General features: G+C 50.9%; 25 protein-coding genes across 44 annotated transcripts; 14 read left to right on the top strand and 11 right to left on the bottom strand.

Moving 5' to 3' along the window:
• Positions 1–28,898: 28,898 nt before the first annotated feature.
• LOC105696738 lies at positions 28,899–31,043 on the bottom strand. The gene is given in 5 exon segments (XM_023433098.1): positions 28,899–29,158; positions 29,214–29,398; positions 29,477–29,653; positions 30,416–30,468; positions 30,982–31,043. Coding segments are annotated over 5 exon segments (699 nt in total). The 5' UTR covers positions 31,006–31,043.
• A 40,276-nt stretch (positions 31,044–71,319) lies between these two features.
• LOC105696772 (sodium- and chloride-dependent glycine transporter 1) lies at positions 71,320–75,458 on the top strand. The gene is made up of 14 exons (XM_012419493.1): positions 71,320–71,630; positions 72,613–72,744; positions 72,813–72,967; positions 73,041–73,129; positions 73,204–73,336; positions 73,405–73,539; positions 73,632–73,735; positions 73,826–73,950; positions 74,024–74,136; positions 74,224–74,352; positions 74,422–74,521; positions 74,579–74,679; positions 74,808–74,960; positions 75,086–75,458. The coding sequence occupies exons 1-14, from the start codon at positions 71,441–71,443 to the stop codon at positions 75,239–75,241; spliced, it is 1,815 nt and encodes a 604-aa protein (XP_012274916.1). The 5' UTR covers positions 71,320–71,440; the 3' UTR covers positions 75,242–75,458.
• A 267-nt stretch (positions 75,459–75,725) lies between these two features.
• LOC105696782 lies at positions 75,726–80,130 on the top strand. Its single transcript, XM_012419504.1, has 6 exons — positions 75,726–75,984; positions 78,445–78,595; positions 79,186–79,326; positions 79,409–79,549; positions 79,639–79,782; positions 79,937–80,130. The coding sequence occupies exons 1-6, from the start codon at positions 75,800–75,802 to the stop codon at positions 80,093–80,095; spliced, it is 921 nt and encodes a 306-aa protein (XP_012274927.1). The 5' UTR covers positions 75,726–75,799; the 3' UTR covers positions 80,096–80,130.
• A 1,943-nt stretch (positions 80,131–82,073) lies between these two features.
• On the top strand, positions 82,074–84,897 carry LOC105696737. The gene is given in 4 exon segments (XM_012419435.1): positions 82,074–82,183; positions 83,256–83,565; positions 84,361–84,619; positions 84,688–84,897. Coding segments are annotated over 3 exon segments (750 nt in total). The 5' UTR covers positions 82,074–82,183; the 3' UTR covers positions 84,869–84,897.
• Positions 84,898–85,991: 1,094 nt separating this feature from the next.
• LOC105696736 lies at positions 85,992–88,647 on the bottom strand. The gene is made up of 3 exons (XM_023433096.1): positions 88,187–88,647; positions 87,586–88,118; positions 85,992–86,011 (listed from the first exon to the last, which is right to left on the bottom strand). The coding sequence occupies exons 1-3, from the start codon at positions 88,645–88,647 to the stop codon at positions 85,992–85,994; spliced, it is 1,014 nt and encodes a 337-aa protein (XP_023288864.1).
• A 477-nt stretch (positions 88,648–89,124) lies between these two features.
• LOC105696931 (F-box-like/WD repeat-containing protein TBL1X) lies at positions 89,125–92,470 on the bottom strand. The gene is made up of 6 exons (XM_012419785.2): positions 91,910–92,470; positions 91,437–91,724; positions 90,628–90,974; positions 90,213–90,557; positions 89,788–90,156; positions 89,125–89,693 (listed from the first exon to the last, which is right to left on the bottom strand). The coding sequence occupies exons 1-6, from the start codon at positions 91,965–91,967 to the stop codon at positions 89,562–89,564; spliced, it is 1,539 nt and encodes a 512-aa protein (XP_012275208.1). The 5' UTR covers positions 91,968–92,470; the 3' UTR covers positions 89,125–89,561.
• Positions 92,471–92,557: 87 nt separating this feature from the next.
• Positions 92,558–95,685, top strand: LOC105696932 (cysteine protease ATG4B). Of its 5 annotated transcripts, none has more exons than XM_012419787.1 (11): positions 92,558–92,769; positions 93,305–93,427; positions 93,519–93,674; positions 93,735–93,905; positions 93,966–94,143; positions 94,262–94,341; positions 94,410–94,561; positions 94,688–94,766; positions 94,837–94,991; positions 95,111–95,276; positions 95,381–95,448. In XM_012419787.1, exons 3-11 carry the CDS (start codon positions 93,572–93,574, stop codon positions 95,446–95,448), a joined length of 1,152 nt encoding a protein of 383 aa, XP_012275210.1. In that variant the 5' UTR covers positions 92,558–92,769; positions 93,305–93,427; positions 93,519–93,571. The 5 variants fall into 5 exon arrangements, with proteins under 5 accessions (XP_012275210.1, XP_012275212.1, XP_012275209.1 ...); XM_012419789.2 differs by lacking the exon at positions 92,558–92,769 and adding an exon at positions 92,959–93,115 and having other exon boundaries at positions 93,972–94,143; positions 95,381–95,685; XM_012419786.2 differs by lacking the exon at positions 92,558–92,769 and adding an exon at positions 92,959–93,175.
• A 108-nt stretch (positions 95,686–95,793) lies between these two features.
• LOC105696929 (PHD finger protein 20-like protein 1) lies at positions 95,794–103,984 on the bottom strand. 3 transcript variants are annotated; one of them, XM_012419783.2, is made up of 15 exons: positions 103,182–103,984; positions 102,495–102,629; positions 102,254–102,354; positions 101,171–101,256; positions 100,337–100,724; positions 100,143–100,257; positions 99,682–99,968; positions 98,913–99,578; positions 98,702–98,833; positions 98,309–98,392; positions 97,802–98,090; positions 97,556–97,693; positions 96,963–97,342; positions 96,580–96,846; positions 95,794–96,401 (listed from the first exon to the last, which is right to left on the bottom strand). In XM_012419783.2, exons 1-15 carry the CDS (start codon positions 103,367–103,369, stop codon positions 96,277–96,279), a joined length of 3,381 nt encoding a protein of 1,126 aa, XP_012275206.1. In that variant the 5' UTR covers positions 103,370–103,984; the 3' UTR covers positions 95,794–96,276. The 3 variants fall into 3 exon arrangements, with proteins under 3 accessions (XP_012275206.1, XP_023288826.1, XP_023288827.1); XM_023433058.1 differs by lacking the exon at positions 98,309–98,392 and having other exon boundaries at positions 103,182–103,983; XM_023433059.1 differs by lacking the exons at positions 102,495–102,629; positions 103,182–103,984 and having other exon boundaries at positions 101,171–101,252; positions 102,254–102,340.
• Positions 103,985–104,459: 475 nt separating this feature from the next.
• Positions 104,460–105,946, top strand: LOC105696774 (neuferricin). The gene is made up of 4 exons (XM_012419497.2): positions 104,460–105,035; positions 105,115–105,255; positions 105,344–105,530; positions 105,616–105,946. Exons 1-4 carry the CDS (start codon positions 104,672–104,674, stop codon positions 105,803–105,805), a joined length of 882 nt encoding a protein of 293 aa, XP_012274920.1. The 5' UTR covers positions 104,460–104,671; the 3' UTR covers positions 105,806–105,946.
• A 149-nt stretch (positions 105,947–106,095) lies between these two features.
• On the top strand, positions 106,096–121,151 carry LOC105696845 (serine/arginine repetitive matrix protein 2). Of its 3 annotated transcripts, XM_012419618.2 has the most exons (11): positions 106,096–106,245; positions 106,912–107,153; positions 107,546–107,650; positions 110,353–110,646; positions 112,836–112,964; positions 113,132–113,210; positions 114,128–114,183; positions 114,416–116,659; positions 116,835–117,008; positions 119,173–119,310; positions 119,377–121,151. In XM_012419618.2, exons 2-11 carry the CDS (start codon positions 106,924–106,926, stop codon positions 119,381–119,383), a joined length of 3,456 nt encoding a protein of 1,151 aa, XP_012275041.1. In that variant the 5' UTR covers positions 106,096–106,245; positions 106,912–106,923; the 3' UTR covers positions 119,384–121,151. The 3 variants fall into 3 exon arrangements, with proteins under 3 accessions (XP_012275041.1, XP_012275040.1, XP_012275042.1); XM_012419617.2 differs by having other exon boundaries at positions 119,173–121,151; XM_012419619.2 differs by lacking the exons at positions 119,173–119,310; positions 119,377–121,151 and adding an exon at positions 117,755–118,437.
• Positions 121,076–122,517, bottom strand: LOC105696848 (peroxisomal membrane protein 2). The gene is made up of 5 exons (XM_012419625.2): positions 122,222–122,517; positions 122,029–122,124; positions 121,797–121,944; positions 121,613–121,732; positions 121,076–121,540 (listed from the first exon to the last, which is right to left on the bottom strand). Exons 1-5 carry the CDS (start codon positions 122,317–122,319, stop codon positions 121,427–121,429), a joined length of 576 nt encoding a protein of 191 aa, XP_012275048.1. The 5' UTR covers positions 122,320–122,517; the 3' UTR covers positions 121,076–121,426.
• A 162-nt stretch (positions 122,518–122,679) lies between these two features.
• On the bottom strand, positions 122,680–124,886 carry LOC105696847 (notchless protein homolog 1). 2 transcript variants are annotated; one of them, XM_012419623.1, is made up of 7 exons: positions 124,782–124,886; positions 124,269–124,673; positions 123,951–124,190; positions 123,571–123,824; positions 123,186–123,420; positions 122,884–123,105; positions 122,680–122,820 (listed from the first exon to the last, which is right to left on the bottom strand). In XM_012419623.1, exons 2-7 carry the CDS (start codon positions 124,615–124,617, stop codon positions 122,681–122,683), a joined length of 1,440 nt encoding a protein of 479 aa, XP_012275046.1. In that variant the 5' UTR covers positions 124,618–124,673; positions 124,782–124,886; the 3' UTR covers position 122,680. The 2 variants fall into 2 exon arrangements, with proteins under 2 accessions (XP_012275046.1, XP_012275047.1); XM_012419624.1 differs by lacking the exon at positions 124,782–124,886 and adding an exon at positions 124,749–124,771.
• A 153-nt stretch (positions 124,887–125,039) lies between these two features.
• LOC105696846 (ubiquitin-like modifier-activating enzyme 1) lies at positions 125,040–131,844 on the top strand. Its single transcript, XM_012419622.1, has 3 exons — positions 125,040–126,831; positions 127,053–128,105; positions 128,352–131,844. The coding sequence occupies exons 1-3, from the start codon at positions 125,474–125,476 to the stop codon at positions 129,130–129,132; spliced, it is 3,192 nt and encodes a 1,063-aa protein (XP_012275045.1). The 5' UTR covers positions 125,040–125,473; the 3' UTR covers positions 129,133–131,844.
• Positions 131,845–132,285: 441 nt separating this feature from the next.
• LOC105696949 (active breakpoint cluster region-related protein) lies at positions 132,286–139,693 on the top strand. The gene is made up of 13 exons (XM_012419834.1): positions 132,286–132,705; positions 133,178–133,655; positions 133,776–134,007; positions 134,081–134,360; positions 134,457–134,636; positions 134,826–135,041; positions 135,124–135,243; positions 135,319–135,563; positions 135,682–135,943; positions 136,124–136,406; positions 136,499–136,769; positions 137,173–137,344; positions 137,483–139,693. The coding sequence occupies exons 1-13, from the start codon at positions 132,592–132,594 to the stop codon at positions 137,897–137,899; spliced, it is 3,270 nt and encodes a 1,089-aa protein (XP_012275257.1). The 5' UTR covers positions 132,286–132,591; the 3' UTR covers positions 137,900–139,693.
• Positions 139,694–139,705: 12 nt separating this feature from the next.
• LOC105696950 (tyramine beta-hydroxylase) lies at positions 139,706–144,261 on the bottom strand. Of its 3 annotated transcripts, none has more exons than XM_023433062.1 (12): positions 144,171–144,261; positions 143,326–143,946; positions 142,668–143,132; positions 142,380–142,533; positions 142,114–142,284; positions 141,729–141,976; positions 141,482–141,635; positions 141,005–141,268; positions 140,552–140,782; positions 140,347–140,475; positions 139,951–140,125; positions 139,706–139,860 (listed from the first exon to the last, which is right to left on the bottom strand). In XM_023433062.1, the coding sequence occupies exons 3-12, from the start codon at positions 142,814–142,816 to the stop codon at positions 139,730–139,732; spliced, it is 1,806 nt and encodes a 601-aa protein (XP_023288830.1). In that variant the 5' UTR covers positions 142,817–143,132; positions 143,326–143,946; positions 144,171–144,261; the 3' UTR covers positions 139,706–139,729. The 3 variants fall into 3 exon arrangements, with proteins under 3 accessions (XP_023288830.1, XP_012275259.1, XP_023288831.1); XM_012419836.2 differs by having other exon boundaries at positions 142,138–142,284; XM_023433063.1 differs by lacking the exon at positions 144,171–144,261 and having other exon boundaries at positions 143,326–143,615; positions 143,691–143,705.
• An 853-nt stretch (positions 144,262–145,114) lies between these two features.
• LOC105696995 (putative phospholipase B-like lamina ancestor) lies at positions 145,115–150,058 on the top strand. Its single transcript, XM_012419913.1, has 7 exons — positions 145,115–145,279; positions 147,388–147,645; positions 147,747–147,896; positions 147,991–148,237; positions 148,427–148,680; positions 148,858–149,095; positions 149,210–150,058. The coding sequence occupies exons 2-7, from the start codon at positions 147,536–147,538 to the stop codon at positions 149,867–149,869; spliced, it is 1,659 nt and encodes a 552-aa protein (XP_012275336.1). The 5' UTR covers positions 145,115–145,279; positions 147,388–147,535; the 3' UTR covers positions 149,870–150,058.
• A 498-nt stretch (positions 150,059–150,556) lies between these two features.
• LOC105696839 (GTP-binding protein 1) lies at positions 150,557–155,347 on the top strand. 2 transcript variants are annotated; one of them, XM_012419610.2, is made up of 11 exons: positions 150,557–150,789; positions 151,017–151,384; positions 151,454–151,565; positions 151,726–151,906; positions 152,038–152,216; positions 152,322–152,474; positions 152,561–152,810; positions 152,943–153,087; positions 153,176–153,494; positions 153,618–153,904; positions 154,027–155,347. In XM_012419610.2, the coding sequence occupies exons 2-11, from the start codon at positions 151,319–151,321 to the stop codon at positions 154,210–154,212; spliced, it is 1,878 nt and encodes a 625-aa protein (XP_012275033.1). In that variant the 5' UTR covers positions 150,557–150,789; positions 151,017–151,318; the 3' UTR covers positions 154,213–155,347. The 2 variants fall into 2 exon arrangements, with proteins under 2 accessions (XP_012275033.1, XP_012275034.1); XM_012419611.2 differs by lacking the exon at positions 150,557–150,789 and adding an exon at positions 150,875–150,996 and having other exon boundaries at positions 151,200–151,384.
• A 425-nt stretch (positions 155,348–155,772) lies between these two features.
• LOC105696843 (mediator of RNA polymerase II transcription subunit 9) lies at positions 155,773–156,880 on the bottom strand. The gene is made up of 3 exons (XM_012419615.1): positions 156,544–156,880; positions 156,110–156,215; positions 155,773–156,049 (listed from the first exon to the last, which is right to left on the bottom strand). The coding sequence occupies exons 1-3, from the start codon at positions 156,645–156,647 to the stop codon at positions 155,909–155,911; spliced, it is 351 nt and encodes a 116-aa protein (XP_012275038.1). The 5' UTR covers positions 156,648–156,880; the 3' UTR covers positions 155,773–155,908.
• Positions 156,881–157,235: 355 nt separating this feature from the next.
• LOC105696844 (nuclear protein 1) lies at positions 157,236–158,413 on the top strand. The gene is made up of 2 exons (XM_012419616.2): positions 157,236–157,565; positions 158,020–158,413. The coding sequence occupies exon 1, from the start codon at positions 157,345–157,347 to the stop codon at positions 157,552–157,554; it is 210 nt and encodes a 69-aa protein (XP_012275039.1). The 5' UTR covers positions 157,236–157,344; the 3' UTR covers positions 157,555–157,565; positions 158,020–158,413.
• Positions 158,388–162,540, bottom strand: LOC105696838 (mediator of DNA damage checkpoint protein 1). Its single transcript, XM_012419609.1, has 6 exons — positions 162,418–162,540; positions 162,223–162,315; positions 161,772–161,948; positions 159,342–161,688; positions 158,925–159,236; positions 158,388–158,816 (listed from the first exon to the last, which is right to left on the bottom strand). The coding sequence occupies exons 1-6, from the start codon at positions 162,466–162,468 to the stop codon at positions 158,599–158,601; spliced, it is 3,198 nt and encodes a 1,065-aa protein (XP_012275032.1). The 5' UTR covers positions 162,469–162,540; the 3' UTR covers positions 158,388–158,598.
• A 312-nt stretch (positions 162,541–162,852) lies between these two features.
• Positions 162,853–165,394, top strand: LOC105696841 (venom carboxylesterase-6). Its single transcript, XM_012419613.1, has 8 exons — positions 162,853–163,047; positions 163,200–163,497; positions 163,569–163,766; positions 163,859–164,037; positions 164,102–164,267; positions 164,347–164,682; positions 164,753–164,879; positions 164,952–165,394. The coding sequence occupies exons 1-8, from the start codon at positions 162,853–162,855 to the stop codon at positions 165,142–165,144; spliced, it is 1,692 nt and encodes a 563-aa protein (XP_012275036.1). The 3' UTR covers positions 165,145–165,394.
• LOC105696842 lies at positions 165,149–166,119 on the bottom strand. The gene is made up of 3 exons (XM_012419614.2): positions 165,774–166,119; positions 165,524–165,681; positions 165,149–165,361 (listed from the first exon to the last, which is right to left on the bottom strand). The coding sequence occupies exons 2-3, from the start codon at positions 165,677–165,679 to the stop codon at positions 165,149–165,151; spliced, it is 369 nt and encodes a 122-aa protein (XP_012275037.1). The 5' UTR covers positions 165,680–165,681; positions 165,774–166,119.
• A 122-nt stretch (positions 166,120–166,241) lies between these two features.
• On the top strand, positions 166,242–172,052 carry LOC105696836 (zinc finger protein 62 homolog). 6 transcript variants are annotated; one of them, XM_012419605.2, is made up of 7 exons: positions 166,242–166,332; positions 167,282–167,639; positions 167,762–168,676; positions 168,781–168,909; positions 169,020–169,256; positions 169,399–169,726; positions 169,816–172,052. In XM_012419605.2, the coding sequence occupies exons 2-7, from the start codon at positions 167,311–167,313 to the stop codon at positions 171,154–171,156; spliced, it is 3,279 nt and encodes a 1,092-aa protein (XP_012275028.1). In that variant the 5' UTR covers positions 166,242–166,332; positions 167,282–167,310; the 3' UTR covers positions 171,157–172,052. The 6 variants fall into 6 exon arrangements, with proteins under 6 accessions (XP_012275028.1, XP_012275030.1, XP_012275026.1 ...); XM_012419607.2 differs by lacking the exon at positions 166,242–166,332 and adding an exon at positions 166,412–166,597 and having other exon boundaries at positions 168,781–168,903; XM_012419603.2 differs by lacking the exon at positions 166,242–166,332 and adding an exon at positions 166,412–166,597.
• Positions 172,053–178,192: 6,140 nt separating this feature from the next.
• On the top strand, positions 178,193–191,456 carry LOC105696990 (TNF receptor-associated factor 4). 2 transcript variants are annotated; one of them, XM_012419904.1, is made up of 6 exons: positions 178,193–178,365; positions 188,812–188,916; positions 189,002–189,163; positions 189,290–189,607; positions 189,697–189,957; positions 190,069–191,456. In XM_012419904.1, exons 1-6 carry the CDS (start codon positions 178,345–178,347, stop codon positions 190,420–190,422), a joined length of 1,221 nt encoding a protein of 406 aa, XP_012275327.1. In that variant the 5' UTR covers positions 178,193–178,344; the 3' UTR covers positions 190,423–191,456. The 2 variants fall into 2 exon arrangements, with proteins under 2 accessions (XP_012275327.1, XP_012275326.1); XM_012419903.2 differs by lacking the exon at positions 178,193–178,365 and adding an exon at positions 183,072–183,559.
• A 141-nt stretch (positions 191,457–191,597) lies between these two features.
• On the bottom strand, positions 191,598–192,695 carry LOC105696991 (probable DNA replication complex GINS protein PSF2). 2 transcript variants are annotated; one of them, XM_012419906.1, is made up of 5 exons: positions 192,478–192,695; positions 192,261–192,357; positions 192,073–192,181; positions 191,822–191,983; positions 191,598–191,746 (listed from the first exon to the last, which is right to left on the bottom strand). In XM_012419906.1, the coding sequence occupies exons 1-5, from the start codon at positions 192,503–192,505 to the stop codon at positions 191,699–191,701; spliced, it is 444 nt and encodes a 147-aa protein (XP_012275329.1). In that variant the 5' UTR covers positions 192,506–192,695; the 3' UTR covers positions 191,598–191,698. The 2 variants fall into 2 exon arrangements, with proteins under 2 accessions (XP_012275329.1, XP_012275328.1); XM_012419905.1 differs by having other exon boundaries at positions 192,261–192,695.
• Positions 192,696–275,399: the final 82,704 nt, after the last annotated feature.

Here is a 275,399-nt window from a genome sequence, read left to right as displayed (position 1 = left end):
TTTGTCGACCAACGATTCGACCTCGCGATGGATTTCCGGATAACGAAGCACCTGCGACGCGATACGCGGATGTTTCGAGCGGCCCGATATCTCTGCGATTCTGGGTTGAAATTGGAAGATCTCGAATCGATCTTCACGATCGACCCTTGTCATCGGGTGGAGATCGCGATGGATACCGCGTCGCTTATCGAGAGACTCTTTGACAGTAGGTCGCATCGCCTCGGTTAAGGAGATGTGAAATTTGAATGTTTGAAAAAATTTGTCTGGATATTTGCCAGGTTTTTTTTTTATATAGAATATGAAATTGTACGGGTGGAGGGACCTTCCTTGGAGCCTGTATATGAAGGGGGTGAAACTTGAAACGATTCGGTACACCCTGTTTCGAGAATAGCTTCATGAACGATTGTCCGTTCGGACGGCACTTTCGCGTCCTTCGGTAATCGTCCCGGTTTCGAAATTCTCGGTCGGTTTTTCGCCGGGACGAGCTCGCGAGGTGAAATTAATCGAAATCTTTGGAATTCGCATAGATGGCGGCCCGGCATTGCGGGCCAAAGTTTGCCTAACTGAAACAATTGGGCGGTGTGACGCGAACGCTGCGATTGTTCTTGGGTCACAGCCGAGTAGGGTTGCCTCTCCCATTCGACGTGGTGCACATAGCTGGAAAGAGCGGAAACTACGGCACACAATGGCCCTCGACATACGTTACAGTTCGCCATAGTGAAATGAAATTTGCGGCTGGCCACCCCGCCGCCAGCGAAACGGCTTAAGCACTCCGGGAACTTCTTGGTCTCTTCGAGGCTCCTCCGACTCTCCCTTGGACCTCGGAGGTTTAATTGCAAACGGGAATTTCCTGCCAGACACAAAAGAACCGCGCATTTCCTTATTAAACTCTATTTTCCCCGTCCCTTTTGCCGGATTCGTCCCGGCCGCGAAAGAAGTCGCGCTCTTTGCCATCCTCCGTGCACTTGTTGCACCAACCGAAACACGTTTGCCCGTAAAAGTCCTGCTCGTTACCTCCGGAACACCTTTCGTTTCTTTTCTCTTTTTTCTCTTTTTTCTTTCTTTTTTTTTTAACCATTGACTGTTAGCGACCGTAGTTTGCGCAGGACTCGAGTTAGGACCACAGAGGTCGATGGTTATTTCTTCTCTCTGGAATGTCCCAGTTCCATCCGAAAACGCCTCTGGCGAATTTTTATGTTTCCCCGTTCGTGCGCGACGAGTCGATAGTAAATGACCATAAAAGGGGAAACGGCCGCCCAACGGACGGGAGGGGAAAAAGCAGCGAACACGCGTAAATCTAACCTAACGAGGATTACGCTTTATTGGATTGAATATTTTGCAGAGACTCGTGATAATCCGTAAATACGATGGAACCAATATGGCTCCGTAAGCTCTTGCGCCGAGGGTAAACCTATTAAAATACGGCGTGCTATACGTGCATTCCGGCACCGAATACCCCGGTTGTTGCGTGGGTGCGCATAAAATTGAACCCAGGATGCGATCCAGGACCTCCCGCGGGATACCGTGTCCGAATGCAAAGGACTGGATGGAAGGGAAAAAAATAGAAGAAATACGTCCCGACTACTACTTCATCGGGAAACGATTACCTGACCGCCATATTCCGCCGGAAATTAATTTAACGAGCCTCGAGATCAATTTGTTTAAACGGATCCCCGTTTGCCTCATTTTGTTTTCCCTTGTCGCTGCTCTCGGAAGGATCAAAGGATTACCGGAAAGAATACGACCGGGCTACTACTTTATCGGGAAACGATTAAGTCGGCCGCCATGATGTATGGGGTAAAAATTATTATAAAAAAAAAAAATATCCCACCGTCGTAAAAGTAATATTTTAATGAAACGATAGCTGGAACTAACGCGAGGTAACCGTCCTCGAAATTGCGAGCCGGCCAGTTAAAAAGTGTCGGGATTAACATAATCCAATTTAATTCCTTCGCCTTTGGCAGAGGCCTCGCTTTCGAGGCGTTCGAGAAAATGGCGGAGCGAGTCTTTTCTCGCCAGTCGATCGGATCTGCGGCGTGCGGACTTATTAAATCGTGTTCTCTCAAATTGGCTATTAGGTTGCCCATAATGGTCCGCCGGACGGGGACGGTACATTAATATCCGACAATAAGGAAATTTTTCCACGGGACCCGCTGCGAACGCAGAGGTTCTCACTTATCCACTTGGTTCGCCACTTTTCGACGTGGGATTTCTTTTCTTTTTTTTCTTTTCTCATACGAGTAAATTCCCATGAAGAATTTCATATCGGCGCGATGTCGCGTCATGAGAGTCTTACGAGAAACTGCCGATTTCCCGTGCAAAACTTAATTGTATTGATTAGCCTGATAACGAGGGTTTGCTTTTACCGCGAACAATTGTCGAGGAACTTTGAGGAGCTTTGCGGCACTTTTGGCTGCGGCAAAGGGACGGGCGGAAATCATCGTGGAAATTTATCGTTCGCGGGAAATGAGTCACTGACAGATCGATTATCCCCCGGGATAACCGGGATAACCGGGAAGGGGAGGCCGGACGTGCACGTAGAACAACTATTCGACTGAACTGAAGTAAATAATCGGGCCGGCCTGTTACTTAAGCTGTCCGACGCAGAGGTGAGCTTCAACCGGAAAATGATTTATATCGCCGGCTGAGTATGATTAGTTTATTAATCGTTTTCCTTGACCAGCGGCCCGATCTGACACAGCTATTCTATTTCCCTCCCCCGTTTCCATCCCCCGAGTCCCCTCCCCACCCTGTAATTGACCTCAAATTACGCGGCATTTCGGATTCATTATCCTCCCTTTGTGTCCCTCACGAGTGAAATACCCCCGGATTTAATTAGACCTTTTCTCCTCGAACGTAATTGTTGTTAACATCGTTATCGAACCTCCCTCCCACGTTTCATGTCATTTCCCCTGTCGGTGTTATGCCATCTGAAAATCTCCGGGGAAATTAGCGGGATTTTTCTGCGCGACTCCTCATCGCTTATCGGGTGGTCTTCGATAAAAAGCGATTTTCCTCTCTTTCGGCTCTTTGATCCGAAGCTAATCGTTCTAACGCGATACATCACGTCGTCTCGCTTTGACGTTTCTCCATCTCCGTTTTTCTCCGGCTTTCGGCTCGATCTTAAAAGATCGATAATAGGCCGGAGGACGTCTTATTCTTACCGAAGTGACAAACGATAAGTCACTTCCACCAGGAGCCGATACGAGGGTAGACAGGTCTCCTTCGTGGGGTAAGGAATTGCCTCGGCTTGGATCTCGAAAAAGAAGTTTCCTTGTTATCAATTTTTTTTTTCGCGACGTCTTTTAACGACTTTCTTTCAAATTCTGAAACTTGGATCAGATGATTTTTTTTTTCTGGGTATTATTTTGCATAATTAACACGTCCGGAGGTACTTTTAGAATGACCCTCTCGTATCACCTAAAGGGTTTGCTTTGATCTCCCGAAAGGCGAGAAATCCGAAAGATGTTGTTACCACCATTCAACTGTTCCAGAGGGTGTCCGTTCGGACGAGGAAAATGAGTGCGAGACGATCGGGTAAATAATGTAGGGGATGCAAATGCACCCGTCCGCGTAGGAGGGGTTCCGCCGGTGCAGCGGTGGCTGTTGCTGCAGCCGGCGAGAACGGGCCGGAGTATGCACTTAGGATTTAAATAAGCCCTCTGAAAGTGGGATAATTGAAAGGGAGGGAGAAAAAGAGTCCGGGGCGGGGGAGAAAGAGAGAGACGGTTATACAGGACGTGGAAGACGGGGCATTATACGGTCGGGTTCTGTACAAAGAGGCCGACAATAAACAATCAGAGGCCGACGCAAATTAAGGGCCCCGAAAGAGGGCCCGACATGCCCGAGGACCCCCGCTTCCCCGGCGGGCCTCGAATTCCTTCGATTCCGAATTTTTCTCCCTCCCCGGCACCCCTTCGCGGGAAAGGCTAACGAGCTTTTTGCCAAACAAAAGCCGCGCTATGCGCCGGTAATTAAATTCGCTAGGAATCTGCCTCCGGGCACAGTTGGGAATTAGTTTCGCGACCGCCGAGACGGCGTTTGAATTTCCCGCGTCACCCCGGTACCCCCTGGAGCCCATCGAGGCGCCGACAACCATTGAAGGAGACGTCTCTTAAAAATTGTCCCCCGCAAAAATGTCTCCAGGTTATCGGGGAGAGACATTGTCAGGACTTTTAATCGGGGCCGGTATAAATCAAGGGCACGGAAATGGCAGACGCGTTCCCAGGGGTCCCAGCTCTCGGGCGACCTCGAATTCCTTCAAATCGAAATTTCTCCCCCGTCCGGACGGCAAATCCCAGGAAATCCTAACGAGCTCCTTGTTAAATAAAATTCGGGCTATGCACCGGTAATTAGATCGGCTAGGAATGCGCACTGGGAAGGGGGTGAGCGACGATGAGGAAGGGCCCTCCGTCCGGGGCCCGATTTATGCTCTTCCACCCGTGCGGCTCTCCGACACTCTCACGAGGAAATGCCTTATCTTTCTCGATTCCACTCGGAAGCTTCGGCATTTCATCCTTTTCGATGCTTTCACTTGCATCCCGCAAACGCGTGGTCCAGATCCGTGGGGAGTAGAGCAGGGGGCCCCGGGAGCTGGAGGAGCACGATCCACCCGCGTTATTTATACGTAGTGGTTTGGCCGAGGGTGTGTAGGAGGAGAGGGCGCTACATTAGCAAGATTGCCCCCTTCCACCTTTCCTATCTGTCGTCCTCGGCGCACCGACGAGACTTGCGCAACGTGCGCGACCTACACCAACACCGGAGACACGCGTGCCCACGCACACGATCACCCACGCGCAACAACGTGTACGGCCGCTCTTCCTCTCTCTCTCTCTCTCAGCACAGCCTCCGTTTAACGGAATGAGGACCCCTCGGCATCCAACTCGTGGAGGATTCCCCTCCCTCTCCGCCTCCCCGGATCCCTCTTTCTCTCCCGTTTTACAGATTCCCGGGAAGGTGTGGGTGTGGGAGATGGACCACTCCACCCGATCTCTGGGAAGCCTTCGGCTGGACGTGCCGGACAATGCAGGACACGTGCTCCGAGGCTGTCCTTAAAAACGTACTCTGTCACTAAAGCGATAAAATTGTCATCGACTTCGAAAATTATTCGGGGCGCCCGGAAAAGTTTTATATATATTTTTTTGACGTTTCGATAAGTATAGAGTGACCCTTTAGTAACAACGTAAGGGTGGTTTTCGAGGGTGGGTTCGAGAAGCTGCATCCCCTCCCGGTCCACGGCGTCCCCTCCAGGTGGAAGTCCGGGCATGGTAGGAGAACTCGCTCTTCCTCAGGGCGCGGCAAGATCGGCTCGCAGTCCTTTCCCGAGGAACAACGGGTCCCCGTAGTTAGCCCACGGTGGAAATGGCAAGCTTATTTCGTTCCTTTCCCGCCCTCTTTGTTCCGGGCGCCGTCCCTCGACGTCCGTCTCGCTCCCTCGTTCGAACCTAAGCTGGCAGCGGTGCGTTAATTGGCAGCTCCTGCCAATTGACACTCATTAGAGCGTAAGATTAATTACGGAACCCGCCGCACAAACGAGAGCAAGAGAGCGAGTTATACGGGAGACGTACGGCGGGTGGAGGGACGGAGAAAGATGGCGGAGAGGGGGAGAGAGAGAGAGAGACGACCTCCTCCGCGGAGGAGTCCTCTCCAATTAATGAAAGTTATGTCCGACGCTAACAAACCCCGCCGCCCCTTCCGCCGCCATTTTGAAGCGTGTCGCCGACGAAGGCGGTGGAGTCGCCGCCGATGTCCGGACCGATCCGCACCGATCCCCTAACGAGCAACGGCGATACGGATTTTAGCCCTCTACACCCCCAGGTGACCATGAAGTCACGTGTTCTCGTGGGTACTTGCTCGATATTATGACCCGCGCGTCATACATCCGCATGATAGGTCAGGAAACGATTAGCGTGATCCCTTTCCCACATGGCGAACTCTAAGGGTGGTTGTAAAATTTCGATCCTCTAAAGGCGGTCGCGGATGGTGAAATTAAAATTGCAAGCGACCCCATGAATTCGGCGCAATTCCGTCCCACGTCTAAGGTCTCGTATATGGACGACGTGCCATTTTCCGGGGTAAATAACGAATTTCATCGCCTCGCTCCCTTGGCCAGCATTTTATGGAGGCCCTGACATAACGCTGACGTTTGACGGGGACGTCTCCCTATACCGAAGGGGTCGTTTGCTTGTCTTATGATTTCTTTTTTTTCCTCCGAGTGAAACCCCCGGAAACGCTCGCGTATCGAGCACGGGACCCATTGTCATCCGCGAGAGTGGCGGAAGCCGGGAGGTCGGTGTTAAAAAATTTAGCCAAAAAGTTCCTCACCCCCCCCCCTCCCGCGCCGGTAGAACGCCCAATAAATGAAACTACAACGCGCGACAATTCCCAGGAGTTTCCGGCGTTTTTGCAAAATTCAGTCCGGCTCGCGCGATTTGATATCCCTCGGTGAATGCGTCGCCAAAGGGCGACAATTTCGAGAGAAATACCGGGAGCGACCGCGGCAGTAAACACCGCGACATTTCGCGGGGGTGGGTGGGAACCTGGGGGTGGGCCCAAGGTAAGGACTCGGAGCATTTTAGTGCCGCGACTCCCCGCCACGTCGGGAAGGATCGGGAGGTTGGCATGCATGTTTCACCCCCCATTTGCATCCGGCCGACTTTTTTATTTTGCGGCTTAACTCCCCCGGACCACCCTTCCGGGCTCCACCTCCCAGACAAACCGTGCGAACGGGGTCGGGGTGCGGGGCCACGGGGGTGAGTCTTCGGGGTGGAGGCACGTAAGTCGAGGTAACACGTGTTCGCAGAATTCCGCGGGGCGTTGTAAACTTCCCCGACACCCATATTGACACGTGCTCATGGGGATGATGGTTCTTAAAATATTTAAAAACAACCCCTCGAACCCCGAGCCGACGCACGTTTTCTGCCCAGCCCTTTCCGCGACCTGGCTCCCTTGCACCCTTCCGAGCCGCGCCAACCCGAACCTCCCGGAGGGGGGTGACTCCGTGTCCGTTTTGAATCTTGGAAAATATTTATGGGGTGCTAAACTGTGGAAAATTCACCCTCCGACGTCCGGGTGAGCCGAGCTTTTTCCGGCTGCTTTTTCTAAGTGGGAAGGTGAGAGAGATGGGCGTGACAGAGGAGCTGCCGATATCGTCAACGTCGACGGGTGGGTCGACCTGGTGCATCCAGGATCACCACCGATCCCGCCGATGCTTACGTTCGGGGACGATTAATAAATGACCGGATATATCCCGGGGCTAATCAGGCGTGACGTCCCGGGGGAAAATGTCCCTCGAATCCGGCTGGCCGATAATAAAAGTAAATTCTCGCCACTCCGACCCTGGAGATCCTGCAGGAGAGGTTTCAAATCACTCGGCGCGAGGTGGAGGTACGGAATCGTCCGAAATTTTGCCGGTAAAAAGGAGGCAAGGAATCGAGGGATCAAAGGAAAATCGAGAGCGTTAAACGCAGGACGGAGGGACGCGACAAGACGGACAGCCTCTAAGAAAGAGAGAGGGAGACGCACGGCTGGACAATCAACCGAGCAGAGAGAAAGGTGGATAACGAGCCCGTGACGGAATAAGACGGATCGAAGGGGCGTCGGGGGTGGCGGAGGAGGAGAGGACCCGGAGAGGGACGATCGAGGGGATAAAGGGAGAGAAAACGCGCCGAGGAGGAACAGGGACGAGGGGTTGGGAGGGGCGAAACGCATAGAGATAGACCGGGCGAGAGTGGGACACCGAAAGGGGTGGGAGATGTTGTCGACAGTCGGCTAGAATTCCGTCTCGGGGATTTAATGAGATTTTATTCGCGAGATAATTAGTGCGACTCGTGAGTCCCTCCCCCCCGCTTCCCACTCTTCTGCCCCTTTATGTAATTACTACTACAATTATCATGTCCTCTCTGCCTGCCCCTCCTCCACCCCCTGCGTTTCGCACGGCAAGCTCGGCCGCGGACGAGCTCGTCTTTCTTGTAGATTCTCTCCGTCTTTCTCTCTCTCTCTCTATTTTCTCTCCCCGTTTTACTCCCGTTGTCTCTCTCTCTCTCCTTCTCCCGACTCTGACTCTCGGTCGCGCGCATTCTCTCTCCTTCTCTCTTTCGACTTCTCCCTTTCCTCTGTCTTCCTTCTCTTCCCCTCGCTCTATCGCCTAACTCGCTATTTCCGTCCTTGTTAGGCCCAGGGCCGCTCGTGGAGATCGATGCATCTCGGCGTGCAGCATCTTGGCTGCACTTCGGAGTCGCGTTTAATTAGTTTCGGCGGGAGATCGCTCTCTGAGCCGAATCGCGCGCGGACGAGCCCGATTGGTCCCCGCGGGGCACTTTCCGTTGGAGCCGATTCCTCGTTGGTCGGAAGCGAGGATCTGCCTCCGAGATTCGGCGAAAGGGATATTTTTCGGATTTTTTTTTATCTTGGTATGGTACGTCATTACGGATTTTTTTTTATCTTGGTACGATACATCATTGCGTGATTTTTCCATCTTGGAAATAATCGAAGAAAGTGGAACTGGAATAACGGCGTGGATTTATTTGAGACGTTGCGCTTATTGATACAAGGATCAGGGATGTTATTAAATTCTGTCCGTAATTGGGATCACCCAGGAAAGTGACGTACATTGTATCCGGAGTGCCTCGAATTCATAGATTTGTAGACGAGTTCAATCCGGGGGAAGCTCCTCGGCAAAAGGAAAAACGCATTCCTCCCTCATCCATTGGAATCAGCCGTAAAAGGCTTTCCACTCCGCAAGCACGCTTTTCCTTTAGCCATCTCTGGGAACAGAGAGCCCATGAAAACTCATAGGAAGCAGGAAAAGCCCATGGGATAAGTCTTGTTTCCGAGTACGGAGACCGCGCTTTGACCCCCGGTGGCCGATACGAAACTTTTGCGCCCACTTCATTTCATAACCGTTATGGTTAATCCAAAATTGGCTCGTCTCCCTGGCTGGAAAAATTCCATTTTCCCGGGGAGGAAAGTTTGCGATATCCCGCGATTTAGTCCGATTTTTCTGGGATTTTCCAAAGGACGGTCCCTTGATAAGAGCCCTAATCTTTCGGAATTCTTTTCCCTCAGAGTGAGAGCCTCCACCCCCGTGTTGACTTTTTCTACCTCCTTAGTTATCCACCCTCGTTGCGGGGGTTCTTTCAAAACTCGAAATCCCCAATGGCCGTCATTGGCGTCGGCGTCGCCCCCGACGGGGCGCGGTGCATTATTTTGGACACCCTGTAGTAAGAAATACAACTGAAAGCTCTACAGGGGAAGGAGGGGGTTGGGTAATCAGTAAATGCGTCCATCAGCGGATTACGGGGACCGCACTCCCACTCCCACCTTCTTCCGCCCACCCCCACGCCCGCCATCCCATCCGACCCCTCCACCGGTTCCCACCCCACCGCCTCCCTCTCTCTTTCGCTTCCGCCTTTCTCTTGCTCTCCCCTCTTTGTCCCACACTTTTTCATCCTTTTGCCACCCTCTGCCACCCACTGAATCCCCAGCATCCCCCGCCACCCCCGGCCGGCTTCACTCCACGCGAGTGACGCCACTGCGGAGGCACGGCTAGTGTATTGGAATTATTACGAATTTTCGAGCTATTGTTCGAGAGCTCGTCAGCCAATCACTTCCAGGCTCCCCCGAAGCCCGGCGAAAGCCTCCAATTCTCTGAACGCTCATTTTCAATTCTTCCTCCTAGAATTACCCCCGAGTCGGAGAGGTTCCTCGAGGTCATCGGTCAATTCAGGAATGACGGCGGAATTTTAATCGGTTAATTCAACCCTTCCCGTGAATAACCATGAGCTAAGGATTAAGGATACAAGAAACCTCGGGGAACGTGGTTTATAAAACACAAACCGAGGAAAAGAGCGAGACGAGAGAGACTTTGGGGAATAAATCCGGGGAAAGTCGGTCGAGGAGGGAAATCAGCATACCTCCGGTGGCGCGTTTATTAATAACCAGGAAACGCAGTTTAAGGACAGCGGGACTAAGTGGAGAGGACAAAAGGAAAAATCCTGAAAACGGCCGACCGCGATCCGTCTCCCCCGAGCTCGGCATAAAATCAGAATCTTAAGAGGTGGCGCTGGTGTCCAGAATGCCTTGGGGGGTGTATCAGGGGTGGAGGGGAGCAGAAGGTAATTACAAGTCGAGTCTTACGAGTTAAGTAACCAGAAAGAAATTATCCTCCACTCGGGCCGACATCCTCCTGCCGAGGTGGCGGTGGGCGGTGGGTGGTGGGTGGGCGGCAATTACTTCCCATAGGTTTTACCTTGGAAGTTGCATCGACTCTCGCAGAAGGACCCCTTCCAAAGACATGANTCGCTGGTGGCGGACAGTGGGTGGTGGGTGGTGGGTGGCTCGAATAGTTCCCTCCTCGGCTTCGCCTCTCCTTCCCTCTCGAAGCCTCCCCGTTAGCCTCCCTTTTTCTGGCCGACTATCTTCGTAACGAGCGAATTGAATTGTAAATACAAAGCGTTCAAAAACGGCCAGTTGCAAACGGATTCCCTAATGAGCTCGGCGAGAGGGAGGACGAATAACAATAACGGAATGCATTATGCGCTTGAAATGGCGGCGCGCCATCGGGCCCGATGCAAAAAATTAAATGACCGCCGCCGAAAGTATAATCGCCGCGGGATCGCCGCGGCACTAATGAAATATTAAGGGTGCTTTTTTTTCCCACCCCCCTCTCCCGCTTCGGTTTATTCATATCCAAGCGCCGATTTAGTGCACGCGACGCCCCGTGCATTCGAAAAGTGGAAACTTCTTGCCGGCCGATTTATCCACGTTTTTGGCTGTTTGGTAGGATTACTTTTTATCGTAAAATATTTATCGGACATCTTTCCGGGGGATATCGGACCTCCTGAAAATCCATACCGCGTTGATGTAGGTCGGTTATCGTCATGAATTATTCCTCTTGCAAAGTGGTTAGAGGTTAGGCCAGGAAATATTTAGTTCGTGAAAATCGTGGGCAAGGGCATTAGTAATGCGGTGAATTATGGATAAATAAGTTGAATTTCCGTATTATCGGTGGAATTAAACGATTCGATCCGCGGGATATTCGTTTCCACCTTTTGTAAGGAAAGCGCCGATCGACGCGAAGTTCGCCCGAAGTGCGCAGCGAGAGGGGTGGCACCCTCTGCACCCCCGAACCGTAGCCCGGACCTGGTTAACCCTCTCCTCCTCTTTCTCCTCTCGGATATCATAAATAGGCGAGTGGTCGGAGGTGCGTTAAACAATTTCAGCTAATGAACGAAGTTAATTACCGAGCTCTGAGCTGCCTCCTACTCTTTCTCTCCGCTTTTGCTCCTCTCCTTCGCTGCCTCTCTCTTTCCCTCCCGATTCCCCTTCTCCGTCTCTTTTCAGGAACGTCGAGTACCTTCTCGACGGCATGATGCTCGCGAGTCGTATGTCCTTGCCAAAGGAGATTATGCATTTTAATGCGACTTACCCCCCGGGGATGCTGACGGACGCGGGAAGTCTGCAATTCGGGGAAACTGGATACCCGGGACGCTTAATAATCCCGATATCCCTCTAATGATCCAAAACCACCTGGTCAGGTGCTCACCTCTATCCCATACATCATTAATCGTTCGGGGGAAAAAAACCGAAACGAAAATGAAAATGAAATCGGCGAAACTTTTCCTCGGCAGCTAGGAGAGTATTACTTCGTCCCGATCAAAATGGCCGTTGATTCCCTCGTTGGCGGTTCCTCTTTTATTTTTTTTTTTCTTTCTTTCGAAGGTCCTCGCGCCTCCTCAAAGCGTGGCTCTCCAAAGCGCGGCTTTCGTCGTTCGCGGAGTCGCCGTCGGAGAAAAGGCGGCGCCCCCGCAGCCGTCGGGGTAATGCTCGTAAATTAGGTGTTTCACCCAGAGGAGAGGCGCGGTACCAACCTAAGCACATTACCACCTCTAAGTATGTCACTCCGTGGGCGCCTTTATGTGCGTTTGCGTTTTAAGGGTGCTCGGCCTCCTCCGGGGACGCTGGCGCCTCCCCGTTTCCGGTCTCCATGGTCTCCGTCTTCCCGGTCTTCCTCGTTTTCCCCAGCTCCCTTCGTCCTCTTGTTAATCTTCTTAGTCTTCGTCTTCCTCGCCTTGCGCTTCTTTCCCGCATCTCCGTCCTCCTCGCCGGCGTCGTTGTCTCCCCGGCCCTCGGATGGCGCGACGCCGCCTCGTTACCGTCGCGACGCGCCGTTCTAACGCACGTTAATAATCTAATTAGGAAAACGAAAAGACCTCGCCCCCTGAATTAGCGGGGATTTAATTGCGACTACGACGTTGAGGTCATGTCGCGAGGCTGCCTCGTTAATTATCCACTATCTCCGCCGTGAACTTAGGCACCAGTCTCGTTCGACCTCCGTCAAACTAGCCCTCGAATCGGAATGCAAGTTAACGCGATGCGAAAAATGTGAGGCCGCCAAAGTGTTAAGGGGATACCTAAACGACAAACAATTCGAGCCTACGGATCGATTTGAGGGAAAAATTGGAAAGTCAGGGCGCGCCATTTTGTTTCCGCTCCTCTGATGTTTTTTTAAGACGGTCCTACAAAATTGACGGTGCAGTCAGAGCGCGAGGACCGAAGAAAGTTGCTTTTCGAGTCGATTTCGAACTCGCATTTGGATTCGAAATTGAAGGAGGGGGCTCTAAGGGGGTGGTCGGGGGGTCTTGCCCTCTTCCCGACGCCCCCGCGGTTAGGAACACGGCAATCCTCCATTTGAGCTCTTTCCGTTAAGCCTCCTCCTTTCGACGCGGAAACGCGGGGGTGGCTCGTGTGCCCGGCGGGCGGCGGGGGCGGAGGTGGGTTCCGAGGAAGGGGGTGCGGGGCTCCGGAGGCGGGGGCCTGTAGGAGGGATAGAGGCGGCCTTTAATTAACAGAAAGTGGTTCATTAGAGCTTATTCATTAGAGAGAGCGCGCGTAATTAGCAAACTCTACCCTTTCTCCAGACCTCCTTTCGCGTTCCACCCTCCACACGCTTCCACCCCCGTGTGCGCCCCGGCCGGGGGCTTTTACCCCTAAGCCCCTTTTACTCCTTTTCACCCTCCGCCCTCTCGCCGCGACCCCGGGCCGCGCTGCCTCCGTCTGCCTTCGTCGGCCTCCTGCCCCCCGTCTTCGTCCACTACCCCCGGCCCACCCCCGACCACCCCCCGGAGCATGCGTTTGTTCTCGAATGGCATCTCGCGCGTTTGTTCGACGGATGTCTGCTACTTCCCGCGATTCGATTCATAGGAACCAATTCCGTCGCGGAACCGCCGTGTGCTTGTTCGCCACCATTTTTAGCCTTTTCGCTCGAGAGCGAAACGCACGGTGACGTCGTCCAATTGCGATCCAAAGCAGGTCTGAGCGTTGATTAAACCGAGTTTTATCAAGAGGCGATGATAAGAACGCCGGAGACCCGCCACTCGGTAAACAGATTTCACAGTCCCGAGCGGCCGGTCACTTGAATATTGGACTTACCGATCGGTAACTGTGGGATCTTTCCGACTGGCCGAGGGGAGGTCGACCGGCCGGCGATCGTCCGGCGCCCAGTCGCGTCTCGACCGTCCGCGGAGGAGGACGTACTACGAGGAGGACAGGAGTTTCGCTCAAAAAGCCATTCAGGTCCCTCTGTATCGCAACCTCCATCTTCATTCCTTACCGAAGTCTCCGTAACGATCAATTTTCCTGTTTTCCGAGGTTTCACCTAGGAAAAGGGATCTTCCCACCGTGGGAACCTCCCCCTTCCTAGGGAAAACTCGCGTCCCTTTTTGCCCCTTGCGCCGATCCGTTCCACAATCGCGATCGGCGATCGACGCCCGATCGGTCGCGCTAACGAGTGCGATGCCCGTAAGGCGACTCCCAGTGGGAGAGAGAGAGAGAGGTTAGGATCGCCGCGCGCGGCGAAAAACGATAATTGGCTCGCGGTTTGTCCTTCCCGGCGTTCGCCAGGCAGGTCCGCGATTGGCCGGATATCGGGCGCGATCGGAAGGGGCGACTGGGGATTGGCGGGGAGGCATCGCGGCGCTCTTGCTTGCCCACTTGGTCGCATCATTACCACGGTAACGTTAATGGGGCAACGGGCACCCGCGGGAGGGAGGGCCGAGCCCAGGAAGGAGGACTAAAACTTCTAATTACCGTCGCACCGTGGCGATCTAATGAGCGGGCCCTCGGCAAAAACAAACTTTCCTGCTAACGAGACCGATTTATTATATAATGCCGACCTTACAACGGGAAGGGGAGCGATGCGCGAGACCGAGAGAGAGGAGACGAGGTAGGCCAGGAACGAGGGAGAGAGACGAACGGACGCCAAAATCCCTGGATCGTTTCCGTTTTTAACGCTCCTTTTGGATAGCCGAGTCTTCTCCTCGTTCTTGAGGCGATGCGAAAGTGGATGTACCGGATCGGTTTAAACCCTACCATGGGAATTACCGAGTAACGCACTCCGGGTGTCGTCGGCTTCGAATGGGTTACTCTTTTTGTCGGATTTCTTTGAAGGGGCACCGCGACGCCGGGAGAGGCAAAAATCCGCTGACAGGTCCTCGTCACCTCGCGGAACGAGAGCGAAGTCTCGGCCGCGTTAAGGTCCGAATTTATTAAACAATTTGTGCCTCGGCGAAGCGGCCCCGGGGCCGGGGAGAGGGGGAAAAAATGGCGTCGTTTTTACTCATTTGCCGGGCAAAAAACCGGCACTAATTAGCGCCGGCTTGCGGGCCACGATGCACCGGGGGATACGTGCATCCGGGCAAGGTATGCATGTCCAATTAAAGTGTCATAAGTCTGCATTACAACGTTTTTACGAACAAATTTATTACGTCCCTGCCAACCCCGCTGTCCGTCCGTCCGTTTATTCCGGACACCGGACACCGGACCCGCGAGGACGGCTACGCGAAACTCCCGCACCTACGGTCGTGTACGCGTGTAATGCGCACCCCTACGTCCACGTGCGCGGGCATACGCCGCGCTCGGGGCATTTTCGATTTATGCTCATGGAAATAAGAATTAAGGCTTAGCTTCCGCCCCCGCACTCGGATCCCGGGGAACGATTCGCGTTATCGTGAGGCGAGGCGCGACATTTCGACCGATCGGAGTAAATCCTTACGCGGATGATAAGGGAGGGAAGACTTCGGTCTGTTATATTTTTTATAAAGGGAATATTTAGTATTAGACATAATTAGTATATTTATCAATGGCATCCGATAACGTGGGTCTGACCAGGGTAGACTCTTCTCGAAGGCCGACTGTCAAGGCGCTCCGAGGGCCCTTCAAAACGGCGCCCTCGTCGATCCTCCGTCAATTTGTTCGCGCAAGAACTCCTCGGCCTCTCCTCCTGACACCGGGTCCGCGAACCGCGGAATCCGGGGCGAAATTTACAGCGCCACTAATTGCGCCGGTACGGCGCATACCCGGGATATTTGATTTAAAAGCCGGTCCTGCCGGGCCTTTTTGCGAGCCAATCAAAGTTCTTGGACGCGACCGTCGCCGACAGCGCGCATGTGCAGAAACTCCCGATCCTCGAAGCGGCGAGAAAAGTTTCATGAGGGGGACTCCTTGAAGACGCCTTAAGGTGATGCGAAAAAAAAAAAAAGAAGAATCGGGTGGCACCCCACGCTCATGGAAACGACGGACTCCGTCGCGGTCGAAGGGCTGTTCACTTGGAAATCGGTGAAAATGAAATTGCCTTTGACGTACAATGCGATTTGAAATTGTTACGGCGTTCGGTGACTTTGAACGATTTTTAACGATTTCCACATGATTTCGAGCTATAACCATTCGCGTTGGCAACTGAGTCGCAGATGCGCGTTTTTCCTACGCGCGCGGCGCAAGTGGGTAAAATCCAGGATTTCCTGAGGGAATGCCCCCTCGGCGAGCGCCAAGTCCAGAAGCGGGGACGCATCGCGGCAAGTGGGAAACTCGACGTCATCGGATCTGGAGGCCCTAAAAGGAAGGAAAAGGAAGGAAAAGGGAGAAGCGCGCATCGAAAGGAGGATTTTTAGGGAGCCAATCAAAATTCTCGGCGAGGCTCGCGGCAGGGGGGTAGGTCAGAACCCCGAAGTAGGAGCAGAAGCAGAAGCAGAAAGCGCATAACGAACGCGGACTTAATTAAAGGTTTGTGACTCAGCCGGCAGCGCGGTAACAAATCTCCCTGCCCCCGTTCCGCGTCTTCTGGGCCGCGCGTGCAGACCCCCGCCGGCCCGACGCGGTATTCCGGGCCAAATAAGATTGACGTGTCCTCGGCTGTTTTGTTTTTAATTAATTGAACGCTCCTGCGCCTGCGCGCCGCCTCCCAAATTGGCAGGACGGCATTCTAATGCGACTCTCCCCGAGCGGGAGGCGCAAAAAAGCTTCGTTACCTCCGCCGCCGGGACGCGTCCCTTCCGCCCCTCCCGCGGGATTCGGGAGCCCAGTGGCGTCGCCAAATCGGAAATAAATCGGCACACGTCCCTGGCCCCGGGTTCGGGCTCGCTCAATTAAGGAAATTTATTTTGCCCCGGACCCTGGCCGCCGGTACGAGCGATAATTGACGGATCGGGTCGCTACGATCGAGTGATCGGCCCGAATATGGTAATTAGAGCCCTGGGTCGCCGTCATAAATCTCGCGGCCGATTGTGCCGATCATTTCCCGTGGCACTTCCCGAGACTCTTCCCGGCGGGTAAATTTGAAACGAGCTCTAGGAGATGGCCCAAACCGCGAGGCTCGAATGGCCATGTTAGGGGGACCAACCTGGGGAGATTACTTCCAATAAGGGACTCGAAGCACTCGAACGGTCGTCGCCGTCGCTCGAATTTGGAGAAACGCCGATGGAGCCGGCGATATGTAAAGCGCCGTAAAGCGTCGGTTTTCGACTCGCGGATAAGGGGCTCTCGGGCAAAGCCGGAGGATATCCCCGGCAGAAATTCCCTCAATTAAGTAAATTTATGTCGCCCGGTAGGAGAGCGCCCGGAACGAGCGATAATTGACGGATCGGATCGTAACGATCGGATGATCGCCAAAGAGGGCGCGTATGGTAATTAGAGTAGCGGATCGCGATCATAAATTTCACTTCTTTCGCGGGCCGGACCACTTAGAGGGCGCCGTGATACGAGATTTCTGGATCTGCTAAGGGCCATTGTTAGGACGGCCGGTGAGGTGCCTTTGCGCATCCGCAATGGCGCGACGAGGCCGGTTTTAAGCCGACCGGCTCAAAAAGCGACCGACACCGAGCCAATTTTCGGTAAGGGTCGCCCATCCGCAAGAAATCCGGCCTTTCGTTCGATTAATGCGCTTTTCGCTAACTATACGCACCGGAATGTCGGGGTGCGCGGTCTCTAGTTAAATTTCCTCGCTTCTTTGGAAAGTCACCGTTTCGTCCTCCACCCGCGAGATATCCCGGTTACGATCCAGCCAACGGGGTGCGGAGACGAAGAGGAGTCCTTTATCGGCCAGAGCCGTAGGCTCGGGGTGTCCGGATAAATTAAGTCGGCACGGATGGCGGCCATTAGCCGTCCGTCTCTGTCCTCGCATTCGACGTACACGCATCCGGATTACGCGCGGCCAACCACACTTACGCACGCGCGCCAAGTACACGTCCACGCGCGGTGCTTTATGCACCCGGAGTCCGCGTTACGACTCGACAATGCATTTCTGCGTTTCCACCGCGACGCTTTTAGCGCGGCAAAAAGCTGCAAGGACTCGAACCCAAAAGGAGAAAAACATGCGGAAAGGGTCATCGGAAAATATCTCTCTGGACCGATCCGACTGAAAATCGAGATTCATCTCGTTATCAACGACGGAAATGTTCTTTCCTCTTTCGTACCTCGGGGGGGGGGGGGGAATTATTTTCGACACGTCGAACGGGACGGAAATTCAAGAGGAGCGCATTATCGGTACTCGTAACGGCGTCGATGTCGGGATGTTTGCCTTTGGGCCTTTCGTCCTTTATTTTCAGTTTTTACGGGGCAAAATGGCTCGCGCTGTTGCACCCTCGACCACTTAACGCGACCGTAAAACGGTGACTTTTTCACACGGCGCACTTTGCCTCGACCGTCATCTCGGCTTTTCCCTCTTCCCCATCAAACAAATCCCTTCGCTCCTCTTTTTCGACTTTTCCTGTGTGTGTATATATATATACTTTTATTTGTCCACTCGCCCGCCGCCCCGCGAAAAGAGAACCGACTGGAACGCTCGTATTCATCCGGCGAATTGGATCCTCCATTTCCTAGCTTTTACCTTTTGTTCCGATTTCCGTTTTGCGTTTCCGTGCGGTAATCCGAATACTCGAGTGGAGGCGAACCGGTATATATCCGACTTTGATCGTCGCCGAAGTGTCGTCGGACATCTGCCCAATCTGCATATCGTTAAATGGCACCTCGAGAAAGGAAAAAAAAAATTGTTCTTACATAAGCACCACCGCACTCATGAAATATTCCTATACCAGGCCAATTGGACAATTCTTGACATTAATTGATTTTTAATTCCGTTTCGCTATTTTTCTGGAATTTCTAAGAGTAGCCGTTCTGGCTCGAAAGCTCGCAGTTCCTATACTTGCGATTGCAGACCCCGGTCGGGAGCAAAATGGAGACCCGATCCTTTAGAACTTGAAATTTTGGCCCGTGTAGTCTCTCTTTGAGACCGTCTCCTAGCTTTTTTCGGGAACCGGGGAGCTTTTTTCAGTTCCACCGGTCCTTGCGCGGCGCAGAGGAAGGGAGCCCCTTTTCGCGCATAAAGCTCGAATCGCCGCCAGGATCCGCGCCGGCGGGCAAATCGGATCTTTTATTTCCCCGGTGATTTTCATTTTGTGCATTATATCCCGAGGTCGCCTCGGTGGGCTCTGAATGTGCAGCCAGGGACACACAGGAGCTGATCCTGGAGGATCGGGACGAGTGCCGAGGTGTGTCGGCAGACGTCCAGCCTGCATCTCATTACTCGATGGTATCCCCCTGCTTGCGTCGGGTGAATGCGACTTTTTTGCGGTTCCCAGAGGAACCCCTTTCCCCGCCCAGAAACCCGCGGGTCCGCTGATGTCATTTCGAATTTTTCCGCATTCTCTTTTTTCCTTCCGCTACCGGGAAATTTCAGACACGCGTTTGTCCGGCGCGTCCGGCCTAATCGGCGGCTCCATCTGAGCTGGAGATGCCAAAGGGACGAAGGCCCAGGAAGTCCAGGACCCCGTGGCAAAGGATCCCTTTGGAGGGACCCGCGGACCTCCTGCGGCCAAACCGCCCAGGAACCCCCCGAAAAGATAGCCCACCCGCGATACCGGGAAATAAGCCGCCCCGAATCCAAAATCCGCGAGCTGGACGCAGCGGACCGACATGTCGAAAAACCCATACGAAAACCGCGTGACTTTATTTATCCCGATATATCGGTCCTAGGGGAATCCTAACCCGGCGAACGGGATGAATAAATAACGAGGGCGGCATTAAGAAATATCCCCGACGCTCCCGCGAGAACGGGAGTTAATGGGTCGGGCCCTAATTGAAGGGCAATTGTCCCGGCACAACGGCAGACTTTCCGGGGCGGTTTTTCCGCGTCTCGCGAGGGGATGATTGCGGGGCCGGGGGTGCGCCAGCTCGAGTTCGGTTGTTCGTCGGTTGTTCGCGCAGGCATTCCGCTAATTGGAGTTATTCCCTTTGAGAGAGCGGCCAAGTGCGCGCGGGCGCGCGCGCCGCGTGCAATCCCGATTTGCGGAACGCACTTCGAGCGCTCAATTAGCGTGTACCGCTTATGGCTGCGTAGATAATCCCGATTACGCACGCCTAAGCAAGCAGGCATCGATCCTTCGGGATACTTCCGGTACCCGTGGTCCACCCAGCCATCCATTCCATTTTTACCGATTTCACTTCGATCGATTATCCCGATAAGCGCAATCAATAAATCGCGGAAAGCTCCATGGGTCGCCCAATACCAAACCCCCTAAGTCCCTCGTATTAAAAATTCAGATAATCAGCGATCCAGCGACCCCGAATCCGGGATTGCTTAATCGTCTCGGGGGGTAAAGGGGGGAGGGGGCAAGTCGAAGTATAAAGGTTCGAAGAGCTTGCACGGGGGGCTTGCGAATGATAGAACTGAAGATATATGCGGTGCATACTATTCCGGGGCCACCCTACAGCCATAATAACCCTCCTATGGCGTAATTGATTTATATTTCCCTGCAAGCTCAATTCCTGCGCCCGTACGAAGCTCCCCCCTTCCGGCCATACACGCGCTTTAAGCACACACCGACACACGCAAAGCCACGAAAATATCATTGAACCGGTCTCGGGGGTGCGCGTGCGCGCGCAGCCTCCGGCTCGACTTCATTAATCCTGTAATTAATTACCCCGGTTAATTGGAGAGGCGAACCACCCCCCCGCAGCCAACCCCCGAGGACCCCCCGCGAAGCCCCCGACGAAGCGCGGCCGCGATAGGCGAGCTTTCCCGTTTGTTTTCAATCTGACCGCGATTCAGGCCCTCGGAGCTTTTGATTAAGGATCGAGCTTTTCGCCCCCCACCCCCCGACTCCGCCCCCGACCCCGCCTCACTCTTCAAAGAGCGCCATTGCGGCGAAACAATTGCTCCAATTGCTGAAACATATTTCCATCTGAATATTCTCAATGGGGGGACGGGAATGGGAACGGGGGGTTCCATTTTTCGGCATGAAACGGGGGCGGATTTTATTTGGCCCCGCGATATTTGAATCGGCCGTAATTACTCGTTATTGCACTCGCGGATTATTGATTAGGTCTTTAATTGCGGAGATTGTCGTGGGTATGGCGATGGGGGTGGGCCGTTTTTCGATCGGGGGTTACGTACTTTTTTTTTTTTTTGGCAATTAATAGGGCAGGGGGAGGGATCTTTTTTGGGGCGTGCATTGTGGGTAATTCGTCGATGCACCTGAATTCGGTAATTAGATCGGAAATATTGATCGGGGGTGTTTGGACGTGATGTAGGCAGTAATTATGGTAAGTGTAGTGTATAATCGTGGCGGTGCCTGGTACCGAGGATGCAAGTATAATCGACAATTATCCGGGGATACAGGTACGCGATAATGACGTGGAATTGTGAATCGTGGTTAATTTTTGGCCGGAGGGCTCGTTAATGTCAAGATTTGCGGATATTAGGGGTAGGTCATGGTCAGATGGGTTATCGCGTGGATACCTACCGTGAGAATTTGTTAATAAAGTAACCGTTAAATTAACGGGGGTGTCCCCGGTTGTTCGCGATCCTTTTCAATTTTTTACTCCCGGGAACCCTTTCGAACCTGCGGAATTAGCCGGTCTCGCTGGATTTTATCTCGGCGCCGTAATATACCCGGAGAGAGAAGAGTTACTTCCGTTTACTGTCTGTAATACCAGACTCGCTGCGTTTACGATAATGTTTATCCCCGCACGGTTTCCTGTGCATGACGCCTACTATATTTCGGCGGGATCGTAAGGATTTTATTGTTCTTCCGAATTTTAAGATCCGGACCGGCAAAATTGGGGGATGCCGCTCCGCGCGGTCTTAAGGGACGACGGAGGGACTCGCAGTGGCCGAACTTTTATAGAAATCTAACCTCCCCCCCGGGGGAAACGTCGGTTTAACGGCCCCTAAACTAACTACGCGAACTCGGACTATTTCCGGAGGGGTCCGCTGGGGAATTTTTACAACGTAAATTCATACCGACGTAAAACCGCCCGCCGAATTATCTGCAGGACTTCTTTCATAATTCCTTCCCTTCCGCCCGGGTGGGAGGGCCTCGCACCGATTGGATCGTCGAAAGGACGAAAATACAGGAAGTCGTCTCGAGAATTCGGAAAATCTGGGCTTTATATAGCGAAGTTTTGCTTGTAAGCCTCCAATACCGCGAGAAATGTCTCCGACCAAGATGGCGGCCGAAGACGCGCGTTCGCCACTGACGTCACCGGCATCTCGGTCGCGTAGCGCAGATCGCGTCCTCGGATGGCCATTATGTTATTAAAAGTCATCATTAACTAATAGCGGGCGCGTAATGGACCACTCGCGCGAAATTACTTTTCGATTTCCACGGGGCTGCGCGCGCACCCTCCGCCCCCTCTACCGCGCTTCACATAGTTTGTGCACATAGTTAGTGTTAATGGCGGAGGCGCACCGGAGGCGCGCGACAATCGCGAATCCCAAGACACTTGGCATTCACGCCCAGGAAATAATGACTGCTTTCTTCGTTTGGACCTCGGGCGCTAACAGTAGCACATTAGGCAGTATTACTTTTGGGACGCGGCCGCGGCGACAATGCCGGCTTTTCCGTCCTTACCGACGCGCCTCGCCATTCACGGCGTGGATTCGCCAGGGAAGCGTCGCGACGCGAGACCTTCCCAAGTATGGCCACCCCTGCGTCTCGGGAATTAATCTCTCCTTAATAAATCCTTGATTTTCGGGATCTAGTATTTATTACACTGGGAGGAAAAAAAAAATGTACTCTGGGTCCTAGTCCGGGCGGAGAAAAAAATTTCTTATCGACAATGAAATTTCACGAGGCTACCTTAGGACCTTCGTGATCACTCAGTCTTGAAATTACTCCGTTCCTCCAATTTTGAGAATTGTTTTTTAAGTATTTTCAGGTTTTAAATGTATAGAATGACCCTTTGGTATCGCCTTAAGTTTGGTAAACGCTCCGCTGGTGCAAGCTCGGAGCTTGATTTCTAATTCATTACCGAGCGAGAGAGGGTGTATCGAAATAATTTCCCCGGACAGCTTGACGGGCGGCGGTGGGAGGGCCGACCGCGGCGCAGCGAGAGGGAGAGAGAGGGCGCGAGTAGCGGGACGGCGAGAGGGAGAGAGAGAACGCGAGCAGTGGGGCGGTGAGAGGAAGAGAAAGGGCGCGCGTCGCGGGGCGGTAAGCGCGAGAGAGAGAGGGCACGAGTCGCGGAGCGGTTAGAGGAAGAGAGAGGCCGCGCGTCGCGGGGCCGGGGGTGTCAGTCATTAGTCGATTGGCTTCGGCGGTGGCCGGGTTCGAACCGCGGGCCAAAGAATTATGCGAGAGAGCCCGCCATTGCTCGGCGCGTCGCGGAGGTGGGAATAAATCGCGAGACGGGCCTCGTAAACGTCGCTCGCCGTCGTCGCACCTCTGGCCACGGGTCATTAAAACTATCTTAATGAATTCTTAGTAGATGCGCCGATCGCGCGATTCCATACCTTATAGGATTACCGAGGGTGACGGGTCGCACGAGGGATGGAAACGAAACGGCCAAGGAAAAAAGAGTGCAGAGGTCGGATAAAATTGAAGCACGTCCCGGCGCGATACGTTACCGGGCCGCGTTTTATAAACTGAATAAAGTATCGCGATGGGTGTAATACCGCAGCCATTTGCCCTGAGTTATCGCCAGGCGGGCCGAGAATTGGCCCGGGATCGACTCTCGAATTCGAGGCGACTTTCGGCCCGAGGTTTTCCACCCCGACCCTTGACCGGAAATTCTTAACCGAGATCATTCCGACGACGGGCGCCGAGCTAATTGGCGGCCCTCAAAATATTCGACGTCGGCGGAATAATGGAAAAGAAAGGACCCCGGCCCGGGAGAGGGAAGTTTTCGGCAGGTCACTTTGCCGAAGTGGGGAAGTTCCCGGGGGTAACTTTCCGATCGGCGGATAGAGCTTTTCGGCCGAGTCGACTCGTCGAAGGGACGAAAACAGGGGATGGAGATCCCTTACGCGCGGGAGGCAATATGTTAATCAAAGCTCGAGTGATAGTCGGACGCCGGACAATTTGCCGTAGTGGTTTAATACAATATATAGGTATATCTCTGTTTGGAGAGACCGGCGCGAGTCGTATCGACTGCCGGTAAGTGGATTACCACGTTGGTGGCCGGACCCTCTCTCCGTCTCTCTCTCGCTCCCTTCCCACCCGTATACGTCTGTCCTCTTCTAGAGCCTCCGTTCTTCCGTCGGTCGCTCTCTCCGGTATCGCGCCTTCCGCTTCCGGGGATCCCGAATACGAAAGGGGCACCAAGATTCGCGCATCGTGGCCTGCTAGATGAGCTTAAAATATGTAAAGACAAAAAATTTATAGGAAGTTACTTTTCAATTGTATATCATTCCGGACCCGATTTGGATTTATCATCGACACCCAGAGAGAGGGAGAATATAGTTACATTTTTTTAACTATCCCAATGTCCACCAGGACGCATTAAGAATTAATTAGGTTTCTTCTGCTCCGCGAGCGCGACCGACCCTTTCATTCTTTATTTATAATCCCTCCTGGATGCCTGGATATTTTATCAAACGAAATTAACATTCAATTTAGGGAGGGTCTCAGTTGGGGGCGAGTCAGCTGGAGACAAATTGTTGCGCGTTCTTTTGGATTTATTTTTTTTTTCTTTTTCTTCTTTTTTTCTTAACGGTGTTACTTTGATCGTTCCATTTCGTTTGTTCGGGATTTCGGACTCTCTCCCGAAAGAAACTGAATATTGGTCTCTTTCGGTGCCTCGTGCAATTGTGCCCCGACGTTTGCCTTTCTTTTCCCGCCGCCACTTAAGAGCCCCGCCGCGCGCAAATTAACAGTAAATAACATTTCTCCGAGACGCATAAAATTAGCCCTATGATTGGTTGCTGTAAATCTCTCGGAGCGCTGACTAGTTTAGGACTGCGCGAAATCGCGGTGTGAAACCGCAAGCGTATCATTAACTTCGAAAGGATCCAAGACCGAATCCCTTTGCCCTCCACCAAGACCACCTCCTCCATCTCTTCAACCTCGTCCACCTCTTGCACCTCCCACCGACCCTCTTCTTCGTTTTAGACGAAAACGGTTTTAAACGCTCTTCTTTTCACCGAGGTCCGGGTTAACCCGTTGAAAATATTTATAAAACGCATTTTTGATAAAAGTGCATTTTAGTCGAAGATGAGTATCCCGATCTTCATCGGGCACGTATCGATGGGTTATCGAGGGCAGCGATTATCCCGAGATAACCCATAGGATTTCCTTGCTCGCCGAGCCGCGGCCTGACTAGCATGACAAATAAAAAGTGCAAATATTTGTCGGTCGGTCCTCGGCGGACGGCGGGCCGATAATTCGTAATCGGGCGTGCGGTAATTTCCATCGATTCGATCAGCAATTCGAACTCGGGAAATCGGCGTCGCCTTGTTTACCGACCGAGTGGAGGGTCGGATGGAATTTCATTTTTTTCCCCGATCCTCTGTCTCCCTCGGTCGCTTTTTGCTCCTTTTTCGTTTTCCATTTTTCCCCCCTCCGTTCCTTTTTTTCTCTCTCTTTCCCGCCCCGCGTCGCCCGCCCGGCGGGTGGAGGTGCGCGCATGGAAAAATCAAATACGCGAGTGCATAAAACATGAGGTCCGGGATAAAATGAAAACCCGAATAAAAATAACGGAATGAAAGAGGAGAACGTTTCCCGGGGCGGGACGTGGGGGGGTAACGAGCGGGGGCGGGGGCAGACCGGGCCACCTCTAATTTCAAAAACAACGCGTAACTCCGCGATAAAGATTTAATCGGTGGGCGCCCTGATAAAATTGCTCCGGGAAATGCAAATTAAATAAATGGCCGACCTAGTGCTACCGACGGGGCCCCGGCCCTAGGGGGGAGAGGCGGCCAATTACCGGGGGTGGTTTTTAAATATTCATCATTTTTAATATTTATTTTCCGCCGGATGCGCCGAGGCGCGCTACGTGTTACGAAACTGTCGCCCTGCTCGAAAATCCCGCGTTCCTCGTCAAGAACCGAATAAATGTCCTCCGGAAATATCTAAAGGGGTGCGACCAAGAGACGCCGAGGTGTCCAACGGAAAATGAAGGATGTTAATTAATTTTGTACCTTCGTCGAGGCCGTATAAGTCACCTGGTCTTTCTTCAAAATGAATCTCTTATTTTTAGTTAATTCCTTCCACCAGGAATTTTTTTTTTTTCCCTTTCATCCGCGTCCCGAGATCGCTATTAATGCATTTGCAACGTCGCCGGCGATTTTTCAAGTGGAAAAGGAAAATTCTACCGTACAATGGACAACTCTCTAGCCGAATGTCGGAGTTCCGGGAGTCGCCACCAGGGCGGGTCGATCGCCGCGCGCGTCGCTTTTTTTTAAACAATCGCCGCGTCGCGCCGGAAGTCACCGCGATAAATCCGCGCTATTGTTAAATCTGCAGTAAAAGGGCGGTTTTACGAGGGGGAGAAAAAAAAATAAATAAATAAACCCGCGTCCGGTCGTCAGTCGATGGCGTCCCCATGGATTCATCGCGACGCTCGCAAAGGAAAATGCAAACCGGGAGGACGCTTCTTCTACGGCCGCCATTTTGGTTCCTCGAGAGCGCAAGACGCTTTCGGCTCTTTTTTCCTTTTTTTTTCACGGTTTCGCGAATCTTTTCCGAACAATGGACCGCGTGCGGTCACCGCGATATCTCGCCGTAAATTAATCCCCGGCATCCGCCACTTTTCATCGGTAAGATAAAATCAAGTATCGACGTTGCAATTTAATGCCTCGGATGAGAAATAACCGTGCAAAGGCTTCGCAATGGTGATTAATGCCGCGAAGTGAAAGCAACGTATTGGAAATTTATTATTAACATCTCCGAATTCATTGATCGGCCAGATTTTTTAGGTAGGCTGGTAATACTCCTACAAGGTCTCTTTTTTGATCAAACAATATATCGAGTAAACGGGGGATTGTTAATTATTAAAAATTGTTACGTTGGGTAAAATCGTGAGAATTGTATTGTTCGGTGAAAAAAAAAAGAAAATGAGTCTTGCGGTTTCCGGCACCGGCAGGCGATAGAAAACTCGATCGCGGGTTTCGACAACGGAGGAAGAGTTTACGAGACGTTGTGGTTCCCTCTTGACTTTTTCAAAAGATCCTCCAGCGGTGACAAAAGATCTTCGGGAGGACAGCCCGCCGCCTCATCGGCGAATGAATTTTTATGGGGCCTCATAAAATATTTGCTCCTCACCTGGCGTCACTAAAAGCCGTGAGCCTCTTGTTTCCGCTCGAAAAAGGGAAAAAGAAGGGAACCGCGTATACATCCGTCCTCCACCTCTATTTATTAATCCCCTGAAAAACCGTTTTTCCCGCATTTCGTCTCCCGAAGCTTCATCCTGAAAAATGTCGCGGAAAAATTGTCACTCGTAAATAAATAAATCGAGGCGCGGACAGAGACGGTAATAAAGGATCGACGTATCGACAGAAAGTAACCGAGAGTGGAAATAGTCTCTCGAGCCTTAGCGCGACGCACTAATAGCGTCATCCACCGTCGGCGTCGGTGTGCAGGGAAACGTCAACCGGCGGGAAAGTCGAGAGGCGAGAAAAACGTTTCCCTACCGAGGGCGGAAAAGTGCGGCGACGCGGTCGAGGGAGGAAAGAGACGGACGTGCCGCAGAGCCGCTGTCTTGTCAATTACGGCCAGTCAAGAGCGCCTTCTCCGTCACAATCACTGTCAATTGCGGCTCCGGTTTAACGAGCCCCACGTACTCATCCGACCAATCGCGACCTTGGCCATCGGCGACGGATTTTTACAACCTCTACATATGGATATCCATTTCAAGATGTACAAATACCCCCGCAGGAAATTAACCGATTTTCTTGATCGGGGAATTTTCATTCATACGTAATCGACGATCGATCGGTGATTTTCATTGATGTTCAAGATGTACAAATACCCCCGCGGAAAATTCCCGGATTTTCTTCAGCGGGGAATTTTCATTCATACCTAATCGACGGATCGATCGATGATTTTCGGTCATTTTCCCGGATTCGGAAATGCCCAATCGATGACAAAGTTGCCCGACACGAGAGTCGAGGTCGAAACAACGCTTTAAGCCACGTTTACGCGGCAAGGCCGCGCGTAAACGGGGCGTAAAGCTCGCGGAATCGCTGCGGAATCGCGACGGATCGCGGCCGCAAGTGCGTTCCGGGCGAATTGGCGCGTTTCCTACGTCTATGGGTTTCTACGAGTAGGTTATACCGATGTAATGGTCCCGCACGGGCGGCGGTCGAGGCGATGCGTCATCCGCGCCATAAAAATGTAATAGCCTCTTAAATAACCCTGTGTACAATATTTATGTCGCCTTCTCTTGTGCCCGCCCCCGGCCGCTCATGGCGACAGTTCCGAATCCTCTGCCCCCAATTCGTTCCCATAATATTCAGAAAATTTACGCGATCGACCGCAAAATTTCCCGGCCACCGACGACAGGGAGCGACGTTACCGACGCGACCGACTCTCGTTCTTCGGTAATGAAAGTACACGATAACTCAAATCGAGTTTAACAAGCTAAGGAGCGATTTCACCAACCCGAGGAATTTTTGCGAATGCGTTTCCGACTCGGTTGCAGGGCAGGACAAATTTGGAAACCTGGAAATGTACATGTTTTCCATGTTTCATTTCCTTTCTTTTTTTTTTTTTCTATTCTCGCTGCGTGCGTTTTGCAATTACCGTTCGATCGGTACATTCGTTTTGGGCAATGTTCCTTTTGGGGCGAGAGCGTTTAAATTTGTTTTTTTCTTTTCGCCGAAGGGATGCCGCGAAACCGGAAGTGCAACTTGGGGATAGATTCCGGGTCAATCCGGGGAAAATGGAAGATGACAGCCTTGCATGTCGGTGATCCTTGGAGAAAGCATTAAATGACTCGCGACATGCAAGCCGGACTTTCCAATACACCGTAATAAAGACTGGGATGTTTTCAGGCAATTATTTCCGGTGTTAAAATAGCCAAAAACGGTGGTAAAAAAAAAATGTATCGCAACGATCTACACTCTTAACGTACAAGTCATAATAAAAGTATCATCGAGACGGTAAAAAAGTATTATAAATACTTAACCTAAGAGAGGAATCAATCTGCTGTGTAAATTTAAGATCTAGATCGGTTCATCGCCTAAATGAATTGTCATGTCGGTCACATTGTCACTCAGAGTCGATGCCAAAGGTACCTTGTGCACCCAATTCTTCTTGTCGAAGAAACAATAGCTTCCAGAGTTCAAATCCCGAAGGGATAATTGTCTCAGGGACTCCTAACCAGGTCTGGAGAACCAGATCCCGAGTTCACATCTTCCTGGCCATTTTGGGTCGGAAGTAGACGACGTAAGTGTTCAAGTCGTTGGCATAGACTTCGGTGTTGTCTTTGCACTTGTCCTCGTTTTTGCCCTGGCTGCTGAAAAGAGTGTTCTTGATGCGCTGTATCTTCTGGAAGAAGCTAGACAGGGGATTTAATTTTTCCTCCTTCGGAGGTTGCTGGAGAATAATCTGCTGATGCAGCGGCACCTGCACCACGACCTCCGGCTGGTGGTAGCCCTGATGATCACCTAGAGACGAAAAAGCAGAAGACCAGGTGGAGAGGAGGTGTAAACCGAAGGAGACGATCCCGGTCAGGATCGCGCGAGGATCACATCAATCTGAACCACCAACCGATGACCTTGTCTTCCCACGTCCATGGTTGCTCGTGGTACTCGTGCTGGTCGGACCAGCTATCCGGTAACAGAACTTCCGGCTCTGGTACCGATTTATACTCCTGATCGGACCACCCCAGGGACCTCAGCTGCTCCCTGAAAGACACATCACCGTAAATCCAGACCATCTAATCAAAGGACGCGTCTCCGTCGAGTCCTTATCAAGACGCGTACCCATGCAACGACTCCAGGTCCCGTTTTCCCGGAGCTTTGGCCAAATGTTCGGTGGGAATGATCACGGGGGAGGGGTAGTAGTGCATGTGATAATGGTGGACGACACCCCCTTGGCTCTTCTTCGCCTCCTTCTTCTCCTTGAGCGACTGGAAGAACTCCATGAGCGCCTTCTTCGGGCTGAAAGAGGAACATCCCTGAAGGAGCCTTTCCGCGGAAAGACGTCACGGAAAAAAGGACCCGCCCGGGGGAGATTTTCCGCGACGCAACCGCCTCGTCGAAAACGATTTAATCCTCCCATAAATGATGCACCGATAAACCGCCAGTGCTGGAGAATTAATTCGCCATTAGCGGCAACAAAATCGACTCGCGGCGCGCTACGCTCATCGCGCTCGTACAAATGATTTAACGATCACCAGCCCGCGAGCATAATTCTCTCTCGTCAATTATAAATCGTCGGCTCGCCACTCGCATCATCGGGCCCGATGCAACGAGTGCAGCCGGCATATGATAATTCATTTACACGATTTTTCACATCCTAAGAAGTCCCCGTCGGATCGTCGCTTGAAAATTCGATTTTCTTCCCCCGTTCTTCATTTTTTGGGGCGACGTAAAGTCAGGGGGCGGTAATTTTCAGACGAATTGACGCGAGTAATTTCTATTTAGGAAAATTTCGGAGAGACGTCGACTCCGCAGGGAACTAATTATGAGCAGACCCCTTTGGGGCGCACTTCGACGCGCGGACCAATAAAATCGCCCCTTCGGTAATCGATTGCAGAACCAGCGGAATGCGATTGTCTCTCGCAGCGGTAATCGGTAATTCGAGCGGCATCGCGATGTCCTCGGTGGTTAATTCGGATTAGTCTGGTCGGCTAATTTATTGGCGCTTACAAAGGCAGTTACCCCACACAGGGGGCTGCCTTATCGACCGGTGACACTTACTACTCGAAGAAGAGACCCTCCGACCACGGTGCTAGGAGCATCACCGACGCCAGCTGAAAATTCAGAGAATAATCGAAACTTTGAGAATGCCCAATAAAAGGAGGTCCGATCAAATTCCGGAATTCCCAGGGACCTCGGGTTTCGATCATTGCCGCCTCGCGGAAATCGCTCCGCAATTATTCGAAACTGGATCAAGGTGCCGCACTAATGGTTAGACCTGGAGTCGCTCAACTTTCACCGTCAATTTCCATAATTTCACTAAGAAGCGGATCGCGGGTCCGACACTACCGCATCGAGGCGACACACTTCCTCCAATTGCTTGGTTCCTCCCTCGACACTTTTTGAGAAATTTAAAACCGCGCGGTTATATATAGTTATGTAATAGAAATTATTATATGATAGAAATTTTAATCCCGTCCTTATCGGCGGACCTCGGTCACCGGGATCCAAGTTATCGAGAATAATCACCGAGCGAGTGATTCCGCGCGCTTCGGTGATGATTCGAAAGACGAGATTGGGGCTTTCCTCGGGGAAGTGGGGAACACTCGCGGTCGATGTGGAATTACTTGGAGAACGATTCGCGTCCTCATGATGTCCCAGATCGGAGGCCTCGCTCGGCTAGCAGTCGCGTTAGGTGGAAATGCATAACAAACTGAGAAATGCGACGAAACGCGATCCCCTTATATCCCAGCAGCGACGGCCTCTCCGTCTTTCTCCTCCTCTCTCTCCCCGTGTCGCGTTGTCATGTTTCCCTTTTTCTAAGCCCGCCGGAGACACCGTCAACGGCATTGACACTGACATTGCCCGTGGCGCGTCCACTGACTTTCATATCCACCGAAGTCACTCCATCGCGTTTGTCTTCGGACCTTGGATATAGTCGTTGCTGGTCGCGAGCCTTGACAATGAGAGGTCCGCGGATCCATTGTCACATAAGTGACTCAAGACCTGGCTAATCATCCAATTAGCTTGACTCTAACGACCGGGACCAGAAATTTCTATGAGGGATTATAATCATTTTTATACATACGGTACTCATATTTCCGACTTATCGCCCGGACAAGGAGCTATCTAAGGATTATACTTTCGCTCGGGACATATTTTCGAGAAAGTCGTTTCGAGTAATTCGGTACGGGAGGGAGAGGGATGCACCTGGGGCGTGTACGCGTTTAAATCGATCCGGTGGTAAATTACGAGCACGATAAATAATTAGGACGTCTTCCCCTCCCTCGAGTGGAAGGCAGCAAATCTCTTCGTCGAGGGATCGATACCGCTCTCGCTCTCGTTTCCGATCGACCTCGTCGATCGATCCCGTTAAGATTTGCGCGACTTTCCACTTTTCCTTTTCAAATTCTCTATTTTCATCGGCCAGATATCCCAGGTTATCGAGCTCTAATTAATGTAATCACCGGCGTCAACATACTTTCCAGCTCCCATGGTCGGTTAAACGGTACGAACGCAATTTATAGTTGCCAACCACTAGCTACGTATCGATACTCCTGATCAATGTTCGACCGCGTCCATTCCGCGCGGTGGATCCGCCTGGTGATATCAGAATTTATCATTAGAAACGCGTCATCTCGGGCGCGCGACATCGCTTGTGCCGATAATCTCGTCGAAGTCTCCGGTGTCCCTTCGCGAATGGATCGTCAATGCAGGTCCCGATGTCGGGGCATCGGCGACGCACGCGGTTTCCTTTCCGCAGGCGTAATTACGCTTCGTCCGACATATCGGAGCCGTCCCACTGGCACGGTGAACCCTCTCTACGGTGCCCAATGATACACTTTCTCGACTCGTCTTCCCCGAATGTCCCCGCCCGTGATAAGGATAACGACTCGGAGAACGCGGCAAGGTAACCGCGTAGGATTTTCTCAAGACGTGTCATCATTTTTGGGTTCCTGGACCTCCTGTGCCAGGACCAAGCGGAGAAAGGACGAGGTCCCGAGTAACGGGGCAAAGGGACCGAAAAAAGGACCGGGAAGAAAGGGGAATATCCGGCGAGGACTTTCTCCGCGAAAGGAAACTGGATCCCCGAGAGCTCTCGTCTTGTAGTCCCCCGGTTTTTACTTTTATCTCGTTTAGAGCCGGGTATCTCACGTCGGGACTATTCCCGCAATCGCGTCCCAACCGAAGAGACACCGTCGATGATGCGGCTTTAATCTCCGGACGATTGTGGAAAAATAAACGGAGGTTGTTAACGAACTGGATAACGACGCGGCTTCGGACGTTGCGGTGCCTTGCCGCATCATCGGATCTCGGTACTCTTTGACGTCTGGTCGCTTTATCGGCGTCGCAAACGACTGTTTAAGACCGCCGTCGTCTAATCGCAGCCAATGATTCGCCGATCCTACGCGTCCGCGGAATCGGCTGGAATTATTTCCCCCAGGTTTGCCCGGTAACTGCGGGACCGTAAACGCGAATCTGGGACCTGGCATCCGGATGCGCAGAGGCGTCATCGAAAATAACCGCGAATCATCGGGCATCGAAATCGCTGCTCTCTAGTTCCCTACTTTTCGAGGTAGGGCCGATCGGGCTAGAATTGGACGGTGCACCGGGTGTCACGATGCAATCACGCCGCTCTACTTTCAACAGTTCGTCGCCTCGGTGTTGGACGGCTGTACGTCATCCGGATGCTCGATGTAGGCCCGCCGAGGATGAATGCCCTGAATAGGCCAGCTCCCGACAGTGACTTCAAAAGCGCAATGACAAATCGTCGGAAGAAAACTCTCGCTCCCGCCCTTTGTCCGCGCCCGGTCCTCCACAAAGAGCGTGGAATTTCAACTACGGACCCAGCATCCTCCCGGAGAAAAGGAGAAAGTTCATTTCGCTTAACCCAGGGTCCCGCGGTGATTGCAAACGCGTGAAGACCTTTCCTCGGCAAGGCGTTCGTTATCGTAAAGCTCGTCTTCGGGAGAGAACCCAGGTTCACGGGGGTCAATCCGATCTGGGGCCGGGGAATAAAAAGTAAATAGGTTCCTTTGATAATTATTATCGATTTGAGGGTTTTTACCGACTGGACCTCGGGGTTTAACTTCCGCCTCGCCCAAACCCACGGCCGGTTTCCAGGGTCCCCGAGGAAGGGCGGCGAGAGTCCTCCAGGGTCCAGGGAGACGGGGATGGGATGTCACCGGAGGAAAAGCGACGCACGGGTAATCTAATGAAGCCCGGGGGTTTTGTTTTAAGTACCGGTAACGAGTGTTTATTTTAAAATCCTCCGAGCTAATTGGCCGCAAGCTCATCTCGCTCGCCTTCCGACGAAGCTTCCGCGGTTCCTCGTCGAAGCGTCCGACCGGGGCTGGACGGAGCTTCGTAGGGGAGGGAAAATAAATAAGCCCTCTGAGCGAGGCCACCCTCTGTCCACTGGGAGGAAAACGGAAACCGTGGTTCGCTTATTCAATAATACTTCCGTCTGGGAACACCGCGTCCTTGCGACCAACTCGTCCGTCCGGTTCACCAGCGGATAAATTTCTTGGTCCTTTCGATCCTTCCCGAGGGCTGACTTGAGTTTCAATTGAAAGAAAGAAAATGCGCTCTAAAAAGGTAAGACCCCGGGAACCCTTAGATTCCAAATAAAAAAATTTTGCGTTCAAGATTTTTGGTTTGGGAAGCATTACCCCGATTATATCGAATTCATACAATCGATCTTCGCTTGGAAAATTCACAATTTCGTGTAAGACTTTGAAACGTTGACCAGTACTTCGCAATAATAGGAAATTTATTCCTGTGCGAAAAAAAAAAAGGAAATTCCCCACGAACTCGAGAATGGGAGTCCTGGTCTCGGGTCTACCTTATTTCCGAGTCCGTGAATTTTTCTCCGCAGAATCCGTTTTCCCCGGGTCCTGGAAACTCCTCCGGCATTGCGTCCGTCGTCCAGGGGTTCGTTCTTACGGATTCCGCGTGCACGAGCTTCCCGCAACAACGGTTCGCAAGACAATTAGGCAACAATTAACATAAATCTCATTTTGATATTACGTAGTCGTAGGCCATTACGTATTCGGCGCACGGGATAGCGCAGACCTCAGACCGGGTAACGACTTAATTTCGTTTTAAAACCCGCCTTTGAGTACTGCCCTCGCAAAAGATGCCTTTTCCCTCGTTCTTTCCTCGGTCCAGTCGCGAAGGACCAGCGAAGGACCAAAAAAGGCAACCTCCTCGTTCCGGAGGACTCAAAACTCATCCGCCCATCCTATGGGTTGTCTCTTCCTCGAGGGTTTCTTTCTTTTTCTTTTTTTTTTTCAAAATCGATTTGCTCGAGAAATTGACGAGAGGGCTCGTAAAGTGATTCCCGTGGATTAAAACGACCTTCGCGGAAAATCTCCCGGATATTCCGTTTATCGCGCGTCGAGCCCTGGATATCCAGGGCGGCTCCGGAGAGGGGTTATCCAATCACTTAAGAAAATAAGCTTTACGCCTATTTCCCGGCGCATATGCGTTACGCGCTCGCGTTATACGGTAATGCTCGTATAACGCCCCGCCCGTTACAGTCCACGCACACTCGGATCGAACGGCATAAACTGTACTTTATTGTATTACTTTAGCTGTGCCGAACCTACCGCGGAGTGTTATATTTTTTCGGGGATGGGCGCGAAGAGAGCGGAACGACCAGGGGCGGCCATAATGGAACGTTTTATATATACATCTTCTAATGGGACAATTTGAATGCACATGTAAATATGTATTTACCCAAGTAGGCACCCCTAACGCAGCCTGAAATGTCTCCCGATGTATTTTCCGGGTCAAAAATTCCCCCCTGGTAAAAATACTTTCTCGCATTTATTGGAGGCGCATCGGCTGGAAATTCAATTTCTCAATGTCTTGAATTTCTGGCGTTATATACATTTTTTCTTTTTTATTTCGTTGCATTCGGTAACCTCTTGGGCGAGGTCTCGCGAGCTAAGTGACCCCGGGGCAATTTCAAAAACGAAATCGCAAATTGTCTTACGGACGAGGGAGAGTCGCGAGGCAGAGGCGAGGGCAAAGTGTCTGCTGAATAAATATACACCGCTTGGTATGAATTATTAAGACGGGAACGAACCAAGATGGCATCCTATAAACCCCGTTTCCAAGACCGATCCGTGTCAATGTCACTTCGTCGCAGAAGTGGCAAAACGGATTGAGTAACAGCCGTTTCCTCTGTACCACTTACACCGTGAACTTCTCGCTCCGAATCTTTAGTGCTCGTGCCTATACTCTTTGGACCGCAAACTTTCTACGGCATAAATCTACGAGTCGCTTGATTAGCGGCGAAATGGCCGCATCTGAATATTTTCAGCCAATTCCGCACAGGTCACAATGGTCGCTTCGTGTAGCATGAACGACGTCGACATATTTTTAAACGGTACACATCCCACGATCGCAAGTATGACTTCTATCATTTTTCTCATTTTCACCTGTTAAGTCTGAATTTTTCGCGTACATGGTGCTACATGATTCACGAGGAATTAAGCCCCGGTTATTTTCGACTAATTGTCGTTTCGTCGGTAATTCCGTCAATTGCGCGATTCGCGTGTCCTTACCGCGCGTGTCTCGCCGGGAAATAATTGCTCGCGACATCGAAGGGACGCGTGCAATACGCGTGAGAATGAATCTAGTCGTAACGACATATCGACAGTCGAATCCGTCAATATCGGGAGGATTTAGATTCAATTTTCGAGAGACGCTTCAGAAATTCTCCGCCGTCACTTCTACCAACCGAACGCCTCTTGATATTCATAATTCGACAGCGGAACGCGATAACGCCTCGTAATATCTGCACGTTAGCAGACATTTACCGCAACCCCTCGACGGGGGTAAAAAACGGACCCCCGGCAACGATACCGATGAAACGCGTATCATCGACTTCTAAAAAAAAAAAATGTGGAAATTCCACGGCAACTTTCCCTCAACGTCAATGAAAAACCCTTAAATGCGGATTCTCAATGATCTTTCACCGTTCATAAATCGCAGCTCGCGCTGATATCAACTTTCCTCTCATCTTCGGCGCCTTGCTTTTACCACGTTCGCTTTCTAATGCGCGTTCAGGGGTTATCCCGTCTTCGAGTTCCTACACGCCGAAGGAACGGCTCGCCGATTTCACTTCGACGCGTGTCCAGATAAAAAAAAGAAAAAAAATCGGATACTCGTCGCATAGGGAGTACGCACTCCGCGAGAAGTGCAATAAAGGAGAACGACGACTCTAAAGGAGATCGCCGGAACCCAGGGGGAAAAGAAACGTTAGGCAATTACCCGAGAGTGGTAAATCGATACCTTTCCGACATGTCGCGTCCTTCTTTTGGAGAAAACATTGATTATCGACCCGCTCGTTAATCGATGGACACTCGTTGGGTCGATAGTTCCCACGGATGTGGCGAGACTGCACGGGGTTGTAAAAGCGAAGCGCGGAGGACCCCCGTTTATTCTTCCGGAGGGAAATTGGCGTATGACCGTGATCTGTACCGAGGCATTGGTACCGATTACCATGCGTGGCGATAAAGCGATCAAGGTGGTCGCCGAGTCGGTTCGGTGTCGCGTCGCGCATACGCGATGTATCCGCGCCTTCCTCTCCGTAAACGGCGGAGGGCGGAGCGATTAGTCGGGGTTTTTGCGGAAATCGGAAGCCCGATTTGGAAGGTGGTCGGGTCGTCCGGTCTAAAGGGGGCCCCGGCCAAAACGGAACGGGGCCCTTCTTGCGGCGGGCCCCGCAAAGAACGGCCGCTTAATGGGACTTAATTCGCGGAAGGGTGGGTTGCGCCTAAGGGGCTGCTCTCTCGCGCGGCTCGGTAAAACATGCCGGGGGGTCGTCCCCGTCTTCCCGCTAACGAACTAGATTCTTTCGTGACCGACCTGGAACCTGATCGCGGGTGACCGGCTCCATTCGCAGAGAACGTGCCGGCTCCGAGGAAGGTCGAGGTCCCCGATTAACTTCGCCTCGGAACATGGACCAATGGTGGATCGAATCTCGGCTAGTTTCTCCAACTCTTAGAGCAATGGCCAAAATAGCTAAAACGCCGTCGTCGTTATTAATTTTTCAATTAATAAATGGCCTACCCGATCGCCCGGTGGATGGGGCGGTGGTTAAAAGCCACCTCGATGTGTATTGTACGTTCGACGTACACGGGGGCGTACAAAGGCGACGAGAAGGCCAGTTAGTTAGTTGGCTTGTAGGAACCGTAGGGCACCGCGCGTAATAATGCAGTACCGTCATGGAAACGTTAACTCGCCATGGTGGAAACTTGAATGGAGCCGAGGTTTCCCCGATCTCCCGGTTAACCCGTTCCCGGGACGAGGAGGCCGGGTTGCGGGAGGGTTGCCGAAAAATCAACGGCTAAATGTTATGCTTAAATCAGTAACGCAAATAGCTGGAATTAATTAACGGCCCGGAAGTGGGGGGTGCAGAGGCTTCAAACAAGGTGAAGCCAACATCGGATCTTCGGACCGGTCCGGAAAGTCGCGATGGCATAAACGAACGTCAGCGTTACGACCCCAACGAGATTGGGTAATGCGGAAAGTAGAAAAGCATCGGGCTCGTAATTCGGTAAGTGTATTCATCGTAGTAATGGACCTTGATTGGCTCCAGACCCTCCGGAGCTCCTTTCCCGCAATCGCAATCGCCCCCCCACGGTTCCCCCGTTCCTGTCAATTAACACTGACACATGTCACGACTCTAACAACCGTCAAACTTCTCGAGGGGGTGCGCAAAACGATCCGCACCGATGGGAAGATCCGCTCGTTCCGACGGATTTAAGTCCTGCACTTAGGCATAAAAGTAAAATCTCACGGGAGGGGGTAGAAAAGAAAAACCGCAGGTAGCACGGAAATATATTTAAACTAAACGAGAAAAGGGGATGACATCCCCGAATAACTCGGACTATGTCCGAGGCAATTAATCCGTACAACGAGCCCGGTGAAGCGTGGAAGTCGAGAATCCGATCACTCAACATCCGAAGCGCTCCCGTACGACCTAACCCTCAAATATATATCCTAAGGAATGTCTTCGGCGATCCTCGCCGCATCTCAGCGGTCATCGGTCCGCATTCCGGAGCATCTATTACGGGGCGGGATATGCTCGAAATACAAAGTTGGGCCAAAAAAGTATCCCCCTAAAATTAAAAATCCCGGATCAGCGATTTGTACGAAAGCGAGATCCAAACCTGGTATCCGAGACGTCTCCTCCCCACGGTTCGATCGCGCCATCCCACCGTGGCGGCAATTGCGTCGAACACCCTCTACAATCGGCTATGCGCTCTTTCATGTGAAAATACAAGGACCTACCGTGTAACCGGGACCCCGGTCGGATCCCGAGATCATTACCGGGATTTCCCGCGAGATTGGCAGCGCGTGTCCACGCAAATATCCATATGGAAATGATTTGGAAGAGTCGCGGAGGGAGGTTAGGTCTCGCGACGCGTCGCGTCCCGCGGGCGAGTCGCGAGTGCGCCGGGGATACGCGTGCGGTGAGAAGAAACCAAGAGGGAGGGGGGGCAAGGGTGGGGGTGGGGGGGGGACCGTGACGATACTCGCGCGTATCGTTACGGCCTGGGGAGGGGGCGCGGGAGGCCGCAGAGGGCGTGGGTGTTCCTTTATTGAACTAATTTTCTACCCCCGTATCTTCGCCACCCTGCCCCTCGGTCCCTTCTTCCCTGCGCCGCTGCACCCGCCACCCCCGCCTTCCAACTTGCCCCATTACGTCTACGCAAATATAACCAGTTAGCAGCGTATACGCCCCTGGGAAGGAGATAACGAACCGGCATCGGTCCTCTCGCTCCCTCCCACGGGGAGACGCTACCTTCCTCTCCCTCTCCCGTTCGATACCGCGATCTAGCCCCCGCTCTCCCCCCCTGCGGAAGCACGCACGCTGATTCGGAATTTTTCCTACGAAATCCTGCCGAAATTCCCCCGGTAACTCGAAATCCGATGTCGGGATCGAAGGCTAAGGACGAGGTCCTCGAAACCAGGAGTAATGCCGAATGTCGTTGTAGAATTTTTTTTTTTTTCGACCCCGTTGTGTCATCACGGTTGAGATGAAGCGCAACGACGCGTCGGTGAAGAAATTCGAAGGAGGCGTCGCGTATCGTGTCGACTTTTATGGGGCACCATCGGCGAGGCAAGGAACGTTTTTCCCCGCATGGGCATAAATTCGTGAAAAACCGAGGTCCACGTGGCCGGGTCCTGATATGGGAATGATCAAACAGTCGTTACGGGAGGCGCAGAGCTATCCACTCGTTTGGCATCCCCCGGGGTTGCAGCTAAGGGGTTGTTAGCTGACCGTGTAACAGGCCTCAGCGGGACCACCTTCTACCTTCTACCTTCTATCTTCCACCTTCTCTGCATCCTCCTAACCACTTCGGCCCGAGCCCACCCTCGGCGTTTAGTCTCGTTCCAGGGGATGCTCGTCCTCCGAGCAAATATTTTACTACTATTACCGTAACTCGGCGGTGCCCGTCCATCTTGATCCACTCTTAACGGCGATACCGATCGAAGTGTCCGCCCGAGAGACTCGAGATACCTTCGGGGACCTCCTCGGCCCTTCGGGGGGAAAATAGAACTCTTCCGCCCAAATGGATAGGGTTTACCGGGGAGCGTTCCTTCGCCAGGCTGACCGCGCCGGGGCGGAAAGAACCTCCTAGGGTGGAGGGAAATTAAAAGACGATTGCCGGCGATCGATAGGTGCAATTTGTCCGCGAGGGAAAAAGGTCCCCCGGCGTAAAGCAAAGCACTGTATCATTATCCTCGGTTGGACGGATCTCCGGTAATGCACGAACACTTGGTTGTTTCCCACGCTTACGTGTTGCACGGCAGATCGTCCCTCCACCCTCGCCTCCACCTCCTGCGCCACACTTCGCAGGTTCCACTTAAAATTCAGTTTTGCCCTTCCCGACCGGTCGAACGTTTCTCGTTAAATGTATGTACGTATATAAATATATATAAACGCGTAAATACGTGAATATACCCCTTCGTGAGTACAACTGACCGTTCGCGTCCAAGCTTCGCCGGCACTTTCGCGTCCAAGTTTCGCCGCCACTTTCGCTCGACCCCTTGATTCGAGTTCGATATCTCTCCGCGGTAATCTTTGCCTCTGGCGATTCGACGTTAGGATTTATTTTTCACGCTCCTAATGTTTTTCCCATTGCCGAGTGGCGTGCGCATAATGGCAGCCGGTCGCTTTCGTGTCCCTGCTCCATTTCGCTCTTCCCTTCGGCCGCGCCACCTTCGCCACCTCCACCGTCGTTATTAACGATTCGACGCGGTAATATTATTTAACGCGAGCCAGACCGAACGGAGGGAAATTCTCACGGATTAAAAAGTGACATCGGGGGACTCCGACTATGGTGGCGGATTTTTTTTTTTCACGCAATTATTGTGTCTCCCTCCCGTTTGCGACGATCGAAACTCAGTAATGATCCCGACGGAGTAGTTTGCCTTCGGTCGATGCAGTTTTGAAAAAGTTCCCAGGACGTCCTGGCATGGACCCTGCTCAGGAATGCACGGTCAATTGGCTGGGAGGGTCCTTTGGACCCTCGGTGACCAACTACGAGCTACGTATCCCATTCGTCGCACATAAATGTAAACGCGAAGTACGCGATACGTCCGCCATGTGACTGCACGTATGCGTAACATGCGTACGTGGGCGACCGGTTCACTGGAGCGAGTGCTCCTTAAATTGGCGAGAGGACTCCGGACCCTGCAGACCGTTTCCATATTTCAAGAATACTTGCTCGAATAATCCCAATCGAGTCCTCCGTGGATCATTTTCCGAAACCCCTTATTAAATGCTAATACTGAACTTGTTAAATTAATAAGTCGGGTTGACGCCCTCGAATCGAAAAATCATCCACGTGGGCGATTAATTCGTACTCCTTTCGATCGATCCGATTTATAAATGACTAAAAACGATCCCTTTTCGAGCTCTGCTCGAACGTAAGAAAATCTTGAGATCCATGGGTGCAATCATGGCCGCGCGATGGGCGTTAGCGAGTAATCCAGGTGTTTACATCAATCAACGTTCGAACGGTCAGCAAATGTTGACCGATCTAAACGCGGCTTAATGAACTCGCCCATAGCCGTGGCTGGATCCAAAGGATTAATTTGAACGATCGGAAGCCGCTCGATCGTCGATCCCGAAGGTTCCCTCCCCACCGGGACGGCGTCGAGTTTTCCGCGAGGAAGCACCTTCGGAAGGACGCCGCAGCTCGCATATCAGTTATGCGACTCAGCCATGCAGGCGAATTATGACGACGGGACGTGTTTGAAAAATACCCTCGAGGAATAACAGGACGCCGCGCGTCGGTACCGGGCATCGTTATCCTAGGGGAATGGACCACCGGTCCGGACAAGGTACAGCCAAAGGCGCAAGCAGGACAACGGGATGTCCCGTATGGACACGGAGAGGGCTCCGTCCGGATATTCCCGTCGGTAGTTGGATACCCTGCGACTCTTGCTCCGATGCTTCCAGGATATTACTTTCTTTCTCTTTTTTAAACGGGCTTTTACGCCCAGTGGCTCCATGACGCTCCGCCGTCGGACTGGACGTCCCCAGATTTTCCTTCTTTTTCCCCGAGGGTCTCTTCGGCCCAGCTCCCGAGTTTACATCGGTAATAAATTAGGGCGAATTTACGTCAGATTATTCTGGCTTAACGGTTCGAGTCCTTCTCCACTTATCTCCAATAAACGTAAATTAAGACGAGCGTTAACGCGCTGTCCGGCATTCTTTTCGACGGTTCCCTTCAACGACCTCCCTGCGAGGTTAAATAAAAGCTCCCCGCGAAATGGCGCCCTTGCAAATCCTCGGCTCGAACCCGCGGTGGTTTCTCGTAACCCGGCAATAACCGGGGAAGCCCCCTCGGGAGTCTTGGCTGCGGAGAAAACGTCGCGGCCCTCCTCGAAATCCGAAGATTTCTTTACACCGGTCCCGGAAGTTCTCGTTAACCCCGTGGGTTGGAGTAGTCCCGGTAACGAGAGGGCGCCCGCGTCGGGGCGGCCCTGGCGGCCTCGCGGCGAAGCTCGCGCCGACAATCGGCGGAAGTGCTTATCGTCCCGCTCGGGGGTTCCCTTTGATTCCGAATTTATATTCCCGGCCTCCCCGGCGTGGCACGGCGTTCCGGGGAAATCGCTCGCTAACGACCGGGGCGCCTAATTGCTGGCGAATTTTCTTTGGAATCTCGATTCCGGAATCGCATCGGCGACGAGGGCGAGTCGACGTCGAAGCGAGAGGGCGAGAGGGCGCGCGCGCGGGGGCGAGAGAGACGGCGAGCGGCGCGCGCAGCGGGGGCGAGAGACACGAGTCCGTCGGAGCTCCGCTGGATGGCGCTGGCGCGGGCCCTCTAATCCGCGCTAACAGCGGACAAATTAAAAGCATTCTCACCCACAAAGGCGCTTTCATCCCGCCCCCTCCGGTCCTCGCCCTCGCGCGAGCGCCCCCGCCCGCTCGGCCGGTAATACAGTAGGCTAACAAGCGTAATGTTCATTAAATCGCGTGGCCCTCTGCGAAGCCGCCGCGGCGCCCGGGGAGGCCGGCCCGAAGGCACCCTGGACCGAGCAAGGAGCCCCGGGAACGGGAGAACGCATAAAGGGACATATTATTACATTATGTCAGTTCGTTAGCCAGACAGTAATTATCCCGACGGCGGACGAGTGTTTGTCCCTGCGACCGCCGAGGGCGCGAGAGAGACTCCGACGACGGGGACCCCAGGAGCGAGCGAGACGACGCCGCCTCCTCGGTGCTTTGCCGACGAGGTGGCTCGATCTCGAGGAAGGGCTCCCCTCGCCGATTCGGGGACTCCTTTTCTATTCCCCACCCGGAGGAGAGATCCGGAAGGCGTTTATCAAATCTCGAATCCACCTCCGACTCGAGGAGACCGGAGACGTCGAGGATTTTCTCGAGGAGGTAGTTATCGACCAAGATGGCGCGTGACCAGGGTTTCGTCCCCGATCGTATCGTCCGGGCGCTTCTCGAAAACGTATTAAGGACTAATGCGGAAATCGTGAGACACGGGAATCACGTCCCACGTGTGGGAAGTGCCTCGACGGACACCTTCGAGGCCTCCCGGAGATCCGTCTCCGGGATAACGAAACTTTTATCGATCGTTCATCCGGAGATGACGTCAATGAGGGGATATGCAGCGGAAACGAATCCGCATTTACCGGGCATGGACGTTTAGGGTGCGCGGCTCGGTTTCGAAGCGGACTCCGGGATCTCGGGGAGGGATGTTGTTCCTGAAGGAATTCCCGAGATTCCGGGAACAGGACCGGAACCGGGAGAGGAGAGACGGAGAGGCACACGAGACTTCTAATTGGAAGCGAGGGTGTACGTGGCCGGGAGGGGGATGAAAGGGGGTGATTATACGGCCCTCTGGCTACAACCCCTTGGTTCCTCCCCGGCCTCGCGGGACCCCACCTCGGCCTTGGATCTCGTCGCCCCTTGTTACCCACATGCTAATTCTTCGAGGGCCCCCTTTCGGGGGAAGCCACCCCTCCGGAGGGTCATTTCTGAAGAATCCGTCCGAAAGTAGTCATTAAAAACCTTTCGAGCACCGGATGGAGGAACGCGCGACAAACGTCGACTCGAAACCCTCGAAACGCGTGCCAAAAGCACACGCGTCCTGGTTCCTGCACGGGACCCGATTCTCGAGCTCATCCGGACGTTTTCCCCCATACGAATAGTCGCGACTTCGCGACGATGCAAAATCATTTATGCGATTCTATCCGCGTGCGAAAAGAAAAAAAAAATCCGCATCAACGTTCAGACGCGAAATCGACTACGCAACGATGCAATATTTTTTTTTCGTGAATATACTCGCATGCGAAAAAATTCCCATACGAGTAGATTCGGATGGTGCAACGCTTTGTAAATCGATTTGTAAAAGATGTTCAGTTAATCCGTTTGTCTCCGTTTGCAGGTCCTGTTCCAGACTTCCCCTGATAACGACGAATGCTGCTGGTCACGCGTATCTTCGTAGGCATTGGGGCAGGACCCGGAAGAGATGCGAGATCAGGGAATCGCGAGTTCACCCCCTCGTCGGATGGGTAGGCGAGATCACCTATGTACCTACGACCCGCGAGTCACCTACGAACGCCATTTGTCGGCGAGGTGCGCTCGTTACGAAGTCCCAATTTAAAGAGCGTCGCCGACACGACGCCCGTTTCGCGGGGAATAATAGTGCGGTCATTATCGTGATAATGCGGAGGCGCGTACACCGCTCGGCATTAATGGTTACGGCTTTGCTGAACTCGTAGGACTCCCCCCGCCGCGTGCCTACGGATGAAAGGGAAAATGCACAATCCTTTAGAAATTTTCATTAAATAAATTTCACTCATTGCAGGGTCGCGCGCGTCGCCGCGCAAGAAGAACGCGAACTGTTAATGGGCACGCCTTCCGATCCAGCCGGGTCGTATTTAGACGAAAATCTTGTACAACCGGGAGAAACGTGAATGTCACCCTATGAACCGCCCCGGAGGATCCCCCGAATGGGCTCGACTTCCCTTGCCCCCCTGCGAAGAGGAAGCGGTCGTCGCCGGCACTCCACCCCGTCACCTTTCGGCCGTTTGCCCCCGATCGGCAAAACCGATTTTCGAGTCGACGGTAATAATGTAAATAAAGGACAATTTATATTATTTCTGGCAGAACAGCCGATGCCACTCTGGTTATCCCAGTACACGTGCAAACGACCTTAACGCCGAGCTCTGACGACATTCACCTCCACCAGTTTGCTCCGAATGCTATTTATGTACTCCAGAAATTAAGAAAAAAAAAAAATTAAAACGGGAGGTTAAACAAAAAATAGGATGTAAAAATGGGGGAAGTCTCCGTTCCCCCTGATGACCCGAAAACTTCGCTTTAGGGTGTACGAGGGCATTACGGAACCGTCCCTCACCAATACGGCTAAACGCCATGAACACGCATACCGCATATGTATTATGTACATAAAACGAGGAAGGTGGAAGGGTGATGGTCGACGGTAATAATTTGCGTGCGATTGGTGCGAGGGGGTGGAAAGAGGGTGGAGCAAGGGTGGGAGGGGGTTCGTTATCGGTAGCCCTCGGGGGGAGAGTGAGTCCTCATTAGGGCCCGTGTGAGCAAAGCCCTGCCACCCCCTTTCACCCCTTATCACCCTTATCCCCCTTTCCCCAGTCAACGAGCTCCCACCCACCGCACCCCCTTGGGGGTAGCTTCGATTCGCGAGGGTCCATTTTGTTTCGGGGAGTCGACCCGGAATAAGGAGCTCCCGGAACCTGGTTGTACCTAATTTTTCCCAAGTGATTGGGAGATCCGATAAGGTCGCACCCTAAAGCGAAATCGTAGCCTCACCCCGGAAGCGACGGCACCAGTTTTGTCGAGGTCCGAAGTATCGTTCGCGTTTTCGAAGCCGATCGGCGGAGCTTTACTTTGGGGCATGCCGATCGTGGCATGGAGCCATATCGCGGGGGACTCATTGTCCCTCTGTGTACCGTCGGGTCTCCGTGGGACAAAAAGCGTAAAAACGGTAGGATGGAACAAAAATGTCCCGACTGCGGGGAACGTGACGAGGATCGGGCTCGAATCGCGTCGCCGAGAGGGAGGCAGGAGCAGGGGTTAATTTCCCATAGAGCCGCAATTCTATCAAACCTATTCTTCCAATCGGGACCAGTTAGGCAACTAATAATTGGTGGGAATCGATCGTTAGAGGGTGGACTAACCCCTGGAGAGCGAAACGTACGAGGGTGGCCGGGGGGTGGTCGGTATCGCGTTAACGCGTCCCGTGACATCGCCGAGCCTCCGCACGTTTGTTCGAGAAATTCCCGAAAATCGACGAGTAAATCCTAGACGAGCGGATTTTAAGAAATAGAACACCTATATTGGATCGAAGTACTTCGATGCCTTTTAATGCCCTTTAATGGGAATGGCGCCGGGGTCGCGACGTTTCCGTTTTCCGGCCAGCCGAAATCTCTGGACTAGCTCGGTCGGTATGGCAGAACGCCGGCAGGATGCAGTTCATGGCCGAACTAAATTCTTGCACTTTCTTCCCTCTATCTCGCGACGTGTGGCGGCAGCGGGCAGGTTGGGGTTGGGATCAGGGGTCTGAGTATACAGAGGGTGAATCGTGGCCGGGGGTGGGCTCGCGGGGGTGGAGGCACACGTACATCACTAATCCGTCACTAACGAGCCGCCCGCCCGATGGGGGTTGCATAGGCGTATTCGCCCTCTCCAAGGGAGCCGCGACGTCTTGCACCCCCGGAGGACACCCGAAAAATTCGATCCGGAATCCCACGGGACTTTTAAATCAGAAGTTTCGGGCGAAATCGAAGCTTGAAAAATTCCGAAGGGAGCCCTCGCCCTTAAGGGGTTAACTAATCGTCCTCTTTTTGCGTCCTTCGTCCCCTGGAGGACCCGTCAAAGGGGTCGTTAGCGAAATAAGCGCGACCTCAAAGGGTTGCGTGGTTGGACTTGACCAAAAAAAAGAAAAAAAAGACTAAGGTGAAAGTGGAAGCGGAAACGCCTAACGAAAATACACCCGCCGGGGGTAGTATACCCCCTAATTATATCCGGAACTTTATCGCCGAATAATTTGCACTCGGACCTGCCAACGATCGAGGAGAAATTGAATTAACGATAAAAATCCCTTTGTCATCGGAGGAGTCTTTTCGTCCGTCTTCGTAAAAAATTTCGTCGGGGGTGCGCACCCCTTTGATCTACCTCGGGACCCTCCGAAGGCTACGCCTTTGCTTTCCAATCTAAACCAATCCAATCTACACTGCGGGTCCGGGGGTCACGGGGGGCGGGGGCTTGCTCCGGGGGTGTCGAGGGGTTAGCAACCCCTAATTGGCCCCCACAACCACCATCCGTCCATTCCTTACCTCGGCCCGACTTGCAACTCTTAACTAGGGACTCACACACGAATCAGAGAACAAACGCCGCCCCCGAGCGGGGGGGTACCACCATCCCCTAACGAGGAATAACAGATCCGCGGGGGTCACCACCCCCCACGAATCAAGACCGCGATCTGAAAGAGTCTTCGCGTTATGGGAGAATCTGGACCGAAGGACTCCCTAATAGGGTTGTTCCTGCAGATGCTCAAACTACCCCTTTTTCGGACAGATACAGGGAAGGAACGAAACCCATTCACGGTTTAAACATATCTAGGATTTTTTAACGCTTTCGGAAAGGTACGTCGAAATCGTGGATAAAGGGTTAAAATCGATTAGTAACGGCGGACAATTTCCTTTCCACCCCCATTATGCGCCGTAAGGGGTATAATAGCGGGAAGGGAGGAAATACGTGCCACCCCCGAACGGTATTTTCATTAAATTCTTTTGAGGTTGGGGCAACTCGAAAAAAGTCTCGGGTGCGCTGATATAAATCTAATAACGTGCCCTCGTCCTCGGGTTACCCCCTTGCGTTTTCGCGGCACCTCCCCGAATTTATTCCGCTTAAAAAACGGCACGCGGAATTAAAAGTAGGCAGGATTCTGCGGTCGAATGTATTATTGCGGAACACTTTACCCCTTGCTCGCAACGAGAACTACCCCCCGCGCACGCACACCCTCGTAACTCCTTCGTCGTTAAGCAAACACCGTGGAAATTCCTTTCCATCCCCCTTGACAATTTTTTTTTTCTTCCTTTCTCCACGTTCGGAAAAATCAGAATGGAACTCGGAATTGAAATTGAAATAATTGCATATGACGCGCGAGTGCGTTTCGTTTTTCGCGTATTCTTTTTTTTTTTTCATAGCGAATGGTTCCACCGAAACTACCCCCCAGTGGATTGGCTTTCTAACTAATCCCTTTTCATTTGGGGGAAATCAACGTGAAACTGAAAATTCCTGCGAGATTGGAAAATGCAGCTCGTCTTGGATGAAAACCGAAATCAAATTACAGGAATTTAATTTACCACGACCGTATTCCTTTTTTTTTTTTATCGAACGTTAATTAGAGAAATGTAGAAAATCTTATCATTTAAATGATGCTTCTTTTTTTTTTCCTACGAAAGAAGAGAGGTGTATGACTCGTTCTGCGGTGCGATAAGGAGAATTTTTCAATCGCCCACCCCTCCAGAATTCCGGCAATAAGTGTCATGCACTTTTCTACGTGTGTAAAAAACGACAGGCAGAATTAAAGGTCCGCAGAATTCTGCGGTCGAATATATTGTTGCGACGTTCACCCCTTACAGTCCTGCGAATCCACCCTCGTGTACGAATGCGGTCGTAACTCCTTCGTCGGCTAGGAATACGGACATTCCGCTTTTTTTCCCCCTTTTTCACCCCTTATTTTCGGCAGTAAAATCCTAAATAAAATGCCGCGTGAGCGGAACAATTCGCGAAAAAAAAAAAATCTCCTACAAGACCCGAGGGTCGTTATTTCGAGCTTTACGTATCTTGAAAAAAAAAAAAACAAGTATTCTTATCGATGAATTGAACGAGAGACTTGCGGCCTCCTAAAATTCAATATCTTTTCTAGGCAAGAAAATCGAGATATAATTTTTTTCCTAATGCTTATTAAAACCGTGGTTATTCATTATCTATCGAAACGATAGTTAGGGTCGTAAGGGTGAAATCCCTGCAGGTGGGGTAGTCGAGTCGGTGAATCCAGCCGATGGGGTTGCTTAGGTGTATTCCGTGCAGAGGCGAGTTCAGGCCGTAGGACAACAAGTTTCGAACACGGTAATGCACTTGACGTCGAGGTAAAGTGAGAGAAGGGATGCGTTTGGGGGGTGGGGGCAAACGGGGGAGGGGGCGAAAGGTTTACTTAGGAATACTTAAGTCGTGCCATCAGCCGAGCACACCCATCAAAGTACTCCCAGGCTTTCGGCTAAGAAGACGGTTCAGGCTCGATTGAACTTAAAGTAGCGAACCTCCCCGGAGTTTCTCGGACTTCCTCCCCGAAACGCACATATTTCACCCTAAATCTTGGCCCTGAAGGGCACAAGGGAACCTAACGGACGCGTTGGCATCGATCACTGGAGATTTTAGTACCGAGAGATGGGGTGCCACCTTACCAAACCCATCGCATCGGAATATCGACACCGGGGGTGGTATCGATAAGCACCCCCCGAGTCGGTTTGAAATCGGTAAAAAAAAAAGAAGAATGATAATTGATTATTAATTAAAGAGCGTGAACCAAAGCCAAGGAAGGATCCTCTTTGGTTTTCAGGGGGCGAAGTTACCCCGTCGGGAGGGGTTGGTTACCCGGCAGCACTCCCTCTCCGCGTCTCTGTCGCCTCCCGGCTTTTCTGCTGCAAATCTATTTATTGTTTATCATGATTAGCGACGCGATGCATCAATTAAGCCGGTCCGCGTATCCCGGGAGCCGCAGCACGCGCCTGCAGGACGCGCGCGCATCGCAACGGGGCGCCCAGATCCAGACATTCGCTAAAAGCTAAAAGCTTTCCCATATTTCATTAGTCCTCGCGGCTCCTGCCGCATCGAGCTCTCGCAGTCCTGGTTATACATATTCGGGGGTCCCGCAGGACTCGGCAGGGACCTCGGCGACGTCACATCCGCGACTCGTTTCGCGGTTTGTCGGTGGTCCCCGGTCTTCGGGGATAAGACTTTACGCCTTGAAAAGTGCCGATGGGGCCTTCGATTTCGGGATTTGCCCCGGTGGGGGTTTTCGAAAAAAATCCCCGAGAACGGAATTTAATTATCCTCGGGGAGTATGGAAGCGGGAATTAATTCGAAAGACCCGGAGCTGCATCGGGGGCAGGAACCGTCGAGGTCAGGCCGCGTTACTTTAGCATCGAAGCTGCGATCCCGGCACGAGCCGGGTAATAGAGTCGCGGGGATAAAAAGATGCTTCGGACAGATTAAAGTGTAATTCAATTTAGATTCAATTATTGATACGCGTTTTAATTAATATCATTAAACCTCGGCCGGATGGGCGGAGGGCCGCCGCGAGGGGAGCATAATGGAAACGAGCCGGGATAAAACTATGAATGCACCCCGGAACCGTCCCGGCGCTCTCTTCTTGGCCCGAAGTGGCGCTCCCGGGGGAAAGGAGGATCGGAAATTCGGGATCCTGGATCCTCGGGCGGGAGACGAACGGACGAGCCATCGGATAGCGTCCTCGGAGAGGCGAATCGAAATTTCGGGAGATCGACGGTGCGATCGGCTCGTTCTTAGTCTCCCTCTCGCGTTTCCTCGTCGCTAAGCGAGACGCGGAATTCCGCATTTCTGGGGAATGGCGGAATTACCGCCGCGGGAGACCCGGCCCGAATTTGCATCCATTCGTCCCACGAGGCGGTCCTCCGGATCGAAGGCGAGCCATCCACCCGAATCGTGTCGATTGGGGGCGATTCGAGTCCGTCGGTAAAAGCGTGGAACGAGGAGAGACAATCCCGCGGCGGATCGGCCGCATCGGCCGGTCAAAGGTCTCCCGTAACCGGCGGCGGTCTCCTGCCGACGGACCCTTTGCGAGAAAACCCAAACACGACGGCGGGATTAAAGGGGTGGTCCGTCCTTAATTATGCATCGAGGGGGTAGGTACGTTTCAAAAACGGACCTCCGAAAGCAAACGGCCGCCTTGCCCGGCGCGGATCGGTCCTCTCTCTCTCCTGGACGCGATCGCCGTCGCGGTTGACCCTACGTAACCCTAGGTGACATTAGGTAGTCTCCTCCAAAATCCAAAATTCCGAAAAAATACGGAAAATTCCATACACCTTCCCTATCCGAAAAATAGACCGACCGATTGGGTCCAATGGCAAAAAATCGACCGATTTCGAACCTCCCCAGCCAGGATACCTATTTTCACATTTATGCTAATTTTTATCGCGTACGAATAGATTCGCAATTCCGAATGCGAATGTTGATCGTATGAAATGGAGAATCGGGTCCTAGGAGTCCTCTCTAACCTCGGGTCCCTCGGGATGAAAGGGCCAGGGACGTTTAGCCTTTGACGCGTTGCCAAGCACTCTTCCAGGCCGGGTCTCCCGGTTTCAGGACATCCCCCAATTGGGGATATTCCCTCGACGCGCGCGGGCACATATCCGCGCAAAAGTACCCGCCTAATTGAATTTCGAATTAAGCGCCGGACATGCCGATCGGACATCGATCCGCGGGACAAGGGAGCGGGATGATAGATCCGGGACGTTATCGTCGACCGTATGGAAATGTCGCGTATGACGCGAGGACTACACTTAGGGCCTATTTTTGGAGGAATTTTTCTATTTTTCATTTTTTTTTAGGAATTATTTCCTTCTAAACGAGGACAGGGATAGAGTCGCCCGCGAGACCGCGGCATCGCTTCCGCTGGCGGACCTTTAATTTTGATTTATTTCCGGACCTCCGAGCCGAATGTCACGCCGCGACGCCGTCTCGACGGCGAACCGTGTCGGACAGTTTCGAAAATTAATTAACCCGGAATGCCGGGCCGACGTTTTACGTCGCGCTACGGATCCTCGCGGAATGCCGCGCGACGGAAGACCACCGAACGCGGACTTAATTAGGTCGACCGAGGTATCTTGAATTTCTGCGATATCAGAAAGTTAACTACGGAGTCGAGGAGGCGAAGGAGGACTCGTTGGACCCTCTCGGATATAAAGTCGAAATATCTTAAATCTCGGAAAAATCATCGGAAAAACGAAAGACGCTTCCAAGATGGCAGAACTTCGCGACCGCGCGTTTCTTTTACCCTCGTGGAGTTTTTGCACTTTTCTTTTTTCGTGTTTTTTTTTTTCCCGGGAAATCGAGCGCAGCCAAAAATGGAAATACGCGAGGCGCTTTCGCGAACAATATGGCGTCTCCGGGTCTCGCACCGGAGAGGGCGAGCTCAATAATGTCGGGATAATATCTCCCGATCCTACTTAATTGGGGACAGTCGGCAGTCATGTCAACTTATAATGAGTTGTACTTGTTAGCGCTGCCATCGCGGGGCGAGAGAGAGAGAGAGGGAAGGGAGGAGAAAGAGGAGAGAAGCCGGCAAATGAATCCGGTACGGAGACGGAGAGAAACGGGTAGACCGGGAGGTCGAATTAAACAGTTGCAAACGATCCCCATTAAATGGACGAGGTCTCGATTGTCCTTCATGGAGGAATACTCGTCCATCGTGGGCAGAGACCTTCCCTCCTTTCCGTTCATCTTGTCCTCCGAAACGAGGATCGCCACGGTATATCAGAAATTGTGACGCGACATGTTCCACCGTTTGGGAAAATCCTAGTTTGGGGTGATTTTAGGTTAAAAAAAAGGGTACGAAAAATCGCAGAAACGGGGATCGCCGCGATATATCGGAAGTTGTGACGCGACATAGAAAAGAGGGCCCGGAAAATCCCTGGAACGGCGTAAGGGAAGAAGGAGACTCCAAAGCGTCCGGATCGCGTCGAAAGAGAGGGTGGGAAAGGGGTGGGACATTTTTCGGGATTTTCGCGACAACGTGCTCGGGCTCGAAATTAATGATGCCCCACATTAGGAGGCGCGGAACGACGGGCGTCACGGCGCAAAGGCGGCCCTCCTTGCCCGCCCTTAGAGGCCGGATTTAAAGAGCGGCTATTTTTTGTTTTTTTTTCTCCTCCCCGCCGACTCCGGTGCACTGTTTCTATTTAATGACGTCTAAATTGTGACGCGGATCGCGACGGACGCTTTCGCTTTTGCCGCCGCCGAGAAACTGGAACGAAGCAGTCACCCCTTGGTCCCGAGGGACCCTTCCCGAGGAACGAGCAAGAACATAATGCGCACGTAAATGCACCAAGGCGACGAAGAGGAGGACCGATGAAAGAGAAACCTCAAAGGCCGTGGAATCGGAAACAACGAAATGCGGACGATGAGCGGATTAAGAGGGAGGAAACGAGTATAAGACAACGGCGGCAACAACGAACCGGGGAAATAGGAGGAAAACGCGAAATAACGGAGGGTGATAATCGAATCTGGTCTCCGGAGAACAAAGGTACCGCGCCTAACTAGACGCGGGCATAAAGGCGGAGGTCGCAGGAAAGGTGGAAGAAAAGGGGCGAAAAGGATGAGAAAATCCGGAGAGAAGGAAAGGGGGAGAGAGGCCAGGGAATGAGTCAGTTTTAATCACCGTCGGTCTTTTTAACTTGCCGCAATTATTATTCCCAAGGTGTCGGTAAACGACGCCCTTGTCGCCGGGCCGGGATTGTGCGTCTACTCGCGAGCGGAAGTGAGCCTGGAAAATGCGGACACTTGGCGGAAGTTCCGCGGCCACGGGGAAACGTGGAGGCGCAATCGCGAGGAGTCCCCCTTAATATCGTTTTGTAATTTATACCCTGGCTAGGAGCTTGAAAAGACCCTTGACAAAGAGTCGAAGAATCGAGGTGGAAACCTGGGATCGGCGACCACGGCAGCACGCGCGGTCGCCCTGGAAGAATTATATATACAATTACGCGGAATACCCTGAATTATGTATTATAATTACGTAGAAATACGTTGAATTATGTATATAATTACGCGAAACACGGCCCCAGGCCGTGTTCACATAATTACGCGTCGGCAGCACGCGGAATCACGCGGAGGCCTCGAAAACGCCTAGGCCGACCGTGCGTCATTATTGCGGAATAATAACAACGTTCGCGTGAATTCCGACCACCTTGGATTCTCCGAGGACTCTCGTTCCTTGCGATAAATTAACGTCGATTTAACCGCGACTCCGTATAAGCGCTAAACGGGCCAATAAATGGCGCGGGAAAACGCGAGCCGTTCAAACCGCACGGTGGCGCCATCTCCCGGGACGCGCTCGAAATTCCCGGAAAGTACGCCTCTCCCCCGAAATGAAAATTGCAGGGAAATCGAACATCTCCCCGGATAACGGGAGAGTAAAACAAAAGAACGAGCAATTTCAAGGATTTCCCCCATAACGTCGCATTCGGGAAATATCTCCAAGAAAGTGTTATTATGCTAGGAAAACGGAAGATAATTAGAAATCATCCGCGCGCATGCGGAGTCGACTTTCTAAAGGCCGAATTAGCATTTCATAAATCGGCGTACCGATTCCCTTCCCCGCGTTAATTACGGTTAATTACGGTTAATCGTCATGCGGGAATACGAGTGGTAACTCAAATTCCGCGTACGAAACGCGCCGGGCTAATTAACCCGCTCCCAGTTAAGTTCCCGTGCCAGGCTTCGGCCCAGGGAGGGCGAGTACCTACCATGACCACCCACAACATACTCTAATTACCGCTAATAATCCTAATAAAAATTCGGGCAGAAATCTATCCTCGCGGACGGGTCGGCTCGACGCCGAGAGAAAGCGGCTTCTCCTGGGAGCGGTTCCCCCGGGATCGATCCTCGGAAGGGGGTCCCGGTGGAGGGGGTTTTTTGAAGGAGCGGAGGGCGCTTGCCGGGTGAAAATTCAAGCGTTCCCTTAATCCTGGTAAGTGCGATCGAGCGGAGTCGCCGATTAACGATGCCCGGCGTATTCAACGGGTCCCCAAACTCCGGCTCGAAGTTGGCCCCGGAAACGAGGCGTTAGTTTCGCGGCCTCGGGGTTACCGAACGAAGCCGAACCCTGCAGCGTCCCGACTCGGTTTGTAATTGTAACGACGTCGTTAGGAGCGCCGCCACCCGAGGGTCCCGGACGGACTCGCTCGAATCATCGAGTCGTCTTTCGAGGATTCCCGTTCTTTGCGGGAATTCACTTGGAAATCTATAAAAAATTAAAATCCATGATTTCCGCACGGTTATATTAGAATCCATGATTTCCGCATTATTAAATTAAAATCCACGATTTCCTAAGGGAATACCCCCCGGGTCCCCCGCGACCGTCTTGGCCCCCTCGTAGACGATTTTCGTCCGGTCGCGGTGGCGGTGGAACGGCAAATCGGAAGTTGGCCATCACCGAGAGGCACCGGAAGGGTTCCGGGCCCCGTTAGGGCATCCCGAGTGGGAATTCCGCGTGGCATAACCCCGCGCGGTTATCGGTTAGCCGAGGCCGGTCGGGCCGCTAAATCGGAACTATTTAGAGGCCATCGGGAGGGTCGGAGAGAGATAGAGAGAAGAGGGGCGAGAGAGAATCGCGTTCCCGAACGCGAGGACCCGGCCGGCGACTCGGGGGAGAGGTTAGGACCGACCGGCCAGGACGCGGGGAGGTTAGGACGGCGCCTCCACCGCCCGACCGGCCGGTATGCGGCAAACTATTTCGCCACGGCGTATCCTGCCTACTCGGAGATCCTATCTCCGCACGAGTGGTATAATTTATCGAGGCACGCCGAATATCCGGCCCGGTTTATAGTTTAATAACGAAGGCCCGTGGACGCCGCGATAATGCTCTCCGCGCCGATCCGCGCCCCTCGTTAACGGTATCGGCACTCGCCGAGAAACTTTGTCCGGCCGGTAATCGGCGCCTCGGATCTGCCCCGCGGGTCCTCGTTTCCGTTCGGCGGAAACCCCGGAGACTCGCGGAACAGCCGGCGTTTTCGCCGGACGATGGGACCGAAGGAAGGGCGCCGCGCAGGTTTCGGGTCAGTCGTCCCAGAGGAGCCGTTTCCTTCCTCCTCTCGAGGCGCGGCTCTCTCCTCTCTTTCTCCCGTCAGCGGATAACGACGATAACGAGTCGCCCGGGTCCGTCGTCTTTGTGACGAATAACACCGTTTTAAGGGCGGCCCGGACGAGGCGGTAACACTCCTAACGACGTCGTTACAATTACACCAGCCGAGAGACGTCGAGACTCGGTCCGCGCGGCGCGAACGCTCCGCTGCGTTTCGCCCGCCTCGGACCCGCGCCCGCGGGGCGCGGTCTTCGTCCTTTTCCCTTTTCCCGGGCTCGGAGTTCTCGGACACCTAGGACCCTCGGCGGAAATATTTTCCCGGGTCCGGCCTTCGGCGGTCCACGAGGTCCATGGATTTCCCTCGTGGTCCGAGTTCCTTGCCGACGTCCGCGTTCGTGGGAGCTTCTACGGGAGGTAGTTTCTAGCCCGGGACGTCGCGAGGGGCGGATCAAAGTGACCCCAGACTGCAGCTGCACCAGGAAGCTCGACCAGGACACCACCTTGGTTTTACGTCCGCGAGATGTCTCGCATAATGACGCGGCCTTCCAAAGGGTTGAACGGCGTGGGAAGGAGCGAGGAGGCGAGGGGGACCGCCTCGCTACTCCGTTAATTGGCACTAATTACGTCCTCTAATTATTGTGCTCCGCCCCGAACCACTGCCAGACTTAACCCACCCCTCCTGCTCCACCGCCGTCCGCCCCTCTAGACCAGACGAGGACGGGGTCGCAGGGGACGTCCGAAGGAACTTTGACCGACGCCGCGACCTGGACCGCTGGCCCTCCACTTTGAAGATGTCCAAATTCGAAAAAAAAATACCCCGCGACCACCCTTTCTTGAAGATGTCAAAATTCGAAAACCACCCCCCAGTCACGCTTATCCACGGAGGCTCCTCGAAATAGGGCTTGTCGCGTCCTTGGCATCCAGGACCTCGCCTCGCGCTTTTCGAGGCTTTTAGCGCACAATAAGATCCCACGAGTGATTTTAATAGTCAGCCGCCATTACCTCATCCCCCGTCCGCGTTGGTGCGCGCTTTGGGGAAAAGGCGGCGCCGGTGACTAATTTCGGCCTCCTGAATAGGCCCACTTAGTCCAGGCCCGGCCTCGGGATTCGTTACGCGTCCCTCTATGCACCCCCGCCGTCCCCGTTCCAGAAAAGGCGCATCCCGCGAGGCCGCTGCGTCGCGTCGGCTGCATCGCGCTGCATCCTGGGATCGCGAGGTCCTTTCGGTGCACTCTGGCCGAGCGCCAAAGTAGTCGCCGGCAAAGGGAAGAGTGCCGGCCAAATTAAAGATGGCCGGCTCCTAGCTGCGGACGTTATCTCTTATCTCCTGTCGCGCCCTGGGACCCGATCCTCGAGATCATATTTTTCCCACGCACGAATAGATTAGCATTCGAAGTTTCACATCGTCGTAAACCCACGTCACTGATCGACACGCGAAAAATCTTACGTGAACCCGTTAATCTCGCGTGCGGGAGTTGATAAGGATTTTTTATCACGTACGCGCAGATTACTTTCCCCCGGTTTTTTTTTTCCTATTTTTTTTTCGTCGGGAAAAAAATCGATCCACGAGTGTAAAACCGATTGGCAAGAATTTTTATTATCTTTGCGTTTCTTCGATGCGAGGCCGTAGATATCGGCTATCGATTCGTCCCTACCGGGGAATCGCGCGTCCACCGGGTTCCCGTATTGATTTCCGAATTTTCCGGGACAAAAGGAGGGAACGCGGAAAAATCGGCGGCGCCCTGACATCGTAAAGCACGATTTCCAGGACGCATTTCCGCGACGTTAAATGCACCGGATGCGCCGGTGAAAATATTGTGAAAACGAGCGGCGCATCGCTGTCTATTAAGTGCGATCACCACAATGGCTCGAAACTACCCCCTTCGGCCCCTCCCGCTGGCAAACCACCGGCCCCATTGAGGATCCCGAGTGGGGGTGGATGCCGGATTCAAGAGCGATCCACTGATTGACACGGCTCGACGTTAACGGCAATTGATTCTTCGACTACAATGTTGCACCGAGGGCAACCCTCTGCGGTGCTTCTTTTCGGGGATAATTGGAGAACCACTGTTCCTAGGATTTGCCCCTGTTACCTCTTATCGATAAGGGCGAAGCGAAAACGATACCTCGCATCCGACTTCCAATGAAGTGTCGACGTTTAAATCAGGGTTACATATTTACACGTTATTAATAATTTTTCCGGCGTGTCCGAAAATATAGGGTAGATGCCCGAGGGGCTATTCACTCGAGAATCAATGAAATCGAATTCCTTTGATTTCGTACGATAAAGACTGCAATTGCAACTTGCGAAATTTCCGAGCGTTAAAATCCATGATTTCCTGAGTGAAAAAAAAAAACAACCTCGTAGATATCGACTCCCGGGTGGATAAGAAATATTTCGGCGGATCTCGGATTCGCTGGATGGAGTCGAGAAAAAAAAAATGGGACTCGAGTGACCCATCGACTCGCTCGGCAACGTTTACCGCGATACCGCGCTCATTCACGGACACATTGTCGAATCCTTTCATTAAACCCGAACGAGCGGGGAAGAGGTTAATTACGTGATTAAAAGGATTATCGAGCCGGCAAGGGTTGCCCGGAGCCAGCTCGATTTCCCGGCGCAGCTCTCGGAGGGCCCTCGGTGTTTCGGCCGATTTTTCGGTTTCGCCCGGTGAATGAAGAATTTCCGCGTGGCGCATTGAGATCGACCACTTGGTGCGGGCTTTCGCTTTGACGTTCACCAGGGCGGCTTTTAAAGGCCTCGGGAAAAAAAAAACAACTCGGTGCATTAATTATGCAGCTCGGTGGCTTCCTAGGCGTTTCTCCTCCTTCGAAAAGAGGCCGGGGAACAACGGCGCTCGGTGGAGTTAATTCCTGCGGATCCCCGATTAAGGTAGGACTCGTCAAGGAGGGTCCAATTCGAACTTATCCGAAAAGATAAGTACAAAAGGCCGAATCGCGATCTTTCATCCGCTACCGGGGAGTCGGGGCCAGTTATCGCGACGTCTCCGAGCATTCTTCCGGGGACCCCCGAACCGCGGTCCAGGTCCGCCCATAATGTCCGTTTCCCCTGCTCGACTACCCCCGACAAGCGTTTCCGGATGCGCGTGCCGACGGTACCCGCGCCTAACGTATCCGGCTCGGTGCGGCCAACTTGGCCCGAATTTCCATTCCGCCGTCTCGCCGAGCCTTATTCCACGTTCGTCGGCCCGGCTCGTCGTTTCGGATAAAAGTTTGTGCAGCTCGTTGGAAAAGCCGCCCCGGAAAACGGCGAATCCCGAGCTCGATTCCCTTGCCTCGGCCCACCCTCCCCCGCCGGCGTGCACCACCCCCTCGCAACCCTTTGCAACCCTTACCGATGCTCCGTCCGAAAGGAGAAGCGCCTTTTGTGGATCCACCCTTCCGCGCTCTCGTGTATCGGTATACATTGGAGATACGCGAGGGGAGGTAGAGGGGAAACGATAAGACCCGTTGATTACGCTTACGCTCGATCCTACGCGTGGAGTTAAATGCTACGATAGTGCGCGACATCGACGTCGATATTTCGACCAATTTCGGTTCGCACTGGGAAAATTGTCGCTTATCCGTCTCCGGACGGCAAAACGTGAAAATTCAAAAATGCGAAAATGCGAAAATGCGAAAATGCGAAAATGCGAAAATGCGAAAATGCGAAAATGCGAAAATGTGAAAATGCGAAAATGTGAAAATGTGAAAATGCGAAAATGCGAAAATGTGAAAATGTGAAAATGCGAAAATGCGAAAACGCGAAAATGCGAAAATGCGAAAATGCATTCGGACGTTTAACGCACATCTAAGTGCAGGTTAGTTTCGGTACAAACGCGACGAGCCCATGCACGAGTGCACTCGGCACCGCCGAATTGTCTCCTCGAAGTTAACTCGTCCATGGAAACGCTCCCAGCGGAAGTCACGGGGACCGTATGGGCGATCCGGAGGGAGCGAGAATCCGCCGTAAAGCGACTGTAAAGCGACTCTAAAGCGAGTGTAAAGCGATCATCCGCGCCAACACGCTCGTTTCGATAGACCGTGAACCAACCTGTCCCCTCTTTCTCCGACTTCCAGTTCCTCCGTTTCGTCCGGCCGTCGTTACCCCGGAATTTCGGTACCCCGTGGAAGGTAATCCGCGACTCGCCCCGTCGAATGTGACTTCTCCGAAAACTCTTCCTCTTCCTTGAAAGTCCGATTTCTTCGGCGACTTGGTTCGCAAGTGGGGGAGATTACGGGCTCCAAAACGAATCCTAGATCAATAGGGCAAGGGTACGCGTAATTTGCGTTTAACGGTCGAAAGTGGAGGACGGAGGGGTGGCGGGGGATGCAGCCAGAAAAGCGAAAGAGGCCACGGGGGTCTTAGGGGGTGCGACCAAAAGACGAGGCCAGGCTCGAAAGCCGCGGGCCCGGCTCTACGGGTTTAATTTAGTGTCTCGTTAAATGGGCTTTAAATTTAGTTTGCGCACGTCGCGGCCTTTAAGCGCGAGGACCGCTCTCCCTCTCTCTCTCTCTCTCTCCACCGAGCGGGAAGAGGAGATCCCCTGATAGCCGCGCGTATTAAGCCCTCCTTACTTCCGGCCGGGCAAACTTTGCCGCTTACAACTTCCTAACCCACGTGGAATAGGTACCGAAGGTCGATTCCCGATTAGGGTGGCGCGATTCTCCCACTCGGTTGGAGTTTTTTTTCGGCCGAATTTAAGGGCGACGTAATCGCCGTCGGGCACCGCAAAGGTGGCGGCGCCCACCATCGGGAAGGACGTAACGCTAGGAGGGCCGCACGACAGGCCGATTATAATGCCGATAAGGAGGTCGATAATCAGCCGTAATTGTCCGACTTGGTATCGGGTGCCTCGCGTGCCGCCGCTCCCGGTGCGTGCTGGGAAATGCGAGTGCCGCCAATTTATGCGTAAGGAGAGCGTAATTGCCGGCGGACGCGCCGTAATTGCGACTCGAGGCCGGACGATTTTTCCTACGCACGAGAAATTGGCGAGACCCACAAAGAGAGAGATAAGAGCTCCGGATCCGATCGTTAGGGTACTCCGGGGGCTTGTAATTGACGTAGGATGCGCCGGGGTCGCGTTTACCCCCGGGCTGCGATTAAAACGTCGAATGGACGCCGGTTGATACGCCTTTTAGAGCGGGCAAAAACCTGGAAACGCGGAGGAAAGTAGGTTGACTCGGTCGCTATCGAGAGGAGGCCAGACCTTTATTAATCTACGTATCCGCGGCAGGATGTGGCTTCTCCTTTTTCCGATTCAACCGGAAGCGAGAAATCCGCAAATCTGGTAATCGGGCGCATCTTATCGGCCGTTATCATAGACGAGGTCGATGCGGCTGAGTCCAAAAAATGAGAGCTCAGCTGATTAACGCGGCAAATAGAGGTTTCGTCCCGGAGGAAGGACTCGGTACGCCCTTAAGGCTCCGTTAAGGAGATCCTCGCGAGGCGAGATAAAACACCGAGGGAACCTCTCTTAGCGAAGGACAGCTTAGATTTTACGATTGAGTTTACGGGCGAGCTTAAAAGACTAACGAAGACTTAACTCTCGTCTCGTCGCGTATTCCCGCGATTAAGAGGGGACCCCTGTCGTAGCTTTTACTTAGGGTACGGTAAAACTGCTTTTCTCTACGCAACGCCCTGTCTGCAGTTACTGCAAATGCTTTGAGGAATAGGAATCCCTGCCGAAGGGTGCAGCCGAAAGGAAGGGAATTAAGACGCAAAGGACTCGTCCAGGAGGAACTCGCAAAATGTGTCGTCCGAGTCGATGAACCGACGTTCCTGCTTATCGCTCTCCTTCTCGCGGCGTAGCCCGGAAGAATAAAAAAAAAAAGGAAAAAAAAGTGACGTCGGGCTTAACTCGGTGACGTTGCTGGAAATCGACTTCAGAGACGGAGGGACGTCGAGGGCGCCCTCGAGTGGTTAAACTGCGTGAAAAATTCCTGCCGGGTTCCTTTCCGCCTCGGGAATCACGGAAAGCGGTTCCCCGGCAGATCTCGACCCTCGTTTCCCTTCCGCTTCCAAATATTTTAATTCCGCGACCCTTAGAAACAAAGATGCCGAATGCCCCGCCAACGAGCGATCCTCGCCGCGGAAATGATTCGCAAAAATAAAGAGGACGTAATCCGCGTATCACGGCCGCGCCTCCGTCCTTATCACTCCCGCGAAACGTAACGAGTCTCGTAACCACCGGGTCGTTCGACGTAAATCTGCTCATTTCAGCCGATAAAGAGAAAATCCGCAGAGACGATTAGCGGTTTACCGTCTCGACGCGTCGTTGGAGGGGCACTCGAAATTAAGAAAGAAAAAAAAAAAAATAAAACACACAGTTTCCGTCGGAAAAGCGTTTCTCTCCTGCGGGAAGATCAGGGGACGGATCCGTAAGGAAGCCGAGCGGGATTTTTCGCGCACTCGAGGAAGATTCGAGCACCCTCCCGCGATCTTCCGGAGTCTCGGACGATCAAGTGGCCGGATATTTTATTCGCTCGAGATATTCGAAGATAACCCTCGGCCGCGCCCCGGCGCGTGGCTAAGTCGCGCCGAGCGTTTCCCCGGCATCCACTTATCCTCTAGGGAAATTAAACGTCACTTTTGCCAGTCGGAAGGAACTCCTGCACCCCTTTTGGCACTTTCGCTCCCGTTGGGTTTCGGCTCCCGAGATGAGAGAACGACCGCGATAAGGGAAATTCCGGCCCCAAACCGTATCGACGAGGGTCCACCCTCTTTTCGAAATGCCTCCCAAAAAGAGGCGCATACGTGAGTACGGGCCGTTTATGAGCGCGATGAAATATTAATTCCCGGGGGCAACTGCCTCGAGGAGTCACGCGATTCTGCATTATTTATCACGGGGGCAAGGGGCGAGTGGGAAGGCTTCGGGAGGTGGGATGAATTTTTAAACTTTACTACCCTCGGATGAGGCCTAGGCGGGGAACTCGCGAGGTCGTTTTGTCTTCGCGGACGAGGGTTGTCTGAGGGAATAAAACCGAAGCGAACCGAGATAAGGGCCCTCGATATCGCCACGGTCGATAACGGCCCTCGATATGCAACCCGTTAAAAAATGCGCTCTCGTTTCTCCTTTCTTGCGCCTGGAGCTTGGGCTGGGATCCGCGTGGGGGCGCCACCGGCGACCACGTGGTCGCTTCGAAGCGGTCCTTTCCGTTGTAGCCGGGCCAGCGGAAAGCGAGCCGCGCTTTCGGGGCTTTCCGAGTCGCGTTCATTCCCGGCACGCGCGATTTTGAATCTCGGTAATGAACGGCGCCCTTAATCGGATCATAATTTCCCGGGTAATTCCCGAGGGAATCCCGAGGGACAATTTGGCATTCCTAACCTGCGACGAACCCGAGAGAGCCGCCCCCCCCGCGGTGTCCCGCTCGCGCGTCGTGACATCACACGTCGCTAACTAACTCTATATAACCCCTTCCTTCGGGGTTGGAGCCCCCCCTCGGGGAGGGGACGCGGCCCCCCCAGAGGGGGGTTGTACGTGACCGCACCCCCCGCCTCCTACCCCCGAGCGGAGTCGCAATCAGTTCCCGTAATGCCGCGATTCAGGGTTCATCAGGGCGGCCATTTTCCTGACACCCCTTATTACCGCCATTTTGTCGACGCCGCACCCTCGGCCGCCTGGATATATCGACTGTGTGCGAGATTCTGCGATCCGGGGTGCAGGGGGTAACACGCATCGGGGACCACGAGGGGGATATATATATATATTTTTTTTTTTGCGCAATATCTGGACACTCGTGGGCACTTTGGTTTCCCTAGAAGTGGCGAACGGCGTGATCCATGAGCGAGATCGCCCTAGTCCTTGATCCTTATCATCGATCCCTTTCCTCCTATGTATGTTTATCGAATGTCTTCCTGATACGAGAAGCGCGAAAACGACGGAGGAAACGGGTCCTGGAGGATCCGGCCCTCGAAGGCGGTAAACTGAGCCGATAAATCAGGGTAATCGAGTTAGGATTGGACTTAAAACTCCGGGCTTAACGAGGGCGAGGTAATTGCGAGCGGGACTTACTGCCGGTCCCCTGGGATCTAAGTCCAGCCTTCTAATTACCGATTTCACCTGTTTCTCAGGAGTTAGGACGGCTAAATGAGCTACTTTGTAGGAGCGAACCGAGGATACAGGTTTTGGGGGGAGTCGGTCTTTAGGTGTTGCTCCAAAGTTTGGGGAGGACGTTGGGATATAAGCCGAGATCGGCGAAGCTGGTGGCCAGTTTAGGAGCGAGGGCCATTTTGAGAAGGTGCTTCTTAATGGAGGCGCAAAGGGGAAAGAAGGGGTCGAAAAGAGGGTAGGCACGCTTCACCCCACGGGAACGGTTTATTTAAGCGTCGTCCGCTTTAACGGGCCGTCTCCCCCAGCGTGGAGTGGCATAACAACATGCAGATTGGCCCAACGAAATTAGAAAGATAGATGCAAATTCGTCGACCGCGCCAAGCCCGACGCCGAATTCGGGGCCATCGCGTACCGGCTCGCCCTGGACCATTTTTTTAGATCACCTTTTCACCGATCTCGAGACGGGAGACGAAACGTTCCATCTCGTCGTCGGCACCCTGGAGTCCCCACGACCCGACGGAGTTAATACTTCGGCACTTACCGACCACTTATCAACGTCGTTATCCCCGAGAGGGGTCCCCAGGGTCTTCATGCCGAAAGCTACTCCCGAAAAACCGGGAAGGACTATCTCCCCGCGATAAGGGAAGAAAGGTGGTTTAGCGCGGAGGGCGCGCGCCGTATCCTGGGGATATCGAGATCGTTGAAATAATTGGCTCTTATCTGTTCGCAACTATGTGGCGACTATTCCCGGAGAACCGCCATTCCGTCCCGCCCACGCGCGCGGTCCCCCATAAAGTCGGAATGCCCCCATTAAACGGATCGCCGACGCGATTCTCACCCCCGCGGTGGAGGCGCGTCCACTCGGGCGATATCGGACCTGGATTCCTGATGTCGCGGACCGTCGATGGGGCCCCGTACCCCCGAAATCCCCTCGTGTAACGCGAAAGACTGGACGCGGAATCGTCTATTTTCCCCCCGATATTCAAATTTGACTCGGCTGGTCGCGGAAATTTACGACGGATCCAAGGGGCGGGGGGAGGGCCTCCAAATGAAATCAAAGCCCGATAATCCCAGCCGCGCGATATCGATGTCGATATTTCCATCCCCAAGCTCCTGGTATTTTTCCTCCTCCCCGTATCGGCCCTCCATTTCCATGCGGCGCGAAATCGTCCCCGAGATTCGGCCGCATCCATCATCGCGTCCGTTGCCGCAACTTCGCTCCCGGTTAAGTCCGAGTTAAAAAAAAGCGATCTCGAGGTCTGCGGTTGCGCCCTACTAATTCTACTTGGACTCCATCTCCCAAGATTTCCAAAACCGTCCGATCGTCGCGTCCCCACATCGAGAGATTATTAAAATTTAAGGAGAAATTTTTGATAAGTTCTTTTTTTTTCTTTTCAGGAGAAATAATTGAAATTTTTCGCAAAGGCCTAGTCGTTGGGACCTCATCGGCAAAGGCGATACAGTAGATTCCCGTATAACGTGCATAATGCGTTTTGTTACTCGGCGCATTGTACGAAGAATCGCATTACATGATACATGTTGTCGGAATATCTTTGGATATGATGGGAATTCCCGTGATAAGAATTCGCGTTGTACGGAAGTCTGCATAAGTGGAGGGGACGGACCCCGCGGTTTCCGGGAGCCCGACGTAGGATTACCGAGCGGTGCAATAACTTGAATTTATTTTGACGCCGGCCCATTCAGTGGCCGGACCGCGGAGCAGTTTTCCGCTTTTTCCGAGCCCCGACAATGCCGGGAATTTTTTTTCCCCCCCACCGCGCGTGCGCCCCATTTATTTTCGCACCCGGGTCGTAATCACGGCCCCGATCATCCGTCGACTGGTTCGACGTCCTCGAGTAGTGCGTGGATCGAGTCCTTCCGGCCGAGGAATACCACCTCCACCTCGCGGAAAACGGGAGCGGAATGTCCTGGCACCCTCCAGGATCATCTCCTCCTTCGTCCTCGTCAATGGGGGATCCGGTCGGGTCATTTTTTACCGTCTCGTTTTTTGCCCCCGGGCAGTACCTTCGGGGAGCCGATTTTTGTCGGAGGACGAAGGACCCTCGTGGACCCGATAAACTCGAGTGGCGGATTGCAAATGGCTTAGGAGAAAGGACACGATTTAATCCCGATTCCTGCATCGCATTCGAGCAAGCCGGGGTAGGGGACGAAACGATTCGCGGGGGTTTCGGAGACGCCCTAGGATGGGAAAGAGATGCAGATGGGGATGAAGCGAGCAGGAGGAAGTAAACGGAGGGCAACCCTTATTTAGTAGAGAGTGTACACCCGGTAATAAATTTCCCGGGATTACCGGGAAATGCCGAAACTCTAGCCCTTAAACGAAAGGATGAGCCAGGGAGTTTGGTCCGGGTTGGGCTAGGTCGCGTATAAAAATTCATTAACATAGAAACGTAGGTCCAAACGGAGCACCGAGAAGAGGGGAGTAAGACGAGAACGAAGGCATTAGGTTTTGCCCCGAAACGGGAGGGACCGTTTCCGAAGGAACCCTCCCCTCCGAGGCTGGCCCATCTCACACCCCATCGGTATAAAAAAACTCAATCGGGAAAGTTACCCCCAACAAATCCCCGACTTTGCGGCCGAATCGCGCCCGCCCGGGAGGAGATCGAGAAATAAGGGTGGGTTAGCGAGTAAGGGGGAAAACGGAGTCGGAATCGGGCCGGATAACGGCGGGGGTATAAAAAGACAAAGGAGGGCCGCGATAAAAATCGCGGAGAGCCAATTCCGGGCGCGGCCGTTTCCGCGGCGGTCCCGCCGTCGACGGGGGCGGTTTCCACCCCTGGAAGAGCGACTCGTTCGCCGATCGGATCGGAGACAATCCATCCCCGAACCCGGCGAACACGGGACAGGCGTGGTCCGCGCGCCGTTCCGGAAATCCGCGAGGGGGTTGCCATTCAGGGGGTGGCGGGTGGCGGGTGAAAAAAGGCCAACCTCCGATTCGCCGAGAGAGCGGAGATCGAGGATGTCGCCTCGAATGGGAACTCCTCCAATGAGGGTGCTCCACCCTTAAGCCGGAACTCGGGGTGGTCGAGGAGATATCCGCAACCACCCCCACCCGGTGGAGTCGCGGGACCACCCTTTTAGCCGCGACGATTTGCTGACGAGGGCCGTTATTCCTCCAAGGGATGGACATCCGGGGGGGAATACGTTAAGATTCCTCGGGGAGATGTCGATTGGCCGGCAAATGGGTCGTGGGGATGTAAACCCCGATCCGCACCCTGAGAGCAGGTGTCGGGGCTGCGATGTCGTCCTCGCGGAACTCGGATAAAAAAAAAATCGATGGAAATAACGGATCGATAAACGAGGCGAAGGAAAATTTGTGGAAAAAAAAAAAACATGGAAAGTCCGAGGGGGTGGCGGTAACGGCCTCCCGGCGATATATAAACAATTCTGATCGCAGCGTTTACAAATGGCGGGCCGTCGCTAACTCTCCATTCCGTTTCTTTTCGAGCCAAGTTCCTCGGAATTCCGGAAAGGTAGGATTCGGAAGTCTGAAAGTTTAGGAGGTGGGACCCCATAAGACCCCCAATGAAGAGCACCCACTAACAGGCCAGAACACTCCTTGAGCGAAGAATATACACGCACCCGACAAAACCGTCTACTAACAAGCGACAGACGATATCGTTCATCTTTTGTCGCGATTTTAATTATGCTCCACTAATTACGCCTAGCCGGTAATTACTGCCGTGTTACCGGAGACTGCTGCCCAGGAGTATACATCTCGCGATTATAATAATGGCCGCCGCGCTCGCGAGGTTCGTGTTCTCGTTTGGGGATAAAGATGAAAACTAGGAACTCCCCGATCCCGACATCAACGAATCGCTGACGCGATAAAGGCTAGGCTAATTATTTTTCACGCGTGTCTTAGATGATGGGTCAAAAATATGATAAAATATTAATCGAGCATATATAAGCGTTTACGTGGATTCGCCTCGGTTTCGCTTGATTCGTCGTTAAACCGACTGGTGAATTTTATCCACTTCCACCCCCCAGAAGTTCGGCGTCGCCCTCGATCGTAGAATTTACCTGGAAAGTCCGATCGATCTACGATCTCGCAGGGGCGATCTACGATGGCTACGAGGCACGAGTGCCGAGCTCGGCGCGTGTCGCATGTCCGATGAATTATTGAGGATCAAGCCGAGCAGTTCACACGTGTATCCACCCGCCGATCGGCCTTCTAGAGCCCGTTAAAACCGATTCGCCGATAGAGTCGGTATAACGGGTGGCCCTTGCTCAACTGGAAGTCCCTCTAGCCTCGAATTTAGAGACCGCGAAAACCTGCGAGAAAGTTATTCCCTTCCACTCCGGTGGCCGCGAATATGTGCATCGCTTTTCCCCACTCAACGTAGCGATTAACGATTTTAATTAAGATAATTAAACTCGCATTAAGATCAGGGAATTCCAGTTCACACCTTTACAGGCACGGGTCCCGGTTCACGAGTTCATGCGGATTTTTTTCTCATAGGAATAGATGCGTATGAAAAATGTTGCATTTTTGCGAAAGCAAGTCATTGAACATTTGAATGTTTCATAGGAAAGTTAATTTCGCATGCGAATGTTGATCGGATTTTTTTCGCACACTAGTAGATGAGTATGAAAAATTTCGCATTTTTGCGAAGTCGTAATAGGTAAACATTTGAAGGTGCTCCGGTCGCATCGTACTTCGCCGGACGAGTGGACAGGCCGACGCTTCTTTTTCCGGGAGTGATAGTCACGTCGTCAAGTGGCTAATTGAAAGGGACGTTCGGGGTGTGCCGCCGCGGTGATTTGTGGGGCCGCATAACGTGATTACGATCCGTGGTTCGTCCGCGCGACACGTACGTTGCTTGTCCTGCGTCTGTGAGACGTCTCTCTCTCCCGCTCGCCGGCCTCCTCGCGAAGCTTCGCCCGCGTCCGCCAGATGGCAGGCGCCTCAATGGTCGCGGCGAAACTCGCGAGATGGCGCCACCGAAAATCTCAGCGCTACGCCATGTATCATTTTCCCTTAATTCCACGATAATTATAAAAAATTACGTGGAATTAATGTGAAATGACCAGGAATCTCCGCACAATTCTTACGAACTTTCAGAACATTTTTACGAGGTTTGAGAGAAATTCCAGGTTAGGATCGTGCATCCAACTGTATATAGATGGACGTTATCGGAAACCGGTGTAAACGGGAAACTATCTCCGGGAATAAATTTACGAAAACCGGGGAATTTCGTATCTCGGGATTTTCTGCAGGGTGAATAAAAATGGGGTAGAAATCCCGTCGAACCGGAAGAATCCCTCTCCGCTTGGCGTTTGTCTCGGATATTCGGTCACTCGTTTCGTCGGGAGTAATTTCCAAGCTGGTGGGCGAATCGGAGGATCGAGGAGCAAAACTCCTTTCCGGGACGTGTCCTCGGCGGGATCCGCGCCAGGGAGTTATTTCGCATGCCGATCGCTAATGGCCATTTCGACTTAAGTCCCTCTCGTCGCTTTTTAACGGAGGATTACGCGGGATGATCCCCCGACATCCGTACGCTCGTCCGCGCCGTATATATACGGATTGCACCACTCAAAACACAGACCGGGTCGGATTTAACCGGTTGCCGAGATCCGTACGAGTGCCGGCATCCAGGATCCGGGGTTTATTTTGCGTTAACAATCCGATATGAGCGCGGGCATCCGGCGGATATATCTCAAGGGAAGAAGAGCCCTCTCGAATGCTCCGGCAAATCCGCCATGTCCGAAGAACGGCAATTTCGTAATTTCGGGAAATCCCAGCCCCGGCCGAGTGTCGGAAAACTTCTAGTCCTTCTTTTTCCAGAGGACTGCTCCAAGTGATTTAATACATAGACCGTTTTTCCCCTAGATGGACGTTCTAGGGAAAAAAAAGGCGTTAAATCGGCATATTTAATAAATCCCGACTCGACGCCCACGGAGATCCGAATACACCGATACCCACCGTGTTCGGGACCCGGAGGAGACGGTTCCGATTCGGCTGGCAAAGTGGATCCGAAACTTTTTGGGAGCTTCGGGTCCATTTCCAATGTTAATTCGGATCCACTCTCCGCGTTTGCACAACCCCGAAGCGTCCTCGGGGTCGAAGAAGAGTCTTGTCCAAAGACGCGCAGGAGTGGGAGATTACGCCGAGGATCTCTTTAGCATAAATCGAGATTCCGCCGGTCGAGAGACTATTTCGCGGGGGAGAGAGGGTGGAGGCGCTCGCGAGATTTTGTCTGCCCAATTGCGGACCCCCAGGGGACGTGCGGATAATTATACGTAGGGGAAATCGCCGAACGGATCGCTTGGCCGTTCCGGGATTCCCCTGATCCAAATTTTCCATCTTTCACGCCCGGAGACGTCACGACTCGGGAATTAGTTTGCCTAAAATTCTCAGCGTTCGTTTTAAATGTTGCCCCCTCGTGGATAAGTTGGCCGCGTTAGAGAAGTTTAGGAGGGGCCCTGAAACGGAATATCACCGACGTTCGAGGGTAGTCGTGGAGGGATGCAACATTAATACACTCCAACCTCCTCCCATCTTCATTATGCATGGCTCGCTCATACGAGAGCAGGCTTTTACAGGAAATTTAGAGGATGCGCCGGATCCGTGATCTTCCGCTGTCTACATAGAAACGTGAAATTTCATTTCTGAGACCGCGAGGTCACCTTCCTCTGATTTAATCTCCCTTTCCTGACCGCCCTTAAAATAATCTCTTCCCGTAATACGACCCTCTAACGCTTCGCAAAAAGTGTTTCACTAAATTGCAAGTAAAATGAAGTACCATGCAATTATCTGCACGTGATGGAACTGTGCTCGGAAAAATAGATCTTCTGAAAAATTCAATCCACTGCGGCCGTTGCAAAATTTTTAACCCACTAGCTCCATCTCTTTATCGATTCCTCCAACTGTTGGGAGTCTCGTGGTCGGGAATAATTTCCTGCAACCCCTAGGGATGTTTCTACGTTATCCACAGTCGATACCTAGATGCTTATCGTTGAAACCCCTCTTCTTGATAAGTCCTCCCCAGCCAAAATCCTTTTTACCGACCATCGACGCGGTTACCTGCGAGAGATCAACGCGAAGAAAATGTCTACAGGTCGATAAAACTACGAAGTAGAGAAAGTACAGCTCAACACGGACAGCGGTAGATTTCCAAAAACTTCGTAAATGAATAATATAGTCGGTCATTCGGTCCAAAATTAAATGTCCAAAATGACGCGACCATTGGGACTTCCAGCCACCCCTTGAAACATTGGGGCGGGAAAAATTGGGGAAAAATTCGTACGGTCCCGAAAAAGCCAAGGAAAACGGTGAAAGTGGTCTCGAGGAGACCCGATGACGTTTACGAGGAGCAAGTACCTATCCTCGAGCGCAATCATGATCTATTTATGTGGTTAGGCACTGATTACGTGGACGTACGGGGACGGCGCGTCGCGCTGGACCACTCTAGGCGCGAGTTTCGTTCCGCAGTTGTGAACCGTCCTTTATTCCGCCAGGAAGCCGATATTCCCTCTCCTCGTCGAGGACCGGAGACTGGAGGGCCATGGATAAGCGAATTTGATCGTTCCCCGTATCGGTTTTCCCTAAAATTATTGACAAGTGGTCGAAGATGAGCGCGACTGGACGGACCTCCGAAGTGGACTCTCGAGATGGGGCGGAAACCGGGAAAAAAATTCACACCAACCCCGACAGGGGTGCCTGGGGGAACAAAATGGAGTTTCTCCTGTCCTGCGCAGGATACGCCATCGGCATCGGAAACGTATGGAGGTTTCCGTACCTGTGTTACAGAAATGGCGGAGGTGAGTGGGCACCGCGTTTCGAGGATCCACTTCTAGGGTGGTCTTTTGTCTCGATTGGAAAAAGTCTTAAGGTGAAAGGTGTTAACATAAATATATATAAAATGAGACCCAGGGGTATGAATATCTTCATTTTCTTCTTTTTTCTTTTCTTTTTTTTTTTTTTTGACCACCAAGAGTATACGCGGCTAGGATGACACGTGGAGTGCGAAGGGCAATGGATGAGAAGTTCATCTTCGGTGATGATGGACGGCTGCTCAATTTCCATTCGATTTTCCTTGAAGGAAATCCTGTTAACGAGAGGTCTAGCCTTGGCCTCATGTCCCAATTACTGCCCACGTGACGATTTACTATGCCGCGGATGCGACATACTCGGATTTCAGACAATTGAGAGATTCCGCAGGTTTTCCCTCTTCCTCGAGAATCTTGGGGAGGAAATCCCAACCACGTCCTGATCTCCAGATCTGACCACTCGGCGGAAATGAGGTTAAACGAGCTCGTGGAATGCGAAAACGCCGGGCTCCTTGGCATCGCACTTAATGATTACACGTGTACAAGAAAAAGGATTAGTTCACCTGTTCCATAAATATTCAGCTGTACAATGATATAAAATTGAAATGCTGTCCTCACCTTAATCGCGAGGTTAATAATGGAGCAGGGAAAATTCGGCGAAGGGCAGGAAGAGATTGTTGTACTTAGGCTTTGGAACAACTTCCTATTGGGTCGTGACAATTGACCCCGAGGGCCGCGATTGAATGATTCCATCTAAGCGTGCCTCGCAAATTGCCCTTGAAAATTGTCTCCTCTTCCACAATTGGAATTGGAGGCCCTTAATCGCGGCATACATATTCATACCGGCCAGTTGACGCGTCAACACCGACATAGTCCCAAATCTACGATAGACAATTGGCCGCGCATTTGGCTGATAAGTGGATAAGACGTTAATGAAATAATGGAAAGTAAGCCTTGAATGACATTCTTACAGGTGCCTTCCTTGTTCCGTATTTACTGATGCTCTTCTTATGTGGGATTCCCCTCTTCTTCATGGAGTCCTCCATGGGCCAGTTCGGTGGAACTGGCTGCATCACCATGTTCAGGATGAGTCCCTTGTTCAAAGGTAGAGAAAAAAAATTATATCATCGTATCCTAAAATTGTATGAAATTTACCTATTTCCGATTTCACAGGGGCAGGTTTCGCGATAGTAATCGTAAACGTCATCTGCACCATGTACTACAACGTCGTCATCTCGTACCCTCTCCTCTTCTTGGTGAAATCCATCAGTGGAAAGGTCCCCTGGGAAGACTGCGACAATTCCTGGAACACGTATAGATGTCTGAAGGTCGTCTTACTTACAAATATTATTTAATACACGGTTATAATTTTTTCAAAGCAAAACTCTTACCGTTGAACAGCTAGGAGCCGAAATATTCAATCAGCGGAACTCTTCGGATCAGATCGAGCTGATCGAAAGGACCAAAACGCCCGCTGACGAATTTTTTCAGTAAGTAAATTTCAAGATCATCCAGGATTGCGGAGATGACGCGAATCTACACTGCTAAAATCTAGGAATTTTAGCAATCACATTCTGGAGATCTCGGACGGGATCGACGAGATGGGCGGCATAGTGTGGCCCCTCTTCTGGTGCAACATTGCATCCTGGCTCGTGGTCTTCCTCTGCATCTGCAACGGCGTCAAAAGCGTCGGAAAGGTAGATATACCACCGCAAGGATAGAACCAAAAATCCAGGTTTGACTCACATCTTTTTTTTTTTCTCAGGTCGTTTACTTCACGGCCACCTTCCCATTCGTCGTGCTCCTCGTTCTGTTTGTACGAGGCGTCACCCTCCCCGGGGCGATGGACGGCATCCTCTTCTACATCACGCCAAACTGGTCGCAGCTGACCAATTTAAAGGTCACCGATCTAGCTTAAACACCCCTCTAAAAGCTATTTCGGGTCGCCCTTCAAGGGAACGTCACGAATGTCTCCTCTCCTGTTTGTTGAAGGTCTGGGCTGACGCGGCCATTCAAATCTTCTTCTCCCTGGGCCCTGGATGGGGCGGCATCGTCAACATGGCCAGTTATAATCCTTTCCGGAATAATAATCGATTGTAAGTTCAGCCAGAACGTGTCCTGGCACCCCTGAATGCCCTCTACGAATATCTAAAGCCCAGTCATTTAATTATTTAATTAACTTACAGAGACTCCATTTTGGTGCCGATTTTAAATTGCGGCACCAGCATTTTCGCCGGCTTCGTCGTCTTCTCCGTCCTCGGCTTCATGTCCTTCCGGACAGGACTTCCGGTCTCCACCGTGGCGACCGGTGGTACGTCCGCCATTTTGGCCTGAAACTTATTCCAATAAAATAGATCATTACAACCGGATAATTTTATTTTCAGGGCCCGGGTTGGCTTTTGTCACGTATCCGGAAGCCATCAGCATGCTTCCTTTTCCTCAACTCTGGTCGGTGCTCTTTTTCAGCATGCTTTACTTTCTGGGAATGGACAGTTGCGTAAGTAATCCGTAATTTTTCGTGATATCTCCTTTGTCCACGGATTTCGCGTGGGCGTAATTTTTTTTTTCATGGACTCTTCTCTAGTTCGTCCAAATCGAAGCCATCATATCCAGCATCACCGACGAATATCCTGCGCTAAGGAAAAGGAAGCATCTGGTGGTTCTCGTCTCCATCTTCGTCTTGTTCCTCGGATCACTATTCTTCGTCACGAATGTGAGTCAAACGAATATGCAAATTCGAGGTCTAGGAATTTCCTCATTGACAATAATTTTAATTTTTAAGGGCGGCATGTACATTCTACAAATGTTCGACTGGTACGCAGCGTCGGTTTCCGTAATTTCGATCTGCCTCGTCGAAGTCATCGTCGTTGGGTGGACTTATGGTAAAATTCGGTGAACTTGTCAATAAATATTTAATTAATTATTACGTTCATTATCAGGTTGCGAAAATTTCGTTCAAGACATCGAGTTCATGATCGGAGAGAAACTGCATCCATGGTGGCCCCTTTGTTGGAAATACACCACGCCGATTATTCTTTCGGTAATTTATACAATAAATTTATTTATTTCAATACCGTGAAAATATACACTAAAATTCGATTTCTTCAATTTCTCTTATATTTCGGAGTAGTACCTCTCATGAATAATCAATGTCATTGTTTATAACAGTTCATCTTCGTCACGACAATAATCTTCAACACGAGGTTGACGTACAATGGCGTGGAATATCCAGAATGGGCGATCTCTTTTGGGTGGACCATTTGCATGGTCAGCATCATCTGCATTCCCGGATACGCCATAATCCATTTTATAATTACGAAGGTGAGCGAACGAGAGCTTGTCACAAAAATATTACCCACTCGAGAGACTTCTCGAAAAGAGGTGCAAGTTATTATTTGATAAACTTTCGAAATACCGAAAAAACGTCATTCTGGATATTCTTTTAGGGAACTTTCAAGGAGAAATTCGAAATCGGCGTCAACCCAACACCCGAATGGGGTCCGCAAAAAGCAGAAGATAGAGAAGCATGGGAAGCGTACAGAAAGAAGACGAGGAAGAGGTCGAAGGAGTCAATCGTGGACATGAAAGTGACCAATGTCTAAATTCTTGAATTTTCACGCTGGAAATAAAGGAAAAGGAGATTGAAAACGACCTTGAAAAATGTCAGCAATTTCCGCTGTCAAGGTAGACGTTCTTCAACACTTTTCCAAGGTTTTAGCAATAAATGACAACCATCTCTACGGTCGACGAGGTCGATCGATTTCCTGTCTCGTTCGCCAACGAAAGAGACTCGACGATCCTCGACGTCTGAAAATTGACGGGATATGTAAATAAATAATGAAAAAAAAAAAGAGAGATTATTCTCATTGTTCAATTTCGTACCGATAATTAAATCTCAACATTTGTGCAATTCTGCATCGAAGACAACTACTTGCAAAATGCGAACACATTGAACCTCCGATTCGACTAATCGAATGAATTTAATTCGAGTTAAAGCGAATGTCAAATTTTTTTCCCTTAGAATCTTTCGGATCTGTCAGATTGGAGAAAAATTAAATAAGATGGGGGACACGTGGTAAATTTTAAGTATCTCGGTCGTTTTCTTCGGTTCGTAAAAATGTCCAAGTTGTTCCGGTGAAACTAAGAGAAAGGCTTCGAAAATGCGAGGAAAGTTCCAAACCTCGACTGGCTACGAGGACGAAGGCGAGATGAATTCTCGAGGGAAAGGAAGAAAACCTGAGAGACACAAAAAGCGGAGGAAAGATCCGGGAATGATGTTCACCTCCACCTTAGACCTCTACAATCGTCCCCTAAAATGGTGGGAAACCGAGCCAGTAAAATACGCGTAAGTTCCCCCTGCAGATTTATGATTTACAGCGTTCGATACCGCAAAATCTACTATACAAGATGTCCGAAAACTCGAGGAATTATAAGATGCAGATAAGACAGGAATATCGTTCGTTTTCTTTCCCTAACGGTGCAACGGTGATGCATTAAAAATCGGGCCTGGAAATTGGTTCCGTTGTGATGTCCGAGGCACAATGGGGAGTCGATGGAAGTATCGATTGCGAGGTCCCCTCGAGGTGGCGCGATCGCTCCACAAAACGGACGTTTGTAAGCACATCGCGTGTCGACGCGTCGGTGTCACGACGTCTGGCCTCCCTACTTTTCGTAACCCGACAGCCCGACTTCGTTTGCAACCTGCCTGTCGGATAATTTAGGCGTTTACTTTCGGCCCGCGCGGTTTAACTCGCAAATCGTGCATCTTCGACGCCCCCATTCCGCGCCTCGACGTTCTCCAAGATGGCGGCCGGGAAGAACCGAAGAGGACACGAAGGCCCCCTAAACGTGATAATCGGGTGTTAATTGTACATTCAATAATATTCCCTCCACCACTCTCGTTCTTTTTATTATCCCTTCCACCCGTTGTTCGCGTGCTCGTAAACGCGTCTCCTAATGAGATTCTGTCAAAACGACTCGCGGGAGTGAATTGCGAGCAATCGTGGAACTATTCGGAGCGAGGCCGACGAACTCTTCGGGGAGGATATATCGAGGATTGGTTGGAGGATATTGCTGAGGGGGTCAAGATGAAGATAAAGCAGGTTTCGAAGAGGGGCGTTCGGCAGGAGAAAGAGAAGAGAATCGAGTTCGAAGACTGCAAGGGCTTGGGCAAGGACGGAAAGGACGAGCAGAAGAGTTTTACATGTCTCCGACGTATAAGAAAAATTAGCCGGAAGAGGTAAAGCGGACTAAGAGGACGAGAGTGCTCTTTTCTGGGTGATAAGCCGATTCCCTAGGGACCGGACTCCATTTTCTAGACGTCGTAAGCTCGTTTGCCGCAGGATCAGTCCTTCCTTCGGACAAAAAGAAGTCATAAATAAAGCGGAATACGCGGCTCTCCGAGAGTAACGGAGCCGGGCGCACTTTCTCCAGTTCCTTGAGAAGTTGGCGGATCGATCATCGATTGCTCTTCCCGTCGTCTCGTGTTGGGCGAACATATCCCTCGGACATTATCCTCCTAAATGGAAACTACAACAATGCGAATTCCACCATATGGTAATTCTTAAGACAAAGAAACGTAAACGTAAATTTCGTAGAAATCAATTGCAGCATTCGTTGCAATTATTCTTTACAGAGCGAAGCTTAAATTAAGGCCATGCGTGAGGGTGCGTTCGAAGAATCCATCGATTTGGCAACGCGTATTGATTTCGGTTTGACAAAAATAGAGAGCCATGTTCTACTTCGTCGGTTCCTCGAACATGTTCCGAGTCGTCCTTGTTCCTTCCGGTAACGAATTTCTAAGGGATACTTCCTATTCAAAGGAATATGTTTTATTCCTCGTTAGCGGTGGTTCGTCCCCTGTGAAAGTATCGACGGAATCATTTGTCGGCACTGAAATTTAATTCCCGTGTCTCAAGTGCGTTTCTCGTATTAAATAAAAATTATCATCCCCCCAATCTGTCGGTAGAAATTATAGTCTATCCTCGATGGTCGAGTTCCGCCTCCTTCCCATGGCGGGCCCTTTAAAGCTGACTGGAGTTACACGAGCGATCCACCAGTCACGAATATCTCGCGAGGGAACCTCGTAGGTGGCTCGAGTCTACCTTCAGTACTTCGCAGAAGGTCTGACACGAAGGTGCCGAGGTAGAGAACCGAAAGACACAAAGTGATATGGGACGATCGGCACGAAACTCGCGTACGAAGTCGCGAGGCAAGTCCGGAAAATCCAAACCTCCTCAGACTGTTAACGACACTCGCGGTAAAAATCCATGGTACGTTTCGTTAACACCTTCTTGATTTAAAAACCCTCGTTAAAGACAAAACCCGAAGAACTTCGAAATAATACCGAGTGACGCAGTTTCTTTTATCCCGTGGGCTTCGGCGAATGAAACCGCGAGAAAAAAAAAAAGTACCATTCGAGGATATGTCGATGGCGGATAACAAAAATCCCTTTAAAAAATTGCAGCTTATGGAAAAGGTTGCGGTAAGTGGTTTCCGGAAATCCCAAAAAGCTGGAGAAAGCCGACTGCGCTTTCATTTTGCCGCCAATTCTGAAATTGAACTCGTTCGATCGGACACCCCCGAATCTCGATTTTTATTGACATCTTTCCACCACAGTTTTATATTACGAGTAGGTGGTACATTCAGAGACTTAAAGTGTCTAATAAATAAAATCTAGAAATCTTGTCCCGCTTGATTTTAAATGTCATTTTATTCAAACGAAAATTGCTCGCGCCATGTTTAATCGAAGATCGGGGTGGTATAATCTGCGATCATTTTACGGGTTATTATTTTTCCATTATAGTCCGAGTTATCCGGCTGTAAGAGCGAGGCTGGAAATGCTGATGGGAAGCAACGTAGTTCGCCTAACTGACAGGAAATACATGCTCCATCTTATGGCAAGGATCAGACAGGATTATGAAAGACAACAGCAGATCCGTGTCGAAGAGAGGAAGGTAAGAAGGCGGAAACTTCTGATACAGGAATTTATTACAGTCCTTTTGTTATTTCAATCCCGAACCACTGGACAAATCCTAGAAGGAAGGGAAACAAGAATTTAATTGGATGCTGGACACAGGATCTCGTGTAGAAACTCCTCGAGATGAACCCCATCGGCTTAGAAAATGGAATTTTCGAGTTTCGCGTTTACTCTGGAAATTGTTCCCACGCTCGGAGGATAAGGAAACATGTCAAACCTTCTCCTGATTTTTTTTTTTTTTTTTGGGAAGTCGGCAATTCTGAATCGACCTGTATTTCGTCAACTGGGATCTCATTACCGAATGTCGTACCAATATTTCGTCGGTAAACGATTATTTCCGCGATGCACGCATAGTCTAACAATGCAGCTTAAAGCAGGAGCTTTCCGTGACAACACAAGTATTCAGGATGTATCGATGGCACGGAACAAAATAATAAAATCGACGTTCATTTTTCCTCGCTTCCAATCTTGAAAAATAATTACCTTAATATATACTGAAAACGTATATTGAACATTTTACGGAGCGAGTGGATGCAACACTGTTAAAGAGTTGACTTTTGCTTTCAGAAATGCGAACTGATGCGCACCAAGAAGATGATCCTGAATCGATTGATACCGGTACAAGAAGCTCCACCGGAAATAAAAAAGTACCCGCTTTTCCAACTGTACCTTTATTGCGACGCCATAATAGAGGAAAGACGTCGAAAGGTGAGAAAAGTGGCAATTATTAATGCGAAGCTCTAGGAGATAATTTAGAAGAATTTAATTTGAGAAACTTTTTGCTTCCCAGCGTCAACCGAAGAAGACAAAGATAACGAAGTCTCTGTACAATTTACTGTACCCCGAAGAAAAGGACGAAGAAGGGGAGGAAGAAGACAAGGACGAGGAGATTTACATGAGGAAGGTCTACGTGAACGGAGAGCCACAATTGGTAACGATTGTGCAAACAATTGCTGTATAAATCCATCTCTAAGTTACTTTACCTTTATTACATTAAATTTAATTCATTTTCCTTTCAAGATTCCGATGAGTCCGCAGGAAGTCGCGGACTTGAAGAAAACGCAAGAAACGAAAGATATCGACGACGGATATACTCTTTCGCCCGAAGAATATGATAGACTTCGCTACGAAACGGACTCTGTCAAGGAATTGAGAGAATGTCATGTACGTCCCTTTTATAATGATAATTTCTTGTCTTTTCAGTGCAGATTTTCCGGACAATTAGGAAAGTACGCGTGCGAAAGTGCTAATTCGATGTTTAATATTTACTGGCAGCATCTAGACGCGTCGTGTATAATATTATCATAAAAATTTACAGACGGTGGAGGACATGTACGTGAAGGCACATGAAATTGTGGGAATATTGTATTCATATGCGGACGAGGGTCGCTATAAAATAGCCGACAAAGACTCCGTGAAAACCGGCGATCAGAAAAACGCCCCCGAAACTTCGAATCAGGCAGAAACTGGGAATTAACGTTAAAAAAGTCGAAAACAAAGCGTAAATGTAAAAAGCACCAATGTAAACGCGTGGAACCTCAAAAGTGTACAACAAACCGTGTAGAATGAAGTTTAAAAAAAAAGAAGTGGGAAAATAAAGTGTACCTGAAAGTTTGGGAGAATACCTTTCTCCACGCCAGATCTTGAAGATTCGGGAGGCCTAAAACAATTTCGGGACGCACTTTAGAAAACGAAGGAGCCTTTTATCCCGAAATAAAGCAGAGTTCCGAACGCCCACACCTCGCGATCGGTCTTGTCAAGAGTAAATGGGAACTCACGCCCCCAATTCTTGTCCATTACGGACACACATTGTTCCAGAATGAGGAAACGCAATTTAAGGACCACCCATTGAGGCGAAGGAAATTAATAAATTGACAAATCAAAAATTAAAATCCTGCAGCCGAGGCGGGAGTACTTGCGCGGTGGCGTCATGACCACTTTCTAAAAATTGTCTACTCTTCTACGTGGTCGGATATGGAATTTGAAAATTTCTCTCCGTGGACTGGCCATTTTTAAGGACGGAGAAAAATCATCCGCTCTTATTTGCGAGGATTTTAATAACCGGCGCACTCGACGCGGCCTCGCGTCAATCCCATGGAGAACGATTCTCCACTTGGCGAGATTTATGCACCTCGTCATATGAGTGCGACCCTCGACACGTGACGTCGAAGAACGTCGATGTATCGCATCCCTGGTCAGTTTCTGGAAACGGAAAATTCCCAGGTGGATATTCACCAGGAAAGTTCACCTGCGTCACCGGTGATATCAACCAGTTCGAAAAACTCCGGATAGGAGCCTAACACGGATTCCAGGGTTCTGGACGACTATTTCCATCCCCGTCCTCGGGGTTGAAAATAGTACCCAGGAATGTGGACAGGTGAACGGAATCAAAATTTCTTGCTAAAGCGGTTCGTTCCACCTGGGTTCGATTTTACCGGATTTCCTCTGGAAAACGGGATAAATTGTTACGGAGGCCCGCGGCATCGTTAGGGGTTGATGAGTCTTAAAGAGGGAGTCCATTGGCTGGGGAGGCTACCGACAAAGGGCTTCATCGTTTTACAAAAATAGATAACGAGGGAGCGATAATGCACCTTTTCACCCCTTTCACAAAATTCCAAAGCGAGGGGGAGAACCATTCTCTGTTTAAAAAAAATTCAGATAAATTCATGAAACGGGTTACGTGTACTAGTTAGATTAACACACGGGTGCGTGGTTTATAATTGTACTAGCCGATTTAATAAATTTCCCCTAGGCCCTCCACAGGAGTTTGATGTTTCAAGTCTAGAGATCGCACCGAAACAGCTGATAGTGGGATTTCTACTTTGGGGAAATGCAAGGAACCCACCAGGACGAGCAATCGCTGGGAAAGTTATTAGGGATTTCATAAGTTCCGGCTCTGGAACATGTAAGGTCGAATATCGACCGCGACGAGTCGGTATATGAACCGGTAGTGGGTGGCAAAAGGGGTAGTAAATCCACTTTCGCAGCATCCCCGGGACCGGGACGATTCACGATTCTCCATTGACACCTAGAGTCCTAAAAACCATTATCCAAAGCATTTCGTAGTCAGCAACTCGACTCGGCAGTAACGAGAGAAAAGTGGAAATAAATGTTTACAAATATCCTTTTTGATATAGGAGTAAAAAACGCGGACGACCGAAAGTAGGAGTTTCCATGGCGACTTTTTCTGTCAGGGGTGCCTAGGGTCGAAAATTTCGGGAACGTCATCCCGAAACCGCGGGGGACGTTCCTATCGGATACATCGGGATCGCAAGCAAGTCACACATCCTATGTCCATAGGACTCGTTTCACTCTCGTTTCCCTGCGCTTTTTCTCTCTCTTCGGGGGCGGGTTTTCTCTCTTTTGGGGCGCGCTTTGACGCCTCTATATAAGGCGCGGAGACGCGCTCGGCGCGCCAGAACTCAGGAGTCGCTGCGACCGGGAGGGTCGTCCGGGTCGTTCGGGTCATTTCGTCTGCTCATCTCCGAGATCGCCCCGTCCTGCGACCACCTGTACTGCACCTGCAACTGCACCTATACGGGATTACCGAGAAGAGAGAACCGACGTAAGAGCTGGGATCACCAACCACCTCCACAAACATCCACCCCAATTTTTCCTAACTCTATAATTTTCACTCGTGTAGTTCATTATATACTATAATTTGTTAAATATCATTTTAAGTTAATAATTGCATTTTCCCTTCTTTTTCTTGTTCTTTAACCAAAGTTATCGCCTATTCGCTACCATTGGGAGTACCGCAGCAAACGATCGATTAATCCCGTTCTTAAAGTATGAATTTTAAACGCAATAACAAAAGATAATTAAAGGGGAGAATTTTTTTTGTTTTGCCGAAACGGGGAAAATCCAGTGCAACCGTGCGAAGGTGTTTCGCTCATTACGGGGTCTTTCTGAAGAAAGTGAAGTAACAAGGGTGGAGAGGGATGGGGTAAATTGCCGTTAATCAATCGATGGCCGCCAAGTATCCGCCTACGGGAGGAACCCGACCCCTGGGCTACTTTTCTCCCAAGAAAAATTGTCCACGACCCACTTCCGGAAGGACTTCCGGAAGTCTGCCGGAATTGCCGGTGGCTACCCTCGCGTCCCCTCGTTAAGGAGGGCCGAAATTGGAAAGACATCGAGTGGGTGGAACTCGACCGAAGCAACAAGTATCCCATTTACGGAGGGGAGGGATGAGAGGTGTAACCGGTGGTTCGAGGAAAACTCCGAGAATTACGCCCTAATAAATGGGGAAAAGGGATGACCCGACAAAGCCGAGGGGAAACGCGGAATCTTTAATGTACTGTATGGTGTTAATGATATTTCCCGGTTTTCCTCGAATCTCTTTTATAGGTGGTTTTATGTTGTGACCCAAGATTGATGAGTTTCATTCACTACGCTTTCGGTCGGGCAGAATTTCTTTTCCATAAAAAGTAACCAAATTCGTATTCATGAATGCACCCTAGGGCACATAATATCACCGCGAAATAAATTCACTACACAGGTACTCATAGCCATATATCTTGGAGCATTCGGTGAAATTTCCCAAATTAACTTCACTTGAATGACAACGGCATATTTAAGTTGCTTAACTAACGCGGGGTTTACCCAGATGACAGAAATATAATTCGATGTTTCAGATGCGAACCTTTATCCCGTTCCTCGTGGCGTTGGTCAAGATGGCGGCGGCGAGACCGGAATCCATAGACTTCCGCACAGGAAATCATATGGAAGATATGGCACTATTGTTCAACAATCTCGGAGGAACATATACCCAAAATGACATAAAACCTCTGAACAATCTAGGAATAATCAGGCCACACGAGGAAACCGACGGATCGAATTTTCACCACGGGTGGAGAGAGTTCGAACCGAAGCCTCGACCGGACGCCATTTTGAGGAAACCCGTCGCGCTCGGGAAAGTTGAAGAAAGAAGGTTGGAAAATCAAGGTACTCGGAAATATTTGAAACCGAACAATGCCGGCTTACGTAGATCTCAATTACGTTCTATAATAAATTGCTAAAGGGAAACTTGATATCCAATAAGCTCGAGACCCCCGAGATACGACACCCCGTAATCACAATCTCTTGCTCTTGACATTAATCTATAGCTATAATTGGAATAAATTCGACTCGACTAGATCTCGACAGGAAATAGGCGTAAAGGGTTGTTGCCGAGTTAGTCCGATGTTTACCTGGAAAACTGTATGAACAGAGGCAACGGGGCGTGCTGATTTCGTCGTTTAACGCGCCGTTGGCTCCGTTTTCATTCGACGTTGCTAATTGGACGCAACTGGTTGCCCTCTGCGTGGATAACCGCGAGATCGCGCCTACCCAAAGTGATCTCTCTGCAATATTTACAAGGAATTTATTAACGGGTTGAAGGCAGACCCAAAAAGCGCAAATATACATGCAAAAAGTACCTAGTTTATCCTTTCAAAAAAATTCCGCCCGCCTAGGAGTCCTTTTAACGAAGCTTGCACCGCAATTATGGTACATTTTGCGCATGCACTCGCGGTCACCCGCAATTTATCGGTGAACAGGTGTCCTTAGAGCTTTGCTCTGTAAATTAGCGAAACGTTTGAACAGCGATAGCGAGGCGACGATAAATCGCACTTGATCTTCCAAGCGGAAGTGGAGGTATATTTAATGTGCACGCTTATGGAGAAGGAAAAAGATTTTCTCTTTGAAAGGAACTTACTTTTAGGGCTCGTCGTGCTAAAGGCTCCGCTCTTTTAATTGTAGATGAGCACCCAAGATCCATGGAGGATTACGAGGATGCGGAATTGTCGCAGCTAACAAGCTTCTTGACGGGACTTCTACAAGGACCGGGTGCGTGGGAGTCTCCTCTGGTTCTCATCGAAGAGCCTCCCATGTGGGAAGATACGGATGTGAATCCGGATTCGATCGACATTAGCAGCCGACCCGTTTGGAAGAGGTCCAGATACTACAGGCGTTATCCCTGGAAAAGACAGAATTCAAGGTAATCCCGCAACATGCATAAGTATCTACGAAATTGAGTAAATAGTACAAAATCGATGAACATCTTTAACGGGGTAAATACATGCCTAGCTACGACTACGACGCCTCTCGCTACCTTTGCACCCCCACGAGAGAAGACATCTTCCAACTCCTGGTGGCTCTTCATGACGCTCGTCAAGGAAACAGGTCGAGGACGGTCAACTTCTGCAACCGACGAAGGCCAGCCAGTGCGATCTTCACGAACATCCGCTTCCTAGGTCGTCGGAAATAAAATCCAATGTTAGGGATACCTGACCTCACGAAATGAAGAAGTAAGGAAAAGGAAAAGAAACAAAATTAACATACCGCCAAAAAAGTGCTCTCTACAGGGATCTTAAATGTTGAGAAAATATCGTCAAATGCAGTGAGAAATTGTGTCCGATCTCGATTCTCTGGCATTCCTTCTTTCGCCGGAGAAAATTCTGGTCTTCCCGATTCAAGATGGCGCCTGAAGAACAGTTTCACTTCGCCTATTGTTTCTAATGAACAACGTTTGACTCTTGACGTGTGTTCGGGCTAATGTTGGTGATAACATTCTATAAAAAATTATATTGACTGTATTGGCTGCTATCCTCTTCTCGTCCGACTTAGACCTGGGGACAAATGGAAATTAACATCCGATCGTTGTCTAGGTAGAGCAAGGACGAGAGGAGAGCTGTGTCCGTTAAATGTATTTACGTAAAAATAAACACACGTGTTATTTCAAAAAGAACGTTGCGAGTTAATTTAATATTAATATTCAATTCTTTTTTCGTTTATACATCCGCGTAGCTTATCCAGGACGTATTATTATAATTAAGTTGCACACATATTTTAAGGCCGCAGTATATGAGATTCATTCGCTCTTTCGTTTATTCAATCATTCGCAATTCAAGTGAGATTTTAGTTAACGTGCAAATGGTATTTTGTATTTCTTTGTAACAATTAAACTCTTATTTATTAATATTGGCAAGGATTTTGGGCGAATCCTGCATGGAAACCTCTTCCACTTCCGAAAGAGTCACTCGTGAAGTAGACGTCAGCGATGCTTGCCCTCGACAGGTCGAAAATTGCTGAAAAAAAAATTATGAAAAATTTATGTAACCACTGTAAAATGATATTGATAACGTGTCTTGAAATATCTCACTTCGCGACCCCTTCAAGGATGTTCCACAATATCGTCGATTTTGTCCGCTAAACGAGACGTAATCCTTGAAGCATCCGGGACTGGGTTCGAGATCGAAATCCAACATACTGATTTCCAATTGGCAATGACCAGGTGCTTTATGAAATCTGAAAAATATCGATTATCGTTACTCTAACATAGAACGTTCCGAAAAATGATTATACCAATACCGTTTTTACTACCTGCGTGTTCAGAGATGAATTAAAAACCCTAGATCACGAATTAAATTAACTTATAAATTATTAATTACCTGTAACATTTTTCCACGTTATTGGGGTAATTTCCCGGATATCTCGGCGACGAGATCACCCCCTGTATAACATTGACATTCTGACAATTGGCAGGTGGATTATTATTATTCCATCCTCCGGATCCAGGAAAAATCGGAATTACAGGTATCATCGGGCCGGAATTTCCCGAAGAAGTGCATTGAGCTCCTCTTAAATACACTTCCTTCGCCGCAAGAACCCAATTAAAGAAAACCAAAGCTTGGCAGGAGTTCCAAAATGATCTATCCGAAGTTTGACCAGCGACACCCGAAAGCGAAGGACCTCCTTCGACAAAGCCAATGCTCGGCCTCGGATAAAAATATCCCAAATCCCTTTTCGACTTTCCCTTACTACCATTCGCATTTCCAAATGAATCATTCTCGGTCGAATTGATCGAGATACCCGATATGATAAGATTGATCGGAACGATCGTCTGATTTTTCTGATCATCGACGTCCTTCCCATTTCTATCAATTTTTTTCTCCTTACTCGCGTCGTCGACACTCTTCCTATTTCTTACATAAAATCCACTGCAATGCTCCTGAACGACTTCGATAAAAAATCCACTAAACTTAATCCGCGGATAACCCGAATACCTAATCGATATACTTTTCGTGATCGAATTGAGGAAACTAATCGTTAACTGTTGGCCCGATTTGCATCCACATATCCTACGACCGTCGACTTCCAAGTATCCTCGAGAGCAAAACTGATCCTCGGCTCCGAAATTGAAGAATTTCAGGTTCAACCGAAGTCGACATACGTTTTGAGAAAATTGCCTGATAGTATAACGGCATTGATAAGACCTGGAGGAGTAGGACAGGGATGGAAATCCAGGGCTCGTTATCAGAAACCTCTGCGACGTGTAGGGAACGCCGCAACAGTCTGATTGGCCCTGTCCAGGATTGTTAAAAAAATTCGGATTACCATTCCCGATTCCGAAATTAAATCCGCCACCAGGATAATTATAATTGCCAGGAAAGACTCCGAAGCTGTAATCGAAAATGTCATTAGGGTAGGAGGCGAAACCCCCCCCGAAATTCGGGAGCGGATTGGCTCCGTTCGTTCCAAAATCGAAACTCGGAGGCATAGGTTGAATTTGAGGATTCACATTTCCAGGCGGTCCCAACGGATCGTAGTTACCCGGTAAATTCTCATTGAAATTAACCGAAGTCCCGCTTGCGTGTCCATCGCAATTTGGATGTAAATTCGACAACGGGTCGTACCGGCCATTAGCATTAATGTCAAAAAATTGTCCCGGCGACCCGTAAGAGATCGCCGGTTGTCCGAGTCGCCTTTTGCCGGGATCCGTCGACGTCGAGTGGACGACGTCTCCGTCGGAAAAATTTCCAATTAATCTCTGACCGTGGAAAAGCTCGCTGGGTCGATTTTCCAAGAAATTAGGAACATCCGCGCCCGCTTGGAAATCCTTAGCTGGACCAACCAAGGGCGGAGTCAAAGACAAGGGAATTTTCCCTGGAGAAGATGTCCCCCCGACCTCGCCGGTCGTTTTACCTCCCAAAATATCGGCGTTTTGGGAAGATTGTCGATTTCGAGTCGGTGGCAGAAACAAGAAGGAAGACACTCGAGGTGGCACCTCCCCCGGGGAACTTCTTGAATTACTGTCCACGGCTTGGAACTCCTGCTCTCTTAGCGACGACTTTTTGGTATTCTCGCCACGAAACTCCCGATGCTCGTAAACGGGAAGTCGCAGGTGGTCTTCCGGCTCGGGGAGAATAATTGATGTGACTTCTCCCTGCGGAATATCCACTTTCCGAGTTTCTCCGGAAATCGCTCTCACAGGTGGTTGGTCTCCTCTCCCCTTCTCGATGCTCTCCTCTTCCGCAAAGCCGACTTCCGGCCTGTACACCGGATATAAATTTCTCCTTTCCCCCCGCTCATCCTCGAGCTTTTTCTCAAGATAGAAATGCTGAATTCTCGATGAAACTTCTTTCTCATCCTTCTTGGGGCTAATTACTTCCGGATTAACCGCAGTTCCTTTTTCCCTCTTCAAAGTGCCTAGAGTCGCGTCAGGTTCTGCGAGTGATCTGGAGTGAAATGTAAAAAAAATGTGAAATGAAAAGTGTTCGACAAAGTCGCAACCAAATTCGTTTACCTATTTCTCCCCAAATCAACGAAAGAGGAGAAGCAAGGCAGGGCGGTAACCAAAATCTTGAATCCCCTGCTTCCGCCCCCTTCTCCGGAATGAAACGCGACATCCAAGGTGTCATTCCTGGCCCTGAACTTCCTAATTCCGGCCGCGTTTCCGCAGAGAACGTCCTTCTCGCCGATCCTGAGGTAATCCTTAAGGCAATCCTCGGAGGGTCGCACTTCGAAGTCCAAGAATTGCAGATGGAACTCTTGCTCGCACCGACCTGACTCGTTGCCCCTAAGGGCGTAACGGCAGTCCAGATCTCCAGGATAGTTCCCGGGATAATTCGGGCTGCTAATCGCGTACCGATAACCGGAAAAAGTACCTCCACAGTGAGTAGCAAGACCTGCATCCGCGGCGCCTAACAGGGAACGCATCACCAACAAACTAATGAGTTCCGCTAACAATTTCCACCTAGTTCCCATGATTAACCGTAAACCGCAGTCTTTTCCTCGATTACGACCTATCAACGCTATCGAGGAATCCCGGTCATCGTCGGAGAAGACTTTCGAGCGTTCCCTCTTCTTCGGTATAAGAGGAGCAACGGTACTGAGTCTTCGCAAGGGCGAACCGTTCTCTTATAACGTGTCTTGTTTGGCAAGCTCAAATATATCCAGGTACAACCGGGAATAATGTCGCCAACGCGGGGACCCGAGTGTTCCCGGAAGGAGGGTGTGTCAGAGGATGTGTAAAGAAATCGCCGGTTAAGAAAAGTAACACGGGAGAATCCGGGTCGGGTCCAGGTCTTCGAGTTTGCGACATCGAGATTAGATAGGGACGCTTTAAAATTTCTTTCGTCGCTCCGAGTCCTTCGAGTCCAATTTCCCCGTTTCCTCGAAGCTGCCGACCGCGGAAGGTGTCGCTAGACCCATCGCACAGGCGATTCCTCAAAAAAAAGTTTATTCTCCGTAGACGTACTTGGGTGTATAATGCTAAATTTATCGTTAAAATTACAACAACACGCGCTTTCATCCGCTGAAGGAGAATAGAACTTCTCGTGACCGGCTAGGCCGCCAGAAAGGCGACGCTAAGGCGACGCAAACGCGCCCAGCCGGAGTTTGTTCGCAGCTTCAAGGAGTTTAATTCAATGTACAACGTCCCCGTCCCGGGCCTCGATTCGCGCGGTGGAGTTGATAGAATGCAAACGACGCCGGTCGCGTCGACGTGGTCGAGGGCGACTCCGCTTGGCGGGCTCTCCGGTCAAGGAGAGACCAGGACTCGGCGCAACGAAACCCCCGGAGACGGGCCAGGAAGCGGAACGAGAACCAACGAGCGGGATAAGTCGCGAAACCGGCACCGCGAGTCAATCGGACGTAGCCTAAGATCGACCGGCCGGCGATCACAACTTGCGAAGGTCCAGGACGAAGACGCTGCCGTCCGACGCGGAGGCGCCGACCTTGTCCCCCCGGCTGTTCCAGCAGACCTCGAAGATGCCGCCAGTCCCCTTGTAGCTGTGCACCAGCTGGCCGCTCTGAAAATGTCAGGATTCCTCGACGTTATTATAGGAATGACAGGAATTTTCGCAATTTTCAAACCGGAGAGAAGAGATCTGCACGAGTACCGACCTGGGTCGACCAGATATGGACGCACTTGTCGAAGCTCCCACTCGCGAGGAACTTCCCGTCGGGGCTGAAGGCCACACTGTAGACCGGCTCCGTATGTTTGGTCAGGGTGTGGATGCAAGCCCCTCTCTCGACGTCCCAAAGTCTGACGGTGGAGTCGAAGGAGGCGCTAGCCAGGGTCAGGTTCATGTTGGGGTTCAGGGTCCCCGGCCCGGTGGGCGACCACTTGATGGTGTAGATCTCTTTGCTGTGAGCCTGCAGATCGTGCACCCAGGTGTCCTGCTTCATCGACCAAATTTTCAAGCTCATGTCATCCGAACAACTGGCCAGGAGATTGCCCTGGGGGTCCCACTTGATCGCGTTCACTTCGTTCTGAAAAATCGAAACTTTTGGATTAATATGCAAGAGCAAAGGTATACGTTGCGTACCGTGTGCCCTTGGAAGCTCTTTATTGGTTTGTCGGCGTTCAACTTGCACACGTGGATGCACTGATCCGTCGAACAGCTAGCGAAAGAGGTGTTGGTTTGCCAATCCACGTCCAGTGCAGGTGCGCAGTGGAAGCTGAATTGTTGGGTGCATTGTCCACTGGCCGCGTCCCAAATGATTGTGGTTTTGTCGACTCCTGCGCTTAAAATGTAATTGCCACGTTTGTTCCATTTGAGAGCAAATATCGGTCCCTTGTGCTGGCCCAGAGTGGAGGCTAGCCTTCCGTCGGTGGTCCAGATCCTCGCATATCCGTCGTAACTACCAGTCGCTAACAGCGTTCCATCGCACTAAACCGAAATAAAGTTACAGGGGTTTTGTATCCTAACACGTTTTATGTGATATTACAAATACACGTACGTTCCAATCCAAGGAAGTGACATCCTTGTTACTGGGTACTTCCGTCCCACCTTTCTGGATACAGTGGCGTAATACGAGCTGATTTGGTGCCAGAGAGTTATCGGACATATCCCAGATACGCGCAGTACTGTCACCCGAACCAGATGCGAGTAGATCCGTAGTTGGATTCCAGGCACAGATGAAGACCTCGGACTCGTGGCCTCGAAGAACCGTTGCCTTGCTGGCTGGGATTTCAACGGAACTAACACCACTTCCAGTCCCGGCTCCTTGCTGTTGCTCATCGACCTCTATCTCCGACCGATCACCAGTTCGCTCGTTTGCTCCGACTCCCACATTTGATGTGACAACTGAACATGAATCGATCCATGTTAATAAAAATGAAAATTTAAACTCTCAGGACTCTTATTTGCTCTATTTTCATCTACGATCATTAATTTGCAAATAATTCAAAGAAGGTATTGCAAAGGCACTTGATTCTTATGGAAGTTGGATTTGTTTGCTCGCAGTAAACGGACACCTCATCAGGTATGTTCAGAATTTTACTTCACTATCTCGATCTATGCCATAGCATCGGGGGAAATACATTTTACTCTAGCGTAAAAAATATTTATCTACCACGCCAAGACCGTTCCAGTGGAAGACTCTGAGAGGACGAGACATTCGAGTACTAAGGCGGTCCTTTTCTATGCCTGGTTGGTAAAGGAGGTTCATAAAAATCAACAGTTTTACGAACCAGGGTGTGCCAGGCGATTAATTTGTACATAATTATTAGCTTTACATTACTGCAAATGCATGGCTATAATAACAACCTTCCTCTCCATTAGTATCTTGAACTTCAGTCTTCACTTGCTGCTTCTGTTGATTCAACTGGTTCTGCCGCGATGCCACGACATCTGGCATGACCGCGTCGATAAGCGACAAAGACTCCACCATTCGCTGCTCGGTGCCATCTTCGCCTATCGAAATCTCTGCCTCGATGTACTGTAAACCCTTTTGAAGGATAGATAACAGCGCCGCTGGTGGCACCAATGCCCCGTTTATGTTGCTCTGCGATATATGGGACTCTATGCCGAATGTATATGCCGAGTGTTGAAACCCTAGTAACCAAAAAATTGTAGTCATTTTGTACAATCAAAAGGCACAACCTCAAAATGAATACACAAGCAGTGGTGTAAATATGAATTGATTTCGAATACTATTAAATGAGTACAATAGAAAAGTCGTAAACAAAAAACTTCGGTATGCACCTACGTCGAGTAGAGGTTAGAACTAAAAATCGTACCTGACTCCTGGAGGTATCGGTACACCAGAAAGTTAACCTCATCGCTGGAGAAGCTCATCGTTCCTGGTCTTCTTATAACCAGCACAACATATTTGCTCGAGAACACATCGAAGAAGCTCGTCAATCCACGTCGGACGCCGCGTTTCGTGGCGGGGAAAAAAAAGAAGACACTAAACACGCGGGGACACCTCGCAGCGATCGGAGGTTCCTTCGGGTTCTTTAGCCTCCTTCGAGGCTAAGACCTGTTCTCTACGCTCCGCCGACAGAGTTCCTTCTGAACCCTTTCAAATCGCCCGAACTTTCCGAATATCGCCGAAATTCCACGTGACGCAAAATCGCCCGACAGCGGCTGGACTCGGCGAAACGAGAGCGACTTCGAGAAACCCGCCTCGCGCCGTCCCGCTAGCAGTGATTCATGTGGATTCATGCGAATTTTCGAATTAAAAATTGTAGACAAGGAATATTGGGCGCATCGTCAAGGCATGCAGTTTCGACTATTTTTTTTTCAATCGACTTTCAAGCTCGCTGCATATCTGAAAATGCTCCTGAAAATAGTGACAGGAATTTCGGAAACGCTGGCAAAGAAACGATCCAACATGGCGGCTTGATTTAAAGATGGCGGCGGCCAGCGCGTCGGTCGGTCGGAGCAAGAAATGAGACGTAAAGAGGAAACCTCGATTAAAATCATTGAGACGTAATGCCATGATGTAACAATTATTTAGACATTTTCGGAATTCACCTGTACTCCGTTTCCTTACAAAATGTTAATAAATATTAGCTGTAAAAGCGTGGCTGATCAGTTTTGGCATAGAAATACGAAGAGATAGATGGAGACTGGCAGATGAAACTCAAGACGTAAAGTAAGCATAGACAACAGTTATATTTATTGCCAGCGTTCTCGTGTGTTTTGAAACGGATATAAAGATAATTTTAATTGTTACACGTTAACTGTTATTGCCGTTTGCAATTTTTATGCCCGTAAAAGCAATATCCAACAGAATTTCACAATCTTTCGTAGAAATCTAAGATGGCTGAATTCCTTCCCCTTACGTCTCGAACTTCTGATCCGTCGTCTAAAATCTCACTTCGTATTCCGTCCCTTTATTCATATAGATCAATGATAAAATATTTCGATGGCGATTCTGTGCATTTCCTTTTTCTTAGGTTGTTGGAACTAGTCCGAACTTTTGTAGCCGTTGCATATTTGTACGTGAACTGCCGTTTATGTTTACATTTCGATACTAATTTACTGCAATTTTCCAATAGGTAGCACTTTTCACTTTTGAAATGTGTCTTAACGTCTTTAACCTATTTCAGCAAGCCTAACTTTTAACATTACTTTGAAAATTGCGGTAAATTCCTTTTGTCCTTTTCTTAATGATTACTATTGTGCAGGAAAATGAAATGGTACGAATGTACTCAGGAGAGATTCCAGTTGATTTTCCACTATACACTGGCAAAAACTTCTTCAAACACTTTTGTATAACACAAACGAGAAAAAGATTCTTACGATAATAGGTACGTATTCATTATCTGCTTTTCTTTGATATCATGATTTTCCACACAGCATCGTATATTGAAAATTTACAATAGACCTTTTTATACGCAGAATATTACTATAATAACTTTGAAGAAAATATCAAGACCAAAAAGTTTGTTGAAATGGACACTTTGTTTATGCAAACTGGATTAGAAGAGCCAGACGACATACCTCAAACGACAGAACCTGTTTGGATACTTGGAAAGAAGTACGACGCCATAAAGGGTCGGTAGAATGTTGTACTCAAGAAGAAAGCGAACAAGCGAGCCTGATGTAAAATTTCAGAACTCGACCAGATTCGCAGGGATGTGCGGACGATGTTGTGGTTTACGTACCGCAAGGGCTTTGTACCAATCGGTGGATTGGGTTCAGCATTTACATCCGATAAAGGTTGGGGTTGCATGCTACGCTGCGGACAGATGGTGCTTGCTCAAGCATTGCTGAGGCTACATTTAGGTATGCCTAGTCCTAAATAGAATAATATTTTATCCTGTAAGTTTAAATTAAAAAAAAAAGGTAAAGATTGGCTGTGGACACCCGAGACTCGTGATAGCACGTACCTGAAGATTTTGAGCAAGTTCGAGGACCGTAGGGGTTCCCCCTTTTCAATTCATCAAATCGCTTTAATGGGCGCATCCGTAGGGAAGGAAGTTGGCCAGTGGTTTGGACCCAACACGGTTGCACAGGTATTGAAGTATGTATCAATGTCTAGCATACCAATTAAATTCTATTACAAATTTTGAGAATATTCGGGCAATAATGATTACACTATAAATACTGTATGAACCCTTTTCTTGTTTACATCCTTTCAGAAAACTTGTCGTTTATGACAAATGGAGTTCCATCACGATACACGTCGCTCTTGATAATATGTTAATAGTTAATGACGTTTGTAAGTATCATGAGAATTCAATGATCAAATAACGATAGTGACATTTAACAAAGAACAAACAATTTCAGTAAAAGAGTGTCGAGTGGAAGGTGGAATGACAGCTGAACTCGATGGAGACGAACCATTGAAAGTTCCCAGTGAATGGAAACCTCTTTTGCTACTCGTGCCCCTCAGACTTGGCTTAAGTGAAATTAATACTGTTTACATCAACGGACTTAAAGTAACTATTTTTTTTTCTCTACATCACCCTCGTGCAATAAACTCTTCTAATAATTTTCGCGCCGTAAAATGAATTGAAACCAAATTTGTCAAAAACAAGCAAGATTAAATCTCTTTCTGTTTTCAGACTTCTTTTCAAATTCCCCAATCGCTGGGCGTCATAGGAGGGAAACCAAATCATGCCTTGTACTTCATCGGTTGTGTCGGTATGTAATATTTTTTCCACGTAAAATTTATGATATTCCATCGAGAGAAATAATTTAAAAAACATCGCAGAAGATGAAGTCGTGTTCTTGGATCCACATACTACGCAACGTTCTGGTACTGTTGACGAGAAAAAAGATGAAAATCAGGTAGATTTGGACAACACGTATCACTGCAAGGCTGCCAGTCGTATTCCCATTACGGGAATAGATCCTTCTGTAGCTCTCGTTAGTATCTAAAATTTATACTTTATATCTTACATCAGAAAACCTTACGTTAACTTTTGGAAGTACATTAAATGTAAAAGTGTGTCAAGTTTGTCATTAATAATTTCTTGAACCTTCAGTGCTTCTTTTGCTCAACGGAGAAGGATTTTAAAGCGTTGTGCAAAAGCTTGCAAAGTAAACTGCTTACTCCGGAGGAGCAACCAATGTTCGAGATGTGCAACGAGAGACCAGCCAATTGGTCTTCGCGGGATAGCGTCGTCACTCAAGAATCTGCTGCTGTCAGCGGTGAGTTACGAGAGCAACATTACATTAATATTTCATCGATGCAAAAAAAATTAAAATTATATGGAACTGATAACTTCTAACGCCATTGTATTCTTGACTTCCAGTGTTGGGCTTTGAGCATCTAGACCGACATTACGACACTTCCGACGAGGATTTCGAATTGCTTGGTTGACAATGGACATCGCGAATACGTGTTCTAGAAAACGTCGACTCGATTCTTTACATTTCATATTAAAGGCTCGCTATTGTCATGTACTTGCGATAAAAATGCGAATTCTTAGCGTAAGTGGTTCGAATGTGGATCGAAGTTAACTAATTGAAATTATTTTAATTCGGACTTAACGATTCCCGCAACGTGATAATTGATTCTAACGGTCACTGTTGTAATAAAAGGTTGTCTAATCGAGTGCCCAAGAATCTCCGTTATCCTGAAAATAATTGAACAACGGACACGTTTTCTCACCTGCCTTTCTGCGAACATTAGTTCCCTTCGCAGGAATAAATTAAATCGCACGCCTTAAAGAAAACTTACATTTATTTTAAACTGACATGGCGCGGTTTCCTAAACTTCTACTATTCTGCTATTATATTACATTTCACGGGTTATACTTACATATTACAAGATGTATGGTGAAGATCTAATTATACGTTACATCTTCGGCGTAAAAATAGATTCCGTTGGCGAGTGCCGCTTCTCAGCTATTTCTCTATTAGACGGTAAATTTCTGTCTCTACAAATTCATTCCGACTTTACATCGGACAGTCGGAGGCTAATGAACGATGCCTTCATTTTTTACATACCCTTACGCTAAGTTTCACTATTTTACACCATGCTTTGCCGCATGTACCCAGTCGAAGTTAACGACGCACTAAGTGCAATAGCCTTGCTTAAATCTCTATTTAAAACTGCCAATGACACCCCAGGTGCGTCCCGGGAAGATGTTCCATTAAAAAAAAAAAATATCTCGACTTCTAATCCGTTAAATGTCATTTGGATTGTTCAACATAGCGCAGCCAACCTTCGAACCGTATTCAAATCCTTGAGCAACATCTGAACCGTTTGCTTAGTTCTTGGTTGCACGTCCAAATTCAACGACAGGTGATCCGGATCCATTGCCTCTAATGCTGTTAATAAAACGCCAATGAAATCAGTGAGACAAATTACGAAAGCACACCCCAGAGCGTTCAGAAAAATCTTAGGAGTCCAATCGAATCAACTCACACTTTACACAAAGATTAATCAAAGAGATTATCTTTTTATGAAACCACGTATACCGTATAGTGGAAGAGGTCAAATACTCACCGTCCATTTGTGCCTCGATAGTGGTCAATCTCGAGTCAATATGGTTTTGGAAGTGTTCGATGTGCTCGAGCAATCTTAAACGACATTCCGAGGGATCGATCGGTGCCTCGGGTTCGGGTACGATAGGTGGCAGAAGGATACTTTTAGGTTCACAAACGTCTGATAGACTCGGACTCCCCTCTCCGTTGCCTTCCAATTTAGTAGACACGGTAGGCATAAGATCATCCCCGAGAGCGTCACTCGTAAGAGGTTGGTCTTCGGTTGATTCTAAAGAATAAAATCGTACGATTCCATGAAAGGAACGATCCGTTATCGTGGCTTCGTCGAATCTGAGATTAAGAGTGAAAGTAACGAAGAATTCGTAGCAGTCGACTATTCCTCACCGTTACTCTCGATTTTAACGTCGTGCAATAGCTTCTTGCCGGCAAGATCGCTTCTCGTTAACGCGCCTAATAAAATTTGGCCATCCACGGAGCAATCTTCCTTCTTAGGCTTCGTCTCCTCGGACTGGGCGCTATCCTCTTCCAAGATTTTCATCAATTCGGAGTCCGAGGCGATCGAGTTCGCGTCGGGGTCTTGCTGAACTACCTTCTTAAGGACCGTTTTGCTTTCGTTACTGTTCGACGACTCCGAAGGAGGGTCGACGGGATCCGAAGGAGCCTTAACGGTCTTCATCACCGGCACAGGCTCGGTCTGCGGCTTCGGCACTTCCTCCTTTTCCCAGTTTTTAGCCCAAAGATAGAGTTTCGGGTGGTCCTTCCTTCTATATCATTTTTTTAAAGTGAAAAAAAAAAAATAAACCGTGAATAAGTAAAAAATTACATTTCCTGCTGAACGAGACACAAAAAAGCAGAATGAATTCCGCCGAGAAAGTCTAACAAGGAATTAAAAATTCCGTAAAGAATTACTATTCACGTTTATCGCGTATAACTGCGCTTTGGTTTTAGCAAAGATTTTTTAACTCGAGGCAACTTACTGGGCCACGTTGATTTTCAGTCGAAGACCATGAAGTATCTGTCGGATCTGAAGTAAGGCCGCCACCAAGTCGTAAGATCTTTTCAACATGGCAGCCCTTCGACCGATAAGGCTTTCGTTCTTGGTTCGATTAGGCAAGCTACAAAATGAGAAAAAGTGCCAAGGAATAAGTAAACAATTTTTATTTACGTATACCGGGCTGAGGCATATTTTTCCACGCGTTAGTTAATCACGTGAGAACCTGTACCTCGGTAATTTCCCTTCTTTAATCCAGTCCTGATCGTGGAAATATTTTTTCGAATGTCTCTGCCGATAAGGGTGTCGGCATATGTAGCAGACATACTTCTCCGGAACGTCTTTCTCCCTTTCGATGGCATTGCAATGTCCGTGTTGCCAGCATAAACAGAGATCGCACTGAATCATCAGACCATCCTCTTCCATAAATCCGCAGGTGCAATTAATAATCTCCTCCCTTCGCAGTTGCTCGACCTTCACCATCTCGCCGTTTATCATCATCATCCTGACGCCGTCGCTTTCTGGTAATAGCAAAGGGGGAAATGATTTTACCGTAAATTCGCAAACGAACCTCCATGACGATGACATCGAAAAAATAAACGTCCAAGTACATATCAACGAAAGAGACTTCTATCACAGAGACATGGTACTACGCGTGATTCCGTTAAACTCCATTAGCCGACTCAGCGAAGCAATCGTGCGATACGTTCATGCAAAATAAAATCAGTAAAAGAAGTACCTTCGTCATCATTATTACTATCTCTTTTGGTAGAATCCCCTTTCGGGGCGTCACCTTTCTCAAGATGAGAATCGTTTAGCTGACCTAAATAACAAGACAACGATAAGAATAATAATAGTCACGACTTTATCGTAGACCGCAAATCGTGTAAAATAATGCAATCCGTGAGAAAATATAAACGTTGCATGATTTTACACGGCAAATTGCAGTCAACGAGTTCTAAGTGACGGCTGAGAATAATAGACAAGTGTAAAAGGAAGACCGAAGAAGAAGCAGCCAGGAAAGGGGAACCTCCTGAGCATTCTACGTAGAGAGCACACGTTAACAATCTAAACGAGAAAGATGCACGTGCACGTGCCCAATTTCACTACCGACGTCATGCCCGATACTTACTGCTCTGGCTGTTTTCATCACTCTTTGGATCGGACTTCCTCCTACTGAATCTGTAAGACGAAACAGCTGGCACCTCGACATCTACCGCAAGGGCATCAGCATCCGGGCGATCTTCCGCCGAGTCTGTTGCACCTGAAGTAAATATCATTTTAAATTCCTCCGAAGGAACGATTCTACGTAAAAATGAATTAATCGAGCACGATCCGTTTACCTTGTCTCCTCTTACTCTTTGTAACGTCGGAGGAATGGTCCGAGGACTGTCGTTTCCTCAAGGCTTTGCCCTTCTCCGAATAGGTGTTCGTCTCTTCGGAGAACTTGGGTCCATCCGTCTTCGGAGTCTCCAAGGTCGCAGGTCTAACTGGTAATAAAGTCTTGATTCCACCAGGAGGTTTATCTTCCTTGGTTCTCATGTCGAACAGCGTCCCTGGGGACATTGCACAGTTGTTCTCCCGCAGCCTTCCAGCAGGTTCCTCCTCGTCGATGCTTCGACTCGAGGCTGGAGATGAAAACTTTGTCTTGGAGTCATCTTCCGGTTCACTGACATGCTTTTCGATCCGAGTAGTTTCCAAGTCTACCGCTGGCGCCGGCGAATGCTGTTTCTCCTGGGCCGCCTTTTTCTTTTCAAACTGGTTGATCTTCTCCAGGAAGTTGCTGGGCTTCTTAGGAACGATATCACCGATAGATTCCCCGATGGTTCTGGCATACGCTAGATCGGCAACGTTAGGAGTAGACCCCAGGAACTTGGAATACTCCGGGTGATAATGTTTAATGTGCATTTGAAGGAGGTTCTCCTTGCGGAAGTTCTTGGTACACCCTTCCTTGGGACACTTGTAACAACTGTCTTCCATCTCTACGCGAAGTCCGCCGATGAACACCCCTGGTTATCAGAAAAGTATATTATATTTCTCATAAGAGGGAAATTACTTGTATACGATAATTAATTCTATGCTATTATTAACGTGAATCAATATGAAACATACCAGCAGAATCAACGTTTCCCTCCGACGCCGTTCGACCAATTGCTGGACTCGGAGTCCCTGGGATTGAATTTTCCGAAACTGGAGATGCAAGCTTTGTTTTTGGCAACAAAGTCTTGATTTTCTTTGGAGCATCCACGGTAACTTCATGCCTAAGTCTTGTACCTTTTCCTCCCTTCTTCCGATGAATACAAAAATCAAATTTCTCGGGTTCAAAGTCGAAATTCCCTTGATGTTCCATAAAGGCTCTAATGTCGTTTCTCGACCTGAACTTCTTGCCGCTTGATTTGCTGTATAAATAGAATTATACCACTTAGAAAGATAATATAATTTTATCATTCGTTAAAGATGTTTACTTTTTATTAAGGGATATATCCTAATCCATCGTTTTCAATTACTTAATAAGCAAAAATGAAGCATAGATTTAAATTTAACTTGAAATAAAATTTAAATGTGTTACTTACTGAATAAAGAGCACATCCCATTTTCCAGCCGAGGTACCAGTCCTTCGCTGAGTAAAATGTTTCTGCCAACCAGGAGGTAATCTCTTATCAGGTACTATTATAGAACGGCGAGGACCTGCAAATTAATCTAATTGTACCATGCTCATATGGGTTTACTATAGATTGGCACAAATTCGAAGAACACTAAAACACACCATCGTTCCCATCAACAATATAGGACTCAGTCCCTTTAGGTTCCCCATCGATCCATTCAGGTCCAACATCCTCCTCATTGTCGGTTTCAGTTTTGGAATTCTCCTTCTTCCTCTTCTTTGGATACACCTTCGCTCTTGCTTTAATATTTTCAAAAGCTCGAACTCCTTCCGGACCAGAATCGTATCTAGTTCCAAGAACAGTATCTTCAAGGTCAATATCTAGGCCATCGACGCCAGGCACTCGTTGCTCATATTTCTTTGACACTCCATCAGCGTCTGGCTTTGATCGTCTCCTGACATGAGTTTGAAACAGCTCCATCACCGAATGTTTTCTCTTCCTATCCCTTCGTTCTTGCTTGCTTCCGATATAATCTTCACTAACGATTGGCTAAAGATACACAAGTAATAATGTATTAAACTCTGCACTCTATTATGACTTAACTAAAACATGACTTTCCAACTTTTGGGAACCCAATAAAAAATAGAATAATTAAAATCTTAACCGATTAATTCGAGCTACTCATAAAACAAAGAAAATGGAAATTACTCAGAGGTATAATCGATTAAAATTACGAAAAGAGCTCTATTCCTTCTCTACTGTCGTACATAAACCCATCTCGGTACGATGCAAGTAATTCACAATAATGTCAATTCTTGAGGGAAAAAATTCAAATTCCCATTAAAAAGGCCATGAAAAGCTCTCGGAAATCCATTTAACCTCAAATCTTGCGACAGACCCATCTCAACCGCACTCCTGTCCGAGTGATATTTTCGACGTCTGACCTAACCTATCGTGGGATCAGTCGTCGATTTAAAGTGCCCGTCTGGTCGTACCTTTGCCGATGCTTCCGAGAGTTTGGTCATCTTCGAGGACCTGATGATCTTAGCGTATCCATCGTCGAACAAGACGTCGTACCTGTCTGATAAAAAAAAAAAAAATAATACGCGTGCTATTAGTAAGAGTTTTCGAGTGGCAGATCCGCGGTGTAGGGGACTCAAAGCTGGCGCGGAAGGGGGACGGCAGAGCGAGAGAGAGAAACTGACTGGGGCTCGTGCGGAACAGAGAGAGACAGTCGATCGCTCCTCCGTCCGTACGCATAAATGGAGACGGTGCTGGGATTTTATTAGACCGAGTGTGTCAGTCGAAATCGCACCAACTGGAAACGACTTTTCCGTCCTCATTCAAGCCAAAATTAATTCGACCGACGGGACCGCGATTGAGCATGAATTTCAAATTAAATAAATGTAATTTATACGAGCACTAGTCAACTGTTCGAGCACATGTAGCTTTCGATGAAACGGTTAATAAACTTAAGTAATTGAGTCGAAGCAAAACTGTACGTTTATATTATTTGAGATGGACAACTGTTCCCCTTCCCCGATACAATTCAAATGTCAAGATTAAATCAAGCATCGTTTAATAATAATTTAAAAAACAGACTACTCGATCTCTCAATCGAATCGGAGACAATGACTGAGAGAAAAGCTATGGAATAGGAAATCTAGTGGAAGAAAAGGGTGGTTGAGGGTTTCGATGGTGTATGATACTAATAAATCTATATTTTCAATAATTCATAATAGCGATAAGTGAAACCACCTCTGCGGACTTCTGTAGTTACTGTTAGCGAAGCATTAATTACTTTTATGAGAATATCCATGGGTGCCATTTGGACATAACACTCGCCTGACACGATTCAATCAGAAAATTCAGTATGGTCCACAGTCGGCTTAAATCACAGGGTCAAGCCATGTCAATTTTAATGTAAGCCGAGGAAGACTTTCCAATTGAACTACATACAGATCCATACAAACTTGTTCCATTTCATATTACCCATCGAAAAAGAACTAAGCAAAGTGGAATTTAAATCCACCTAATTGGTTTAATAAAAAGAATACCATTGCTCTCGAAACACTCACCATTACCCAAAACTGAATTCACTTTGGCTGGATATTTTCTCCCATCGGCCCATGTTGCCAGGATTTTCTCACCAACGGCAAAATCTCTCCCCTTTGACTCCCTGCAGATAATTTCATTGCATCGACTGTTATTAAAATATGAAAGAAGATATAAAAATTGTTAATATCTCTCATGAATTTTAAAGAGAACAAGAATTAATTTTCTCCTGGTCCTAGCAATTTAAAAGCAGACATTTCTAACCTTGACTGAGTTTGCAGAATTCGTAATCTGGAACTATCCATAGGAATCCATTCGTCAAACCTAGAGCTCCACTTGTCGAAGTGTATTAATACTTCTCGTTCAACCCAGTCCGTTTCCACAACTCTAGCGGAATACCTGATCAGAATAATGTTTAATTCGTAAATGTTGCTCGATTCAATGCAGAAAAAAAAAAACGATTCTATTAACCTCTTGCATTGACATTTAACAAGTGACCATATCAAACATGCGTCGACTTAATGCTCAGACAGAACAAAGAGATGCATTATATTTTAATGTTCCCAAACTCAAGAATTTTCCCTTCTCTGAAAACAACTGTTCATCGGTAACCAGAGATGTTACCAGGTTACAAGCTATAAAATATCGTCAACTGTCCACGCTAAACAGCAGAAGATCTAAGAGAATTGTTTTCGGTGCAAGGAGTTAAAGACCATTTAGTTCCGAAAATTCTTTTTTCCCAGATCGATGTTTGACTATTTAAATGTGTAAAATATCTTAAAAGCCTAAATATAAAAATTGTACAGCAGGAAAATAATGAACAATAGTTTAGCTCCTTATTGAACGAGGACCGATCCCCTGTGGCTTCTATTTCTCAAACAAATCAGGGTAAAGCGCAAACCTCCGAGCCCGTGTTTCTAAACAAACGCATTTTGACTCGGTTATACTAACCACTTCTCGCTGAAGTCCTTGGCCTCGATCTTCGCCCCTGGGAAGAATTTCATGTCACCCCGACAGAGAGGCTTCGGTTTCAAGTCGTCGCTGCCGAGGGTCATCCTGAGTCCGGGAACGTCCCTGAAGTCGACTTCGGAGGCAAGCGACTCGGCGCGCTCCAATTTGAACTCCGGTCCGTCGTCCATCTCGGCGTCGCCGGTCGGCCGGCGTGACCGGCTCGGCGTCCTTGAAGATGCTTACCGCCCCGACGTCGACCCCTCGACACCCGGATATCGCATAGCGAGTCCTCCGTCGGCTCTCGGCTTGCCTCTCCCTTGGATGCCGCAGGACCAGGAAGGAGGCAGCAAACGGCGTCAGGGACGCCACGCGCCGACCGACGTCGAGCCCTCGAACGGAGCGAAGGAAGCCTCGCCGCTCGCCGTAGTTTTCCGTCACAGTGGCGACGTTACCGTTTGTTCTCGAATGATACGTGCGATTCCTCGGTGGCCGGTGCCCCGTCCACGTGTGCGTCGGCACGAATATGGGCGGCGATGTGTAAATACGTACCACAGACGCGCGACAAAATGGGAGGAGGCCGCTGCAGCGGCGCGGACTGCGGACGCAATTTGAGGTTATGTAACCCGAGCTTCCAACGGCGCGCCTCGACGGACTCGACACCTCTCGTCGCGTCGGCCCAAACTGCAGGAACTACCTGCGCAGTCCGCGCAGCCTACCTTCGGGGGTTGCGTCGAACGACGAACCGGAAAAAATGTCCATCCGCGAGATTCTACGCCGTCGGAGTTTCCGCCAATTGACCCGCGGAATCACGCGGGACGTTCCCCTGCGAGAAGATGCTATTGGCCAGGGAGAGGCGCGCAACGCATGCGCGGAGGTCATCTGGAAGAATCGCAGCTCTGGGTCGATCGACCAAGCGGTGGAGGCACGCTGCATTTCTATTACGTATCTGGGTAAAGGTGCCAATTTGGTGCGTTTACACGTTCTATCTTACCTCGGTTTTATAGATTGTGTAAACACCGACGCCATTTTATTTCGGTTCTATCGGTAACAACGACGAAAACTGATGTTTAAATAGCGTTTGGTGCACGTTTCTTCCAACATTTTCTATCAAATAATTTACCGCACTTGTGAAATTATGCAAATACTTTCGAGTCTCAGCCTTCAATTTGGTCTCTTCAACTTTCATAGTAAACCGATGAATGGCGCTGCTACCCGTATACTTTCAGCTTCCACTCTCTCTGATTCTCTTTGCTTCATGGATTCGGTGAAAGTAAAATGCAAGGTTGGTTGCAGTTGACTGGAAATGGTTACGTCAAGTTAACGTACGGTTGTAAACAGTATTAATATAAATACCAGCAGTATTGGCAATAAAAAATGTTGCAGAATAGACTAAAAGATAGCTAACAGCTGTTTACCAATGTAAAATAGAAATTGTTTAATTGTACATCCATAGATCCATCGTGCAACATCAAGAAAGCTGCTCGATTACAATGTTTTCTAAGAACATTCATGTACTGTTTATAATATTTACCGTGTCACTATTTTGCTGGAAATCGGGATATAATAGTGTTGAATCTCTAAAGGAAGCCATAACATTTAAAACGCCAGTATTTTATTATATTTCAAAAAGCGTAGATAGTTTTAAAGGACTAGCACCATTTGATCTATTTTTCAAGATGTTATGGCAGATCGGCGGAAGTGTTTTGTGGTCAGACAGATTATTCACTAAAGAAGAGTTAAAGCAATATACGAATCTAGATAAGGGCTTGTACTTGGCTATACTGGGCCGAGTCTATGACGTTTCAACTGGAGCAAGACATTATGAACCTGGTGCTAATTATCATGGCTTTACAGGTTAAATTTTTAATCAAAATAGTTTACTGGTGTTTTAACCAAAGTTCGTACATAATTCTGTGTGTATATTAATCCATAGGACAAGACGGTTCATTAGCTTTTATAACTGGAAATTTTGATTCTGATGAATTCACCGATGACGTTAGCAGTCTGTTACCGAATCAGTTGCAATCTTTACAAGATTGGGTACAGTTCTATGATAAGACTTATATTTATAAAGGTATCCGTGCTAATGACAATAATACTGTACAGTAGAATGAACCCTTAAACAGATATTTTATTTAGATAATAATATTGGATTTCATTAGGGAAACTTATTGGTCGATTCTACGGACCTGACGGGAATCCAACGATGGAATTTCATAAACTACAAGAGAAACTATCGGAAGCACAAAATATAAAGATGGATTTGGAAAAGCAAAAAGAAATGTTTCCACCTTGTAACGTAGAGTGGAAAGCAGATACAGGAACCACCGTATGGTGTTCACAGAATAGGTAAAATGATTTACTTGCCATTCAAAATTTGTTCCGTTAATTCTACTTGTAATCTTAGTATAATTTTCCTATTTGTATTCCTCAGTGGTGGCATTCAACGAGATTGGGAGGGCATCCCTCAGTTGCTGTTCGAAGATAAATCAGCACATCGGTTTCGTTGTGCATGTGTGAATATAAATAGTAGAGATTATTTAGAAAACGAGAAATCGTTTGAAAAGTACAAACATTGTTCTGACGACTTAAAAGTATGCAAACTGGAGAATACGAGAAGTTAACGAATGTTCAATGGAGCTTTTCTCCAAGTTTGTATAAAACCTGCTGCTTCTCATTAAACAGCTAAGCAAAAATATTGACCGAGTTGCTGTCCAGATCCAGTAAATCGCATTAATAAATTTAAATTCTCGAAAATTTAAAAACACTAGTCATGAATAGTCTGAATCGCCCTTATCACGTTTAAAAAGCGCGCGTTCTTCCGCCTTCTAGTACGCACGCGTACACTTCGATCAGTCGCGCAAATTGAAGCTTGGAGCCACCTGGCGGTGGCGAGCGAAGGGTCTCGTGAAAACGGCAACGCCAGCTGAACGCGGCATTCGTTGCGGCTCGTTAGTATTTCCTCGTTACGATTTCCTGCGGGATCTTTCGATATATCACGCGATTTAATCCGGACGCGGATGGCAGAGCGGATGCGGTGATCGTCGCGACGCCTCGCGCGGAGGTAAGTCCCCGACAAGCAGCGACTGGTGCCTCCAAAAAGTGGCGCAGTATTCCGCCGATCGATAATTGATTTGCGTGCGGTCAATTCTAACCTAAGCTCTAAAGCCTATTTGTATCTCCCTAGCGAAGCGCGTTACTTACGATTTCACTTCTGTCTGTAACCTACGTCAATTTTACGCGTTACTTCTGAGTTTACAACTCACACCTGCTAAATTCCACGTCGAATTCTAAATTATTTCTCTCGGGAAAATTTCCGACTCTATCAGTCGTTAACCGATTCATTCGGAAGTAAGCGCACCGCCTTATTTGGTACGCAGATATTAGCAGAAATATTGTACCCGACAACCTTTCGCTAGGTTTTTCGATGCATGGGCTTTGGTCCTTCTTAATGTTTCAATATGTAGACGAATGGGTCACCTGAAATACTTACTTTTTGTAATTTGACCTTAAAGGAACGTTGCTTACGCTCCATGCAAATAAATTCTAATGTAAAGGCTCATGATGTAGTTGACATTAAGTCCATTAAGTGTTTATATTGCTTAGCATTGTATCGGGTTCTAAATAACTTATGTACATGTGCCAGGTGCATTGCGCAATAATCGTGAGCCTTGCCAGGATTTCTGGTAGACTTTGATATCCACTTGACACGATCCATTTGTCTTTTCAGATTTAATTGAAAATGTATAATGGAATTGGTCTTCAAACCCCTCGAGGCTCCGGCACAAATGGCCATGTGCAGCGAAACTGGGCTGTTGTGCGGAAGAATAAGGACAAAGTCAGCTACAAGGGCGATGAGGGAAAGTTGGATCAATTGAACAAGCAACCGAACAAAGAAATTTTAGACCATGTTAGGAAACGCAAAATCGAGGTCAAGTGCGCCGAACTGGCAGACATACTGGAAGAACAAGGGTTGGTATTTTTTCTGAAAGTGGACCTTTCAATTAACGTTCACTTGCGTTACACTATAATTATTTAGTTTCTAAATTATACATTTGGTCAAATGACTTTATTCGTGCAGTACGACGTAGTCATAATTTTTACAAGGGCATCATTATTCCTTTAGAGTCAGTTTTTTTAAGTAGAACCTCCTAAACATACTTTAAATCCCCAACTTCTAATAGGATTGAAAGTATCAATAGGATTTGAGCTGCATGTCTTTGGCTTCAATAAAGACATAGTTCTAAGCGAGGGAGAAGAGTTGGGTACCTAAATACCGAAGTTAGATGAAGTCAAAGCCCTTGCCTTATAAATCCCAGAAAATGGGGCTCACTCTCATGCGCAAAACCTTCACTCTTTTTCAGATCCACTCCAGAGGAGGTTAAGAAGAAAGTCGAGTCCTACCGATCCATGTTACTGGGCACCGATGCCAAGCCGCCAACTCCTCGCGACGAATTTGGCCGAGTCAAGTAAGTCAATCCAAAAATTGCCAAGTCCCACTCTCGCTAAACCTTTACTACCAACCCATGCTGTCTTTGTTCTTTGAAAACGTTTTGTGCACAATCTCCGAATAGAACCCTTATCTCTCATTTCCTGAAAAATCTGCACCGTTAGAAAATGTCCTCGAAGAGATTCCAATCGATACATGTATAAACAGTATGATGTGGGATCATCGTCAGATCCCAGACGTGGTTTGGCCTCCGTTACTATAATGCGAAGGATTCGTCCAAATACTACGTAGATGAGACGTTCAAGTGAGATTGATGGAAAATCAGGGAGGGAAAGAGAAGAACCGAATAGTGACGAAAAGTGAAGATTCAGAGGGAAGGAAAACGAAAGAACCGTTCCTGGGCGGGGGTGGCCGGCCCCGGATCGAGGTCCCCCCTCTCGCGTTTCCCAGATATCGACTTTTCCCGGCGCCGGCGCCCTCGCGTAGGAAAGGGAGTCAGAAGAGGAAGGGTATGCGAGAAGGACGACGAGCTACGGACCCCGGGAGAGCGAGAGAGAGGGACCGAGGCCGGGATCCAGCATCCCTCGCATCAGTATGAGAATGGACCGCGACCGCGACGCCACGCGTCGTCCTAACGCGACGCGCTCCGCGGGGCCGTAAAACAAAAGGAAAAAGAAAAAAAAAACAGGAAACGTAAAATGTAACCGGTCGAGAATTCTCTCAAAATCACACAAGTCTTCCATTAGTGTTTAACAGATATATTAATCTAACTAGTCGATAGGTATTGATACTTAAGCTACACTTCCCGTATCGATTGGCCGCCTCGACGACGTATCTCGAAGGTGCAGTCGACGACCTATTCCTCGAAATTCTCAGGATTTCGCTGAACGTACAAAATAAGAAAACTTAGATGATGTTAAGAACGAGGCTCTTCCATTAGCGATAAGCGGGATTTAACCCGAGTTTTAGGATTGAAATCTGTATATCCGATTCGATCCGAATTTTGTAATCGAAATCCGTGGGTCTCCAACGGCGAAGCCGTGAATAATTTAATTGTTAACAATGAAACGAGCGATGGAGATGAATCCCACGCGAGAGATTCGCGTTAACGTGCCTGATCCAATGTCTTCCCTGGAACGCAACTTAAACTAGGCTTAAGGAGGGATATAGTAATCGAAGAGGAGGATAAAAGGACGAAAGGACTCGGGATGATGATCGACAATAAATCCGAGAGCTGATCGGAAGAGATGGACGGTATTTTATAACAAGACGATTTTACTTGAGTGAACTCGTTAACGTGGAATAAGGTAACGGAGGGAGGCTGAAGAGACCCGAAGAGGAAAACAAGTTTCAACTTACCCAAGGTACATGTTTTATATGGAAAGAGGAAGAGGAGCGACTCGGAAGGTGCTTTTACAATTTACACGAGGAGTCGGGGAGGAAGAAAACGACGTTCTTCAGGGAGGAGAAGAGAGGAGGAAGAGGAGCAATCGGAAGAGACGGTTTCCCTTCTGGTCGTTCCGCCGGTGTTAAAGCAGAAACGGCGGACAAAAGAGTCTCCACGGGGTCCGGGAGGCCATTAAGACAACGGGGGGATCCTCCCCCTGCGCGGGGATTAAACCTCGCCGCGAATAATTTGCATGGGAACTCCCGAAGCCGAGCTAATTGATTCTAATTCCCCCAGACTGCCGGATCGGAAATCACTTAGGGAGGATTTCCTCTGCGGGAACGTTTAAGGAGGGCCGCGAGGAGAGATGTCGACTTCCTGCCCCGCTGATCGACGGACGATTAATGACGGTGGAGGACGTCGAGATCGGATGCAGGATGCAGACGAGACCTGGAGCCGAGGGGGACCTACGTGCCCGGCGACTCCGTTGACGACGACTTCTCCTGTGGTTTTTCCTTCGTCTCGGTAATCCTCGACCCTCGAGGAGGGAGGAGGGAATCGAAAAATGGAGATGCTGCAACCTGGACCAGGGGGAACGGCGAAGACCGGGAAGCCTGCCAGGGGGCGGGGACCTGCCGATGGCAGGGCCTTCTTCGAGAGACTCTGGCGGGGGAGCTTCTTCCTGGACAGGCTGAAGGTTCTGAAACGCACTCGCAAGAGAAGGGTCAAAGGATACAACGCGGGGAAGAGGCACTGCTGCTGCTGCAAGAGGATCCAGCTGCATCTCCTGTCCGGCGCGCGCAGGACCAGGGTGCGATCGGTTGTCAGGTGAACCTCTTCTGGGTCGTCTTTGAGAGCTCCTCGAGAGTTGCTATCCATCGGCCCTTCTGACAGGACATATCGCTTTGTGGATCCGCATGTTTATCCTCGGGCTAACCGAACAAAAATCAAATAAGGAGGTTATTCGACCCGGTGACGAAACGTCACGGCGTGCCGCGTCGAAAGGGGAGTTTCCGATACGAAGGGCGATACCCCTCGAGGGTAGACCCAGGGAGAGAAAGAGGGAGAATAGATCGTATTGATCCGGTGGCAACGCGCAGGGGTGTAAACGTATACGCAGAAAAAGAATTTACCACTTGAGTATCCAAGATATAGCATTAGGGCATCGATTCAGGCGAGCCTGGTGGGGCACGTCGGTTGACCCAGGAAAATGAAAATAATCCTACAATAGAATGTCCCTTTCATATCACCTTAAATTTCTCAGCGCCTCCGCTCAACCTTGAAGTCCCCCAATTTGGTGAATTTTGTTAGCAATGGTTCCGTAATTTTTTCAGCGTTCGCGAGACCCATCAGATCGCCGAAGCGCAGCAGGAGAAGAACGCCAAGCTGAGGGAGGCCTTCGGCATCTCGGAGTACTTCGTGGAGGGCAGCAGTTTAGACCCGGAGAGGCACGCCCGCGAGGCCGAGGCCAGGGCGGCCGCGAAGAAGGTCTACGAGCTCGTAAGGACGCCCAGCCCGGCGGCGGAGACGCCCGAGGTGCCGCCTGCCCCTGCTGAGAGGAAGACCAAGAGGAAGCGGTCGGGCAGCCGTTCCAAGAAGAAGAAAGCCAAGAAGCACAAGCGCGAGAGGTAAAGCGCGGCCCGGCCGCCCCGAAGTCGGCGGGATCCGGACCGCTCCCTGTCGCTCCGAGCGGCGTTGCCCTGGGTCGGGACAAGAGGAGAGAGATTTTCTTGGGAGGAGGTTCGAGGAAATATCGGGAGGTTTGAAACAAAATTCGGAGATTTCAAGAGTTTCATCTAGGGGATAGTATTTCCCTTTTAGTGGGCTCTGTTTTGAGTGCACCTGTTACACTTGTCTAATTATGGCACTGCATGCTTATGTACATATATGTACACTCATGGGGACGAGTCGGATCGAGAACCTCCTCCTTTCGTTTACTGGTATCATAAGTGAGAAAATCTCCCGACAAATCGGGAGCATTGGCAACACCGACTCCTGGAGGACGGGACGACCGGTCCGGTTCCCGGGACCGAGCTCCCGTAGTGGCTTCCCTCGCGACCCGTCGGGCCGCGAGGACGCGCCTTCCCCCCGTTCTCTCGTTCCCTCGCTGGTACCGTTCCTCGTACACGTCCTCCCTTCCGTCGGGGAGCCCGAAAGAGATTCTATGAGAACCGGGGAGGCCGCCCCGGCCTCCGGCCCTGTAGGTAAGTGCTCGTCTCCTGGCTAGTCTCCCACGGGGAGGCCGCTCGCGGAATCGCCGATCGACCGGGCGGTTGCCGCGACGGTCGGCGCGTTTTCGACCCGGGCCGGGAAGCTCCGAGGTTCTTACGTGGAAGGCAGCGTTAAGGTAATGTGAAAGTGACGTCAGAGATCTCGCTTTGAAACTTGATAATGGACCTAATTGTCTCGTCCTAACATTCTGTTCTTTCTTCTTTTTTTTTTTTCTTTTTTCTACAATTCGTATCCTTCCTCGAGGAAACTCGAACCTCCCGCCTCGGGTCCGTCCCGACGTCTTCTAGGAGGCGGTTCAATGATTTTTGTCAAATGGCACGTTTCAAATGACGAGGAGGGGACTCTTTCCGAGAGTGTCCTCGTTCTTCCCGTTTAGGCCTCGAAATTGTACACTTGACGGGGAAAGGAGCACCGATTTAAAAAGAAAGGAAATAATCGTTGCACCATTTGTCAAACGGTAGTCATGCGTTTCTATCTCTCTGTTGTTACCGATGAAGCTTGTTGTTAATGTCATCTCTCTATTTTTTTTCCGACAAGTCCGTCCCTAACGATGGTTATCAAGGTAATGCTAATCCCATATTTATATCAATACTCCTCGTACTTGATATATACTCGTTACGTATTTGTTACATATCCTTGGAAGATCTGGTTTTGCTTTATTTTTCATCACTTTGAGATCCCTCGTGCAGAGATCGGGGAAGAGGGAAATTCCACGAGAAACCATATCTTTCAAATGAAAGATTTACTGCGATTGACTCGTTAGTATAAAATGAGAAAACTGTCCCCCTTGTTGTTTAGAACTTGGTCTTCACGTATTGGCTTTTCACTGAAATTGGTCGCTTTTTTTTATTTTTTATTTTATCGTCTTCAATCCGCCGTAAGGGCTGAAGTTTCTAAAGGGGAACGGTTTACCGATCGATCGGAGTCAATGCGCTATCGATGCCCATTTAATTTGAACGATAGCTACGCTCGTTTCGTCCCTGCGTTTTGGTACTCCTCAGCCCTGAAGATCTATCTTATTTATTTATTTATTTATTTTTTTTGTATCACAGTTCCCACCGCCAATTTCTCGGATATATCGAAGCTATGCGAAGCCTGCCTGGAGATCCACGGTAATCGTGATTAAGATATATTTATATGAAATTCATATCGAAGATCTTGGAGTGCCATTTCCAGGTCGCACTATTGAAAGTCTCGTATCGAGGTGGACTAATTTTTCGGCAGGATTATCATGGATCTCCCAGGACGTTTCTTGGCACCTTATCGACATTGTTCACCTACCCAAGAGTAGAGTACACGAGAAAAGGCACTTTTCCGACCACCTTCCACGTGTGCGCGTATCGCAATCGCGATTACGCACGTCGTGCCGATATCTTTACGTTTTCTACGTCTAAACGCGCACCGGAGTATGGACATATTTTCCAGCTTATTTGTTCTCTCGGCGGGAGGACACGCACTTCCCGGGGGACCATCTCCGGATTACGTCCGCTGGCGGGATTTTCTTACACACGAGCGAATCGTTATCCTCCGCTATCGAGAGTCGCGCGCTCTAATCGACCTCGCTAACGATCGCCGAATTTCCTAGGTCCGAGTCGCCCAAGTCCACGAAGAAGAAGGACAAGTCGAAGAAGAAGAAGAAGGAGAAGAGGCACAAGAAGGCCGAAGTGACCTCCTCGGAAAGTGGCTCCTCCAGCGAAGAGTCCGACGACAGCAGGTACGACTCCTTTTGGCACGTTTACGGGGATCGTACCTCGAGGTAACGTCGTTTCCCTTCTTCGGGGGGAACTTCGTCGGTTAACATTTTTTTTTTTTTTTAACTCTTCATATACCTGGTTTTAATCCTCAATCGACTATGTCTGACCCTGCCGATTTCGCTTTCAGCTCCTCCGAGAACGAGTCCAAGAAAAAGAAGAAGAAACGGAAGAAGAAAGCCAAAGCCGAGACTAAAGACAAGCACGAGGTAGGGAATGGAGATTTTAGGGCGAACTCTATTGACAAGTAGACCCACACACACGCATATATATATGTATATATATATTAACATGTCCATATATATATGTACCTCGACTGAACATTAGCACGAGAAGCGGGAGCATGCGACCATCTAGCTTTAATCTCTATATCCGAAATTAGTTGACGATCGACTTTTGGATCCTAGACTTTTTCGTTGCCGCCTCCCCTCCCCACTTTGTGGGATAAAGCATGACCTCATGGCTTGATTATTTCCGTAAAACCGATTTTTAACCTTGATTTCAAGTTTAACGATCATTATTTCAAAGTGTAAATCTCAGTATTGTTTGTAATTATCAGCGCCATTTGACAGGATACATTCCCTGAGTGAGTACCCGACATGCCGCTACTCAATGTAATAATAATTCGTAATTCATTATCGAGTACGAGTTGCGAGTACTGTTGTGCGTTCACTTGTTTTGTGTCGAGCACCAAACACTATAGCGACCGGAAGCTCTGACCAAATGAGAGGGAAGTTGCCCCTTTCGCGATATACCGGATGAAAAAAAATCACTTTCTAAGCGGGTATCACGTGGAAATGATTTTTTTTTTATTTTTTTATTAATGGGAATTTCATGGACAAAATTCCTCCCATGACATTACGTAATGGTTCTAGAGTATTATTAATTATGTCAAAGCCTTTTCGATCGAACGGCAGCCTCGGGTGAAGGTACTGCGAAATCGACCGGAAGGACCGTCTCTTGACAGAGTCCATTGACACGAACGGGCAGACCCCTCTTATTCTCTATGAGCATTGCGCCATATTATCAGTCGAATTGATTTCACATGATGATACGTATGCATGATCGGTGTTCACCGATTAACCTCGGCACTTCCTGTATAATCCGGTTTTCTCTGTCCTTTTAGAAGAAGAAGCCGCCTGCCAAAAGGAAGCACCAGTCGACCGACAGCTCCTCCGATAGGTACTTTGAGAGATTACGTCTCGTTATCATCTTACTATTAATTCACTCTTATCTTTAATTACACTTTACGTTGTGATACGTAATTTGAGATATTACGTCGTTTTTGGGTTATCGGATTAATTTTCTTCCCTCGCTCTTCATGATTTGCGCTATCGTACGTAATCTGGATGATTACTTGCGGTGGATTACTTCAATGGCATAATCGGCAAGCGAGGTCCTCCCGTTGTTTCAGCTCGCCGGAGAGGCCGAAAAAGTCGAGCAAACACGAGAAGGCTGTGGAGAGTACCGGGGCCGCGGCGGGCGAGGAGGCGGCGAGCTCGAGGAAGCGCACCGAATACCTGCGGAAGGAGTTGGAGCAGCTGGAGAAGCGCATAAAGGAGCGCGAACAGAGGGAGGCGGAGTCGCAGAGTCAGTCGAAGAAGGAGAAGCCGGATAACGAGAGAACGAAAAGGAGATCGCGCTCGACCACGCCGAAGCAGCGAGCCTCGAGGAACCGGTCGCCGAAGAGGACCGACCGGAGCAAGCACCACGAGTCGCCGGTCGCTAAGCGCAAAGACTCCCCGATAGGAAAGCGTAAGGAGTCATCTCCGAGGAGGCCGCAGCCAGAGAAGAGCGATAACGCCTCCAGGTCGCCGATAGCGCAAAAATCGGCGACGCCTCGGCGAACGACGACTCCACCTAGAGGGAAGCCCGAGAGGCGGTCGCCGAGGAGGTACTCCAGGCAACGACGCGCCTCGCCCTCCCCCAGGAGACATCGACGTCTGTCGAGGACGCCTCGGAGGCAAACCAGGTACTCGAACTCCAGGAGCAGGAGTCGGTCCAGGTACGAGCGGTACGGTTCTCGACGCAGGGCCTCGCCAGGGAGGAGAAGGAGGTCGGCGTCCAGGCGGAGGTCCAGGTCGCCCAGGAGGCACAGGGACCGGAGGGACAGGTCCAGGGAGAGGAGGTCCAAGAGTCGATCCAGACGATCCAGCTTGAGCTACTCTCCGGTGTGGAAGAACCCGGAACGGTACCGGGACATCCTGGAGGACAAGAGGAAGGACCAGAGGAAGAGAACCGAGGACGGCGAGAAGAAGCGGAAGTCGAGATCGGCCTCGAAGAACGGGAAGACGCAGCAAGTGGTCGCGCCCAGGGTGAGCCTGCGTTCCTCGAGCGAGGAGGAGGCCGACGTGCCCGAGGAGGAGCCCAAGCCGGAGGACGAGGAGCGTCTTCGAGAGATCAACACCCTGAAGAGGCTGCAGAGTGGTCTGGCCGCGAAGGCCAGGGAGAGCCTGGGGAAGAAGGTGATCAGCCCGGTGAAGCTAAAGACGGGAAAGAAGGAAGAGAGCGTCCTGGACATTGCTCTTCCCCACGAGCCGCCGAAGGTGGTGCATCGAATCTCGGTTCCGGCCAAGGAGGGTCTCGTCAAGCCTGTCGAGAGTCTACCCGGGATACGATCTCCTGTGTCCAGCAGATCGCCCTCGCCGGCTTTGCCTTTGACCAGGGAGGAGGCCATGATCAAGCTGCGCTCCCCCAGTGAGTCGCCTCCTCCTCTGCCGGCTCCGCCAATCTTGAAGACGAACAACAAGGCCGACTCCCCGGTCGCCAAGAAGAACTCCCTGTCGCCGCTCGCCTCGAAACTGGGGATCGAGGCGAAACCTACGAGTGGAGTCGTCCTGGAGGTGAATAGCAAAAACGACGGGGCGAGAGGCAAGCGAGAGGCAAGGTCGAGCTCGGCCTCGAAGTCTCCCCAGGGACCCGCTCGGAAGTCAGCGTCGAAGTCCCCAAAAGAGACCAACGTGCTGAAGGAGAAGCTTTCCGCGCTCGAGCCGAAGGCCTTCAAACGGGAGTCCAGGTCCAGGTCGTCTTCGAGAGCCTCGGAAAAATCCAAGGACATTTCCCCGAAGAACATGTCCATCTCCCGCTCGACCTCCAGGTCCCCCTCGCATTCGACCACGAAGAAGAAGTCCCCGTCGAGGTCGGCGTCCAGGTCTCCTCTCGGGTTCGGAAAACACTCGCCCAGGAAGAAGTCATACTCGAGATCCAAGTCGAGGTCGAGGTCGTATTCCGGGTCCCGATCGCCGGATAAGAGGACGGAGAGGTCTGGCTCCCTAAAGAGGCGCACGTCGAGATCAAGGTCGAGAGACAAGGATTCCAGATCGAGGTCCAGGGAGAAGAAGTCCTCCCCCTCTCCGAGGAAGTCTCCGGTTAGGTCGAAGACGTCGCCCAAGTCGCCGCCTAGAAGCAAAAGGTCCAGGTCGAGGTCCAGGTCGAGGTCAAAGCATTCTTTCTCGAGGTCGGTCTCTCGTTCCAAAAAGTCTCCCTCGGGCTCGCCGAAGAAGTCGAGGTCTAGGAGCAGGAGCCGGTCGCTCTCCAAGAGGTCCAGAAGCAGGTCGCTTTCGAAGAAGTCGGGCAGTCGGTCCAGATCCGCCTCCAGGACGTCCAGGAATAAGACTAAAAGGAGCCACAGCAGAAGTAGCTCTAGGTCCTCGACTAGGTACGTTACTCGTTGCAAGAACCATCGCTTGTACACTACCGGACATGAATGTCTTTGCATTTTTCATGAACCTTCAAAACGCGAAATATCAAATTTATGTTTTATGCTTTTTAAGTATTCAAATTGGCGTTACCCCAAAAAAGAGTAATTTTAATTAATCGACACTTTATTCTAGCTCGGTCAGACGCAGCCACAGAAGTTACTCCAGCTCTTCGCGCTCTTCAAGCAGCGTTTCCAGTCGTTCCTCCAGGTCGACGTCGAGCAGTTCGGCCTCCAGCAGATCAAGATCACCCTCTATACCTCGTCGCCACGGCTCGCCCAGTTTCCTCGACCGACGTCGCATTACCAGGTAAGTCCCCCGACGTCCTGTTAGATCTGTTGTAGTAGTTAACTCGTTGCCGTTGATCGTAAACAGTGCACCAAGTTAAAATTGCTGTTCCACAATCAGTCAGTCGTAGAATTTCGGCTTCTTCTTCTTCATTTATCGTTCTTGGTCGAAGCGATCTCCGTTTCTGTATCGATGATCACCTCTAGTGAACGATCGTAGCCTTGGAGATCATCTCGAGGCTCCTGAAAGTTCAAGAATAGTTTGTAAATACTCGGAATTCTCGAGCTAAACGATTTCTCAAATTGATTAGACAAGTATGTAGATTTACGTTTTATGTTTGCATGGCTCGTGAAATATATATATGTAATTCCGTAGTGCCAGGAATAAGTAGCGAATCGGATCAACAGGAAATCGAAAAATGGACCTCGAAGGCTTATTTAAAGCGATTAGAGCAGCTTCGATGGAAGAAATCATCAATTTTTTTTTTTTTTGCTTTTTTCTACGTCCTATAAACGAATGGCTTAGAGAAGACTCTCCTTGTGTTATTAATTGAAAGGATCACATCGAATGAAGATCGAATCAGATTGAAGTACCTTTCGATGGTCCCAAGAACACACCTTCGTTGTATCAAGTAACTATAGAGTTGTTTTATAACAACGGAAGATAATGGATTATTGCACAATTCCTTGATATGAAGAGCTGTGTTAACTTGGGGCGATTGAAGCAGTCAGGAAAAGCCTAATAATTTCTATTTATGCATTCTACAGAAACAGATCGAGGGAGAGACATAGAAGATAGTGTTATGGCTACGCACAGATATTTGTACTACTTTCCTACGTAATGGTAGAAATAAAAAAACAGACGGAAATGTGAAATCAAAATTCGGACTTTGTGGACGGAATAATGGAGAGAGGGTGAGGGAATGAAAGCCACTCCGAGGCAGACTGGAGAAGATGTACATAAGAGAATGTCATGCGTATACCATATATGCACACGTGCATACTGTGAAAAATAGAGCAACTTGGAGCAGTCGATGAATGCAGTCCTATCCTATATATTTGTGCCGTGGAAAACGCAAACGATTCTATGCCGCGCCGTAGACTAATCTTTTATTGGATTTACTTTACTATCAGTTTAATTTAAGTTGGTAAATTAAAACACTGGCGTCCGGTTGCTCATCCGAAGCAAGTGTCTGGGGAGGTTTCGCATTCTTCAAAGAGCTCTTGGGTGTCTTTCTATTTTTTTTTTTCACCTCTGAGTGCAACTTAACCTTGTATTAAACACACCCTGACGAGCGTCTCAAGGGGCTATCGAAACCTCCAAACGAAATGCTAGAAAATATGCAGCATGCGTTTATCAGCTTGTCAGGTTATCTTATATGTCAATGAGAACAGTAGTGATCATCCGTTTGTCTTATTTTAAGTTCCGAATAAAACAGAGATGACGAATCGCTCGTGCCTAGTTTTTTTAGTTTCTTACGTTTACGTTGCCATTGATAGACACTGTTTCTCCTCCATGTATGTTCCTGAAAGAGGTAAGTTCTTGAAAATCTTATTGTCGAATAGAATGCAGATTTTACGTTTTCCTAACTCTTTTTAGAGTCACTGCATGTCCACACACCTGACCCAGCACGTGGCTTTGGCTCCCGATGTGTCTTTATCAGCGTGCCCTTCGTGTAAACCTAACCTTCCTGTAACAGCGCTTTTCCCCGTAAAAAGTTATTCGAAGCTAAATCCAGATCACTGTGAGTACATAAAATAACATCGTCAATAAATTGTCAGTTAATACTCGCCCTGGAAAACTCGGAGGACCCGAAAACTGGACGATAAAGTCTTTCCGGCATTTTGGGTTAGTACGTAACTAATGTTACACTTTGGTATTTCTTACCTGTCTTGTAGTGTAACATTAATTATGCACCAATCTAGTTCGTGCGAGTGAATGAACCGTTGCTACTAATTTGTTTTAACTGATCTATTAGGGAGTCATTCTACTTTAATGACCGAAAAATTAAGATTTTTGTCTCAGTAAATACATAACATAATCTGCAATTCGTGCTCCATAAATATTCAATATGTACAGTCTTGACAAATGAAGCAAAAGTTATTGGTTTTTTCATAGTTGTAAAGTAGAGTGACTAACGATGCATGCCTGGTTTGTCTGAGTAAACAACCGGCGTTAATTTCAGTGCTAGAAAACGACCGATTCCTTATCATCGGCCCACACCATCTCCACCATCATCGCCAAGCAGTTCGGAAAGCAGCAGACACACCGACTGGTCCAGCCCGAGTCATCGTTCGAGTCATTCTCCGAGTCGCAGCCCATCGTATGTTCGTTGAATTAACCTGGAGAATCCTTAAAGTATTTATTTTTCCTTTTTTTTTTTGTCTAGAACCTAAATTCTCGTTGAGTTCACCACAGTGTCTACAGTCCAATGTCTACCCGATTGGGAATATTCGACAATGGCTGTAAGAAAGATTTACCTGGATGGTGGTATTATGTGCAAAGAGGTATTGTATTATTTCTGCGACTATTGCAGGGATTGTGTTAAATTCAATGCATGAGTCAAGTTATTTGACAGTCCAGAGTTAAGGTTACGACTTTTGTCGTCAGTGAAGAGTTTTGTGCAAGAACTAATTTGTGTGATGGAGATAAACGAGTCCTGTCACCTTTAGGAATTCCTTTCGGAGGCTACTTAGCGAATCACCATTATTTTATGTCATCCTTTGTGCAAGGATTAGGTCAATTTAGGTCATTCACGTTATGCGAAGTGAGTTCTTCACGTAGCTTTTGCACATTCCAAGTGAAACGGTTAATGGCTTCAAGTGGAAACGGAGACCATAGTCTTCCGTTGAGTCCTTGATCTTTGTAATAACGGTGTTTACTGAATATGCAAGCCTCGACGAACAAGAGCAATAATCATTCCAAAGAGAGGCTCGTAGACAGCAGCCTTGTCATTCTAGTCATCAAATAGTGATTTGGTTGTCTCGTACCCTGGTGACTGTTTAATTAATTTATTTCTTTTATACGTAATCACTCTTTCTTTCTAGTCCACTCTACTACTATTGTAGTCTGATCGTTGGGTCGCAAATCCTTGTAAGATTCGATGTACCATCTTGAGGAAATTATTTATCCGATTCACTGATTTCTTCGAATCTGGATTACAAGAACTTGCGAAGCCCTGCGTCAAGTATGAGTCATCACTTATAGGTGTGATTGTTTGTTATACAAACACAGTCTAGTCAAGTTTACACGATTCAATCGATAATTAGATAGTGCAGGATCTCCCCTATTGAATCGACCAATTTTTCATATTATTGTGATTCGATATTTTAGTGCAATGTTACCTAAACCCGTTCCGCGTGTACATAGTTATTTATATACATTGAAAAACTAACCCTAATTTATTCTTCGAGGTCATCCTAAGTGGTGGGCACTAGTTTTATCAAGTTTTGCTCTCTGTCGACCATTTCACTGGTAGCAGTCCCTTCGTTTCGACCGGTAAACGAAATTCTAAGTAGTACTCGACAGTTATTTAAGTTAATCTAAAATACTCCTTCGATGAGATACTAGTCACTGCAACTGGTTTATGGCCCTGGTGCCAGGCAGCATAACAAAAGACATAATTGACTAAATCTTTCACATGGAATCTACGTTGTTTGTAACAACTAGAGGAAGTTACTAAGAAACTGTGCGTAGCAATAGTAAATATTCGAAATGTACTGTCCAAAGAGTTATTGGCCATCGGTGTCAGTTGGTATTTCAACACCGATTAACTGACACGTTCGAATGTCGTGCATGAGACCAAGGTGTGTGTCAAATCAATTTACGAATTAAATGTTTCTTCTGACAAGATCACATTACAAATAGCTAATACTCAATACACTATGATTGATTTAGCGTCGCATTGTCACATCACCTTGGCTGTTAACGGTAAAATACTCATAGCTCGCATTTCCAGACGTAAAATGTTACTGTGGTTAAAGTGGAAATTCTAAATATATCTGTAACATAATATGTATTGTTGTTGTGTGATTAAATCGAAATGCTTATCTAGGACAGTGCTTCGCTTCAATGAGAGACGACTAAAGTAACCGCTAAAACGATTTATTGAATATAACAATGTAGAAATTAACTTGTAACTAATAATACCCCCTGGAGTACAAAGGCCTCACTTATGCTTTTTGATATACATTGTTCTTCCCGTTTCAGAAATGCCATTCTGGTAAGCTTGCGAAAATAAAAGGAACAATTCTTGAACCAGGAGTTCGAGGTGATCGGTAAGAAATTTGCACTTTGCAGTAGTGCATGGAATGATTAAAAATGAAAACAAAAATCATCTCGGCAGGAAATAATTAAAGAAATGTTTTGCGAATATTTATACTCGAATTCCTTCACCCAAACTGATAACAACTTTGGACGATCTCACGGTATAAATCTGATTATGTCTTCTTGCTTACTTTGCTACTGCTTCGGTCTTTCATGGACTTTATCCACAGATGGGCTAAGAAAGTTGTCCAGAAGTAGCTGATAAGATTTAGGACCAAAACATGTAGCTGTAATCCAAAGTCTTTGATTATGTACCGATATTTGCTACTTTATATATTTTATAGCAATACTCATCTTACCATTGGCGGAACATATTTTATATTAAGAAACTGCAACAACGTCAGGTATTTCAAATTAGCAGCAAGTACAGGCACATATAATGATTGTGTCTGTTTCATGGAAGCTTCATGTGACTTGCCCTAGAAAATTGGAGCATTAATTCGCATTGCTTTAGAATCTTTCCGTTAGCAAATTAAGACGTACCTCTAACCAAGCGAGTAAATAAAGCGTTGCTCCTTGGAAGATCGGTGTGTACAAAAGTCTCTCAATGAGCAAAATTCCCCATGGATTTTTTGTAATTAAACGAACATATTTATAAAAATAATGCGGTACGGTACCACCGAAGAGTAATCTGCAAGAAATCACGGAGATAGGAAATTAGAGCTACTGGAATATCGAGAAATGATATTTACTTTATATCTACAAAATGCTTCACCCAAACAAGCCAAATGCCATAAGGCTGTCTTGATTGATGAATTTTACATTGGACAGTTTCTGACCTGTGAGATTCCCCAATGCAGTGATAACGCAGCTGAAATTAGATAGTTTTGTTAAAACGGAGTTATCGAATACCTTAGTTAGTTCATCGAAACTGTGTCAATGAATGTAACTATTAAACGTGTAATTACCTTGTTGCGGCTTTGGTTTTTACCGGGCTGGTGTAAAGTCGCTGCAGATAAGCCGCTACAATTTCTTGGATGACATGAGAAGGCTTGGACAGTCCCATTTTATAACTTCCAAAGTCTTGATAAATAAATTGGCAATTATAAGAATAACTTCAAACCAAGAAAAGTATCATTAAAATGACTCAGTGCAAAGGGCAAGACTTATCAAAATGATACTTCACAGCATATCGGGAATATTTTAATACAACTCAACATTACTCCATCTGATTGAACTAACGGCTGTGTGTTGGTAATATGTACAATAATAAAATGTATGATACATGGCGACCATAACCGGAAAGTGCGCGTTCTGGGCGCGCAGATTCGAAATCCGGAGAACTGCACTAAAGTGACCGTACATTTATTTGTAAGACGGGAAAGGGAAACTTAAAAATATGATCAAGGTTAAGAAAACACGTCGATTTAATTTTGCCACAGCTTTAATACTTTATCCTTTCCACCAGATGCTACTCGTAGACCATCCGGAGACCAGTCAACGGCGTATACCTCATCAGCATGTCCCGGCAAATCTTGGTCAAGACCTTTATTCTTCATATTCCAAACTATAATCAAATCATTTTCATGATACTAAAAGTATTGGATAATTTATGTGGTTCAGGTTTTACCTTTTAGAGTCGAGTCGGCACTACTACTGACGAGAAGTCGAGAATCCGCACTCCATGCAATCGAGTAAACGGCCTGAACATGACCTCTCAAGGAACTGATATATTTTCCTGTCTTCGAGTCCCAAAGTTTTATCGATTTGTCGAAGGAAGCCGATGCAATCAGTCTGCCGTCTGGAGAAAACTTAACATCGTTGATCAGCTGTTGGTGTCCTGTCATTCTCCCTGGAATATTAGATTTGTTATGAATTATGAGTGCATTTATAATTCATTATTCATAAGATAATTGTGTAATACTATAATACCGATTGGTTTCTTTTCCTTTGCTGGATACCACAGAAAGAGAGTAAAGTCATCGGACCCAGATACGAGTTTCTCATCTCCTACTGCTTCGTAGCGTGACTTGGCTCTCTCTACTGGATCATCGTTACTATTTTCTGCCTTTATTTCGAAAGGTCCAGTCCTAAGAACGTAGTCAACATTCAAAGCTAATGTGTTAACCCAATGTGCATGACCTTCTAAAGTTCTACACAGAATCCCCTAAAAAATAAATTTACTATATTATATGTAGTATGTTTGATATTCACCAAGCAAAAAAATCACTTTCCAGAAAAAAAGAAATTCAGCTTTGTCAAGTCTGTTTGATTGGTTATTGTTACATTTTCTGTGCATAAATGAAATTGAAATTACATCTGAAGCACGCCAGACTTTGATCGTCCGATCCTGTGAGCCTGAATATATAAGGCCAGTTCCACCCCATCTAACGCAAGTGACACTTTTCGTATGCCCAGCTAAAACCCTCGACGTCTGCCCTAGTACAGTGTCCCATATTCTCAAGTCACAATCTTTGGATGCACTGACTAAAAATCGGCAGGTTGGATTACTGTGAAATGGTTCCCAGGACAAAGCTGTTATCCACATCTTGTGTCCCAACATTGGCTTGCCTAAGTTATAAATTGCACATTGTTTATTACAAATTATTGTGATACATGTCACCAAGCCCGTAATTGAGTGGTTTGTCATTTGTTTTTGTTGAAAAAGTACATTCACAATTATAAGCAATACTTTACCTATTTGTTTTCCCGTTTCGGGATCCCACAGTAGGATGGTCCCATTTTTACAGGCAGAAGCGAGTTTTGTACCACAGGGAGACCAAACTAAGCATAAAACCCAATGTTTGTGTCCTGTACAAGTATAATGAGGAGTTTGCGTATGAATGTCCCAGAATCGTACCGTCGTATCTCCAGAGCCACTTGCTAGATGTTTGCCATTTGGTGAGAAAGCAACAGACACCACAGCCTCTCGATGACCTGTCGAGATGATTGATTATAAAATATGAAAATCATTATAAAAATTTAAGATAAAACAATAATATCGAAACTTCTTACCCTCCATAGACGCGGTGCACCTGGTAACTGCCCTGACTTTAAAGACTGCTTGCGGTTGGTAAACGATCTCAACGACATTTTCACTCGTGCTGAAATTTCCATCCAAATTTTCTTCCAAAGTCCCAACGACTTGGACATCATCGATATAGAATGCCAATGGTATCGGATGCTCGGATTGGAGCAAGGCATTGCAAATGAGTTGTAACTTATCTACAGTAACGTCCAGTGGAAGATCCAACAACCCACCCGACAAGATTTCTCCTGTGTCTGATTTAAATCTTGTCAAAACTCTCTTGATCTCAGGTTTGTTAGATTCGGAACACGTGTCGTCCATAGCTCCATTAGTCATTATATCAAATAGGAAGATCTAACACGTTCTATTAAAATACCTTCAGGCAAAAATTTCTGGAAGAAAATCGTATATTAAATAATAAATTCGTATATCTGACATCGAGAATAATTTCTACATCGTATAAAAACCTAAGCACGTGGGTACGTATTATACATACATACATGCACACGAAATTGTCAATTTCACATACACACGAAATTGTCAGTTATAAAATCGATGTGAGATATCTGGTGTAAACATACTCCACGGCGTAGCCTAGCCTTCACCCCATATCTTTCCCATTTGCACAAGCTCCACGACCAGATCATAGTTGTCGCGTCAAGAAGGTGAACCTAGTTCGCGTGGCGTCCACAGGGGCAGCACTCGCGGTGGCTAGCAATGCTGTCTCGGCGAGCAGTATCTCTCGTTCCGTTCTCGTGCGACCAATTCCGGACGAGTCACTGGTGCGATTAGCGCGTCGTTGGCGTAATCGGGTTTCATCTTTCTTGGTCCTGTAGGATACGGAACCGCATCGCGGGGGCAAGGTTCGATCGGCATCGGTCTCGGCCTTGGGCATCGGAGGAACGTCCGGAGCAATCCGGAGAAGGTTCGAGAGGCAGGTCGAAGGCGGCTCGGCCTGGCAACGGCGGAGCAGCCGAACGCGCGCGGGCTCGCGCTTGCATGGACAGTCCGGAGGAGAGTGGTGAGCTCAGTGCGCGTAATCTCGGCGAGTTGGGGCGCGACCCGGAGGAGGACCTAGAGGACGCGTCGACGCCGCGGCGGAGGCGCGTGAGTAGACCGCGCGCGGCTTGGCTCGCTAAGCTCGCCGGGCCAGACGATCCGGAGATCTAATATACGGCCACCGTGAGGTCCGATGTCTAGTGCTGAGGTGGTGGAGAGCTCCGTTGACCCCCCAGCCAAAAAGCGACGCGTTGCTGCGACTACGGGAGGAGCCGACGAGGCCGAAGCATTCGCAGACATGGCGAAGAACGGCTCCGCGTCCGGTGCGCCCACCGCGACCGATTCCGCCTCAGGAGCCGAGATCGACGAGGGTCTGTACTCGAGGCAGCTCTATGTCCTGGGCCACGATGCCATGCGACGCATGGCTACGTCAGACGTCCTTATTTCGGGCCTCGGAGGACTGGGCGTCGAGGTCGCCAAGAACATCATCCTGGGTGGTGTCAAGTCGGTCACCCTGCACGACACCAAGCTCTGCCGTCTGGTCGACCTGGGTTCACAGTTCTACTTGACCCAGGCGGATGTCGGCAAGAATCGAGCTGCCGCCTGCTGCAGGCGCCTTGCTGAATTGAACAACTACGTGCCGACTAATTTCTATGACGGAGAGCTTACCGAAGACTACCTAGAGAGGTTCAAGGTGGTCGTTCTAACGGATGCATCACTGAAGGAGCAGCTGCGCGTTTCTGAAATTACCAGGGCTCATGGCATCGCACTCGTCATTGCCGACACGCATGGTCTCTTTTCGCAGGTGTTCTGTGACTTTGGAGAGGCTTTTGTGGTGGTCGATACCAATGGAGAGCCTCCGGTTAGTGCCATGATCGCGAGCATCTCCAGAGACTCCGAGGGGGTTGTTACTTGTCTGGACGATACGCGACATGGAATGGAAGATGGAGATTATGTCACCTTCTCCGAGGTCCAGGGAATGGTCGAGTTGAACGACTGCGAGCCTAAGAAGATCAGAGTGCTTGGACCGTATACCTTTAGTATTGGGGATACTTCTGGATGCTCTGAATACTTACGTGGAGGTATCGCTACTCAGGCAAAGATGCCGAAGACCCTGCGCTTCCTGCCACTGAAGGAAGCCCTGAAGACGCCAGAGTTCGTCGTGTCGGACTTTGCCAAGTTTGAGCACCCGACGCAGCTACATCGAGCATTCTTGGGTTTGCACGCCTTCGTTGAGGAAAAGGGCCGACCACCTCGGCCGTGGAACGAGGAAGATGCGAAGGAGCTGGTGCGAATTACTGCGAAGGTGCAGGAGTTTGGCACTGGGGAGAAGGTAGATGCTAGGCTCGTCGAGACGTTTGCTAAGACAGCAGCTGGCGACCTCAGCCCCATGAACGCCATCATTGGTGGCATCGTCGCCCAGGAAGTTATGAAGGCTTGTTCGGGCAAGTTCCATCCGATTTATCAGTGGCTCTACTTCGATGCGATCGAGTGCCTGCCAGCTGATCGTAGCGAGCTCACCGAGGAGGACTGCCGGCCTACCTCGTCCAGGTATGATGGGGTTAATTGACATCACCTAAGTATCGATACTTTTACTTATTACTGACATCGAAGGAAAGTATCGATACACGCTTGGTATTAGAAAAAAAAGTATCGATTCCTATTTGCATCGGATCTTTGGATACCAATGTCAAAAATACTCGGTCTCAAAGTAGATGCATCAAGTAAGTGCTCAAATCGTTAATTTAACTCGCATCGTTTATATTCCATAGATACGACGCACAGGTGGCCGTCTTCGGGCGGAAGTTCCAAGAGGAGCTGGGCAAGCTGCGCTACTTCGTGGTAGGAGCGGGGGCGATCGGCTGCGAGTTACTGAAGAACCTGGCGATGCTGGGAGTGGGAGCAGGTGGAGGCAGCGTGACGGTGACCGACATGGACCTGATCGAGAAGTCGAACCTGAACCGGCAGTTCCTGTTCCGTCCGGCGGACGTGCAGCGCTCGAAGTCCTCGACAGCGGCCAGAGCGGTGAGGGCGATGAATCCGGGGATGAACGTGATCGCCCACGAGAACCGAGTATGCCCGGAGACCGAGCGGGTCTACAACGACGAGTTCTTTGAGGCCCTCGACGGGGTGGCCAACGCCCTGGACAACGTGGACGCGCGCATCTACATGGACCGGCGTTGCGTCTACTATCGGAAGCCACTTCTGGAGTCGGGGACCCTCGGAACGAAGGGCAACACCCAGGTGGTCGTGCCCTTCCTGACCGAGTCGTACAGCTCGTCGCAGGACCCGCCCGAGAAGAGCATCCCGATATGCACCCTGAAGAACTTCCCGAACGCGATCGAACATACTCTTCAGTGGGCGCGCGACTGCTTCGAAGGCCTCTTCAAGCAGGCTGCGGAAAACGCAGCCCAGTACCTCGCGGATCCGCAGTTCTTGGAGCGCACCCTCAAGCTCCCGGGAGTCCAGCCCCTGGAGGTCCTGGAGTCGGTCAAAGCCGCCCTCGTGGACGAGCGACCAAGGGGCTTTGCTGACTGCGTCGGATGGGCTCGTCGACACTGGCAGGAGCAGTACAGCAACCAGATCCGCCAGCTCCTATTCAACTTCCCGCCGGATCAGCTCACCTCCAGCGGACAGCCCTTCTGGTCGGGACCCAAGCGATGCCCCGTGCCGCTGGTGTTTGATCCGGAGGAGCCGCTGCATTTGGACTACATCGTCGCCGCGGCTAACCTTAAGGCTCGCGTCTATGGACTACCTGGAAGCCGTGATCGCGTTGAAATCGCCCGGATCGCCGCCGCCACCCGGGTGCCTGAGTTCACGCCCAGGTCGGTACTCTGGTAACAATTGATACTCGGGATGGGGGTCCTTGTATTTGTATCTCACTTATAGCGTAAGGTATTTTCAAAGTGTCTCATATATACCAAGAAGTCAACATATTTATATAAACTTTTCTCCAAAAGGAGTCCATCTAATAATTTGAAACTTGAGGAAAGTAGAATAAAAGTAGTTGTAATCGACTAAGGTGTCGGGTGAATACTCGTATTATAACTAGTATCGGTTCGTTCCACCAGGTCGGGCGTGAAGATCGCCGAGACGGACTCGCAGGTGCAGGTGGCCAACGGCGCCGGTCCGGACAGCGTAGCTAGCGGAGCCCTCGACCACGAGCGACTGGGCCAGCTGCAGCAGGAGCTGCCGAGGCCCGAGGACCTGACCAGCCTGGTGATCCGACCCCAGGAGTTCGAGAAGGATGACGACTCCAACTACCACGTTGACTTCGTGGTGGCCGCGTCGAACCTGCGAGCCGCCAACTATAGGATCCCCCCGGCCGACCGGCACAAGAGCAAGCTCATCGCCGGGAAGATCATCCCGGCGATCGCGACCACTACGTCCGTCGTCGCCGGCCTCGCCTGTTTGGAGCTGCTGAAGCTGGCGCGCGGTGTTCGCCGACTGGACATCTTCAAGAACGGCTTCGTCAACCTTGCGTTGCCCTTCTTCGGGTTCTCCGAGCCCATTGCCGCGCCCCGGCTCAAGTACTACGACACCGAGTGGACCCTCTGGGACCGCTTCGAGGTGAAGGGCGAGCTCACCCTGAAGGAGTTCCTCGACTATTTCAAGGAGCGGCACAACCTGGAGGTGACCATGCTCTCCCAGGGCGTCTGCATGCTCTACTCGTTCTTCATGGCCAAGGCCAAGTGCCAGGAGCGCATGGGCCTCCCCATGTCGGAGGTCGTCAAGAAGGTTTCCAAGAAGAAGCTGGAGCCCCACGTCCGCGCTCTCGTCTTCGAGCTGTGCTGCAACGACGAGGACGGGAACGACGTCGAGGTCCCCTACGTTCGCTACACCCTGCCCTGAGGAGCCGGACCTCTCGCCCAAACACTCACCGGCCCCCTGCTACTTTCTACCGGTGACGATGCGACGAGTCGAATGTCTTGGCGACTCCACTTCCGCGGATTCGAAAGCGCTGCCGACTCGAGTCGAGTCTATCTCCTACTCGAGTTATTCGAATTTGTAAGCGTTGCCAACGGGAGGCTGAGTCGGCTGCTCGAGTAAACTCGAATAATTATTATCAATATGCATATGTTGAGGTACTCGAAATCGGGAACTGCCAACGAGAGGTCGAGTCCGTGCCGAGTTGGCAAGTATATCGCCACGAGTAATAGCGGCTCGAATGTACGAGTGATGATACGAATAATGCGCGGTTGGTGTCACTGTACGAATAGGCAACTCGGTCTCGTGCTCGTCCACCCTCATACCTCGAGCTCGCGCGAATACCCCCTCGGCTTAAGGGTTCAACCAGAGAAATTCGAGTCGTCGCATCTTCACTTTCGACAAATCTCTATTTTACGATACGGCTCGTCACGCGCCGCGCTCGCCCAGCAGTCCAGCAATAACTCGAGCCAGGGTCGCCGGGCCTCCTCTTCGAGGTCTCTTCGGGGTCTCTTCGACACTCGCTCTTCCGCAGTGAGAGTCCAGTGTAAATTACGGGAGACGCGGAGGACAGCTCCAGGCTCGACGACGGGCCTTCGGATGGAGTCCGCGGAGGAAACATCGAGATGAAGGCGACTTCAAAGGGGCGTCTCAATTAGCAGTCGTCTATGAGACTTTTCTCCAAATGGTGTATACCCAATCCTCTGAAACTTTACCTCGTGATCGTGGAGGCCCTGAGGAAGGTCCCTCCACCCATAAAATACAGTTTTGATATGAAACCTTTAACATCACTTATAAACAAATTAAAAAAAAAATGAAATCTCATGGGTGTCGGAACCTTCCTTAGGGTTTCTACGTTTACCTGGTAGAATTTCAAACGATTCGGTACACCCAGTTTGGAGAAAGGATGAACTATTGATCTCTTCGACGCCTCTTTCATTTCACCTTAAGACGCGGGATTGAAGTTAGGGTGCCTCGAAGGAGACTCGTCGCCGAGCCTGGACCCTCGTGTTCGCTTTACTCTGCGTCAAATCATCTCGAATTTGGTTTCTTCGCTTCGTAGGCTCGCTCTCCGACGGTTAGATCAGAAAATTCTTAAAATCGATTTACACTTCCGTTCCGTATCGGTCCTCCAGCTCGGAGATAAGTTTCATAGATGAGATTTCTTTGGCGTTACTTTCTCGCCCCTTTTACGTGGACGGTACGGATACTGAACGGATACTGAACGGATACGGAGCGGATACTGAACGGATACGAAACGGACGTCTGTAAATCGAGCTTGAGATATACGTACGACACCGTCGATCCGAGAGTCGTCTTTGCATTTAACGTCGTGAAGACAGTGTTCGGCACAGTGGTATATCACTGATATGTATACTGTGGATACGGAAAGCCATAAACCCCGTGAAGCGATTTAATTTGTGGCTTTGACGTTACGCGTCGCCCTCTTCGACCCTTTAACGGTGGAATTTTCTTTCTTGAAAGTGCTTATCTTGTCGCCTAATTGAAAGCAAACGATTACCGCGTGTACTCGTCAAACGCAGAGTAAATGCACCTATTGTAAATTTGAATTAATTATAATAAAATGGAGAATACCACGATTTAGATTATTTAGAAGAAAGAGGTATAGAATTTTAGTATCCAGGAGTTCATGTAATAAATGGTTGTTAAGACAGTTTTAAAAATTTGTATTCTTCAGATGGGCTGTTCTCGGGAGATTTTCGATAACCGTTTGACGCCACTTTCACATCGCCTTAAGTCGGGGATAATGGCAATGCGACTTTACGCAAGTACGCGAAGGAAATTAAGTTTTCCCACTTTGTGGTTACTAGTTACGGTTTTGTTTAAAATGTCAGTAGCATTCTCGTATCCATATTATACATGTCAATGAGGTAAACGTATCGAGTTGATGCATAAGTAATGACGTTTTTTTACACGTTATATCACGTGTTAAAAAAGGTCATTACTTATGCATCGACACAATATGTCGAGGCAAAAGGCTATACAAAGGAATTTTATAGGTCGAGCTGAAGACGAGGAAGACGTTTTGTTAACTCTAGGATACGCGAGGGGAATATTTATTGTGTTATTTTATCGATAGATGTTTCTCCACTTCAGAACAAGGTATGGAAAAATGTAGCGATGACTAAAGTGCTAATTAATTATCCCGTTTATACTATACGCTCCAGGAAGGATTAGCAATAAAGTCACTTTGATTCTTTTTTCCAAGCCCGTTGCGAGGTTTCTTGACCGTCCGATTTCCTTTAGACTGGTGGGGGATGACCCGGAGACATTTGTCAACGGGTCGTGGATCATGAGTCGTTATTTTATACGCGAATGTACGAGAATAGATATACGCCATTGCATAACGACTAGCAGAGGTCTTTAATTAAGGGGATGTGGAAGCGGCATCACCTTAAGTGTGTAACCGTTCGATTTGGTCAAAATGATAAATCTGCCGTTAAAGCGCGTTCTAATTTTAAGTTACTAATTCCAGTTAACCATTTTAATTTTAATCGATAATTATTATTAATTCCAGTTAACGACTATAGTGAACTCGTAACCATAACTACCGACTCCACGCAGTGGCACAATGTTACATGTTGCACGGTCAATAAAACGGATTTTTCATGGCCATGCAAGGAGTCATTCTCTCAGGCAATTTTCAACAGGCTCAGTATGTAAAATATCTTTCATAATTTCATTTTTTTTAAGGAGTCTTGAGCTTCATCTCTTCGTCTTAAATATCCCATTATCTACCTATTAAAATTATTAATTACTTTCATAAAGTAATTTAAATACAAATTCTGCGAATTCTCTTAAATTTTCAAATTCTCCCGGGAGTTGTTTTAAATTTCGTGCGTTCCCGCCATCTAACGGTGGCGCGTCGAAACCGATCGACGTTTAGTCCGAATGGCGTCCGCAGTTTTATCCGTCTCAGAGATTACCTTTTGTTACGGAAACTCGTTAATTCTAGGAGACGCTGGCAGGTGACGCCACTCCCGCGATAGGGCGGACCGACGTCGCGAGTTCGAGGAGTCAGCTGCAATAGGTTATAGGCGGGTGGGGGCCGTCGAAATGATAGGAGAATCCCTCGATCGGATCGTGACTACGCAGGCTACGCAGGAGATGTCGACGACAAGATGACAGCGCCTGAGTGACGCTCGGTTCCGAGGGGATTGCCTTGGCCAGGTGCTGCAATTTCGTCCGCTGTTCTCGGGGAGGTTCGTCGAGGAAGCCGCAGGCTCGCGAGGCAACGGATGCGTCTGACGTCGGTCCTCGGCGCCGCGACGAGCCAGCAATCGGTGCCCGAGAGGCGGGGTGCGATGCGGACGGAACTCTGAGGTGATCCTTGCCGTCGCCCTCGAGGAACGTCGCGGAGGGATGAGCGTTTTCGGAGACTTTCAGCGTGTCTGGGTGCAACGATTCCCGGATAGCGCACTGCCGGCAGCCTGGGAAGAGGATGTCAGGGCCAACCTGGTCAAACACAAGCAGAAGGTGAGTCTAGTGAGCTTTCCCTTTGCCTTTAACACTTTTAACCCTCGCTTTAAAGGTTAGGTGCCGCGCTACCTCCAGAAGAGGAGCTTCCCTCGACGCCTTTTGGAGTACAGAGGTTATGCACCAATGGGCGGAGAATTGCAGGAAAATTTCCTGATCGTGATGTGTCATCGAGAGTTTCCTGGCTTTTTTTGACTTTAGAGTCCTACGACTGGAGGAACGAGTAAGAAACTTGTGAAGCCAAGCAAGAAAGAAGGCTTTAACTTTGGTGTCTTTATTTGCAAATCGAGTACTGCGAGTTTTGTGTAGTTTGTATTCGGACAGGTGTTGACACTACCATTTTGTTAGAATGGAGGGAGTGAGTCATGCCGATCGGACCTTTAACGAGAGAATTTAATAATCTTGGTGTTATCTGGATCTAGATATCAGTGTCGGATAAGGAATCGTTAACGGGGTGGCATTTTTTGTACAGGTAACGGCTCTGAGGGAGGAGCTGGAGAAGGAAGAGTTTTATGTGGAGTATTTGGAGAGACTGCTGGCAGATGTGGAGAGGCTCAAACAGTTGTCTGTTAATTCCAATTCCTCGATTACCGAATCAAAGCCTGCTGGAACAGAGTCTTCTGAACAGCAGAACTGTAACTCTTCTGAGGATATCCTATATGGTTCGAAGAACTCCGTTCATTCCCATAGTGCCGACCCATTGGCACCGCCCCTTCCTGTACGGGAGGATATCAGTAAATTGCAGGACAAATGCGTCTCCGAATTGAGCTCCACTTTGAGCTCTGCTAGAAGGCCGAAAAGCGAAATTCCTAAAAGTCCTGAAAAAAATCTTGAGCTCAGAAGAAATAGTGATCCCGATGTGCCAAGTAATTATGTTACGGTGATCGAAGTTACTGGTAATTCAAAGAGGGACAAGTACGAAGATGTGGTCAAGGAAGAGGATGAGAAAGGTAACGATATCGTTTATACATTTATGTATGCGATCCTTATCGCATTCAACATTAAATTTACTGACATTTCTTGTGTACCTATTTTTACGGACCACCATTAAATTGATTGATGTTACGTAGATTCTGAAAAGGCGGTTCACGAAGATGGAGAAGATGGTGACGCCGAAGCCTCTGAAGAGGAACCTTATTACGATTCGGTAGCGTTAGACCAAACCGGGGAGTATGTTTACATCGATGCTCGCGTCCCACCTGTGGGAAGTACTGGAAATCGAATTCCAATCCGTAGACCACCTTCTCTTCCGGATTCTCCAGGAAATCAGAGCAACTATGTGAACATCGATTACTTCATCCAGTAAATATCGCGAATTGACTAGGCTTTCTCGATGGCAGATGGATATATATTTTACCGTTGCATTTTTTTTTAGACACAGAGCTGCAATGGACAGCGAAGACGAAGAAGGTGCTGGTCCACCACCACCGATCCTCTTGCGAGCTCTTAGCACCGACAACGAAACAGGCAGCAGCGATGCAGAACCATTGAGTCTTAGCGAGGGTAGCTTGGAATCCCCCACACCGACTACACCTCGTAGACAGGAAAAGAACAAAGATCGAGAGGATGACAGGACGTCCATGGTGAAGTGCATCGTCAATTCAGTGGTCGACAGTGAAGCTGTTTACGTAGAGTGCTTGACCGTAATGTTGCAGGTAACAGCAGTACTCAGAATACAAGACTCAAGTAAACATTCAACTATGTGGATAATCGAGTAAAACTAAACGAGATTTGTTTATTTTTTATGACAGTACATGAAAGCCATTCGAGCTACCTTAACGACATCGCAGCCTGTTATTTCAGAAGAAGAGTTTGGAACAATGTTTTACAAAATCCCCGAGTTGCATGGTTTGCATCAGAACTTCTTAGATGGCTTGCGAAGGAAAACCGAAAAGTGGGATAATAAAACAACTATAGGGGAGCAGTTCAAGGTTGGTAACTGTCAATGAAGTGTCGATTGCATGAGAAATTAAATTAATTAATCGCTGTAAATCAAATCACCCGTTACGGTGAATTATAAATAATATCACAGAGATAGTAATGCTTGCGACTCTAATCAATTTTCAAGATCTAGATATTTGACTTTTAAATTTTCCTGCAATTTTGTATGCTCCTTTTAGATTATGGCAAGCAATATCGGACTGTATGGTGCCTTCCTTCACAATTACGCTCGTGCCACCGATACCGTGCGAAGATGCTCTACCCAATCCACGCAGTTTGGAGAGATTACGAGGGACATCAGATTAAAAAGTTTCCCCAAGGGCCCGGGACTTTCTCTCGAAGATCTCCTTCACAAACCGGTGGCTCGTGTTCAGAAGAATGCTTTGGTTTTACACGTGAGTTTTCTGTCCCATTTCCAATTTTTTTTTTTTTTCTACCGTCTGAGCGCTTTATCTATCTCCTTTGAATCGGTTCCAGGATCTTCTGAAGCACACGCCTTTGAACCACGCAGATCATGCTCCTCTGTCGGATGCTTTGGCCATGACGAGGAATTTCCTGGACGAGTTCAATATCATTCAAACCAAGTCGATGTTTCCGGTAACGAACAGGACATTTTTATTCCTCGTCTTTTTCTGAGTATTTAGAAATAAAACAATCTGGTTTACATTGCAGAGCCACGATCGAGCCCAGAGGAGGCTGGTCAAGAATTCCTTTGTGGTCGAGCTGTCCGATGGGCATAGGAAGCTGAGGCACCTGTTCCTCTTCAACGATGTCATTGCTTGTGCCAAGTACAAAGCCTCGGGCAGGGACAAATTCACGTTCGAGTTGAAGTGGTACGTTCCCGTGGCCGAGGCCGCGGTCTCGGAGGACAGCGTGGAACCTAGAGAAACGAGTCCAGCCAATGTCGTGGCCCTGAGGTATAAAAGTCACCTTTTAAAAAATTAAAAATCCTTGATTTTCCTTTTTGAAATCACGGTTTTAAATCGAGATTATCCAAATCAGCCCAGCCATGAAAGATTTCCATTATTTCGACAGATCCCAAGCTTGCACCGTCAGAGATCAAATCTTGTGGGAGGAGCGCAACGACGAGAAAAGAATCCGACTAGGTGGCAGGGGTTCGGAGAAACACCGGAAGAAGCTCGCCGAGCTGGAAGCTCAGCTGGTCCTGGCCTCCCCCAACCTGGTGTTGCGAGTGTCTCACAGGAATCAACACCGCGTTCAAAACTCCTACACCTTCTTCCTTTCGAGCGAATTCGAGCGCTCGCAGTGGGTGGAAGCGGTGGAGGCGCTACAACAGGTGTGTAAGATCGTTTCTTTGCGGTCCCAAATAACGAATCTGTACTGTACTGTAGTGTACTAATGCAGCGATGCATAATCCATTGATGTTTTTTTTTTTGTTGCAAATTTTCATATAATATAACAGTATTATATGAGTGTTAGTAGAGTATGGATTGACTCGTTCGATTGACTTCAACAGGGTGGACAGCCTCCAGGTCCTCTGCCTCTGTCTATGTACGAACTACAAGCGTGGGTCACCGCTTGCCGTACTTACCTGCAAACCGACATGGGTAGTTACCTGTTGAGGTCAGGTCGAGACGAAAGTCTTCTGCTCGGCGATCTGCACCTGACCCTGCTGGGCCTCACGCCTCCAGGCTTGGACCGACCTGGAGATCTCTACATCGTGGTGGAGGTCGACAGCTACGGACACTACTTCAAAAGAGCCAAGAGCCGCGTGGTCAGGGCCCAAGCACCGACCTGGGGTGAGCATTTTGGAGAACTTATCCGTCACCGTCACTTGTTACCGAATTACGCTGATATTTATCGTACGAAATTTCGCTCTCTTCTCTTTAAGGCGAGACGTTCGTCGTGGAGCTGGAGGGAAGTCAGAACGTGAGGATCCTCCTGTACGAGGAGTGTGGACCTCGGTCCGTGTTAAGAGGCAAAAGTATCCAGCGGTTGAGTAGGTCCTGGCTCCAATCCGACCAGGTGGAAAGGTCCATGAACCTGGGGCCGACCACTCTCGAGGTCACCCTAAGATTTGTCCCCAGCGAGGTGACCCTCAGGCGAGTTCCCTCGGCCAAGCCCCAGGGATTGTTCGGTGCAAGGATCCAGCAAGTCTGCAAGTGAGCCCGAAAGTCTGCATGGTCAAAGAATTCAGAAATCTCCATAGAAGCCCAGAAGGACCCGGACGTTTGATGCTCGATAAATAGTACGTTAGCCAACGGATGGCGGCGCTGTAATCACCTCTCCATCCCTCTTAATCTTACGGCGATACATAGCGAATTGTATACTTTCTTTATCTTACCCATAGTACTCGCCTTTCTATATGTGTCTCTATTTCTCTATTATATATGAGATACCGTTGGCTAACACGTGAGCTCTCTCTTTTAGCCCCACTCCTGGTTAATTAGCCAACTTTTAGAGCATCAATCGCTAACATAGGATCTGGGCTTCTTTGGAACTTTTGAATTCTTTGGCACAGCACCCGATACAAGGAGCGATACAATAATGATGAAACCGTTTCAGGCGAGAGAAACGAGACGTACCTTTCATAATCACTGCCTGCGTCCGGGAGGTGGAGAGACGAGGGGTCGGCGAGGTCGGATTGTATCGCGTTTCCGGATCTGCCTCGGATCTGGCCAAATTGCGCAAGTCGTTCGAAAGCAATTCCTACGAGGCGGAACAACTTCTGAAAGAGGTTTGCACCTTCGGCCATGTATATCTAAACCTTGCATTTGACTTCCCACTCCGAAATTTTCATTAAGTAGGCTTAAAGGTCTTATGAGAAAAGCCTAGGAAGAAGTCGAGCTAAACCGATCTCGCCGCTGCTTTTCAGGTTGACGTGCATTCCGTGACGGGAGTCCTGAAGCTGTACCTCCGAGAGATGCCCGAAGCCCTTTTTACCGACGCTTTGTATCCTGCTTTCCTGGAGGCGTTCCAGACGGGAGAGCTGTCCAGGGGCTCGGCTCTTCGTCGCGTCTACGAGGGACTGCCTTCGGTCAACAGGGCCGTCATTGATTTCCTGTTGGCTCACCTGATACGCGTAAACAAACACGAGGCTCAGAACAAAATGTCCCTGCACAACCTGGCCACGGTTTTCGGACCTACGCTGCTCCGGCCCGGAACGAACAGCAGGTCGGACGCCAAGAGTCGCGATCCCCTGGCTGCTGGAACCGTCGACGTGATGGCCCAGGCTGGGATCTTGTATTGTTTCTTGCAGATGCACGTGCAGTTAAACAATCAGTCGCTCTAGTCCAAGTCCCTTGTCTTACCGGAGTAAATGTATCTTGTCGGGAGTAGTACGACTCCCCTGATCCCCTGAAATTCCCTAGCCGGCATTCGACTAGATTTCTCACGTTTTCGCAGAAAATGTGAATGCATAGTGATCACCGAATCCGTAAAATATACCAATCTGGGTTAATTGTCGAATTGTCGTCCCGTAATGAATAGGCCGATTTTTGGGGTACACGATCCGTCAAAAACTGACCGGCAGTTACATTTCGTAGACGCCTAGTTTTTCTGCAAGCGTTTACGAATAATAATTCAATTTCACTGTGGAAGGTAAATTTCGCGACGATTACTCTTAAGTGTACGTACTGCATAATCGAACCCCGTAGTAGTGTACTCGACGGACCACGTTACATATTTTATACTTTGCAATATAATATACATGTATACATATAGAGTACATAGGCCGGTCGGTCGTTGATGCTTTAGGCAGTCGTGTATTTTTTTTTTTTGTTCGATTGTTTATTAACTTAGGACGTAGCCGACGTGATTTTTCTTTCCGAAGTTTCTACCTAAGAGTAAGGCCCTTGCTCATTCCTCAATTTTACGGGCGCTTTCCGATCGTATTTAACTGAAAATAACTCAATTTCCGATTAAGAGTTAGTATCGAAAAGCGGAGTATTTCGTCGCATTTCTCCGATCCTGGAGTAAAGGTTCCTCGAAGAGTCGCGAGTTCTTGCTAGGGCGAGCTGAGAAGAATTATTTTTTATATTTTCTACGGGGGGGATTAAAATTCAAACTCTCGCCAGGAGACCGCTGGAAAAATGCCCTAAAAGATATGAGATTAAACGCGGTCTCGATTAATCGGCAAAAGCCTTCCGAACGCGTTCGGCGCGAGGCCTTATAGGTGTGAAATTTAACGGGGAAAAGACGAAAGCGTGCCGTGGTCGCCATCTTGAATTATTCCCACTCTCGTTACCACTTCTTGTGGCGTCAACGAAACCACCAAACGAATGCGTCGCAAGTTCTTTCAGGGAAAATATCCCAGGTTTATCTCGCCGGTTTTCTTCATTTCGAGGTCCGTAGGAGGTCGTTAGAGCAAATAAAAAAACCGGTGAGATACACCCGAGGTTCTTTATCTTGTTGGAACACCCTCTACCTATAAATGTGGGTACCAGCGTGTGAGCAAACTTGCTCACGTGTACTATAACGATGTGTATTGAATACCATTAATTTTTATACCATGTAAAGACTTACGGTACGCCCTTTTTGTACATTCATACCGTATGTAATAAGAGATCGTCCACTGTTACTGCTAAACGCCGTTCTCGCGACCGGCAAAGGGCGGCCGCGTTAGGCTCTCTAAGAGCTATAGAGGCGACGTATTAATTATTATTACAGGATTAATTATATTCTTACAAACAGCGCGCTACTCCTTACAACTATGAAGGTACAAAGATATCGGCCCAAAGTGGGGGCCGGTAATGTAAGCTTGCGTACTGCGAGGTGGTGTACCGCCAAAAGACTCGAATGCTTTTTATACTCTCTGATGCTTGTATTTATTCTACACGCAATACAAGAAGCTTAACGCTGACGAGTTCGCGCTCGGCAAGGAATCTACGTGTCCCTAGATTTTAGGACTAATTCGCCTTCTATCCCCTACTCGTCACCTTAACATTTCTTCTTATATTGTAATGTACTCTCTTATTATTGTATTGTAATGTTACGCAAGGTACCCGGGAAGGCTCTACCATCTTGGAGAGATCCCTACTCCGAAATGTATCGCGGAGGTTCTGATATAGATTTCTTGTTAAACCTATTGCGTATGCCCACGAGATTCGACTGAGGTATCTTATCAACGTTCCAGAGGACTCGTCCTTGCGCAGCTACGAGCAGGAGGTGGCAGAGGCAACCTGACGGGCGTCGCCGAGATATTGTCCCAGAGACCGGGCAATCTGGATCCGTCAGATCCATTGCACTGCATCCCTGTTAAAGGACGAAAGAGAAGAAATGAATAACGCACGTGCAGTCCTATGCAGCTGTATTAAGGCAATGTTGAAGAAATTGCGCGTTTACCCAATGGCGCGGCTTCGTACAAGTCGTGCAAAGCCATTACTCGAACTTTGGTCCACTCGATGCTCTTGTAATTAGCGGATATATCGTGCCGATTGCCCGTCTTCTGATTTTCCCAATCGCGCAGGTAACGGAAGTACGTCCTCAGGGCGTCGTCGCTTATCGCGCTCTTGCAAACCTGAAGAACGAAAAAAGAAAAATTAGTAGCGAAACGTCCAGCACGTTTTCGATGATAAGGAAGGCTCTCAGGAAGAATGTGATGCTTATGGAATCTCATTTTAGATTCGGTGCATCCAGTTTGGAGAAAAGTTTTATATATATATATTTTGACGTTTCGTGTATGGAATGATAGTTTCGTATCGCCTTAATCTTCCTTAGAGGGTGATATTGTCCACGTACTTCCAGCCGAGCGCTCGGGAAATAGTGTATGTAGTTGACGCACATCTCGTCGGATATCGCGAATCCTCCCAAAGTGATGTTCTCCTTTTCCAGTGTCCGGTATGTGCAGGTCGTAATCAAGGAATCGCCCTGAAGATAAGGGTCATTTATCTCACGATTATTTCATATGGATGAAATAATGAAAGGAATGAGAAAATGGGCTTACGGGCAGGATCACCACCGGCTTCGGCAACAACCTGATCTCCTGGAAGTGCGTCGAGTAGTGGTTGTCGTAATTGAGGGCCGGCAATTCTTCCCCGTCTCTGATGTGCCGCGTTATCACTTTTCTTCCCGTCAGGTGCGTGTGCAGTTGGGAGCCGAAAACGCGGATGCCACTCTGCGGCAGGCCGACTCCCGTGCACTCGGTAATGCAATGTCCAGTCAACGTAAAAGATTCCTGAAAGGGGCCGGACACATCGAGCAGATATTTCACGTCGATTAAATGAAATTCATAAATACCCTTTTGGCGACCACGCCACTTTGAATACTCTCGTGGGAACAAAGCCAGCGCGCCATCGATTCGGCAGAGTACTTATAAAAAGATCTCATTTAGGCGGAATACTTATATAAATATCAACACCGAATTTACTCGGCCCTCCTCCCGTTTCCCTCATCGCACCTGTTTCGGTGGAATGGCCATTTTGTCGGTGTACTCGAGGCCCAGCTCGATTATGCCCGCGTCGTACTTTCGCAAATTCTTCGTGAGGAAGAATCGCATCCCTGATGAGTCCACGTGGCCTCCCGAGAGTTCCGGATTGTTGTAGTGCACTTCAAGCATCACGTAGCGATTGAAGTTTCCACCCCCGATCGGCAGTCCCGCCTCTTCAGGGTATACGAATGCGTCCGCTCCCATTGCCCATGCTGCCAGGACCTTTTTACATACCTGTGAGAGAGAAATATCGTACAATTGTTGTGAACATTCTATCTGGATAGACCGTAAAGCAGGTTCAGTCTGAATTTCGCGTTTTTAATGGAATTCACTGATTTTCGTCACTACTGATCCAGCTTTACTGGACACTTAAAAACGATGACGCTGATGATAATGATGAGGATTAATTAATCGGCGAATTTACGTTAACGTTCTTGCCTAACCGACCTGTGTTTTCTCAGGCCTATCAGGACTATCGCACGGTCCGCTGTATGCAGGAATTTCCAACTCAGTCGGACTGACACAATGGAAAATTTCCATATGATGAACGAGATGCTCGTTGCCCTTCTGCACCGCAGGCCCAAACTGGAGTACGTGATGCCTGGGGATAAATTAAGGGGATGTGAATGTGCCATCCGGGGGGTCAATCGTTCGTGACACTTTTCTCCGAGATTCGTCAAGCATTTATCCTTACTTTTCTTTCAGGGAGGATGGCAACTTGTGGACGTGGCACCAGTAGGTCGTCTCTTTGTCGGGTACCTTGACTCGATTTGCGAGCAGCTCCAGCTTCCAGGTGTCTCGAGGAAATATCGGCTTTGGATGGGAGACCCTCAGTAATTCGGTTCTGGACATGCCGGATGTCTTTGCATCCAAGACTTGCAACCCGGCCAAGGAAGAAAGCGGCCCGCGGCCTCTTAGCCAGACCACGTGGGTGGTTCCTCTCTGTGGTGACAAATATCCTTAAAAAAGCCGTACTGAGCGAAACAATCACGACCGTATAAGGAAAGTAATCACAATCTATTCCGCGCACCCGTTAATATTTTCACTTTTTCGTTTATGTATGTGACATTGTCATGCACCTTAATTTTGAATAATCGGTGTACCTCCATAACGTAATCGTGCTCGTCGCAGGTATCGAATTTCCTGGAGAAGGTGAACTTGGTGATGTTTCCCCGTCGTTTCCAGGCGAAATCATGGCAATCCTGTTGGGGGTCCAGGTTCAGCTTCCCATGATCGTCCGCCCACGCATCCTACAAAATAGACACTTTACATACCAGTTAGGATTGATGTAAGTTATGAGAAACCTGGCACGTTCCCAGATCGACAAAGTGATGAAAATTCCGACCTGAAGTTGGACCTGTCGATGCCAATCGTGCCAAAGGACGCAATAGTCTGCCGGATATAGTTCGCCATAATTCGAAAAGCCCAAGGCAAACCATGAGTTTTCCTCCCCGGCATAGTGCACCTCCGCGATCATCACTTCCTTCATCCAGTCGATGCTGGAAGGGAATTTTGTTAACGTCAGGTGAGACCCGTTGAAAAATAAAAAACGATAATCTTCATAATAGTTGGATAGTATTGTATAGGCGCGGAGGTTTAAAGATGAAACGGTGATCCTTCAATCGTTTCCTACCTCCAATGAAAGGTCGAAAAGGAACCCAGGGGAACCGAATGCACCAGGTTGCGGTCCACCTTGCCGACATCGTCGACGTCGATCGGCGAGCTGGACCGAGGAAGCGACAAAGCGACTTCTACGAGGACGAGCAACGCCAGCGTCTTCATCGTCGCTCCCGATGGACTCGATCGACGATTTGTAAAATTAAAAATATCCACGGGACGTTGAGGAAATTCAGAATGCCAAAGTCAATTCGGCCCCATACGTACCGACTGGTCCATCGCATCCAGGATGCCGTCGACGCCGGAAGGATATTTATCTTAAGGGGGTTTTAGCGCCGCGGCGCCGCGTGCATGCGTACAGCGACAAGGACATTATACGCATGCGAAAAGGGACGCGATTGGACGACACCCTGGCGGACTTTTCAAGACTTAGACAGCTTCCACAAGATTCGCAAATCGATCGGACTGGACGCAATGAGGCCTAGGAAGGAGAAAACTCGATTACTTGTCAATCCCGCAGCAAACAGATTTATCGAGGCAAATATTAGAGAATTTTAATGATATTCATTATTTTAATCCCTGCGGAATATCGATATGGCGGAATTTTATTGTGGTGATCTTCTTGCAAGATGTCGACGGAAATGCGAGCGGGGGCGTCTCGGAAAGTCACATACCGTACAGGTAATATCGGAATACCGGGGGCACCCTCGGTGATATTGCATTCTTAGGGACGCGTGCCTCTTTCGAAGACTCAATCAAGAAATTCCAGCCGACTTATTACGCCGGTGGCCTGGTATTTATTACGCGCGTTGTGCGAACGTGCCCACGTTCCGATGCCCCGGGTCTTCATATCGGATCGAGGGAGATTCTTCAAACTGCAAACCATCCATGATTTTCTTAGCGAATGCCCCTCGGTTGCAGGTGCAACAAGTAGAGAACACCTGCCGACCTGGGAAAGGCCAACCTGAAAGGAGGTTCGCTGTGAAAAAATTCAAGTTTCTCGAGAGGCTTATCTGAGTAAGAGAAAAAAAGGTCCGACCAGGTGAAAGACTTGCAAAATTTCTATCTCATAGCGGATGGGACTTATCTTCCTCGCTCGATCGGCGCAACTTTCCCCTGGATGATTTACGAAGTCGAGGTGTATTCAAGCCAGGCTTATTTTTTAGTCCAGCGGCCGTGACATGCCGATTCTCCGAGTGCTAACAAGTCTCCTTTTAGTGCCGCTGATAAATGGCCTTCGAGGGTGATATTTACCGTAAGGAGACTTTGGCGACGTCGACAAGTGCACCTCGGTGCTAAAACCAGTCATGAGTCTTGACTAAATTCCGTACATACGAGCTAAATATTGTTTAAACAGGAACGTGTCGTCTGGGGGGGCTCGTTTGTGGAAACGTTTCAGATCTTCGATACGGAAATAAATCCACTGAGGAGGTATCATTTGTCCAGACGGGCAAATATTTCTCTGAAGAAAGTCGCCGCGATATTCCCTGACGCAAAGGCACGCGAGCTTGTGACTCACTGTTGTCTTTAATAACTCTCAATTGAGGATAATCGATGGTCCCTCGTTTCTCATAGCGAGCATCGCGTCGAGCGAGATCGCTTAAGGACATTCCTCTCCGAGGGCGCAAGAAATCCTTCCGTAATAACTTCCGCCAAGACTTTTTCATTTTCCCCTCGTGGCCTCGTCCAGAATCGAAGAGCTGAAAGGAAGAAGAAAATTCGGAGGTAAAATGAAAATGGATAGCAAGGGGACACGAATGGTTCGCCAACGTCCGGTGCATGGCCGACTTGTAAATCATTCCAAGAGGCGATGCCAAAATTTAAAGATATTTCAGATACTTCAAATATTGACTAAATGTTCATAAAATGTAGAGCATTTTTTAAATGTATGGAAAATGTGAGGGAAATAGTTTGAGCTTGTACGATACATGGCCGACTCGCTGTCGGCGCGTGAACATGCAACGCGACCGAAAAGCCAAGCGGTCATTAGCTCCTCCGACGTGTCAAGGAAATACGCGAAGATTAGCAAATAAACAGCGATAAACGAGGAGGATGCGGGGAGAAAGAAGAGGCGCCGGTTATTCGCCGTACAGTGTCATAGGATAGCATCGGCGACGCTCATCTCGGTGTGCGAGCACGGAGGAAAACGGAGCAAAAAGGATGATAGGATGCACCTTCTGCGGCCATCCACCTCTTCGTCGTGCGTGAATGTTTTATAAATATTTTCACATTTTGATATATATATATATATACTTTTGTATCACCTCGAGATCGCTCAATTTTTGATAAATCACGCCATGTGGGCACTCTGCCGGCGAGCATGATAAACAAAAAGTGGAGTCGCGTCGGCGCGGCAGCGCGTCGGTGCACGTCACAGCGACGCGACGGCGCTGCGGCGCGTCGTCGAGGCAGTGCGGCGGCGCGGCAACGTCGGAGGTCGCGATTGGCCGGCGCGCCGGCGGCCCCTCAGTGGCCCTCGAGCAGCCGAAGAGAACGGTGGACTACAGTGTCGGAGCAACTGGTCCAACACCGCCGAAAGTCGCGACCACCAGCCTGGAGCGATGTAATCTCCGAGCGAGCAGGTCGAGTCCTCTGCCGTGAGAGCGAGCTTGGAAAAACCCCGTGCAGGTAACGAAGAACTGGAAAAGGCATTAAAAAAGCGAGGCCATACCGTAGCCATCTCGCCTCGTGTTCCGTTCCGCCGTCCTGCCTCTGGGTCTCATGACCGTAGCCTTTTCGACTGCGCTTTACCTCGAATCGACATGCACATCCTCGGGTGAATTAACGAACACCTGGAAACGACGATCGATCGTTCACCTCTTGAGACAGGTCGCGGTTGGCTGAAATATCCGTTGCATTCCTCATGAATGAGTTATGCATTCCCCCCTGCACGCGTGCACATGTCTGCCTAGGAACCGGCTGAAGCGCTTCCGGTTGAACGTTATTTTTATATTTATTTATTATGAACTATATATATAATGAATAAATGTAACTCCAGTATAGAGGGTATCAGACCTCGCAAACAGTACGTGGCGGTAATGTCTATTTAATTCTGAAAAAAGAATTACCCAACGCAGACTTGAATCCTAATTGTGGTTTAAAAACTGCAGGTAATGTTGGTCAACTTTAGTTGTTGCCACTTGGGCGTTGAAAATAGTGTTACTGGCTATTTTAATTCAACACTACCTCCGACGTCGAGGATTCGCAGGATTTTGAACTTGACCAGCTATTTTGGCAACGGTAAAACGTCGCGGAAAGACATCGGGTACGTGGCCTTACCCTGGCCTTTGGCAAGACACTCCGGTGGACGCGCGTTCGCCCAGGCGAGTCGATATCTCGCGGATGGGATAAATAAGTGTAACGGAGTCCACGTGCGCGCACGTGTCGGTCGCCGGCCCAATGAAGATCGAGTTACACCAGTATCAAGACACGCGAAAAAATATATCGAAGAAAAAAAGAAAATAATTCGTAAATACAATAAAATATAAAATATAAAAATATTAACCAATCCCAAACATGCCAAATTGCGGTACTTCAATTTAACAAAGTATTTATTTCTCCAATAACGAGAACTTGCGGATCCATGTTTGGCACTATGAAAGTACGTTCCGTTTTGTAGAGCCTGTAATTAATTTTTTTTCCTTCAGATTTTTCCACTCCACTTTCGGAGCTACCTCGCGACATTGAAGTAACGGTCCTCGAGTAGGATATTCACTGTGGCGTGTAATCGGGACAACTTATCGTGGCTAATTGTTTATGACGAGCTTCGGAAAAGCGGGAAATGTAATACGATGGGTATCTATGGTAATTGTTAACGCGTGTCGCGAGGACAAGTCGTGTCCCACGCGGGAACAAGTTTTCGTTTAAGGACAATCGGCAAGAAACGAGCCGACCTCGGTCGTTCAATTTCCTCGAAACTGGAGCGCGAATAATTTGTGAATAAACTACGCGTCATGAGGTAGTATAAGGAGAGATAACGTGAATGGTTGGTTCCAGAAAAAGCGATCCAGGATCTCAGATTTTCGCATATCCAACGTGGGGACGATTACAATACACGGCGTTGTATCTCATACCATAATACTTGTTGGCAAAGGCGATTCCAGTTTGCGAGGGACTATCGATTTCTAAGGAGGCAAAAGACCGAGGAAATCTCGTCTACGATCTCACCTCGCGATGATCCGAGCTATCTCTAATGACTGGCGCCAAGTCACGTCTTGCCAAGTGCTCTTTTGTCTACATACACGTCCGTGTACGCTCGAGGGCCTATATTTGCACGAGCTCTCGGCTCGTGTTCGCGATACGGTATCTTGTACGGACAGAAAAGCAAAGAGATAGAAATAGGGGAATCCACGGATCACCCTCTTTGTTTAATTTATCTCTTTTCATGCTGGGCTCTGTATAGGGACCCAGGAGTACCGACGAAAGGCCGAGGTCCTTTTGTTTAAATGTTTCTCCCTCCTTCGCTGAAAAAATAATAGGATAGACGTACACGAGGCTTGAGAGATTATCTCTCGTGAGAGCGAATGAGGTGCCCTGAGAAACGGATACTCGTAAATACCTTGAATTTATTGATATCCATGGCTTCCGGCGATCCGAATGTGGAGGAATAGGCCGTGAGATCTGGACTTCTTCGCGACCCTTCCGGATTGGGGGATGCCTTGAAAATCGGTTTCACTTCACCTTAAGGCTCTTATTTCTATCCGTGTGTACATGCGACCACGTCGCCTGGTTTTCAGAGCTTGGAAGAGCCGGAAAGTAGCCGCAGGGTGAAACTGCAGGCTTAAAAAGACACAGGCAGAGCGTGGAGGCCTGTAACCGATGGGTGGAGACCGGGACACCGTGTCTCCTCGTCTCGTTCCAAGGTGTCAAGCTAACCGATGAGCCATGCTGAAGGTGGTGGGCGCCTCGTGGCTGCAAACCCGCATTTCCACGTACATCCTCGTCGCCGTGGCCCTTCTGGGCATCGGCGCGATCATCCTCGGTGAATTCGGACAGTGAGTAGTCCTAAAGGAATGGCAAAGGAACCTTGCAATTTAAAGTATTCTAGTCTTCATCGCATTAACCCTTTTTATACCTTTAACTTGAACCTTTGCAGGGTTGAAAACGATGGAACTTACTCGGCGACCGTGAAATGGAACCGCAAGACTGGATATCGCATCGACTTCTGGGGTCAGGGTAACGATCTGGCCATGATACCGCTGGGCGCAGCTCGTGCCTATTACAAGACTGGTATCTACGAGACTGGGTAAATGTTTATACGACAATGAGCTTTGTATTCTATCAGGTTGGGGAATAAGTTTACGCCGTGTTGATTACCTTACGCTGGTACTTGTTTGTAGGTGGTCGATCATAGAGATCGAGACGTCCGCCGATCACGACGACGTCGTCCAAGCGTACTCCGCCGGTCTCTTGGAAGGCAGTTTGACGTGGCAATTGATCCACCATCACTGGCACAACACCATAAGAGCTGGATGCTTACAACGAGCCTCCATATGTCGGAAAATACGTCATTATTTACGGGAGAATTCGGCGATCACCCGGGAGCGCGCCAACCTCCTAGCAGAGGAAGATCCTTATTGGCACATGGTAAGGCGACACGATGCACCCTTCTGATCCATGCTCTAATTCCTTGAAAGTCCATAAAAGTATCTTGCATTATAAAATATCACTAAATTGTTTAAGGCGGCGTGATGTGGCAGCATTAAAATTCAGGATTTCCTGAACGAATAGCCCCTCGAGGTAATGTGGTAAAAACTTTAGTCATTTCTTACGTAGGTGAGTCTATTTTATGCACAACTGGATGGCATCGAAGCTGGTTGGAGATTCGCCGTTCGTCGTAGTCGACGTTCCGTGGACATCGATTCCGAGGATTTCCTCTGGTTAGCGATGGCTTCGGATTTGCCGGACTTCGCTCAATCTTACAACAGCTCCGACGGTTTATCAGGGTCCCATGGAATGATCTTCCTAAAAGCACTTCCCAGAGAAAACTTGCAACCCCTTATTGCGATCGCACACAACACCGCAGCACCGTGAGTTTTGTGATTCTCATTATCTATTAGTTCCCAGATCGAAATTTCTAGCAGTTACTAAGAGACTTTCTTGTTTTCTGCCGCTGAGAAATTTCTGGTGCGAAAGTAGGTATTCCAATTTACACGCGTCACATTTATGGTGACACTGTCGTCACTAATTCTTTTACCATTCTGCAGATATGCGAAGATGTTACGGCTGTTAAAGAAGTACTCCTTCGGATACCACGTTTCTTCTCTTAAAGATGCCGAAGGAGTTATGGGACAGACCATTGTCACGACGTCGTATCCAGGTGCCTTGTCGTCGCACGATGAATATTATCTGGTGTATGGGAAGGACAGAGAACTTGTAGTAGCTGGGACACCATTGGAAACTAACAATCGCATGCCATGGAATCATTTGACTCCCAAGGATCAGGTAAATCTGAAACGATACGAAGAAAAATTGGAAGCATGTCCCCGATTAATTTGAAATTTTTGATACTTAAGTAGAACTGAAAAAGTCGTTTCCTGAATCATGGTTTTATTTCAGGTATTATCACCGATTAGAATTATGACTGCAAATCGATTGGCGTCCGATGGACAAACTTGGTCAAGGTTGTTGGCTCGTCAGAATAGTGGCACGTCTAATCGTCAATGGGTGACGGTAGAACCACGCACTGGAACTGTGTGGTTGGTCGAACAAATGTCCACCCTTACACACGCCACGGAATATTCGAAAGAATTATTCAACGAAGCTGGCTATCTAATTTGTACAGGAATACCGACCTTCCAAGAGATCCGGAGCGCCTTGAGCTTGGAACGGAAAGCGATGAGTTCTAGAGATGCTCAGATATCGCGTTTACAAGAAAACATCACCACTGCCGAACACGTGAAAAGTCTAATGCGGGGATACAGCTACGAGGATAAAGAAAACGAGGAAAATGTAGAGGTTATGTCATCGGATCTTATGCAGATTTTGGCCCTGAGAGGAGATCTTAAGGACGTACCTAGACCTATCGGCGTTATCGACACGAAATTAACTTTGGCTGATTGTTTTGGCATCGAAACTTTCGAAGCGATCTCTGGCCCAACCTCTTCGCATAACGTCGATCCTTTCGATTGGAGGAAAAGTTTTCCAAATGTCTCCCATGTCGGTCAACCCGACAGCTTTTCTTTTTGTGGAATTACTCCTCTATGGGTCTGGATGTAATTTTCTAAATCTTCCTCGGACTGCCCACAGACGAATGCATAATTCATGTCGGTATGTATGTATGTAAAAGTATTTTCCTTGCACGAGGAAAATATTTATACTGCAATGTGTGACGTGCATCATGCATTCCCTTCTTGGATGGCTCATATGTCAGCCACCTGTGGTGACAGAAATAAATAATTGACAGTACTCTTTGCACGTTTCTTTATTACCTCTTTCGGTATTATTTATAATAGTATAGTAGGTAATATCTCTTACAATCTGAAATCCATGAATTTATGAGTAAGTTGGTGTCGCGGTTTCGATATAAAACGTAAAAATTGTAAACAAATTTCAACACAAGTGCCAAATTAATTTATTATTCCATTCATATTGGAAACGTAATTTACTGGTTTTCTACTACTTTTCTACGGCAAATTACTTGATTTATATGGTATACGTCAAAAATCTTGAAAAACCGCGAAATTACTAACCCTGAATGGAGATTATTTCGAAACGACCGCGCAATTAACCAACTATATAACTATATAGATGTGCAACATGTGTTACAAATCACAGCGATTTTTATACGTGACGTCACATGACAGGAATATTCTGATTGGACGATGCGCACCAATGTGGCGCCGCGTGGCTCCGTGACATTAGATTTTCTCGTTTCCCCCCCGAACTTCAGGAATTGCGGAATCGGTTGCATGTGCAGTCAGTAGTGTGTTCTAGGGGGCACGTGTCACGGAATGTTCTGTGAATGTGTTGGATTTGGTTAGGATTTCGAGGATGATTTAATATCGCACGGCGTAACGTCAAGGCAGAGTCGCAAGAGATTTCGCTCGGAAATCCGCGCAAGGCTTGTATTGTTTTCGGGTCAACTACGCTGTCCTAAGAATAAGCGATTTATCTGTGTACTCGTTGGCCTTTCTCGTGTAAGTATGTGCGCGCCATTGGCATCACTGCAATATGTTTACAAATAAGTCCGTCTTACGGAAGATCGTCGATATATTGGCTCATTTTGACACGCAATCGCGACACCGAAACTTGTCCGCAACAGTTTTTTTATTTTTTATGATCATAGTTTGCCTTATGACGATAGATATTCTTCGGAAAGATTGGAAGGCAGAAAGTGTGCAAAGGTATATTTTTATTATTTCAGATATCTGATTATACTCGATGTTAAACTAGGCAGAATACTGGCAACTGTATTCTACCGCGAAGCAATTTCTTATTTGAAAGTATTTCAAAGTTTCGAAAGGAATGCGTGTGGGTAATTTAATAGTGCACCGCAGATGTTTTAAGTTCAAATATTGGAGAACAATTGTGATGTGTATGTGCTCAGTGAATTGGTAAATGGAACGACACGTCGGAGCCAGGCGGTTTAAGAGGTCCTCCTAAAGACGATATTTTGCATCGGCGTTTGTGATATTGTCCATGTGAAGTGGACGACTACTCGTCATAATGCAGATGGCTGAGCATAAACTAATGCGTTCGTCACCTGTAGACTATTCTTCGATCAGATCGAAGGTTCTAGAATTAATTTTTCATTTAAATTAATGATGAAGGGAGAAGTATCTAACATAATTATTGTCACAGGAAGCTCTTATTAGTCCAACGGAAGATCAGTATGAACTATTACTGAAGCGATTAAAAGAAAGGATTCAAGATGGCGGGAGCGAGACAATCTTTGATATTGGTATTGGAGAAGGTATCTGATAGTGTGGAGAACAATATCTTTTTTTTTAGTATACTATTGAAAAACTAATAATTCAATTAGATTGTTAATGTAATTGAAAGCAATAATATAAAAATATATTTACATGCTTATAGTATTTTAAGTTGGGTTTATGAAGTACTTTTCATTGAAGATGGATCCGAGGATGGTTTGAAGGAAGATGAGTACGATGCTTCAGTTGCTACTCTTCAATCACTCGCTACTACATTGGAAGCTGACTGTGTGCTCTTACGCCAGAGCAAAGTGGATCAGGGGCTCACTGGACAGTACTTAGTGAGAAGACGATTAGACCAACAAGATTTTCTAGAAATCAGGTATACTTTATGTGGATTACTATGTAACAGGGTGGATAAGAAGTCAATTATTTTCATCAACCCTGCTATATGAATATTTAATAATTTTTTGGCTTAGAAGTAATTCAGGTTTCCTCATCCTTGAATTACAGAGTGGCTGTAGTTGGTAACGTAGATGCAGGGAAATCTACTTTGTTAGGTGTATTAACTCATGGAGAACTTGATAACGGTCGTGGATTAGCTCGACAAAAATTATTTCGCCATAAACATGAGGCTGAAACAGGACGTACCAGTTCGGTGGGAAATGACATTCTTGGATTTGATAGTTTAGGTATGTTGTACAATATTAAGGCTCGATTCGTCTTCTTAAATGCACTTTTATAATTTATTTTGTATAATTTAATTGTAACTTAATAATCCTTCATTCTGTATTTAGGAAACGTTGTTAACAAGCCTGAACATGGATCTTTGGATTGGGTGAAAATATGTGAAAAGTCGTCGAAAGTAATTACATTCATCGACCTTGCTGGACACGAGCGTTACTTGAAAACTACTGTTTTTGGAATGACTGGTCATGCCCCTGATTTTGGTATAACCTTAAAAATGCAAAACTCTTAGTACATAGTTTGTGCTATTCCTTCGCCAACCAATTTATGGAATCAAAATTAATTTCAGGTATGTTAATGGTGGGTGCAAATGCAGGCATTGTTGGGATGACAAAGGAACATCTAGGCTTAGCACTGGCATTGTCGGTACCAGTATTCGTAGTGGTCACCAAAATTGACATGTGTCCTCCGAATGTATTACAAGAAAATTTAAGACTGCTAGTAAGAATTTTGAAGTCACCTGGTTGTAGAAAAGTCCCGGTCATGGTAAAAACATTAGATGATGTGGTCATTAGTGCCACAAACTTCGTCTCCGAAAGGTATCTATTTAATCCTAATTTCACATTAAGTCTTGCTTCCAGGTAATATTTAAAAAATCTTAAATAGATGACTTTTAATATCCCATCTGCCGCATTTAACGACTAACCGCATGTGTATCATTTTCTGTACAGACTCTGCCCCATATTTCAAGTATCGAATGTCAATGGAGAGAACTTGCATCTCTTGAAAATGTTTCTAAACTTACTGACTGCGCGGATCACGAGCCATGACGACGAACCGGCAGAGTTTCAGATCGACGATACATATTCTGTTCCGGTTAGTTAAATAGCTTTCCGTTATCGTTATCGCATAAAATATGACGAATTAAATGAAAACATGTGAACGTTGATTATTCGTTTTTTAGGGTGTAGGAACGGTCGTTTCTGGTACCACGTTAAAGGGTATCATTAAACTCAACGACACTTTACTCTTAGGACCAGATCCGTTAGGCCACTTTACGCAGATATCCGTGAAAAGTATTCACAGAAAAAGAATGCCCGTCCGCGAAGTTCGCGGCGGCCAAACGGCAAGTTTTGCATTAAAGAAGATCAAGAGATCGCAAATTCGGAAGGGCATGGTCATGGTTTCGCCATTGTTGAATCCGCAAGCTTGTTGGGAATTTGAAGGAGAAATTTTAGTGCTGCATCATCCCACTACGATTAGCTCACGCTATCAAGCTATGGGTAAATATATTAGAGTCTAAATTAAAATGAAGTGAAACCCATTGAGAAATTTAATCGACATGGGAAGTTATCTCGTTGTGATGATCACGTCAATATGTAATAACTCGTATCAATATGTTGTAGTTCACTGCGGAAGCATCAGGCAAACAGCTTCGATCCTTTCGATGTCACAAGACTGTCTGCGAACAGGTGACAAAGCATTGGTGCACTTCAGATTTATCAAGCATCCAGAATTTATAAAGCCTGGGCAAAGAATGGTGTTTAGAGAAGGACGTACGAAAGCAGTCGGTAATGTCCTACGACTTATTCCACATTCAAGCTCAATTGGTTCGCAAAATTCACGAGCGAATAAACCTAACAAGGTTCAACAAGGTCGACAGCATTGCTCGTCCACTGGTCCACTCTCACAGGTGAATTTAACAAAACAATGAATTAAAACTTTTTAATAAAAAGAAAAGATACTCCTGGGTTTTTGAGTTTCTGGACCCACCTTAAACTGCTGTTGTAATTAACAAATTGTTCTTCTTATCAGATATCCGACATAACCGATGGAAATTCTACATTCGAAGCACAGGCAGCTAAGAGAGAAAACACGCCACAGAGAGTAGCAGTAAATTCAGCCAATAAGAAGAGTAGAGGACGTAGAGGAGGAAGGAGTACCACCAACAGTAACGTAGTTCAACCTCTGTCGGAACAGAATCCTCCTGCTAATATTTAAAAGAAAAAGGTCCTCACGAGCAAGACACCTATATTTTTATTAAAAAGCTTTGCATTCATATCAGAAGATTCGAATTGTCCGTTGAGACACAAAATCAGTGAGCGTTAAGAACGATTTTCGTCGGTAACTGCTTCGGATGGTATATCAAAAGAATCTTTTTTACTGACGTCGATTAAATTTCTTGGTGTCTCATATCACCTTAAATGGCCGGTATTGGGTCGCGAAATATCTCTTCATAACGTTAAAAACCAGTATCGATTGCGATATATTTCATTATAAGTGACGAAAGGGTTAAATCTCTTTTCGTTTGAAAAGGATGGTATTAGGCCAAATATTGTGGTAAGTAAAAATTGAAACCTTCATTGATTACCGATCACTTTATTGTATGTGAAACCAAAGCTTGCACAACAAACTTATATCATTATACAAGCCCAGTTATAACTCATCCAGGACACGAAGAATAACTTCGTGATGGCCTGATGTGATTTGTAGGACACCTTACCCCCGTTAGATGACAATTTACGTATACACATGGGTAAATATTTGTCAGTGCTAATTATAATTGAAATATCCAAAGGGATAAGGTACTCTATAACAAAGATCTGTGATTTAAAAACAAACCGGTAACATTCATTCTCATACCAATGTGTTGAAGTTTCATATGTAACAAGTATAATAGTACCGTGATTGCAACATTGGTTACTTATCCCCAAAAACTTGCTTCGATGGAGTATTCATACACATATCCACGATCTAGGGGATTTGTAATTATTTAATATATATGTATATATTATTTATATTTTTCCAATGAGACTCCAGAAATAGAGGAAAAACACGAAGAAAAGTATAGTTATGTTTACTTGCTGTACAAGTGTGCAAAGGGATAACGACAGTATTAAGATATGAAAATATTAAATTCTTATCTCTCTGTTATGTGTCGAAGAGATGTCAACAGTTAAAGTAGTACTGCCCTTCTACAGAAATGATGTCCACGCGATATAGTTAATTTTATTACTCCATACTGAAGATATCAGTTCTTTGTAATTGTGTACAGCAATAATGTAGTCTACTTGGAAGTTATAAAATTTCTTCAATCATTCAATTGATAAAAATAAAGTGTATTTGAAAGCATTCATATCGAGCACATTGATGTACTTGAATGCATGTTCTCTTTCGTTGAATATCAATATAAATTATTATTCTTCATTATCAGCATCTTTACTGATTAGCTCGTTACATGGAACTTTACATTCTCCGCCCAACTTTTCAATTATAACTAGTTGGCAATCGTTAAGAAATGGTAATAAGTCTAAAAATTTATACAAATAATTCATTTATAATACACACCCAATCAGTACATTTTCCTAAATGAAACTAACACAATTGCAAATTGCGCTGTATAGTGTAAATTATTTCGGTGGCTTTCCTTTTGAGCTGTTTTTCGACTCTGTAATCTCATCTTTCATATTCGTGGAAAATCGTCGTGCGAAGTCTATTAAACGCTTAGTAAGCGTTCTCGGAAGGGATGGCAAATCAGAATTGTGCATAACATATACCGCCATGCGAGCAGCGTGTCGAATGGGCTTAGAATTGGCCAGTTTGTCAATGAGTTGTTCATTGTTAAGCAATGCTCGTAAGACCCAGCGCAGTACCATGTCGCTAGCTTCAAGAATATCAGTCTTCTAGATTAAACCGTTTAAACTTTTGGTACCTCAAATGTACACATATTACGATATTTCAACAAAAGTTCTCTCTTCAATCTCAATTGCTTTCTAAGCGTCTCCAACTTTTGTAGTTGCTCTTCCTTGCTATATTCTATCCCGGGCAATCTTCTGATCTGCAAAGGATTTAGACTACAGTTCGTACAATATAACGCAATAAATGGCACAAGTAGTACCTGAGCTCTCGCAGAATCTAATTTCTTCTGCAGTTCCAATATTTTATGGCTAGTGTCTTGAGACTCTTTCGCTTTCTGCGATGTATCGTGTGGATCCTTCTCGACGCTGAAGAAATATATTCTGTGAGTATCGTGTACATTAAATCGAAATAGAGGTTAACTCTCCAAGAATCATGAAATACAAGAAAACCATTGCAGAACAAATATTAACAAGTTTGTACAAACATTTTGAGCGTTATGACTGATTAGATCACATAGTAGGAAAGACTACAATCAAATTAAGCAATCCAATGGAAAAGAAATTTGTCACCTACGTGCAACTTATAATTACTATTTCAAAATACACTCGACTAATAATAGACAGCAGATACGTAGCGAGCTGCAAATATATATACGAATTGTTTAGTCACTGTGTCAACCAAGAGACAACACACCTCCTGATAATTTCATAAATCAGAGGGAGAATTTCTATGTCCAAATCATCAACGGTAAATTGATTCCTCGCGGGTGTTTCCTCGGCGAGTTCAACAACTTCCATAATTTTCCTTTACGAATATTGGACGCTACGTTGTCTCATTTGCGTTGCTTCACACTTGGTGATAATCCGGGTCTCGATACGCGATACCACTTCGACTTTTAAATTAATTTGTACGAGCGCACAGAATAATTAAGTCTACTCAACGCGACTTGAAAGTATTCACAAGAGGGACACGTCTTATGAATTGAGCTGGTTTCACGACTCAAGTTAACCGGAGTTTAATCAATTGACAGCAGGTTCAAGCCATGTGTAAACTAGTTAAACTGGTTAACTCGAGTTGTGGAACTGGGCCTAAGTTTCCATCGTCGGTATTTATTTAACACCGAATTGGACAAATTCGGCTTTGGGTGCGTCTCCAATATCTGGTTAGTTCGGTATTTAATAAAAACCAAGTGGTGAAGATATAGCCTGTGAGTAATCTCACAACTCGTCTCTGCTCTGATTCTGAATCGCCGCTGTATCGAAATCTCTCGATACAGCGGCGATTCGATTGCTGGAAGGATCGCAGTCACATGTTCTGATTGGCTATCTTGTTTACAGTTCGTTGTGCGCATGCTCCCCGGGCGGTATATAAGCGCGAACGGCAGTCGCGCGAGCACAGTTCAGGGAACTGAACACGTTATCGAGCGATTCGGAAGCGAGTCTTTGCGACATCCTCGCAAATCTTTTCGTCCATTTTGGAAATCTAAGAGTGAGTATGGCCGAGCAATACTTCGACAAATACGAGCACTTCAACTTTGACTACGACAAGCACATCTTCACTGGTCACGGCGGAAAACAGCGGAGCAAGAGGGAGGCTACGTTTCACACGAATCATTTCGATCCGTGCGGACATTCTAGAAAGCTCCTGACCAAACTCATGAACACGGAGCACAACAAGCGACAACTGCCCAAGGCCAAAGCCTAATTCCATCATTGGTAAGACGTCTCGTTTAATTTTCTCATCTTGTCAGTTAAATTTTACTCGTTTTGTCGTGGTCCTGTCAACGATTTGTTTTTGTTTTCTTACGATGATAAGACATACAAAATGGCCGCCGGTAGCTATACTGCGCAGTTTCGAGGATCCGTTTGTCGCCTCGAGGCCGGCTTTGTTCTTTTTGCTTCTCTCAAGGTCGATGATTATTATGCTAGTACGATTTAGATGTAATATGGAATAGCTGCTGGACCTTTTAAAATTATTATACTGGTATTTTTATTTTCTCTGATGCAAGAGTGGTTCGGATTATGACATTCTTTTGTTTCGTTGGCGTCAGGAATGTGAATGGTACTTCATGAAAAAGTCCTAAACTGATACTTGAATTCCCTGTTCAGAATGTGTGTAATGTAAATAGAAGCTGAATTAAGTACTACTTATTTAATGTTTTTGTTTCAGATACCGGATTTAGTTCCATCCTTCAAGGAAGGTCTGCGCCTTATTATTTTCACTGCAACCTTCGGACACACCATTGGAGGCCAACCATTAATATTTTAACATTTCTATGAATATGTCATTACTCGCATACTTCAATGGCTTGATTGATAGACGATCTCGCTGTAAGATAATCTATGTGTGATTTCACAAATACCTTTTCTCGTGTAATTTAACTAAGCAATTACGATAAGACTCGTAGGTTGCAAGAAAATTTTTTTTAAGTTGATAGAGAAAAAAGAAAATGTATTGTAATTACCTTTGCACTTTCATGCCAAAAAAGAACTTTTAAAGTGTGACTGTAAAAGGTGATGATATTACGATATAAAAAATAAATTTATGATTATCTTTTATTAAATTTCAATGTTGATAGAAATAAAGTTATTACATCATTAAAAGTATAATAAAAGTATAAACACATTCATACATAAGGCACATTCAATGTTACATTCACATGTCCTGTTAATGTACATAATCTCATTAGTGTATTTACAGTCATGCTCTTAAACTATCCCTTAGGGTTATCATTAAATTAAATTATTATTAAGTTAACCGTAATCTATATTCTGCAAAATTGAGGTCTTGTTGTAGAATACCTGACAGGATACATTCTACTGATACGAGAGGTACATTTTTTGGTGCCTTTGACACGAATCTTCGAGCATTGCTCAAATCCTCTTCTCTTGATACAACGATGACTTTATCTTGCCATGTAGCTGGAGAACGAATCAATGTTGTCCCACCAGAAGCACGAATTAAGTCTATAAAATAAAAATAATTTTGATCTACCGATTCAACGGATTCAAGGGAAAGTTTAAAGTCAAGTTTTGAAAGGTTTTCTATTCTAAATTATTTATGACATGACAAACCTTTAAGCTCAGGAATTGGTGGTGGTGAAACTTTAGGCGTCAATACCACCTTATACCCGTTAAGTAATTTTTGTTTCTTAGCCTTTTCAAGGCTTTCTCGCAGGCTAAAACGAAATGTTGCCTCAGCTGCAGGATCTTCCAGGATAAAGTCCTCTACGTTTAAAAATTGCTTGCTTTTTTTACTTTCCAATATCCAGTTTACAGATACAATAGGTATTGCCAACGAAAGTGCATACAGGAATTTGTACGTTCGTCGCACCTTGTCTGTCACCAGGACAGTAGAATGTAAAGGATCTTCGGTACACAAACCACCTGTCATATCAAATAATTAATTTAATTAATTACATAGAACAATTTAAAATGTGGTGATTTAATGCTAGCCACCTAATTATTTGAATTATTAAAGTAATAGCTTACCTAACTTCTCCAAAACCTTAGAATAGTCACTGCTTTTTAAGCCAGTGAAAAGGACTTTATGCCTTATTTTATTCTGTGATAAATTTAAAATTGAAGACACGCTCCTAGTTGATCGGTGTATTATTGATAGATCAGATACATTATCCCGAAACGAAGTGCTTTCGTTCAAATCATCCGAATCTTCATTTTGCAAAGTATCATTATCATTCGGCTTATTTCTTTTTCGAGATGTTTCCCTGATTCGTGGCGTTGAACTTTTTAGGTTTCCTTTTAAGTCTGTATCAGTGATATTAATGATCGAAGTTGAATGAATCTCAACTTTTGCACTTCCTTGAGAGACCATCCTTAGACTTTTCCTATTTGGCCTTGTCGGCTCAGAGAGATTAGGTTTGTTCTCCAAAAAATTGTTTTTTGGTGACTCTGAATTAACCGTTTTGTTCTGTCTTAATTTTTTATCCTCATTATACGTATCAATTCTACTCGTCGAAGGCACAGATTTTTCATTTACAGCATTTCTTGTCATGATTACGGAGACTTCCATAGATTCTGGACTTAATGCCCTCGAGTCCATTGATGTTTTGATTTTTTTCTGGTTCTTAACTGCCAAATTTACTAAAGCAGTAGCGATCTCTAATTTTCTGCAGTTTTTTGGAAGATTCTGTTTCTCACTGATTTTCTCGCTCAACTGTTTCGTTATCGGAGGAGTCTCTTTTAATGCACTTGTGTTATTGCTTTTATTCCGTTTTGAAGACTTTCCACCGTTCTTGAGCTTAGAACTTTTTGATATAGAAGTTTCCAAGAGTTCGTTAGAAACATTCGAAGCCACCTCATCGTTAACATCTCTATTGGAATTGTTTCTGACCTTCAAGGGAGACAACAGTACAAAACTATCTTTGCTGCTTGAATCAAGGAGAACTTTTTTCCTTTTCATCTGTATCTTACTGTTTACAATGTCAGAACTTTTTCTCTTTCGCATAGTCTCCTCGTCTAAATTTACCAGTTTCACTGATTTATTTGCATCATTGCTTGAATTGGTTTTAACTGAAGTTGAAATCGAGGGAATTTCACTTATAAGGCTCGGAGACTTTAAAATCTTTGGTTGATTTTCCACAGTGTCTTCTGTGCATTTTATTGTACTTTTCTGCATCTTTACAGCTTTAGAAAAATCATTGTGGTTATCATCACTGGATACATCAGATGATACGGAAGGGCTCGGAGGATTGGAAACAGTCCCTAATATCTTGACTGCAGGTAGACCTTCGAAGATATCTTCAGTATTGGTATCTTTTGTACATTGGGATTGACCACTGTCTTTGACTTCGAGTTCCTCCGACGTATTTTCTGCGGGTTTTTCTAACGCGTTTTCCTCGGTTTCTGGTAATTTTGATGTACTTTCCTTGGCTTTCAGTTCTGTCGATTCATTTGTAATCTTCGACTGGGGCACCTTTAACGTATCTGTAACTTCAGATTCTTGCAAAGTGCTCGTACCCTCATTTTCCTGTGCATCCAATTCCTTCCGAGGACTTTCCAGGATGTGCATCAGTTCGATACTGGTCAACTTCTCATTAGCAGTACTTGAAGTGCACAATTCAAAAGTCAATTCTTTCCCCGAGGACAGAGTTTCAGATATCTTCTTTAAATTCCCCCTTGAATTATTCGACACTGTATTACTAGATTGTGGACTTATCGGAGTCGAACTTGAATTCCTAGGGAGGAATAAAATGCGACGAAGATCTTTCCTTTTCGGGGTGACAATCACGTCTTGAGTGGATTCCAAAATTCTTTCCAAATTCTGCGTCATCAGTTGGGTCGGTTCTTCTATGCTCACACTGTTAACTTCCTCGAACATGTTGTCTAGACTTTTTTCGATGTCACTGAAATTCTCCTTCGTAGACTGTAGCTTGTTTATAGATACAGGTGGTTCCTTTACACATTCATCAATCGGTTGAGTTGCAGGAACAGTCGAATCCTCACTGTTAAACGATTGTTCGATGCTACACGATGAGTCTTGTACAATGTGACTCGATGTATTTCTGCCATCTTCTTCGAACAGCTCCTCATCTGAACTTGATTTTTTCCCTCCGGTGGAAACGAGAGATCTGTCCGGACTATTTCGCAGTTCGTTTTTATTATAATCTTCCGGTTCCTTAAACAACTTTTGGGTAATCCCATCCTGATGCGTTTCCGAATTTAGTTGAGTCGCTGCGTCGTATACGGACTCTACCGTTTGCGTATCAGCATCGTGAATGCTGAAATTCTCGTGATTTCCTTCCGTCCCGATATCCAATTTCTGCGTCTCTGCATCATAGATGTTCCTTTTTACCCCGCCGTCCTTCAAAGAGTTTAACTGTACAAATTGTTAATAGGAAATTAGTCTGGTAAATTAATGACACCGTAAGATAGCCGTTCAATAAAAAAAGGTTGAGTTACCTTTGAAGAAACTTTTGGACTAGCAGGTTCAATCCTGCGAGACTTATTAGCAGGTGTCGCTGGAATGAAGGAGTTGTCAATTTCATTATACGTCGTGTAGGTGCCACTGACAACCCTTCCGATGAGCACGGTATTGTTATTGTTCAATTGATACGCCCGATTCTTGATCATCGAGATCTAAAATGGCAGGAAATAAAAACACGGGCAATTATTTAGAAAAATCGTACCACGTCGCTTCCAAAAATAGGTTTATATAATTTATAACAAAAAAGAAACGTCCCCGATACTTGCGTAACGTATTTTCGAATACGATTTAACGTTCGTTTAAATGTAAAACGATTCGATCCCATGTCGCAATAGGTCGGATGATCGCTGACAACACTAACGGATCAGAGAATAGCGAGCAAGAATAATACGGAGGACGATAATATGAACGTATCGCGTCTCTTACCCCATTGATTTTAGAGCCATTTGATGAGCCCAAATCAGTGATAAAAGCGCAACCCGAGCTGGCCTCGATTTCCGCATGCACTTTGGACACCGCCTGAAAAGCAAAATAAACAGTCGTTACCTCGCGTTATCGCAGAAGGAAAATTGCAACGAACAACGCGCCGTAAAATAAGAAATCTAATTAGGATGTCCGTACATATAATTTTCCTGCGAGTTCCTTTCTTATCGTCGATTTCTTGCCGGTCATTTTTAAGCAAGAATACAAAACGAAGTCTATTGATAATTTCTATGAAGTTAGCCGCTATCACTGTATTGCAGTTCGCCTGATAGCGGAGGTAAAAACCGAGATAGATCTTAAGCCGTCTGACTTATTTCTGGGTCCATTATCTTTGTGGGTTCATCGCGAGATCTCTCGTCGGGAGAAGTGGAGTACACCGACGGACATGAGTGCCTCCCTTCTGGCTACGATGTCGCCAGGGAAACAGGGGAAGGCATTTATGTTTATCATTGTACGAGTATACAATGAGGAAAGAGGAGGAACGATGATTAGAGAACGAATAGGACGGACGCGTAACGAGCTGCAGCCAGTGGCTCGGTAGAAGTGGTGCGATCGCGATCTCGAGACGAAAGGATGAAGCTGCCGGTGATCTTGCTCGCCCTGATCCTCGGGGAGCTGGTTTGCTCCGAAGAAGAGGATGCTCCGAGAGTCAGGACCCCCTTGGGAAGGATCAAAGGGTACCACAAGGTGTCCCAGCACGGCAGACTGTATAGAGCCTTCGAGGGAATCCCCTACGCTTTGCCACCTGTTGGGAAATTAAGGTTCAAGGTATGAGAGAACGTACGGATCAGCATCATGGATACAGATATTAAAAGATCAGAAAATTCCTAATAGGGGACTCAAGGATCTCCGAGGTCCTGCTTACCCTCTGGAGACTCCTTACGTTTTTTTAACTGACGATGCACATCGTTTCATTTCAGCCCCCGCAACGGATCCCTGCTTGGCCTGGTGAACTTCTGGCCACGAAGTTTGGCTCCATGTGTCTGCAATACTCCCACTTTCCCGACTCCGAAAATCGAAGAGTCTTCGGAGCAGAGGATTGTTTATACTTGAACGTTTACGCGCCTGTAAAAGATGACTACGAGCAACTTCTACCGGTGATTATTTGGATCCATGGAGGGGCGTTCCAGTATGGATGTGATCATTACACTGGAGCGAAGTACTTATTGGACCGGGACGTTATTCTCGTTACGATCAATTATCGACTGGGTCCTTTTGGTAGGTATACGCGAAGATATGTTCAAAGGTATACTCAAGACGAATGAGGTATATTTAAATCATTTCCGAAGGTTTTCTGAGCACCGAGGACGAAGTGATACCCGGCAACAACGGTCTCAAGGATCAGAGCATGGCTCTGAGATGGGTTTCAGAGAACATCGAATGGTTCGGTGGGGATCCCAAAAGAGTGACTTTGACAGGACTCAGTGCGGGTGGTGTCAGTGTACACTATCACTATTTATCCCCTCTCAGTGCCGGCCTCTTCCAAGGTAACTTCTTCCGTGCAGCTTAGAATACATAATTTAATAGGTTAGTTAATATCGATGCCCCTTTCAATAAAAAATATTAAATTACTTTTTAGGAGGTATATCCTTCAGTGGAACATCGTTCACTTGTTGGGCTCAGACCGAGAACTCTGCAGAAAAGGCAAAGAAATTGGGAGCTTTGATGGGATGCCCAACGAGTACCACAAAAGAAATGGTTCGCTGTTTAAGATATCGTCCTGCTCAGAGCATCGTAGAAGCGGAGAAGGAATTTATGGTCAGTAATACTTATTCCAGGGAATTTTGAGAATCTGTAATTTACAAAGGAAATTCGTTCGCAGCCTTGGTTGTATAATCCATTCACACCTTTTGGCCCAGTTGTGGAGAAAGTCGGAGATGCTCCTTTCATAGATAGAAGTCCTGTGGAAATAGTTAGCAGCGGTAGCGTACAAGATGTTCCTTGGGTTACAGGTGTAGTCAGTGAAGAAGGACTTTACCCTGTTGCCGGTAAAATGACAGACAATGTCTATGCCTAGAGTAAAAATACATTTACTCGTTAACAACCTCTATTTGAATTACCCTACAGAGTTTGCAGCTGATAGGAGACTCTTGAAAGAACTTGAAGACAATTGGGAGACGATAGCTCCACACTTGTTAGATTTCAACTATACTGTACCCCGGTCGAAACATGTCGAAACTGCTAGGGCTATCAAGAAGCATTACTTTGGTTCAAAACCTATCGACAGACTAACCGTCAAACAGCTAATACAAATGGTTGGCGATAGACTATTTGTCACATCTGCCGAAGAAGCCGCGAGGAAGCAGGCAGAGGCGAATCAAAGTCCTGTGTGGTTTTATTACTACACATACCGTGGAGCTCATAGTTTAAGCGAAGCAATGAGCCACACCAAAGAGAACTTTGGTTAGTTTGCTTTTTTATTGGATTAAGAATTTAAAGGTATTACACAATTACTGCAAAATATTTCCAACAGGAGTAAGCCATGCCGATGATGCCTACTATGTTCTGGATAATCCATTTGTCGATCCAACGACTACACCCGAGGATCGTGACATTCAAGAGAGCTTAATTGATTTTTGGGTCTCGTTTGCAACAAAAAAGTAATCGTGAAATTATATTATGCAAAATGAAAGATATCATCATAAGATGCGAATAATTATTTAAAATTACAGAGTTCCCACTTTGGGCGTTGAGTGGCCAGAATTGGATCCTTCTCAAACAATTCTCCAATACCTTCACATTGCCGGACCAGGAAAATTTAAAATGGAAAGTAATCAGAATTTAGGAGAAAAATCATTCTGGTCCAGCATTGATTTTAATGAAAACAAATTAGAAAAATCGAAAAGTGCAAAGGATGAATTATAACACATTAGAGGACATAACAAACTACTGAAAGCCATATAAAAAGAACCCCAGTAATGTTATCGAATTTTTCCATGTATCTCCAATATGTGTAGTTTATCTTTGAATTGTTTACACTTACATTATCAGCGATTACTATGTTGCAAGAAAGTATTCGTCCAATTTTTGTAGTGCCTGTGAATATTGGATGGTTGACATCTCCGATTCGAAGAGTTCCGACCTAAAATATATTTAAAAGGATTTATTAACATCATCATTTTATCCATACATTATTGCACCGAGTTAGTTAATACACAACAAACAACAGCAACAAAATGACCGAGCAACAAGACCTAGACAAATAGATTATTTTCCCTTCAATGGTCAATTTAAATTAGATTACCCGCATAGATTTGCTCTTCTGCGAAGGTTTGTATATTTCCTGTGTCATGGGGGGTACTTCTTGTGTCATGGGGGGTATTTCTTGTGTCATGGGGGGTATTTCTTGTGTCATGGGGAAATCATTCCGGTCAAAAACCTGTGTCTCCAAGAGGTCCATTACTAGAATAAATAAAAGCAACGTAAACTTAAAAGTGTCGCCACAGATTTGTTAACAAAGACTTGACAAACGTGAAATGTGCAGAAACACATACCGCCAGTATTAGATCTCAATCTATTCGATGTTTTCAACGAAAATGTTTCAGACGATTTATTTTATTCGTTAAGAACGCAGCAGACATTAACATTATTGTGCATGGAATTAAAACAAAAACCGGTCACGATTGGAAAACCGTAAACGCTTCGAATAATTTCGAATTGTCGACGAGAATATAATAACAAGTTGAAAGACTGCACGCGACTATTTGGTGTAAAGTTTTGCGCTCCAAAATGTAATACTAACGCCAACGTGTTGCGGCAGGAACTTTAATTGAGTACAGTTTGTACTTCTGCGATGAAGCGACCGCCTCGCTGGTAGGGTAGAGTTTAATCGCGAGTGGCGCCACAGTCGCATAGGTTTCCGAGTTCAGCGCCACACGTTGGTTACGTATATACACACCGAGCACAGGCAGTGCCCATTTTACCGCATTCGGTTCTCATCTTCACTCCAATTTTCGCTCTCATGAAGCTTCTGTTCGGTACCGTATTGCCCAATGCATTGTCCCTTCCTATGAAGCAGGAGACCAGGTCGCTTCTCTCCCACTTGTGTTCCAAGTAAGTGCAACGAAGATACTAAAACTTAGGTAGTGATGGCAGCTTCCCTGTTTCTCCCGTGCCTCGACTGTGTTGGACTCTCGATTGGGCAGCCGTCTCGTTAAGTAATTCCGTCTGCCATGCAGTGCTCGTTGGGTAGCCATTTTGTTAAGCTTATTTCTAAAGTGATCCCCTCCAAATTGAAAACAAACGAAGGTCGACGCTGTTCTGGACCTCGGTTTAATATTTTTGGTTAGGTCGATAGCTGAATTGTTAATATATAACAGTAAGTAAACAGCGGTTACGATTACTCGCGTTTCATTTCGATAATTTCGCGGTGCCTTCTGCACGGGGGATGCCGTTTCATCTCGAAGCAGAGTGAAATACGACGTGAAAATTGCTCGATGCGAAGCTATTGGCATAGCCTTCGTCGCATCGGAAATTATTAGCTTTTGTTTTTCCGTTGCGATTCTTCGTCGGCCGCCGTTTCCTTCTCCTAAACTTTGGTTTTCCCTTGAAATCTGGGCCGCTGGTTATCGCTATAACCTCTAAGCGCATAACCTAAATCGTCGTAACCTCAGATGTCAATATCTTGTATTCTTTCCAATCGAGAATTGTATGGAACGGATTGATTCGGTGTCCAAGTGCGAGACAATTTGTCGCGGCCCATCAGGACTCGCTTGGTTTGTTAATTTGCTACTTTCAGTAGTGCAAAATGATCGGTCATCATAATCATTACCAAACTGGCTAAGAATCAGAAAACAATATGCATATTATTTTGTTCAAGTGTTTGCTGCTTTAATATTCTGGCTATTTGTGAGCATAACAATTATTGTTTTGTAACCGTGGTTGACATTTCATTGTACAATTACTCGTGTCCGTTCAAATATGTTTATCGAGATATTAGGTATATCGTAAGATTGTTTTTTTATTTCTTAATATTTAATATTTCTGTGTAATTGTTTTTTAGTGATAAAATAAAAGTATCTCTGCTTTAACATGGACATGGCTGGAGATTTGGCATTACAGTGGGTTGAGGAAGTTGGGAATGTTATTCACGAGGAGGTTATATGTGGGTTGGAAGCCGAATTGACCACCCCTGAGGAAGAAGTGATAGGAGCATGCGAGGAAGTTGGCGTCGAAGAGGCAGTTCGGTCGCTTCCAGAACCTGCTCCTACTATTCATACCGAGGTCTTAATGATACCTCAAGCCAATGATATGGAATCTATTTATATAGTACCTCAAGATCAAGGTCACGATTACCTTAATATACAGGTTACCGAAGAAGTGATTGCTGACAGTTGGGACAAATCTGCTCCTGACGATGGGTAAATGCTTTAAATTGGACTTTGCATAAAGTTATGCTGTCACACATCACTTTCACAAAATTATTAGTACATCATGGATGTGAGGTTTAATACGCTTAATTATAATGTAATTTCTTTTCAAGGGTGGAAATACCGGAGACAAAAGTATCACACGACAACTTACTTGAATACGATGACATGGAGATACCTCTGCCCATTGATCAAGATTCATACACTAATACACGTCCGTACCCATGTGACTTTTGTAGCCGAAGGTTTAGAAAGAAAGCTAATTTAATGAATCACATGGTGGCTCATCAAACGGATCGACCGCATGGCTGTAATCTTTGTGGTGCTCGTTACGTTAGAAAATGTGATTTAATGAATCATTTGAAGATTCATGCATATGCACCTTCTCGTGACGGACTCGAAGATGAAACAAACGATGACGATTCACTTCTGCCTGATGAAGAAGACTCTGCCAAAGGTAGACGCAAAAAAGTGCAATGCAGTGCACCAAGAAAGCGAAAAAACAGTATTGTTGCCAAGAGGCACAATGAAGATGTAAAGGCCGACGTTAACAAATATGGTAATAAATCGTACGACTACATCAATGAAGATATGCGGCTTCTAGAAGAGATGACTAGCAGGAGTTCTGTACGTGGTCGTAATTATACGACAGGTTCTCGATGGACCGAACAGACACCATTGTTAGCCAGTGAAACACCGTCTCCTCGATGGCCAATTACAGATCCTACCAAACCTTATGTCTGCCAACATTGCGGAGTTGGATTTGCTCGGGAGAAAGCTTTAGCGTCTCATGCTCGTATTCATGGTGGTGACAGTCCATTTGAGTGCACTTCTTGTGGTGACATGTTTTGGGATGTAAATACACTGCGGGAACACGTTAAAGTTAAGCATGGGGGTACCGCTCCGTCAGATACAGAGGAGTACGATAACGATGCCACCTATACAGGAGACGAGAGATTCGGCGAATTCTACTGCGATACGTGCAGCGTTCCTTTTCATCGTTTAGACCTTCTTAAGCGTCATCGCAAGTACGTTATTGATTTTATTTACTCATGCATAACGTGTTGAATTTAAAAATAGTTTACACTCGATCGCGATAGTCATCGTTTAAAGAGATTATGTTATTTTATAGGATACATGTCAAACAGGAACTCGATATGTTAGAAGGATCCAGTCAACATCACGTGTGCAATGATTGTGGAGAGTGGTTTGAAGAGGCTTTAGCATTACTAGCTCACGCCGAATTACATGCCAGGTTAGTGTATGTATTTTTGCAACCTCGCAGGAACATGTTGGAGTGTAACTTGTTTAAGCGTTTCAACCGAATCAATGTCTCTGGAAGTAACAAGAGCAATGACCGATTTTAAATAGATCCCCTAGTCGACGCTGCCTTTTGTGCGGTGAAAGGTGTCGAGACGATGCAGAAGTGGCGGAGCATGTACAGCAGAATCATGCAGAAGACGCACCACCAAATACTTGTACACTATGTGGAAAGACGTGCAAAGATAAACGAAGCTTGTTGAAACATTCATGGATTCATAGTGCCGATAAAACTTTCAGTTGTACAAAGTGTGGCAAACGATTCCACAGTAAGGCCAGATTGCGAAGGTGGATATTAGCTCGTATTGAATTCTATTTCTACGCAATAACTTTTATGTTACACTTCGACACCTGATAAGCAATGTTTTAACTTATCCCATAAGCTGGTCTCTCCGGCACATCTTAAATTGAGTGTAATTATTTTATTCAGACACATGGTATCGCATCGTAACAAAATGGTGGCATGCGATGAGTGCGGCGAAGAGTTTCCTGATGGAAGGGCCCTCGTCAGCCATCGACATTCGCACAATAAGGATCTTGGTGGCCGATCCTTTCCATGTCGAGAATGTGGCAAAACCTTCGGCAGCCGTAGCTCCCAACAGATCCATATCCGCATTCACACGGGTGAGCGACCGTACGGTTGTCGATTTTGTTGGAAGGCGTTCGCTGACGGAGGAACGCTCCGGAAACACGAGCGCATACACACGGGAGAAAAGCCCTACGGTTGCGCCATATGTCCACGTGCTTTTAATCAACGGGTAAGATGACGACCAACGATAACAGAAAATCAACTGTTTTGGTATACATAGTCTTCTTTTATTCTTTTAATTCGAACGTTCCCATTTAGGTGGTTTTGCGGGAACACGTCAGAGCTCATCACTCGGGACCAGATCCAAAATGTCATGGAAGTACGATGCCGTATTTATGCAAAGTATGCGGCGACGCGTACTCGACGTCCGAGGAGATCGTCGCTCACATAGTGCAACACTGCGACGATAATACCGCCATGCGAAGGCAACCGCAAACAGGACCGAGGAAGTACAAGAGGAGGCGCAAGCTGAAGCCGCACGAGAGTAACTTAATGACGCGCATAAACGAGAATTACGACACGCTGAACGCACTGTCGGACTCCGACGATAGCGTGAAACGAAAGGTAGGAAAGAAGAACAAGCACAGGTCGAACGTCGAGGAGAGTTACCAGAGCGTGCTAAAGAGCTTCGAGAGTTCTTTGCAGAACCTCAACTCCCTTGTGAGCAACACCAAGATCAATCCCAATAAATCCAAGTTCACGAAAAAGCGGATAAAGCGGGAGGACAAGAGACACGAAACCCCGGCGGCTTATCAGCCCGGCAGGCCGAAGATGATTCACACGCAAAAGACTAGGGTACCGGTGGACGTGGGTAGCGACGGCGTGAAGAAGGGGCAAAAGACCAAGACGATGGTCACGAGGACACCCAAGGTCCTTCCGGGGGAACACAAGCTCGGCATCTTTCCTGGCGGCGAGAGGAACAGGCCTCGGACGAAGAACGTCAGCTACCACGTGGAGGGCAAGCTGCAACCCATACCCGCAACATTCCCTAGCAAGACAAAGGAAGAAGTAGATAAGGTGTCGATGCAGTTCTTGGCGAACATCAAGATCGAGCCCGGCGTCCACAAGGGCACGAGCAATAACCACAGCAACAATAATGGTAGCATTCGCGGAATCGTCGCCGAGCGGAAGACCGAGCTTCCTCACAGGAAGAAGTCCATGATCTTGAGGAAAGTCAGGAAGCAGAGGCAGACGCGCATCAAACAGGAACCCCGGGACGAGGTCCAGGAAAGCGAGACGGCGGTCCCTAACGAGCCGGAATTGAACCTGACCTCTCACCTCATCGATCCTGCCATCGATGGCAGCAACCTGGAAGTCGCGTACGAGGCCAATATCGAGACCGTCGAGGAGGAGACGATATTGCCCGACCTCGAGAGGATCCGTCACTGTGAGGTAGATACCAACAGGGACGTTAAGCTCAATGTGAAGATGTTCGAAACGTTACCGGAGAAGATAGTGTCCACTCATCACGTTCTTGTAAATGTTAACGACGTACCGGAGACTATAATACCAGATGCGGTCGAGTACACTTGTGAAATGTGCTCTGCCGTTTTCTCGAGCCGCCAAGAGCTTTTGGTACACGTACCCATACATATTTGATTGCATTTGGGGTTAACGATTGTCACGATCATCCTGTTTCTTTGTATTCTAAGGATATTGATTTAATTGAACATAGGAAAGGATGTTGACGTGCTTGTTTAGTCGGTTAGAGATAATAACAGTCCTTTGACCGAAATACTCTTCGCTAATCACCCTGGAACCTTGTATGCCGCGTTCTTCTTTTTCCTCGTTGTACGTTTCAATGTTTTTATTAACTTGTCGAACTTGTGCCGCACTATCCGTCGAGTTCCGGTGTTAATACGAGAATTGGTTACCCGTATCTTTTGTTTTCACATGTTTCCAAAAGATTGTTTCTCTTAGAATCGACTGTCACGGTCTGTTTACGATACGTTCTAATTGTTCTTATAATCGGCACTTTGGTGCTTTTACCTGGGATTAAGGATGTCTTATTCCATAACTTCTGACGTAATCATCAGTATTTGATATGTATGTAAAGCGAAAAGAGTGGTATGTACCCCCTTGTGTATAAAATATCTAAGATGGTACAAAAATGTCAATATTTATATTCTAAAGCAACTAACGTTAAACGAAATTATATGCATTTTCATTTTTGACCGAAGTTAAGTGAAAATAAATAATTACTAGATATGCTTATAACATTGTAATTTTGATTCTAGGAGAACAATTCTTTGCAAGTGTATCGACCACTCCGTGTTACAGTTTATTTTCTCAGATTATTTAGCCGAGGTTATGTCGAGGTTTGAACAAAATTAATTTTACTGCGAGAAGTATGATCGAAGGGACACGATTTTTTACATCGTTTCAAAATCATGCCCATCGTACGATATAGTTCAAGATTGTATTAAGGAGCCATTCCGCATGGCGGATACTATTGATATGTAATAATAAATGACAGTAGGTCAATTATTCTGTTACATATGTCATTGAGTACATTCGCATGTGGTCTCTACACTGGTTGCACATTATCTTCATTCGGCTTAACTCGTTAATTAACATATTAGTGAAGTGCACCGAGAACTTGACTCTACGTCGATATAAAAGAGTAGAAGCATACTATAGCGGCCATGTTAAGGCCCAAAGTATCTGCACACTTTTTAAGAATTTTTGACCTGCGTCTCAATATCTTAAACTTTGCGTTTGCTTTAAGATTCTCTTGTACACATACATGCACAGTCACTGGTCCATGTATTCAAGATATCAAAGCTAAGGAGGAAAAGAAGGCTCGATTTAGTGGCTCCGCGCGGTAGGAACGAATTTTTCGACAAGCCGGTAACGTAGACCATTGCGGCGCCTCCACTCTTCACTATGGCGATACATTATCGTACAACCACCTAGCTCCCCGGATAATCCTTCCATTTATAATTCTAGAAAAACCCTTTTTATTCAAACCGATTGCTCACCGTACGACTTACGTTTCTCCGGGCAAGAAATTCAGGCGATCCTCGTTTTTTAGAATCATTTAATCTTGCGAACGTTACGTGGTTAGCCTTTTCTGCGTATATGGTTTACAAGCTGGCACATCCTTCTTCTGCTGCCAGAAAATGACCGCGACGTCGCGCATGATATTATTTAATTCATCCAGACAAGCGTCGAGACGTCTCTTTACCCTGTAAACATCACCTCCACCTCCAGTTTCCCGCGGGTGATTTTTTCCTCGATCGACTTGCAGATGTTCATTCCGTGACTTTGTACATTTCTCGCCACCTCCACCCATTCTTCTCGAAGGAGGAATTTCTTCCTGTTTGTGTACAATCCCTAAATTCCCTTTATTAATTTTTTTATCAGCTGCTTTCCTTTTTCCCATGCAGCATCTTAGTTGGAAGCAATTCAAGCCATTCCGACGGCTTCCTTTAGCCTCTTTATCGCCACCTAATTCAATCGGGTCATATTGAATTCCCCGTGAAATTCTCTTTCTACGAATCTTCCGAGCGGGTTCTCCTTGTTTCTTGCAGTTGCAGCATGTATTTAAACATTGATTTCGGAGTTCTTGGGGTCGATGCTCCGTTTCGAATTTTCTCCCCAATCGACTCGACCTGCTTTTAGTTGGTTTTGATTCTTTTACGTTCCCACTGCCAATTGGGGGATCATCCGAACTAAAAGCATTGTCTTCGACCTCTAATCTTCTTCTATAGGTATGAACGCGTTCATAATTTCGGGAATTCTTAAAATGTACATCTTCATCGAGGTAGCGACGCGATTCGTGTCCTCTTCGTCTTCCTCCTCCTCTTGCGGAAACTCCATCTTTCATCCGAGGATGAACTTCCGGTGGTATTTCTCCTTCTTTCTGATATTTCCCGTACCGCAGATCGTCGATAATTTTATCCGGGGAATTTCTCTTCCTTCCAGGTGTCCTCGTTAGGTTTCGCCCAGCGGGCGATGTCGATGACTCGAGGTGCGATAAAAAATCCCCATCGCCCTTAACGTGCCGCCATTTTGTTCTTGGCGAAGAACTCGCGTTTCTCGTTGCTGGGATTTTCGGTTCACGAGTCCTAGGAACAATGGATAAATGATCTTTGGTACAAGTGGTGTACGGACGTTCCTCTCTAACGGATAGAGGCTCTGAACCTGCGCCCTCGTACCGGCTTATTGTTTTATACTTTTTCACGTAATCTTACGGATTAGCAGACCGGTCTGACCTGATACGATCGTTATACGTTTCCTTGTATCGTCGTTACCCTAAAGGACTCCGGACTTTCGAAGGAGCCGGTTCTTTAAGGGCGAGAATCTCGTCTCTTAGCTGTAAAACCTTGCTGTTCAACCCTGCTACTACCACGGCCACGTCGTCTAAGGTAATGTCTGGTTCTTCGGTCCTGCAATCGCAGGTTGCCGAGGGTTTATGGGTCCCCATACCAGAGGACATGTTCTACATTCGTAATCCCATGCCTGCCTACGAGTTTAACGTTAGTTGACTTTAAAAATATACTTATTAAATATCCCTCCGTTCTTACTCACTTAGGCAGCAGCGTTTGACATTATCTTCCTCGAATAATGCTGATGGACCTTTGTTAATAGTCTTAATTGCAGAATTTTGGTTGTTGGGTGTATAAGGAGTAGCGCCATTTTGATCGCCCATCTCTGGGCATCCTTGAGTCGCACTTATTGCATGTTTTTTTTTTCTCTCTTTTTTTTGATGCAGATTAAGGGTCTGTAAATCAATTATCAAAAGTTAGTTGGAGTAAGTGTCAAAGTCGAGGAATGAAATGAACGAATGAATGTCACGCCGAACTTGCGTAGGGTGTGAATTGGACGCTGAAGAGGGCGACATGAGCTTGGGCGTTGAAACTCAGTTTCAACGTTGATGGTGACTCGATGAGGTGTGATATTTAATGTAATCGGGTATTTCAACTCTGCATTTCTACCGTGCATTCATTCTATCTCGCGGATTCTCTTGGTGATCTTATTCCTTACGATATTCCGGTTTTGCAGGATTGGTTATACTTCTTCGCGAGTGGCAAATTATCTAGCCAAGCCGGAGCACGGAGGAGAGTATGTTACTTCGGTATCGCTATAGGGCGTTGCAATTTGCATTTATAATTATTCTTTTAAGCGATCGTACCGCGAAGAATCGCCAATGCCGTGAATTCAGTCGATAAGGGTTTCTGACGGAGAGGGTCAACCGAATAGGGTGTCAATATTGATCAGTCGGTAGTTGAAGAGGAAAAATTAATTTCATTGAGAAAAATGGAATCAAGAGAGAGAAACCGCAACAGGGATTTTCAGCGATCACGCAAGGAGGAGGTTATCTAAATTTATCGAACACTGCGAAAATCAATTAAAGAAGTTTGTCTTGGTTATGATGACTAAAGGGCGGATGCAAGAAACAAGAAAAATTCATTTCAACGACGTTTGTATCGGTTTCAGCGTACTGCACATTTCCTTGGGAAATTTTGTAATTCAGAGATATGCCCAGACCACGTGTCGATAGCGTTTTTGCCCAGATCGAAGAAATTGATAAGTTGCAGTCCCAACTTCGTGATATGGTACCACGTCTTATCAGACACTCGCAGGTATCCGAAGTAACCAAAAACGAAGTTACGTCGAAAGAGAGTCCTTCGTTAGTTAATGATGAATTGAGGGCAGATGGTACCGCAGCAGAGATAGGAGAAGGGAAGTCGAAAAAGAAGATCCCCAATAGACTTTCATCGACAAGGTCTAAAGAAAATCTTCCACGTGGGAATTATCTCGCAAAGCCGTCCGATGGGTTGGAAGTATCGGATGAAAGGAATTTCAGACTCCAGGGAATTTCTGCAGCCACGACGACCCTGGGCCCTGATTCTTCACTCCACCAGGACATAAATAATTCCAATAACGTTTCTAGAAAGAGAAGATTTATTATTGATAAATGGAGAGTGCCGAAAGGACTCTCTTTGAAGCGGTTCAGGAGAAACCCGTCCGTACTCTCGGAGGACCCTGAAGTGCCAGAAGAGGAGGCTACATTTAATGACGCTACTCTGGCTGAAGAAATACCAAATAACGCGATCAATATCGCGGATGTTGATGAGAGAAGGAGAAGTGGTTTTTTTCAATGGGCGGAAAAATTACCGAAAAGGTTCTCGTTGACGTCTAGGCGAAGCACGTGGGACACCGTCAACGACGATAGCCCCGATAACGGGGTATCAAATGTACAGAGACTACTGGCTGACTTAGAATCGAACCGTGATGTCAAAAGTGAGAGAAAAGGTGTCGATAGTCGACCTACGAGGAAGGGTCTTGTCAGGTTTGCGAGAACTTTGAGGATATCCAGAGAACCGCGCTTAAGTCTCGCGGTGGAACCTACGGAGAAACTTGTCGGCAGAAGAGCTAGTGGTAAGAATAAAGTCGAAGGTATTTTCAGCCACTGTGAACCCGAAGTCTCCCCAGGAGCCGCGATTCCTCGAGCAAGAAGGTCTCCCAACACCCACGCCATAGATTACGAGTTAAAACGCGAATTCCCTCTCTATTCAACATTTAAAGGGGTGCGAAAGTGGCATCCGAGGTCTCAATAGTTCATAAAATATTTCTCATAACCGGGTTCTCCAAATCGTTTGAAACTTTACAACGTGAACGTAGAGGCTACAAGGAAGATCCAGTTATTAACAGATTTGTTTATACGCATTTTAAAATTTGTTATCGAGGGCTGCCCCTCAGACGCCACTTTCACATCCCCTTAATCGTGGCTACACCCTCTCACGCTTGTTTAGATACTTCGGTCCAGACGAGTCCCTACGAAAAGCTCTATCAGATCCCTAGAACCCCGAAGAAAAGGGTGCGGTGGATGTGGAAGAAGTCTAAGCTAGACAGGAGACCGAAGAAGCGGCGATATGGCAAGAAACCAGACAGGAGTCTGCTGACCGCACTGTTGCACCTCCTCAGCCTCCGATCGGACAAGGGGATAATAGTCGTTCCCGATCACTATCCAGGGCTGATCTTGCGAATCGCCGAAAAGAGAGTCCCTTTCGACGAGGAGGCGGAAACGCTGCGGATTCTGGCCTCCGCGGCGAAGATACAAATCGACCGCGGCGGACTGGCCAAATCGGAGGCGGACAAGTTGCACCTCTTCAAGGAGAAGCTGCACCACTATCTGGAAATTATTCCGCACTTGCACCTGAACGGGCGGGTGCCGAATTTTGCCAAGATTCTGGAGGAGATTCACTCTATGTTGAGAAATGTACATTTTCCGGGACCTCGGAAAGACGAAGAGACGCTGGAGATCGCAGTGGTGAAGTCGGAGCCGACGTCGGTAGTCGAAGAGGGCACGTCCACCGAGATCCAGTCGATCCTGAAGAGACCTCGGCGGCTCACTTTGGACACTCTGGATCATCTCCGTCTCTCCTCTGTCGTCGACTCTAAAGTGCATCTAAACAAGAGTCGCACGAGCCTCTTCAACCTCTTCATCAGGGTCTGCCCGTGCGCCTGTTTAGGCGGAGAAACCGCAGCGATATACCCGCGCCGCACGCGAGCATGACCGCGCTTTCATTCGACATTAAATCCGCCTCACAGCCGCAGGAATATACTTGCTTAGACGCTTATTTTACGGCTAACAATTAGACCAATTGTTCCTTTGAACTCCACATTAAGATTTAAATACGGCGCGGGTTAGGACATAACGCGACTAAGGAAATTCGGCAATTTCGAAGTTCGCGATGCGAAAGGATTAATTAACGAGAGCGGCAGGTCATTATAGAAGCTACAAGTTAAGATTCATTAACCGCGTTCTATGCCCTCGTTATACGGTCGTGCGGCCACGACGGCAAAGAGGGAAAGTACCCCCTAGTTGCCTTGGACTTACTCTTCATTAAACTTATTTGCCAGCCATAATTCCGCGCGTCTCCCCCGACATTCGTAACCCTCGAGTGCACCGACGTACAGTCTGCAACGTTGACGCTCGCTGGGATCGAGATCAATTCGCTAAAAAATTAGAAAAGAGGTGAAAATGGGATTTCACGTACTCCACGGTGTTTCATGGTATCGGTGCGCCGCCACCTCCTGCGACCCTGCGTTTTCCAGAGTCCAGGAGTACATACCCGGTGGAGGGACGTAGCTATTCCGGTGCGGGCCGCAAGCGGCATAATAACGCGTACACGGTCCGCACCTACACACGAGGACCCCATAGGATGTCTCGTCCATGCAAGGGAGACCCACGAGTGCGTCGCCCCGCTCGCCGTCTCTTTCTCTCTCCCTGCCCTCCTTGCCGCGTCTCTCTCTCCCTCCCTTCTTCGGCGGCCCCTCGAGCGTCCTTCTCGCTCCTATGCTCCGCGTATCGCGCCGTCCTTTTTTTTTCTCGACCTCCCCGTCCACGCGTGCCATCGCGTCTCTCTCTCTCTCTCTCCCGTTTCCTGTCTTCCAGGCCATACGGGGTCTCCCTCGCTCCCAATGTGCCTCTCATGAGGACGTCTCGCTCCTCCACCCTTCCCTGAGCGGCGCCGTCTATCCGTCTCCGGTACTTCCTGTGTTCCGCCACGCTCACCTGTCGACCGTACCACCTGCCTTTATAACTATCTAAGTACGCGCGCGACGTGCGTCGTGCCTCCTCCGTCGAGTACTCGCCGAGCGTGGAGCGAGCGGCGCACGACACCTGGGTGACCAGGTAACCGGCGTTACCCCGACGACCTGCGAGGAGTCCTGACGAAGTGGCGGTGCCGCCGACCGAAGTAACACCCCCTGGTTTTTCTTCGACCCCAAGATTCGCCCTTTCGACGTCCTGCCTCGTCCACGCTCCTAGGATGAATGCCCGCCGAGCAGGAAACGGTGAGTGCTCCAGTTTCTTCTCGTCATCGGTGCGACATTTCTTAATTGTGATCAATTCATCTTGAGTGTACTGCACTGAGAAAAAAATGTCACTGGACTCAGGTTGTAATTAGTAACATGAAATCGGGGGATTAATTTAAATTTTTTGCACCGAGCAAAATTAAGCTAATCGAAGATTAAGATAGTCGATGAGAATTCGAAATCGGGTGGTTGATCTTAATCACGCGTTGGGTAATCCTTGATTAAGGATCATTCGAGATATTAAAGATATATCCAAGGTGGCACTAGGTGCGTCTCAGGTCGTCACGGTGCCTTATTTCGAGGATTTTCAAGGTCCCAGGCCCCGCCGACTTCCGGTCCTTGTTCCTTTCGACGCTCCTTTTGAACTGCCGTTGTTAGCCCGACACGCTCGACGATTTACACGCTGTTAACGGAAGGAAAATTGTCCATTATACATCCCCCTTAGATTAGCCTGGAAGTGGGCGACTCCTCGGCTCCTCTATCATTTCGTCGTTCCCTGGAAATGTGGAGTAACCTGGGACCCCATTTGTCGATTTACCTCCTGGCGACGCTTTTTACCTTTTCCCAAAGAGATCATTGGTCAACCCGTGACCCCGGGGTCCATCGAAGTTCCGATTTGAAAATCAAATGGAAAGTGCCCACCGATGGTATCGCCTTAACCCGGTCCCTTAACCGGGGATTCCTTGACATTCGGTTAGCCCGCGACTATTAATGGCGAGGCCTTCGAAAAATTCGAGGTAACCGAATACATGAATACCGATCATTTCGGACACGCTTTCGTGGAAGAGCTTTTTTTATTGCCCCCGGGATTGCCGACGCTTTTCCCTCGCCATCGGCAGTTCGAGCATATGTCGACGACTGGACATTATGTCGAGGCCTTAAAAGGCGCTCTTACCGGAATGGAATTAGCATCGCATCAATGCGAATTAAAGATGACTTCCCATACCAGTCACGCTAGCGCGATATCTGTAATTAATTCCCGTCACGTCCTATGGCACATCGTGTATATTAATGGACCCCGCGTTATACCTTCGGAACGCGAGCATGACCGATGTTTTCGAGTTATCCTTTGAACACGGAGCCATTTCGACATACGGGCGAAATTCGTCTGACCGTGCAGGCGATATTGGACCAAACGTCGGGCGCCTTTAGTAGCTAAAGGGTGATTCGATCGATCTAGGCCGATCGAGCTTCGTTTATGGGGACGGCGATCGCTAGCGCTGCAACGCGCGGAAACGCAGGAAGTTCCCCGGAAGTGAAGAAACCCGACGTAAATAACCTGAGGGTCCGGTCCAACTTTCTTCTCGCTATTTCTGCCGAGGCCGGTGCAGCGATTCCCGATCGCCCCGGGGGAGAAACGAATAGGCCGTTAATGGCTACGCGGAAACATTTACATCCGCTCTTGACCGTGCGCATGCGCGCTCAAGGCGCAATATCATAATTCAACTCGATCCGCCACCTTTTCACGATTTCATCGTGAAAGTATTCCGCTAAGAGCGTTCGGAAGGATCGCCGCGGCACTTCGGCCATTTTTTACCGCGCAGAAGATAGAGAGGAAAAAAAAATGAGTAAACGGAGCAAAAAATAATGAAAATCTCAGGAAAGTGCATTCCTAGAGTAGTCGGAGGTGAGGCCGATTCGGCCTCAAGAATCGGTAGCTTCTCGAGCCTCTTCCTCGACTTTCTCCAACGCGGTAACCCCATGCTCGATGGTATCACCGCCGCTGGTAACGCGTAATTTCAACGATTTACGTAATCTCTACATATCATTACCGAGTTGTTTTACTAATTTCGGTGGATTCTCTGCTGGAGCCTGTTTTTTACGCGAAGTCTTCGTGTCGATGAAAATCCAGGAAAACCTGACATGGGTACAGGAGCGACGCGGAAACAGGATATAACTCTATGTAGAATGATATTATAATTCCTTCGGATTTTTTATTCGACGGGAATTATTTTCTCATAGAAATAGATTCACGGGATTGGTTGAGCATTCGAAAGTCGTACGCGAAACCGTGAAGTTGAAAATCGGTTCCATGGGGTATTTGATCCCGCCGTTTCGCGTCTTCGCCTCGTTCGAGGTGAGATTCGATTCGGCTCGGTAGATCGAACCTGGAGCGCCGAAGCCGGCAGCTGTCGTGACAGCTGCAAGAATTTTTCCGAAACGCACCTTGCTCGGTCCCATTTGCTCCGGGGTCCGGCGGTGCAGCAGCCATCTCTTAGGGCCCGAGTCGCGACATTCCAGCGAGTTCGGATTCGCCGTTCGCGCATAGACCCGCGGATAAGGTTGCGACTCGCCAGTTCGAGATGAACTCGGGTCTCTATCCTTTCACTTGGCCGTTTTCCGAGGCGAGCACGCCCCTCTAGGTAGAGGCGCGCGGACGTGTTTCCATGGCCGGTTACTCAACCGATCGCGGCTTCGTAGGTGTCGCGACAGGTTAACGCGCCGCCATTATCTTACTCCACTTTCCTCCCGTTCCCGCGGCGATATTCTCGGCACATTTTCCCGAGGGTTCCGCGTCGGATTCGGGACCTTACGCCAGGAGTTACGGCCTACTTCGAAGAGGCGTTAGGATAAGAGAGAGGCCGCGAAAGACGAGCCCGGTGGAGCCGAAACGAAGGGTCGGAGCAGATGCGCGCCCGCGGCACAGGAAGTTCGGACTTACACGAGGAGCAGCTGACCGGCGAAGGAAAAATTCCATCCCGTTCGATGCCAAGGGTCGGAAGAGAGAGAGAGACGGTCGATCTTCGATCTTCCATCGACCGAAGGCCTCCTAACCCCTGGAAGCGAACATGGCGAGCTCTACTAATAGCCGATAACGATCGTTCGCTGATTTCCTACCCTCGTTCAGCATCTTTTTTTTTCTTTTTTAAAACAAAATAACGATCGATCCGTGATTTTCTACCCCCGTCATGTATTTTGACCCACAATTGCGATAACGAGTCCTTCAGGGAATTTCTACCCTCATTCGATAGCGGACGTCCTGTGTATTTTTTGGACAATGGCGATAACGATGATTCAGGGATTTTCTACCCTCTTTCGATTATGGACACATGCAGGTACGAACGACGCTCTAAGGGAGGAGTCGCGAGATGGGCCAGGGATGGGCCCCGAAGGGACAATGGACCCATCCCGGGGGCTGCAGTTGGTTTTCGAAAGTCCTGCATCCACGGGTGGATCGATCGTACAAAGGGCCAGGTCGGAGGGCGGAGGTGCGGGGGAGGAGGGTGCTCGAATCGGGCCAGACGCGGAGGGCCGCAGCTGTCACAGCAGCTGCAACCTTTTCGATATTATTCCAGAGGGGCGAGCACCTGGAAAGAACGACGCGGAGTCTCTCTTTGTCCGTCGAGGCCCGGGCCAGGACTTATCTCGTATCCCTTATCCCTTATCGGTTCCGGGACCCTCGTCGTCCCGGAAGCATCTCCAGGACCCCGGGAGATCGCTAAGTGACCCTTCTCGAATTTATTAAAAAATCCCCCCGACCCTCTGAGTGGCGACTTTGAGAAAATGAAATTGAATTAAATTGGTGATTAGCAATCGAGGGAGATTTTTGGATCGTTCGTTATCAACGAGACTTCTATCGCGGTCGATATACGTTCTCGGGGGTTAGGGTATAATCGATGCGAGGGATATCGTCTAGCCGGGAACCGGCACTATTAATTACGTCCTCCGGCCGATTCCAGGTACCGGATAAAAAGATGCCGCGGGGTTTGCGGTCCTCGAATTCGCGAGAGACTTACACGTGGGCGATCCATTAACGGAAAGGACGGAAGGGAAAAAAAACGTCCCCCTAGGAATGTCCAAGAAAGTCGTGGGAGGTTGAAACGCCCCGAGGTCAACCGACCGAAGCGATCGCGCCGATCGGACCTGCGGGTTGAACGCGTGGAAAAGATCGGGGGAGATTAAACTCGGATTAAAGTTAACCCTAAAATTCTACGGACTCTAGTGGAGTTTGAAAATCTGGAAAAGAGAGCATGCAAAGATCGGGCCTCGTGTTTCGAGTGATCCGAGGTGATCGGAGTGGCGGTACCGGTTGCCGGTCACATTGTGTACATCCTCCTGCACGTATAGGTGTGGACGCGACCGAGCAGCGACCGACCAGAAGGCTCGGCTAAGGTGGGGGGAAGGTCGAAGAAGGCCGCAGCTGGCTAGATCCTGTCCGCGTGCGGCAAGACGCAAGAAGCATACTTCGATTCAGGCCCGACAATCTCCTCCTTCCCCGGCAACCTGCAGTTGGCAACACGACCCCGTCCTCGCGGATACGCATACCGGCCCGGATCCGCGATCGAGACCTCCCTCGCGTAGATCCAAGGGAAATAACCTCAGGAGAGAAATTCCGAAGAAAATAGGAAATCCCGAAAATTCTCGAAAATTCTATACGCGACCGGAGGAAGAGTCGGGCAGGATTTTTCCGCAGCGGAATCGCAAGGAGCGGGGCCGATCGGCTCCGGAATCACGGCAGCCTCGGCGGGTGCGCCACATCGCTCGATAACGCCGTCTCGGTCCGATCGGTCGTTCTCTCTCCCTCCGCGCGGTCACCTCTCCGAGTCTTCCACCTGTGTCCTTTCCTCTCTTTCCGTTGGAGCCGAGCCGACCAATCCCGAGGCCGGCCGAGCGGGCGCGGGCCAATCGGCGGCGCGCGCAGCTCGTGGCTCGGCTACCTCTCGCCGCGGTCGAGTCGAGACCAGTCGAGACCAGTCCGTCACGGAACGCCGTTGGGTGAGGTCGTCGTCCTGCGGCCCCGCGCAACTCTCCTGAAAACAAACGACAGTCGCTCCAAACTAGGGCGCCCCCAAAGTGGTCGGTTACTTCGATCGTTATTAATTGGCAGAGGTATACTTTCGTAACGTACCGCGATCGCGGTTTCGGAGGACACTCGCAGCCGCGAGACCGCGAACGCCGCCGGGTCCTGGGCGCATGCGCCGGGCGCGCCGGCCGAAGAGGGCACACCCGAGACCCGAGAGGGGCCCGCTTCACCCTGGGTGGCAGGAGCTCCGCGAAGATGGTGCGCGGTCTCTCGCAGTGGACAAAGACTCTGAGCTTCCCGGCGAGGGTGTCGCCCCAGCGGCCCGCCAAGGAGAACAAGGCCTTTCCCGTCAGTCCCAGCGCCAGCCCCACCTCGCCGCCCAGCCCCGTCAACGACAACATGGAGAAAGCGCCCATCATCACCGACGAGGTGAGCCGCGCAACGTCGGGCCCGTTTTTACTATTTTTTTTCTCTCCTTTTCTTTTTCGAGAAATCCTCGCCGAGGTCCTTCCAACTCGACCGAGAGGCGTCCCTCGGGAATACCTCTCGGAATATTTCCCTAATCTTCGCGAGGGATTTTATGGGTTGTTTATAAACAGTTGCGGACTACTCGATTCCCTCGAAGAGTACCGAATGAAATGCTTTGTCGGAGGAAGAGGAAAAGATGGGGAAAATTATTCATCTCGGTTGAGAATTCCCGGGAATGCGTTAATTTATTCGTCGCGATTGTTGGGATGTTTTTTCGAGAGGTATTGCCGCGGGCGAATGTAGGGATCGATTTTCACGGATTTATCGATATTATGCGATCGAAGGGTCGTCCTGGCCGGAGAGTCGAGGCGATCCTTGGGATTTTAGAACGACTTGCGTTCCAGGAGGGGTTACGTCATGCCGGAAATTTGTCTTTCGCAAGGCCGAATTAGCGAGCGGCATAGCAGAACCGGAAAGAACGCCACGCGGGACTCCCGAATCCGTCCCGAGGATTTTTATGAGCGATTTGAGGTTAGGACGCGGAAAAATCTTGTACCACAGAGAATGAGCACATGGTTTTTCTTACGTTTCCGCCCCCTCCTCTCTGTCGAGCCGTTGGTAATTTCGGCACTCGGGGTTACTCGCTATTACCGCAAACCAATGTACTCCGGGTTTATTCTGTGTTACGCACTCGGTAACAATGTGACCTATACTTTAAACCCTGCCGATTGTCCCTAGTTTTAAGTGCCGGCGCTTTTATTAAAGCGTTTCGCGAGACCTTAATGTATAGAAACTGCAACGGCGCGGTTGTAAAGCTCCGCAAGCGGCGAGAACGATGGCGTTTGTTAGGGTTGCGGCCATTGTTTAGGGCAATGTTTTAGTTTTTATTCTTATGGCCTCGATCGGATGTGAGACCTTCACCGGGTAACGGTGGCTGGGCGCTGTAATAATTGGACTAATTGAATTATGGAATATTTAACACACCGGAAGGTTTGGGCTTGTGAGAGGGACTTGATAAGGGCCAGATATGAATGGACGTTCAGTCGATTTTCGACCATTCTTGGACCCTGTCGACGACGGGGTCTTCCACTTTTGTTCATTGTTTCATACACGTCTACAATATATCGGGCCTAGTCCTTTTGTTTTTTTTTTCTCATTTCTGATGTCCTTTTAAATATATATATATTTATTTATCCTTTATAAAACGAGTCGATCGGTCCGTGTTGGCCATTTTTGGGAATCCGATCAGCTGGCCCCCTCACTTTGGGGGCGATTTTCCAGGTTTATCTCTCGAGCCGACTGTTGACAAACTCCGATCACGTAAACACGTCCAAACTTCCGATCCCCACTTTCCTCGACAAGGATTGGGCTCTCCGCCACTCGTTTACCCGAAGATCTCGAGCCCGGTAGAGAGATCTGGCCCCCAGATGCGACGAGGCTGAAATTTAAAGGCCGTGACCGGGTACATCTGTTAGGGCCATTGGGAAGAGAAAAATCGAGAGTCGTTTTCTTTCGTCCTTTTTTTTTTCTTTTTTTTTTTCCCTGCGACCTAACCCCTGTGTATACCGTCAGGCAGTCTGGAATTTCTCCGGGGCTTCCGTCACGCCTAAAAAATTCTATGTATCGGTTTTCCATTTAAGAGAAATAATTTAATTTGTTTTTTATATTGACAATCCCCAACGCGGCACGGGAACACGAGTCGCGGCAATGGCGGGGGACTTCCTCCGACTGCTTTGATTGAATTTTCGCACACCGTATAAAGATAAACTCCATTTGTCGGGACGCGGCGAGGAAGGTGCTCGATTTTTTTTCTACTGGTCCGCAGATGATCCAGACACGTTTAGGAAGAATGGCGGGTACAGTGGCGGTTATTACGCTAGTTTAGAACCCGACCTACCGTTGCCCAGTACAGTCGGGTTGTCTTCAGTTTGTTGTTCTCACCTTTGAGACGATCGAGAGGTTTTACCGGGACCCGGTTAAACTGGTACGAAGGAAATAAAGGGGAGAAGAGAAGAATAAAAAAACGAACAAACGAGGAAAGAAGCGCAAAACTGTCATCGTACACCTCGCTTCAATTTCGGCGCTCCGTGGCGATAGGGTCAGCCAGACCGGCGATTGTCTCTAAGAAACGCAGCCGCCGTAATTAATTCCGTTTCTTATTTTTTTTTCTTCTTTCCTTCCCTCCTCTCTCTTTTTTTTTTCCTTATCTCCCTTGCCCGGCTTAAGTCGCCGTTTTAAATGGCCGGAACCGGTTATTAAGCGGAACCGAAATCGAAACCAAAACCGTGATGCGTTTTTGTTACCAATTCTGGAAGTGGCAAACACGTCCACGTGCCGATTGCCTAAAGCGTGGGGGAGGCCATTGATTAGACCATGAAACCGCAGCGGGGGGTGCACTGCTAAGGGAGGCTTGGGGGGAGATATCCTCGGTTAAGGGGAACCCATGGTGGCCCATGGGGATGTCTCGAGACACTCCAGGAGGTTGCGACCCCATCGGGGCACAATGGACGGTAAACGTCCTCCTCTCGTGGCTCGTTTTGTGTAAATACAATTTGGGGGCGATTCGGCAATATGGCCGCGCGGCCAGATGGCACGCGATGTATATCCGTGTTTTATGGCCAGTCCAGGGCCTCCTCGCTCTCATCTCGCGGTTTTGCACTTCCCTGTTCGTATCGCCGTTCCTTCCTCGTCCCCCGTGGACGACGACGAGGGTGTCGGGTCAACTGGTGCACTGCACCGAGAGAGAGAAAAAAAAAAAAATAGATGTCATTAAGTCAATGAAATATTTTGGTTACGTAAGGAATCAGTCGACTCGGAGAAATCGTCGTAATTACAACGAAATGCCGCATCCAGTTTAATGGAATTCATTTGGAGTCAAATAATTATTTCTTCGGTTCAATGAATACTTTTGTTTCCGAGAGGGTGGAGGCGCCGTCGCTCTGCGGTTTCGTGCTGTCGGGGCGTGATTAAAAATTGGGACAAGAGGCCCGGGATTTTTTAGGGGATCTAGGAGAGGGGGGAAACGGGACAATTTGAGAGAACAGATTAACCGGCCGACCTCTGATCTCGTGGTCGTTCCGGTTCCCGGGAGAGGACACTTTGCGGAGTCGACGTTCGCCGGTAGTCGGTTTTTATTGTTCTTTCCTCTTTTTAATTTTTTTTTTTTCTTTATTACGGGGACTCGGGTAATCGGTAATTCCCGGGGAATGCAAAATGCCGGGTCGTCGAACGCGCCTTCGCGGTTTAATTGGGCTCGGGGGGGAGCCCAGAGGGGAGTGACAATGCGTCGGTAGTTGGTGCAACGCCGGAGATGCAGTTGGCGCGGCGTGTAAAGTATCCTCGGGCGCAGCCGGCCCGGCGAGGCGGCGAACGAGGGGCCGAGTGGGAGCGAGAGAGACCGACCGAGTGGCCCGGCCGCGGGAGGGAGAGAGACGCGGAGAGGCCAGCCAGACGACGGCGGAAGCGTGGGAACCCAGCGAAACGGATGGCCTCGGTCGCTTCCGAGCGTTCTCCGGAGGCGACCGGCCGCCATCTTGCGGCGAACGCTCTCGGCCCCGGCTCTGGAAATGCTTTTTGCACGGTAAAATGAATGCATATACCTGGATATATATATATACTGCGTGGAAGAGTATCGATCGCATCGAAATCCGCTCTACGGAGAATGGCCTTTGAAGGATGCCGCCCACCGTCGATCGATTTTCACGATCAACCGCTACCAGGGGGGCACCATGGATGGGAAACCCTGACACGCCGAAATCGAAACGTCACCCCGTGAAGGAGGTGACGGGAATTATTCCCGTCACGCGATCCGCACGTTCCGGGTGGAGGCGCGTCCCGCGATGACTCCTTCTCGCACGTGGGGCTATCCGCTCGGGGACGATGTCCTTCTTTCAGAAACGATTGTTTTTTATTTCATGGGATTCGGTAACATGTGACGTTCGGATTTAAAAACCCTGAAGATGTATCGGGGAGTTCCTATGATTTCTAGCATTAGAATCTAGGCTCTCTTGACCGGACTACCCTTTGATATCTCGTACATGGGGAGGTCGGGGCAAGGCGGCTCAAAGGGAATTATTTTTGGGGAGCGTATGCAGATGGCGATGTACAATGGGAGGCATTCGAGGATTCTCAAGAATTCACGGTGTAAGTGACACCGGACTTTCGGCTCCGGGAATCCAGTCGGCCCTGAATCATCCGTCTCTGGAACTCTATCGCTGTTTGCCGGGCTTATTGTTCGAAACTGGGGACTTCGTACCGTTTCGAGTCCCCTAGAACTTTGAGGGGATCATTCGTGCGTACTGGCCCGCGCAATCGCGATAAGGGCCCAGTGAATTTCCAGGGGCGAAATGCTCAAGCGGGCAGTTACTCTTGCGTGCTCTCGGGGCGAGCGTTGAACTCCATGACGAGCGGCCCGGAACTCGGTTCCAAGGTGCGAGGTGGTTCCCCGGGTCGATCCTTGACTCCTCCGTCTCGCCAAAAAACGGGGCGTTGGGTCAGGGTTCCTAAAAAAATAAAAATAAATTCGCGTTTTTGGATTTTTTTAATATTCTCCTGACCTACGTCTCCAAGGTCTCGCGGTTCCCACGAGGGTCCTCTCGGTGCCGCTCGCTGGCCGTTCGTCGACTCGACTCTATCATTTTTGGTTTGGACCCAGATTTCGAGGGCGAGACCCAAGAGTGTGCGGGAAAAGTCGAGAGATCTCGGAGAGGCGTCCCGACGCCCGGCAACGGGTCGCACTTGCCGCGCCGAGAGAGAGAGAGAAAAGTGGAACGCGCAAAGATTCCGTGTCCGTTACTTCGCCTTGACGTCACACGGACTCGTAATCATCCCGGGGATGACCAGGATGACGTGCGAGCGACTTACTAAATAATTCGGCTAGGCGAGGTTTAGGAGATCGGAAATGTATCGGGCGGTGCCCTTAACGCTTTGCGTTAACCCTTTGCGGTCCAGGGTTTCTGAAATCGCCTCGGAGGCGACGTGAGACCTCAAAGGGTTAACCACGTCTATTCGTGGCCCTTGAGCTTTTACCACCCGCGTCGTTCCCAACGTGGACTCGGTATTTTCTTTCTTCTTTTTTTTTCCCTTCTTCCTTCCTTTCTTCCTCTCCTGCATCGCCGGATTCCCGAACGACCGTCCTCGGCTGGAACCGTTTCCGCGTATTTACGACTGGCCGGCGGGACTAAAGTTCTTAAACTCTTATTATCTCGTTGCAGAACTTCCAAGACTTGGAAGCTGAGAAGGCAATAATGGGATCGATCGTTTACTGCATCCATCATAAAGACGGTTGCAAGTGGTCCGACGAGCTGAGGAAACTTAAGGTAACGCGTGTATTCGGCATAAAATGTTCCCGATTATTATTTATATTTTTGCGGGTGAGGTTTAATTAGTTTCTGTGTTATCCAGGCACACTTGAATACGTGCAAGCACGATGCGGTGCCCTGCAGCAACAAGTGCGGCGCAATGATCCCTAGAGTCCTCATGGAGGACCACCTGAAGTACACCTGTGCCCAGAGGAGAGCGAGGTGTGACTTTTGCGCCAAAGAATTCACCGGTCATACCCTCGAGGTAATGAGGTTTTATCGGGCTGTTAGTGCGAGTAGCTCGGTGGCTTAATATCGGTCCTGCACTTGATCTCCGATTTTTTTTTTACCGTGGTATTAAACGTCGCGTTTTTATCTTATTCTTGTGCAGAAACACACCGGTACCTGCGGCTACGAGCCCCTCTACTGCGAGAACAAATGCGGCATGAAGGTGCAGAGGCGGCACCTTGGCCAGCACAAATTGGGGGAATGCGCCAAGAGGTTGGTGGCCTGTCGCTATTGCAGCAAGGAGTTCGTCTTCGATACTCTTGGAGCTCACCACGCCAAGTGCGGAAGGTTCCCCGTGGCTTGTCCGCATCGCTGCGAGACCGCTGTTCTGCCCAGGGAGGACCTCGAGGTCCACCTCAAGGACCACTGTACAACCCACCTGTTGTCCTGCACCTTCAAGGATGCCGGCTGCCGCTTCAAGGTATTCAATCGACCCCTTGATACCTTCGATAAGGATCCCTCGGGTCGCCGTGGTCGGGGCAGGTCGTCTAAATGATCCCGTTTCAACAGGGCAACAGGTTCTCTCTGGACAAGCATCTCGAGGAGTCGGCCAAGATGCACCTGAGCCTGATGTGCAGCGTGGTGACCAAGCAGCAGCATCAGATCACCAGCTTGAAATCCGCTATCGGGAAGCTGTCGCTCAATTACACGGGCACGCTGATATGGAAGATCACGGACTACACCGCCAAGATGTCCGAGGCGAAGGCCAAAGAAGGCATGGAACTCGTCAGTCCACCATTTTATACTAGTCAATATGGATATAAGTTACAGGTACTTGTCCCAGCTCTTTCTCGATGGCGGGGGTGTTAGACCCTCCGACGTCTACCTTAGCGCTATCCGATATCCAAGTGAATGGGATTTAAATGCGACTCCTTGTTCCAGGCGTCCGTCTTCCTCAACGGCAACGGGACCGGCGAGGGCAGTCACATCTCTATATACATAAAGATCCTACCCGGGGAATACGATGCTCTCCTCCGCTGGCCCTTTTCCCACAGCGTGTCCTTCACCATGTTCGACCAGACCGTCTTGGCCGAGAAAGCCTGCAACATCGTCGAGAGCTTCATACCCGACCCCACGTGGAAGAACTTCCAGAGGCCCAGCCGGGAGCCGGACTCGCTTGGCTTTGGCTTTCCAAGATTCGTGTCTCACGAGATGGTCAAGAAACGACATTTCGTTAAAGACGACACCATGTTCATCAGAGTCAAGGTCGACCCTAGCAAAATCGTCGCGGTTTAAGCTCGGCCCCTCGGGTCGACCGACGTTATTTCTGTGAATTAAAGGAATCTTTATCGAATGTATAATGGCCGATGCCGCAACGCGCACGTATCTCTGAAAGATCCCCGTGGCCAGGTGACCATCTTTCAGGCTTTACGCGCGACATTGTTGCAATGACGTCACATTTTGCGGCGATATTTTGTATCGTGGCAATATCGGGCTCTGCGCGCATCCATTTGGATAGGTTCGGTAAATATTTCTCGTGTAAATATTGGACTCTGAATGGAGGAAAGTACTTAGGAACGATGATATATACGACAGGACTGAGATCGATTAGGACGTTGCATCGACGTCCGCGAGGACGTGTGAATAAAATCGGATAACTCATACCGCGCAAACGATAGATACATCACACGCAACTAGTATACAGTTTTTGTCATACTTCTGTATGTTTTTGACACGTCTACTTTGTGTTTCGATGATATTTATAGCATTAGTAATTTATTTTTACTGCGAGGTGACTCTACTCGTGCACATCGAACTGGATGAACTCCTTTGATTGTCATGCCTCGAAGACAATGTAGGTGTTCATGATATTTTAAACAATGATTCTGGTTAATGGTTAAAACCCCGAGAAATTGACGTCGCTGCGTTTATGTCTTGTTACCGTCGACGTCGATTGCAGGTTGGCAGTTAAAGTTTACGTAGGGAAATTTCTTCACTGCGAATGATATTACCAGCCTACGATGCATTTAATTCTTATACGTATGTTCTTTTGATAAAATGTCGAGGAAACATTTTATACTTAAAGATAAAAATCAAAGATTACTAAGGCCGTGTACTATATAAGTAATATGTAAATATTGTGAAAAGCGATGTTAAACGGTGGGCAACATTTGGATAACTAAGTTGCTATTAATTATACCAATGTGTAAATACATCTCCCCAATATCCTCGGGATCGATAACGAGAAAATGTGATTGAGATGCTAGTGACTGTATGTAACACTTGAAACGAAGTACAGAGGTAAAAAAAAAAAGTTACATAAATCTTAATAGATCGTCAGCATTTTCTTGAATTCTTATCCTCCTTGCAGTGCCGACATTTTCAAAAAGTGTGTAAGATACGGTAGAGTATACTGCAAGCCCTGCACATTTTTAGGGGAAGTGGAATTAAAAATGAAACCCTGGTATCGATGAATATATCAAAGAATGATGCATTTATGATACAAACTGGTTATATAAATATAGATTGTGATATAAGCGAATGAAAATTTATTATGCACTATTTCAATCAACTATTGTGAACTCTCCGAGTTCTGAGATGAACTGCCTTGGTTGTCTCTCTGAAACAAAACACGATGACTTTAGTAAAGACAGAGATATAAATAAATAACGTGCAGGGATGGAAGAGGACATACCAATTGTATTCGTAGCATTTGGTCAAGAGCATGAGGCAGTAACGATCTCACGCTATTGATCTCCATTAGGGTTAGATGATCCAATTGAGCATGCGTGCCATCGGATTTCAAAAAGGCATCGATCGACGTACGCAATTTTGACGTTCGTATATCCCATATATCCTAGAAATGTAAAAATGACAAATAGTAAATATTAGCATCGATATTTGACCAAGCAAATCGTATTACCAAAACTGAACAGATTTGAACACCTTTATCATCGTTCTGATATCATCTATCTCTGGAATGTCATCGGGTGCTGCGTTAAGAAGCAGTTGAGCTTCTTCCATGTAGTGGTTGCTTGGCATTTTTGTGAAAACCCTGAAAAGACATAACGATTGTCATCGGCACTTAACAAGAAAGCTTAAAACCAATTATATATAAAAGTTAAGCGACTCACTTAGAAGCTTTCTCCATTTCTTTGAGGTTTTCTAGGTTATTCGGCTCCATCCAATCATGGCATATTATCCGGCACTTTTGCTGCTGTTTTAAACTAACTGCCAACCATATCGGGACTTTTAGAGGTAGACCCGCGCGAAAAGGGCCGAACGATCCGGAGATCAGGTGAATCGTGCTGTTATTGAAATTCGGCACTATTTCAACCAGTTGCCTCTCACCTAAAAACTCGATCTCCGCCGGGTCCATGTCACCGAGTATTGTCACAAGCGTTCCCTCATCGCTTTATTTAGAATATAAATATTATCTGTTAAACGGATTTACGTTAAAATTAAGTATGAAATGTGACATCTATCATGCGATACTTGGTAAGCGGTGTTTGCAAGTGCATTAACCGTCTCATCCTCCACCGGAGGTCGCGCAGGACGCGGTCGCTCGATCCTTCCCGTGAATCTCTCAACTCATCTCTGATTTGAAAGACAAGCAGCTTTCTCTCGTAGTTCGAAATCCTGCCGTGGCGTAGCGTCACCGCAGAGAGCAAAGAGGAAGCGCGTCTCTCTTCTTTACCGACGACGCCATTGCTAGTCCGTGAAGGCATCAACGGAGCAAGAGATCGGACATCTCGAGCACCTTCGTTGCAAAAGTCGCTAATAGGTTCGCGGAACCGTCCAAGATGGCGACACCTGTCCATTAAGTTCGTACAAGCTCGGATTCGCTTTTAGAGCCGCTATTAAGGTCAATTTCGCATAAAAGTGAGTATGCCCGGGTTGTTACCGACTGTATTCACAAATAGACTACGACTACCGTGAATCCTCTACGCGTTCGTCCCGAGACATACGTTGCCCTCCACTGGCATAGGTAACACGTATATCGTATAAAAATTTCACGAAGCGACTTGTAAAGCCCGGAACGGTACGTAACGTCGACGTGGCTCTAGCCTCTCTTCGGGGCGGACACGTGGTGCAACCTTGCGTCACTTAACCCCCTTCCACGGAGGCCGAGGGTGGTTTATCGGGTCTTAGGGTGAATTATCGATAATAACCCTAAATCCCGGTGCACTTCGAAATTCGGAGCGATTTCCTTACGACCCACTGAACTGATAAAAATCCACGTGAATTAACATACATTTTTACACACCTCATAAACGAAGGTTCGCATAGAAAAGCGTAAAATGGAAGATGTAGAAATACAGGTAACATTGCATTATTTACCGTATCAGTGAATTTATAATTTAATCAGGCGTAACGTCGCGGTGTAACCGTTCATCGATTCAACTTAGTTGCCGAATGTGATATATCGCAGGGATGTAATTTACCTGGAATTATCCCGGCATCGAAATAACCCGCTATTAAGTATGTACATTAATGGAGGTGTTTATGTCGGTGTGCCGCGGTTTCTCGTTATCCTCGGAAATCCGCTCGATTCGGGGACACCTCTTATCATTCATTTATCGCCTCGCGCGGCGTGTAAAGAACCGGGGTGAAAGTTGATGTTTTTTTTACAGTTTATTACAGATTCCCTCAGATGTGGGGACGAGGGGTTTTCGCTCGTTCAGTGTGTCCCAGTCGCGCGGCTATTCCGGAGCGGACGAGGAAATTCGGCGATCGCTCCTCTCGAACCACCCCCTCGCGCGGTGGAGGCGCGCGACGCGCCATCTTGCCGCGATCTCGACTCGTCCGCGTCCATCGGGCCGGGGTAAATCGATTTCGTCTGCCGTCACGCCGACCGTAGACCGGGAATCGGCGACAGATAGCGTCGGTGGGTATCTACGATAAATCGCGGAGAGATGCCGATGCCTCGGCGCGTTCGGCGGAGCGTTACGCGTAGATTCGCGGGGGGTCGGCCCCGAGGGGTGGATTTTCCCGCTGACGCCGCAGCCCCGAATTTCCCGGGATGTTTATGCCGGGGTTTCGCTTCTTTCCTAAGCCGTTACGCTGGTTTACGAACTCCTTCGAGCGCGTTCCCAGATTTGGGACCGATCGTCCATTATCGGCGATCGTCCCCTCTCCCTCCCTCTCCGTGGTCCGTATTCCGTGATTCGCGCTTTTTAATTATTATCTCAAGGGGATGCGTAAAGTGGTCTCGTTTATGAAACTTCGGATCAAATCGAGTATGCCAGATCGCTTCGGACTTTACCACGTGTATGTGGAGGGTATAAGGGAGGTCCCGACGCCCGTGAGATTTAATTTTTTATGAGGAGTTTTTCAAGTATATATATATAAATAAATTTATGGAATGAAATTTCAAGGGGGGAGGATTTTTATTTCAGCCTACGTAGTGGTAGTGTAAGGGTTGAAGCGATTCGGTGAAGGGTTTCGTTAACGTCCCGAAGGTTGTTTTGATAACGAGAACCGTGGACGTCTTCGAGAAGTCGGCACGATCAAACGGGAGGAACGGAGAGTCCAATCTCGAGATTTAACCCTCGACTGGCGGGGAGCTCCTCGTAGCAACGAGGATGTGGCAACCGACGGAGGCGGGTTTACAAGTTTCCCGAAGGAAGATACTCGAAAGCGGGACGAAACGGGAGCCGGGGGGTGGGAAAGCGCGGGACTGGGCGGGAACCGGAGGACGCGACGCTCGGCGTCGCGACGAAAGCCCCGGAGAGAAGGAGAGAAGGAGAGAAGGCGAGAGAGCGCGGCATCGATCGGATTCCAACAGGAGCCCAATGAAAGGCATCTTTAAGAGTCGTGGAGCGCTAGACCGGGCGATAGGGAAAGATGGGGAGGCGGGGGCGCGGCGTCCAGAAACTTTCCAACAACTATTTATTACGGTTATACCCGGCATTTAGAGAGCCCCGAAGTTATTACGACGTCGGGGAGAAAAGTTTATCGACCGAGCGGTGCTCTTTCCTCCTCCCGGAGGGCCACCCCAGCTTTCGAGATCTCGACCTCGAAACTCTCGAAAATCCCCGCCCCCTCGTTCCCCCCGCGCGATTATTCGCATTTGAGACGAGCGATATATCGTCATTCGATACGAGGGATCGTTTGAAACGTCGAGAAGATCGATCGTTCGCCGGGAGAGCCGGGAAATTCGGCGCGTCCACTTGTTACGCCGGTCGGGCGGTCAGCGCGCGGCGCGGCGCCGCGTCCCGACGCCTCGGGCCGTCCGGGAGCGATTTCCGGGCGTCGCGGGTCGAGATTCGGCGTCGATCGATCCTCGCGGCTCGGCCGATCGGCCCTCGCGGCCCGCCGCGACGCCTCGCGTCGTCCGGCCGGCGGTGGGCGGTGGGGGCTCGCGAAAGTTGGGGAAAACTTGTCGCCCGGGGTGAGGGGGAGGGGCCCGCCGACGCCGACGCCGAGCCGGGCGAAACTTTCGCCCGTCTCGAGTTCGAGCGTCTCCGCTCGGGTTCGCTCGCCTTCGCGCGGCGTGGCCGACGCCGAGCGTCGCCAGTTGCCGCTAAGCGGCCGCGTCGGCTGGTTCCGGTGCGCGGCGTCCCCGTCTTCCCCCGCGACCGGTCGCCTCCAGGAGGAGTCGCGAGCGCGCGACTAGGTAACGGATCCCCCTCCGACCCTGCGACGCCACGCGACGCCACGCGACGCCACGCGACGGCTCGAGTCGAGCCCGCGCGCGCGCGGCCGAGTAATCGCGGGGCTCGCGCCCCCTCCTTCGCGGCCGTTCTCTCTCTCTCTCTATCCCTCTCTCTCGCTCTACCTAGTGAGATATTGATTTCCCTTAGCTCACTCCCACGAGGGCCAGCGGCTCCGTAGGAGCGCGACGGCTACCGGTCGAGACTCCCCTTGATGCTTTTATTCCGCTCGAGGCACGCGGCCCGGCTCGGCCGACGCGCTTACCGACCCGGCATCGAGCTCCTTCTTCCTCCGCACCCTGAGACATGCCCCTCCAGCATCCGTCCGGGGCAACTCCTCTCCGGGGAAGGCGACTACCTCCGCGGGCCCGGATGGTGCGGTGGACCGCGACTCGAGGTCTCTCGGTGGCGGGCGTATAAACGCGGAAACGATCGAACTTTCGGCATTCTTCTTAATCTTCCATCCTTCGGATTTGCTCAAACCTCGGGATTGAATTGGGGTCCTAACGTAAGCGGAGTATGGACGGCACTTAATTAGAATGGCAATTAGTGCGGCACCGAGGAAGAAGTATCATCGAACCGAGGAAATATTTCCTCGACTCGAGGAATCAATTATTTCACTCGGGTATACTCGAGGAGATTGGATGTAATGTTTATTCGGAATTGACGGAATTCATTTGAGTGAAATAATTGCTCTTGGAACGGAGAAGAGAATTAATTTTTTCATGATATTCGGAGATACGTTTCTTCGGGTCGATGAATTTTTCTTCTCAGTTTGGGGGATGAGTCCGCCTGGAAATTCGACCCTAGGTCGGGGTGGATCTTCTCGGGCATCGTCTTTGAATTTTTCCGGCTCGTCCGCATCTTTGGTAAACGCGCCGCCGGCGCGATCGTTTCGGAAATCCGCGGGCGTCGCCATCTTGGATCATGCGCCGCCGCGACGGCGGTTCCTGCCGGCGAGTTCGAGTGACTCGAAATTGTTTCTTTTTTTTTTATATTTATTTCGCCCACCCCTCTCCACCCCCAGCGTCGTGCCCTTACCCTCGACACCCGGGTGAGCCCCTCCACCGGGCGCGCGGCCGTTCCGCGGCGTCCCCGACGTCGGAAAGCCCCTGCGCGAAGTCAACGAGGAAACTTTGCGGCACGCGCACGCCTGCCCACGTGGGCGCACGCGGCCCACGCGAGGGCGAGCTTCCGACGCCCTGCGTCGCGAATTATCGCCGAGGAACCGTCACGCGACTCGATACGCCGATCTTTTCGACGCGGAAATGGATTTTTTTTTTTCGAGAGAGAGAGAAATCGCGAACGCGCGGAGAAGCGATCGTCGAATATACGGAGTGCCGATTCGCAGCTTCCGCATCCGGGCGGGGGGATAAACGGCTCCTAGGAGGTGCGACGATACGATTCGAGTCGAGAATGGCAATCGATTTAATACCCGGACCGAAGAATTCCCTCGTTTCCGAGTCTTTCGACCCTCCAAGGGACCCGGAAGGAATTCCTACCACCCAGTCCGAAAATTCCGTGCAACGTTCATTCCAGAGTTCGACGAGTGGTGAAATCGAATTTTCTCTCGGGAGTGCCTTATGGGGAACCCGGGGATCTTTTCCTGGGATACGTCGGTCACCTCGAGGAAAAATCAACGTCTCATCGAACCAGGGAAATATTTTCATAATTAAAGGAGTAATCATTTGTCTGGAATAGACTGGACGTTTCGACGGAATCGCGACGATTTATTTGAGGACTAGTCGAGTTACGTCGTTATTCCTTGAATTATAGAAATATTTCTTCGGTTCCGGGATTTCTCTTTTCTCGATAATGGTTTTTCTTTTTCATTCTGTACGTCGACCGAGCCTTGGCTCCTATTCTTGAAGTATATACATTTTTTTCTTTCGCGCATTAATAGAATCGCATAAAAATGTCGCATTGTGGCGGGGTGGTTTAATTGGTAGGGATTTAAAAATCGTATGCGAATGTTGATCGGGAGGGCTGCGCGGTCGACCACCCCCGAGGACCTCGCTCGGCCGACTGCATCCCTCGGCCGGTGGCAGCGTGTCGCGAGCGAGGGAGAGAGCGGCCTGCGCGACGCGGGCCGCGCGAGGGTGCGAGCCGCGTGAGTGCGAGGGAGCGAGCCGCGAGCCGAGAGAGGGAGCGAGAAGGAGCGCTCGCTCGCCTCGCGCCCAGTCAGCTGATCGACGGGCTCTCCGGCGGAGGGCTCGCGGCGCTTCGCGGCGGCCGACCCTCCCCCGTCGACGGACGATCGCCGACTGGCGAACCCCTGTCGGCCATTGCCGGGACACTGCCGGGCTTTTGGGACTCCTCGAAGCGCGTCGCCACCCCGCTTTTTTAGGACCCGGCCCGCGCATGCGTCCCCACCCCCGTCGGACTTCGACACGACGAACTTCGGATGGGTTTCCTGGGAAGCTTTGTCCGGACGGTCGGATCATACCCGGCGGAAGGAACTTTTCCCACCCCCGGGAGATAACGAAGGAGCGACCGGGGAGTCGATTTCCAACGCGAGCCCGGATTTTCTCCGGGAACGCGTTAAGCCGCGCGTCCACTTGTTGGCTCCACGCTCGGGACAGTTTGAAAGAGAGAATCAAAGGGTTGGACGTTCCTCTGGGTCCGAGGGGGATTTGTATGAGAGAGCAGCTACGTTAAGGGGGCTCGGGGTCGTCCGAGGAAATTTCGGAATACTCGGACGGTTCCTCGCAGAGGTGGGCCGGTGATATTTCATTTAGCCGGTATTTTTAGCCGAACTCGCCGTTCCGTTCCCTCGGGGTGGAATTATTTATCGCGGAAAGTCCGGGGGGCCCCTCCAACCCCTCGCTCTATCGCGGGGAGGCACTCGGCTGCTGGGAAACTTGGCGCAGTTAAAAAGTTGGCCGAGTCAAGTTTTCGCGCAGGGCGGACCGTCCTCGGTTCCGTTCCCCGGAACCCCACGGAACGGGGGAGGACGATGGCGTGCGGTTAACTTGGCCGGGAACTTCGGTAAAACTGAAAAGTTCATTCCGTCGCGGTAAATTACTCGAGCGCCTCGGCGTTAAAGTCGGCCGGAGATCGCCCGGGGCCCGTGGACCTGGAGATTTTCCGGAAATCGCGAGAATTCTAATCCGCGCTTTCGAGATTCGGGAAAATCCAGCCTGTGCTTTCGCTTCGGAAACCGCGACGCCCTCCGCTTCCTGGGTGCCGATCGCCGATTAAACCCCGATCGGTCCGTAAATTGACACCTTTTTGTCGACTCCATGGGATCGCGACGCCGATCTTTCGGGTGGAGGGGCCTACTCCTCGCGATTGCCTCGGGAACGACTCCTTTGGGGCCGTTTCCAGGAGCGCGGATGTGGCGCCACTTGGGAAGGAATAAAGCTCCGAAGATCGGAAAGTAGAGAGAGAGAGAGATTCCAACTACAGTGCTGTATACGCTCGATGAGAGGCTTGCCGGAACGGGTACTCGATGCGACGCACGCGCCCTTACGTTCCTTGCACCGAGTCGTCATTTGTGATTCCGACTCACCCCAAGACGCGTTACCGACTTTGACGCTCGTCCCTGACCTTAAGGAGCCGCCTTAAGGGGGTGACCTAAGGAGACGCGCCTTAAGGTGACGTCAAAGTGGCATGAAGTCTTATTCATAAAGCTGCTCCGAACTGGGTGTACCGAGTCGTTTGAAACTCCACCCCCTGAATACGGAGGCCATAAGGAAGGTCTCGACTCTCGTGAAATTTCAATTTTTTAATATTTGTTCCTGTCCATATTAACGTGGTAAGCGTTTGAAGCGACTCGTTAGACAGTTCGGAGGAAAGTGTCGCGAACGACTGACCCTCGGATGCCATTTTCGCATTCCCTTAAGGGGGCCCAAAAGCGAGCTCCGCGGCATATCCACCAGAGATTTATCCTCCACATTTTTCCATTCCAGACATTTTAGGGACGCATTACCACCTTACGTCCTCCCCTAAAAGCGGCGCCTTAGCGTCGTCGAAATGAACCTCCTCCTCCTCGCGCTCCCGTTTTCGCCCCCCCCAGGAAACTTCCCTCGCCGGTCTCCCCCCGGTGGGGAAGTTAGATGCAAAAGTTCCGTTCCGAGAACCCCCGATCCCGGATTTTCCTCCCATTTTAAAGAAGGACCGAAGCGGTGGCGAACTTGGAAATCGCGTGTCCCTCTTTGTTCCGTCCCGTAATCCCGAATTACGAACTCTACGCGTCCACAAGAAACAAATTGGGACTTTTGTCGGAGATCACTTCACAGATCATTCGCCAGCGCTTTTTCAAGCGTCATACCAGCTGATAAGCTTGGAGCAAATTCGCGGTGGGATCGCTTGTTCTTATCACTCTTTGAAATTACCGAAGTGAGTCTCGGGGCTCGGGATGACGTGCTATCGCGTAATTTCGCGACCTCTCGATTTTCGGAGCCGTATCGGGACGGTTTGAGTTCCTTGCGGGTCGTGAACGCGTTACGTTTGTGTCGGCAGAATGGCGTCGAAGAGGACAAGGCAGAACCATTCCATCCGGCATCTCCTGGAGCTGCCGGCGAGCCACGGAGGCGATTCGCCCCCCAGGAGGCAAACAACCCCCGGCGTGGTCGCCCCCCGACGAGTGCCGGTCCAAGTGCTGCATCCAACTCCGAAAAAAGTGAGTCATCCAGAATGATCATTCGACCCTATATAACTACGGTGGTTGCACACGCACCATACATTGTGGAGAAAAATCGACGCTAGGTCGATCCGTAGATCTTACGATTCTTGATCGCGGGTCGAGAAAAATCGACGCTAGGTCGATCCATAGATCTTACGATTCTTGATCGCAGGTCGAGAAAAATCGACGCTAGGTCGATCCGTAGATCTTACGATTCTTGATCGCGGGTCGAGAAAAATCGACGCTAGGTCGATCCATAGATCTTACGATTCTTGATCGCGGGTCGAGAAAAATCGACGCTAGGTCGATCCATAGATCTTACGATTCTTGATCGTGGGTCGAGAAAAATCGACGCTAGGTCGATCCGTAGATCTTACGATTCTTGATCGCGGGTCGAGAAAAATCGACCCTAGTCCGCGCGTGCCGGGGTGCTCGATACCCAGAGGGTGTCCACTTGCCGGAACCCGGTTATTCCGTTTGCGCGATTCTTATCCTGGGGTACGGCTGGATAATAAGACCGGATTACCGAGGCCCTCGTTCGGGGAGCGTCGCGACGCAATCGACAGGGGATAAGGGATCGTTTGGCAGGCCGCTGATCCGACGCAGCTTCCGGGCGATTTTACCTCGGAGGAAAGACTCGATATTGCTCGCGACGCGCCTCCACCCTGGGAGGATTAAATGTCGGATCGTTAAATATTTGTCCGCCGTTAATTACCGATCGGGTCCGCGTCTTTGGTGGGCGTTTACTCCGGGGGGTGGAAGTCAAATCCGTCGGGGTGGGCCGATGATTCCGAAGATCGGTATATCAGTATGTCGATATTGGGCCGTTTATGGTGTCTCAGCGGCTCAGAGATCGAATTTACTCTCGATGGATCGGATCGGCGTCCCTCGGATCTTCCTCGCGAGTCGGGCGATCGGGGCAAAAGAAACGTCGCAGCATTGCGCGCACTGCGGATCGCTGTTTCCTCGTCGCGGATCGATCAGAACCGTTTCCGAGACCTCGGCGGTGGAGGAAGCCGCGCGAGGGGGGCATGCCTCGATTTTCCCCAGATTTCCAATTGTCCGCGCGCCGGTGGCCTCGAACGGGAAGGTTGAATTTGCTTTTCCGGGAGTCGAGCCGAAAGGGAAGCGGAGGAAATTGCCGGGGACGTCGGCGGGTCGGAAAAATCGGCGCGAGATCGCGGGACGTTAAGCGGGGAACTGACCGGCCAAAGGGAGCCAGAACGCTGACGCTCCGGTTTGTCACAGTCGCCGTTTATCGACCATTTTAAACGCCGCGGAACACGAGACGAGGACACGGCGTAGTTATTATTGCTCGTAATAAGGGCCCGGGGAGATCATTTCGAACTTTACTGGCGTATTGGCGATCGAGCGGAGCCGTTAGTCGCGTATCTTTTTGCACCGCAAGCCGTACCGGCGCTTAACGCCGACTTTATGGCGCTCGATATTGCCCGAATTTCCGCCCCCGTCGTCGTTCTTCCCCGCGAATCGAGGAAGGTCTCCCGACTCGAGACGGTGGTCCGCGAGTCGGGGGAAAATCGGATCGATGTCCTGGAGTCGCCCGAAAGTCGGAGGAAAATCGGTCGGAAGTGGGAGAGGACCAAGTGGGTTTTAGCGGAAATCGGGGAAGAATTATTAGGAAAATCGGGAAGGACGAGAGGTGGCTTTTTGTAAAACCGGAGGGGAATTGGATGAAAATCGGAGTTGTTCCCGCGTCGCACTCTGGAGGATGCGGAAACGAGTCGGACGGCGGGGACAAAGGGGCTCCCCGGTTGGATCGGGGAACGGGACGGTGCGCCTCTCTCGTGGCAGGGAGTAACGATTTTTAAACTTTGTTACGAAGTTCCCGGCGGCTCTCGAGCGCCCGCGGAGGGGAAGTTGGGAAAGTTTTAGTGGGATGGTTTCGCGATCAACGGGAACCCCTCCCTTCTTCTCGTCCCGGGCCACGAGGTCGGGGTTGGGGTTGAGGCCGCCCCCGGGAGGTCCCCTGGAGGTGGACGGCTCGACTCCTTTCTCGGATCGTCGAGTACATCGGAAGTCCCCTTCCTTTCGGCAAAAGGCGGTACCACGGATGGTAACTTCCTAGATACCGACCTGAGGATTCCCCGTCGCTGATACCCCGAGGTTACCAAGCGCGAAGTGGGTGATAACCGGAGACCAGAGTCTGCGTGCCACCATCTGGTGGAGGTGCTCTTGAACCGAGTACGCGTCGGGTTGGAATTTATCTCCCACTGCACCACGTGCATCTTCCCCTGGAGATACAGTAGGTTCCGTATCAACCGTGGTCCAGCCTTGGAGGATTCTAGCTGAGAAATGGATTTTATCCCTAGAAGGAATCGTGCTCGGCTTCGAACTTACCTTCGGTTAGAGTCTCGGGGAAAGCTTCCTTACCGACCGCCGAAGCTCCGCGAGAAGGTCTGCCGTTTCGCCGCGAGAGGCGCGCCTCGCTGTCGTTCGTCCTTCTCCGATAGAAAAGGAAGGCGCGATCGAGCGCGTGCCCAGGGAAGATGGAGATCGGGACTCCCGATTGGACTTCCCAGGATTAGAAACCAGAGTTACTCGCGTTTACTTCGGCTCGGAATTGCCGGCCGGAGAGTTTATCGCCGTCGTTAAGCCGGGACGTATCCAGAGGGCTACACAAATCCAAAATGCGAAACGCGGCGCGGATGAGGCGGGCGTTAATGGCCCCAACTACCATACTTAACGGAAGGTCGAAAACTCGCGACAAGGACGTTAAATCGGGGCTTTTTGCCTTCCACCCCGGGACCTCTCGATCGAAAAACGAAAAAGGGATTTTCTCCTCCGGGAATCTCGTCGGCGCCTCCCTAAAGGGCGATTCAGGGGTCGTGGGGGAGCCGAGGGGTCGAGGGGGAATTTTTACTCGCGTGCCGAGCCAGGCATTACCGGCGAATAATTTGCCTTGCCATTGAAATCCCCTGAATGGAGGAGGTGTAGGAGAGCGCCTTGAGCATACGGAAGGTGGCAGAACGGGGATGGGGCCAAATTTATGATAATTGCATAAATCAGAGCTTTCCTCCACAATAATCATAATCTATTGGGATAGTTGCGCGAAGTTAGCTATTTAGCCGACGGCGAGCCGCCCCCTTTCCACCCCCTTATTCCCCCTCGCGACGTTCCGCCACGAGGGAGGGCACCGAGGCGTCTGAATAAGATAAAGTCCTCCGAGAGAGAGAAGGAGATTTCTCGGACCGTTCCTTGCCTTCGTCGTTGCTTCTTCCCGGACTCCTTTCCCCCCTATCGTTATCGAGTTATCGGCTAGCTTCGCCGATCTGGAATGCCAGGGCTCGCAGGTTTCGCCTTTGGCACCTGGTGTGCAAATCCGCCGCCAGATGGAGCCCAATGAGGTTAGGAACGATTTCGGGAAATCCCGGCTAGTTAGGTTTTCCACTTTTTTTGAAGATTTTTTTTCTTGTGTTTCTTCTCGAGAAGTAGAGACGAATTTTGAGGGGGATTTTCTTAGGGGTTTTTATGATCTACGTCGGGAAAGTTTCGTCTCTTCGTGTCCTAAATACGAGGGTGCTCGTCTAAGATGTTCCCGCGTTTCTTCCCGCTTTGTCGCAGCGATCTCGAGAGGAGGTAGGGGGACGCGTCGAGCGAAAAGTGTATCGTTTTCCGGTGTCAACTCTCTCTCTCTCCCACGGTAAGGCGCTTTCGTGACGTCGGACGCTCCGTCGAAAAGTTTCGGAAATCTGACGCAGCATCGCCGTCTACGCCGACAACAACGACGTAGAGCAAAGTGCGCGACAAACTTTCGGCGTAATCAATAACGACGCGCCTTGCGCCCCCGCCATCCGGTTGCGGCCGTTTTCGAGAGATGGCGCCACCGATCGCTCCCTTTTCCTTCTCTCTCTCGCCGCTTATTCCAAGCGTCGAATTTCCTTCCCCCTGATCGGAGAATAAGGGAGGTTTAATGAAAGTAACGCCCGCCATTGGGAAAACGCGAGGAAATACTTATGGAGATGGTACTTCCCGGGTTTATACGTTAGATTTTACGGAACGGAGATTCTCCCATAGATTTTTCTTAGCGACCTGGGGGATTTCCAGGGTGGACGCAAACCTCGATATTTCTAGGGCTACGGGGCTGCGTAAAAAAATCAGGGGGCTCTTTTGAGAATTTTCGAGGGTGTCTTCCTGTCCTGGAATGTAGGGTTACGTTTTTGTGGGGGGGGTCAGAAAATCCCATCGGAGGTCGGCGAGTCTGCGCCATTTTTCTTACCAAGGCGACGAGAGTCGAAGAATCTGTTTGGGGCTGGACTAATCCGGCGTTAAAGGTGAAAACGCGGTGTTAAAATACCGGAAAGCCGAGCTCCTAATCCGCTTAAAGAGATTTATTTAATACTTACGGTCTGGCTCGCCTCGACTACTCACCTCCGAGCCCTCGGCACCCTCGCATCCTCCCACGGGTCCCCCGGGATGCGAGGGCGCCCGCTTCTTTTTCCTCCCCATCCTCTCTGGCTGTGCGTGCGCGTGCCGCACCCTCGGGATCCGCTACTCCTTTTTCCCATACGGCGAGCCCTCGAAAGGGTCGCCGCTTCTTACCGCGAGCCTTAGCGAGGGGAGACGCAGGGAAACGACACCTTTTTCTGCTTTCGAGGACCGACCCTTCCGGGACTGTTCCGATGTAGCCGCGTTCCCCGGTCGGATTGGGCGAGTCGAGCAAGGGGTAGTTTTCGATTTCCCCGCCTGGTCGACGGGTCCTTTGAGACCTGATTCCCCAGAAAATGATATCGAGTCGAGCCAAAATAAGTCGAGTAGGGTATCGAATCGAGCCAAGTCGAGCCAAGTCGAGCCAAGTCGAGTCAGGGAGGGTCGTTTTATGAATGAGCGGGCGTACATAGCGAGGAGGGGAATCGTCGTTCCACGGAGAGAGAGACCCTCTCGCGCGGAAGCCCGGGGGAAGTGTCGGTGAACGCACAAAAGGAGAGTAACCCTCGGAAGGGCTCTCGTGGGGTTTATAAAAATTGTGTCAATTACGGTGAGAAAGTCTGGAGCCTCGCGGCCGGGGCGAGCCGAGACGATGGCCCGTGCCAAAATCGAACGGTCGGGCCATTCCTTTGAACGAAGGATTAAATTCGTTCTCTCGATTTTTAATCGGGAGAAAAAGGAGGACAGGGTCGGCCAGGGGGATGAATTGACTCGAATTCGAGCGGTCGAAGATCGATACCGTCGGGTGGACTCGGAGAGGCGAGTGGGCGGTGGGTGGGCGGAAAGTGGGTGGCGGGTGGGCGGAAGACGCCGGTGCCGCATCGAGAGGCGAGAGAGAGAGGAGCTTTCGGAGCGGCTCGGGGCGAGGATTAGCCCGTGGGGCATTGTAACGTCGTAAATACACCCCGGTTCGCCCTCCCTCGCTCCCAACCCTCTTCCGCGCCTCTTGGGCGACCACCCTTCGACGGTAACGCCGCGCGACCGTTTCCACTCACCGACGCTCACGGCTACCGGGGACCGGCATCTTAGGGGCCTTACTACCGGAACTCGCCCCATCTACCCCGGGTTTTACTTTGCCCCCTAGGATCCGTCACATCTCCGGAGACAACGGGTCCAACGGTGGCCGTTGAAATCGATCGTCAACCCTCGAAATTCCGCTGGCGGTTCGTACAGCCCGCCATGAAATCGCTTACAGGGTAATCAAGACGGATCACCGGGTAAAGATCGAAAAACCTAGATATCTTAGTTATCAAAGACGGTGCCGAGGAACCGAGGATCCCTTCGCCTGGATCCACCCTCTCGTCCTAGACCCGCTCCTTCCGTTTTTCCGGGGTGGCGCGGATCCGCGCTTCCCTTTCGATATCTCCTGGCAAACTCGGGGCTTCCACTCGGGTTTCTCCGGAAAGGGTTCTCTCCGGGCCGGAAAGGCTGCGGGGTTATAATGAAATATAGCCCCGTTCCGCTCCGCGTAAGACTGCATTAAGATTATACGTAGGCCGCGGCCGAGGGGCGAACGCCAGGGGTGGTTTGTCGGCGAGGAGGGGGCGATAAGGGGGCGCCGCGACGCCGTCGAATCCGCGCGGGGGCCGAAATAAGAAGGGGCCGGGACGGAGCCGACGCGAGAAAGGGGTAAGGGACTCCTCCTGCGGTGTTTTAATCAAGCCGGATTTGCCGTGACAAGCCGTGGCTCCAACTTTCATTTTAACCCACCCCCTGGCTCGACAACTCCCGGGGGCTCCGCGCGTTGCCCGACCGCGTCGGGTCCGCAGCCCCTTGAGCTGACCACCTAGAAAGACGTAGAAAGAACCTCCACCCTCCAAGGGCCCTCAAGGTGGTCCTAAAAAAAATCCCAGGCCCAACGGAGGGCCTCGATTTGATCGTCACCCCTGACTCCTACGATCCAGGTCCAATCAGGAACACGGTGACGTCGGCGACCCCCAAAATGGCGGTCCCAATCGAAACACCCCGGGTCCAGGTGGCGCAGGAAACGGCGGCGAAGTTTCGGGTCCAGGGAGTCGTGGCGTTTGCTATTGGGAAATCGCCGGGGAGTCCTGGCGAGGTCGGGGGTAGTTCGCGTTCGCTGCCGGAGGAATGCTTTGTCCATCTGCCCTTCCCCCCTTGCCGGTTCCGGGTGCTTCGTTTATCTAAGCAATCGATTCAATTACGCGTACCTCTCCTGTAAATCCGATCCGATGGCGGCTGCGGAAGGAGGGGGCGAGGGGGAGAACGGACCGCCGACCTTCGACTCATCTTCCAGCGACTCCTATCAATCTCGGGAGCTGGGGGGAAAAGGGTCGCGATTTTCGCGGGAATGTCGCCCGCGAGGTCGGGGAAGTTTCCCTAACGCCGGTTCATCCCGAAGGATCAGACGCGTCCTCTCCCTTCGGCTCTTTTCCCCCCTCGAGAGCGAGACCCCCCGCGATACCTCGGTTAGCAGGTTCGATTATGGATCGCCTTATCCCACCTCGGAGCCTAACAAGCAGCCAATCTAACGAGCGCGAGCCCGCGACCCTCTAAGCTCCAGGATCCCCAGGACTTTGGCTCCTTTTATCCCCCGTCCTCTCATCGACGCCGGAATCCCGGAGCCCCCCCCAGGGGCCCGGAAGTGGCGGAAGGGCGAGGACGGAAGGAAGGAAGGAACATACGGCAAACAATATGGCGCCGCTCGGACAGGTCAGCATGCAATATGCCAAGGTCCGCCCCTTCCCCACCTTTGTCCCTTGACCGCCCCCCCCGCCTTAACCCCCGCCACCCGTGCACCCCTTTCCGTACCTAACCTCCGAATCCTTGGGTTTGGGAATTTAATTACGGTATAGTGCCTACATTGTAGCCCCAGCCGGCCCGGAAATAAACTCCCCATTGTCGCGGCACAAAGCTTCTATTTGTCACGAGGCCGGGCTTCGACGCCCGAACACTCGCCCCGGGTCCTAGGGCCGACTTTTCCCCCGAAGGTTCCCTGGCTTCCTCGCGAGGTCGAGGATCAGGTCGCGACTCTTTCCGAACCCCTCGGCTGGAAGAGGCCCAAGAATCCGGAATTTGGAATCCCGCGATGGCGGGCCATCTAGGCGACTTTCCTCCCGAAGTCTACTCGACCTGGGCCCTTTAACGAGCCCTTCTTCCAGGTCGAGATGGCCGTTATTGCTCGATGGCACGCGCGTCTCCTCGCGAGAGGCCATCCACCATGCACCAGGGCCGTATACCTCGACGGGGATGGAGTTGTCGACCGGGGACCTTGTTCTTGAATTCATTCCTGGCGCTGGTACCTTGATAGGGACGGGGATGCTTGGGGACGTTGTACTTGGGTAACCTTTGGTAACGCGTTTTTATCGGCGATTTGAGGATTGGATTCTATTAGGCGTGGGAGCCGATTAGACGTGGCGGGCCTCGGCAACAGTTTCCCCGGGTGGTCGCTCCGAAATTGCCATAATCGGACCGTAAATATGACTGCTAGGCACGGGCGCTCGAAGCTCTCGCTAAACCTCCGGTTTAGGCCGTAAACCCCGGTAATTATTCACTCGTCGTTAAATCGGCCGCCTACGCGGCAGTAACCGCTTCCGGGAGGTGCGTTCCTGGCCTGCACGCGAGAAAACCTGGCCGCGGGGAAAAAGCGCCGATAAAATCGGGGGTTGCACCCCTGACTGCACCCCTAGACGATCCCAGGTCGGACTGCACCAGGAGAAGGGGTTAATTGCCCGCGAGTTAATTAAACCGTTACTCGATCGCGCAATTTCTACGGTGTTTTATCCCGCCTAACGACCGGCCCGCGGGTAAACCGCGCCTTCGCGAATCCGCGGATCCGCGGCCCCCGGAGGGAAATCCGCATCCCCTGGAAGGATTCCGTCGACGGAGGGTCGAGGAAACATCCAAGATTTTCGGCATCCTCTAGGCCGGAAGTCGCGGTTTAATCCCAGCCAGGGGAGGCCTCGGATTTTATTCCCTCCGCGGTATGCACCGCGGCGTAATTTCTTTGCGGTTATTTCTCTCCGGCCTCGGGTAAACACCGACTCGTGATTGGATGAATATCGAATCCCGGTCACCGGCAAACAAGTCCTGGCCCCTGGAGTCCCTTGGCCGCCGATTGAAATATGTATCCCCGTCCAAGTCAAACATCGAGCGGAAGTGCGCGACCCCCCGCGAGGTCCGAATACGGCGACTCATTTGCATATACCCCGGCAAGGAGGGCTGGCCCTAGAGGAGGCGAGGCGAGCGATGAGTCGCCGCATTCTCGAGGAGACGATCCGTCGACGGGTCTCCTGCGGAATTTCGCCGGCAACCCTCCTTGCGGAAATCGGGGGGGCGATCGGCGCCTCCCAAAGTGTCGGCGAGAAATCAACCGCGGATGGAAATTAGAGGTCTGCCCCTCGTGGGAAGATCCTCTTCGAGGTGTGACTCGATCTCTGGATTGATTCCGTGGATGTCGGTAAGAAAATTCCGGAACGCGGGGAAAGGGAGACTCCCCGTAAGGATCTCGCAGTCGCTCTCCCTTGAATTTTGAGGTTAGGGTATCGACTTTCGCGACCTCCTTCGATTCCGCCACGACACCCTCGCGGAGAAGCGACTCGTCATTGCCTCGGGAAAGAAAACCCAGCCGACCATGTCTGGGGTGGGGGGATTTAATTTGCATTATGTCCGCGGTATCCTTGTTTTGCGAGGCCCCCGAGGTTCCTGCAACGCGGATTCGTTCGATCGAACTTAATTAGCGCCGAATTCCAGACATAATTAAATCCGACCTCGAGGACGGCTCCAGGGTAGCCGGAAGGGGACGGCCTCGGCGCAAATCGCTGGTTAATCCGCCGGTCTCCGCGCGGAAATTATTCGGGAAAATTCTCTGCGCCACCCCATTTCCGCCGTGGAATGCCGCCGCGTCTTCGGCCCGAGGATGACCGCGAAGATTTTCCCGGAGAGGACGCATGATAAACGCGGCCAATAACGCGCGTCGAGGAGGCATTCCGCGCGTGCCGGGCGCGGCGAGACGGTAGCCCTTCTGCGTTCTTAGCTCACCCTTTCGAGCGAGCCCTCTAAGGGCGGCCTCGATCTATTCGGCCTGTCGCTCATTAATTATTACGAAACATTGTCCCACCCGGAGACCTATCGGGGGGTAATAACCCCCCCGGAATCGCGCGACGATTTTAAAGGTCCACCTGGACCTCGTCCGCTCCTTTCATCGGGAAAATCAAGGGATTCCCTCGAAAATTCGGCCCTTTCGACGTCTCAGGAATTCCCGGAATCCACTCCGGGGGTGAAAGAAGTTAATTTGACGGGCGAGCTCGTCGGCGGAGGGCGGGCCGATTTTTTGTCCCCAGGAATCCACCTAATGGTGTCGCCGGACGGGAGCAACCCTTTGACGGGGCCCATCTTGGGAACGTCTTCGCGTCTTGTCCTAATAACAAGCGGCATTAATCACTGGTGCGCCCACGGTGCAATTACCGTGATGGCGTCGGGTTAGGGGGTGCCTTCCCCGGGAAGTCGAAGGGCGCGGAGTCGAGCCGCCATTTTGGAATTTCTTGGGGACGTCGAGCCTCCTGGGAGGACTTTTCAATTCGCAGTTGGCGATCTTGGACCCTGGATGGGGGTCCAGAGGTGGTGGACGAGACCTCGCGAGGGTTCCTCTCGGACGCGGACGTCGTGCACCTAATCGGGCGCCCTGTCGCTCCGACCGCAACCCCCGGGCCGCCCTCCACCCTCCGCCGCCCTTTTCGACCGCGTCCCCCGGGAGGGCGACGTCCCATAAATCGAAAGTTCTCAAAGTGGCGCCCGGCCTCCCTGCCAGGAGCCGAGATCGAGGAAGAACGATTTGTCCGTCCTGGAGGAATGAATTACGAGGATCGATAGGTGCCCCCGGGGGAGGGGCGGCCCCTCCGCGCGATCATCCAGGAAAAACGCCGGATAAACGTCGCTTCCCTATCGCGATCCGGCCATGGGGTCGCGCCGGTGGACGTACCTCCTTAGGGGGTTCCTTCGAGGGGCGGAGGGTAGCGCGAGAATTCGGGTTGGACGCGGAAATCCGAAAGTCGGGACGTCCAGAAATCTGGATATCCGGAAATCGACGCGTCCCGAAGGGGTCCCCTGGCCCCATCGTCCCAGGACCAGGTGACGGGGGTGGGCTTCGCGCGGAATCCTCTCTTGTCAAGTTTAAACCCACTACGTGACTAAGTTGCAAGCGGCCTGCTAAGATGTCCGCTAATTTATACGTTCGCGTTAACTTGCCGCCCTAACCTCGGCTACGGTCTCTCCGGGTGCCGCTCGAAGCCGGGCCGAGGAGGGCGCGGCTAGCATAAGTAATCGCGCTATCCTGCCCGACAGATGCGCCAAAGATCCCTTCCCTCCCCCCTCGAGGAAATAATCCCCGAGGTGCGGTGTCCCGGCCCCGATCGGGATCCGACGAGCCGCGAGTCTCTGAATTTTCTCTCGGACCTCCGTCCTCTTCAGGGTACCGCTTTCCTGCAGAGGAACCCGAGGGGTCGGTTGGGTATCTTCCGGAAGTTCCGCGCCGGAGATTTATCCCCCGCGAGATCGGTGGACAAAGCCATGGTGGGGGCTCGCCGTCTCCAGAGGAGCGATCCCTGGGGCAGACGTTCACATGCGAGTGCATCTTTAGCATGTGGGTGGATATAGGCGAGAGGAAGGGTAGCGATATGGGGGTGCCTAATTGGAGGGTACGACCCCACGTGGGGGTGGATCGATGGACCCTGGATTGTTTTTTCCGCTCCGGAATCGATCCCTGGATCGAACGCGAGGGGGGTTCCGCACCCTTATTCTAGGCCCCCTCGGAGATCCACCGAGGAGGAGACTTCGGTGGATCTCCTCGGCATAAATCCTGTCCTGGCAAAGGGGACGCGACTCCGACCTGGCCGATATCTCGTTGCATCGACGGGTGGATTTCGTCTAAACGGAGGCTCTGGAAATAGGTTGGCGGGTTCGAAAGAGTGGCCACGTCGACGTAAATCATGGGCGCGGGTCGCGCGTCCGCCAGGGCGGAGCGTTCCCGTCCGCAAGCCGGCGCGGAGCTCCTCGAGGAAGGCAAGATCGGTACATTACAGATAAAGTGGAGGACCCTCTCGGACTTTTTTAACCCATAAATTTTCGGGGGAAGTGTTTGCCGAACTGGTTCCTTCCTTCCTAACTCAATTGCTCCGAGCCGGTGATCTATGGTGGTCGGCCACCCTGAAATCACGACTCGCTCGCTCGCGTCCTGGTGCCCCGGATTTACCTCCACCCCCAGCGATTCCGCTCGTTCCTTTTCCGGATTTCCTTCGCTCTTCGACTCCAACCTCTGGTCGAGGTTTCGCCTCCCCGGTCGGCGGGATTTCCTCGGAGGAGGAGTGCAAGGAAAGGTCGTTTCTCCGTTCCACCGCGGAGCCCCCTTAAGGTCTCGCCTCCGCTTGTTTCCCACGTCGAGCCGGCGGCTTAATGTTTAATTAATACTTTTTTCACGAGTTACGCCGACGACGAGGGGCCGCGCGTATTAACCCCGAGGATTAAAAGGCAGCCGCTCTGCCTTATATCAGGTGGGATTAGCCAGTATCTTCCGCAAGCCCGGCCTTAATTGCGGAGGTACCCTAAACGCTAAATGAAGGCATGCACGCCGGCGATGAGCTGGCGTCTACCTCCTTTTCCTCCACCTCGGAGGGAAATTCACGGTTCCCAGGGAAGTCGTTCACCGTGGGACGTAAGATAGTAACTGGACCAGGGATGAGGTGAGACCGAACCGACGGCGGAGATCCTCTTAAAAGGAAACGACTCGAAATAACGGAAGAAGGGCCAAGGGTGGCCGGGACAAAAAGTGTCCCAGGACAGGTTTCGCCAGGATCGGCAGGACGTAAGACCTCTACAAAACGATCTAATGACCGGGAATCCTCTTTATGGCTCGCAAGAAGTTTGACCCTCCGAGGGAGCGAAGGGCCTCCCTCGGATTCGGCGCGACCCCTTGTTCCCTTTTTCTAAAGCCATAAATTGCTCGCCGCGACCGCCACGCCGAGGTGCGCCGAGACAAAAGAAAAACCTCCGAGGATCGGCCTAACGTATTTAACTTAAGTACTCCGCGGAGATTACCACGGGAATATTGTCCGGGGTGCGAGGGCCGAGGGGGTGAATTGCGATCGCGTGGCCCGGGGGTGTCGGGGGTCGTCTTCTCCGCCACCCTCGAGGAGACCTCCGGGGTGTCTCCACTCCGCGCTTTGAAGAGCGCCGAACAATTTCCGACGAGGCCGGCTTTCCCGGGCCAGGGTCCTCCAGGAAGCATCCTCCAGGAAGCGCGTCCTGCTTTGTGCGCCCTCGAATCCTGGAACCAATCGGTGCGCGCGATTATGCCGGAAATTATCTCAGGTGGATTAAACGTCAGGGAGTCTGTCCGATGAAGGACCTGGAGATGCAGCGCGCTGAGTCGCTGCACGCGTTAAAAAACTATGTGAGGTTAAAATCTCGCTGCAGCGCACGGGTCCGAATGCGATGCCGGGTTAGAATCCCGGTTTCCCGAGCGAAGCCCGACGACCGATGCATCCCGTTCCCGCGGGAGGCATCACGGAAGGTCTTATTACCGGGACTCCAGCAAACTCTCGGAAACCCGATCTTCGTCTGGCTGGGGTGGAAGCGCGGCTTCCGCGCGGGTGGAGGGTTTTTCTCCGGTCCTGGGTATTCCACCGGTTCCTACTTCCTCGCGACGTCAGAATCGAAATTCGGTGTCCGCGGTCGCCGCGAGGAAGTCTCGACGCAGGGACCGACCTCCGGTCCGCTCTATCGGGAATTACTTAAACCCGCTTTACGAGCGGCGGAACTGCCTTCCTCGAAGAGGTCCTCCTGCCGAGGGGAGTGCGGATTCCGATGCATTACCGTATTAGCCCTAGCGCGGACGCAAAGTGGATTATGCGCCAGTTGGGACCGATCCGGACCCGTTCGCCTGGCCCTGGAGCATCCGGTCGCCGAGTCGTCGCTCCAGTCCCAACCCTGGTCCCACGGCGCGGTCGAGTTTCGGACGGGACTCGTTAGGGTCTAGAGTCTCGATGAATAATTTGGAGGGCGAGAGGGCCGCCGGGGGGCGCGAAGGGCGCGAAATTGCCGAGAAGTTTGCCGACGTACAGGTGCACCCCGGCCTAGGGGAGGTAGCCAAGGGGTCGCTCGTCCCCGACGAGGACGCGACGAAAGTAGTCGGGTGCGGGCCCGAGAGGGAGGTAGCGTGAGGCCGAAGATGACGGTTATTCGGGAAAAGGGGTTGGCCTGGTAGGGTGCATTTTATAGAGTTCCCTTCCCTGATCCACCGTGGCAATTCTACCATTCGGGCCGAGGTCGCAACTTTTCCCGGGGCGCGCGTCTTGGTCTCTTTTGGATTTTTAAACGGCGCTCGTGTGACTTCTGCCGCTTGGCTTCCCTCTTTTTCCTTTTTCGGGGGAGTTTCATCCCTCGCGATACACGTCATTTTTCTACACACAACTTGTATCGCGAAATGTACTCAAGCTACGTTTATTCCCATTAAGTAGCGCGATGTTTTCCCTATAATGCAATATAATTCTCTTCTTCCTTTTCGATCTACCCCTTAATCGTTAATTTTTCCCTCTTTCATATTCTCGCGCGCACTTTTCCCGTATCTCTCGGTGGCGCCATCTGTGCTCGCGCGGCGGAACCCGGTAGCGCTTCCTAAGCGGCAGAGATCGTCACGGTCGTGCGGCAGCCGTTAGTCCTCCGATCGCGTTTAAACCTATACTTTCTTCCGTTTCGCGAGATTGGTATAAAAAAAAACATTTTCACGTTCGTCTCGAGTGTCATTCGTGGAAGTGGGTACGAAGATCCAGGTCGAAACCCAGCCCAGCGTCCCCAGAAAAGCGAACGCGTCGAAGCGACGCGCGAAGATTCGAACGTAAGTCCGATGCACCAAAATGGCGGTTAACATCCCAATTGAGCTAAAACGAGCGTTAATCACGCCAAGGCACTCCATTTCGCGTTGGTCTCGTCAGTCGACGCACTCGGGCGGGTCTGCTTATGAATTCGATCGAGCCCTCTCCGGGGGAGGGTTATTATTATTACGAGTATTCGGTTTCCTTCGAGAAAGCTCGGAGGTGGGCCCCTCCCCTCTCCGCGAGGGGCTGGAGGAAAGTCGAGGGGGAAGGCGCATTTGGAAATTCTTTCCCGCAGGCCTTTTTCCATTCCGCCGACTAATTGGTTAATATCCGGAAGCGGCCTCGCTGCTTGGCCCCACCTGGCTCCCCCGGCCGAGACGGTAGGCCGCGCTTTTACCGGCATCGAGAGTTCAATATCACTTAGCTTTACGGCTGTAATTATCATTTTACGATCGGCCTGTATTCTTAGGGCTTTATTACCGGAGCGGCGTTCGGGCCCTCGCCGCGGTGTTAACACCTCGCAGGCATTAACGACCGAAAGAAAAACCCTTTCCCGAGGCGCCCCTCTCGCCGAGCCGATTAATGCAGTTTTCCCGGTTCCGTCGACGCCTTTCCCCGCTAGCTGGCACGAGCGCGGAACCCGGGAAACGCGTAAAACTCGTAATGCGTTTTTTACGCATCTCACGGCGCAGCTGCGACTTCCGCCTCGAGTTGCACCTTCGCCGAGGGAATCAATCGAACGTATAGCGTATTAAGCATTGAAAAGGTATTTTATGGATCGACAGCGGGGTTTATATTATTTATTATATGTATTTAGAGCCCAGATAAAAGATTCTACTATATTCGGCAATAATAGTTGATTCGAGCTTATCGTCGATTTTATGTCGTGAAGGGTGATTTTTTTTTTTTCCATGTTTTTCGAGCACTAGAAGGGGGTCATATGGGAATCGGGAATTTAAGGGCCCGCGCGGAAAGGCGCCTCCACCAGGAGCTATAAAGTGGGCGACGAATTCCTACGGGCGGGAATTTAAATAAATTCCGGCAGATTTATCCACCGTGGCCGGGATTCGATATAATGGAAAATTTAGGGCCGGCAGGGACGATAAATTCGCCGCCGTCCACTCGAATATTTTCCGTGTTTTAGGCAGTCAGGGAGCCGCGGCTATCTTGACCGCGGCGGTGTCCTGACGGAGGCGATTCGCCCCCTCGGCCTTGCATATTCACAAATCATTCGTGAACCCCTTTCCCGTGGGACGCCACCCCCCTCCGGGCTCTCCTTCGACGCTCCCGGGCCCTAGGGACCGTAATTTATCACCGAAATACCCTTTTTCTCGCCTCTCGAAGCGTGCCCCCCTTTTCGAAGATCCTCCTCGATCCTGGAACCTCGAATCCTTGATTTCATTTCCGCCTCGGGAGTCCTTCCAGTCCCTGGGCATTTTTTTTTCCGCCCTCTTAGGCGTGCCCCCCCTTTGTCACTTCCGTCCACCCCCTCGTATCCGCGAAGGACGAGTTCTAATTAACATTGCAAATTCCAGTTAACCAGTCCGGTCCACCCTCCTCCGTTTTCTCTCTTTCTCCGTGGAGCCCCTCCTCGTCAAAGTCCCGAGAGTGGCCATTTGCGATACAAATAGATTTGTTTATTTTTACTCGTCTCTCAGGAACTCGCGAACGACCCCCGACTTCCACCCCCCTTCCCGGGGGCGCGCGCCCCAAGAAAAGATCGGAGAAAAGTTGCCTCGCCCGGCGGTTCATTAGGTATTGTAATCCGCGTCGGTTCCGCCGCTAATGACGATAATGGCATTAAAGCATTTGTCGGGGACCAAACACAGAGAGCTCAAAGCCTTATCGTTAATTCGACAATGGGCGAGGCAGGGGATGGGAATTCTGCGTCCGCCCTGGAGTTGCGGCCGATGCCGTGGGGCGAGGGTGGTTCTCGAATCGGGCGAGTTCCACTTTGCTTCCTCTTGGCCAATTTTCGGCTCCAGCCTAAATTCTTCCCTCTGACAGGTGCTCCAGTTCTTCGGGCCGAACCCCTGGGTTATCCAGGGGTCCTCTTCAGGGAATCGGGGCTCGTCTTCCTCTCGGAAGAGGGGCGATAAAAAGAGGGACCGACCTTCGGGAAGTTTTAATTCGGCGAGGCGCGGGCGCATCGGAGGAGGTCGGAGACGGAGCGTAGGTGGTGGTTCGACCTCGCCCCGAGGGGCGAAATGAAGCATTCCTTTACGAGGGCCCTTACCGCTCGTAAAGTCGACTTTATGATGATAATTACAGGAGAGCGCAGTAAATCTGGCCGGTCAGACGGCAAGGTGTAGGTCGTAGGTGGTCGCCGTTACGTTGGACCCACTAGGTGGAGTAGGTGGCGAGCGTAAGGCGTTCGTCAGGTTCGGATCCTCCCTTCCTGCCGAATTATACTGCCTCCTCGTCCTTCGTTATCGTCCTTTCGGAGTCCTTAAGGACCACCGAATCGACGACGCCCGGTCGCTCGATTTAATCCAGAGACTATTTTTGGGACGATGCAAGTCCGCCGCATCTGGTGCGGGGTCCTGGAAGAGGAAATCTCCGAGTCCTTCCATTCGGGTGGCTGGACTCTCAGGACGAGTCGGGTCGGTCAGGATGACCGATGGAGGAAAACGCCGTTCCTGGGAGGCCCTTAAGTGCCATAAGGAGACTGCTTTCCGTTCGACCCTACTAATCTAACGCTCGTATGTTTCGTCCTTGCCAGCCCAGGACCGATCGTCCCGATCGGGTCGATTCCCTGGGAACACCCCTTGCGAAGGACGAGGGCTGGAAGGACCTCTCTCCCCGGGTTTCCTTCCTTTTCCTCGAAACTCGTTGCGTCCCACCTCCTCTCCATATTCCCGAATTTCCTCGGCTTTTCCAGAAATTCCACTTTCGCAGAGAGTATCGAGGGCGGGAAAAGGACTCTCTAGGATTTCATCTAGGCGCTTCCTTCATTTTCTCTCGCGTCTTTTCTCACCCGGGACTCCGGATACGGCCTTTAGAGACCGGGGAGAAAACGCGCTGCGTCGAAACGACGGAGTCCCTCTCGACCAGTCGTCGCGGTTTATTATTCATCCTCGTCAACGAACGGACCGCGGGCGAAGGGGGTCGTTAAACTTATTTAGGGAGTAGTAAATAGTGTTTACTCGGCGCTTAATATTATACCGGCGATTTCGTGGCGGTCCTTAACGACCCTCCACCACCTCGAGGACGAGGGCGGGAAGCACCTAGTGAATTAACCGACCACGGGGCGAGTTTGACCGACATATTTTTCGACCGAATTCTAAATACCTTCTGACGAGGGGGGGGGGGGGGAAATAGACATCCCGAAATTTGGGGGGAGTTCTCAGACAGGGTGGCGAGGTCAGGGACGATCGGCGAATCGCGATCGAGTTTGAAAAGTAATTCGGCCGAGGAGACTCCTCGGCTCGTACGAGGACGTACGACATCCGTTCCTTCTCCGAATCTCCTCGTTTTCATATTGAATTACACGCGGGGAAAAGTTTCGGCTCCACGGGGAAGAGGAGGGGCGCGAGTTCGACGTGGATATGGATATGGAGTCGCGGCCCTTCCTCTTCCTAGCGCCGATGCGTCCCATCGCTCGGATTTATTCCGAGGCTTTAATCTCAAAATTGTCCGACCTCGAGGCCTTCCATTCCACCGTACACTCTTCCCTTAGAACTTTTATCTTCCTCGGGGATTTCCGCCTCCTGGACTAGCGCAAGAAATGTCCAGTACTCACCGAGATAAATCTTCGACGAGGCGGGTATATCAAGGAAGAATTAGTCCAGGTCGCTCTTTACAAGTCTTTCCGGTTTTCCGGGAGGCCGGAAAATTCGGGAGATCCAGCTAAACCGCGAATCGGCTTAATCGGTCTCGTCGCCCCGAGGCGTAACCGAATAAACCGAGCCCGGTGCATTATAATTCGGGAAATTTGAATTAGACCGCGCTCTACGGTCTCGCCTTCGGAGACGAGAGGGAATATTTGTAATTCCGATTAGCCCCCTTCCGGGCGTCGCGGAATGTCGGCCAGCCCGACTTGCGGAGAACTTCCTTCGTCGCGCACCGTTTGCGGGCCCTTTTCTCCCCGTTTCGGTTTCGATCCTCCCCATTTTCCTCGACTTTTCCTCTCCCCTTCGAGCCTACCCAAAATCGCATCTGACAATGAAGAAAAATAGTTAACCAAGGAAATTGTTAACCAAGGAAATACTTAACCAAGGAAATAGTTAACCAAGGAAATACGCATCGCGACAAGAAAATCCACAGAGAAAACGAGATTCGATTAAATCCACATTAATTTTTCATCTCAACGAAATAATCGTTTCTTGCAATGATCGATTCAGTATACATATCGACCGTATCAATGAATAACGAATTTTTCCAATAAAGGAATTTTTTTCCGCACGTCGGAGGAGAATGCCCCATTGAAAATATTTGAGAAATTGGTCCATTTAATGTAGACGCAATGTTTAAAAGAATAGATTTTCATATGGAATTTTCGGATTTCGATGCATCCTGCGGGAGCGCATCCTTCGAGTCCCATGCTGCAAAGACGTACGAGTGTCCTGGCTCTTCCTCATGAATACCATCGCGATAAATTCGATTAAAAGTTGGGTCCCCCTGGCCCCCCGGGGGCGGCCGGCCCCTGAGAAAATCCCGTAAACAGTCGGGGGTAGGTGATGTTCCTCTCGACTTACGGTTCGGCGTGCCGGGGGCAAAAAGGAGGACGTCGAACGAAGAAGGACGCTCCTACGCCCCCGCGTTCGATCCCGGGGGGGTGGCGGGGGCGGAAGGAGCGGGATTAGAGGACGCGACGAGAGCCGAGTTCTGAAAAGTTGGCGGTTGTTTGCCCGCGCGAATCGCAGGACCCTCTTTCCTCCCTCTCCAGAGGAACCGGAAGGGAATCGGGAGGTTCGGACTCGCCGCTTCCTCCCCACGTCTGGATGAGAGGAACGGGGAAGGACGGGAGGGGGGGGTCCTGGGTCTGGAAAAACTCGGCCACGACGCGAGACCCTGCAGGATGCGGCAGGATCCGGCGAGATGCGGCGGGATCCGGCAAGACGCGGAAACAGGGAGGGTCCTAATTGCTGGGGCTGGGTCGGGGGGTGACGACACTCGCGAGGACGTCCCTCGCAGTCCTGGCAGGACCTTCCGAGCGGCGAAAAAGGGCCGGTTTCCCCGTCCCTCCCTTCCGTCCCGTGGCACGTACTTGGCGAAGTTTCCCCCGCGGCGGGCGTAACGGAGTGCGAAACGGTTTGAAGCGGCCGCTAAATGTTGCGGAAAATAATGAACGATGGCCGCTGTCGGGCCGGACCTGCGGCCCGGCGTTTTCCGTTTGTCATCCTCGGCCACCTCGTTCCCTCCCTCCGCCCTGCGAGGAGAATTCCGCGTTTTGGAGGTCCTTCCAGCCGCGACTCCACGTATCTAAGGGTATCCCGGTGACGAGAAAGTGGCGTTCAGAGAGTCAAATCATTCCTGAAAGTTATTTCCATTTTTCCATTTTTTGTTTGTTTCAATCGGATGCACCGATTCGTTTGAAGTTTTGGTGGTGCAGGACACCCTGAAAACCGCGGCCCTCTTCGCGCCACCCTCTCTTCGCCGTACAACTAGGTCTGGTTTACGAGCTCCACTTTTCCACCTTCCTCGCAACCGTGGCGGGAATATCGAAGGGGTAACCGCTCGTTGTTTACCGGACGCAACTTTCCGCCAACGACGAATCGCGGCCCGGAACTTCGGGATGTATGCCCTGGGAGTCGGAGCCGGTCGATCGCCGACGACCCTCGCACCTCCACCTGCGACCTGGAGGGGTTGGGATCGCGTCGCTCATTCTATCGAAGATCGAATTTTCCGCCTTCGGGAATTTTCTCACCGTCTCTTGATTTTTAAATTTTCATGGAAGAAAAAAAAAAGGGGGTAAGATCCCTTTGGAGGATCGTGCTCCAGGACACGAGGACGCCTCTTTGGTTAACGATGCCGGGACCGCCAGGGAAAGTCGAGATGTGGAGAAAATTCAAGATGGAGGGTGTCCTCGAGGAAGGGCGCGGACGGAGAGGTGCACCGTCTCCTCTCCCTCGGGACGCCGTGCGCGCGTTGCACGGGGACGGACTCGGTGGTCCGGTAGCCGGCGTCTCCTCGTAGCCGCTCCGGGTCCGGTGGGCGTCGGCGTCGTCTCGGTGCGCCGATTGGGCTCCCCTCGTCGCACCCGGGACCGCCCCGCCAAAACCCGCGAGATGCGTGGGCGGCGGATACGCCTCCGAACCTCTTTTTATATCGAACCCAGCCCCCCTCCGGGAGAACCCCTTCGCCCCCCCGCTCTTTCCGATCGCGCCACGTATCCTCGTCCTCGACCTGGACCTCGACGTCTTCTCCTCGCCTCCTCGGTCGCGAGCAAAATATTCACGCCCTCCTACGTTCACCTGTGCCGTTCACTATCGATATATCGACATATCAAGACATCCCCGAGAAAAAAAAAAAAGAAAAGAAATTCATTGAACCAAAGAGACATTACCTCGGCGACATTCGGAATTGTGACAATTTGCTTCAGGTTGGGTAAAATAATTATTCTTTGAGTTAAGAAAATATTTCTTCGGTCCGAGGAATTTTTTTTTCCTTAGGGTCGCGCCGACCGTAGCGCGCCTTCGTCACCTGAGAGTCTCTCGAGGACTCATCGGCGAAGTCAGGAAACGAGACACGCGGAATAACCTCGACGGTCCATCTATGTCTCGGGGTGCTTGGGAGTATTTCGAGCATTTCGCGGGTATTTCACAGGAGGATGTACGGCAGCATTCGCCCCTAATATCCAGACTCGCGGGGGGTGACTGCGGGGCGGTTTTTAATTTCGCCCCCGCGGATGCGCTTTTTCTAATTAAAGGGCCAGTTAGGACGGCTTCGGAGCCCGGGGGGGTGCGGCGAAAGTCGGCAGGCGAGTGTTTATCGAAGTTAGTGGACCCGCGGGACCGTTTAGCCGGGCCAGGACAAGGAGGAAGGGGTTGAGGGTGGCATCGTCGCAGTCGTTACAGGAGCGCCGCCCATAAAGATTCGCCCGGTGCTCGGTTTTGTTGGCCAATCACTTACGGCAGCTCGTATCCGCCCCTGCCCCGGGTCCAGGACGCCGGAGTCCTTCCCGGTTCCCGAATACGTCCCGATCCTTACGAGTATTTAGCCCGAGGCGCATAAAACCGAATTGCTCGAACTTTGTCCGATAAAAGGGGACGTCCTACGCTCCGCGGATGCGGTCGTCCACCTCGAAGAGCGGATATCTCGTTTGCGGGATGCCCGGCTCCGCCGAGGGATCCTTCTTCGAGATTCTCCTCTCTCTCTCCCTCTCCGTACTCCGTGCTCTAGGTACTCCTCGAGTCGCGGAACTCCAGCCTGGTGGACCGGCAACCCTTTCCGGGGATGCCGTGGAACGATCGCGGGACCCGGAGGTTTATACCGGGGTCTTAATATAGACTCCCACGCATGCGTATCGACGATCGGTTCCCGGGGGTGGAGGAGGATGGGGAGGTTTCCAGGGGGTGGGTCTCGCCGGATGGTCTCTTTGGCCGCGGATCGCTGGAAGGAGCCGAGTCAAAGGGAAGTCCTTCGCTCGGGAGTCTCCGGGCAAACCGAGTTAGCCAACTCGGCGAAAACCCTTTGCTTCTTTCCGGATCTAATTAAGGACCCTTCCGAGCGGTCTTAATGCGCCTTTAATCCAGACATCGTAGGCGCCCTCGACCCGGACCGCTATCTCCCTCATCGCGGCGCCCTGAGACGCAAGACTCGAAACCAGGAGACCTCGGAACGCCACCTTCGACTTCTCGTACCGCAATTTTCCGACCATTTAATGTCTGACCCTTATTATGTATTTTTCTTAAATCTGACATTTTCCTTTTCCTTCTCCTTCCGTGGTTAACCCTTTTGCGCCCTCGTCGATATATTAATAATTACGCGAGAGAAGCGTCAGTGCGGCGAATGACGGAGACCCTCACTCTTTCTCTCTCTCGCCGATCGACCAAGTATAACGGCTCGATATCAATTTTATCGTCGCTTCCCCGCGCCCGCGGCGATAAAACGAAACTTTGCCCGTTGCGCGCTCCACCGTCCGCGGGAATTACGTACACGGACGCGGCGAAGACGTCCCGGAATGCCGGCCAGCTTCGCTCTTGACCGGATTGCTCGGAGATACGACTCGACGCGGAGGAGATGCCCGACCTCGAGATCGTTGGAACGATCCTCTGGCTCGAGATAAGGGAGGAAAACGTCCGAAGAGTCAGCTCGATGCCGGGGAACGGAGGGGAACACTCGTCACCGCGTCGGTCCTCGATAACGCTCTCTGGGTCTGCCATCAATGTGTTAGGTCCTTTCGTCCTATGAATGGATTTTTCGTTACGTCGAGATTTTAGGTCCCTTCGTCCTATGAATGGATTTTTCGTTACGTCGAGATTTTAGGTCCCTTCGTCCTATGAATGGATTTTTCGTTACGTCGAGATTTTAGGTCCCTTCGTCCTATGAATGGATTTTTCGTTACGTCGAGATTTTAGGTCCCTTCGTCCTATGAATGGATTTTTCGTTACGTCGAGATTTTAGGTTCTGTCGTCCTAGGAATGGATTTTTTATTACGTCGAGATTTTAGGTCTCTTCGTCCTATGAATGGATTTTTCGTTACGTTGAGATTTTAGGTCCTTTCGTCCTATGAATGGATTTTCGATTCCGTCGAGATGGGACATATTTTGTAAACCTCCCTTGGAGTGGAGGCGAGAAGGGTAGGTCGTGGGTGCATATTTAAGGGCTCCTCGGAGTCGAATCGGGGAATTAACGAGTCAACGAATGTTTGACCCGGGGCGAGGGTGGGTCCCTGGGGGAGGGTAACGGGCTTAGCCTGGGAGGCACCGCAACGAGTTAAAAGACGACCGAGCTTGAGTGCCTTGCCGTGTCGACGTCGAGAGTGCCGAGGCCGGAGTTGCCGGACCTTTCGTTCATCGCCGACAATTAGCTCGGCGACGAGGCTTTGTCGCGAGGGAAGAAGGGAAATCGCGACTCGTCGCGAGGGGTAAAGGGAAATCGTGCCTTGTCGCGCTTGGGGAGGAAGAAAATTCCGCCTCGTCGCGGGGAAAAATCCCGACTCGTCGCGCGGAAAATGAGGAAAATCTAAGTCGCACGCTTTTCGATACTCCGATCGACACAAAGGGAAATATCGCGTCGCCGCGACGCCCACGTCGGACGATCGGCGCCGGAAGCGGATGTCGGGCAGTGGTCCACTCGGAATCGATAATTGGCCTCTGCCGGGGCGATAAATCGCTCCTCGGAAATATTCAGAATTTAGTTCCCTCGTTTCACGGTCTCCGGACGAAAGTGTTTCGAAGAAAGTTTTAACCGCTCCTAATGGCGAAACTTGGGGGAACTCGCGGAGTTTGACTGTCGGTAACCTCCGACGCGGCGGCCGCGCTCAAGTCGGGATCCCTCCAAGTATCGTAAAAAATATTTTAACGGGTCCTCCGCGAAAACTTTTCATCCGATCCCCCGGACTTGACCCGGTGCCCCGTTTCGCCGACCTTGGCCGCGAGGGTTCCGGAGCGGAAGCGTCGTCCGCGAGCGTTCCTGGGACTCTCGATCGGCCCTTCGAGCCCGAGGCGGTCCTGCGGATCGGTGCTTGCGCAACCCGGACCGTTTCCCGGTGGCGGGCCGAAGTTGCGTTTCGCCCGCTTCCGCGGGTGCCGCTGCGGGGCCGCGCATGGACCCAGGGAGGGCGACGCAACCCGGGTAGTGCCCGGCCGAGCAAGTTTGCCGTTGTAGTCAATGGAATAAAACGGTTCCGCCGGCTGGCAGGGCCAAGTTGGTGCCCGGGATCGCCGCAGGCGTTCCGCGAGTCTGTGGGTTCAACCCGGAGCGGAGGGAGGGACGTTCTTGAAACACAAGCAAGAGCAACCAGCATGCCTTGCCCGAGTACGGACGAACTGGCAATTAGCTCGGTTTTCGCTCCATCTCCTCCAGTTTCTCGTCTCGGTGCTCGCCCTCTCTTCGATCCTTTCCTTCGATTCTTCTCTCCGCTCCCTCCACCTTCGATCGGTTCGGTACCTCTCCCCCTCGACCCCTAAATTTCAGTTTCCGCGCCATCCATCCAGGCAAATCGGGAGCTGGTTCTTTCCTCCTTGGTCCAGGGTCCAGCCTCCTCCTCCCGTCCACCCTGGACCGATCGGGGTCCCCGAGGATCGCGGATATCTCGTGCATATCGGTCACGTGCCAGCTGTATCTCCCTGGGAAGAGTGTCCCTGCCCCGTTCCGGCCATATATCAGTGACGGAGACCGACGGACGGACGGGGATACGGCATCCGTTTCCTCCCCCTCCGCCCTGAGACCGGCTGGGTGTCGCTAACTATTTTACGTAACTTTGCCGACAGTTTGGCCCGCGTTGACCACGTACGTCCGGCTCTCGTCCCTCCCTCGGGAGTCCCGCTCGGGCGAGGGTAGTTTCCAGCGGGTCTCCCCCAAGATATGCATACGTGACTGACGAGAGCGCCGCCTACGTGACCGAACGATACTCTCCGCTCCTGGAATGGATTCCCGGGTGGAAGAAAGTCCGCCAAGACCCCTGGGACGACCCTGTCGGGGCGTCGCGACGGCGACGGAGACCCCGGTGCGGGACCGCGAAGCCACGTGACGGCGCCGGGACGCTGCCGGAACGGCACCGGAACGCTCGCCCATCCTCGATTGGAACCTCGATAACCAAGATACCGCCCTCGGCCGAGCCCTTATCGTGACGAGGGCCGATTTCGCGGACGCCGCTCGTAAAAATCGTTCTCTCACCGATTTACGAGGGGAATGCCTTGCGAACCCGGGAGGGGACCCATAACGCAACGTTAATGACCATCGATTACGCTTCTCGTAATTGCCGCGATAAATCCAGGGGACGAGGTCCGGTGTTGTCCTCTTCCGGACTCCGTCGCCCACCTCTTCGTCCTCGAGAATTTCCCGATTTTCCTCGCGGAAGATGCTCATCCACGCGGTGGGATTTTATGCACCTCGTGCGCCGAGGAAGAAAAAAAGTTCATTTATCCATAGAAATATTCCGTTAATTCAAGGAATTGTTATTTCATTAGAATGAACTGGAATAAACGATGGAACGTTTTTTTTTTTTTTAATATTTCGGTGATAATGGATTGATTTTTTTTTTTCAAGATAGAGGGTGAATTTCTTTTGGGCAGGGCAAGTGCGTTCTTGGTGGGGGCGAGATCATCTCCACGAGGGTAGGGAGAAAGAGGTCTCGAAGTTACTCTTTCTCCTGGAAACCCCTCTTCTGGAAATCTCGGGGACGTTTCAGAATCGATCCCGTCGATCGGACTCATCGGGTCCTTTGTTTTCCGGCGCCGGCCTAGCCCTTCGTCCCTCGGTCGCGCGACGAATCAATTATGGAACTTTTCAAATTTGTCAGTAATATTGAAATTTCTTTTATGCCCCGAGCTCATAATTGAACTCCACCGGAGGACGTTCGCCGAAGGGACGTGCGCGCCAGGGGAGGGGCGGAACTCCGCGCGACGTGAAAGGGGTGCCGGGAGGAGCCGAGAGGAGAAGAGGGAGCAACTTTTTGTTTTCCGCTCGACTATTGTTTCCTATTGCCGGGCCATCTCGGATATTCTCTCCCCTCGCCTCGTCGACGAGGAGTCGGAACGACTGGCGTCCCTTTTGCGAGATTTCCCCCGATTTCTATCTCGTCCACCTGTCCGATTTTCCGAAAATGGAGGTGCACTGGAAAAAAAGAAAAAAAATAGTTAATTGACCCTAAGAAATATGCAATATATCGCAACAGCCCCCTGCACCAAGTACGTTCAAAGAAATGGATCGAGGAAAGGAAATGCGTTTAAATCGACGTCAATTTTTGCAATTTTACGTAATTCGGGGAACAATGTATATAATTGATTTTTTCTATGAGAGTAAAATTTCTACTTATTTTTCCTGATTGGACTAATAGCGACTCCGAAAAATTGGGGCCATTTTCTGGTGGCTGAGATTTTCTTCGATCTCAAAAGATGTCTCCCTTCCTCGATGTCCTCGTGACTCATTTCCCGGGCTCCCTTTTCTCCGCAACGGAATCGGGACCGCCGAAAATCCGGGCCAATCTCGTCGCGAGCGATTCCGCCCCGCAATCGGCGCGATTGCGGAAAACGGCTGCCTTAAGGGAGCACCCCTTTGACGCGGGCTTAGGTCCGTAAAATCTTATGGCGAGCCATCCGCGACGCATTCGGCCAATTCGGCGATTACGCCAAACGAACCGCCGCGACGCAGGGCGTCGGGGGGAGAGCGACGCTCGTCAGAATTTACGACTCCTGGAGTATATCCCGAAAACCGGAGTTCCACCCCCGCACTCTTTCCGTCCTTATTATCAGCGGCCATATCGTTACGCGCACATATCCGACGCGTCCCCCCGATTTGCGAGAAGCGGAAGTTCCATTTAATTCCCGGCCTTCCCGCCGCGGAATCTCCGGAGGGAGAGGCGGGAAAGTGGGGCGAGATTTCCAGGATCGAGGGTGGGCGTTTCCTGGATCTCGTCGAGGAGATCCCGAGGCTCGTCACCGGGAGACGTTCCGCAGCGACTCCGTCCACGTCCCCGGGAATCGTCTCGTTCCGCACTTGGGACCGCACCGTCGAATCCTGGCGGAATTCCGCGACGCTCGTTCCGCGCGGCTGAAGCGCGACGCCGGCGCCCTCGTTTCCCGAAAGTTGCGGCTCTCGCGATTGTCGAAGAAGAGACAATAATAAAAGTTGCGCTAATTAAAAGTGGATTCCGCATAGCGGAATCGGTCGTTAGGGAGCGGAGGGCTCGCGGGGCGCCTCGGGAAGCCCTTTCGGGACCAGGAGCAGGACTCTCGTCCTTTTCACCCCGCCCGAAAACCCTCGGACTTGGAAAATCCGGCCCCCGGCACCGCGGCACATTAGCTACCCTCCCGGGTCCCGATTATCTCATCAATTTTCATTACGCATCGCGCCGCATCAGCGCGGATGCTGATTAAGACCGCATCCGAGCCGCCACGCGTCCTCTCCGCGCCTCTTAACCGGATTATTTAATAATTAAGAAGCGGGCCGGGCGCGTTCCGCGGGCGCCGCGCCGTCCGTTATTCCGCGACGTCGCGACTGCCGCGACTCGTAATTGATCGATCGCCTTCGGAAGTTGGCCGATCCGTAACCGAGACTGACGCGTCGCGACGGTCCCTCGCGGACCGGCGCCGTCGAGTGTCGTTTCCTCGAGCCGTCGTCCAGCTCAGGAAACAAAAATTGCCAACGAAAATCACCTAGAAAAATGGCAAGTCGTGCCATAGGTCAAGAACCGAGGGCTTGAAAAATCAGATTTCCGAACTTTGGGACTACCCCCTCGAAACGATCCTTTCGACCGCGGATGCGGTTCGTCTTGCGGAGGGAGACAAAGGTGTTCCGGGTCACCTGTCGCACCTGTGCGGCCTCGAATGCACCTCGCGACCCGTGAGAATCCGCCCGGGCGGCGATTGGTCACTAGGAGTTCCCCTCCATGGAAGGCCCATGGAGACACGCACCGCCGCGATTACGGCCGCGGTCGCGTTCACGCGGATCAGCCTTAATCCCGGTGAATGCGAGCGGCGAACCGAAACGCGCGGCGCCCGTCGAAGGGCGACAATGGCCGGGCAGGGACAAAGATCTCGGTGCCAATTAACGCCCGCCGGCCGGGAATTAAAAGCCGCGGCTCTTCCGGGGGACGGGCGACAAATCGGCAATCGAGCCCGAGGAGGGACTCCCGCGGGAATCCGCCTCGAGGATTTGCGTCACGTCCGGGGTGATATTGCCGCGCCGGTGTGGCCATTCGGCGTCGCGACGCGCCCGACAATGGGACCCGGCGCCGGCGTGTAAGGTGAATTTGAGCGGCGAAGCTAGATATCTAATTAACAGCCCCGCTACAATGGAAGAGATCCGCTCGTCGACGCTGCTCGCTTCCGCAGCGAGGGGTGTCTTCTTCGAGTCCCTCCCCCTCCTCGAGTTCCAGGATCCCCTCCCAGGGAGTCCCGGAATTCCTCGGAATCGCGTCGCGGAGGACACGCGAGATGGACCTTTATCAATTAATCGACTCGCCACCCTGGACCTCTCTTCATCGTAAGGACGAAAGTGCCGTCAAAGAGGCCGCATGAAGCTCTTCTCCGAGCTTTATCGGCCGAATCGCTTCGAACCTCGCTCCTTGAATATGACCTCCATAAGAAGGGTCCGGATATCCGTGAAATCCCAATTTTTACCATTTCTAGGGAGAAATGGTAAAAATTGGGATTTCATCGGTTCCCTTCCTCGTAGCCGCGGTTTTCATCGTTCGCGCCCGGAAAAGCAGAGCTCTCGGGTGTCACTTTCACGTCCCCTTAATTACAGGTGAATTTCACCTCACTTTACCTCGTGAGTGCTTTATACCAGTCTCGGTGATAGGTGGGAGGTTAGCGATTCGCTGTTTCGATATATCTTGTACAGGTACAACTTGTACCGATACACTTTGCTCCGATAAGACTCGTCCTGACATACGGTATCGATTCGATTCTCATCGATGCGAGCTGGACGTCGATCGGGGTCCCGGTCGGGGAGGCAAACTCATCTCCGCGGTCGGTCCGGCTTTGGGATGAAATTTCGCGTCGCAGGAACAGAGGCGGAGGACTCGGCCCTTCTCGGCCGCCGTCCCTGGCCCGGCTCGTACCGCAGCGTCAGCCGAGCGTCTAATCGTCCGCATGCGCTATTACGTATTCAAACTTCTAACTAGTTGGTCTGGCGCAGCCGAGGGGAAGAGGGGACGAGGATTTTGCGACGAGGTGGCTCTTTGGCGCACTCCGACGAGGGAATCGACGCTTCGAAGAGTGCCAGCTGTCGCCGGGACCTCCGGGGAATCGAGTCCGTCGATATCCGGGAAGAAAATGAGAGAAAGAGCCCGGAGAAGGTGGGAGGAAAAATGGAGGAAATTCTAAGGGCCGGATCCGCGGGACTCGCCTAATCTCCCTCGGCCGAAGAGCCGGAGGAGCCTCGGATCACCGACAATTAGAATCGCCGAAGACGGAAGATGGGTGGGGGGGGGCCGGGGCGGGGAAAAAGTTTAATTATAAACACCGAGGACGCCGGCCAAATAGTCACGGCTTAGCGCCGGGAGAACTCTTTCGGTCAAACGAAGGGAATCCGTCCGAGGATTATCCCCCTGCTTGAAAAAGTTGTTAATTACTTGGACTCCCTCGTCTCGGGGCGCGGCCGGCATTCTTGCCGGGTTTTATATCGGGACGTTTTTTAATCCCGCCCGGGCGCCGGCAATTAGCCGCCTCGCGGAACGCTAATCGAGCAAGGAGGAACGGAAGAGGCCCTCCAGGGGGACCGGAAGACGGACTCTTCCCTCTCCCTCCTCTCGCGATTTCGGGGAAAGCTACACGGAAATCCTCGTAAATTCACTCCACCGTCCGCCGGGTTTTCGGGACGTAAAGCTTCCGCGGATCGTTCATAAATTCGACACGTAGACTCGGAGCTCGGTCTCTATATACGAGCCACGAAACCATAACCTGGATCGTAAAAATTGTTGACACCGAACCCTTGAGCGAGGTCGAGGGTCCTTTGGTCCCATGGTCGCCATCCTGGTGGACGTCCATGGCTCGGACTCCCGGACCATGGTGTCGGTAGAAACGGGAAAAAGTTCATTGCTCCAAGGAAATATCTTGAGGAGTCAATTGTCACTCGGACGGAACAATTGGATTCCCTTTTTTCCTCGGGGTGGACGCGCCCTCGGGGCGCGGTTTCGATGCAGCCGCCTTTCCGTCGTTTTTTAGAAAGAGACTAACCACCCCCCGGGTGCACCTGCGAGGTGGTCGGTCCGAGGAACCTGGGGAGAAAGTTTGGCGACGAGCCGCGGTCAGCTGCAGGGTGTGGGTGGCAGATCTGCAATCCGGAATGGAAGCTGTCCGTCCCAGGCGCCGTTCCACCCCCGAGTTTCTCGACGGCGCGCAACCGTCCCGAACCAGTCCGAACCGTCGCGGAACCGGAAAACCGCTCGGCATATCCGACCCCCCGCGACACGCGAGACTATCCTTCGGGATTAAGGACGCGCGTAAAGGATACGCTTGAGGATCCCGAGACGCCAACTTCGAGCCTCGTCTTCCCTCGGCCATTCGAGATCCCTTCGGCACCCGAAGCGCTCTCGACAAAATCTATAATTAATTTATGCACGTAATTGAGACTCGCTATCAACGATTCCGGATCGAAAATAACCTGAAAATCTAATCGCGACGATATAATTGAGGGGGGTAATCATCCCTTGAACGAAGGATATATATTTCATTCGTACCGAATGGTCTTTTTTTTCCCCCGAAGAGCGACGATTTTTCGTCAGGTAGTAAAGTCAGTTTGCGACGACTTTGACCATTCGGCGAGGCAGAGGGAGGTAGGGAGGAAAAGAATAAAAAGTAAGAGAGATAGCCTCTCCCTTGGTATATGGGGAGAGGGGCGAATCGGCACGCGCGCTCCGTGGCCCTTTTTGCCGGCTCCATAAATCGAGCAATCGCCATCGATAACAGCCGCAAGATAGGTGCCTTATCTCACCGACCGGACGCTGGACCGTTTTATAGATAATTTATCGGCCGGCCAATTTGTAGGTCCGGCCCCTCGGCCGCCATCGAGATTCCGCGCGGCCCTCCACCCTCCACCCTCTCTTCACCCCCGGAGTTCTTGCCGGTGTACTTCGCGCGAGATGGCCGAGAAACTTTTCACGGTCGATAAACTCGGCCCGACTTCGGCGTTCGTCATGGGTTCCCCGCACCTGCGTCCACCTGTGGGGGTTGGAGGGGGACGTAAAGGGCCATCTTCGAAGGGCGGGTCCGGCAGGGGTGCGTTCCCGTCTTCGGAGGGCGGCCTCGTCCACTCTCGGCGGAACGAGTTTAATTCGGACGCCTAAGAAATTCGGCGAGGTCGCATTCCTCCCAGGAACTTCCTGATTGCGTCCCGGGGAGTTTGGGGTCGGCCGGCGTGTCCTGACCACCGCTATTTATGTCCAGGACACCCGGCCATCCCAGGAGTCCCGAGTGTCCCGAGTGTCCCCGGTAGTTTCTGGCCCGGCCTTGGCTGGCTCCTGCCCGCTAATGGTTATGGTAATTACCGGCCCTAATTGCGAGCAATGGAATTACGAAATATCAAAGTTCGCCGACCGGAGGAGGGACTCGCTGCCGGCCAGGACGAGCTGGCCCGACCAGGAGCTGGAGCCTCCGAGGACCGTCTTTCTTTCCGCGCTCTTGGTCCCGGTGCAGCGCGCGAGGCCCTCCACACCCACTCCTTATCACCTATTCTCATGATATCAGAAAAATCCCGGGAATCCTCGCGTCCTCCACCCGGAACCCTCTGGACGACGCGAAAGCTTAGGTCCAATTTTCCGAATGGAAAATCTAATTAGCCGAACGTTTAATTGCTTCCCTCTTTCGCCTCGGTCCACGGCGTCCAGTCGCGAGGTCAATTAATTTCGGTGAAGTCTGAAGCAGGATGATCCCGACATTTTTTAAAGTTACGACGTCCAAATGGAACCTCGAGATTCATTGGAGGAGTTTCTAAGTTGGGACCCCGTCTTCGGGGTAGAGCGTCTCTCCGGTCGATTCGGTGATCGAGAGGCGTCGGGGCGCCTTGGACTGCGTCGGTGTTTGCGTTATTAGGCAAATGCAGGAGCGCATGGGGGTCCTCGGGATATGCGGGCCTAAACGCCGACTAAGCGCCGCGGAATCCTCCATCGATCGGCGTCGCCAGGCGCCGCGACGGCCGCCTCGCCGATTTACAACGCACTAAACCCGCCGAAGCGAGTGATCCTCCTCGCGCGCGGACGGGACGCCTCGGCCGACGTATCGGCGTCTTCGAATCGACGTCGCGACGGATTTTCCATTTTTTCTCAAGGCCCGTTGCACTACTTTGCGTGCAATGGCGCTACTTGAAGATTAATTAATCGTAGGTAAGGTGGGGTTAGGAGCGATCAGCGATCTCGAAGAAGAGGAAACGAGAGGTCGAATCGAATCCCCCAGTGGCGGGCGTAAATATTTCCCGTCGCCTTTTCCGGGCACTCGGAGTTGCTCCGAGGGAAATGTTTATCGTATATTACTCGGGGCCGGGGGGTGGAAAATTCGTTAGGATAAATTCCAGCCGACTGGCGGGGGCCACTCCTCCGTAGGTGCGCTCGCCGCGTAACGAATTACTCGCATATTTAATGTACGGGCGATTTCGCCTCCGCTAGAGCGAAATAGTTGGCCGAGTCGGGCGGACGTATCAATTAGCTAAAGGGAAAAACGCCGTCGCTGTCGGCGACGCCGCCCGGCCATTTGTCTGCCTCAAACTTTTTAATTAATAATATTCCGCGAACGCCCCGAGCGCGACTAAGGCCACGCCGGACCCTGGCGAGGGCCTCCACGTTGGGAAATTCCGGACTACCGAGTCCCAGAGAGGGAACCTAACCTCCAAGGAGGCGCCAAGAAGGGGAGCCGGGGAGTCGAGGTCTCTTTCGATCGCTCCCTCGACCCCGATCGAACCCCACCGAGGAGTCGTCGATTTCCTTACGTCGCCCACCTGGAATCAACGATTCCCTTTTTCGACCCGACCATCCCCCTAGAGGGGTGCACTCGATTCCCCTGGACCTCTTTTTATTCAACGAAGCGTCGCCCCGGGTCCAAGGAGAGGCGCCTCGCCTCGTCGCGGCCATTCTTATTCTCGCGAAATAACCTCAAATTCTGTTTGCCGGTCCTTTTTACACAAAGGACGATATGTAGAGCGCGCTCGCGTCTCGGCGCGAGTCTCCGTACGAAAGGCTACGTGACCGGAGTACCGGATGCGGCCGATGGGTCCCGGCGGTTCCGGCGCGGGGAAAAGACAGAGGGGCGCGAGACGGCCGATCAAATCATCGGCTGCTCCCTATCGATCACAGGGACTCGACTGCAAGCTCTCGGGGAGGCTTAGTGGACCGGAAGTGCCGCGACGATAAGAGGGGAACCTTGCCGCTTCCGGATCGCCCCACGACGTCTCTAAGACTCGCTTCCGTTTCGGAAATTTCAATCCATAAAAAGTGTCACTTCCTCTAACAAAATCAGGGACTTCACATCGTACCACGACTGAACGTGGAGTCTGTAGGAAATTAATTAACACACAAAACTTTCAAAAATGTCTATGAAGAAATTATTAATAAAAAAAAAAATGGAAATTTCACGGGTGTCGGGACCTTTCTTACAGCCTCTATATTCACGTTGGGAATTTTCAAAGGATTCGGTACGTCCAGTTTTTTTGTCGCCACTTGTCGTACCGCGCGTTTGGGGTGGAGGATCCGAATAACACTTGCCATGCACGTTTCATGACTTTATTACCGTTTTCTTTTAACGGGAGAGCTCGGCTCGATTTATGCCGAGGACGATGATGTGTCGAGGGCCTTTAATGCAGCGATACGTATGTGCGAGGCGTCGGGAGAAGAGAAGAGAAGGCGCCCGGCGTGATCTCAGACCGTTGGACCGAGTCGACGGAGAAGACGCGTCGGAGGCGGCAGAGTCCACGCGAGGGAGGGCCCTGATTTACCGACGCAATCGCTCTTTATTTCTCTCCAGGCGGCCCTCTCGCCCGTCTTCGATAGATATCGCCTTGTAATAGCCTTCCGTTACCTGAATATCCGCCGGCGGGAATTTATCAGTCGGCTGCACCGAGGGAGCGGATTCTGCATTCCGTAGGAACTCCCGATAAATCCTGCCTCTTATTTCGACCTAACCTCACTTATAAGTCGCATTGCCGAGGAATACGCGACAGGGTCCTCGTGGGTCGGAGCTCGGCCGTAAACCGGCGGAAAAAGGGACGGAAATCGACGGGTGACGTCGGCGGTCGTTGCGAGTCTTGCGGATTCGTTACGGGGCGATTACTTTCCTCTTCGGGCGTCCTGGAGGAAGGAAAGGAGCCGTTAAAGTCGCGGTCCATTTTCGCCGGCCAGAACCGAGGAGAAACCCGGGCGGGCGGAAACGCCACCCACCATAAAGTACGGAAACTCCCGCGAACCGTTTTCCCCGCATTTCCCGTATTTTCCGCGTCGAATTTCATATCTCTCGGCGCTCACCCTCCGGGAATTCCGCGGCAGGGCGGATTTTCGGGCGGAAAAAAAAATCGGAATTTCGAGGCTCGAGGAAGACGCTCGAGGTCGGCCGTCCTCCGCGACGATTAAGGGTGGCGAGGGGCGACGCCGTCGCTGTCGCCGCTGCTCGGACTATTTATCAAGGTGCCGTAACGCGACGTAACGGCTTATTCATGCGGGGATCCTCGGAGTTCCGAGTTTTGCGGCTTACGCGGGGATCCCGCCTAACGATCCGCTTCCTGCGGCCGCGGACGCTTTCATCGGAACTACATAAATGCAGCCCCAAGAGCGGGACCTAATTCACGAAAAATGGACGCCGGGCTTGGGATAAGTCTTCGAGAAATTTCCCATCCCCTAGCCGACTGACGTTCCGAGGAACCGAGGTGGACGGACTCCGCCGGAACGCTAAAAATCTTTACTTCTAAAAATTATTATTCTTTACCATCCATACTTTTGTCGGCCGATCGTTAAGCGTTCAAATCTCCAGTCTCTCTCTCGAAAAAAAAAAAAAAATCAGGAAAATCCGACCAGCCGATGCCGAGCTCGATCGAGGTCGGAAACGTGCTCTCGAAAAAGGGCAGAAACTGGCGAGGCGGAAATGCGGAGTTTTCCGCGCGGCGCGGTCGACCCGGATTGACGTATCGCCCCGAAAATAGGAAATCCGGGTAAACAAGCGATACGTATTCACGAGACCGACGACGACGGGGACACTTCCGCGGAATTGCGCTCCTCGCGTCGCGGAACCGACGGCGGAAGACGCACGGCCGGGCCGGTGCCCGCACTTGGGGCAAAAAAAAAAAACCGCAATAAATCCACGGTACACGTATCGGAACTTTCGGACGTGGCACGCCAAATCTATCGTGCACTCTGGTAGATCCGTTCAATGTATACGCGCCTTTTAGCCTTACGTTTAAAAAGTGAAACGCAATGTCTGAAAGCGTGAAAAAAAAAAATAAAAAATTTTAAATTCGTCCGGGACGTTTATACGGATTTTCAAGAGGGGGTGTCTCTGGAAAAATCTCTGGATTTCGGGAGAGGGTGATAAATACGGCTTTTATCTTCTCGGCCCTCCTCCGGAAGTCGCGTTTTACGCCCGCGAGTCGCGTCCGATCGGCATCGAGCGGTCGTTCGGGCCACTCGTAAATCTCCTCTCGGTCCATTATTAAATCCTCGATTCGGCCACATTAGAATCGGCCGTAAAGCCCGAAGATGCCCACCCCCGGGCGTTCATCGCCGATTTCATCTAACGACCGCTAAGGGCTGATTTTATTCACATGCGCGCTTTACGAGCCCGCCCGCCCGAGGCGCGTCCACCTTCGCCCGGGCGACCGGCCGACCATCGCTTACACGCTTTCGCCGTTATGTCCGTACCCTCCCCCAGCCGCGGTTTTATGTCCCGGTTTGCTCAATTTTTCATCGGGATTGGTCTCCGGGATGACGCGGAACGGAGTCCTCGATTCTCGTTATCCTCGCCTCGCCCTTGCCCGCCCACCCGCGGCTCCCGGAGAGGTTATCTCCGACTCTCGAATTTCACCCCAAAAATCTTCGAATCCCTTCCACAAGGACACATTAAATTTCCCGTACTCGTCCTCCGGGATTGAACCATTGAATTTAATTTCAGAATTTTAGGGGATGTCAAAGCGGTATCCTAGGGGGTCAATTGTTCGCGGAAACAATTCTTCGACCTGAGCTTATGGAACGTTAAATTTGATTTTTCGTAAAGAAAATCTAAAAACGTCTCTTCTATGATTTATATGAATTTTTATTAGAATACCCGCGTATGTAATATCGGATTTATTGAATGAGACCAATCTCCGGTGGCGGGCACATGGAGTCCCTGGACCGGAAGCGACGGGCACCTCGCAAGAATTGATTAGGAAAATTGGCGAAGGGTCGAAGGGAGCGCGTGCCCGGAGTGCGAGGGAGAGGGAGAGGGAGAGGCCGGGGAGACGGAGGAGGAGCAACTAATCATAAAGGACGCAGAAACGAAGTGGATTAATCAATGGATTAAGCGTGGGCGCGATATGGAGGGCCGGCCCCGCGGGTCCCGTGACATCTCTCGTTTGTCAGAGAAATGGCCGGGCATTTAGCCGCACCGTCACGACGTTTCCGCCCGATGGACAAACTCCGCGGGGGATGACGAATTCCCAGGGGAGGGCGTCCAGGAATCCCGGTCGATCGCGGCCTCGCGAAGCCGCCCCGGGACTCCGGAGTTCCCTGCGGAACTCCTCGCGGTTAGCCCGCTCGGATCTCCCCGCGACGCGTCAAACATCGCGGCTCGCCCCGACGCGGAGACGCCGCGCGGAGGCCGATATTTGATGGGCAAGTTCCCCGTCCGCAAACATCTTCCGCGGAAATGGATCGAACTTTGCGGGGACGGGGGAGCCGCATTAATCGAGGAAAAACAGGCGACCCGGCGGCCCGGAACGTCGCGACGCCGGTCGCCTCCGGTTTGGAGGTTAGGACGCGGTCGCCCCGGCAACGAGAGGGCCCTTGGACGCTTCCGCGGGCGCGAAAGGGAAGGAAGCGGAAATTTCCCTCCGTGAGGTCGAAAAAACGAGGCGTCGGGAAATCGGACGGAGGTCGGGGCGTCGCGTCCAAGTTTCAGGAGTCTCGAGACGAGACTCCTGTCTCGGGCCCACTAATGGCGGTAATGGCTAATAACCTCCGAATCTATCCGTGCTAATGACCGATGCCCTCGCCAGTCAGGAACCACTGTACCTAATGCGCTTAATACCCGGCCAACTTGGCACTCGGGGCAAGTTCGATGACGCGCGTCGCATTACCGGGCCGTCCCGAAGGACGCGTCGGAAGTGGCGGCGTCGATAAGGACGCCGGTCCGGGGCGGAGTTTTAATGCCGGACCGACGCGTGGGCGGAAATCCGGTCCTTATCGGCCGGGGCCAGGAAGAAGCTCGCGCCTTCCGATCGCAAATTGTCTCCGGCGTCGCGACGCCCTCCTCCTCCGGAGGGGGCTCCCGCGCGTGACGAGCCGTCGGACCGACGGCGACCTCGGGGAATTATTGAGCTAATTGCGAGCAAGTCCGTCGAGACGCTCCTCGCGAGCTGCCGGGGCTTTTTCCCGCCCGGGCGGCCCTCCAGACGGAAATATGCGAAGCCGCCGGTCGAAAAGCCGGACGCTTAATTGGACAAAGCCCCGACCCTCCTTGGGCCTCTCGAGGAGGCTCGAGGGCCGGGGTGGCGGCTCTCGAGCGTCGCAATATGCCGAAAAAAAAAAAGAGAGAGAGAAAGAGAAAAAAAAATCAACGACTTTTCGCCAGGGTGGGCGGCGTCGCTACGCCGGTCGCCGCCGACTCGAAACTTGCCTCCCCGTTAAGATCGGCCTGTTTGCCCGACGACTCTCTGCCTCTCTCCCCGTTTGATATTAATGTTTTTCTTGCGACAGCGCGTGCCGGTAATTACCGCGGCAAACAGGCGGAGGCGCGGCGGAAACTTCCGGCCGGGGACGTCGCGAGGAACCGGAGCCCCCGAGATCGGCGACCGTCGCGGATTCCTCCGCCCGCCCTGGCGGGGTCGTCCGGGTCGTCCCTCTCGGCCGCGATATTTCCGCCGGGCGGAATCTTTCCGGCAGCCGGCGCGTCTCGCGATGCCCGCTCGTTTGTCTCGCGGCCGGCTAATGAAATTATGGCCGGCCCGTCCGCTCCATCCGCACCATCCGCGCCGCCCTTTTCCCTCGGCCGGCCGATCGCCGCGTCCCCGGGGACGGCGCCGAGGAAATTGCAAGGAAAACTTGTTTCGCGGATATCTCCTTGAGCACTTCTCGCAGATGACGGCGAAGTTCACGGGTCACGGGGATATTGCGATTCCTCGTGTCGCCCGGCCGGCCGGACCCGCCCGCCACCCTTCGGCCCTGAAATCCCGACCCCCGTGGAAACTTTCCTCGTTTCGCCGAATTACCGAGCGGCCGCGCTTTTTTACCGGAATTAGGCTTCCTTCGACCCCTTTGTCCCTTCCTAGTCCTTCGGTTGCGAAATTCGGATTTTTTAACGCCCACGATTCTCCTCCTTAAGATTGAATTTTTATTTCTATCTCCCGATGGAGATAAGGACGGATATCGGTTCTTCCGATTTTTCGGTTCGTTCGAATTTCCCGGGCTCGAGGGTCGCGGATGGCGGATCTCGCTCCGGCCATTAGACACCTCGGGGTCTTCGGGTCATCCTCGGGCTTATCTCGAGGGGGATTTTTTAAGATTAGCCTCTCGTGTCGTATTAAGCAGGGACCGTTTAAGCCGGGCCTCGAATCGAAGGGGACGAGGGGTCGCTCCTTCTCCGGGCGCGTAAATGGCTACTTCTCGGCTCGTTCTCTTTTCCGGGGCTAGGGAATTCTGGCAGGGAAATCTCGAGCCCCTGGATGGGAGAAAAATGAAATCCTCGCCAGGAGGAGGACGAATTCCTCCTGCGAGGGCCTCTTCCTCCTCGACCTCCACCGGTGGCCGGACTCCAAGTTTTCCCCGTCTCCGGTTTCGCTCTCCGCGCGCAATTTCCCCTGGACCCGCTCGTTACCCAAGTTTTCCGCCCCAATTGACTTCCCGCCTGATTATCTTTATAATTTCTCTTTCTTCTCCCGGTTAATGGCCGGGCAACCCTTTGACGCGCCGACCCACCTGACCGGGCGCTAATTTCTTTACCGCCCGCCCGGTTAACCGATCTTCTCGCCGTCTTGAACACCCGGAAGAGCCCCCCGGAGTGCCGAGAAAATAAGACTCTTTTTTCTTTTTCCATTTTTTTTTTTCTAAGCGTTTCCTCGGAAAATTACGGGGTGGAAATTTCCACCGATCTTTCCCATCGAGCCGGGCACGCTAATTGGCCGCCTGCGAGTTCCACTCGGATTTTGGGGGCTCTCCACCCCCGGGGGGAGCGAATCGCGAACCTGGAGAACAATGGGCGAATCGAAAGTGGCCGAAGGTGGAGGCAAAGGTGCGCGGGGTGGCCGAAAAGGAAGGCAAAAAGCTGCGAGCTTAAATGCGGCCGGCCACGGGAGTCGAGGGTCGGCTCGCGCCGCTCCTTCCTCATCGGAAGAATTTTAATATTTGCCAATTTAGCCTCCGTCCGAGAGGCAAAACCGCCGCTAAAACGTAGCTCCAAGCTAACCACATCAAGGCGTCCGTTCGCTCGCTCGCCCTTTTCCGCCCCCGCGGCCGCCTCGCTCGCGTTTAACTTTTCTATGCAACTTTTGCAACGGTCAGTGCCGGGCCCGAAAGAAAATAAACGGCGGTCCTCTCCAGCCGGGGCGAACTTTAAATTGGATCGCCGCCGATGAATCGGTAATCGCTCGGAAAGGTGGCCGAGCTTTGAAAGAACCCAAAGGATGTCGGCAAGGGAGGGGAAGAGCTCGCTCGCGAAAATGGGAACCGCGGCCCCGGAAATTAGGGAACGCAAAAATAGGGTTGCTTCGGGGGGAAGTTTCCACCCCCTTCCGCAGGGGACCAGACCCCCCATGGGGTGGGAACTCGTTAATTGGGACTTCCTCGCGAGATGAACCTAACCTCTCCGACGACTTCGCGTTATATCCTCGACGTTCGACCGCGGATATTTCAATTCGCCTCCCTCCCCGCAAATAATTTCCGCGTCGCGTTTTATCACCGGCGTTCCGGCAATTCCCGATAAGTAACCTCGATTGGCCGCACCTGCCGGACTTCCAATTAAAGTCCCGACCTAGGGCAATGCCACGCTTTGATTCGCCATTATTTATGCCTTCACTTTGACACCTCGTTTCAGATAGGGCCGCATTGATTAAGATCGATGGAAATTAACACACTTTTTACGCACCTCCTAACGCGGAATAATGTTATGTGGAGATATCGCGAGGAAGGAAACGTATAAAACACGAAATGTATATTCGCCGTATGGCGTATTATTTTTCTTGAATTTAATCGGTGTAATCTCAAGATTTCCCTTGTCTTCTTGAATTTAACGTAACATCGCGTTATAATTCTCCGTGACTTATGTCCCGGGATCGGAATCTTTGGGGAATCGAGCTCGAGGGTCCTCCTGGTCCAGAAATCAATCGTTCGAAATCGAAGTTCTCTCCGAGATTTACCGCTCCTTATCCTCATCGGGCGTCTCGGAGCGTCGCGACGACCAGATGCAGTCCCATTGTCCCCGGTGATCGTTATCGACGAGCAAAAGTCGGCCGGTATCGGGGATCTCGATTAATGCCTAGTCCTTATCCGCCAGCGTCCCCTTATCACGGAGCGCACCCCATGCCCTGCGGAGTCCTTTAGGGACTCGTCACCTCCGGGACCTCCGGACTCCATGACGACCTCCTAGGTCGAAGGAATACCTTCGAATAGAATCCTCGACCTGCGAGGTCTCGTTCCATCCGAGCGCGCGTTAAAGCGCTCGCGTCGGCCCGACAAAGAGTTCCCCTTTACGCGTCCCGTGCCTCGTTCGAATTCCCTCGGGATCCGAGGCACCCCCTTATTTGACATCGAGGCGAAAACGGCGGATCGCTCCTTTGAAGCGCCGCCTCAAATTTCATTGATTCTCGCTCGCAGCGGCAAACATCGCAGTCAAAACGCTGCCGATCGGACGGAGCAGAGGGTCCCCGTCGCGACGTAAGCTACGTTAAAAAAAAATTAAAAAAAAAATGTTTTAACTATTCCCGATACATGGAGGTGTCTTATCGTGGCTTCCTTATCGGGCCGATGGAAAATCCATGGACGGGGGAGGGGTTTTACGGGGATTTTAAATTTCTCCCGGTTGTTCGATTCGGTTTCATTTACGGCGGACTCGTCGGCGGAGCAGAGGGTCCCCGTCGCGACGTAAGCTACGTTAAAAAAAAATTAAAAAAAAATGTTTTAACTATTCCCGATACATGGTGTCTTATCGTGGCTACCTTATCCCATCCATGGGCGGGGGAGAAATTTTACGGGGATTTTAAATCGGGATCCGGAAGTGGAGAAGGACCGGAGGCTGGTGGCGGCGGCCTCGCCGCGTCTACGGGGATTTTCGGGAGCGCGACTAATAACCGAATGCCCGGAAAAAATTGCTCCCGGCTGTTCGATTCGGTTTCATTTACGGCGGACTCGTCGGCGGACAATGGAGGGCCCTCGGCGAGCGTCCGCTAAATATTCTCGATTTGACGGGGGTGGCGGACTCTCCGCCCTCGGAGGCCCGCTGTCGACCCACGTTTCGCCGTTTGTTAGCCGTCACTGCCGGCGAGACGACCGCGCGTTGAGGTGGTCAGTATTGCCCGCCCCGGGCGCAAAAAAGGCCAGTTTTCGCCCCTGAACCCTGCCGGCCACCTTTCTCCCTACCGGGAAAAAATGATATTGCGTCGATTCGACGTTTATTCCCGCCTGTCGGCCCGGGAGACGGCAAGGACTGGCCATTTTCGAGCGATTTTTCGAAGCGGGATAAGGACCATTGCTGTCGGCCTGAACCTGAAAATCCCTGGTGAACCTCCATTTCCGCAGCGATTTTTGGAACCTGAACCTGAAAATCCCTGCTGAATCTCCATTTTTGGAAACATCAAAATTGAGTCCGTATTAACTAGGACTCACTTTTTTACCTCGAAGAGGTCCCACCTTCCAGGGGTGGTCGAGGAGGGTGGAAAGCGACCTCGCGCGGTTATTATTCCCATACATCGCGACGAATTCGGTCGGGAAGTTTAATGTCGCGCTTCCAGATGAGCCGAGGGTCGATCCTGAGATTTCGGAGCGAGGGTTGCGTGGTCACCGAATAAATAAGAATTCGATCCGAGAGGAGGTCGGTACCTTATCCATAATCGGCGAGTCCTTCCCTCCACCTCAGGGCTCAATCGCGGGGAGTCGATTTAAATTTGCTCGGTTAATTAGTTTGCGGAATGGCGGCCAGTTTTAAATGCCAGGACCGATCGTGTTTGCGCATAATCCGAGGGAGGGTCAAGCTGGAGGCAAACACCGCGCAATAACGAGATACGCTGATCGCCCTAACGTATTGCCTTCGACGGAGCTCGTTTCCTCCGGGGGTGATAAGGCACACCGGGAGCTTTCGGAAATCCGCGGAGCTCCGAATTCGGGAGAAAAAATTTTCGACCACCGGGGAAAGGGATCCGGTCCCGACCCTCGAGTCTAGGCACGTACGGGGCTCGAAAGTTTGCTCGTATCGGGGAAGCGTTTATCGGCGCGGGGTCTAATTCATCAAGCCACGTCGTCGGCCGACGAGGAGACGTCGTCGACGGCCGGGCGAGAGAGAGGCCTCGAGGGAGACCCGGGCGATTCCGATTAGCATTAACGATTCATAGAACCCGGATACCGGCACTAACTAGGGCCACCCTCTTCTCGTCGAGAGGTTATCGGTCGCTTTCGACGATCGGACCGATTTGCATAATGTTTGCCGATGTACATAATAACGGGAACTACCCCGGAGATTGGCACACCGATGGAGCTTTTCACCAGGACGTGGGAGAATTAAACATTTTACTTGGACACCAGAGGATCGGGTATTTAACATTTAATGTCTCATATCTGGAGTTTACCCCGCGACGTCCGCCCTCGGATTGCGATGCGTCCCTTCGAGGCGTCGTCCACCTGGGGCATTCGAGCCGAAACCGGGACCTGGAAGTTCGGGAGGTCCGGACCTTCCGGCTCGCCGGAGACGTCCTCGTCCTTCGTCGCATTCCCCGGCGACGTCCGCGAGGAGCGCCGGATATCGGCAGGTCGCGGCGAACTCGCTCTTCCGTGTGATTGGTGCGACCATTTGCATACACGGCGCCGTAATCACGACCGGACCCCCGCCCTTCCCCCGGGGGTTGCTTGGCCGTCCGCGCGCGTGGTCGCGAGGGGAATTCCTCCGGATTGCCGACGGAGACCGAGTCTCGTTCCTCCAGCTCGTCCTGGAGTTTCCCGGTAGAATCTCGACCCTCGACCGTGATTTCGCGTCCATTCCGCGACGATCCTCCCGGAATGCCCAAACGCCTTCCCACCCTAAAAAACCGAGAATTCGGAACCCTAAAAACCAGAAAATGTACAATTACCCCCAACAAATTTTTCACCATGGAATTTTTCTGCAATCTGTCGTGGCATGGAAATTATCGGATAAGGGTGTAGAGGTTTACTAGGGCACTGTTATCAGGCGACTTCGTTTCTCCGTCGAAGATAAGTTACGGCGGTCTCTTGGAGTCTCAGCTGGAGATATGAATGTTTGTCTGGGGTCTCTTGGGCGACCGGAATTAGAGGGACAAGGCGCCTAGATCGGCGATTCGGGGATGAAAGTTGCAGCAGCTTCCGGTATAACGTCGGGACGACGGGCTGTCGGGTCGACGCGCGGCGTCCAAAAACGTCGGCATACATTTTAATGGACGTTAAGCAACGAGCCGAGGATCGGGGGCTGGCTAAACATTTACCCCCGAATACAGGCTCGCCTAGGAGGAGAAGTCGGTTAACCGGGCTCGGCATTTCATTAAATTAGGTGGCGGTGGTGTACCCCAAAGGGCGGGCCCTATCCCTTCCTCCGGTATCGGCATCGCGGCGAAGGCGCAACCTCGACTCCACGGCTATCGAAAACTTTCGCTTTTACCGGCTCTCTATAATTCATGGGAGTCGTGTCGTGTCGGTCGGATGTAGCAAGTACGGCTTGCACCGAGAGAAAGTAAAGAGGGTCGAGGGGGCCCGAGGGTAAAGAGGGAGCTAAATCATGCATTTTATCAGAGGCCTACCCGATGCCGATACCCGCCACGCTGCATCTTTAATCCTGGCCCTGGTAGGAATTAAGTCCTTGCCATCCGGTTCCACTCCACCAGGACGAGGAGCTCTTGGCCGGCTAGGTCGTTCCGCGTGCCAAGGGAGGGCGAGAAAACGAGTAAGGAGCGTAACGAGGTCGAGTGGTAAGGATAAGCCGGCGGTTATGGGGGGTCCTTACGAGCGGTGGCGACACATCGATCGGCGCTCCTTTAATATCTTAACCGGAATAAGTCCCGCGTTCTACCCCATTACGCCTAACCATGCTGTCCCTACCCCATCTTTGCATTACTATACGCCACCCGCCGCCCTGCCCCTCGGCGAGATGTCCCTCGACGTCTTCCCCTCCGTCGGTCCCCGCCATAAAGCGTCCCTTGGTCTTCCCCTTGATCATTTTACATCGGCGTAGCCTCTAATTAGATCCGACTTTTCGACGACCGGCATCCAGATTCGGCCGACGGTCCTGCGACCAGGATCCTTCCCGGACCCAGGGGGGCGAAAAAATCCCCTAAAGTCCTCCCATCCTCGAGGTCGAGTCAGGACTATCTCCCAGGAAGTCCCGCAACCGAGGGGCCCGGGATACTTGTGAATTTTCGAAAAGGCTCGACTCTCATATTTCGATTCGGGGAGTCCTTCCGAAGGGGGGCGAATTCGGGGTGGGAAGGCTCCAAGGACTACGCCACTGGGCGAAGGGTTGCTCGCCGGAGGACGCGCCCCGCGTCTTCCTCTTTATCTCCTCGCACAGATTTTAATATAAATTATAATCTAATGTCGTTTCTTAATACCTCTCTCGGTCTCTCGCCCCGGCCTCTGGCGGATTCCCTATCTCCGGCCGGGCCGAAACGACCAGGTCATTATTAGGGATTTCTCATTACGCGATCAATCATTCCGCAGGGATCGCGAACCTAATTTCTTGCGTCAATTAATATCGCGACGCCGGCCCGAGAACGGACGGCTACACCCCCGTCCCCTCGGCCCATCCCCCAGGACGTCGAAGGACCCTCGCTCCTCGACTTTAATTCGGCGCTGCCTCCTTATCTCTTTAAACCCTCCAGACTTCGTCCTGCCGGCCGCAGGACGAGGTTTCGACGCGGATCGGAGGAGCCTCCCCTGAAACCAGAGGTGCACCCCTTCCGGGGATCTAATCTCCGTGCACCGGCATATGCAAATCGATATCGGGACCTCTCTCGAAACTCGCGAGGACCTCTTCTCCAAGGGGCGGCCGAGGAAAGTCCTTCGGCGCCCGGAAGAAGCGAGCCAAACTCCTCGGACGCCTAGAGCTATCCTGGAAGGGGCAAGGCAAAGATAGAGGGCAAACCGATGAATTTATGTCCCGGACTATCGCCTCCACCCTGCCCCGAATATCCAGGATATATGTCCCACTCCCTCGTGTTTACCCTCGTACATGACACGCGTGACTCCTGTATTTACAGAGAGACGAGCGTATCTCGTGTTTGCCTTCTTATATCGGCCCTGTGAGGATGACCCGCTCACTTTCGCCCCAGGTCACCCTTCCTCGGGGAGGATCCGAGGAGTCCTAGGACGAACTTCCAGAGATGATCATTCGAGTTCATACGATCATCACTCGCATTTGAAATCCTCAGTTTCGTATACATTGAAATTTTCTAAAAATTTTCCCAATCTAATCCTGCATGATAAAAAAAATTCTTATCAACTCGAGAATCGGGTTCGAGGACTCTTCATTTCCTCCGGAGGACTTTGATTAGAGTCGAAATAATTTCGATCGAAAAATAGGTAAATCCGGGCGATCCGAAATCCGCGGTCCCTCGGCTCCCATAATTTCCTCGGCGCGTTTATCGAAGGAGCCACCCCCGGGGGGTCGGTGGGGTGGGGGGGAAAAAGTAGAAGGAAAGTAAGCCTATCGCGGGGGGCGTGGAGAGTTTTCGCCGAGGAGCGCCCCCGGAGGCCGGAGTGGGGCTGGCGCAGGCGCAGGTCGATAGAGAAGGCCGCGGCTCTCTAGGATCGCCCCGTGGGGGTGGAGGTGGCGGCGACTCGGCCGGGGCAAGGGGACGGGGGTGGCCACAGGAGAAGCGAACCTCCTCCGTCACTCCGAGAGGGAAATCGGGGCAGCGAGGACCTGCAGGCCCCCTCAAAAATATCCATGAAAACCCGAATATATCTCTGGAGCGACGCATTTGATCGTCATCCCTCGAGCTGGTCCAGGACGTCGAGAGGACGTCGAAGGGACGTCGAAAGGACGTCCGACGACGAATCCACGTCTGACCGGACACGGACGATTCCACTCGAGGAGATTCTCTCTTCTCTCGAGGGATTTCCAATTTCAGGGGAAAAGGAGGAGGTAGGGAGGGCCATCCCGAGGGAGGCTAGGATGACGAACGACGTCGTATCGACTGGCGTCGTTTATCACCCCGCGGGTCGCCGCAACCCTTGAGAGTCTCTAAAAAAATCGCCTCTAAAAAACTGAATTCCGCGTTCTCCCTCCTCCGCATCGGAAGATATCTCGCGAAGCTTCAATGAATGAGGATCAGTTTGGAATTTCGAGACGTGGGTCTTCGGAGGGATCGTCGTCGACGCGGAGGACCGATCGGGGGTTCCGGAAGGTGCGGCGGTTCCGCCGAGAGTTAATCCACTTAATAGATCCGGAATGGAGTCGGCCGGGGTCCGGGAGCGGAATCCGCAAAATCGCGGCCGGCTTCCTCGCGCCTTTACCTTTCCTGGGATCGATTCCGCCCCCGCCCCCGGTGGGGTGTCGTGTCCCCAGAAGACGACTTTCAGGGTTCCCGAGGGGTGCGGCCCAGCTTTTCGGGGCTCTCTTCCGAGAGGTCCCTCGTCGGGAAAGGACTCGCAGGGGGCCGGGGGCTTTCCACCCCCGGCAGAGCGGCGTGCCTTTGCGCGTCGTCCTTCGGGCGGGTATCTAATTTATGACTTCGGGGGCGGGGGGGAGAATTTTCGCGGGAAACACATCAAAGTCCGGTAACGGTCAATGCAGCCGCGCGCACAGAGTGGAGCTTCACGGACGGTAAAGCAACCACGGGCCGCGCTAACTACGTTAAAAGTTTTAATATTAGTTTAGTCGACGGCCACGGTAGATTGAGACGTAATTCCAGGTAATACCTCGGTTCTACGAGCTACTTCCAGCTAATACCGAACGAAACGCGTTCTACAAAGGACCCGGCCCCGCCCCCCGGGTCCTTAATCTGCATTAAACTCGGCGTTCGGAAGCTGCGTGCTGCGACCATGGGAGAGCATCATCTCCATAGTCCATCTCGTTCCCCGAGCGTCCCATCGGGGGGTGCGGACCATCGTCCAAGGATTCCATTCACGGAGGAGCGGCGTCGAGCGGCGTCGAATCCAGGGAAACGTCCTTCCGCCCCCGCGGCCATCCGTCTCGCCCCCGGAAAAGATGCACCTGCGGCGGGCAATAATTCCCGCCGTCCAGGCGAAACGGGAGTCTCTCCTGGCAGGCAGGATTCCCTCTTTCCAGAGGGAATAACTCGAGGTGGACCGAGAGAGCGCGTTTTGCTCGGGAGCGCGTCTCCGTCCCCCCTTGCCTCCACCCTTCCCGCCGCGTCGTTTCCTCCGCCCGGCTCCGCCATCCTCGCCTGGTCCGGGAGGAGAGTCGATGCGTGCGTACAAACACAAGCGAGAAAAGTTTTACACTCACCACTACCGACCGCGTCGAGCACCACCACCACCGCCGCCGACCGACGCCGCCGACGCCGCCGCCGCTGCCGCCGCGCCGCCACCACCACCACCACCACGATCCGCCAGCGCCGCATCCACTCTCCTCTAATCTAACTCCTCGGGAACACCGGCTCTCTCTCCTAGAGCTCGCTTTTACCAACACCGAGCCGGCGATATCTCGGCTTCTCCTCCGGCGCCTCGCCAGGGCCTGCCGTCGAACCCGGAGACGACGCCGAGGACGCCGACCGAGGGAGCCAGGCCCTGCCGAACGGTGAGTTCGGAATTCTCTTCTCTCTTTGCCCAGGACGTAGACGTAGATACCCTCTTCCATGGTCGGAAGTACTCCTCTACTCCCTGGGACCGGGGACGCCGTCTTCGGGGACCTCCACGAGGTGCAGGGCGCGCGAAAGAGGCCTGCGCCGGAATTCGGGTGCCCCCGGCCAAGTTTCCCCAACTTGGCTGCGTGCATCCCGGAGGATGGGGCCGAGGTCGCGGGAACTTTGTTCTTGTTCTTGCGAAGAACTTCCTCCCCACCCGACCCTCCCCCACTCCACCCCCCGTGCCATTGAACAAACTAGTCTGCCCCAACGATAGTTACTTCTTTCTTGTTACGCGGCTACCAAGTTTTGCACCCGCGATGACGCCCGGAAACCGAAGGTTGTCGGAGCCTCCCGAAGGTTGCCCCGTGAACTTGGCTTTCCCTCTCTTCGGGTTCCTCGACTTCCGACGAGGGGTCCTTTCGCCCGAGTCCTTTCGCGACCTCGTGGCCCTCTTCGACGACGAGGAGGACCTCGTCGGAGGTTTCCTCGGGACTTGACTTCCGGCGCGCCTGACGATGGTGATCGGTTCCCTTCGATTATGGGGGTTTCGAGTGAGAATGAATAGGGAGGGAAAAATGGGGAGGACTTCCGGGATCTTCCCGCGCGTCGATCTCTCTTCGGGGAGTCAATGGCGGGAGCGAGACGGAGAGCGGCCAGGGGAGAGTGGGAGGGAGAGGAGGAGGGGATTGTTACCCAAAGTTTAAACTTGGTTGTCGACTGCCGTTAACAAGGTTTGCCATGGGGCTGGTTCAGTAGCGTCTAGGTCTCGGGGTGTGCTACATCGCGCCCATGCGTTTCCGCGTTTCCGCGGACTACCGCGACGTCTTCCTCGGGAACTCGTCCTGGCGAGTCCTGCGAACCTCCTCGAGGGTCCCCCTACTTTCCCGCGGGAGTGAAAATCGGACCGCTGTCTGGAGGTCGTCGCGGAAGTTGTCGTCGACCTCGGAAGGACTCTCCACCCTGGGCGAGGGGGGTCGAAGACGTCTCGATTCGACCTCGGAGGGTCTCTCGATTTTGTGAAGTGAACCTATCGCGACCGACCGACTTCCCGGAGGCTCGACCCGGCTCTTCAGGTATGGCGGGGGAGTTTCAGGCTCGACTTCCCTTAAATCCGTCACTTTCACCCTTTCGCGCGGTCCTGGAATTTATTCGGATTCGTTACGCCGAGGGGCTTGTGTTTCTTAATCTCGGCTGGGGCGACGGGGCCGAGGGGTTGCGGAGGAAGTCGGAAGGATCAGCCCCCGAACCGCGGAATATTCGCCAGGGTGGAACGGAAATCGAAGGGATAACCGTTTGATAGGCCAGGGGCCACGCGCGACTCGCGTCCCCTTTTCATGAAGGGTTGAAGATCGGAGGTAGCTGGGAGGAAGAATCGCGTTAAACCACCCCCGCGACGCGCCGACCTCGTGCCACCCCCTGCCGCTCGTTGATTATATCGATTCCGGGCCCTAACGAAATTATGCGAGGCCCGTCCCTAACCTCCCTCAACCTCTGGTCGGCTTAAGACGGATTTGTGCTAGAAGACCGGACGATGGAACGGTCAATTGGATCTCGAAATAAAAACACGAGAAATTAAAAGCAAGCAACTAAAAGCGAGGAATTAAGGGCACCCCCTCCAATCGTCTTGATTAGGTCTCAAAAATCTTGAAACGATCCCTGACCTCGCTCAACCCCGAACCACCCTTCAAGATAGTCGTCGAATTTTTACAGTCAGTACCCTGTCGTTTACCCCCATGGGGTAAATAGCGGGCGAAAAAATGATCGTCACCCCTTGGGAGATATCGCTCGCGCTTATCATTTCACCCCTTTACCGCGAGGGCCGCGTAATCGGCCGAAATTCGGCACCCCGAGAGTCCCGATCGATCGAACTCTTTCGTGCTCGCGAGGGTGGTTTCGTGCAGGAATCCGGCCCTCCGGTGCACCCCTCACCCTCTTCCGCTCCCTCCTCTGCTCTCTATTCCAGCGGCGAAACGCAAGGGCGAGTTAATTGTGCCGACCTGGCTTCGTTTTGCGCCTCTTGGTTCGACGCGATGCCGCGTTTCTCTCTCGCTCTTTCCCCTATTTCGGTCCCGTTTCGAGCCGACACTTTCGTGGCAATTTCGAGGTTAGACAGGGCGATCGATTGGTCATCGGGATTGATTTAAACGCGGGAGATGTCGATATTCCACTCGCGGGGTCATCCTTGTTTTCGGGGGCAGGTGAAACGGCGCGATTGATGGTACTCGGGGGGGGTGGAGTTTTTGTCGCCTCTTTCCCGGGTCCTGGATGGATTCCGGGATGGATCCGGGTCCCGGTGGTCCGGGCTCGCTTCCTCGGAGCCTGGCACCTGTTCCCAGGAAAAAAGGAGCCCTCGGAGGAAAGAGGGAAGCGGCGGGGGTCCACGTCCGGGGGCGGGTCGCGCCGGTCGGCGAGAAGAAGGTGGAGGAGGTGGAGGAGGTGGAGGAGGACGCGGAGGAGGTCGCGGAGAGGGTAGAAGGTCCGGGGGTGGCATGGGACCGCGTCGGCGGCGGTCCAATCAGCGCGGCCGAAACGCAGCGGCCCACCTCCGCCGCCTCCGCCCTCTGCTCTCTCTCCCTCTCCCTCTGCTCCTCCTGCGCCTCCTCTTCCTCTTCCTCGGCGTCCTCCGGCCTCCATCTTCTCCTTCTCCTCCGTCCTTCTTTCGCCCGCGCCACCCCCGGGCCGCGGCGTCTCGACGAGCACCACCCCCACCGGCGCCTCCGCCGCCTCCATCGCCGTCGCCACCTCCCCCGCACCCACGGCTCACCTACCGCCCCCTGACCACCCACCGACCCACCCCCGCCGCCTGGCGGCTGCCCAAGACAAGTGCCCGCGAGATATTCTCAGCATGAGCAGGGATTGTTACCCAGTCTACCTCACGGCTGGATTTCGTGGAAATTCCGCCTCAGCCAGAGAGACGCGTTTCCGCGCGAGTTTTCGCCCCTGCGGCGCCGCAGCCACCGGATCCCACGGCGTCGCGGACGCCGCGGACCCTGGAGAACGCGACGCCCCTTGGGACCAGCTGCGGATTCCGCTGCGGCCGACGGGACTCCTCTTGCGCGCCACCCGTAAGTACCCGCTCTCCGTCCTCCGCGTCCCGGTCGGTCCATCTTCTTCTTCTTCTTCTTTCGAGGCGTTCGTCCGAAATGACCCTCCGACCCTGAGATTCCATTCCGCGTTCTCCAGACCCTGGTGCGAGGCTTCACCTGGGGAAATCACGGATTTAACGGAGGTCACGTGGAAGTCGTGGGGAAATCCGAAGAAATCACGGAAATACCGTCGCAATACGGCCACTTGTTATCGGATCGCATTGTTTATGATATGAAATCGAAGGCAATCGGCTCTGGAAGATGGGTATCGTTTTCCAGTGACTTCCAAGTGAACGGCCCCTCGCCCTGGCGCCAGTCTCCCCCAGGTTCCCACGCGCGAATTGTTCAGATGAACACCTGACAAAAATTAAATGTTTCGACCTCTCGTATATCCGGACCAAGGGTTCCAAGATGGCGTCCTCGCGTCCTCGCGACTCCACCCGTAATTCCCCGGGGTGAGGAGACTCGGGAGAGAGAAAGCGTCTCGTAACGACGCCTCGACCTGGAGGCCAACGATTCGACGCCTTCCGAGCCATTGGCTCGCGGAATTATGGCTCGGCACCTCCATAGAACTCGTGTCATCCTGAGGGTCCGGAGCCGCGTCTTTGGACGGCCCCTCCACGAGACGAAACCCTCCGCGACTTCGGGACCGCTTGGCGGAAAAACCTCCCCCAGACGCGGGCAAAACGCGACCCGGGTCGAATCCAACGCGAAACTCGACGGACCTCCCAGGTGTCCAGGTGGAGTCGAACTTTTCCCGCAGTCCCCGGTAGCGGGCGGACCTAACCTCGCACTAGGTTCGAACCGGCCGAAGAAGTTGCGAGTTGGCCGGTCTGCGAAGTTGCCGGGATTTGTCGGGGGCACCTGTACGTCCGTTATTCACGAGGTTATTTCCCCGTGGGGGGGAAAGTCGCGGAAAAAGAGTCGAAACCCTTTCCGCGGCCGCCCCCGACGGGAAACCGCGACTCGAAAGACCTCGGTCGTTTCCCTGCGTCGAGTCGAAGAAATCCCGAGAAAGGGGCAGAGTCGACGAGGGGAGGACACGCACTTCCGAAGTTTCCAGCCTGGAGGAATCGAGCCGTCTGCCGACGAATTTTCCCCGGGCCCAACTTCGGGCTCGTACTTCGCGATCCTCGGAGCTTTCATTATTCACCTCCCGGCGAAACTTGCCCGAGCGGAGTGAAGTTTACACCGAGTCGGTCCTCGCCCCTGATTCCCCGATGGAAGTTTGTTGTTCCAAGAGTCGAGCCTCGGTTTTTACCGGGCTATTTTTGCGCCGGAGAAAAAAGCTTCCACGTAGGCTGCCTTTTTGTCGGACCTCGCTTTTGCCACGTCGCGGTCGGTGCGCGACTCCCGAAGATCCGCGGATTGGGCCGTCGGGGTCGTTTCCAGAATTTCGGGGCCAGAGGTGGAGGCACCCTTTTCTTGGAGAGGGACCACAGGTCGATCCCCGATTGGGGTCCCTGCTCGCGTTGATGCGTGCACGCGTGTCCTCCACCCTGGCGAGGCGGGGATCAGGGTGCCGTTTAACCCTCACGCGAGCTCGACACGCAACCCTTATTTATGCCCTCGCCTGGTCGCAAGTGCGAAATCGGTGGGAATCGAAATCGGTCCAAGTCGATTTCCCCTCCATCCGTTCAACGCTCCTCTTACGGCGTTAAAAAATGCCCCCCTAAAAATGGCAAACTTAATATGCAACTGGCGATACGCAAACATTTGGCACGTAGAGAGAGTGTCAAAGACACGTCGATATAAATTATCACGTATGGAGTTTAAATTCTTACGACTGTCTAAATTTAATTAAACCTCGATTAAGGCTCGATTGGGGGTAACTTTGGATTCATGATCCTTGGATTTGGACATTTTTATTTTTTTTTCCCCAAGGTACCGACCTAGCTAGTAAGCCACGTCGATGTAAAGACCTCCTCGTCCTTCCGGGGGTTCGATTTACTCCGGGAACTGTAATTGCACGGGTGCACCTGTCGCTCGTCGCGGAACCGTCGTCGCAAGGTATCCGGAGGGCACCTGTCGGAGACGTCAGTCCCTTGGAAGGAAAATGTGAGCGGAGCTCGATGCAATAAATGCGGCATACTCGTACTTACTAGACTTACTTTTGCCCTGACTTTAATCCAAGAATCGGAAGTATCGACGTTCGATACAGTAATTAAAAAAGATTCGTTACTTATTCGGCTCAGATTTCTTCTGAATTTAATCAAACAATTGGTTGCATCGAGGTCCGATAGGGTTTTCGGGCCGCAGCGATCGGAATTTCCGTGGACACTTCCGGACGTAAACGAGGCGGAATAATGGAAAGCCGCGGCTGCATAGAACGGTCTTTTTACTATCCATCTCTTTAAACGATATTATGATCTTCGCCTCCGCCACTTTGGGGGCGCGGTTGCGTCTTCGCCCCTCGCGAATCGACCCTGCACCTCCACCCTTTCCGTAGGGAGAGGCGAAAGCGAGAGGACGAGGGAAAGGAGGAACGAGAGAGAGATCCGCGAGTCTTGAATCGCGAACCGTGAGCCGGCGGAAACTTTTCCTGTGCAAAGTACCACGCGGACTGGCTCGAGGTTATGAAATTCTGATGGCTCATAAAATGTAAGAAAATTTACAGACTCCGCTTCTCCTCTTCCGCCTCTCGGCGTCTCCTTCCCTCCGCGGCGACCGCACCGCGAAAAACGCGGGAGGGTCGGGCGGTGCAAAGTTTCGAACTCATGCCAATCGATTAAGAGCCTCGCGAAAAGTCAGAGTGCGCGAGCTTTTCCCTCCCCCCGGAAAAGCTCCCCCGACAATCCGGGAAATGTCGAGTCGCCGTCTGGATCTCGGCATTTTGAGGGAGCTAAAAAAAGAGGAGGAGTTTCTTTCGGCCTAGTCCTCCGACGGGTCGAAATCGATCCTGCAGGAAATTGGCCCCCCCATAGACCGTTTTCGGATTCTCGAGTTTAGAGGGAGAAAATCGGAGAAAGAGGGGCTCTCTTCCTTCCGGGGGAAATTCGGTCGAAATCGGTCCTGCAGGAAATCGCTCGGCTCGTTAGCCCCGACAGGGGAGTCGAACCCAGGGTTAATCACCGGCCACCAAATGAATGCCCCCTGATCACTCGGAACAGCGCGGCGGAATGATTTTCCTCGATCTCGTCGTCTCGCCTTGGACGTCGACGGGTACGAGTCTAAGGCGCTCGCCAATCTCGGGCGAATAATTATGTATAAAGTCGCGGTGGTGGCCCGCCGCTCAAAACGCGTCTAAATATTAATGAGGTGTCCCTACCCTAGGGCTCCGAGTCCTGAGCGAATCCTGCGGCAGGTCCTCTCCAGGATGGCCGAGGACCAGGAACCCTCTCCTCGACCGGCCCCTCCACCTTCCCCTTCTGCGGCAATTTCTAACACCTGTGGAAATAAAAAAAAAAATGGATTATACAAGCGCGTCCAGGGAGATCGAGAAAAATCACGCCAAGGACGAAAAGGGTTTCGGCAACCTCGATCGGCGCCTCCACCGGTAAAAAGAGAACTGCCACGTTGAAACGCAACCTCGAGGGTGGCTCGGAAGGTGGAGGGGAGGTCGGCGAAAAGCGAGCCGGAGACGGAAAGGGTTTCGGCAAGATCCGCATCCGGGTTCCCTACGAGATTAACACTCGTCCTGACAGCGCTAATTCGGCCCCGTCCCTCTTATCTCCGGTCCTTGTTATCCCGGAGGAGAACCGGGGAGAGCAGAGGTGCGCGGGCGAGAAAGGCGGCAGGAGGGAGTCACCTGATAGTTAATACAAAGACTGTCATGTAAGAGGTGCCGTCATCCCGTAGACGGCTGCTTCCCCGGCTTTTCCTCGTCTACTTTCTCGAGTCCCGTCTCCTCCCGGTTACCGGATCCCGAGGGAGTGGCTAATCGTGAGCGACGGTAGCGCTCCGCGGCTCGGGATGGTCTCCGAATTTTCCCGAATTTTCCTAGATTCCCTTTCCCTCCCTCCACCTGACACGGGTCCTTCCTCCGCGTCTACGCGGCCCGGAATCGGGAAACGGTCCAGGTTCCCGGGGAAAATCCTTACGGAGGCATCTCCCGGTGAAATAGGAACCGCGACAGGTCTTACGCCGGGGAGCATTAAATTTGACGAGTAACTAATTTCACGTTTCGACGAGGAACTCCGAGAAGCGGTCCGAAGACGCGGGGCTCTCTTTGCCCTCGCCTCTCCGAGTCGCAGTATTTGCCCTAGCCAGGTTAGTTAGGTAGGAAGGTACTTAATTTTGCTTTCGGAATTAAGTCGCGAGGGTGCGAGCCGGGCGGAGGAAAAAGGGTGGAGGGCGGAGGCGGAGGTAATATAAGGTCGAGGTGGGAGCCTCGGCTGGTGTCGGTTGGCACGTCGTAACGCGCGCTCCGAGGGGAGGAACTCAACTTGCGGCATTTTCGAAAATGGACTTCCAATCCGGGGCTTCGTCGCCCTCAGACGTTGCGTCGGTCCCTTCAGGGTGGCGGTTACCTCGCATAACTCCGGGAAAGGGTTTCGAGTCTCTGGGAGGATTATCCGACCTCCGCCGTTTTCTCCAACCTGGAGGGAATTTTCCCGACGAGGCAAACCCCACCGACGAGAACGTCCCTTCCACTCCACCTGAAAATCCGAACCCCTTGGATTTCAGAAAACCACTCACTCTTTGATAAAGCGAAAGGGTCATTCTATATATATATATATCAAAACGTCGATACATTCAATAACGGAATTTCTTTAATAATCCGAAACTATAAAATCGCGTAGTTGAATTTTCTAGAATTTTCCTTTGAGAAGGGGTTAAGACGAAATCGGTCCCTTCCACCCTTTTCGGAAAAGGGATTGAGAGACCCTGAAGAGGGCGCGAGGGGATCCGCCAATTCCTGGGAGAAATCGCGTGACGTGCAATTCGGAGGTTCGGACGGGTTTCGGAATAGTTGGTTATCGGCCGAGTGGCGAGGCCCTTCGGGGGTGTGTCTTTAGAAAAGCATTAGTGTCCGGAATTAATTGATCGCGGAGGGAAGTGGGTACCGAGCCTACATGCTCGACCGAGGCCGTGGGTGCAGGGTAATATCGGTACTAGTCCGTACCAGTCGATGAGCCACCGCTCAGGTGGCTTCCTTCATGCTCGCGTTGCCACCCCTGCAACCCTTCCCTCCGCCACCCCCTTATTCGCCCCTTCTCCTTGCACTTCGATATAATCCGATACGAAACGAGGGCGAGTCTTGCACATTTCGAGGTGAAACGGCGAGAGTTTACCAATTTCCCGGATTTTCTTCCTTCTTCAGGGTGGAGTCGTTCCCCGAGGAGGGACGGCGTCGTCAGGGCCAGAGGCAAAGAGGCGAGCGTATAGGTTAGGAGCGTTTGTTTGACGAGGTCGAGAGCCGAGGGTTATTAAGCTCGGGCCGCAGACCACATCAGAGAGCCCAGAGGGTGGGAAAGGCCCCTTGGCATATTCTAACCTATCTCGCTCGTTCCGCTTTGCCCGATAGGTACGCCGCGCCCTATCTCATCGATGGGTCCTATCTATTGTTGCTCGACCCGGGAGCTGCCTCCGACGTCCTCTCGATCGCTCAAAGTCTCCTCCCCCTCGAGTTCTCCGACCTTACATCGGTTAGACTTAACCTAAATCATGTATACGTCCCATGTAAGGGAAACGCTGCACCTACCTTCGATCCTCTCGGCAGGTCCGCGCACCTCGAGCGCTGCCCGGGAAATGAGCGAAGCCGGGTCCGGTGCCTCCTTTTATACCCTGCCGCCCTCACCTGCCCACGCGCTTCCCCCTCAGAAATCCCCAGTTAAATACTTTTTTTTTCTCGTCCATACGAAAAATCGGGGTATCCGCGGGTTACTCGTTATCGATGCGACTCGAATCTAGTGGTTGCACTCGGAGGGGGTGAAATTCACCCCCTTTCGCTCCTTTGAAGCGCACGGTTTATTCGGCACCGTTTAATCACTTATCGCGTCGCATTTCGCGACCCGCGACGTCGCCTCGAGCACGCCCTGGAAATCTGAGCACCTGCAGCTCCCATGTACGATATTCGTCCTTTCCAGGGCGGTCTGATTACCTTCGCATGCCGAAACGACATATCTGCGGGATATCAACTCGATTCCGCAACCCCGCTCCCTTTCGCTTATTTACCGATTCCAATTGGTTTCGTGATTGCTCCTAAGTGCCGGCCGGATATACGTTTCTCTCCGCGGAATCGACGCAAGCCCTTCGAAACCTGAACCACGATCTAGAGGTATTCCTCTCCTTCCCCTAAAAATACCGTCGATCGGTCCTACGTTACCTCATAAAAAAAAAAATAAAATAAAATAAAAAATCATTGAACCATAGGAATATTTTGTTAATTCAAAGAATATCATCTTGCAATCATCGCATCCAATTTCTCGGGTTCTTCGTGTTATTTGAATTTGTCGCGGTTGAATTTTCATAGGTTCTCAAGCCGGTGTATTTAATATGCGGAATCGACACGTCGAGATGACGTTTCAGGGGTATCGACTGCGAGCCTCCTCGCGGTTACCCTCTACAGGCTCCCTCCCTCGTTTATTCATCGATTCCAATTGGTTTCGCGATAGCTCCTAAGTGCCGGCCCGGATATACGTTTCTCGACGAGACCTCAACGGGGAATCGAGAGGCGCTCGACTTCCGGGCCGACGAGGTTCCGGGGGAAAGAAAGTTGCCGGGGGAACGGGGTGAGAAAGAGAGGAGTGCGCGACTCGCGGAGGGGCGGTTTAAATTAGTAATTAGAAATCTGATACAGGTGAGTCGAGCTCGCGACGGTGTTGTTTCGGTATTGCGTGGCCCGGGTCGCGTGGACCCCCGCGACAGGCACGGCCTCGCGTGACCCGACGCCCCCGGCCCGACCGGGGGCGGACACGCCAGGGTACGGGATGACAATTATGCCCTACAGGTAATTGCCAGGTTGCAGGTAAACGGAACGAGTGCCCGCCGGACCCGGGGCGAGTTTTCACGGGGAAAGCGTGCCCCTTAAAAAGCGTTAACCCGGCCGCTACCCTTTCGGCCCTTCTCGACCCTTTCGCCCATGTCGATGTTTTAACGCTCTTTCGCGACCGCACCCCCGACCGCGACGACCTACCCCGACGGTGAAAAAAAAAATCCGTATATCCTCGAGGATCGGGTCCCACGGTCGTGGGGGGTCGCCGCATCGGCCGGAAGTCGGACACTCGGAAGGGTGCAATTCCACTCGGCAGGAGCGCCGTTTCCGGGGGCGGAACGCGACCCGGGGGTAGTACTCGTGTGAACGAGACCGCTGCTCCTTAGGAGGGGGCAGGAGTCAGGGGGAAGGGCGCAGGGCAGAGGTTATCTCTGAGGTTGCGCAAGGTAGGCGTGGCGGAGATTGCGAGCTAAGTACCGTCCCGGGGAGGTCGTCTCCTCGCCTCCTCGACGTCGCGCCCGGGTCTGTAAGAGCTGCCGCAAAATTAGCCGCAAATGCGTGTTATTTCGCCGGGTACGCGTCTACGAGCACCCGGCCGCATGCATTATGAAACTGCGGAGCCCCGGAGGGACGCCAGGAAGGAGGGGCGTCGCACGCGCGATTTCCCACGTTTACCCGGCTACGCCTTGGTGGCCATCCCGATGCGTCCTTCCTCCAGGACGAGGAGGAAGAGTACGCGTTCCGGGATCCTCGTCGAAGCGACGACGTCCATGGGGCGGAGGCGTCGATCGGCGACCGGGGAAGAGAGATGTCGTGTCGTCGAAAGGGCACTCGCATGTCGCCCCGCGAATTACCGGCTCGAGTGGAGTCGGCGCGTCGCGACGCCGAGGGGGGACCCGGGTTGCATGACGGGCGCCGACGTCGATGGCTCGATCGCGCCGGAAATTTTATACGCGTTTCGGTTCTGGATTTCAGCGCGGCTCGATGGAGACGTCGATCGCGATTCTCGATCCTGGCTGATAAGGGCGCGGATAAGGGCGATCTAGTAAGCTTATCAATTTGCGGGAAATCGGCCGCGTCGGCGCGCCGCTCAAATCGTATCGTGTGCCGCGGTCATTATAAACCCATTAATCATATAAATAGGGCGCTGTAGAGCGGAGGGGGGTGGGTGGAAGGGTCAAGCCGAGTGAATTATCGATAAGACAGGCAGAGGGGGGTGGTCCTTCCGAGGTCTCGTGCAGTCCAACCGCCGATACACTTCGAGATCATCAATTATTCCATCTCGCGTGCACCGGGGGACCTCGGGCTCGTCTTACCCCCCGGAGCGGGCGTCGCGGTGCCGCGTCCAAGTGCGGCTCGGGTTCCGAAAACGGGCCTCCGTCGATCGACCTGGACGAGGAGGCGACGTCACCCCCGGGGGTGGAGATGGAACGACACGTATAGTCTTTAATTAGTCCGGGCTTAGCGGTCGGGAGCGGGGGCGGAATTATCGATTCGGCCCCGCGGTGGATTCTTCGCCGGGGCGTCCCGACGTCTACGAGGGGCCTCCTCCTATCGCCTAGCCGATAATTTATTGCGACGATATTTGAACGCCAGGCTAGGGCCGCGATATTACCGGCTGAAATAAGCCATTAAGTTGGCGCGAGCCTTCGCGAAGACGCCTCCTCGCGCCCCTTGGGGGAGCCGCCCCCGGGCCTGGGGGCGGCCGGGATTATTCGCCCGACCGAAAGGAGATTCCACTAAGCTTTCAGATTTTACCCTCTTAGCCGACCAAGGATTATAAAAGGCAAATACGTCCCTTGATTAGCGGGGATAAAATAAACGCCCGAGTCGCGGCCATCTTGGCCGCGGCGTCGCAAGACGGAAGGAAGCGCCGCGTCGCGACGCCCCCCTCAAAGGACCCCCGGGGGTCCATCGAAACCGACGCGGACCCTTAAATCGAGCCACCCCCTCCCGGTTCCGAGACGCTCTTGCCGTGTTCCATCCCCTGGATTCTTTCCGCCACCTATGGACCGCGGGATAAAACCGCGCGGGGTGGGCGATATCGAGGGTAATTCCGAGATAGCCACTTTACGCGGATAAACCGTAGGAAGAGAGAAGTTTGGAGCGCGGGGAGGCCTCCAGCATCCCACGGAAGTCTGACTCTAATTAAGCGCCCCCCGCCCCCGTGGCTCCTTCGCTCGTCATCTTTCATCTCGCTCCGGTTCGCCCCCGCCCCGGCGTTCAAGGTCTGAGGTGAAGGTAAGCATCCGTCCCGCGTGTTATCATATTCCCGATTGTTATGTCTTCGCCCCGCGATACCCGAAGGGCCCCCTCGACCTCCCCCCGACGCCCCTCTTTCCGCCCCTCGATCGCCGGCGCGCTTCATGCTTCCCTGCGAACACGAGAGGAACGAGTTTCTAATTAAACTCCGCTCTTTCCTAGGGAGTTTTTCTTTTTTTTTAGGTTTTCTCGAGCGCGGGAACGAGACGATGGGCTGCCAGAGACCGCCGCCCCTCCGATCCGCCCTTAATTGGCACGTAATTACATAAACAATCCGAACCACCCCTCGCGGTCGGCGCGTCTCCGCCGTCTTCGGACGACCTCTTCCCCTGGGGGCGATCGCTCCTGGGGAAGCAAACACCGGAAGCCATCCGTCGGGACTCCTGGGAAGGACGCTGGACCGGAAGTCTCGGCTTTTCGGTTCGTGGCGACGCCATTTTTGCCCACCACGGGGGGGAATATTCGGCGAAAGGGGCGAACTCGCGCCGGGGGTTGCGATTAGCGGAAGCGGTGGCGAGCGGTACTTATTTACGGGGAATCGAGCTGGGGCCGGGGGCGAGGCGGGGGGGAACCAGGAGCCGTGCTTGCGGCAACATTATCTAAAATTCAAGCCGTAATTACTTTGCTGGGCGGCGCTCCGCTTGATTTATAGTCATCGCGCTATGCAGCTGCGTGGATGTAAGTAATTAAAAATGTACCATCGCGTGGTACGCCCGGGAAGAAACCTCCGCGGTTCCTGGAGGGGGCCTCCGGGGGGTGCTCGCCCCGACCGGGGAGGGCGTCCTAGGAGATCGACTCGGAGGAAATCATTCCGCCGCCTTGTTGGCCGTTCCGACACAAAGGAACGCCACCCTGGGGCTAGGCTAGAGACGACCGCCCCGAGGAAACGGCTCTCGGCGATTAGTGGGCAGGGTCCTCCGGAGGTCCGCAGGTGGAGGCCTTAATGGTGATTAGGTGAGCCGACCGGAAGGCCGGCGGACAATTCGGGTCGCAGTGGTCACCGCGGGTCGACGGGTCGCGGAGGTTAATTGGCCGTTCACGGTTAATTCGGCTGCGCCGATGCGGCCGTGCATCACCCTGGCAACCTCCTCGGGTGACCGGGGCTTCGGAGCCACCCATCGATCCGGGTAAAATTCCCGCCTTCCTTGGGGGAGGTCCGGGGGTGCCGAATTCGGGGCTCCGGGCTCCCAGAAGTTTAGAGATCGGGGATTTCGGGAGACTCGACCACGGCCCAATGTTATTTAACGAAATTTTCCATCGAGGAGACTCGATGGGATTTGTGGAAATTTTGGGAAATTCCAGGAAATTCTTCGATTTTTTCTTCAGGGACCTAGCGGTCGTCCGAATCTCGAGTTTCGGGCCGGGAGGCGAGACAGGTGCCGGTCCTCGGCACGCGTGGAACGGAATTCAAGAACACCTCGGGGAGATTACTAATGCCGGCTAACTACGGGCAAGACGCCCGGGTGCCGCTAAGGGGGCGACCCGACTCGTTATTGCATTCCCGTACGAGCGAAACCCACGACGCTCCTCGGGGCCGGCGTCGTGCAGACTCGCGTCCCCGCGCCGGATAACCTATTCCGACCGCGTCAGCCCGCGAATGAACTTCGTTGCTTATCCACTTTCGTACGTGTCCTCTAAACGCGACGCGGACCTCGCCAAGTTATTAGCGGTCCTCCGCCGACCCCGGATCGGGTTCCGTTTCGAATCCCGCGTCTTCGCCTTCTGCCTCCACCCGTCTCCCCGGAGACTTCGAATTACACCTTCGAAAGCGAGGCCCACCAGATTAGCGTCGTCGCGCAGGCTCGGAAATTCCCTAAGATCGTTAGAAAATCATTTCCACGATTTCCCCTCGTCCAAGAAAATTTCTGACAATTTTCCTACACTCCGAAAAGTGTTCGGGAGAATTTCCACCTGTTAGAAAAATTCATGATAATTCTTGGGGACGTCGCGCTTCGCGTTCAATCGTCTGTTATCTAGACCAAAGTCGAGCGCTATCGGGGGTTAGGGAAGGTAACGAAATTTTCCGACAAAGCGGGTCGCGTCGTCGCAATTCCGTCTTGCGGGCACTTTGGGGGCGAGGGCATTACCGAGGGGATGGCATGCAGGTTAACGAGGAGACGTCGCATCGGCGAGAGGAGGGAGCCCAAATGGCGGAGAGGATGCGGCGAGCCGCGGCTTCTCGATGACGATTTCTCCGGATTTCCGACACCGGAGCGCAGTCGAGCCGATAAGGCGATCCGACGATAAGGCGTCCCAAGACGCGATGGGGGTGTCTATGGTTCCTCGGAGGTCCACTGGCCTCCCTTCTCGATAGGATCGGCCATCCCTTGACCCTTCGAGTTTACAAGACGTAAACGGCTTAGGCGATAGCGGGACGATAAGGTCCCCTCCGAGGTTAGGACGCGCTCGGGACCCTGGTGGTCGTTTCCCTCCTCACCTAAAATTTTCCGGGGAGTCGTTTAACCGCCTCCTTTTTTAATCTCCTGGAGATTGCGCGAGCGGTCGCGAGGACGTCGCCGAGGACGGCGACCTCGAAGTCGACGAGTCGGCAAATAATCAGGACCGCTCGAGGTGGTCTCGAGGGCGGCCTAACCACCGGAGGCGGTGGTCGCCAGGGTGGAGGGCTCCAAGGTGGGACCGTTTCAAGTTGGAGAAGCCGCAGCCGGCTGCCGAGCTCCCATAATCTAAACTAATGCCTCGCCCGTGGAACCCTGGAGGAATTGACTTAGCGCCGCGCTTCCAATTTTCCCGAAAGTCCCGCCTCGAACGTCTCAGCCGGCGCATTATCCGCGAAAGGGATCGCGCGCTGACGAAGGTTCCCTCGGAAGAGGCGTCGTCCCCGTCCTCGACCTCCTCGCTGATGGGTCCCTGCACCGGTAGACCGATTCCCCCACCAGCAGTCTTTCGATACGTGCACCTTGACACGGGCCGAGTGAACACCCTAGGGACGTTGCTGCCTGATGAATCCGTAATGGACCAGTCTGCGCCTCTCCTTCGGAGCTGACGGCGCCAATTAACCCTTTGCGCTCCAGGTGCTTCTCCCAGGACGAGAAGAACTCGATATCCAGAGGGTCACCCTACATGCCCCGGTGAAAATCCCCCCGCGAAAATTCTGCGACTCAAAGGAACCACGATAAAAAATCCTGCGACTGATAACGTCCAAGGAAACGTCAGATCGAATAAACAAAATTCGTTTAAATCGACCGGAATTTTTCTTCTCGACGAAATAATTGTTTCTCGCAATTATGCGCGATTGGGAGATAATGGGTATTTTTTCTTTTTTTTTTTTCTGTCAAATGATATTTTTTCTTTGGATAAGGAAACTTTGAGAGTCCACGTGCTCGACCGATTGCACGTGTCGTCGAGGGGGGCAATTTGCGCCGATAAGACCGTGAATTATTTCCTCGCTGGCAGGCAATGCTCCAACTTCTCGCCTTGTTCTTCCAACCTCCAACTTCCAGATGTTGACCCCGGTTGATTTAACCATGCGAATCGCGCTTGGAGGCTGCCGATACTCCGGCGACAGTTTCCCGATGCCGGCCCCCGAGGTATCGAGTTCCGTTTCCGCGAGCCGGCAAAGTCGACTGGCGGAAATACCGAATCTCCCGAAATTTGCAAAGGCCCTTAACGGTTTTAATCGACAGGGTGGTTATCGCGAAAGGGGATGTTCGATTCGGGATAACAAGGGATCCGGGGATATTCTTCTCGCCCTTGATCGAAGGCTGACGGAGACGCTCCCTTCGGGGTGTCTCCCAGGGCGAGGCGCGGAATCCGCGAGGCGGCATAAATCCGGAAAAGGCGGCGCGTTCTTTTTCCATTACCGGATGCAAATGGAGGCCCAATTTTAATTTTGCCTGCGTTAAAATGGCAGCTGACGGGGCGAGACGAGGCGAGCCTTGGGATTAGTCGGGAAACGATTCCGAAGAGCGGAGGAGTGCAGCCAGACGCGGAGCTTTCGGGGGCAAAACCGAAGCCGAAATTAGAATACAACCCGCGGAAACCGTATGGCAAGGCGCGGGGGGCGGGAAGGCCTCGATGGGTCTCGGGCGCGAGAACGGCGCTCCAATTTACATACCCTCCGATGGGAGGACGAGTTCTCCGCGGAGGCGGCGTCGCGACGCCGGATCCGCTCTCCCGGAAAATATTGTAATTGGTTGCGTTGCGCCGACACGACTCGAATCCTCAGACTTTCGACGGATTACCCCTCCGCGTCTCGCTCCGAGAAGGACCAGGAAGAGTCAGATTGTACCTCGAGGTGTTCTTCGAGGTCCTCTTCGAGGCCAGGACCTCGCCAGGAAACTTCGGCCGCCTCGCCAGCGAGAAACTCGATTCGACCTGGGAGAGTGTACCTTTCGCATCCCCTGGGCGATAATTGACGCTCTTGTCCTCTCTCTTCCGGTCCTTTGTCCGGCCGTAAACGGCACTTGGAGGTTTTGGAAGTTGCCTCAGGAGACGTCCCCCGCGTTATTTTTCCTCTCCAGTAGGAGAGCCGGATCATTCCGGAATCCGCAGCGGAGCATGAAAGGCGAGGGCGCAAGTGCGTGTCTCCTTATAAATAAAGTAGCGACGCCTAAAAAATAGGGGAGCGTTATTAACTCGCATTAGAGGGTCTCCTGGTCCCTGGACCCGAAAGCGCCGTCGAGGGTCGATTTCGAAGACGCAGCTGATGCCGCGGCACCGCAGGCTCGTAAAATAATCCGCCTCCACCGTTTTCTCTGGAAATTCGGGGAGAAGTAGAGACTTCCAAGGGCCGGATTTCGGAGTCCCCGAGTCCGGGCGATCCCTCGATAGTTCCTCCCGGTCTTCCCCGAGGTGCAGCCTGGACGGAATCCCGCGATACGATCTTTTAACGGCCGCTTTGTGGCGCGATCCATTTCGGGATCCAGTCGTCTTTGTGCGTCCAAAGGAGCCGCCTTCTCGTCTCCGGATCCCGACGGACGGATCGACGGCTGCGTCGGTGCTTAATTCCCCGTCCCCAAGTAATTACACCCCACAATGCGAGCCGATCGTCTCGTAGGGGAGGAAAGGAGGATCCATCGGAGCCTTCCGGGTTTTCGGGGATTCCTGAGGAACGCGAAGGCGTCGGGAGGTGGGGCCCCGTGTCCGACCTACGGCCGTAGGTGGCGGGCCTTCTGATGAGCCTCTATTCAGCGTCCAGCGAAAGGGGTCGGGCCGCGTGGACGGTCACGTCCTTGGACGTCTCGAAACGGCGCCCTGGGTTCGCCGAGGGGTGCAAAATAGAGCCGTTAAATACGCTAATTGTGGAGGCGCATTAGGCGCAAATTGGCGTCGATGCCGCGCGGCGTCTCGCCAGGGTCGGCCGCGTTTAGGCGCGGATCTTGGCCGCGGGGCGGCTGATTGGCCGGCTGCATGAATTGGCTATTAGCAGTTGGAAACAGTACGCTCTAATGGCGACCTGCTGCCCTTTGGTGGAAAGCGGCCTTGCTTTCATCGCGCCCCGGCCCCGTCACGTACGCTCCTTACTCGCCCCTCGCCCTTCGTTAGCGAGAGCCGCTCTTTGCGGGGAGCCGAGGTCACCGGTCGACCCCGTGTTTGCCCTCGAATTTTCCTTCAGTTTCCACCCCGAGCGCATAGATCTGCCCCAGGTTCGCCCCCGAGGTCCGGGAACCCCTTCGATGCCCCCATGAGGCGACACGGACCCCGTTGGGGGTAGGTCCAGGTTCCCTTGGATCCACCTCCCCCTTCCGTCTCTAAAGTTCCTCAAAGTGGCCCCGGCATTAATATACCGGCTCCACTGCCGGTAATAAGAGTTTATGGAGTTCGGTTTAAGCGTAACCAGGGTTTCCACCTTTCCGCCTCCCGCGGTCGGCCCTCCTTCGAGAGCCTCGTCCCGTCCCGCGGTCTTTGACTGGCGAAAGGCATTCCGTTCCCGTCGGCCTGGTCCCACCCTCCCCTCGTAATTCCAACCTCCGAAATCCGAAATCCCCGGTTTCTTCTCCAGACTACTCGCTCTTAAATCGGAGCTAGCCTAGGCGGCTGCGCCATTGCCGGGGACCGGGCGGAGCCTTTACAATACGTCCCCGGCAGCCAGCTACCCTTTCTCTTAACGTCCAAAGTTTTCAAAGTACGCCGCTCAATGGGGGCCGTCGTATTATATAGGCACCTTCCCACCCCCGCCACCCCCCGGCCGAGGTACACCCTGCCGCTGACGTTTTGTGAGACGCGTCGAGATAGCGCCACCCGACGTCGGCGAGTTATTCCCGCCCTGGCGCAACAATTCCCCAGGTCGGGGATTTTTTTCCTTGGGGTCGAAGGACCTGCGAGTCGATTCTAGACGAGCTCAAATTTCAGCTAACAAATAAATTCCTCCTCTTTCACTTTTTTAAACCCTCCTTTCGATCTCTTACGTCCTACTTAGGGCATGGTAAAAAGTGCCATTAAAAGGCGAAATCTGTTTAAAAAGTGCAATTGGCGGTCCTGAGTAGAATCGAAATTCTGACTCCGAGATTAAGGACTTGGTCCAGGGATGCTGGGGAGGGCTCTTCGGCACGGGTGGCCGCTCTTTGTTGACGGGCTCCGTTCTGCGGAAGCCGTCCAGGAAGCCAGCTACCGCGACGAGGACGCCCACCACCGTGACGTCGTACGCCACTGACTTCGTCTCATCTCGTTACGTTGGATTCCCCGACGAGACGTCGGATGCAGGAAGCCCACCGTTTCTGGTCCGCCCACCCTCGCCCCAGGGTTCAACCCGTTCCCGTCCCGGTCGGCCCGCATGGCCGCCAGGAATAAGGAGATAATTCCCATCGATCCGTCCCTTCCGTCACCGGGAGACGCGAGGAAAGGACCTCCGACGAGGCGAAACTCTCCCGACGAACCATTTCGACAAGCCGCCGCGACGAGACCGTCCTGACAAAATATTGCGACTACGTCGTCCTGATAAAATCGTGGCGATAAATCGTCGCGACGAAACCATCCCAAAAAACCATCGCCAGGGTCGAATCTGCAGGAACGACCGATAGACGTCGAATAAAGGGCCCTCCACCGGGACACCCTAAAGAGTGGATTCGAAGGGCAGGTTCGAGCCGCCCTATATGGATCTCCTCGTTAGTCGGGATGTCGAGGTCGTCGAAAACGTCGCGGGTCGAGGTCGTTGTAGGAAATCTTGATTTCGATTAGGCTCGGGGGCGGAGAGGGCGGGTCCTAGGGGTGGTAACCGTAAGTAAGTAGGCATCCAAACACGGATCTAAGGGACCGTGAGAGCGTTGCCTTGTCGTTCGGTCGTGGCCCGGGGAATTTATGGGGCCGTAACAGCGACAAGTGGTTCACAAGTCGCCGATGGCATCACCGTTTGGCGCCCCTGAAAGGGCTCTTCCGTTTCCGTCTCTCTCCTGGAGCCTTCTCTCCTCCGGGAACGAAATAAATTGGGTTTACCGAGCGCGTCTCTGCCGACGTCTACGGCCTTCTCGGCGCCGGGACGCGTCCTGGATTTAGGGTGCACGCCGACCTCCACCCCCGGAGATAATTACGCGCCCTCGTCCTGCCGGGACCTTCCGTATTCCTGGGACATCTCGAGCGGGATGTTGCGCGCCTCTTGGGGACCGCAAACGCTCGGTAATCGCCTCCTCGACGTTCCTCTCGTCATCCGCGAGATTTCCCGCCGCCGTTAAAACCGATCCGACGCCCGGAACGACGCTTAAAACCGTATTAATTAACCCTCCATCGGCAGCCGTCGAAGGCCTCCAATTCCGATCCTACGTTTAAGAAGGGCCTCCTCGAGGCCCGAGACTTTTCGCCCCCTAAATCTCGGGAACCCAGGACCCCTCCAGGGGGTGAGAGAACGCTCGAGGATGCGTTATTAATCCTGTACGTAATTAAAGGAACGACCTAATTGCCTGAGCGCCGGTGCCACCCCCGAACTCGTGGGGCTTTCGATAAATCTCGGGTTTACCTCGTTCGAAAAACCAATATCCTGGTTTTTGTTTTAAGAATTATACCGAGTTGAGGTTTTTTTTTTTCAGACTTCGAGTATCGCAATTCGGGGTGCATCGCCGAAGTTGGGCGGCAAGGGGTGGATCGAGATGAGATTGCCCGGAGAAGTCCTCCTCCTCTCGACGTCACCCTTTAGCCTTTACGGTCCTCTTACGACCCCCTTAAGGGTCTCTTCTCTCTCTTGCGGGGTTCCACCCCCGCCACCCCCCGCGACTTTGGTCGGCTCGAACGAATTTCAGGGTGGAGGCGCGAGAGAGGACGAAGCGCGGATATTAGGAGACGAGTCCCTGTCGATACGGGGTGCGTTTCACCCTCGCCAGTCCGGAAGTCGGGAGAGGACAAACTTCGCCGGTTATCGGGACAGACGCAAAGGTAAACGCGGATGCGCCGCGGCGGCGACGCCGGGAGATTTCGACGAGCCACCCTTCCGCTCGATAGGCCGGAGTCACGGCGCCGACGTCGGTGACCGAGTTCCCCGTCTCGGTTTTCTGGATGGATATCACCCCGGGTCCTTCCGGAATCGTGGTGGAGGGTGCCCGGGGGAAGGGAGCGTCGAGGTGCCCGTCGAGGTTGGAGGTGGTCTCCTCGGGCCCGGAAAAGTAGGAGCCCGTTTAATGGAGCTCGAGCCATTCCGGAGATTTGATCGGCGAGAACGGGCAGCCGAGCGTTCTTCCTGCGCCCGCCACCCTCTTGGCGGATTCCGGGACCCTCTCGTCGACCACCTCCTCCTCCCGAGGGGGGCCGTCGTCGCCGACCATGGGCCTGGGACCGGAGATCCCGCCAACTTTGATTTGATTTCCCCGCTCCACTTTCCGCGGAATCGGCACCCCGATTTCCTGAGGATTTCCCGGGAATCGAGTTTGCCCCCGGGAAAGTCTCGGGCGACACCTTGGAAGGGAAGGGGTAGGTCGGATCGGGAGTTCCCGGGGGGCGGGTGTCCCTTTTTGGGGGGCGTCCGTCCTAATCCCCGGAAATAGCGCCGGTCCCCGGCGTCGGTCCACGTAACGCGTTTCCGTTTGCATGCAAAGCACCGTCCAGTCGGCCACCCCTTGCATGCCGAATGCACCCCTGAATGTTCTGGACGCCCCGACGTCGCCGCGACGTCCCGCGAAAGTGATACGAACGTGAAACGGAAGCGACGTCGCAGCGAAATGGGGTGAAAATCCACGACGTTACGTCTTCCCCGGGGTTCCGTCCCCGTCGATTTATTTAGCCACCCCGTGGACGACGCGGGATATCCAAGGAATTCGGAGGCCCTCCTCGGCGGCAATCCCACCCTCCGTCTGGCCGCGACATTCCGGATTTTCTCCCGCCGCGGAATAACCGCTCCTGCCCCCGGGGCTTATTTTTAAAATCCCCGAAAATGTCAGACGTCCCTTTAGGGGTTGGAGGCGAGAACCCCGAAGAATCCGATGGCCGCTCGAGGGGTAGCGAACCTCGTCGGACCTCCACCCCGCGACTCTCTTCAGGGTCCACCCTGATGAAGACCCCGCGCAAAATCCCCAATCTTCCCGAAAAAGGTCCTAACGAACGGAAGTGCCTTGACCGACCCTCTTTCTCCATCCACCGATACATCGAACCGGAATATTAAATTCCACGAAACTCCAACCCTTATCAGGATATCGGTCGATCCTTCCCCGAGTCGACGGGAATCACCCCCGGAACAGGGGCGGAAACGCGATTCCGGGCATCCGGGATGGAGGTTGGGAAGAATCCTCGGACGTCCAGGGTCCACCAGGGGTTGTCTCGAGGGGTGCGTCAGGGTGACGGGTTTCGCCTTGTTTGCATGGCCATTCTCCGGTGTGCCCGCACGACCCTGTCGGCCCGATGGAGATCCTCCCTCGAGTCATTACTCGGACTGCAAACACCCTTCGACCCTTGGTCACTTCCCTACGCCTACCCCGTAACGTCCGGCTCGCCACGAGATTTGTATTTAAATGAGCCTCCATTAATCCTCGGCGGATCTTAAAGTCCCCTGCCCCACCTCCTCTCGAATCGACCAAACTTCGAGCCGAACCCGGTCAGCGATTTTGGCCTGAACGGAGCCGCCATTATTGTACTTCATCCCCCAATCTTCCCCCCTGGCGGTGGCCAAAAAGTATCCACCCCGACGAGGAAGCATCCGTCCATCGGGGATGAAAATGATATCCCCATTTCCTAGGTTAGATCCACCAGGACTCCCCTGATTTTTCATTTCGACAGGGAGTAAAGTCCTTTCCCTAAATCCGCCACTTAGGTCGGGAATAAAGTTCACCCCTGCGGCCTCCAGGGAGCGGGGCCGGGGAAGGACGTACCTACGCGTCGCGTGCATTATAATCGCGGCTAACGAGGGGGTTTTCGCGGAGGATTTCGCCCGGGAAATCGTGGAAGTTCGCCCACGTAAGCACGCACGAGTCCCGCCGGGAGCAGGCGGAAAAGCGGCCGAGTGCGGGGGCTCCGCGCGCACCGCGCGCACCGCGCCAAGGTGGCCCTATTTACGCGTCCTGCCGCTGGAAACCATTATTAAGAGAGACGAAGACGAAGAGCGGGAGAGCGAGAGGGCGCGGGTGGCGGAGAGATGACAAAGCCGCTCGTTAGGCCCGCCGAGGGTCCTCACGAGCCGCGCCAAGGGTGAGAACGTGCTTAGGCCTCGATCCGTCCTCCTCTCGGCCGTCTCGCTTCCGCCCCTCTTCCGCGGCGACTCGGCCGATGGTCACTTGCGATTCCTGACGAAGGACCATCCGGACCCCGCCCGATGCGTCGCCCTCTCGACTTTAAATCGATTCCGGCGAAGCGTCCCAGGGGTCCCGCAGGACGCGACGCCGCGCCGTCCCTCCACCCTCGGAAGACGCGACGCGGTCGGCGTCCCGGCTTCGAAGAAGACTCGGAGGACCTTACGATACGAGTTACGACCCCGACGATTAACGTCGACATTCATCCAGCACCGGCTCGTAAACACCCTCCGGCGCGTCCGCCTTCCTGCAGCATCCGGGGAACGTTTAAGCGCAGTAAAGCTGCAGGCCGCGGCTTAGCGCCGCGTCCTCCAGTCGTAAACTAATGACTGCCGGATTACCCGCGTAGTCGGGGAGGTGGGTCCCGAGGAAGCGCGGCCTCCTCGCCGAAAGAGGTCGTCCCGGCGATGAGGAGGTCGGCGGAGACCGGACCCGTAAACTAACGAGGGAATTAACGGTCCTCGGACAATGGGGTTACTCGGGGGTCCGGGGTCGGTCCCGAGGGCCTCTCCTGCGAGTCCTGGAACACCGTCCCCGAGGGGCCGGCGGGATTTTCCGCGAGAAGAGAGGCCGCCCCGAAACTCCCAACTCCTCGGATCCGCTCCGGCCAAAGCCGGGGCTTAAAGGCCCTGCGCGGAATGGCCGCACCTCGGGTAGTTAGACTCGCTCCAGGAAGTCGCGCCGCGACGCGACCGGGAAGGTCGAGGCGGTAATGGAGTTAATTGCGAGGCAACCCCCTGGCTTATACGACTCCAAGGCTACCGGGACTCGCACCTGCTGCCGACAAATTGCGCGACCCTCCTTACCTCGCGCTGCAGCGAGGATGCCCCTGCGACCCGCCACCCTCCCGCGAGGAGATGCCGGGACCTCTGGAAGGTCCTCTCTATTCTTCATCCCCGATCTCTCCGTTTCCCCCGAAGGTCCCTCTCCTGGACGAATCGTTAACCGGATTCATCGAGCGTTCTCCCCCCAGGTTTCCGCCGTTTCCCCCGCGAAAGGGTGGAAATAATCGTTATAACCGAGATTACTCCTCGGGGCCTTCTTACCTCCCCGGCTCCATTTCCCGGCCGAGGGCGAAATCCTTCCCGGCGGTCCGGATGGCGCGACTCGCCGCCCACCTACGAGTGTCCGCGTAATTCGCCAGAGGACGGGGACAACGAGAAATGGGATAATGCGTCGGGACCTCCCTCCTTCCGCCGAGGGACGGCGGCGCGACACAGAAAAGACATTAGCCGCGTGCCACCGACGCCGGGAGGGGCTGGACCGCCGAAGGAGGGTCCTCTCCACGATCGCGACGATCTCGATGATCCCGATGATCCGTCCTTTGACGAATTCCTTGCCCCTTCGCGAGCGCCGACCTCTTCAGGGGGGATAACGAGTCCGATTAAATCCGGCTTTCCGGAGAGCTCCTCGTCCTCGCATTAAAATCGCACTAATTCCGCGTCCCGGCCGCGCAAGTTGGGCCGCCAGGGCGATTCGTCGGGACGAGGTTCGACCGCATAATGGCACGTGTGCGCACCCTGACGAATACTCGAATTAACCGGAGAGGGCCGCAGCCTGGAGTGCTCTCCCGGCCGAGTGCTCCTTTCCCGCGTTCCTCCCTTGGCTTCCGATTTTCGGCTCGGCCCGTTTCATCCGGGGATGAAGGAGCCCTTCCATCGCAGCCTCCCAGGGCTGGCATCGACCGTCCGGAGCAGCCCGAATTTTCGGCAATTTTTCCGCGGCTCGTCCGGGACCTCTTCGGGGTCTCGACCCGAGGAAAGTCGTCGGGCCTTGCCGCTTAATCTTCGGCTTAAAGAGAGCTTAGCCTCGAATGGCTTGCCGGAGGGGTCGCCGGAGAGGAGGTTTATTAGCGCAGGGATTTAAATTCTTTTCATTGTGACCTCCCACGTAGTTTACATAAGCGAGTTCCGCGGATTGCCTTTTTGATATGTAGATCGCGAGAGGCGGGGCGCTCGGCGTCGCGACGAGAGGCTTCTCCCCCGGGACCGAGGTTTTCTCTTCTCGCGGGACCGGCTCTCCCCGATCGAGGTCGACTCGAGTTGACGCGAGGTCTTCGAGGGTCCCGGAAATCGCGTTACGCCGGGTCCAGGACTCCCAGGACTCGAGTCGCAGGACCCCCGATGGGCACGGAGGTATAAACAAATTATACGCGATGGTTTCTTCCCGGTGATTAGCGGCAAACCTCGTTAGGAAAGTTCCGGCTCTTCGGGGTGCTTAAGGAGCCACCGGCGCAGCGAGCCCCGACCTCCCCAGGACGAAGAGGTCCTCGAGGTCTGCCGCGATCGATGCAGGGCTCTTATATCGCGATGCCTCGGCGCTTATTAGACCTCGAGGAGGCCTCTGGAGGGGGAATCGAGGTCCCATCGGCGACCTCCCCTCCGGGGTCGATAAAAGGATAAATGACCGTTTCATCCACCCGCGTCCCGCGGGACTCGCCGAGATCGGCGGGTCCTTCCTCGCGCTTCCTTCGTTTACTTCCATTATCCCGGCTAAACGGATTCCCCTCGTACTTAGCTCCTCTTCACTGCGGACCGCGTGAAATCGTCTATGCGGAAACTATCCCGGGGTCCGGGCTCTCCTGGGAAGGCCCGATCGACGGGGAGGGATGTCGCCCCGACGGCGGAGACGGCGCCGCGCCTCCAGGCATCGCGAATAAAAATATCGAATGGCACCGTCCCGAAACAATCGGGACTCGGATCCCTCGGAATGGAATTCCGGTCGTGGGGGGCCTCGCATACTTTCGCGCCATTGACTCCGTATCGAGGCAACTCGGTTTTTATCGGTCCTGGGAGGTCCTGGAAGGATCCAGACGCGCTGCTCGACCCTGCATCCCCGAGCGGAGTGATTCCGGGGAGGAGGGGACGGGGGTAATCACGCGATGGACAATTACACCGAGTCCGGCTCCCTCTGGGCGAAGCCAACAATGCCTCGCGGGAGCAAAGGATTAAGAGCGCGCCGGCGTCCCGCGATCCCTTTGTGCCGTGCCGCCAAGTTTTTCTTTCAGACTCCGCCGGATTCCGGCGGGATCCCCCGGGAGACGCGGAGGGCGTCCTCCCCGGCTCCAGGAATTACAATTTTTACCCCGGAGAGAGAAAGAGGGGGACCCGAGGAAAGTCGAGCGCTTCTCCAAGGAGGACGCGGAATTCTCCTCCACCCTCCGGGCTCGATTTTCCCGGCACCGTGGAAAAAGGTCCCGCACGCGAACTCCCGATTCCGCATTCGGGTAAAAAGCGGTCGAGGGCTTTGCTCTCGGAAATATCGCGAGGGGGCGGTATCAAAGTGCCTTCAATTCCTGTCTCTGGGCTTTGCGCCCTTCTCCGGCCGGCAGAGGCGACGGAGAAGTTCTCTTCGGACGGGGTGGCCCTCGAAAACTCGCCCCGCGAAATCCGAGCCGTCAAAGGGATCGCGTTGGCTTCCGGCCTCTGTCTCGGTTTCCGCTCCTCCGGGGAGGAGAGGGCGCCGCGAAACCTGGAAACGCTAATCCGTGAACCGTGGACGCCCGGCCGCAAGGCTCCTCTCTCGGTGCCATTAGTCATTAGCGATTCTAAAAGCGGGCCGGAATATTACGCCGGCCACCGCGGCATTTACCATACTTCAGCTTTATGCCCGGCTCGTTCATCAAAGACCCGGCCGGCGGGCGCTCCTCGACGCGCGCGACCGCCGCGCTAAGTAGCTCGGCGCACTTGCTCATTCGCGTAATAGCTCACCCGAAATTATTACCGGACCCTCCCCGCCTCCCCCGGGGGATCTTCCGACCAACTTCGCCTTTGTACCCCGTCGCGACTTTGCGCCCGAGGAGGCGGCCCGCCTCAAAGGATGCGCCGCCCTGGTGGGCCCTTTCGCCCGCGAATCCGGAGAATGACGTTTCATCCCGGGGATGATCAAGAAATTGACGATCTATGATTGAGAATCTCGATCGTCTCCAAGAAGGGTGGATTAGAGGGTGTTGGGTCTCGGAGTACGATCGACAAAGGGGTTATATCGTTGTCAGGGTTTCTTGAATTCTTCCCGGTCTTCGTCTCGCGAGGGGGGACGTCGTCGCCGACCAGTGGGCATCGGCCCGAAGGGGAGTTCCACCTCG

Source organism: Orussus abietinus, unplaced genomic scaffold (genome assembly GCF_000612105.2).
Source record: "Orussus abietinus isolate OABI.00-Male unplaced genomic scaffold, Oabi_2.0 scaffold16, whole genome shotgun sequence".
NCBI classification, from domain to species: Eukaryota; Metazoa; Arthropoda; class Insecta; order Hymenoptera; family Orussidae; genus Orussus; species Orussus abietinus.
This window is presented reverse-complemented; position numbering and strand designations above follow the sequence as displayed.

Bases quoted from the DNA above. Each gene is read 5' to 3' on its own strand.
- LOC105696782 (XM_012419504.1), top strand. From the start codon at position 75,800: ATGCGAGGAAAGTTCCAAACCTCGACTGGCTACGAGGACGAAGGCGAG. The intron at 79,327-79,408 runs GTGAGAAAAGTG...TTTGCTTCCCAG, and splicing joins TAGAGGAAAGACGTCGAAAG to CGTCAACCGAAGAAGACAAA. The intron at 79,550-79,638 runs GTAACGATTGTG...TTTCCTTTCAAG, and splicing joins TGAACGGAGAGCCACAATTG to ATTCCGATGAGTCCGCAGGA.
- LOC105696949 (XM_012419834.1), top strand. From the start codon at position 132,592: ATGAGCGTTTTCGGAGACTTTCAGCGTGTCTGGGTGCAACGATTCCCG. The intron at 133,656-133,775 runs GTAACGATATCG...GATGTTACGTAG, and splicing joins CAAGGAAGAGGATGAGAAAG to ATTCTGAAAAGGCGGTTCAC. The intron at 135,042-135,123 runs GTGAGTTTTCTG...AATCGGTTCCAG, and splicing joins AGAATGCTTTGGTTTTACAC to GATCTTCTGAAGCACACGCC.
- LOC105696990 (XM_012419903.2), top strand. From the start codon at position 183,386: ATGGTGCGCGGTCTCTCGCAGTGGACAAAGACTCTGAGCTTCCCGGCG. The intron at 183,560-188,811 runs GTGAGCCGCGCA...ATCTCGTTGCAG, and splicing joins CGCCCATCATCACCGACGAG to AACTTCCAAGACTTGGAAGC. The intron at 189,958-190,068 runs GTACTTGTCCCA...TCCTTGTTCCAG, and splicing joins AATATGGATATAAGTTACAG to GCGTCCGTCTTCCTCAACGG.
- LOC105696845 (XM_012419617.2), top strand. From the start codon at position 106,924: ATGTATAATGGAATTGGTCTTCAAACCCCTCGAGGCTCCGGCACAAAT. The intron at 107,154-107,545 runs GTTGGTATTTTT...ACTCTTTTTCAG, and splicing joins GACATACTGGAAGAACAAGG to ATCCACTCCAGAGGAGGTTA. The intron at 110,647-112,835 runs GTAAAGCGCGGC...CGAATTTCCTAG, and splicing joins AAGAAGCACAAGCGCGAGAG to GTCCGAGTCGCCCAAGTCCA.
- LOC105696847 (XM_012419623.1), bottom strand. From the start codon at position 124,617: ATGACTAATGGAGCTATGGACGACACGTGTTCCGAATCTAACAAACCT. The intron at 124,191-124,268 runs GTAAGAAGTTTC...TCATCTCGACAG, and splicing joins GTGCACCGCGTCTATGGAGG to GTCATCGAGAGGCTGTGGTG. The intron at 122,821-122,883 runs GTAAAACCTGAA...ATTTGATTATAG, and splicing joins TGCCGACTCGACTCTAAAAG to TTTGGAATATGAAGAATAAA.
- LOC105696991 (XM_012419905.1), bottom strand. From the start codon at position 192,505: ATGGACCCGGCGGAGATCGAGTTTTTAGGTGAGAGGCAACTGGTTGAA. The intron at 191,984-192,072 runs GTGTTCAAATCT...TTACATTTCTAG, and splicing joins ATATCAGAACGATGATAAAG to GATATATGGGATATACGAAC. The intron at 191,747-191,821 runs GTATGTCCTCTT...GTTTTGTTTCAG, and splicing joins AAATGCTACGAATACAATTG to AGAGACAACCAAGGCAGTTC.
- LOC105696736 (XM_023433096.1), bottom strand. From the start codon at position 88,647: ATGGGAACTAGGTGGAAATTGTTAGCGGAACTCATTAGTTTGTTGGTG. The intron at 88,119-88,186 runs GTAAACGAATTT...ATTTCACTCCAG, and splicing joins GTTGATTTGGGGAGAAATAG to ATCACTCGCAGAACCTGACG. The intron at 86,012-87,585 runs GTAAAACGACCG...TTCGTGATCTAG, and splicing joins AAACGCCGATATTTTGGGAG to GGTTTTTAATTCATCTCTGA.
- LOC105696995 (XM_012419913.1), top strand. From the start codon at position 147,536: ATGCTGAAGGTGGTGGGCGCCTCGTGGCTGCAAACCCGCATTTCCACG. The intron at 147,646-147,746 runs GTGAGTAGTCCT...GAACCTTTGCAG, and splicing joins ATCCTCGGTGAATTCGGACA to GGTTGAAAACGATGGAACTT. The intron at 148,681-148,857 runs GTGAGTTTTGTG...ACCATTCTGCAG, and splicing joins GCACACAACACCGCAGCACC to ATATGCGAAGATGTTACGGC.
- LOC105696846 (XM_012419622.1), top strand. From the start codon at position 125,474: ATGTCTAGTGCTGAGGTGGTGGAGAGCTCCGTTGACCCCCCAGCCAAA. The intron at 126,832-127,052 runs GTATGATGGGGT...TATATTCCATAG, and splicing joins TGCCGGCCTACCTCGTCCAG to ATACGACGCACAGGTGGCCG. The intron at 128,106-128,351 runs GTCGGTACTCTG...TCGTTCCACCAG, and splicing joins GTGCCTGAGTTCACGCCCAG to GTCGGGCGTGAAGATCGCCG.
- LOC105696836 (XM_012419605.2), top strand. From the start codon at position 167,311: ATGGACATGGCTGGAGATTTGGCATTACAGTGGGTTGAGGAAGTTGGG. The intron at 167,640-167,761 runs GTAAATGCTTTA...TTTCTTTTCAAG, and splicing joins AAATCTGCTCCTGACGATGG to GGTGGAAATACCGGAGACAA. The intron at 169,727-169,815 runs GTAAGATGACGA...GTTCCCATTTAG, and splicing joins CACGTGCTTTTAATCAACGG to GTGGTTTTGCGGGAACACGT.
- LOC105696931 (XM_012419785.2), bottom strand. From the start codon at position 91,967: ATGAGCTTCTCCAGCGATGAGGTTAACTTTCTGGTGTACCGATACCTC. The intron at 90,975-91,436 runs GTTGTTATTATA...ATTCATGTTCAG, and splicing joins AGATACTAATGGAGAGGAAG to TTGTCACATCAAATGTGGGA. The intron at 90,558-90,627 runs GTACGTGTATTT...ATTTCGGTTTAG, and splicing joins TCACTTCCTTGGATTGGAAC to TGCGATGGAACGCTGTTAGC.
- LOC105696772 (XM_012419493.1), top strand. From the start codon at position 71,441: ATGAGCGCGACTGGACGGACCTCCGAAGTGGACTCTCGAGATGGGGCG. The intron at 72,968-73,040 runs GTCGTCTTACTT...ACCGTTGAACAG, and splicing joins ACACGTATAGATGTCTGAAG to CTAGGAGCCGAAATATTCAA. The intron at 74,522-74,578 runs GTAAAATTCGGT...GTTCATTATCAG, and splicing joins CGTCGTTGGGTGGACTTATG to GTTGCGAAAATTTCGTTCAA.
- LOC105696842 (XM_012419614.2), bottom strand. From the start codon at position 165,679: ATGGACCTCTTGGAGACACAGGTTTTTGACCGGAATGATTTCCCCATG. The intron at 165,362-165,523 runs GTAATCTAATTT...AATATATTTTAG, and splicing joins AGAAGAGCAAATCTATGCGG to GTCGGAACTCTTCGAATCGG.
- LOC105696838 (XM_012419609.1), bottom strand. From the start codon at position 162,468: ATGACCGGCAAGAAATCGACGATAAGAAAGGAACTCGCAGGAAAATTA. The intron at 161,689-161,771 runs GTAACTCAACCT...CAATTTGTACAG, and splicing joins GTCCAAAAGTTTCTTCAAAG to TTAAACTCTTTGAAGGACGG. The intron at 158,817-158,924 runs GTTTGTCATGTC...TTTATTTTATAG, and splicing joins ACCAATTCCTGAGCTTAAAG to ACTTAATTCGTGCTTCTGGT.
- LOC105696950 (XM_023433062.1), bottom strand. From the start codon at position 142,816: ATGAAGACGCTGGCGTTGCTCGTCCTCGTAGAAGTCGCTTTGTCGCTT. The intron at 141,977-142,113 runs GTGCATGACAAT...TTGTCACCACAG, and splicing joins ACCGATTATTCAAAATTAAG to AGAGGAACCACCCACGTGGT. The intron at 140,783-141,004 runs GTGCGATGAGGG...GGCCCCTTTCAG, and splicing joins TGGCCATTCCACCGAAACAG to GAATCTTTTACGTTGACTGG.
- LOC105696843 (XM_012419615.1), bottom strand. From the start codon at position 156,647: ATGGAAGTTGTTGAACTCGCCGAGGAAACACCCGCGAGGAATCAATTT. The intron at 156,216-156,543 runs GTGTGTTGTCTC...ATATTTCTTCAG, and splicing joins ATTTATGAAATTATCAGGAG to CGTCGAGAAGGATCCACACG. The intron at 156,050-156,109 runs GTACTACTTGTG...AATCCTTTGCAG, and splicing joins TAGATTCTGCGAGAGCTCAG to ATCAGAAGATTGCCCGGGAT.
- LOC105696844 (XM_012419616.2), top strand. From the start codon at position 157,345: ATGGCCGAGCAATACTTCGACAAATACGAGCACTTCAACTTTGACTAC.
- LOC105696839 (XM_012419610.2), top strand. From the start codon at position 151,319: ATGCAGATGGCTGAGCATAAACTAATGCGTTCGTCACCTGTAGACTAT. The intron at 152,475-152,560 runs GTATAACCTTAA...AATTAATTTCAG, and splicing joins TGGTCATGCCCCTGATTTTG to GTATGTTAATGGTGGGTGCA. The intron at 152,811-152,942 runs GTATCTATTTAA...TTTTCTGTACAG, and splicing joins ACAAACTTCGTCTCCGAAAG to ACTCTGCCCCATATTTCAAG.
- LOC105696841 (XM_012419613.1), top strand. From the start codon at position 162,853: ATGAAGCTGCCGGTGATCTTGCTCGCCCTGATCCTCGGGGAGCTGGTT. The intron at 164,038-164,101 runs GTCAGTAATACT...ATTCGTTCGCAG, and splicing joins AAGCGGAGAAGGAATTTATG to CCTTGGTTGTATAATCCATT. The intron at 164,880-164,951 runs GTAATCGTGAAA...TTAAAATTACAG, and splicing joins GTCTCGTTTGCAACAAAAAA to AGTTCCCACTTTGGGCGTTG.
- LOC105696774 (XM_012419497.2), top strand. From the start codon at position 104,672: ATGTTTTCTAAGAACATTCATGTACTGTTTATAATATTTACCGTGTCA. The intron at 105,256-105,343 runs GTATCCGTGCTA...GGATTTCATTAG, and splicing joins TAAGACTTATATTTATAAAG to GGAAACTTATTGGTCGATTC. The intron at 105,531-105,615 runs GTAAAATGATTT...TGTATTCCTCAG, and splicing joins GTATGGTGTTCACAGAATAG to TGGTGGCATTCAACGAGATT.
- LOC105696932 (XM_012419788.2), top strand. From the start codon at position 93,572: ATGGACACTTTGTTTATGCAAACTGGATTAGAAGAGCCAGACGACATA. The intron at 94,342-94,409 runs GTAAGTATCATG...AAACAATTTCAG, and splicing joins GTTAATAGTTAATGACGTTT to TAAAAGAGTGTCGAGTGGAA. The intron at 94,992-95,110 runs GTTAGTATCTAA...TTGAACCTTCAG, and splicing joins TAGATCCTTCTGTAGCTCTC to TGCTTCTTTTGCTCAACGGA.
- LOC105696848 (XM_012419625.2), bottom strand. From the start codon at position 122,319: ATGGGACTGTCCAAGCCTTCTCATGTCATCCAAGAAATTGTAGCGGCT. The intron at 122,125-122,221 runs GTAATTACACGT...ATCTAATTTCAG, and splicing joins AAAACCAAAGCCGCAACAAG to CTGCGTTATCACTGCATTGG. The intron at 121,733-121,796 runs GTACGTCTTAAT...CCAATTTTCTAG, and splicing joins ATTTACTCGCTTGGTTAGAG to GGCAAGTCACATGAAGCTTC.
- LOC105696929 (XM_012419783.2), bottom strand. From the start codon at position 103,369: ATGGACGACGGACCGGAGTTCAAATTGGAGCGCGCCGAGTCGCTTGCC. The intron at 98,393-98,701 runs GTAAGTATCGGG...CTTGTTATTTAG, and splicing joins TGATGAAAACAGCCAGAGCA to GTCAGCTAAACGATTCTCAT. The intron at 96,402-96,579 runs GTGAGTATTTGA...TTTTATTAACAG, and splicing joins TATCGAGGCACAAATGGACG to CATTAGAGGCAATGGATCCG.